At 40.7% G+C, this 288,358-nt stretch overlaps 1 protein-coding gene and 1 pseudogene across 3 annotated transcripts; one reads left to right on the forward strand and one right to left on the reverse strand.

Moving 5' to 3' along the window:
* Positions 1–6,515: 6,515 nt before the first annotated feature.
* On the reverse strand, positions 6,516–229,837 carry SLC44A1 (solute carrier family 44 member 1). 3 transcript variants are annotated; one of them, XM_062207835.1, is made up of 16 exons: positions 229,734–229,836; positions 170,966–171,055; positions 159,359–159,501; positions 126,564–126,700; positions 113,365–113,458; positions 104,420–104,589; positions 102,377–102,466; positions 94,387–94,526; positions 92,489–92,675; positions 91,380–91,545; positions 90,628–90,784; positions 88,201–88,284; positions 76,678–76,815; positions 66,347–66,583; positions 64,503–64,583; positions 6,516–7,528 (listed from the first exon to the last, which is right to left on the reverse strand). In XM_062207835.1, exons 1-16 carry the CDS (start codon positions 229,767–229,769, stop codon positions 7,514–7,516), a joined length of 1,965 nt encoding a protein of 654 aa, XP_062063819.1. In that variant the 5' UTR covers positions 229,770–229,836; the 3' UTR covers positions 6,516–7,513. The 3 variants fall into 3 exon arrangements, with proteins under 3 accessions (XP_062063819.1, XP_062063818.1, XP_062063817.1); XM_062207834.1 differs by lacking the exon at positions 6,516–7,528 and adding an exon at positions 58,880–61,275; XM_062207833.1 differs by lacking the exon at positions 6,516–7,528 and having other exon boundaries at positions 64,221–64,583; positions 229,734–229,837.
* LOC133771837 (tetraspanin-6-like) lies at positions 8,247–20,453 on the forward strand (annotated as a pseudogene).
* Positions 229,838–288,358: the final 58,521 nt, after the last annotated feature.

A 288,358-nucleotide genomic window follows, 5' to 3' on the forward strand; every position in this document is an offset into this window, starting at 1 on the left:
TGTGTGTCTGTATCCTTCTGTGTCACTCTGCCTTTCAAATAGAGGAAATTTGTTTAATAATGAAAGAAAAATTACATGGGATGAATGAATTCAGAAAATAGGGGTGATTCAATTTTTCATAAGGAGGTCAGGGACAGTCTGTGCCAGGAGTGACCTGGGTAAGGCGAGAGGATCTGGGGAACAGCATTCTAGATAGAATGAACAGCAAAGAAAAATTCCCCGGGGGCGCAAATCAGCTCAGTTTGAGAAACTGTTTATCCCATGGTTCTGTAATGATGACTATACCCGGGTCTCTAACAGTACTGTTATTTCTTGAAGGTCGAGAGTCTTTTACCTGTATCTGTGTCCCCCAGCATAGGGCCTGCTACATGCTATGCACTCAATAAACACTTTTTTAGCTGGACAGAGATATACAAGAAATGAAATGAAAGGCGTGGGGCGGGGGGGGGGGCACGAGTTTGTTTCAGGGAGGGCATATGTGCACAATTTCACCCCTGCAGGCTGAAAGCAGTTGTGGCATGCAGCCCTGCAGAAATATGTCCCCTCTCTTCATCCCAAGGGGAGTCTTCTAGCCACACCTCCTCACTTCCATGAGGAGCAGTGAGTGCAGCAGCCAGGCCCCTGCCACTAGGCCACTGCTGCAGCCGCAAAGGCCATTCTCTGCATTGCACATCGAAGCTGAGTCAGTTCCTAATGAGGAAGAAATGCAGCCCAGGACCGGAGAACATCAGAGGTCAAAGCAAGCGACTGCGTAGCTCCCAACCCTGCCCCTGCCTGCCACAGTGGGACCCACCACTAAGGGAAGGAAGCAGCCTTTGGCACTGTCCCCAGTTCTCTCCCATCAAGGACTTGCCTCACTTCTGTCAGAAGGCAATTCCTGAGCACTTTATGACTGACAGACACCACCCCAGGAGGAGGAAGAAAGAGGCTTTTGGAGACAGTGAGTCGCAGCTGAAATGTGATCGCCAGACTGTCACAGGGCCACACAGCCGGGAGCTCACTCCTGGCTACTTGCCCCCAGTTCTAGTTCTTTCCCTACAGTGCAGCCAAGAGCCTGCAGCTTCTGACAACAATTCCACCCCATTTGACTTCTGCCCTCGCCGGATCTCTATCTCTTTGGCCAGCCTGGCTCCTCTGCCCAGCTCATCCCAAGCCTTTGCTTCCCTTTGTTCCCCTGCAGGAACAGCTCATTCCTTCTGGCTGTGACCTCTCTTCCCCAGTCCACACCGTTGTCCCTCTGCAGTCGTTCACCGAGCCTGGCACTAAGTCTTCACCCCAGTCTATCCCCAAAACCTTTGGCCCATGGACAAGCTCTCCGTCCTTAGCTTTTCACAGTCAAGTCACTTTAGAAATGTTCAAAAGTAGCCAATTAAGTGAGGCAGTTGTTCTGGAATGTGATCCCAGGGCAGCTGCATCAGCATCACCTGGTAACTCCGGCCACATCTCCAGTCTTGCTAAAGTAAAAACTTGGGGACACTGCCCAGGAATCTATTTTAACAGGTCTTTCAGGGGATTCTGATGCTCACTAAAGCTTGAACAAAAAAAATTTTAAAGGAACTATACAGGTAAAGACACAGAAGTCATTTTACAACTTGGGTTTCTGATCCTGAGATAGCATATCTAGTCATAGATATGTTCTCTGAGGTTCCCAAGCCTTCAGAGAATCTCTTTCCGAGGCAACCCCAAGTTCAGACAGCCTCACAATTGCTGTGGTGCTAGTGTAGAGAGCTGGCAAAACTGTCTGCAAGGATCAGGTTCCCTGTCCTTTCTGAGGGGTACCAGACAGTGCCTGCAGCCCTGAGCTGCCTTGTAAGTTCTAAGACCTCGCCCCCACCCCTCTACCCCCAGTCTCTTGGGAAAGAAGTTTCCTTTCCTTCAGGAATGCCATAGTCTTTCCCTTTAGGAGTCAGCATAGGTCAACAGGCCCAGAGTAAGCAGTCAGAATTAATCCTGACACTGCTGCTTCCCAGCCCTGTAGATTTCAGGAGTCACTTAACCTCATTGAACCTCACTTTCCTCATCTGTAACATAGGGATCATAATCGTAGTAATTCCCTTTAGAGTTCCAGTAAAGATTAAAGTAGATTATGTCTGTAAAGTGCTGGCCTGGCGCACACTTAACAAGTGGTGGCCGTTACTGTTACTACTTCCCTACACACCATGGCCTTCTGCTGCCTCTCCTGCACTGCTTTCTCCCCCTGGGTCTTTGGACCTTAGAACACTTATTCTCACACCAGCTCCCCTTTTCACTGTAACGCCTGACTTTTCTGAAACATAACCACTAGCCAGATGCTTCCTTTTGCTGAAACCCAAAGTCTTCCCCCATTGCTCCCTACTAATGTCTGGCTTGAGTCTTCACATGTGCCACCCAGCCCTGGAAGATCCTCAGGCCACCGTAGGCCTCAATGTCTTCAGCTGTGAAGTAGGGATCCAAACAGCACCCACAAGAGTTTTTGAGCGGATTAAATGAGATAATTCATCATGTATACTGCAGTGTCTGGCATGCAGTAAGCATTCCAAAATCTTAGCTATTATCATCTCTTCCCACCCACAGACCTAATTCTGTTTACACTGTTCCTTTCTGAATGAAAGCCAAACCTGCCACAAAGGCCTGAAACTCCTTGGAAGTTGAGCACTAATTTCTGATCCTAGGCACTCCTTATAGAGGCCCTTAGGAAGGCAAGGTCTGCCCTGATGTGGACTGGTGATCTATGAAGTGGCTCCATATGCAGACAGCTCAAAACCAACTGGAAGCAGTCAATGGACACAGCCCTGGTTGAGGAAGGGTCTGAAAACTGTGTGAGAGAAGCCAACAAGAAGCACCTGTGCATATGTAATCTGAAAGGAAAAACTCAGTGGGGATGTGGTCATTGCATTCATATCTCTGTGTGACTGTACAAGGGCAGTTGACTCGCTCCCCAGCATCCCACAGGTAGGATTGGATCCAACTGCTGAAAGTTATAAGAAGACAGATTTCCACTCCACAAAATGCGCAGCTGTCTCACAGAGCCACACCCGTGGCAATGGACTGTGCTTGGCAAGTGGGAATACCAGCTGTACATGTACCCAAGCAGCCAGAGCTGTCTTAGGTGCTGATAGGCAGCTGGTAGAGATACTTTTTAACATCTCTCTGAAGCATGAGGTCTCATCATGCTCTGAACTAGAAGCCAAGAGCCGTTCCTTCCTGCACTGAGCTTTGCAGTGGGACTCAACGGTGGAAGACAGTCTGCATTTCCTCTCCCCAAGGTGACTTCTATGTGACCCATTGCAAGAGCCCCACTCCACCCTGGGGGAGCTCATGAAAAGAATATTCACTAAATGATAGCCATTATAATATTACTGTGTCACAATGATTCTCCAGCTGTGGTGGCCGGCTTTGTGCTGGATGCGGGAGACAGAGGTGAGTTAGGCACAGGGATTCCAACATACGCTGCAGTGGCTCTGGAAATGCCTCTGGACTCATCATCATCAAAGAATGACCGTGGACACAGCAAATTTGCCTGCCTGTCAATCTCCTCATGAAAGGAGCTCAGCCCTGGCAATGAAAGGATATTGGCCCCCACCCAGTTATTTCCATCACTGAGGGAGAGGCTCACTATTTCCAGTGCCAACATTTCTTCAGCAGGCCCTCACCCCCTGCATATACCTTGAAAATGGTGGGGGCCAGGATGAGACTAGAGAGAAAGGGAGACCATAGAAGCAACTGATGTCTTCTCTCGCTAAGCACCCAGACTCTGGTGCCAGACTGTCTTGAATTCAGATCCCAAGTCTACCACTTACCATTTGTATGGCCTTGGGATTTCTTAACCTCTCTATACCTCTCATTTATAAAATAAGAGTATTAACAGTACCCACTTAATAGGGTTATGAAGATAAATGAATTAACATATATAAAGTGTTTAGAATAATGTCTGTCATATAGGAAATGAATATATGTTAGCTATCTATTATTATTTTCTAAAGTAAACCATCCTAAAGATAATACCAGGAAATAATAGCATCAGTGAGCCTTTGCTTCTTCAATGCCATTGTTGTCAAGTTACAGTGGTTCCGTGTCAGCACTTCCTGGGAAAACAAGCCTCTTGAAATCCATCCCTCATGCTGAAGGTCAGACTGTATTTTTCCGTGACAAAAGTCTGACGGGGAAAGGTGAAAGGCTTAAGCTGAAAGGGAAGGACTTAAGACAAGCAGACAGGATGGAAAGACAGGATCCTTTCCAAGCCAAGGAAGCAGCCTGAGCAAAGGTAGGAAATAAAGAGAAGAGCAGCTCCAAGGAGTGGGGGTGGGGGATGAAACGAATGGAAAGGGCAGTCCTCAGTGCCCAAATACTGGGAAATGTCAGGAAAATTTTGAAACACATGGGAGATAGAATATACTGCAGCCGACCACACAGCAGACTCATAGAATGACAAATTCCCTAAACAGCACTCTGGCCTCAGAATCAGCCCTTAAGGCATTCACATGTGGCTGAAAAGACCATGAGATTATTTAAAGCATGGAAAGCCAAGACACTGTGGCAAAAAATGACCTAAATGAAAGATCTCTGTGAGTGGAAAGAATGGACCATCAAAGAAGGAGCTACCTTTCTCTGAAGGGAGGAGAGAACTTCCACTTTGATTATGGCCTTGTTTAAATAAGGTCGGAGTTTGTGAACTCAAGAGGCTTCCATTGCCTTGGTAGCTCATGACAAGAGCCTCGGATGATTACTGACATCATAAATAAGAGTGTCAATTGTTAAATCAACAATAGGAGTCACAGTACACTTGCTCTCCATGTAGGACCTCTGTCCTTAATGTGTTGTACTATGAGAATGAACAGTAAAACTAATCTTCAAAATTACTTTATACTTTGTGTGTCTGTGTGGGTGCAAATTGTTGAAATCTTTACTTAGTATAAAGTTGATCTTCTGTATATAAAGATAATTAAAAAATGAATCTTAATGAAGAAGGGATAGGAGAGGGAGTAGAAGGTGGGGGTGGGAGGGCAGGTATAGGACAAAGAACTGCTATAATCCAAAGTTGTACTTATGAAATTTATATTTATTAATTAAAAGCTTTCTATAAAAAAGAATACACTACAGCCATGAAAAATTATCTTTATGAAAAATGTATAGTGGGGCCAGCCAGCACTGTGACTTAGAAGGTTAAGCCTCCATCTGTGACACCAGTATCCCATATGGGCTCTAGTTTGAGACCTGGCTGCTTCACTTCCAATCCAGCACTCTGCTAATGTGCCTGGGAAAGCAGTGGAAGATGGCCCAAGTACTTGGGCCCCTGCACCCATGTGGGAGATCTGGAAAAATCTCCTGGCTCCTGGCTTTGGCATGTCCCAGCCCTGGCCATTGGGGCCATCTAGGGAATGAACCAGCAGATGGAAGATTCTTTCTCTGCCTTTCCTCTTCTCTCTCTTTCTTGTCTTTCCTCCTCTGTCCATAACTCTTTTGAATAAATTTTTGAAAGAAGAAAAAGAAAAACGCATATCAATATGGTAGAAAGTCTATGATATTACAACTTAAAATAACCAGATGGACTTTTCTAAATATAATTGGATAGCGTCTACCATGGAAAAGTAATATGTTTATAAATTTTCCTTTTTGAATACTTTTTACCATAAAGGTATCATCTATGCAAGCTCAGTTTGCCTCCCTGTTATCAAATGCAAACACTGGTGTGGTCTGCATGTTTGTGTCCCCATGGCACTAGGAGGTGGGGCCTTTGGGAAGTGATTCGTTCATGGGGCAGTGCCTTCAACAATGTGGTGATTCAAGGAGGCCTCTTCCCTTCCACCGTATGAGGATGCAGCCAGAAGCACTGTCTATGAGCAAGGAAGCCTTGGCCAGATACTAATCTGCTGGGACCTTGACCTTGGACTTCCCGGCCTCTAGAACTGTGAGAAACAGGTTTCCATTGTTCAGAACCTTCCTAGTCTATGGCATTCTGTTATAATTGCCCCAGCAGACTAAGACAAACACCTACAAATATTATTTGTTTGCTTTTCTTCCTACAGAAGAGTGCATCAAATTGGCTTTGAAATATGAACTCAAGTTTGGCATGATTTCCTCATGACTAGAAAAAGGAAAAAGATGGAAGGAGAGAGATTAGTAGGGGTCAAATTGTTCTGGTCTCTGAATTCCAGGCTGAGGTGTTGGGATTTGAGCATGTTGTAAGTGGGAAGCCATGTACATGTTTATGAGCAGCTATTTTCAGATGCTTGGTTTGGCAGGAGGAATAGGAAGGACATGTGTGGGAGGGGTGCAGGGTAGGGAACTGACTGGGGACCCAGAGGCCCTGAGCTCTCCTACTCCTTTCCCTGATCAGAGCCCTGCAGACACACCAGCCCCAACCCCTCCCCTCCTCCTCCAGCACCAATACTATTAGAACATAGTCATTGCGAAAGCATTATAAATCTGTAAGCAGTGTTTCAGTCAAATAGGAAAGACAATAAATTGGCCTTAATGAAAACGGTTGACTTTCTTCCAAAGTCACATCAAACAAGGGTCAACAAATGTCTTCTGAAAGGACTGGATAGTCAGTATTTGAGGTTTTGGGTGCCCCATGGTCTCTGTCACCATAACGCGGCTCTGCCTCTGCAGAAAGCAGCCACAGACAACACACAAAAGACTGAGTGTGGCTATGTTCCCATAAAACTTTATTCACAAAAATAGACTAGGGACAGAATTTGGCTCACAGACCATTGTTTTTCAATGCCCGATTTGAAAGAACTTTAAGTTTTTTGGGTTTTTTTTTAGAAAATAATTCTGTGATTCTTCAGTGGCTCTAAAAACTCCTTGATTCTCACTCTGACAAACTTCCCATATACATTCACAAATCCCCACCCCTATTCATTGTAGGAATGAAATGGAGTCATGATCTCCAAGCAATAACAAGCAAAGTGGAGTGTTAGAGTTGAACAGCCTTGCAGTTAGTCCTAGATTTGAGTCCTGACCCTGGCAACTGTGCGATCCTACACACAGCACACAACCCTGATGAGCTTCTGTTTCCTTGTAAGCAAAATAGACATAATAATTCATGGCTGTTGTGAGGATTAAATGTATGAGTATGTAAAGCACTTGGCCTAAAGCTTGGCATGGAACACGCCCTCAATAAATAGTAGTTATTAACCCACATCAGCTCTATAAATAGCAAAGTCAAGGAGGACAGACCCAGCCTGAATGAAGAGAATTCCCTTGTGGATCCAGCCTTCAGGCCAGTACCAGCTCTAGACTAGAAGCAGAGGGAGTCACTTAAACATATACAAGGTTAGAAGAGAAAGCAACACTACACGTGAAGACAATGCTGTAAGACAGATTTGTATCAGATGCTTCTGATTAATCATTTACTAGTCCCATTGCACCAAATCCACTGGGCTGCTGGTGGTTTGGGAACCTTGTCGCATGCTTCCATTGAAGTAATAAGATCCTGGTCTTCATCTGCAAACTCTCAACAGCTGGTGAGTGGGAGAACCTCGTGTCAACAACCTCCTCTGGGCTCATTCTTCCGGGCTCAGGGGACCAGTCACCTTTTCTTCAGCTGAAAAATAAACACACCAAGAAAATGAATGCCTCTTTCCTGGGGAAACATGACACAGTGAGAAGCAATCAATAACAAGGAACAGCATGGGCTCATCTGTTTAGAACGCATCGTGAAATGTAAGAAGACACACACACACACACACACACGCAGAGACACACAAGACATCTGTGAGAACCTGGATTCAAATTCTGTTCCTACCCCCTTATCAGTTGTGTGTTCCTTAAATAACGTCATACCTACATTTCTCCAGGTTTCAGATGAAGATAATCACAGTATGTTCCTTTAAAGTTGCAAAGATTTAATGTTCACAAATACAAAATGCTTAGAATAGTTAGGAATGCTAGATTAATGTTTGTCATTATTGGTGTAAGTGTTTTTCCTTTGACATAGCTGAACAGAGTTAAAAAAACTCATAATGAGTCAAATTCAATGTTAATCTGAAAGATCTGATTTGTATGACTCTCTTCAAGACTAAAATCTGAAATTCAAATGGAACTTTGGATTTTTCCCTCCCATGGGACAAGTCAGACCAGGATAATGGATGCTCCCATAGTGCAGTTCAGTTCAAATGACTGACAAAATGAACTGAAGAGAATAACTCATTGTAGTTCTACAGAAGGAAATTCCTGTTCTTAGGGACCATACATTGAAGTATTTAGGACCAGTATGTCATGATGTAGGCACATTATTCTCAAAAGATTCAAAAGAACTAGGTATGAGGTATGAAATTCAAAAGTTCATGGAAAACCAAAATGAAAAGGTAAGTATATTTTCCTGCAAGAAAATTTCAAGTCCATGTATAGTTTTTTTAAAAAGATTTATTGATTTTACTTTAAAGTCAGAGTTACAGACAGAGAGAAGGAGAGGCAGAGAGAAAGAGAGAGAGAGAGATCTTCCATTCGATGGTTCACTCCCTAATTGGCCACAGTGGCCGGAGCTGAGCTGATCTGAAGCAGGAGCTTCTTCTGGGTCTCCCACGTGGGTGCAGGGCCCCAAGGACTTGGGCTATCTTCTATTGCTTTCCCAGGCCACAGCAGAGAGCTGAATCAGAAGTGGAGCAGCCGGATCTCAAACCGGCGTCCATATGGGATGCTGGCACTGCAAGCAGCAGCTTTACCCACTACTCTACAGTGCCAACCCCCATACATAATTTTTCAATTTGTGCATTTTCTACAAACTTTTGAAGACTGCTGGTGTGCATAAATTTTAATTTTTGTACCCAAATAAACTTTTTAATTCCATTTTTAAAAGATTTATATATTTAAAAGGCAGAGTGATAGAGGGGGAGAGCCAGAGAAAGGGACAGAGTGGGTTCCATTCACAATAATGCTACAACATCCAGGTCTGGGCCAGGGTGAAGTCAGGAGCCAGTAGCTCCATCCTGGACTCCTACTTGGGTGGCAGAGGCACAAATACTGGATCGTCTTCCACTGCCTTCCCTAGAGCATTATCCAGGAGCTGGATTGAAAGCAGAGCAGCTGGGACTTGAACTGGCACTCACATATGGGATGCTGGTGTCCTAAGAGGTGGTTTAATAACCTGCTGTGCCACAATGGCATTTTCCATTTTCCGTAAACTTTTTGAGCTATGCACACATATACTTATATGCTTTGTGAAGGCAAAGATAGTTTGTTCACCACTGAACTCAGCTTCCAAATAGTGCTGGCAAATCGTAGACACACAGTACATATTTGTTGAATGAATTTTAAATGGCTTCAAATTCTTGCTCTATTATTATTATTATTATATCTGAGTTCTTTTGACTAGGTAATTTTTTTCTCATTCTACCTCATTTATATAAAAAGTTTATTGTGATTATTATTTTTTTAAATATTGGGGCTAGTACTGGTGGGGCAGTGGGTTAAGCTGCCATCTACAATTCTACAATAAGGCATCCCTTATGGGTGCTGGTTTAATTACCAGCTGCTCCACTTCTTATCCAGATTCCTGCTAATATGCCAGGGAAAGCAGTGGAAGATGGCCCAAGTCCTTGGGCCTCTGCAGTCATATGCGGTAGACATGGATGACGCTCCTGGCTCCTGGCTTCTGTCTGGCCCAGCCCTTGCTGTTGTGGCCACTTGAGAGTGAATTAGCAGATGGAACATTTCTCTCATCCTCTCTGGCTCTGTCTCTCTCTATCACTCAGCTTTCCAAATAAATAAAATAAATCTTTTTTAAAAAATACTAACAGTGATCAGTTTCCTTTGATTATGATCTTGGTATGACTGGCATGATTCCATACGAATTCCTTGCATATCTGAAATGTCTCCATTCTACCTCACATTTATTTCATAGTTTGGATAGATAGCCTCTGTCCTGGTATTTTGAAGTTACTTGCAAACAGGCTTTGGTATGGGGCTATTTTTAATGTATTCCTCTAGTAAACTGATGGCAAATTTCTATCTGAAAGTTTGTATCTTTCAGTTATGAAAATTTTTCTTTTCTCAAATTTCCTCTTCTGTCCTCTCCTCACTCCTCCTCCCCTTTTCCGGCTACTTCCTCCCACTCTCCCTCCCTTCCCCACTCTGGAAATGCCTATTGTTTTGAGTTTAGTTCCCCAGAACAGATCCCTAGTTTTATCTTTTCCATCTTCTTGTTTTTGTCCTAATTTCTTCAAATTTATCACTTCTCAACCTTTCTAATGAACTTTTTGTGTTTTTCTATTTTTAATTTTTTTAAAGATTTATTTTTTATTTGAAAGACAGAGTTACAGATAGGCAGAGGCAAAGAAAGGGGGAGAGAGAGAGAGAGAGAGAGAGAGAGGTCTTCCATTCGCTGGTTCATTCCCCAGATGGAGCCAGGATTCTCTTTCCAGGTCTCCCATGTGGGTGCAAGGGCCCAGGGCCATCTTCCTCTCTGGTTTCCCAGGCCATAGCAGAGAGCTGGATCAGAAGTGGAGCAGCTGGGATTCAAACCGGCACCCACATGGGATGTTGGCACTATAGATGGGGGCTTTACCCACTACACTACAGCGCTGGCCCCTCTATTTTTAATTTTTAAAAGATTAATTTATTTGAAAGAGAGAGGGGAAGACAGAGAGAGATTGTCCATCTGCTGGTTCACTCCCAAAATGGCCATAGCAGCCAGGGTTGGGTCGGACTGAAACCAGGAGCCAGGAATTCCATCTGGATGTCCTCTGCTGCCTTCCCAGGGGCCTTAGCAGGAAGCTGGACTGGAAGCAGACCAGCCAGGACTCTAACTGGCACTTTGATAATGGGATGCGGGCATCAGAAACGGCGACTTAACTTACTATGCGATAATGATCACCCCCTCTATTTTTAATTTTTAAGGGCTCTTTTTGTTCTCTGAATCTCTCTTTTTGAAGATTTATTTATTTATTTGAATGAGTAACACAGAAAGAAGGCGAGATAGATAAAGAGAGAAAGAGAGAGCGTGCCAGGAGACAGGAGCCACGAGCTTCTTCCAAGTCTCTCATATGGGAAGCAGGTGCCCAAGTACTTGGGCCATCTTCTACTGCTTTCCCAGGCCATAGCAGGAAGCTGGATCAGAAGTGGAGTATCTAGAATAAAAATCATTGTCCATAGAGGATGCTGGTGTTGAAGGCTGTGGCTTTACCTGGCAGGCCAAAGTGCTGGCCCCATCTGTCTCAGAAAATTATTTATTTATTTATGGTGGCAAGGAGAATTCCCATATGCCATCTGCTGCTTCACTCCCTAAAGGCTTCAAATGGTTGGAGCTGCACCAGGCTGAGGCCAGTACTGTGAAGTAGTGGGTTAAGCTGCCAAATGCAATGCAGGCATCCCATGGGGAAACTCAATCCAGGTCTCTCACCTGGGTTGACCCAACTACTTGAGCCATTACCTGCTGCACCACAGCATGCACATTATCAGGGAGCTGGAGTCTGGAGCTGGAGCTGGAGCTGGAGCCAGGAATCAAATTCAGGCACTGCAGTGTGGGTCAGGGTCATCTTAACTAGCATCTTACCCACTAGGCCAACTGCCTGCCCCTGAATTTTCCTCTTTTTTTTTTTAAAGATTGATTTACTTATTTGAAAGTCAGTTACCCAGAGAGAGAAGGAGAGGCACAGAGAGAGAGAGAGAGAGAGAGAGAGAGAGAAAGGTCTTCCATCTACTGGTTCACTCTCCAATTGGCTCCAGCAGCCGGAGCTGCCATCTATCCGGAGCCAGGAGCCCTGAGCGTCTTCCAGGTCTCCCATGCGAGTGCAAGGGTCCAAGGACTTAGGCCATCTTCTATTTCTTTCCCAGGCCATAGCAGAGAGCTGTATCAGAAGTGGAGCAGCCGGGACTGCAGGCAGTGGCTTTACCCACTATGCCATAGCACTGGCCCCGAATTTTCCTCTTTTAATAGCAAAGAATTCTCATGGATACGGTCCTTCCTATTATCTATGTACTTTAAAAAAAAATATTTTCTTCTACTTTACAGTCTATTTCCCCCAAGTTGCTGTGTTCAAGTTCTTAGGTGCCTGCCACTCACTTAGGAGACTTAGATTGAGTTCTGGGCTTCTAGCTTTGACTTGGCCTATTCCTGGCATTGTAGACAGTTGAGAAGCAAACTAGCAGATGAAAGCTCTTTGCCTCTCCCTCTCCCTCTCCTTCTCCCTCTCCCTCTCCCTCTCTCTCTCTTTCCTTTCAAAAACAAATATATAATGGAGCACTACAACTAACTGTAAGGTGTTTGAGGTGTAGGCAAGTGCTCCACCTCAGCAGGGTGACCTGTTTGAGTTGAAAAACCTCTCACCTCCTGCGCTTTGCATCGTTAGGCATTCTCCTTGAGGTTGGTGAGAATATCCAGGGGCAGATTTTGTAGTTTTCTTGCTTAGTAGGTGACAGCCTGGAGCTGACAGGGCAAACGGGCCTCGGGCCCTCTGCTGTCAGTGTGCGGACTCTGACTTAATCTCGCTGATTGAATATGACACTTGTCTCTGAGGTCCCTCAGTCCTGTCTGTTCTCTTCTGAGAATCCTCCTCTACACTGCTGGCTGTGAGAATGCTGACGGCACAGAAGAGGGGATGGTGTCTAGATTAATATCTTTTTTTAAAAGATTATTTATTTATTTATTTGAGAGGTAGAGTTACAGAGAGAGAGAGAGAAGGAAAGACAGAGAGAAAGGTCTTCCATCACTGGTTTACTCCTCAAATGGCCACAACATTCAGAGTTGAGCCCAAGCCAAAAGATTCTTCTGGGTCTCCCATACGGGTGCAGGGTCCCAGCACTTGGGGCATCTTCAGCTGCTTTCCCAGGTCATAGCAGAGAGCTGGACTGGAAGAGGAGCAGTCAGGACATGAACCAGCACCCATATGGATTTGTGGCACCACAGGCAGAAGCTTAGCCCACTACACCACTGCACTGGCCCTAGATGACTCTTTTAATGTCCTTTTAAAAATGTAGTTATACCTCTGCAGCATCTGTAGCCATTGTATTTTTACTTACGTATGTATTCAAGTGTCACTACCCAGATCAATGCACAGACTATTTCCTGCACCCAAAAAAGCTCCCTCCTGTCCCCTCCCATCAAATACTGCTTAAAGCAGCCATCATCGTGACTTCTTTCATCATAGATAACTTCTGCCTGTTTTAGATAGAACTTGATTTTTAAAATTTATTTATTTTGACAGGTAGAGTTATAGACAGTGAGAGGGAGAGAGACAGAGAGACAGGTTTTCCTTCCATTGGTTCACTCCCCAAATGGCCACTATGGCCGGTGCTGCACCAATCCAAAGCCAGGAGCCAGGTGCTTCCTCCTGGTCTCCCATGCAGGTGCAAGGACCCAAACACTTGGACCATCCTCCACTGCCCTCCAAGGCCATGGCAGAGAGCTGGGCTAGAAGAGGAGCAACCAGGACTAGAACCCGGCACCCACATGGGATGCCGGTGCTGCAGGCGGAGGATTAACCAAATGAGCCATGGCGCCAGCCCCCTAGAACTTGATTTAAATTGACACATACATTGTGACTTCTCTGTGTCTACTTTTTTTCTAACATTATGCCTGCGAGATTTTCATCATGCTGTTTCAAGTGAGCTGTCATTAATTTCTTTCATCTCTATGTATTGCACCGTTATATGAGCACACCATGTTTTATTTATCCATCTTACTGCCTGTGGACACTTGAGTTGTTTTCAGTTTGGGCTGTGCATATAATCTTTCAAGGGACACTCTTGAATATGTCTTTGGTATATTATGTGCTATGCCTCTCTGTTGGATACCTACTCAAGAGTGGATTTGCTGAGTCTTAGGACATATTTGAGTATTATTTTTAGCTTCAATTGATATAAATAGGTTTCATGTGATTAGTACAGAGTTATTTCCACATGAGTAGTATATGAGAATAGGTAGTATATGGCTCAACAAACAGAACAACACTTTCCATTTTAGCCATTATGGTGGGTGGGTTGTAATATCTCATTGTGGTTTTAATTTGCATGTCCTTGATAACTGAAGATATTAAGGATGATTTTATGTATTTTTTGAGCATTTGACTCTCCTCCTTTGTGAAGTGCCTGTCTGCTCAAGCCTTTTACCTATTTGGATCACCTGTCTTTTATTGATTTGAAGAAGTTCTTTATAAATTTTGATTAGGGGCCGGTGCCATGGCTCACTAGGCTAATCCTCTACCTGCAGTGCCAGCACTCCAGGTTCTAGTCCTGGTTGGGGCGCCAGTTCTGTCCCAGTTGCTCCTCTTCCAGTCCAGCTCTCTGCTGTGGCCCGAGAGGGCAGTGGAGGATGGCCCAAGTGCTTGGGCGCCTGCACCAGCATGGGAGACCAGGAGAAAGCACCTGGCTCCTGGCTTCGGATCGGCGCAGCACTGGCTGTAGTGGCCATATTTGGGGGGTGAACCAACGGAAAGAAGACCTTTCTCTCTGTCTCTCTCTCTCACTGTACACTCTATCTGTCAAAAAAAATTCTTTTTTGATTAGGAGTCCTTTATCAAATACATGTTCTACAAATATCTTTTTCTTGTCTGTGACTTACCTGTACTTTCATTTAATAGTGTCTTTTGTTGAATTTAAGTTCTTAATTTTTTTTTTTTTTTTTTTTTTTTTTGGACAGGCAGAGTGGATAGTGAGAGAGAGAGAGACAGAGAGAAAGGTCTTCCTTTTTGCCGTTGGTTCACCCTCCAATGGCCGCCGTGGCCACGCACCGCACTGATCCGAAGCCAGGAGCCAGGTGCTTCTCCTGGTCTCCCACGCAGGTGCAGGGCCCAAGGACTTGGGCCATCCTCCACTGCCTTCCTGGGCCATAGCAGAGAGCTGACCTGGAAGAGGGGCAACCGGGATAGAATCCGGCGCCCCAACCGGGACTAGAACCTGGTGTGCCGGCGCTGCAAGGCAGAGGATTAGCCTGTTAAGCCACGGCACCGGCCAAGTTCTTAATTTTTATAATGACAAATGGAAGACCCAACTTTGAGCAACATGAAAAGGAAACTTTCTATTTGGCAGTCTGAGCTATCTTTCGGGCATTGCTGTGACACACTGTAGTAGAGCTTGTCTGAGCAGAAGACTGTTTCAGGGTTCAGGGTTGTTATGCCTCGTGTCCAACTGTCATCAAGACTGAACACTACCAGACACAAACTAGACCATGCTATTCTAGGATCTCCATACCAGTAAGCAGGAGGAAAGGCCAGTCATTGGTTTCATGGCAGATTATAGTGCAACGGAGCTTTGGTCCTTAAAGAAACAAAGACCGATGATTCCAGGCCAGGGAGTCATTGTGTCTGCACCCCTTCTTTACTTGCTTGTTAATAATGTAACTTTGGATAAATTTTAAATAATCCTGCAAATGTCTCCCTACCCCCACACCCCACCCCCATTTTCAACAAACCAGAACAGAAAGATGAAGTATTCTATTGTGCACAAATGCTGAAGTTTTATTATCCTTAACAAGGAGTGGCCAGGGGAGATAGTTGGTCTACTAGCTAAATATTGACCAAGAGTAAAGCTATAAATCAACTGCTCAAAAGCAGATCAGCTATTTTTGACCCCTGAAGGAACAGTAATTTCATATAGTCAACTTATTGTCTTTGGTAACTTTGCTGCAAATAGTTTTTAATAGAAATATTCTGGAGACCGGCATTGTTGCACAGTGGGTTAGGCTGCTTTCTGTATCATCAGCATCCCGTATGAGCACAGGTTACAAAGTCCCAGGTGCTCCACTTCCAATCCTGGCCGTTGTGGCCATTTCAGGAGAGAATCAGCAGATGGAATCTCTCTCTCTCTCTCTCTCTCTCTCTCTCTTCATTCTCTCTCCCTTTCTCTCTGTCACATTGCATTTCAAATAAATAAAATAAACATTTTTTAAACAAAGTATTCTAGAAATAAAAATCCTCAAAACACACCATCTTTATTGTGCACCTCACACAGTAAGGGCTCAAAAATATTTCTCAGCTGAATTTTAAGGCGCTGAGGTGAGCATATGGCGTTATACATCCCTTAAAAGAGTGGGCTTCACAATGGGTGGCAGGCCTATTAATGGCTGATCTGTACAGTGATCTGCCCTCAAGGAGACCCAACAGGCCAGTCCACTGCAGTGGCTTTCAATGTGGTAAGCCTGGGCTTCAGCAGAAGTCAGCTTGTGAAGAGCCCTGGCAGCTCTGCCAAGAGTTGGATCACTGGAAATAGACCTGCCCTGGAGTCGAAGGATGCCCAGGTCAGAGCCACAGATCTTATTGGCTCTAAGCTGAAAAGCCCTTCACTCAGCCCAACTTCCAAAGTGACCACTGCAGCTGAGGGGATGGTCAAGTAGGGTCAGCAACATTGCAGGCAGAACTGTAAATTTCTTGTTAGAGATGCCACCTGCCTTTACCTGGCCAGCTCTCCTCCCAGCCCAGCCAAGTAATGAAAGTCAACAGAGTGCCTTCCCCCAGGAGGTTCACACCTCCCTTAGGATATACCCCATGTGAAGAGATAGATAGGTCTGGGCCTCTGAATTTACAAGGCCTAAAGCCCACCAGATTATTATCAAGCCCCTTCTATCAGGTTCTATTTGCCTCTCAATCAGAAAAATTACTTGTAGCTTAGACAGCACCTTTCTTAGCTCCTCTAATAATGACTCTGTCCTTTGTTCTAGGCCCTGTCTAGCATACTTGGGCCTCATTCCTTTGTAATCATAACCTCTACTCTACCACCAATGGCTCTACTCCCAACCTGTGTGTACTGATGGTCCTCTTCCCCACTTAATGCTGTATAATTGTTCAAACCTGGTAAATGCCACTCTTAGGATCATTGGTTACTATCCTCACTCTGTCTTTTATGACCTTGTCTAAATATGATCAGAGTCGGTAAACTTGGAAGGCTTCCATAGCCTTGGCAACTCATGACGACAGCCTAGGATGGTTACTGGCGCCATAAACTAGAGTGTCAATTTGTTGGGTCAACAACAGGAGCCACTGTGCAGTTGCTCCTCATGTGGGATCTCTGTCCTTAATGTGCTGTACATTGTGATTTAATGCTATAACTAGTACTCCAACAGTATGTTTCACTTTGTGTTTCTATGTGGGTGCAAACTGTTGAAATCTTTATACTAAATTGATCTTCTGTATATAAAGAGAATTGAAAATGAAAAAAAAAAAAAAAAGAGTGGGCTTCAAATTCTTTTAGCCCAGGTAGGTGGACTGGAATTTGGGCAATATTTGCTCATTTGCTTCTGAAGAGACTCTTGGAGCTAATCAGAGTAACATTTTTCTGCATGCTCTCCTTATGATCCTCAAGTCTCTGAAGAACAGGGCAGAACAACTATGCCCCAGGTACTTGTTAGGGAATAAAATATACTCATTTCTCTACAGTGTTTATCAGAAGTTCAGCTAAGACATATAAACCAGTGGAATAGAATTGTGAGTATAGAAAGGAATACATACATCTATAGTCAATTGGTTTTGACCTTGAAAATGAAGCCAAGACAATTCCATGAAGGAAGAAATGATCTTTCAACAAAGGGTGATAGGATAATTGTGCATAAACATGCAAAAGAACAAAGTTGTAGATGTACCTCACTCCATGAACACCATATACAAAGTTAACTCAAACAGAGCTAAGGCCTAATTTGAGCTACACCAATAAAACTCTCAGAAGAAAGCTAAGAGTTAAATCTTTATGACTCTTTATTGGCACTGTGGGTGGCAGCTTAACCAGTTATGCCATAACATCAGTCCCAGCTCTGTTTCTTTCTTTCTTTCTCTTTCTTTCTTTCTCTTCCTTCCTTCCTTCCTTCCTTCCTTCCTTCCTTCCTTCCTTCCTTCCTTCCTTTCTTCCTTTCTTTCTTTCTTAAAAAAAAAGATTTATTTATGTACTGGAAAGTCAGAGTTACACAGAGAAGGAGAGGCAGAGAGAGAGAGGTCTGCTGGTTCACTCCCCAATTGGCTGCAAAGGCTGGAGCTACACTGATCCAAAACCAGGAGCCAGGAGCTTCTTCTGCATCTCCCACATGGGTGCAGGGGCTCAAGGACTTGGGCCATCTTCTACTACTTTCCCAGGCCATGGCAGAGAGCTGGATCGGAAGTGGAGCAGCCGGGACTCGAACTGGAGCCCATATGGGACGCCGGCATAAGCCACAACGCTGGCCCCACCCAGTTCCATTTCTCATTCAGCATCCTACTAATGTGCACCCTGGGAGGCAGCAGGTAACATCTCAAGAACTGGAGTCCCTGTCAGCTACATAGGAAATTCAAATAAAGTTCTGAGCTCCCGGCTTGGGCCTAGCCCAGCCCCAGCTGTTGGGGGCATTTGATGAGAGAACCGGAGAATGAAAGAGATCTCTTTTACTTTCTGTCAATTTGCTTTTCAAATAAAAAATTGGAAAAGGGCCGGCGCCGCGGCTCACTAGGCTAATCCTCCGCCTTGCGGCGCTGGCACACCGGGTTCTAGTCCCGGTCGGGGCACCGATCCTGTCCCGGTTGCCCTTCTTCCAGGCCAGCTCTCTGCTGTGGCCAGGGAGTGCAGTGGAGGATGGCCCAAGTGCTTGGGCCCTGCACTCCATGGGAGACCAGGAGAAGCACCTGGCTCCTGCCATCGGATCAGCGCGGTGCGCCGGCCGCAGCGCGCCTACCGCGGCAGCCATTGGAAGGTGAACCAACGGCAAAAAGGAAGACCTTTCTCTCTGTCTCTCTCTCTCACTGTCCACTCTGCCTGTCAAAAATAAAAAAAAAAAAAATTAAATTAAAAATTGGAAAAGGACTTGAAAGGACATTTCTTCAAAGAACATATATACACAATAAATTTATGAAACTGTGCTTCACATCATTACTTATTCAGAAAAAGCAAAACAAAACCACGAAGAAATATCACTTCACAACCACTAGGATGGTTGTAATAAAAAAGGTGGAAAATTACACAGGTCGTTGAGAATGTGGAGAAATTAGGACCCACATACATTGCTATCGGGAAAATAAATGATTATATGTCAGGTTCTCAAATAGTTAAATGGAGTTACTACATTACCTAGCAATTCTACTCTGAAGTATCTACCCAGGAGAACTGAAAATATATGTCCCTATACACAAGCTTGCACATGAATGTTCATAGTGGTATTATTCATAGTCACTAAAAGGCTGATGCAAACAACCTAAATATCTACCAACTGATGCTTGGATAAACAAAATGTGACATATCATATAGTGCAGTATTATTAAGCCATACAAAGGAATGAAATATTGGTATATGCCATTGTATTTGTATTCTTGCCAATAACACAATATCACAGATTGGTAAGTTTTACTGAAAGGAGGTTTATTTTAGCTCCTGGTTCGTAAAGTCCAAGGTCAAGAGGCCACCTCTGGTGATGGTCTTCTTGCTATCAGACTCCCAACACAATGTAAGGTGCCTCATGCAAGAGACAGGGAGCACACTTGTGTGTGCCCGTGTCTCCTCTGGTCTTCTCCTGCCACATCAAGGCACCAGTAGTGAATCATGGGGTATCTACTCTGATGACTTCATCTAACCCTCTGATCTATGCTTGCAGCTTCTGGATCAGTGGTGTAATCCTTCTTGCTGTTGGCATTTGGGGCAAGGTGAACCCAGAGAATACTTTTCTCTTTTCAATGAGGCAACCACCAATGTCCTCTTCATGTTCATTGGCACTGGTACTGTCATTATTCTTTTGGGCATTGTTATTTGCTAAAACTCTTTGCCATGTTTCTGCCTCTCATTTTTTTTTATGGAATTGGTTGCTGCCACCATAGGATTTGTTTTCAGACTTAGATAAGAACATCTTTAAGAACAATTATGACAAGGCTTTGAAATAATACAATTCTTTAGGAGATTATATGAGTGATACAGTAGACAAGATCCAAAATATGTTGAATTGTTGTGGTTTTATTAATTACAGGAATTGGAAAGATGCTACTTATTGCTCAGCAAAAGGATTACCCAAGGGGCTGGCACTGTGTTGTAGCTGGTAAGACCGCCACCTGCAGTGCCGGCATCCCACATGGGTGCCAGTTCGAGTCCCGGCTGCTCCACTTCTGATCCAGCTCTCTGCTATGGCCTGGGAAAGCAGCAGAAGATGGTCCAAGCCCTTGGGCCACTGCCCCAGTGTGGGAGACCTGGAAGAAGCTCATGACCCCTGGCTTCGGATCGGCGCAGCCCCAGCTGTTGCAGCCATCTGGGGAGTGAACCATTGAATGGAAGACTTTCTCTCTCTCTCTGCCTCTCTGTAACTCTGCCTTTCAAATAAATAAATAAATCTTATTTTTAAAAAAAGGATTACCCAAGAGTTGCTGTAAATTGGAAAACTTATGTGCAAGGAGATGCAGATAAATAATGAAGATTGTTTAAACAGGTGATGATTACTGTGAAGTCACAAACAAGAGTAATTGCAGGAATTTCTTTTGGCATTGCTTGCTTCCAGTTGATTGGTTTCTTTCTAGCCTGCTGCTTCTTTCGTGCCATAAGATAACCAGCGTGAGATAGTGTTCCCAGTATATCTGAGGCGTGTTCCTCGCCAGCTTTAAGGATACTTAGATTCCCACCTGTGAACCGTAAGAATGCCCGTATGGAAGACTGACAGCGCTACTTACCAACAAACTAAAAAACTACCAATACACTGATTGAATCAAGGTATTGGTTCAGTATGTTCTAGGTCTGCATTTCATTCCATTCATATTAGGTCACTGAAACCCTGTGCCATTCTGAAACACTGAAAGAGCTAGCAAATCGTAAATGAAGTTTAAAAAACACATTCAAGTAGAATAATGTTACAAATTATCAGTTGTGGATTCCAAGAAGTTTTAACAACGTGGAAATTCTAAAATATTACGTTATGTGAAACAGGAGAGAGAAATCATTTAATATGAACCTTGAACATATTATATTTAATGTGATCTGATTTGAAGGAAATGTGCCATCATCTTTGGATTATGAAAATATATTTTCACATTTGTATCACTTGGGTTGTGCTTTTCACTTAGTTGTAATTGACTTTTTTTAAGATGAGCAAAATGATCTTTTCTCTCCATCATCTATAATTTGTTTACTAATTTGCATAATTTGTTTACTAATTTATTTGCCTACATATATATTTATTCATTGAGTAATTTGTTTAAAGAGATCTGGATTGGGATCAGGCTCTCATAGTAAACACTTGTTATCCTGGGAAAATTATCAATCTTGCACAGTCTGTTCCCTTATCTGTAAATTGGAAAGATCCCAGCAACTATTCTGCGGGAGTCAATGAGGAAATGTACATAAAGACCTAGCATGATGACTCACTCATAGCAGATGCTAAGAAATAGCAGTTGATAGTATTTGATTATTGTGTTTATTTTATTTTATTTATTTATTTATTTTTTTTTTTGACAGGCAGAGTGGACAGTGAGAGAGAGAGACAGAGAGAAAGGTCTTCCTTTGCCGTTGGTTCACCCTCCAATGGCCGCCGCGGTAGGCGCGCTGCGGCCGGCGCACCGCACTGATCCGATGGCAGGAACCAGGTGCTTCTCCTGGTCTCCCATGGGGTGCAGGGCCCAAGGACTTGGGCCATCCTCCACTGCACTCCCTGGCCACAGCAGAGAGCTGGCCTGGAAGAGGGGCAACCGGGACAGAATCCGGTGCCCCGACCGGGACTAGAACCTGGTGTGCCGGCGCCGCAAGGCGAAGGATTAGCTTAGTGAGCCGCGGTGCCGGCCTGATTATTGTGATTTTTAAAAGTGGAAAATGAAGCGAAGAAATAGAGGGGAACAGAAAATATATGGGCCAAGACGTCACATTCTCCCAGTCAGGAGAATTATTTAAATTATTATTTTAAAACAAAAACTATAAAATATATTACATTCTTGGGACTTAAAGGGAATATAAATGTCAATGCAAATCAAAGATGAAGCTATAAAAAAGAAGTTAGGATCAATGCAATGCTCCAACCCCAGGAACTGCTCCCCTGCTGCTCAATCTCTATGACATTGCCACCTGGTGGAATTAGTGATGCATTACACATTCCCGGGAAATTGAGATTTTCTTTTGAAGCAATTTATATACAGGCTAAACCTCACAAATATTGTGCTCTGTGCTCCCTTCATCTCCTTTGAATTACTGAAGCTCTCTCCCCACTAGTGTTACATCTTACACTTTCACCCCAATCTCTTTTCCTACACAGAACAGTCAGCATGAGCTTTCTGAAACATAAATCAGATCGAGTTACTTCCCCCGACTGAAAATGCCACCACCTTGCCATGTCCCTGTGGACCTGGAGGTTCAGCCATCCAGCCTCAGCAAATCCCAGCCGCCGTGGCCCATTCTGCAGGATCCAGTACTTACTGGGGGCTCTTCACCTCAGGGCTTTCAATTATGCTCTTCTCTGCCTAAAACGTTCTTCCTCAAGTTTTCATTTGCCAAATTCTTTACCCACCAAGTCCATGTGCAGTCTTTTCCCTCAGACAGACCTTTCTACAGTATCCCGTTCTTTATCTTCAGGGCGCTTCATCACAAATTATACTTATGTGGTTTTTTTTTTTCTCTCTCTGTCTATTGGCTTAATGCTTGTCCCCAGCCTCTAAAGATGGCTTACTCACCTTCAACAACATACATACCAGAGCTTAATGGTGCACAGGACATTAGTACCTGTGTGTGTGTTTAGTAATTTACAGAATGAAATGCCATATAGTCAATAAAAACAATGTTTTCAATAAGTATTATTGATACAGAATGTTGTACATTATATTTTAAGTAATGTAATAATGATACTCATATAATTCTATTTTTGTTTTTGAAATGTGACATATATTCCTCATATATATGTGTGTGAAAAATCTTCAAGGTATTATGGTGGCTACCTGTGTTGATAAATTGTAGGTGTAGTTTATTTTACCATTTTTGCTTGTCTTTGAGAATGCTAATTGCTAATGACTTCGCAGATGTAATAATTGGATTTGTGATATAATGGCATCATATCTTGTGTGGGAGTGGGAGTGGGAGAGTTGGTTAGTTTCAATAAGCAGCAGTAAACATTGCATCTAGGACAGTTGCTAACATTTGTGGGCTCTCTGGCAAAAGGACAAATGGAAGTCCTTGCTTCCATTCCATTCTTTCCCTATTCCTCACTCCAGCCAACACTGAAAGAGGTCTCTCCTGCTCAGCTGTGGACTCCCAAGCCCGCAAGTCCAAGCATGATCCATGCCAACTGCTACAGCCAAAGTCAGTCTTCACCATTATGAGAAAGTGCGTGGAGAAGACACCCATATGGGCCTGTCACGAAGGGACTTCTAGGGTCCTGGGCTTCCAGGTGTGGTCTTGGGTTTAGAGTGGACACAGCCCCTTAGCCCTGTGGACCCCTCGCCCTGTGGAAGGGGACCAGAAGGAGGAGGGCAAGAGCACAGGCCTTAAAGTTAAAGGCCTAAAAGTGGTGCTGACTGCATCTAATCAAAATCAACTTGGAAAAATCTCTTCAATTGTTCATGAAGTATAGCCTTGTATATATGTTTTATGTACACAGCTTTTGAATATTATTTTCTAATTCTTCCTTGTCTGTTTCTCTATGGCTCTCACATAACTCAATCTCATCTTCCAATCATGGTCACTTGGACAATGTGTTTCCTCCTGTATCCATGTTAAGTAAACCCTTAAAGGTATTCATACCTTCTTTATACATTGGCTTTGGGGTCTGGTGGCATCTCTTACATGCCAAAGTTCATATATTTAAAAGATGACCACTTGTGTATTTTGAAAAGTAATAGGACTTGGAATTTCAAATTGAAAGAGAGCGAGAGGTACTGAAGAATGATTCTAGGCTTCTAGCTAGAGTGACTGGTTTGTTTAACAGTGATGCCATTTACAGAGATGGGAAACACTGGAAAAAAGAATTGGTACCATAAATCAATTACCTGATTATTGTTGGGCATTTTGGTTGGTGGCACTATTTTATAATTGCAATAAAACTTCAGTTTTTGGTAAAGTATTTTCATAATCCTTAATTTATAAACACACAATTGCTGGGTAAGGGATGTACACATTCTTGAGATTTTTTTAACACACATTGTCAAATGACATTTTAAAAAAGACAACTGTTTCCTCACATTGTTGTGCTTACTCAAGTTCTGAGTCTCCCTCCCTTCCTCCTTCCCCCTCCCACGTTTCCTTTGTCTTTTCAATAACTAAGCTTTTGTTGTGTTCCTACTATGTTCCATATAGGGCCTGACATAAATCTAACTTTGTTCCTTGTTGAAGGCCAGGAAAAAATTTGGGAAGAGGAAGAACTATGTCCAACTCTAAATTTTTGAATTTGGGAGACTTGGATATCCCACATATCATCTGACTCGGGATACCAGGTCGGAATCATTTACATTAGTGATGCTATTCTGAGAGTTTGGGAAAAGAAAAATGTTTAGCTTTGTGTAGACCACAAACAGACCAGGCTTTGCCCCTAGAGAACTATAATTTATTTATTTATTTTTTTTATTTTAAACAGGCAGAGTGGACAGTGAGAGAGAGAGACAGAGAGAAAGGTCTTCCTTTTTGCCGTTGGTTCACCCTCCAATGGCCGCCGCGGTAAGCGCGCTGCGGCCAGTGCACCGCGCTGATCCGATGGCAGGAGCCAGGTGCTTCTCCTGGTCTCCCATGGGGTGCAGGGCCCAAGGACTTGGGCCATCCTCCACTGCACTCCCTGGCCACAGCAGAGAGCTGGCCTGGAAGAGGGGCAACCGGGACAGGATCGGTGCCCCGACCGGGACTAGAACCCGGTGTGCCGGCGCCGCAAGGCGGAGGATTAGCCTAGTGAGCTGCAGCGCCGGCCGAGAACTATAATTTAAAAGGTGCCATTTTACAATGAGTTTTTTTAAATATTATGATTTTTTTCCTTGGCCAATGGCCACACCATAACCCTGCCCTATCCAGGGTCTGTCTCATGGCAGCTGATGGAGAAAGATGGAGCAGGAGACCAAGATCATGGCACATGCCGCGGGCCTCTTCTGGCACAGTGGAACAGCTCCCACCCTCTTGACTTGAGGATGAATTTTGTATTACTTGACTAGATCATCTAAGTTCCTAGATGTAATGCTGACCTAGAGAAAAAACAGGAGCTGGTAGACTTCCTTATTGTTGTAACTCAGAAAAGTCCAGCCTAACAATCACATCTCTTGTCCTTTCAAGCAGCACTTATTGAAAGAAGTGAGCATGCATAGCCCCAGATTTACTGCAATCAGGGTTCCGAAGTTAATTGGAATGCTGAGGCCCTCTGCAAGGCCAGAAAATAATGATAAGGCACTGATGTGTTGAAGGAATCGAGGGAGATTTCTGCAGTATTGTGGACCTCAGGCAAGGCCGCTGTATAAACTCTTGTAATCTAGAACTCTGTGAATGACCTTGGTTCCAACACTTGTTTAACCTACTTCCTAGAGGTTCTCTGACCTTTAGTGAGTTATGTAAGTCTCTGAGCCATTGTGCTCTCATCTTTAAAATGAGAATAACTAATGTTATTCTGATTTTTATCAGAATTTAAAAAGATGATGTGCATAAAGCCATTAGCATGGTAGCTTTCAACCAGTTCAGTAAATAATTGCTGTTCCTCCAGCTCTGTATGCCATTCTATCATATGTAATTCCTAAAATATTAATGCATTTTATTTATGAGATTTTATATATTTGAAAGTCAGAAGAACCATTTCCAGGTATTGTTTTGTAATGAAAAATAAGTAATTTTAAAGTAAGAAAGTTTAAAAACTTAACATCAGCCTTGTAAAAATACAGGTAGCAGGGCTGGCTAGTGGAGGTTAGCTGGTAGCGGGCTAACCTCCGCCTGCAGCACCAGCATCCCATATCGGTGCCAATTCAAGTCCTGGCTGCTCTTCTTCCAGCTCTCTGCAATGGCCTGGGAAGGCGGTGGAAGATGAAGTGCTTGGGCCCCTGCACCTGTGTGAGAGATCTGGAAGAAGCTCCTGGCTCCTGGCTTCAGACTGACTCAGCTCCACCAGTTACAGCCACTGGGGAATGAACCCGCAGATGGAAGACCTTTCTCTTTCTCTCTCCTCTCTCTGTCTGCAACTCTACCTCTCAAATAAATAAATAAATAAAATTTTAAAAAACACAAGTAGCACATCCATAATCAGAAAATCCAAAATCTGAAATATTCCAAACTCTGAAACTGTTTTCACCAACACGATTCTACAAGTGGAAAGTTCCACACCTGATGTCATGTGATGGGTTGCCTTCAAAATGCAGGAACACTAAAAACACTGTACAAAATTACCTTCAGGCAGCATGTATAAGATATTTATGAAATATAAATGGATTACATATTTTGACTTGGGTCCCATTCCCAAGATATATTATTGTGTTTATGAAAATATCCCCAAAGTCCCAAAACCTGAGATCCAAAACACTTAGGGTCCCAGCCACTCAGGATATAGTAGTTTACCTGTATATGAATTTTGAAAAAATTTTTTAAAAAAGAAAAAATGCATAGCAATATGGTAGAAAGTCTATGATAAAATTGGATAACATCTACTATGGAAACGTAATATGTTTATAAATTTTCCTTTTTGAATACTTTTTACCATAAAGGTATCATCTATGCAAGCTCAGTCTGCCTCCCTGTTATCAAATGCAAACACTGGTGTGGTCTGCATGTTTGTGTCCCCATGGCACTAGGAGGTGGGGCCTTTGGGAAGTGATTCGTTCATGGGGCAGTGCCTTCAACAATGTGGTGATTCAAGGAGGCCTCTTCCCTTCCACCGTATGAGGATGCAGCCAGAAGCACTGTCTATGAGCAAGGAAGCCTTGGCCAGATACTAATCTGCTGGGACCTTGACCTTGGACTTCCCGGCCTCTAGAACTGTGAGAAACAGGCTCCCGTTGTTCAGAACCTTGGAATTCTAGATATCTGTTAGTATATTCGGCAACTGCTGAACACCTGGTACACACCAAAATTATGCTATATATCTGGACTCTAACAGTGCTTTACTCAGTAGGATGTCGAAGCAACATAGCAGTAGACCTATCTAGACCATCCTTTTCAGATAAGCGTGATCTTGACTCATAGTTAGCTCAACTTTCTGGTCCTTTGTAGATAACGTTACTTTGGAAGAAAAGAAAGAAAAGTGTAAGAAATGAATGCATGAGTTCCAGTAGGAAGAAAGAGACTCTGTAATTTTCCATCAAACCTCATGCATATATGTCTCCAGGATAAATTAACAAATGTTGTAACTTTAATTTTCCAAGCCCAATAGGAGGTCAACATTTCACAAATAATAAAAGTTATGCATGATCCTGACTTTTATTTAATCGTGTGTTTTCACCTCCTTCCCCTTCTTAGAAATCTAACAGAAGTAAAATAGGACACTTGGTCTCTCCTCTCTTCCTGCCAAAACCATGAGGTGCTACAAGGCAACAGGGTGCATTTTGTCCCCATCAAGCGGTCGTGGATGGAAAAAGCTCTGAAGATGGCACATTTTCTCTGAATAATGGAAGACAAAGGAGACCTCTGGCTCAATGTTTAAGGGCTGCCACAGCCTAAGCAGCAGCCACGGTAGAAGACAGAGCAGAGAACACTGCACGGAAGGACAAAAGCAGCAGATTCTGCTCTCTGACCATCACGGAGCCAGTATGGAAGCGTGCTGCTTTCTAAGAGGATTCTGAACTGCTGGGAGGTGGCATTACTGAATTCATTTCTATTAACGGTTGGCTATCCCTGAAGGTTGGGAATTCCAAAGCAAGCAAGAGGCTTTCAGAGGGATAGGATGTTCGAGCTTTCTAAATTCCAGATTGGGACATATAGTCTGTCTACGGGCTTTTTCTCCCAACTTGTATAATTTCCTGAAAGATACTCTTTTGTGAAACTACAATGATGATACATTTGCCTTTCCTACCTGTGAGCTTATTAAACCCTAAAATAAAAACGCCTTTGAATGTACTTTAGACCCTTTAAGAATAAAAAAAGAGGGTCAGATTTAGGATGGTCGGTCTCCCTCTATCAGGCACTAGCTTTCTTTGTCTTGCAGTCACCCTTGGCAGTCATTTATATTGATGCTATTCAGAAATACTAAAGTTTTGTAAACCAGTATGTTTCCCACTGTAGTTCCCTATGCTCACATTAGGGTTCTTCAGTTTGTAAGACTTTGTCTTTTGTGCCTTCTCAACCTTTTGTCACTTGTCTCTATTTTGATCGTCATGCCCACCGCCCAAATTTGGTCAGCTGCCATTTTCCAACATCTTGGTACTTTCAGGATATGTAGAGTAGATGAGTAATGTGCAATGGGTACTGTTACCCCAAACATTGTCCCTGTAAGTCAAAGATTAACTTTGGATCAAATCTTTGAGACTAATGTCCTTTTGACTGTTGACTTGGCGAATCAGCAAGAAGCTACAGTCTGTTAAGCAATGTCTGCCAATAAGAAAGTCACACTATGGCACAAGTGCTTAACAGAACCTCTCCTGATTTGGGTAGAGGCCAGTCAGGTACAAGCTGCTTATCTGCACAGATGGGACAATCTAGCCCATAGGCCAGGAAAGCCTGGCTTGGGAGATCAGATCAGCATTGTGGTCCACATCCAGTGCCGAGCAAATATTGACAGAACTGGAGTTCCCTGGGAACAGCAAGAAGGTAGGAAGACTGAGGGCTGGTTAATGACTGTCAGACTCCACTCTTGAAAGCACTCACAATCTTTAGAGAGCGATTGGGATATAAAATCTGTAAGCTATGAAAAGTGATCTTATTTAATTAATGGGTTCTGGAGGTAAGCTCCTCTGGACAGCACAGAATGGTATGAACTAACAGCCCTGTTCAGGCATTGCAGCCTGAAGGTGGTGTGTTGCTGGGATTCTGATGAGTCAGTGGCTTAAAGGGAAGGATAGGAAAAGAAGGAAGGAGCTAACATTAAGGACCTGTTATGTCAAGGGACTGGACTCAGTTTAATTAATTCCTTTTGCCAGATAAAGAAAGAAGTCCAGTGATGTGTCAAGGTCATCAGGTGGGTGAGATCCAAATCCAAGTCCATCAGAATCCAAATTTGATGCTTACTGAATTAGCCCAGGATAAGAGTGGTAGGAAGTGCATAGTATGGCTGCAGACCCAGCTGCAGGAGGAGGGAGATCCAGCAGCACTGTTTTTCCATCTTCCACAAGGAAAGGTCTTTATTGCATGGATGACCACAAGGTGGGCCATTTACCCTATTACGCAAAGCCCCATGGAAACATATCTTTTATCATTTAGTATTTCAAAAGGCTGCAAAATTATGCAGAAAACAATGTGGTGGTCTATTTCATGCCTCGGGTTCTGAATATTAAATGTGGTCAGCTTTTAGCCCCAATAAGGACACCGGTGGAATCTGCCCGAGGTCTGTGTGATAGGGAATAATGCTGTGTGTGGGGCCCTGCTAGACAGAGAGGAGGCAGTGCGAAGCTCTGCAGTGAGAGACACAGAGAGCCCACTGTGTTGAATATCTACGTAAAAAGAATCCCCTGCTCCAGCACACAGGCCAAATCTAATGACCAGGATGCTAAAAGACGCCAAATGGACTGGGGCCTTCGGTGTTGAATTTGCATGCAGTTCTCCACTAATGTATAATGTATGTAATGTATTCATCAGGAACTTCGATTCAACTGGATTTGACCACTGACAGTTAAACAGGAGGTGATCTTCCCTATGGATTGACACGCCTATGGAATAAACAACCTGACAGAAAGCAAACCTTAAATATGAACTCTTCTGTGACACTGAACCCTGCCAGCAGACAGATGAGGCCTGGCCTGACTCCGTGGTCTCATCTCACAGCGCTTGTAGTTTCTTTTTATTTATTTATTTATTTTTTAAATTTTTTGACAGGCAGAGTTAGACAGTGAGAGAGACAGACAGAGAGAAAGGTCTTCCTTTTTCTGTTGGTTTACCCTCCAAGTGGCCGCGACAGCTGGTGCGCTGCGGCCGGCGCACTGCACCAATCCGAAGGCAGGAGCCAGGTGCTTCTCCTGGTCTCCCATGCGGGTACAGGGCGCAAGGACCTGGGCCATCCTCCACTGCCTTCTCGGGCCACAGCAGAGAGCTGGACAGGAAGAGGAGCAACTGGGACAGAACCCGGCGCCCCAACCGGGACTAGAACCCGGGGTGCCGGCGCCACAGGCGGAGGATTAGCCTAGTGAGCTGTGGTGCCAGCCACAGCGCTTGTAGTTTCACACTGTACAAGAGCAAATATGGGCAAGTGATTCCGTACTGAGTGCATTCACACCAAGTGCCACATCACACCTCCATGCCTTAGCACAACCAGTCCTTTTGAAAACTTCTGCCTGTTAATGTTTGTGTAGGATCTGAAAGAACCAATTTTTCCCAGGCCTTACCTTACTCCTCGACCTCACCCTGTCCTGACAGATGAATTGGCATCCCTTCCTCCACCTTCTACTCTGTACACACGTGTCCGTCGCCGCCTTGATTGCCCTACCCTCTCTCCATCTCTGAGCTGTGAGCTCCCTGAGAGAGTAGGCGCCCAGTGCAGGAAAGAAACCAGTTCCTCCCAGAACTTTTCTTGGTCTTGTCTGGACTCTTCAATGACGCATAAGAATTGGCTTCTTATTATTTCTCTAAAACAGTTACAAAGAAAAAATTCCCTAACCAAAAGGTTCACCAAGTCCTATCAGAGGAAATCTGAAAGTTGGTGTTGTTTCAGATGAACATAAAATAGGAATATTTGTTCTAGCAAACATGTAAGATACTTGAAGGACAATATTCTACCAGTATATATTGATTTTACTTGAAATGATCAAATAGAGGATACTGACCTAAACGTTGGATCCTCCTGGCTTTGGGTATATTGATGTTCGCTGTTAGAACTCAAACACTAACAATGCAGCACCCTCAGTTTAAGGACCCGTAAGAGAAAATGCTTCTATAAGAGTTAGGGTTTGAGCTTCTTCAACAGCAGGTGTCGCCAGAGACAAGCACATTTGCTAGGGCTGCCATCTCAAGGACGACCACCAAGAATCCTGGTCCTCCCAAGTCCTGGCCCTCTGCGGGAACAGCCAGCCTGCATGCCCACAGTTCTCAGAGTGTGTTACTCCTCTGGCCTGGTGGGAAAGAGCATTCAAATGCAGATTCCTGTGCCCCAGCTGTAGGATTCTCTCTCAACAGCGGTAGAGCTGAGGCCCGAGTAATTTCTACCAATGCGCTGCCTTTTTACCCTCCTGCATCACCTACTGTGATTTGGCGCCTGCATACAATGTACGGTATCATCTCAGAGCCTCAACTCAGAGCCATCAACTTGTGTTGGGACTAGTGTATTTATCCACTCAACAAACGTCTACTGAGCCCTGGCAGCTTAACAGCTACGATCAGGCACCTTGATGAAGTCTTGCAGCTCATCCTGCCACCTCGGGCTGGAGATCATCCTCAAGGAGCAATCACAAAGCCCAGCTAAGACCCAGCCTTTCCTTGCTGACGTCCACCCTGTCGAAGAACCTGGCTTCCACCACGAGAGGAAAAAGGCCACATTTTCCCATAAAGAGCATTCAAGTACTTACAGAACTCTGTCAATTAGTGGATCCCTGGTGGTTGGTTTATAGGACATAAACGTTCCCATAATACACTCGGGGAGAAAATCTTTTACGTGGCTTTGAATACAGACAAAAATAATACATCTATTAGTATCTGAAAATCAAAATGCTGTTATGTTTTACTGCCATGATAACTTTGTAAATTGAGATAAATAAAAATTCTGGTAGAAAAAATTTAACTGATATTGCTACAAATAAACAAAAACGAGAGTTCCATTAGCAACTCAAAATTGCCATCCTATGGTCTCACCCATGGAGTTGAGAGAGTGTATTCTTAGAAACATCAATGAAAATTGTGCACCCCAACGCAGACCACAGCTTAAAAAAAAAAAAACCCACCGTCTTTCCAGTGAACAGACTTAAAAGGCCCAAATCCTGTTTTGTTATTTTTTTAACTTTCTGACCATTACAATTTTTTTATTTTTTTTTTGCAATAGAATGGATTTTAAAGGTCACGCAATCCAGCCTTTCATTCTGTGCTCAATACTGCTTTACAACATCCCAGCTGCAAGCCCACTACCAATTTCTGCCTGCATTCCTGTGTAGGCTGGTGGGCAGCGGGGGGCATCATTTCCTCCACTGGTATAAGTCCATCTGCGGACTGTTTCGGTCTTTAAGAAAATTTCCTCACAGCCTGTGTGATAATCAGGAAAAGTCCTGGCTCAGCCAGGAAGCCCATTCCCATCTAGCACTTAGCGGAGTTCCTGGGCTAGGACTGCATCTCAGCTGAATTTCATGGAAACTGGTGAAAGTGGCTTCAACAAGAAAGGCATGGATTCATCTCCTGTACCCAGACCCAGAAGACAGCAAACCCAGGTCTGGAGAAGCCATGCAACACTGTTCTCCAGGACACCGGCTCCTTCTCTGGTCCTGCCATCTTTCGCATGTGGTTTTGGTTCATGCTTTAAGACAACTTGCTGTTCCTCCAAGTATTATATCTGCATCACAGAGAGGCCAAAGAAGGGGGATGGGCAGCACCAACATTTGCAAAGCAAACCATTCTTGGAAATTCCCATTCCACTTCAGCTTACATCTCATTGGCCACCTCATGCTCCCAGGGAGTATGGGAAAGTGAGTATTTGAGTTGGGCGCTTTGCTAACCAGAATGACACCAAGGTCATATTCATGAGGAAGAAGGCAGAACAGATTAGGTAGGGCAATCAGCAGTCATGGCTGTAGTTGATTAATGCATGCTAATGGACTGATAAAACAGAAATCTGCCTTTCCAACTGTAAGAACCTTAGACACTCAGGACAAGATTCAGACACTGTTTTTATTCTATTACATCCCCTTGGATATTTGAATGTAGTGATAGTCTCTTTCCCATGTAGATGTCTTTTCCAGGTTTGTCCCTGAAAACACTCATTTGTTTATAATGCAGATGTGGACTGACCTATAAAAAGTACTGCCATGGGGGCCGGCACTGTGGCACAGTGGGTTAACACCCTGGCCTGAAGTGCCAGCATACCTTATGGGCGCCGGTTCGAGACCTGGCTGCTCCACTTCTGATGCAGCTCTCTGCTATGGCCTGGGAAAGCAGTAGAACATGGCCCAAGTGCTTGGGCCCTGCACCTGCATGGGAGACCTGGAGGAAGCTCCTGGCTCCTGGCTTCGGATTGGCGCAGCTCCAGCAGCTGCGGCCATCTGGGGAGTCAACCAGCGGATGGAAGACCTCTCTCTCTCTCTCTCTCCCTCTGCCTCTCCTCTCTCTGTGTAACTCTGACTTTCAAAATAAATAAATAAATCTTAAAAAAAAAATAGAAAAGTAACGCCGACTCATCACCTCCCTCCTGCTGTACACCAGAGCCTGAGAGCCTCTAAACTGAAACATCCCTCCATCAATTCACACAAATAGTGCCATGGATCCAGACGCTTGTGGGGAAAGGGTAGGAACAAGGAAGACACACATCACTGAGTACCTGCTCTATGGCAGGAATTCTGCCTACTATTTATTTATTTATTCAGTTATTTGGAGGAGAGAGAGCTTGAGCTCTCCCATCTGCTGGTTCACGCCTCAACTGCCCACAATGGCCAGGGCTGAGGCTGAAGCAGGGAGCCAGGAATGCAATCCAGGTCTCCCATGTAGGTAGCAGGAATCCAATTACTTGAGCTGTCACTGTTGCCTCCCAGAGTCTGCATTAGCAGGAAGCTGGAGTCAGGAGCCAGAGCTGAGTATCAAACCCAAGTATTACAATGTGAGAGGTGGGCTTACCTTGTGTCTTAGCTACTAATCTAAATGCTGTCCCCTGCTGCCTTCTTCATTTTATTTTTTATTTAATTTTTGATAGGTAGAGTTATAGACAGAGAGAGAGAGACAGAGAGAAAGGTCTTCCTTCCATTGGTTCACTCCCCAAATGGCTGCTACAGCTGGAACTGCGCCGATCCGAAGCCAGGAACCAGGTGCTTCCTCCTGGCCTCCCATGCGGGTGCAGGGCCCAAGCACTTGGGCCATCCTCCACTGCCTTCCCGGGCCACGGCAGAGAGCTGGACTGGAAGAGGAGCAGCCAGGAGTAGAACTGGCGCCAATATGGGATGCCGGTGCTGCAGGATGAGGATTAACCAAGTGAGCCACGGCGCGGGCCCTGCCTTCTTCTTTATAAGACTTACTCTATTCAGAAGACCCCTAAGCTAGATCAACCTCCTTTGGCCATTGCAAGACTGGTTTTATGGACCCAAGAAAGCACTTTACATTATTGCTGCTGAGTTACATGCTGTCAGATTTACTCCACTGCTACTGAACTCTGTTTATTACTCAATGCACTACATGGCCAGCATTTATACCTCCTAGTTCACTTAAAATAAATGAGAGCTTGGGCATTGGTTAGGATTGTGCTCAGCTGTAATGGAAACACCCAAATAACAGCTGCTACCATTACACAGAGATCTGTTCAGAAAATCTGGAGATTGTCAGCTCAGAACTGACATGGCTGTGTGCTACAGTGTGGAGGAGGAAAGCACTGTTTGCTCCATCATACACATCTTCAGTCTCAAGGGCAGCTCATCGGCCAGGTGGCTGAAGGACCCCTAGCTGTTATATCTGAATTCCAGCCAGCCGGGAGAGGAAATCAAGCAAAGGGCACAGAGACGTTTACTAACAGTTACATATCATTTCCATGTAAGTCACACTAGCAAGAAATGAGCTCTGGGAAATGTAGTTCTAATTCAATGTGACTCTACATCCACTTAAAAATCAAGTGACTGTTAGTATCAAAGGCTGAAAAAAAGATTGGGAGCTCATAGCATGTAGTCTTAGCTACTCCTTGCATTTATTCATGCGCATTAGCAGTAAAAATATCCACTCAACAACAACAATACATTTTTTTTTTGAGTACTTGGCTATGTGCCAAGTGCTGTACTATATGCGTTACCTGTAACAATGTAGTTAATCATTACAAAAACTCTCCTAAGCAGATGCGGTTACCACCCTGTTACAAAGGAGGGAAAACAGAAGCTCAGAAAGCCTGTACCCTAAGGTGACACTGCTCATCGGGAATGCAGCTGTGTATGGAGCCCATGCTCCTAGGGACAAGTTTAATGCATTGCCATTGAGCAACGTGAAGCACAGATTTTCATTCTGTTTCAGCAACGTTATTTTGGAATTTTTGGTCACTCATATTTGGAGTCTGCCTTCTCTACTACAGGCCTACCTGGTGCTGAAATGAATTAGCAAGCCATGGGCTTGATTCTGCAATCAATGCCTGTTCCATCCATATTTCTCTCCAGGTCCACTTGGCACCTTGCCCTTTATAATTCGATAAACAGGATCATATCCTAGAACCAGACTTCCACTGCAGAAGAATGAGAGATATGTCTTATCTGGGGGGAACACATGTGGCGGCCCAGCAAACAAATCTTGATGGTGTGGGACACCGAAGTACTGGCAAGTTCAAGGGCTTTGGAGCAAGAAAGATCTCAGGTTGAATTTTAGATTTGTTGATTTGCCACTGGGCAAACCCTTTGACCTTTTTGCTTCTGCACTGCTTCAGATAAAACGTCCTGTGTCCATTTGTTGTAAGGATCAAAGTGCATACCAATATGCATGCATCACACATCAACAGACCACACAGCACAGAATTTGGCACCAGGCAAGTACTTGTTGCTTTATAACTTTGATAATGACCAATGACATTCCAAATCACTGTTGGATCGCTTGGTATACACATAGGAAAAAGAAATGTGGAAGATTACAGGTAGAAAAGATGGTGAGGGAAATAAATTGTGTTTAATCCTTTTAAAATCTTTTTTGACTCCTGGGAATTTATTTCAGGAACAAAGTCAATTGAAGCAAAAACAGAGATGCTAGGTTTTCATGGCTACTCTAAACAGCTAAAATCTAAAAACCAGCCACATAGTCGTTTTGGAGAAGGAGGAAGGATTTAGTGCAGTGGACACAGCAGATCTGCAGAACTCCAGGTAACTGTTTAAGAAAAGAGGAGTAGTCCTTGTGGGGAAATATTTAGGATTTAATTTCAGCAAAAACAAAAACAAAAAGCACAACGGACATGACATACGTTTGCAACTATATATACACGCTTATTCCTATTCAGGAGGAGAAGGAAGGTGTGAAAAATAAAAACACATTTGGTACAAGGATCTGAATGAGGGTATAATTTTTTCAATTGGTCTGTTCAATAAAACAAACAAAAGGTTTAATAAACTATTGCAGGTGTAGGCGCTGTTGTGTGGCAGGTAAAGCCACCACCTGCAGTTCTGGAATTCTATATGGGTTTGAGTCTCGGCTGCTCTACTTCTGATCCAGCTCCCTGCTATGGCCTGGAAAAGCAGTGGAGGATGGCCCAAGTCCTTGGGTCCTGTACCCAGTTGGAAACCCGAAAAAAGCTTGTGGCTCTGGCTTCAGATGGGCCCAGCTCTGGACATTGCAGCCATTTGGGGAGTGAACCAGCAGATGGAAGACCTTTCTCTTTCTCTTTCTCTTTCTCTTTCTCTTTCTCTTTCTCTTTCTCTTTCTCTTTCTCTCTCTCTCTCTCTCTCTCTCTCTCTCTCTCTGCCTCTCTCTGCCTCTCTGTAACTCTATCTTTCAAATAAATAAATAAATAAATCTTAAAAGAAAGAATTATTACAGAGTGCTATCATGTAGAAAAATCAGTTTTCAATAACATGAGGGACTTCAAAAGTTTCATGGAAATTTTAAATTAAAGAGTAATGTGAATTCTCCATGAATCCTTTGAAGCCCCTTCAGAGCTACCACAATGAGTATATTGAGTGTCTAAATCCTTCTAAGTAGCAATTTCCATTAGAAGGAACCAGGACTCCTTGAAAACGTGGTTGATTACAGAGTTGGGGTGAGGAAAACACAAGATGAGCCTGGAACCTCTGGTTGTGTCCAGTAAACTAGGAAATACTCAAGGAATGGTGGGGATAGGCAAAAAGTACTTAGTAGGCAGCACACTTAGGCTCTTATTGGCCAAATCTGAAATAATTGGACATAAAAAACAAATCACTGTAGTGGAAAAAAGAATCCAGGATTCAATAAGTATTTATTGAATAAGTAAATACATAAGGGAGAAAAGGGACCGAAGTGATAAATACATAAGGAACAGTGGAATTAGAAGATCATCAGAATGCAAAAATCACAATCCTAGCTGTTCCCCAGAGTATGAATAGAGCACGTTCTCGGAGCTCACCTGCACACAGGATCTCCACAAAACTCGGGCCGGGAGCGGGTGGCCACATTTTGAATATTTATTTTTGAAGATAGGACTTTGTGCAATGTATTTTTGTAAATGCTTTTCAGAATACGTCTTTGGTAATGCTTCCTACACGGACACCGACCGACGAGATGCTACTGAAATGTTTAAATAAAGAGTTTTACTTTAAAAAAAAAAATGCTAGCAGGTGAAAGGTTGATGGGAAGCATGATTTTTTTTCATGGTCTCAAAATATTTCCTTACAATATATTTACAATTACAGAAGGGAAAATGGTAAATTTACAGTGGAGAGACCAGGAAGATCCACAGTAGCCGAGTGATCAAAGTTAACTTCAAAGGAATGGGATGAAAAGGTATCCTGTCCCTCCTGATAGATGTACCACAGCAGGACTCCAGTGGTATTGCTGCCAAAAATGCATACCCTGAATCTAGGCATGGGGAAACTCAGACGAAACCAGATCCAAGGACGTGCTATAAAATAAATGGCCTGGCAAGGTCATGAATGGCAGAGAAAGGCTGAGGCATTGTTCCAAATTAAAGGAGATTAAAAAGTCATAAAACCTAAATGTAACATGTGATCCTTGGTTGGAACCTTTGACGAGAGTTAAGTTTTATTTTATTTTTTTCATAAAAGACATTATGGAAATAATGTGGGGCAATTGTCAAAATTTAAAGAAAATTCTGTAAAAGACACACACCTGTGGTGTGTTTGGGGTGTGTGTGTGGGTGTGTGTGTGTGAGAGAGAGAGAGAGAGAGAAAGAAAGAAATTGATAAAATTCTTACATTTAGGGAATCTTGATGAAAGGCTATTTAAGATTCATTTTTCCTATTCTTCATCTTTTGTTTGTCTAACTTATTTCAAAATAAAGTGAAGAAATAATAGCTGACAGTACCACTTTTATTTTTATCATGGTAAAATACACATAACATCAAATTTCTATGTAAAAACATACAATGCAGTGGCATCTATTCCATTCACAATAGCGCAACCACACCACTAAGCAGTTCCAGAATATTTCTTCATCCCCAAAGTAAGCCCTATACCTAATAATTAGAAACTCCCTGGCCGGTGCCACAGCTTAACAGGCTAATCCTCCACCTGCGGGGCCGGCACCCCGGGTTCTAGTCCCAATTGGGGTGCCGGATTCTGTCCCGGTTGCCCCTCTTCCGGTCCAGCTCTCTGCTGTGGCCCGGGAGTGCAGTGGAGGGTGGCCCAAGTCCTTGGGCCCTGCACCCACATGGGAGACCAAGAGAGGCACCTGGCTCCTGGCTTTGGATCAGTGCGGTGCACCGGCTGCAGCGGCCATTGGGGGGGTGAACCAACGGAAAAAGGAAGACCTTTCTGTCTCTCTCACTGTCCACTCTACCTGTCAAAGAAATTAAAAAAAAAAAAAAAAAAAAAAAAGAACTCCCCAGTTCCCCTTCTCCCAGCACCTGGCCCTTTTTGAGTTTTCTGTCCCGATGGATTTTGCCTGCTGTCAATGTTTCATATACAAGGAATCATATAACACACGTTTTTGTGTCTGGCTTCTGAACCTTAGCACCATGGGTCTAAGGGCCATCCACAATGCAGGATGTATCAGCGCCAATTTCCTCTCTATGGTGGAATATTTCACTGTTTCTATCTACTGAATTTGTTTCCATTTATCAGCTAATGGACATTAGGTTTCCACTTTGCGATTATTGTGAAAAGCATTTTTCTAGGAACATTTGGGTACAAGTTTTTCTTTGGGCACCTATTTTAAATTGGTTGGGTATATTGGGGTCATATGTTTAATTATTTGGGGTAGAGCTGGGTCATATGTTTAAGCTATTAAAAAACTGACACATTGTTTGCCACAGTGGTTACACCATTTCATATTCCCACTATTAATGTATGAGGGTTCTAATTTCTCCACATGCTCATCAACACTTATTATTATCTATTTATTTCATTATGGCTATCTAGTAGGAATGAATTGGTACCTCATTGTGGTTTAACAGCAAGTGACATATAACATCTTTCATGTCATTCATGGCCTTCTTCTTTAGAGAAATATATCATTTTGGCTTGCCTTTTTTTAAGCAGTAAAAGTTACTTATATATTCTGGATACTAGATCTTTATCAGAAATATAATTTGAAATATTTCCCCAGTCTGTGAGTTGCCTTCTCATACTCTTAATTATACCCTTTGAAGCAAAGGTTTTAAACCTGATGAAGTCAGTTCACCTTTCTTCTGTTGCTCGTGTTTTTGGTTTTATTTCCAAGAAACCATTGCCAAATTGAAGGTAGTAAAGATCCATGCCTGTTTTCTTCTAGGAATTTGTAACTTTAGCTCTTATTTTTAGTTCTTTGATACATTTTTAGCTAACTTTTGTATAACATTGAGGTAGGGATCCAAATTCAGTCCTGTGTGTGTGTGTGTGTGTGTGTGTCTGAGGAGCTGTGCAAGCATCATTTATTGAAGGATATTCTTTTCTCGTTGAACGGCCTTGGCTGTTGCATGTTGAGTCATCCTTGCACTTTCTGGATAAATTTCACCTGGCTGTGGTGTAAAATCCTTTTACTATGCTGCTAGGCTTGGTTTGCTAGTGTTTCACTGGGGACTTTCACACTTAGATTCTCAAAGTATAATGATAGTTGCTTTTTAAAAAAAATCTTGTGATGAATGGCTTTGGTATCAGTGTTCCTGCCTCTTATTTTTTTATGGAAGAGTTTAAAAGATGTTGGTAGAATTCATCAGTGAAGTCATCTGGTGCAAGAATTATCTTTGTTCGTCACATTTTTGACTACTGATTCTGTCTGTTTTACTTGTTATAGGTCCATTCAGAATATCTTCTTTTTTTGTGAGTCAGTTTTGGTATCATGTGTGTTCTAAGAATTTGTTGATTTCATCTAATTTGTTGGAGTATAATTGTACATATGCTCTTATAAGCCTTTTTTCTTATTTCTGTAAGGTCAGTAATAATATCCCTACTTTCTTTTCTGATGTAATAATGTGAGTCATCTCTCCTTATTTTTTTTGATCAATCTGGCTTAAGGTTTGTCAATTGTGTTGATCTTTTCAAGGAACCTGGGGCAGGTGTTTGGCATAGCAGTTAAGATATCTCTTGGAATGTCTGCATCCCATACAGGAGTGTCGGGGTTCAAGCACCAGCAGTACTTCCAATCTTACTTTCTGATAATGTGGACCAACTTCTGGTTTCATTGGTTTTCTCTTTATTTCCTAATCTTTTTTTTTTTTTTTTTTGGTTCTGCCTGATTCGGCTTTAATTTGCTCCTTTTTTTCCTGGTTGTTTAAAGTGAAAATTTAGGTTAAAAGATTTATTTATTTATTTGGAGGTTAGAGAGAGAGAAGAGAGAGATCTTCCATCTGCTGGTTCACTCCCCAAGTGGCAGCCAACTGCCAGGGCTTAGCCAGACTGAAGCCATGTGCCAGGAATTTCATCCAGGTCTCCCACATAGATGACAGGGGCCCAAACACTTGGGTCATCTTCCATCGCTTTTCCTGGGTCATCAGCAGAGAGCTGGATTAGAAGCGGAGCAGCAGGAGACATGAACTGGTGCCCATATGGGATGCAGGTTTCGCAGGCAGCGGCTTTATCTGCTATGTCGTAATGCCAGCCCGAGAGATCTCCTTTGATGCTGGCATTTTCAGCTATAAATTTTCTTCTAAGTCCTGAGTTAGCTGCATCCAAAAGTTTTAGTATGTTGTCTAAGTTTACACTAATCACAGTGTATTTCTTATTTCCCTTGTGATTCTGTTTTTGACCCAGGTTATTTAGAAATAATTTAGAAATATGTTGTTTAATTTTCATAGACTTATGAATTTCTCAAATTTCTTTGTTATTAGTATCTATTCCATTTTGACCTAGAATATTCTTTTTTTTAATTTTTAAAAAAATTTTTTGACAGGCAGAGTGGACAGTGAAAGAGAGAGACAGAGAAAGGTCTTCCTTTTTGCCACTGGTTCACCCTCCAATGGCCGCTGCGCCGGCTGCAGCACACTGAGCTGATCCGAAGCCAGGAGCCAGGTGCTTCTCCTGGTCTCCCATGGGGTGCAGGGCCCAAGCACTTGGGCCATCCTCCACTGCACTCCCTGGCCACAGCAGAGAGCTGGCCTGGAAGAGGGGCAACCGGGACAGAATCCGGCGCCCCGACTGGGACTAGAACCTGGTGTGCCGGTGCCGTAGGCGGAGGATTAGCCAATTGAGCTGCGGTGCCAGCCTAGAATATTCTTTATATGATTTAAATTCCTTAAAGTTAATGAGACTTGTCTTATGGCCTAACTTATGGTTTAGTCGGCAGAATTTTCCATGTGAACTTGAGAATAGTGTTGTTGGGTAGAGCATTCTATACAATCCATTAGATATAGTTGGCTTTTCTGTTAAAGTTTTCTATTTCCTTGCTGATTTTCAGTCTAGTTTTTCTACCCACATTGAAAATGAAATAAAAAATTGAAGTTCTAACAATTAGAAGTGATTTGTCTATGTCTCTCCTTAATTCTGTTTTTTGTTCCAAGTGCCTTGGGCTCTGTTATCAGATACATATGTGTTCATAATTGTTACATATTATTGATGGATTATTTTTCATTATAAAATATCCTTCTTCTCTAATAGAAATTTTTGTATGAAATTTGTTTTTTCTGATATTTGTATAGCCACTCCAGTTCTCTTTTGGTTATTTGCACAGAATTCTTTTTTCTATCTTTTCACTTTCAACCTATGCAAAATCTTCAAAATGTTCATAGAGAAAGTATAGCATGTACTGGAAAACTTTACACTTAGCGAAATGGGCCAGTCCCAAAAAGACAAATACCATATATTCTCTCTGATCTGTGGTAACTAATAGAGTACCTAAAAGGTAATCTATAGAAGTGAAATTGACACTTTGAGATGCAATGACTTGGAACAGCCCTTGTCTCAACTGTTAAGGAAGTGTTTTTTTTTTCCTATTATTTGTTGAATTCTTTAATTAGTGTTAATCTTACGTGTATAAAGTTAATTGAAAATAGATCTTAGTAAAAAATAAGAATGGGACTAGGAGAGAGAGGAGGAAGATGCGTTGGAGTAAGTGTGGGAGGGAGGTAGGGTGGGAAGAATCACTATGTTCCTAAACTTGTATTTATGAAATGCATGAACATTATATACCTTAAATAAAATGTTTCTAGGTAAAAAAAAAAAAAAAAGGAAAAAACTATGCATCGGTCTCAAGAAATTTTTGCAACAAAACAAATTAATCTCCTATTTATTCCAGATGCTGTATCACTAAAAATTATTTATTTGTTTGTTTATTTATTTAGTTTGTTTGTTTGTAGGACAAAGGGATGGACAGAGAGACAGAAAGACAGCTGAGGCTGGACCAGGTGGGACCCAGGAGCCCAGAACTTAATCTAGGTCTCCCACTTGAGTAGTAGAGAAAACTAGTTAAGTCATCACCTGCTGCTTTCCAGGATTTGAATTAATAGGAAGCTGGAACTGGGAGTAGAGCTGGGACCGAAACCCAGGAACTCTAATATGGGATGTAGGCATCCCAAGTGGCATGTTAAATACTATGCCAATGTCCACCCCTATTTCTTTTTAAAACATTTTATTTGTGTTTATTTTAGAGGAGAGAGAGAAACAGAAACACAAGTGCAAGCACTCTGATCTGCTGGTTCACTTCAAAAATGCCTACAGTGGCTGGGACCAAGCTGGGGCCAAAGCCAGCAGTCAGGAATGCAATCCAACTCTCCTGCAGGAACTCAATTACTTGAGTCATCCCTGCTATCTCCCAGGGTCTGCATAGGCAGGAAAACAGAGGCAGGAGCTAGAGCTCAGAACTGAACCCAAGTACTGCAATGTAGGATGTGGGCATCCGGACTGCTAGGTTAAACACCTGTTCTTAAACTTACCTTTTGATTCTATTTTTGAAGTCCTTTCATATTTGTTTCTTTGGATCTAAACTGATTCTCTCACTATATAATGAATTATGCTTTAAAATCCTTACTGCTGGCCGGTGCCGCGGCTCAATAGGCTAATCCTCCGCCTGCGGCGCCGGCACACCGGGTTCTAGTCCCGGTTACCCCTCTTCCAGGCCAGCTCTCTGCTATGGCCTGGGAAGGCAGTAGAGGATGGCCCAAGTCCTTGGGCCCTGCACCCCATGGGAGACCAGGAGAAGCACCTGGCTCCTGGCTTTGGATCAGCGCGATGTGCCAGCCGCAGCGGCCATTGGAGGGTGAACCAACAGCACAAGGAAGACCTTTCTCTCTGTCTCTCACTATCCACTCTGCCTGTCAAAAAAACAAAACAAACAAACAAACAAAAAAACAATGCATAGTTTGAATACAAAAATAGATTCAGTAATATCACAAAAACTGTGTTCCTATGCAGCTCTCTATGCCCCCACTTTATGTTGCTATTGGCCTACATTCTATCTGTATACACTGTGTAAGCTGTTCAGATGTACAATTGTTTTACATTTGCCTTTGAAATCATGTGCAAAAAGATACAACAAGAAGTACACTACTACTATCATTAATTTTTACCCATATAATTACCTTATCAGTGTTCTTAGTTGTTTCATATGGCTAGAGTTACTGTCAAGTGTCCTCTCATTTCTGCCCAAAGGATGCATTGCAGCATTTCTAGAATGGCAAGTCTACTATCAAGGAACTCCCTTTATTTTTTTTTTTTTAAGATTTATTTATTTATTTGAAAGTCAGAGTTACAGAGAGAGAGGCAGAGGCAGAGAGAGAGAGAGAGAGAAAGGTCTTCCATCTGCTGGTTTACTTCCCAGATGGCAGCAACACCCAGGGCTGGGCCAGGCTGAAGCCAGGAGCCAGGAGCCAGGAGCTTCATTCAGCTCTCCCGTGTGGGTGGCAGGGGCCTAAGAATGTGCGTCATCCTCCACTGCTTTCTCAGGTGCATTAGGAGGAAGCTGGAACAGAAGTGGAGCAGCCAGGACACGAACTGGCACCCATATGGGATGCCGGTGTTGCATGTGGCAGTTTTTACCTGCTATACCACAATGCCGGCCCCAGTTTTTGTTTTATTTGGGGATACCTTGATCTTTCCTTCAGTTATGACAGTTTTGTTAAGAATTTAAAAAAAAAATTTATTTTCTTTGAAAGGCACAGCGACAGAGATGGGGTTGGGGCAGGGTGGAGTGGAGAGAGAGAGAGAAATCTTTCACCCATTAGTTTACTCACCAAATGGCCATGGCAGCCAGATATGGATCAAGCAAAAACGAGGAGCCAGGAACTTTCTCTTGGTCTCCCACATGGGTGACAGGGGCCCAAGCACTTGTGCCATCTTCCCTGGTGCATTAGCAGGAAGCTGGATCAAAGTATACCAGAGTAGCTGGTATTCTAACCAGCACTTGGACATGCGATGCCTGTACGCGAGTGGTGGCTTAACTTGCTGTGACCTAACACCAGCCTCAAGAATTCTTGTTTGGCACATTTTTCTTTCCATACTGCCCTATGGCCTCCGTGGTTTAATAAGGATCAAGGAATAATCTTATTAAGGACAACTTGTACCTGATGAGTTACTTCTCTTATGCTGTATTCACCATTTTTTTATCTTTGTCAACAATTTGATTATAATCTGTCTTGGTGTAGATCTTTAGTTCTGCTGATTTCTGTTTCATGTATCTTCAACTCTCTTATTAGGTGCACATATATTTATAATTGCCATACAGAATTAACAATCATTACTTTTTTATAAAATGTTCTTCTTCTCTAGTAAAAATTTTTGTCTTAATAGTTGTTTTATCTGAAGTTTGTTTAGGCACTCCAGCTGTCTTTTAAGGATCTTATTGAGAACTGCCTTGGGGCTGGCATTGTGGCACACCAGATTAAGCTGCTGTCTGCAGTGCTGGCATCCCATATGGGCGTTGGTTCAAGTCCCGGCTGCTCCACTTCTGATCCCGCTCCCTGCTAATGCACTTGGAAAAGTAGAAGGTGGTCCAAGTGCTTGATTCAGTGCACCCATGTGGGAGATCTAGATGAAGCTCCTGGCTCCTGCTTCATCCTGGCCCAGCCTTGGTTGCTGCAGCCATCTGGGGAGTAAATGAGTGGGTGGAAGACTCTCTCTACATATATTTCTTTGTAAGTCTGTAACTTTATCATTTCAAATAAATAAATACATCTTAAAAACAAAACAAAAAAGAATTCCCTGTACATGAGCTGCTTCTACTTTTCTGCATTCAATATTTCATATTTGTCTTTGTTGACAACTAGATTATATCTGTCTTGATGTGGATCTCTTTGAGAGGGGTTTGTTGAGCTTCTTGAATGTGCAGATTTATAATTTTACATCAGATTTGAAAAGTTCTTTATCATTATTTCTTAAAATATGCTTTCTACTCTTTTTTTTGTCTTTTCTCCCTGGGACTCCCATTATGTGTATTTTGGTATGCTTGATGGTGAACCACAGGTCTCTCAGGTTCTGTCCATTTTTCTCCATTCTTTTCTTTCTGTTCTTCAGACTGAATAATCCATATTATCTTCAAATTTGGTACTTGTTTTATCTGCCTGCCCAAGCATGCTCCTGAACATGTTTAGTGAATTTTTCATTTCAGTTGGTTTGCTTTTCAACTCAAGAATTTCTAGTTGGTTACTTTTTTCATAATTTCTCTCTATTTCTATATTCTCCAATTGTTCAGACATTGTTCCCTTGGTTTGATTTATTCTTTTCCCTTGGTTTTCCTCTGTAAGTCCTTGGTCTCCCTCTGTAAGTCAAATGTCTAGTTTTCTTCAAAGACAGCTCTAACATTTTTTTGTAAATACGATATAGTTTCTTGCTCCTGTGTGCCTAGTAATTTTTTTTTGTTTACAAACTGGCATTATAAGCATTATATTATGGCAAGTCTGCAATTCTGATTCTTCCTCCTCTCTAGAGGGTTGTAGTGGCTTGTTTAGTGACTTTTCTTTGATGTGTATGATCATTTAAGTTCCTGTTCCATTAGTTTATAGTCAGCTAGAGACTTGACAGTGTCTTAAATATTTGACCAAAAAAGAAACATAATCTTTCAGTCTTTGAAGATTCATTCTCTGTGGGACCATGTCTTAATGCTCAGTGAGGCTGTTTACAATTCTGCTTTAGCCTTCACTCCCTATTTGCATCTTTAAAGGCCAGCCAGAGTGACTGTGCATGTTCTTCTCAGGTTTTTGCTGTGTCCAGCCCTAGGCACATGCGTGGCCTTCTAGATTTACAGATATGAGCAGGAGCTTTTGGAAGGCCCAGTTCCCCCATGCATGTGCTTCTCTAGGCTCTTCCTTCCCAGGCTTTTCCATCTCTTTGGTTTGCCACGTCTGTTCGTCCTCACCCCCAGGCTGGGGTAGCTGGTGCATTTGCCTTTACATGCTTTTAATGAACATTACATGAAGAATGTTGTAAGGCAGGTGAAATGCAGAGAAGCTCCTGAGCAGATCCTTCATGGTGCTGCCAGGCATGTCACGACCCCATGTCTTTGGGAATGGGTCCATTCTGCTCGCTCCAGCACCAGCAAGGCACATCAGGAACGTGAGCACATCACCATCCCTGCAGCTCCTCCCAAGCTGGTGAGTGGGATGGTATGCAGTGTGCTTTCCTACTGAAATCCACTCATTTAGGATTGGTCTAGCTGCTGCACATTTTAGCAAAAGTGAACTGGGTTTTTTTTTTTTTTTCCCAATTGCCAGCTTAATCATTCCTTTAGTGGAAGGATAGTTTTGGCATTTCCTAACCGGCCATTTCATCCCCTCATTATGTTTTAGATATAAAACTAGAGCGGAGACCCTGGCCTGTTATGTTCACTTTTATTTTCTCAGCTTCTAAAACACAATGGGCGCACTCATTAAATATCTTGTCGAGTAAAGCATGAGTGAATGAACAAATTAGCATTAAATTTTACAAAGCCCCTATAAGACATTATTTCCATTTCACTAGGGAAACTAGCGAGTCTCAGAGGTTTTGTGGCTTTCCCAGGTTAGCAGGTTTACACAACCAGTGGCTGAGACAGATTCCACAACCTCAAGATCCTTACTCTCTTCCTGATACTTTGCTGTCTCTTTCAGGCATCAGAAAATAGACACCAACTATATTGTACTTAACTGCTTTCAAAACATATCCCTATCCATTACTTTATTTAACAGCAATCTCACTCCATGGGATAAGCATATTCCATCTTATCAATAACGAAATTGAGGCACAGAGAGGATAAATAGCCTGTAATTGGGTTGAAACAGTTGGCGATGAATCCACATGTTCCAACTTTTTGCTTTTTCTGGTATTTCATTTTGTCTCTTTACTAAAGTAAACAGAGCTTTCACTGAATGTGGTTTTTCCAGGTGAAAAGTAAGTTGTCTTCTAATGCAGGATTGCATGCAAACTGGGACCTGGGCACTCATGCTTGGCTCCTTTCACTTGGCCTCTTAACCCATCAATCACCCGGTTCTGATGATGCTACATGGGTCTTCAGTATATTGCCTTCTCTCCATTCTTATTGCCAGTGCCCTAGCCAGAGCCCTCACCCTTACTCACTTGGTATATTCTAGCAGTTGCCTCAGTTTTTCCTGATCCAGAAACTTCATCCAATCCCATACTCCCTGCTAGTGCCAGAGTAATTGTTTCCCTAAACGCAAATATCATCAAGCGTTCTCTTGCTTCAAATCCTTCCGTGAGTCCCCATTTTCTTCAGCACAAAATCAACTCTGTTACACACAAGACTCTTGAGATTTGATCCCTGCTGATTTCAATTTCGCTCTTCAGGACAGATTCCACTGTCACGTCATTTCTTCACACAGGCTGGGCTTCTGTTTGAAACACTGTCTGCCTCCCTTCGCTCCAAGGCTCATTGACTTATTAGGCCCCCATCTCCGTGTCCCTCCACCTCCAGCTGAGGCCCCTGCAGCTCCTGAGTGAACACTGTTGGGGCCTCTGGCATCACAACAATCATCCACTTACCCCTTTGTCTTCCTAAACAGATGGTGTGAATTTGGAGGGCAGAGACTGGGTCTCTCACTTCTATACCCTTAGCTAACACAGGACTCAGTGAATATCTCCAGAATAAATCAAGACTACCTTTCTGTTTTTTTTTTTTTTTTTTTTAACTTGGAAGAACTTGTCTTGTAGCTCCTAGAAGAGGAAGGTCTATACAGTTTTTGTTAACAAAGCAATGCATCAGGAAGTTACATACTGGGACGCTGCCAGCTCAACCCTGCCAATCATCAATTTGAGAACCATGTGAAGATTGTGTTTGCTTTCACAGTAAATTTAAGAATGCATCTATCTTCTACCTAAGAATAAAATTCTAGAAATCTTGGGGTTTTCCATTACTAGAATATTCAAAGCATTTAATGACTCAATGTACTTGACCACACTAGTCCTAAAGTCGACCATTTTTGTCTTTTCCTGCTTGTCTTTGCTTTTACACTAAAAGTTTTTTGTATATACGTGTGTGTGTGTGTGTGCATGTGTGTATGACTTCGGGGAGTGGGCATAAGTGTTAATATAGGCATTGAAAACACAAAACACAATGCATGTTATTTCTTGTTAGCATAAAAATGCACAGATTGTTAAGGTGACAATGCAGAAGAGAAGAACTGGAGCCATTGAGACAATGTTTGTCTGCCAAAGGAACAAAGGCATTGCTAGGTTGGAAATTCTCAGCTAAAATAAGAAATTAGGTAGATTTCATTCACCAAATGAGTGGAAAAATTTTTTTTTGCTGCCAGAGAAATAATTTGAGGACTTCCAACTTTTTGACTCTTTTTCTATAGGTACTTTACGACAGATAGTACTGAACAGAAAAAGTATTTCAAATATTCAATGTATTAGAGAATCAGAGCCTAGATGAATCTGATCATCTTGCACAGGACCCTATCTTTAAACAGAGAAGTGAAATAATCATGTCGAGTATAAGCCTCTTCAATATATTTTCCCCTCCCCCCACATCTAGTCACCAGTCCTATTATTGGATGTCCCCAGGTCTCCTCTTCTCCCAAATATTTTTTTGGGGTTTCCACTGCCAATCCAGTCTCCCTATAGCTAGATGACTTCTCTGTTTAGAAGCTGTCATGGGTTCCCCACAGCCCACAGTTTAGGGCTGAACGCACACGTAAGACTCCTGTATCCTCTCCAGGCTCACCTCATATTCTCTACTCTGGCATCCTGAATGACCTGTTCCCCTACTCTTCAACATCTGCTGAATTCCAACTTCTCCTTCTCCTAATGACCTTAGCCTCTTCCTATGCGCTCTTAAAGCACCCTCTACTCTTCGACATAACCCTCACTACTGCCTGTCTCCCTCATTAGCTGTGAGCTACCAAAGTCAGGGAGTATCCACCACTGAGCTCCTGGATTCTACCTCTGCTTGACCAGAGGAGGGCTCAGGAAATGCTTGTCGAGTTAGAGTGGACGCACTGAGCATACTGCTGTGGGCATACGAAGGAAACGCCTTTGAAATAGGCCTTACTCAGCACATTTTCCCAAAAATGTGATATGTGAATCTCACCAGCCCTCATCAGTCTACTGTTTTTACTTTTTCCTAGTCCTTCCACACTTACCACATGATCCCCATTCCTTCCCAACCTTTCCCTGGTCTAATTAAAAAAAGAATCCTTAATCCACTTTGTATTTGGCTGAGATTTATTTTCAAACTGAAAGTCAATTGTCCTAAATGCTGTTTATTAAACAAATGTTTACCTTCCTGATTCATTTGAGGTATATGCTTAGCCTTTATTAAATTCTTATACATAACAGGCTTTGTTTTGGAAACTTTCTCTTCTACCCATTGGTCTATTATCACACTGGTTCAGTTGCTACCATTGTATTATCTAACTTAGTTGTTTTTTAAGATAACATTTTTCATATTAAAAACTATAGAGGAATATGTTAAATATAACATAAAGCTAAATTTACCCAAAATATCACAATACAGAGATGACTGCAGTTATCATTTTGATGCAAATTAAGCTGACTTCAATCGAACCATCTTGTAAGATTAGTTGACACTCTCCAACCACCTGCAGATGTCCTGGCGATGTCTATGGTGTGAATGTTCTGGGAGAGGGGTCTTCACTTGGGCCCTGTGTACTCTGTTTGCAGCATTCAATAGGTTGTACTCAGCAAGCGCCAGTGGTGGTAATCCCCACGTGTTATGCCAGTGTGGTACTCGAAGAAGTAGTTTCTATGAACACTTGAGCTTTGGAAAAGCTGAGCACCTCGGAAAGATTCAATAAAGGTAAAGTGCTAAAAATACATTATATGTGGGTGAGAAATATAACACTGGGAAGAAATGATAAACATCCAGGAGTCTACACTGAGAAGGCTTCTTAAGATCTCTAAATTCTTGATTCATTAAACAAAAACAAAAACAAAAACAAACAAACAAAAAAAACGGCTGGTGCTGTGGCTCAATAGGCTAATCCTCCGCCTGTGGCACCAGCACCCCGGGTTCTAGTCCCAGTCGGGGCACCGGATTCTGTCCCGGTTGCTCCTCTTCCAGTCAGCTCTCTGCTATGGCCTGGGAGTGCAGTGGAGGATGGCCCAGGTACTTGGGCCCTGCACCTGCAAGGGAGACCAGGAGAAGCACCTGGTTCCTGGCTATGGATCAGCACGGTTTACCGGCTGCAGCACGCTGGCCGCAGTGGCCATTGGGGAGTGAACCAACGGAAAAAGGAAGACCTTTCTCTCTGTCTCTCTCTCTCACTGTCCACTCTGCCTGTCAAAAACAACAACAACAACAACAACAACAGCATTTCTCACTGTTCTATTTTTGCGTGGTTATTATTGGTGCTATTAATACAAAGACAGCAGTCAACTTGAGTCAAGGAGTCTTACAAAAGAACTAAAATACCTTGTCAATGATTGATCAATAAACATTTACATATTGTAGTTAATTTTTTTTTCATTTTTAAAGATTCTCCTCCTTAACCAAATTTTTCAAATACCCAATCAACCACCAATACCCACAGAATTGGTTAACTGAGCATGTTCTAAATCTTCAACAATAAGATGTCTAAGAATTTTTTATCCTACATAAATGAGATCATGCTATAAGTACCACCTTATCTTTTTTCACTTACTGTGAATATTCTGTCATTAAATATTATTTACACCAATGTTAATGCCTGCTCAGTCCCTTCTATTGAACTTTCATTCATGCTTCTTTTTATTTAACATTTAAACTACATACTCATCTTGGTTCCTCTTTGCCAGGACTGACAGAAAGCTTTCCCTAGCATTTCTTAAATAGCTAATTTCCCTTTCTCAATTTTCACTTGCCTTTTAATTAAAACATTTTTTTAAGTTGTTCTATTTTGCTGCAAACTGCAAGAATCTTTCCTGAAAGATGAAGAGTAGACCAACCGCAAATCCCGAAACCCCTTTCTCCCTGGGTGAGCCAATGAGAGGCAATGAAAGTCGACAGAAACCTGTGTTTTGCCTCGAAGGCAGTTCCTTGTTGCTTTAGTCTGACACACTTGGCCAGGGAGGTCACATGTATCTACAGAGCTTTTAATTTTGATGGAAAGTTCTGACAAACTTGTGAAGTGGTCTAATAGATTAGCTTTACTTTTTCAGGAATCCCAAATATAACTTAAGTAAATCTTCCGAAGTTACTGTTCTCATAATTTAGGCTGTAAATGAAGCATAATATCAAATGAAAGGTTCAAAGCATTTCTTACTCCCTCTACAAACAAGGTGAAGAGGCATGAACTTGTGGACTAGTTCCTCAACCTCTGGTCAAGGAAGAGAGGCCCATGAATGTTGCAGGACACTGGTTTCTTTCTGAACATTCAACATCTCTACGAGCTCTAAGCCATGCAGCTATTTGAAATGATGCACATTTTCATCACTACTTACATACTAAATTGGGACACACAAGCACCAATGTGTCTCTTGAAAGAACCCTCTAGACATTTCACATTTCTTTTTTTTTTTGACAGGCAGAGTTAGACAGAGAGAGAGAGAGAGAGAGAGAGAGAGAGAGAGAGAGAGAGAGAGAGGTCTTCCTTTTTCCGTTGGTTCTCCCCGCAAGTGGCCGCTATGGTCGGTGTGTCGCTGATTGGAAGCCAAGAGCCAGGTGCTTCTTCCTGGTCTCCCATGGGAGTGCAGGGCCCAAGGACTTGGGCCATCCTCCACTGCCTTCCTAGGCCACAACAGAGAGCTGGACTGGAAGAGGGGCAACTGGAACAGAATCCGGCGTCCCAACTGGGACTAGAACCCAGTGTGCCAGCGCTGCAGGCGGAGGATTAGCCTAGGGAGCCACAGCGCCAGCCTAGATGTTTATTTTCTAAAAGTTAAGGTTAAATCCACGGCCAAACAGAGAAGACCCAGGGCACCTTTCAGATGTGAGGCTTTTCAAGGCTCCTTAGTCTCAGGTGGACTATGTAACAGAAAGCTGGTAAGCCTGTGCCGGACCACTCCCCAAAAAGAATGAATAGCCCAGGCTGACTAACATTTCTCAGACTTTCACACACCTCTAGCACTTGAGGACACCTCACATATGTCGTGTAATGACTCCTTTTGGAAGGATGGTATAAGCAACCGGCACTGCTCACATCAGCTAATGAAGGGAAGACTATAGATTGGTCTCTCAAGAAAACCCAAAACTGGGGGACCAGTGTTGTGACGCAGTGGGTTAAGCTGCTGCTTGCAACACTGGCATACCATATTGGGATACTGGTTTGAATCCCGGCTGCTCCACTTCTGATCCAGCTCCCTGCTAATGTGCCTGGAAAAGCAGCTAAAGATGGGCCAGGTACTTGGGCCCCTGACACACTCATGGGAGACCCAGAGGAAGTTCCAGGATCCTGGCTTCAGCCCGGCCTGGTTCTGCTGTTATAGCCACTTGGGGAGTGAACCCGTGAATGAAAGATATGTCTCTCTGTCTCCTTCCATATCTTACCATGCCCCCCACCTTGATGCTCTGCCTTTCAAATAAAAATAAATTCTTTTTGAAAAAGAAATCCAAAATTAGAAAACCAACTAGGCATGATTTATTGATACTGCAATAGGACTTCAAGTTAAGAACATCCCTTCCTTATTAGCAAGTATCACTTAACATGCTTAGTTTTCAATAAGCTTGGTTTTTTCCAAACTTCAGTGGAGTGCTGCTTACATAATGCACACCAGTTTCACAAAGCCATTAACTCAGCACAGACCCAGGCTTCACTTTGTGAGCAGGGCACTGTACCAGGCGCCACGAGTGTTCTCCACAGTGAACGTGCTCACACAGAAGCTTCTCTGTTCTGCTTGGTGACTGAATCCCGTTGCACTCTTAGCATTCGCATCGCAGCTCAGATTCCAGCTATGGAGCCTGGCTGGGCAGTGGATGGACCTTGTGCTTTAGGAATTGCTCTTAACACATTTATACTTCACACTCCAAGGACCCTGGAACATGCTGAGAGATGCTGGAAAGGAATGGCTCAGAAATTCTGGGTCCCCTTATAGCATACTGACCTAATTGGAAACCATAATCACTTTCTATCAATTACCACCCTGCACATGGGAAAGTGTTAGGACACACAGTAGACAATGACATTCTTTCCTATAAAATTTTATTTATTACATAAAAAATTCTATACATTTGTTAGACTAAAATACAGTTTTCATTATAATTCTGGCAACTGAGTTGGTACACAGAGAAAACTTAGCATTAGATCAGCACTTTTTTTTTCTAGTTGATATTTCTGCACAAGAAAAACATTTCAAAGCTCCATTTCGTACAGGCTCATTGTACTCTGAAGCCAGATGGAATTCCATCCAATTCAGAGCTCTTGGAAGTTAATTCCCCAGCAAGATTTCATAACTCCAGAAAGTTAATTGCTTAATATACATATTTTTAAGTCCTCTGAGCACAATGCTCCATCTGTAAAGTCTGCACTGTGTCAACAACGACGATCACAAACACTAGGGCTACGACTGCGTCTGTGGGGCATGTTCAAGCACCTACATGTGTGTTTTCCCACATGAGTACAGTGTAGTAACACCGTAATAAGGAAAAATCCAAAATAATGCTAAGGTAAGTGACCCCAAGCTATGGAATTCATGAAAGGCTTAATTATGATCCTCCAGTTTGTAATGGACAGACAGGACATGACACAAAAAATTCATTTTGCGACTATGAAATAGGACACAAATGGAAAAAATGACCAAAAGGCATCAGATTGAGAAATATGTGGCACCTCAACATACTTCTCAGGCTGGGTTACACAGCAGTGAGGAACTGAGACCCACAGAGATGAATTTTCTGTTCATTTCACCCCATACAGTGGGTTGACACTGGATGTGAAGACTCAGTGCCTGAGATCCATGACAGGTCCCTGTTGTATCGACTGGTCTTCAAAACTTGGTTGTCTTGCTCTAGGAATTCTAGTCTGAACACAGGAGTTCAGAACGGTTGTACCGGTCAATACATAAACTTGGACCTTTGGTTTTCAGAAGACGGGCTTTTGTCTTTGGTTGTTTTTTCACAGCCCCTGTCGTTTTGTTAGATGCCCTTCATGCTTGTCTCCCTGCCTTTCTGTTGTACTTTACTTCGCTTATAATCAAATCAGGAACATCCACTGAACTTAGTTTATTTTGTTCAAGATCTCTTAGAAGTGCATTCAGTGGTCAAGACAGCATAATGGCAACATGTTTACACTATGGACTTCCCTTAAGGGGAGGGGGATAAACAGAAAACATGAACAACACTACAGAATCTAAGACAACACGGTAGAGAAAAGCTAATTCTCCTCACGAGATCAGCTCTGAAAATTAAAGCAAGCGAAACCAAGGGGCCAATAGAAATTCTGAGCACAGACTACCAGAACCCAGAGGATGGGGTATTTTCCTCAATAGTCTCCGTCACCAATGACCAGTCCTCAAACCATCCAAGTATCTTGTATGACACATTTTTAACTCAATTTATGAAATGGTGCTTAGATTTTCTACCTGTTTATTCTCCATCTTCTTTTCTGTTTTCTTTTACACACAGGGAGTGGTTTAACATACATTCCTCAAACAACAACTAACTTGAATTACATACCTAGCTGATGGGGACTGGCAGATGAGATTCCAACAAAAAGGTCAAAACATTCTTTTTAAGCCACAGTCTACTACGACAAAAGGACCCTTTGACTCTAGAGGCTTACACTGGATTTTGGTCCTTTTCCATCCCATAGAGAAATTCCCACCAGTAGTCTCTCCATTTGCTACTGTGGAAGGTTCATTAAAGCTCTTTTGGAGTATGGGGTGTGGTAGGGAGCTGACTTGTCCCCTTTCTTCACCAGCTGATTAGGGAGATTTCCACTGCTTTCTTCAGCCTGACAGTGTAGACACTGGTTTGACTACATAAATCATGACCCACTGGAATTAAATAGTACAATAATTTCAAAGATGCCATGTAGATGTAGTACCCTTTGCTGGCAATAGTAAGGTGCAGAGTTAAGTAATCCACATGCTTCCCTAAGGAAGGAAGATGGTGTGGTTATAGGGAATGAAGGCACAGTCCCACTGGCACAGTAGTCCGAGGCTGCTCTAGTGGGTGACTGGAAAACACTCAAAGCAGGGAACACTCGATTTACATGGGAAGAATAAAGACTTTTTGGATACCTACTCCTAGCATTGTTCCCCCCAAATCACTACACTTCAGTTTGCTAATTTATCATCACCTTCAACTGTTCTTGGTCAAGTTGATAGACACATTTTAAGATGGTGACATAATGATAAGACTATGTCACACAATGTCATATCAGAGCTACAACAAAAAGAATCAAATGTTTCAGTAGATGAATAATTATGAGGATTTCCTATTCATTTCTTCTTGGATTTTTCTTGTCCATTGCTAATAAATTGAAACCTTGTCAAAAATCTCCCCAGGAATCATCCCCAAGGAAAGAAATATTACTGTTGTGAAGATTCAGTCTTATTATTTAATTCAGATTAGTGTAGTTTCTATTTCCAAACCTGTACTAAAACATATAAAGTATTTAAGTTACTCAAAGTTGCTAAGTCTCATCCTAAAAGTATTTTTAGTGGAGGTCGAAATTCTTCCACATTTCCAAGAACATTATCACCACAACACTGGAGCAGGCTTTTTGATTTGTGTTCGCTGGCCCCTATGGGGACATAGTGAGGAGAGGGCTGGCAGTCGGAGGCTCCCAAAATTCTAAGAACATCTTAAATGTTCACATGTGTGGTCTGTGCATTTGGAAGAAAGGCCATAGTATTCTTAAGTTCCAATAGACCTATGGCCCCCTAAAAGGAATTTGTCAGGTCTTAGCAAATACAAGTGAAAAATTTCTGGGAGACTTATAAATTTCAGTGTTTCCATTCATGTTCAAATTGATCTTCATGAGACCATGAATGAAAAGTTTTATTATTCTTAGCTCTCTAGGTCTAGAGCTAAGTTATAAAACTGAGTATCAAAACTGAGGAAGAGTCTAATATTGGATCCCTAATAATTTCATATATTTTCACAAATTTACTAATGAATTCCCTTAGAAAATATCAACCTTAAGTCCTGTTGATGTAGTTTACAAAAGTGACAATTTTTCATGCATGATTGAAACTGAGACTTTTTTTTAACGATATAAAAATTAAGATGGGGAAGAACAAATGGCCCTATAGTATTTCTATAGAAAAGGCAGGTTTCCCATAGAAATTCACGAGTTTAAAAACTGCATTGAAGTATTCTGTAAGAAAGATATTTTCAAATATTTAAATCTTGGGTTAAACCTTTTCTCCTAATTAAAATAAGAGTATAAGAATTTGGCTCAAATTTATGAAATTTGAATGAGAAAAGTGTGCTATTTTAAATTTGTAAGAGTGTGCAATATGCTTAGTTTTTGTTGTGTTTTTTTACATTTGCTGGCTTTAGATTTTCTCTGGACACACTCAAGTATCCTGCTTCTTCAAAATTTGGGCTATGTACCGCTAAACAAAGATGAGTTAATTACAAAAGCAGCCACAGTATATGAACAGTGGCTACTTTTCAAAAGGGCTAATGTACATTCTTCAGTACATAAAGAACAGTATGCCTTTAAAGCAAAAGGCAATCTATGCTGAAATGCAGAATACACAAATCTCTACTTTATGCATTTTACTTATGAACCTGTAACTTTCCAGGTTTCCACATCTTCACAACGCTGGGCAAGCCATTATAGTGCACTTCTACCTGTCATGTGGAATGTAGAAAAAGAATATACAGAAATTAACTGTGGCAAGTGCACATAGAAAAACAATCGAGAACTTACTTCATCAATGGAAGGTAAAAGCTTATAGTCCTTTCTGGAGGAAAACTTTCTCAGACTTACATTAAGGCTTTGGAAACTTGATTTCAAAGGAGAAGGCTACTACCAGAAACAAAAACTTGAAGTCACCATAACTGACAGCTCTGGTTTTGGAACAGATTCTATTCTGCAGGTTGAGGGACTTATTACAATGTCCCTTAGTAGCTAGGGACAGTGCATGATGGGAATGTCTGAAGTTTCCAGGGCACTGTGTGGGCTCACAAATGTTTGGTGCCTGCAGTTCCTGTAACAATTTTGAGGAGGAAGGTGGGAGAGGTATTACTCTGGTTAAAACAGCTGAGGACCAGGACAAAGGGGGTCAGTTCCTCACCATCACCTACAGGGGTGAAATTCTAAAACTCTCTTGGGAAGGCAAGGGAGCACTTCCCATATCAAGGCCAGTGGCACTGGGAAGAGCTTACTGTATCAGCAGCTTACACCCTGCATTGGAAAAGAAAGGAAGGAAGGAAGCAAGGAAGGAAGAAGGAAAACAGGAGAGAGGGAGAGAGGGAGGGAGGAAGGAAGCAAGAAGAGGAAGAGTAAGGTAGTATATCGGCAAAGGAAAAACTTCTTTTTCGTATAATTTTTTAAAAGACTCATTAAGTATTTCTTTCTTAACCATTGTGGAAAAAGTCTGGAGATCAACACACAGCAAAGCTACTTAAGTTGCAGTGACATAGACTGCATTATCCTGTAGGATAGGATAAAAGCTTTTAATCCTAAAGATTAACCATTGCCTTAAATAGTTTACAGGAACAACTTGCTTTGAGTTCTGCTCACCTACGCAAAAATTATACAATCTTAGTGCCCTAGCTAACTTGCTAATGTCTTATTATAATTCTCTCCTAGAAGATGGGTCTCTTGGATTTACACTGAAATATAACCTTTTTCCCTTTCATTGTTATATTATAGCAGTTTATTACTGAAGCAGGAGCCTAGAAAGTCTGAATTATATACCAAAGCCTTAATTATGTAATGGCAGATATTATAATAACACCTTGCTCACCATCACCATTTACAATAGGGAGCCAAAACTGTAACTCTGGAGGTGGAAGTCCTGAATGCAGTTTTGAAGGTCTGCCATGGAAAAACACAAAAACCACAACACAGAATCAATGGTTTATAAGATGATTCAGATATCCACACTTCACAGATAGTTTCTGTTCTTCACCTGTTCTTCTCACTTGGGCAGAAGATGGAAGCAGTGAGCGAACAGCAGTAAGGCAGCCCATAGCTAGCTGAGGAATGACTTGCGATGAATGAGAGGCAGCAGGAATATCCAAACATAATTTCAAAATGTTTAAATATTGCTAAAAAGCCTCTGTGAGGCTTTATCAAACAGTCAAGGAATGAAGCTCTTATGAGAGTGATATTCCATATATCGAATCTGTGTAAGTGCCTGTGTAAAATATAGGCATATTTGCATATATCTACATAGCACACAAATTTACTTAGGGAGAACAGCCTGGCAATTAATTTGGAACTGAAATGACATGGTTACACATAGATCATAATTTCTAAACACAATGTTAGTAAAACGAAATTTATTTGTAAAACAGGACCTGTTATATAAAATGGCACACAATCAAGTCATACAAAAATACAAAATTTCTTTCTGATTACAGTTTTAGTTGCGAATGATAATTAGAAAGCATTCCTGGTGGCTTCCAAATAGCTGCGATTGTAAGCATATGGAACAGGGAGCAGCGAGAGTCCGTGATGCAGGGATGTCCAAGTGAGCAGAACCCAATTTCCAAGTTCAAGACTTCCATCAGGTCACTTTGGAGGGACACCTCCTAAAAGACCTGCCTCTTGGAATGTCGTCTGTTTTGATACTCATCTTCCACACTTTGGCCAATTCTAAATTTAGTTCTCAATGTTTCTGAATGTCCACCATCTGTGTGGCTATGAAACAAATGGTATCCTGAATTCTCTTACATGATTTGCTCTCACCTATTCGGACAACTGTTAGTTACATAATTATATTGAATTCACTTTAAATGATGTAAGAGTACAGTGATACTGTGTGGTGATACCAGGTATTAGATGTTAACTTCTGGAGAATTATTATTTCAAAAGCTATTCTCACAATATTGGGTTCCCAGATCTTGCTAAGATATGAGCTCTTAATCAGGTTTTTTTTTTTTTTTTTAAATCCAGACTCTTATTGCAAATATTCTGAAAAATCAGAAATATTACATGAGCTTTGAAAAGAAACCAAGGCATTTAGCAGATTTTAGCCTAGCTAAAGAACACTGATACTTTGAAAAAAAATACAGTTTACCTTTTGCAGCAATTTAAAGGTCCAACCCTTTGAAAGGAAGCACATTAGCAAACAGCTGCTTATTAAGCCCTAGTGACATTAATTGTATGCATTTTCATAATACCAGTTTAATTCACTGTCTAATTCTGGTAGGAGGCAATGCTTTCTTTCAAAAGGGCTCCATGGAATGATAAAATGCTGAGGCTTTTTTTTTTTTTTTTTTTTTTTACAGAGCCTGTATTTAGTGCAATAAGTTTAAAAAATTGCTCTGAAATATTTACTTTACATTAACAAAAATAGCTTTTTTTAAAAAAATTGTAACAAAAAGGAGTTATCGCATAAACAGATCAATGAATTATTCTTAGCAAATTACACTTTTTTTCTTAAAGCATTCACCATTACAATAAGCAGAACAATGGAATATTAGCCATTCATATCTGGTAAGCTTCAGGAATTAAAAAACAAAACAAAAACCCCAAACCTACCTCCAAATAAAAAGAAAGTTCACACTGGAAGATCAAAACATGAACCAATTCTTCAGTTAAACATTGTAGAACTCTGGATACTCAATGAATTGCCAAGGAGAAGAGCACCTGCCAGTGTGTTTCAGATTTTATAGCAAGCATTTGAATAAAATGGCCATTTAACCCTAAGCCACTGATGTGCGTCTGGAGCAGAAGCCCAAGCACCAAATTTTCAATGCTTTATGCTCCGTGTTTCTGTCCCTTCTTTATTCCTCTCAGCATTACTTAATCTGCAAATCAATACACAGAAACTTAAAGGCTAAACTCACTGGGTGCCCTAGCTTCCTTTTAAATCAGGCACACAAATGTGTGGAGGATGCCACTGAAGTCAAAAAGGAAAGAGAAACAAAATGTAAGAAAAAAGTTTGCATAAGAAAGATTATCTACCCTTCTTTTCTTTTTTTTTTTTTTTTTGTTTTTTGTTTTTTAAACCTACTTTCTCTTATAGAAGCATTAGGGTAAACTACAAATACCTGAGGAGTTGGTTACGTTTTAATGTTGGCTGACAAATGCACGAGCTATTATGAAAATTCCCATATTGGGCCCACTTCTATGTTTCTAAAAGTAAAATGGCATGGCTTCTTTGATTGGGGGGAAACTGATTGGAGTAATTCCTTATTTATCTGACAGCACATGCCTAGTCCTGACCCACTAGGCCCTACGCATCAGTAAAATAAGATCTTGATTTTATACACACATCAGGGAAATCATCCCTGAATAAACTTCAGACAGAGATTTTGGTACATTATTTTTACCTAATTTAAATAACTAAAGTTAAAATCTCCTCTAAGTTATTAAAAATGTTAATCAGATATGAATCTTAACATTTCCATTAAGACAATTACAATTGAAAACATTAAATGACGGAAGTTGCCTTGTAAAAGCCACCCGTATGAAAGGAGTACATGTTTGACAAAAATAAGCATAAAAAAGGTATTAAATCCCTGTTCCTTTTCTCTGATTTTGGCTGATTATGTGTGTGTGTGTATATATATATACACACATATATACACACATACATATACATATATACACACACCCACACACACAAATACATAGTTATGTGTATATATTTTTTTGGAATGTCAATGGGTTCCATAACCGTCGGCTAGGTTCAAGCAGAACTTGCTCCCGAAGCCTAGAAAACAAAGTCATACAGAGTATCATCTTAGACAATTACCATTAAAAGGAGGTCATGAATGATATCACAAATATACACATGGTCACAAACAGCAACAAAGCAAAATGGACTGAGAATCCTTCTCCCCTGAACCTTTCTTGACTCCTGGGCCTGAAATTCCTATGAATGCTCAAAGCCCTACCTCCTGCAGGCTCATCTTTGAGAAAGGCTCAGCGCACTTCTGCAGCCTGTGTTCCTAGGGAGCCTAGGCTTGCCGTCCCCCTCATTTGCTTAAGTTCTTCTCCTTTATGATAGCAACCAGACGGCAAGGTAAATATCTTTTCCTAAACATCTTTAACACATTTGGTCAATTTTTCTAAAGACCTCTTTAACTGGGGATACACACAGTAGCTTGCTTGTTCTCTCTCTCTAAAAAAAAAAAAAAAAAAAAAAAAAATCAAGTAAGACAGCTGGAAGTTCTCTTACTGAGTTCAGTGATGCTCTCTCTGTCAAAAGGAAAATTTCAAAGTCCATTTTCCTGACCATTATTTTATAGGCTAAAAATAAGCCTTAAATTACAGCAGCCCATTAAGGAGGTAGACAGTGAACTCAAACAACTGTAGTGTTTCTAGAGGTACTGCAGAAACAGGGGTGATGCTCTTGCAGCACTTTCATCTAAGGCAATATGTGAATTAAACCAAGCAAACATCGGTAAACAATTCTGAATTCTACCATCACCAAACTTTAGGGAAGAACTTCTTAGAATTCTTTAGAGGTACCTGAGAGGGGTGGTGATAGTAGGGGACAGTTCTAACCACGCATACTGAGAAAGATAAGGTACTGATGTGCTTAAAAAATAAAATTACTCTCTGAGCAACATTTTACTTTACTGTTTTAGGGAAGTTTCTACCCATTGAAAAAAAAAGTCTTGGGGCTGGCACTGTGGCACAGTGGGTTAAGCCTCTGTCTGCAGTGCCAGCATCTGTTATGGGAACAGGTTTGAGTCCTGGCTGCTCCACTTCAGATCCAGCTCCCTGCTAATGTGCCTGGGAAAGCAGTAGAAGATGGCCCAAGTGCTTACGCCCCTGCACCCATGTGGGAGACCCTGAAGAGGCTCCTGGCTCCTGGCTCTAGCTTTTGTGGCCATTTGGGGAGTGAACCAGCAGATTTAAGCTCGCTCTCTCTCTCTCACTTTGACTTTCATATAAATAAATACATCACTACAAAAAAATCTTAGGGACCAAATGCTACAATGTCCAAAGAACCAGAGGAACAATGCACATCAAAGGTGTATTTGCAGAACAGCAGAGGTTTTTTTTTTTTTTTTTTTTTTTGGCCATTTATCAGCTAGTAATAAACTGATGAATGACATAAAATGAATTGGAAAAATAGAATTAAGACTTTATCCATGGAGGTAAGGGGCCCTAGTTTAAATCTGAAAATATTATTAGGAAAAAACTGTTCTTAAAATTTTTTGTCTTCTGGTAGAATGGCACATAATCTGGGCAATTCTAGAATTATTGCTATCAATTAGGGATTTAGGGAAGGAAGGTATATTTGCATTCTAGTCTACTGCAGTTAATCAGCTATTCACTTAAAGAATAATAAAGAAATATGGCCAAATTAGCTAGCCTTCGACCTCCTGTGATTTCTCCCTTTCTTTAAATATTTATTAAAGAATGGTTAAATGGAAGCTTTAACCACAGAAAAGGGGAGAAAGGCTGGTCTACACATTTTAAGATTTTGTAAGTTCTCTTAAGTTTTGGCAATTAGGACAATCAGGCAGCAAAAAGAAGGAAGCTTTTCCTACAGCTCTACCTCACCAGAGGGCTGGCGGAGTCTTCCTGAGCCAATGTGAAGTACGAGGACTACAGAGAAAAGGGAATGGGAACAGGTAAGGAAGCGGGCTGGGGGTGGCGTGGGATTGGGCGGTGTTGGGGCAGGAAGTGTGGATCAGCTCCCCTTCCCCACGCCATAGAGTTCACTTCTGGAAGGTGCATGCTAGACGGGTATTCTACATTCTTGTGATTAGAGTGATCTGTGTTTTAGAAGTCTAAACATTTAAGTTTGACTTTACAGTATTTCTCACTATTAACAGCAACTCCAAAACAGATGCTGGAAGCCATCATAAAGAGTTCATTTCTAAACATTTTGCTGAGGCTTTAGTTTATGTTGAATATGCCTCTACTCCATAAAGGTACCTATTTCCTCTACTCTAACATAATTAAATGACCTTGGTTTATACTATATTTTTTTTAAAGTAGAAAACCTATATATCAACCCAATTTTTTTAAAGTATAAGGAAGAAAGTCCTCACTTCTGTTTTGAACATTATATGCACTAGATGGCACACTGTTTAAAATGGACAGTTTAAGGATGCAGATGATTCAACAAAATTTTGAAATCAACATGCTATATAGACATAGGGAAGTCATTTGACCCATATATGCTGGAGACAACTGTTAAACCATGCTGCAGTGAGAATGTCTATGGCAAAAACACCTTAGGATTCTCCTACACTGGTTAATTTTATGGTGTGTTTTCTACATATGCAGGTAGAGTGGAGATATACAGATATAGATATCACATCCATATCGGTATCACTGGTCAGAGATAATCTATTCTTCTCTCAATTAAGATGGGAGAAGAGATCGTCTTATTGAATGGGAATGTGGGCACTGATGGAAACAAACTTGTTTGCTACTGAAAAACAGCTTAAGAAACCAAGAGTACCACCCTGGCAACAGAAGAAAACGTCAGCAAAGGGGAAAAGACATCAACATAAACAGAATAATATTTTTTAAAAAGAGAGGAATATGAATTTTAGCAAGTTGAAAGGAATTGGCTATTGTTCCTTCCCAAAATCATAAAAATCACGCCGTCAGTTCAAGGGTACATCCAACATGTTCAGGCTGAGGAAAGCCACGCGCTGACACTTCAAAAGGAGACCAGAGAAACAGCGGTTTCACCTTAGGGCCAACACTGTCCCCCGCACCCCGACCCCCCGCTGAGCACTGCCACGGGCGCTGTTCCTTTCAGCTTACTTTTACAGGAGGTGGTCTCAGCTGTGACAAGAACTCTGCCATCCAAGTGATGGGTAAGCACACAAACAGAAAGAGCAGCACGTCCTGCGTGATACAGACAACAAACGCGTCTCCCGAAGAAGTGCAGTCGGTGAAGACAGAGAGAGAGAAGAAGTGAAAGTGAAACTCTTGGAGGGCGGCCACCTCCTCATCGCCACCTACCATCGGCTTTAGCTCTCTGGCATCGGCAGCGCCTCCCTTACCAGCTTCTTTCATTGCTTTCCTACTGTTTTCCACAAACTCCTGCAAAACATGGATCACATTGCACACGTTCTTAGGACTTTTCGGATTTCAGGTGGTGGACGAATTTGCAAGAACACTGATGTTTTTGATTCAATCTTGGTGAATGGATGGCCTGAAAACAAAGAGCTGCTAGCTTTGTGGGGATGGATTGCCATCCACCCATATCAAACTTCGCGCCATCCATTCACTGTGACAATCTCACCGAGGCTCTGAAAAGATACTGTTAGCTCTATCTGCAAGGAAAAATATCTAACATTTTAAATAGATGTACGAATTCCCGCACTCAGAATATTGTTTGGTTATTTCCATCTCAAGGTTAAACGAAAAAAGAAGAATATTTAACTCCTTATACCTCCATTTTAAAACAACCCTAGAAGGTAAAAGCATTAACATTGCTAAGCAGAGTGGTATTCTTTTTTTTTTTTTTTTTAAACCAAACTATAAAATAAGCTACTTAAAAAAAAAGAAGTGTGTATGGCCTTGACATTACTCCATAAACCAGGAAGACAAGGAATATCAACCAGAACCTGTAGTCAGAAGGAGTTATAATGGGAATATGCCCCAAAGGAAATATTTTTATTCGGTCAAAGTTTATGGAGCACTTCAGTGAATATCTTCGCAATTCTTCAGAGAAAAATGGAAGGAAGAAAAACTGTATTTTTCATTCTATTTTTGATCAGTGGCTTAAAAAACAAAACCAAATTCTTCTGCTAAATGCTTTAATCACAAGAGTGATGCAACACTCATAAATCAAATTCCATTATGAAAACAATCAGCTAAATTAGCCATCAAGAAAATGTCCAAAATTTAGTTGATGCTCTCAGTAAGAGATAATCAGTACCAAATAGATCAACTAAATCATCTGCAATTTTTCTACTGAAAAAAAAAAAATCCTATGTGATTGATTAGTACATCTATTTCAATTTTAACTGAACAAAACATGCTCCTGGAAAATGAGTTATTATGTCATATACAATATTTAGGATTCAATATTACATATTCTTGAGATAGGAATATTTTACAGCCTAATAACAAAGCACTATTATTTATTTAAAAGAATCTTTAATTTTTATGCCATTTAACATTGAAAATAATAATACTTAAACTATTTTAATATGGTTTTCAAATTATTTAAAAATTATAACTGAAATTACACTATATGGAAGCTACAGAGGCTATAAATTATAAAAAATCTGAATATTTTATCTGTGTAAATGTTCAGACCCACCTCTCATAAGCCTGTTACCTGTGTTCATTACAAAATGCCTTCAATTTGGTCTGGTGTACTTAGGAGGATGAGTTTTAAACAGGGTTGACAGCAATAACATTTAGAAAGGTGGCAGGCAGAGAAAGGCAGGGAGGTACTAAGATCTGGGAAATAAAGGTTTTTGGTCTTTGAGTTCACTATCTGGAAAAGATGTTTAGAACATCAGTAGCCCAATGTTCTTATTCAAGGTTTAGAAGGCAAGTTTAAAAAGTGAATTCAAATCTGTGTAACTGCAGAGAGGGGGCAACAGGGCAGAACAATGTGAATTTAAGACTGTTATTGAGTACTGCTCTAGCTAGGTAGGTCTGAAATGGTTTCATTTATGCCAAGAAGTCCTTTTTTTCTAATTTACCCAATATTAATCTCATCTATCAGTGAATGCTACAGATTTAGTTCTGAATTACTCTGTGGCAAAAAATGAGAGTTAAATAAACCATTTTGCAAAACATTTTATTTAGTATTTTTATCCCTGAAGTAGTTAGCACACAATACTTACCATCAGCACTTTATCCATATAGAATTCTCTGCCAGGGCTCCCATCATTGTATTTTGTATCAATGGCAAAACACAAGAATAATACGTCCACTACCATTTCGTAAATGGACAGGAAGCAATGAGCGACTAGGAAAGCAAAGAGGCAGACGATGATGAGAGGCAGCACCCACACTGTGTAATCCTGCTGGTAGTTGAGCAGCATAATCCCAGCCAAGCCTGTGCTGCAGACTATCAGCACCTAAAGCAGAGAAAGCAGAGACTACATTTAATACCCTACTCTTTAAAATACCACATCATTTCTCCAGCATTTGCAGACTTAAAATTTTCTTACTGCTTATAAATGATGGTTGCATAAAGCTATTCCATCTCAAATTAAGAAGTATAATCTATGTATACTCATATACACATAAGTATATATGTATATCATATAAATTTTAAAATCATACTTTAGGTAACTCTGGTTTATAGCAAAGATAATCAAGTTTTCCAAATGTTATGCTGCTCCCTAAAATTTCATTTATTTAGAAGCTGTAGCAATTTTTAAGATAAATGTATACATACTTAAAAAAAAAAAAAAAGGCTGGCGCCATGGCTCAACAGGCTAATCCTCCGCCTTGTGGCACCAGCACACCGGGTTCTAGTCCCGATTGGGGCGCCGGATTCTGTCCCGGTTGCCCCTCTTCCAGGCCAGCTCTCTGCTATGGCCCGGGAAGGCAGTGGAGGATAGCCCAAGTGCTTGGGCCCTGCACCCGCATGGGAGACCAGGAGAAGCACCTGGCTCCTGGCTTCAGATTAGCGCGATGTGCCAGCCGCAGCGGCCATTGGAGGGTGAACTAACGGCAAAAAGGAAGACCTTTCTCTCTGTCTCTCTCTCTCTCACTATCCACTCTGCCTGTCAAAAAAAAAAAAAAAAAATTACGCACACTCTTAGCACTCAGAAAAAAAATTATTGACATTTCAGGATACTGATAAGAATTTTTTCTAAGCATTCTTATGTATGAAATAGTATGACATAAACAAATCATTAGAAGCTCTTCATTAATATTTATGGTATCATTGTAAATGTTTCATAAATACTCAGCTGTATAATTTCATCTTATGGGCGATTTAAAATTTATTTATTTTATTTTAATTTTTTAGTCTGGTATTTTCCAGTGTAACTCTTTCTTTTCTTTCTTTAAATTTATTTAACCATTCTACTACTGTTGGACATTTGTATTGTTTTCAGATATAAATAATGGCTGCAACAAACATCTCTATCCTTAGAACTTTCCCTGTGTCTCATCTTTATTTCACATGAGATATACGGTAAATGTAATATGATTTGCCATGAAGTTTAGATCAGAGCTATCATTCTGATGCTTCATCATCTGATATGCAGCATTTTACATTTTTAAAAAAGATCTGCTTATTTCTTCATTTGAAAGGGAGAGAGAGAGGTGGCAGGGTCCCAGTACTCAGGCCATCCTTCCCTGCTTTCCCAGGCAGCCGGGTCAGAAGTGGAGTCGTCAGGACTCAAACTGGCACTCCAATATGGGATGCCAGCATTACAACAGGTGCCACAATGCCGGCCCTGGCACTTAAATTTTTTTGTGGCTCTTTTAGTACATTTTATTCCAGCTTTGCAACAACGTTATTACTGGTTAAGGCAAACATTATCAACCCTATTTTATAAACAGGATATTATGCTCAGAGATGTTGGCCAACCAGTCCAGGTCATGGAGAAGGAAAAAAGAACAAATACCACTCAAATAACCAACTCCAATGCTATTTCCAGATAGAAGCTCAGCAAACACAATGGATACTGACACAGAAGTAGTGGGTTAAACTGACTCCTGGACTCTTCCCCAGTGGTTTACCTAGCCCAGCACTGGCTGTAAGTGAAGGGAAAGCAAGGGTTCTCTAGGGTCTCAGCAGCCTTTCCTCATCTAGTGCTGAGGTCAGGCAGACTCTGGCATTTATCAACATCAAAGCATCTCTCATTCCCCATCATCTTTTTTTTTTTTTTTTTTTGACAGGCAGAGTGGACAGTGAGAGAGAGAGACAGAGAGAAAGGTCTTCCTTTGCCGTTGGTTCACCCTCCAAGGGCCGCCGCGGCTGGTGCACCACGCTGATCCGAAGCCAGGAGCCAGGTGCTTCTCCTGGTCTCCCATGGAGTGCAGGGCCCAATCACTTGGGCCATCCTCCACTGCACTCCCAGGCCACAGCAGAGAGCTGGCCTGGAAGAGGGGCAACCGGGACAGAATCCGGCACCCCGACCAGGGCTAGAACCCCGTGTGCCGGCGCTGCAAGGCGGAGGATTAGCCTGTTGAGCCACGGCTCCCCATCATCTTAATCATGATTTACAATGCATTAGATGATACATTCATTACATTATAAACTCATCCCTCTTTCAGATGCTTTTAGAGAACAAATCTGGGTTTGCTTAAGCTTTGGAAGACTTTCCCCACCATTTCTGTGACAACACTCTTATGAATCATCTTGTACAGTGGCTTATTTTCTGGGGTGATTTCCACAGATGGGTAATCACATCCATTTTCTTTCATTCATGTAGTTTCCATTTTACAATGAGTTCTTTCTTATATTCTCTGCAAATCTTATGTATTCACCCTAATGGAGAATTGGGGTTCTTTATACTGTTATTCTTCCACTGAAACTTAAACACGCGCAATGTTAAAAGTCAACCATAGGAAGACGATGTGGCTCAGACAAACCAGAGATAGAGACAAAAAGTTGTGGAGATGGAAGGTTGGATATTAAAGCATGTAGTAAACAACTTCAAGAAAAAGTGATGTTTAGCCAAAAGAATCAAAGAAATGTAATAATTACTCCTAGATATAATAAAACAGCATACTGCAATTATTCTCATAGAGAATATATTAACACGTCTCAAACTATAGAGAGGCTGGGAATACGAATTCCTGGGCCATGCCTCTAGAATCTGATTAGTTGGATCTAAGATGAAGCTCAGCAGTAAAACTTTAAAAACCTTAAAATACCCTAAGCACAGGTGTTTGACCTAGTGGTTAATAGACAGATTAAGGCACCAGTATCCATGTCGAAGAGGCTGGGTTTAATTCCCAGCTTTGGATCCTGATTTCAGCTCCCCACCAAGGCAGACTCCAGCAGACAGCAGTAACAGCTCAAGTGGTTGAGTCCCTGCCACTCACATGTGAAACCTGGATTGAGTTCCTGGCTCCGGGCATTTGGAGAGTGAACCAGGGGATGGAAGGTTTCTTTATCACTCTTTCAAATAGATAAACACAAAAAACTTTTTAAAAAAGAGTTTGATACTCCTGCTAGAGAATGAATTACTAGGGACAAAGAAGAGAGTCATGCACATGGTAGGATGTGAGAAGCAGGAAGGAAAGGATGCCAGAGTCAGAAAGATACAGATTTCAATTACAGTTAACTACTACGTTTTGTGAGTCTAAGCAAGTTTATTTCACCTTCAACCTGTTTTTCCATCTTTAAAAGACACATAATGATATAGCTTCGTGATTGTTAAAATAAGCATTCTGAAAGCATTTAATGAAATGCCTGGCTATGTTCCTCCCTCCCCTCCTTTCTTTTTCTGGCACCACAATTCCTGAATTTATTATGTCCTTTCCCCATGTAACCCATGTTTTGAAAGATTTTGTAGATCAATAAAATAGCATTTATAAGCAATAATTCATATCCTAACTTTTAATTAATCCAAGTCAAATAGATTGTCAACTAGAAAATATAATTAGTGTAAAACAAGGTAATTACCAAATAGAGGTAAAATAGTTTCACAAGGAAGCAAAGGCACTTGAGATTTTGTTTTTGATAGCATTATTGGGACAAATATCAATATTTTTTAAACTTAAAAATGTTAAATAACTTCTAAATCTCTATTTTTTTTTAATCATTGGAACCCTGCTGGTCAGTGATCACAGGTCAGAGGCCACCAAACTTGAGAAGCTGAGATCCCTTCCAAAATCTAATAAGCCATTCCACAAAAAACACTGAGATTCTACAGAAATGGAACCAATGATATTATTTATTTTATTCTTTTTAAATTCAAGGTTTTAAAAACTGAATTAAAATTATGAGATAATTGTGAATTCATATGCAGTTGTAAGAAACAAGAGAGGGATTCCATGTGCCCTATACCCAGTCCCGTTCAGTGGGAGCACCTTGTAAAACTAGAGTACAATACCACAAGCAGGATAATGACATTGGTCCAGTGAAGACACAGAACACTGCCATTACCGTAAGGACCCTGCATGTTGCCTTTTTATTGCTTTCCCCAACCCCATCTGTAACTGGATGACCACAAATCCATTCTCCATTTCTCAATGTCATCACTTCCATAGTAATAAGGGAAATCATACAATATTAACCTTGTAGGATTGCATTTTTCTCACTCAGCATAATTCCCTCAAGATTCATTCAAGTCACCACATGTATCGACAGTTAGCTCCTGACATTGTCTTTACTATGATCTATTTAGTTGAATGTCCCAATCAGAAACTATTTCTACATACTAGCAACTATTTAATTACAACAAGAGAAACTATGTGTTCTATGATCAGAATTACATTTTTTAAAAATGGAAACTAAAAAATATTGTTCTTAGTATAGTGAAAACCCAGAATGTATATTTCCTTTTATTTTTCCCCATTTTGGATTTCTTACAGAATTTCTTTTAAAGACTTATTTGTTTAAGCTCTTGTCTAGATTGTTGAGGGACAGTTCTCTTAGCTTTTTTATTCCATTCTTCTTTTTCTTTCTTTCTGTTTCTTTTTCTTTCTTGGACTTAACAGGAGAGGAAGGAGGAAGGGGGTGAGTGATGGGAGGGCAGGTACAGTGGGAAGAATTACTATGTTCCTAATGTATTTATTAGATACAAACAAAGAAAAAAAAAAGACTTGTTTATTTGAGAGGCAGAGTTACAGACAAAGGGAGGGACAGAGAGAGAGAGAGGTCTTCCAACTTCTGGTTCACTCCCCAAATGGCCGCAATGGCTGGAGCTGGGCCAATCTGAAGCCAGGAGCTTCTTCCAGGTATCCCATGTGAGTGCAGGGGCCCAAGCACTGAGGAAATCTTTTGCTGCTTTCTCAGGCCATTAGCAGGGAGTTGGATAGGAAGTGGAGCAGCTGGGACTCAAACCTGCACCCCTATGGGATGCCGGTGCTGCAGGCAGAGGTTTAACCTACTACACCACAATGCCAGCTCTGGATTTCTTAATTTAAAAGAATATACTTACCTTTTATGGTTTTCTAAAAGCCATTTTTAATAATAGTATATATGCATCGTTTAAAATTTTTTTCTGGAAAGCAATATGGTAATGTACATCAAGAATGCTCATTAATTCCACTAGTTTTGATGTGAGCAAGGTCTTATATAAAAAATTTCACTGCAGCATACTTTTGGAGAAAATTTGGACAGGTAAACTGTTTTAGAGCAGATTTTGGTGGAGTGATTAAGATGTCATTCAGGACATCCACTTCCCATACTGGAGCACCTGGGTTTGAGTCCTGGCTCTACTCTCAATTCCAGCTTCCTGCTGCTGCCCATCCTGGGAGGTAGATGGTGATGGTGCAGGCAGTGGGTCCCTGCCACCCTTGTGGGAGATGAAGATTGAGTTCTGGACTCCTGGCTTTGGTCTGGCCCAGCGTTGGCCATTGCAGGCATTTGGAGAGGGAACCAATGTTTGGGAGCTCTCTCTGGCTCTCTCTCCATTGGTTTCTCAACAAATTTAAGAGTTTTAAAACCAGGGGTTGATTATAAATAAAAAGATACAACTGTATAATCATGCTTAGAAAATTTTTGATAACAGAAGAAATTCTCATAATATCAAGTGAAAAGAGGGATACAAGACTGTCTTTTCTTTTTATTAGCTTATTTATTTGAGAGGAAGAGAAGGGGACAGTGAACAAACATGTGAGTGCTCCCAACTGCTGGTTTACTTCTCAAATGCCCACAATGGCTAGCACTGGGCTGGGCTGAAGTAGGGTTGGGAACTCAATCCACGTCTCCCACATAGATGGCAGGAACCCAATCACCCGAGCTATCACTGCTGTCTCCCAGGGTCTGCATTGGCAGGAAGCTGGAGTCAGGACCTGGAGCAGAGTACTGAACTCTGGTACTCTGATGTGGTCACAGGCATCTTACTCAGAGTCTTGAGTACCAGGCGAAAGGCCCACCCCTCTACCACATTTTAAATTCTATTTCTTGACTAGTATATAAAAAGTACCTAGAAAAGCCCCTAGTGTATTACAAATAGGCACTCTATAAATATTTGTTGAATGAATAAAATGATATGATAAACTTAATAAAATGCTGATAGGCCATTAGGGTGCTAAAAAACTCAAAGACAATTTTAAAACATTATATCTTTTCACCTATATGTATTTTTATTATAAAAGGAATGAATATTCAACATAGAGAACCAGAGGGAGAGGGTTAGAATCATCTTTACTTCCAACATTCAAAGGCAATCATTGCTAACAACCTGAGGTATTCGTTTCCTTATGAATGTTTTTAAATAGTACTGTGATAGTCTATGGTGTTACTCAGCTTTTTCATTTATTATACTATATGTGTTTCTTCATATTATAAACTCTAATTTTTAAATATTTATTTATTTTATTTGAAAGGCAGAGAAATAGAGACAGAGACAGAAAGAGATCTTCCAACTGCTAGTTTAGTCCCCAAATGCTCACAACAGGTGGGGATGGGCCAGGCTAAGGCTAGAAGCCAGGAACTCAGTCTGTGTCTCCCAAGTGGGTGCCAGTGACCTAAGTAATTGAGCCTTCACCTACTGCCTGCCAGAGTGTGCATGGAAGCTGGTATTGGAAATGAGGAACAAACCCAAGGCCTCCAATATGAGATGCAGGCATCCCAAGCATATCTTATCTACTGCACTTCATATAAATCCTAATTTAAAAACATGGTTTAGGGGCCGGCGCCGCGACTCACTTGGTTAATCCTGAGCCTGCAGCACCGGCATCTCATATGGGCACCTAATTCTAGTCCTGGTTGCTCCTCATCCAGTCCTGCTCTCTGCTGTGGCCCAGGAGGGGCGTGGAGGATGGCCCAAGTGCTTGGGCTCCTGCATCTGCTTGGGAGACCAGGAGGAAGCACCTGGCTCCTGGCTTCGGGCTGGTGCAGTGCCGGCCGTGGTGGCCATTTGGGGAGTGAACCAATGGAAGGAAGACCTTTCTCTTTGTCTCTCTCTCTCACTATCTATAACTCTACCTGTCAAAAACAACAACAACAAAAAAAACATGGTTTAATGGGTGCATAATTCCTTGTTGCCTATGATTCCCAACCATATTCCCTATTGTCACATAACTGATTGTTTACAGCAGGTGACTACTGTAAATAATGTTGTAGCTAGAATTATTTCCATAAGTGGTTTACTATCATCAGAATTACTGAATCAAAAGTCATTAAAAAAAAAAAGTGGGGTGGTGGTGGTCCAAAGACAAAGTTATTGGCAGTTGAGGCACCTATAGCACATAGTGAATAATAACTTAGCAGTCAGAGATCTGAGTTTAAACTCTAGATCTGCCACATTCTAGTTCTCTAAATTTGGCCAATTTAATTACTTCTTTAAACTTTGGCTTCCTCTGGGATAAAATGAAGATAACAGTAGTGGCTCTTGCCTTACAGGGAGGACCCATGTAACAGTTCACTAAAGCACCTTGCTCAAAGCCTGGTACTCACCTAGTGCCTCAGAGTTCACTAAAATCACCAACCATCATCAAATACTGTTGTACTACAACTTGTGTCCCTTCTTCCTCTGTGGCTTCTTATTCCCTTTTTTTTTTTTTTTTTAAGATTTTATTTATTTGAGAGGTAGAGTTACAGACAGTGAGAGGGAGAGACAGAGAGAAAGGTCTTCCTTCCGTTGGTTCACTCCTTCCGTTGGTTCACTCCCCAAATGGCCGCAACAGACGGAGCTGTGCCAATCTGAAGCCAGGAGCCAGGAGCTTGGTCTCCCACGTGGGTGCAGGGGCCCAAACACTTGGGCCATCCTCCACTGCCTTCCCCGGGCCACAGCAGAGAGCTGGACCGGAAGAGGAGCTGCCTGGACTAGAACTAGGCGCCCATATGGGATGCTGGCGCTGCAGGTGGAGGATTAACCTACTGCGCCACAGCACCGGCCCCCTTATTCCCTTTTTGAAAAATTGCTGTGTACCCATATGCTTTTATTCTATGCTGCTTCATATCTCTCTTAACTGTAGGGGTAAATTATAAATATGGAAAAAAAATAGGAATCTGAATCTTTCCTGAATTAATAATATAGTACTTAGATAAACAATAGTTAATAACAGCATCAGATATTGTTCTCAGTACTTAATATGGATTAATTCATTCTAGCTTTATGCAAAAATATGCCAAGAGCAAACTTAATAGTCATAAAAACTTTAAAAATAAATATATGCATAATTTTATTCTTAATTCTTTCCAGATGACAATAATCTAATAATATATATACTTTGAATTAGAAAGTTCTGTTTTTCCATAACAAATATTTTTTCTTCACTTTGTCTTTTAAAAGGATAGTAGCTAGAACGACCTAAGTATTCATCAGTAACAGAATGTTTAAGAATAGCAATTGATGGACTACTGACCAGTGTGACAAATAATAACAAGAATTATTAAGCAGGATGTACGGGGCTGGTGCTGTGGTACAGCGGGTTAAAGCCCCAGTCTGCAGTGCCAGCATCCTATATGGGACTTGGTTCAAGTCCTGGCTACTCCACTTCCAATCCAGCTTCCTGCTATGTGCCTGGGAAAGCAGTAGAGGATGGCCCAAGTATTTGGGCCCCTGCACCCTGTAGGAGACCCTTAGGAAAAAGAAGCTCCTGGCTCCTGACTTCAGATTGGCTCAGTTCCAGCCGTTACAGCCATTTGGGGAGTGAACCACAGGATGGAAGACCTCTCTCTCTGTCTGTACCTCTCTCTGTAACTCTTTCAAAGAAATAAAATAAATCTTTTAAAAAAATAGGCAAGATGTAAAATGTATGCTATCTACCATGAAGTGAAATGGGTAGGACAAACAGGTATGTATACTATGTATTCTACTATAGAAATACATGCCTATGAAAAAACACAGGGAGGGAATATAAAGAAACGATAGAGTAATGGAATTATATATTTTTCTTTTTATTTTTTCAAATTTTGAGTAATTTATGGCTTGAATTATAAATATAATGAAATTTAATTAGAATGTTATTTACTGTTGTGCAGATTTTAAAAGTGTAGAATAAATTATCTCTTTTCAGATACTTTTAAGGTTTGCATTATCTCATGCCCTAACAGCTCTATTTTAAAGGGTTTATATATAACGATAACAGCTAACATTCACCAAGAACTTAAAATGTGTCAAGTACTATTTTAGATATCCTATGTGTACTAACCAGTTTAATCTTCAAAACCTTAGTAATTCGGCCTTATCATTTTCCAAAATAATAATAACAATAATAATAACAACAACAACCACTCTGAAGAATAGACTGTAACTGGCCTTCAGTCACACAGCTAGTAAGTGATATAGGCAGAATTTAAACCCAGAAAATCATCCTTTAGAAGAAATACTTTTAATCATTCAGCAGACTGTTCCTGATTCTTTTTAAAAAAAGATTTATTCATTCATTCATTTGTTTGAAAGGCAGAGTGACAGAGAGGGAGGGAGAGATACAGAGATTTTTCATCTGCTAGTTCACTCCCTAAATGGTCAAAACAGTAGGGCTCAGCCAGGCCAAGCCAGGACCCACAACCCAAACTGGGTCTCCTGCGTGGGTGGCAGAATTCAAGTACTAGAGCCATCATTCACTGCCTTCCTGGGCAAATTAGCAGGAAGTTGGTTCAGAAGTGTAGCCAGGATCCAAACTAATACTCTGAAAATGGGATGCAGACATCCCAAGTGGCGGCCTAACCCACTGAGCCATGCAACCTGCTCCTGTTGCCTCATCGTTTACGGCTCAAAATACATATTGAAAAATATGGGCAACCTGCAGGGTGCCTCTCTGTAAAATGAGGATAATAACCCAACTTACCTTACAAATTTGTTGAATATTAAATGAGCACAATACATGTGAAGTATTCAGAAAGGTGACTGATTTTGTAAGTGGTTGCTATATATTACTTTTAGTGTTCTGATGAACTACATAGTTTAAAAATTAAAGAGTAAACACACACACACGCACAAAGGGGGTTCAAAAAGTTCATGGAAAATGCACCCACTCTCTTAATTTTTTCCCACGAACTTTTTGAAGTCCCTTAGAGGGATGTGTATGTGGGAGAAACTGACTCAGACAATAAACTTGTTCCAGACAGTATAATTGGTCTCACCTTGCCCAGGAATAACATGAAGTCTCCCACTGTGTTGATGGCAGCCACTCGCAGGGCATTCTCTACCAGAATGACAAAGGCATCCTTTGCTGAGGTGCAGAAGTTGGTGCTGTTGATAGCTGTGGCTGTGTATGCATTCTGGACAAAAGCAAAACCAGTATTTTTTATCAATAAACTAAACCTTACTTTGCTAGGATATAAACCAAGTGTCTTTAAAGCTTAGCTTTAAAAATATTTCACAAAATTAAGGCTTTAATGACATACAGACTGATTATGAGCACAGGGAAATGTAAGACATCAAAAAACAAAGAAATCTTTCCAGATGGTTTCGTTTTGGTCCTTTAAAAACATTTTTATTAACACATACACAAATCTAACATCTATTAAACTCTTCTCAATCTAAGTAAAGCAGACATGATTTAATGCTTCTTAGATTCTTGGGTTCATGACCATGATTATGCTCTGTAAGCATTTCAGGGCTGCTTTACAAGCTGTAGAGATTCACTGCTGTTCTGCTTCGTTATCTGCAATACCCACTCTCTCTTCTCCTTCGTGGTTTCCTCCATGCTGTCACTTCTCCCAGCTCTTGTAGTATACAGCTGTTTGTTGCCTGGCATTTTATACCCCTCTCCCTCCTGGCAAAAGAAACTCAACTCTCTTGAGAAAGCAGCTTTTTCCCATTAGTCTGCACGGGGCTGACACTGCTTTCAGCTCTGGAGGGTGGGCCTTCACCAATGAAAGCCAATCAGTATGCTCTACCTACCTAGCCACAATAATTGGTTTTGAGATTGGAACATAAATCTCTAGGAGCCAAAGAAAGTAAAAACCACGTTCTTGGAGGCCTCTGGGAAAAAAGAGGCTTCCTTTCTCTTCCACAGAGGCTCCTGAAAGGTGTGAGGGTATGAATGGCCTCAGCTGTCTTGCTAACATTATGGAAAGAGCTACTAGAGTCCACAATGTGAAAGAAATGACCAACACAATGGAAGTTAGTGCAGAGAGAAATAAGGTACCTGGTGACAGTGTTTACATCACTGGAAACTAGCCAGATATCTGGACTTCTCAGCAATATGAGCTAATAAATTGCTAATAATTCCCCACTCCCATTCCCCACCTCCTTCCTCTCTCTCCCTGCCTTGTTTAGGCCAGACTGAGATGGGCTTTCTGTTCCTTGTAATACTGACTCCCACTTTCATTCAGTGACACATGTGCCTGATGAACCATTTCCTCTTTGAACCATTATCACAAACCTTCTCCTTTCTTTTACACCACATTCCAGAACAGCACTGGTGTTTTCTGAGAAATGCAAATGAGTATTATAATATCAAATATGCCTTTGTCTTAAGAAGGAAAAAAATAAATGGAATTTGTAACGAAAACATTTTGTCCTGCCTCAAGAATTTTGGGTTTAGTGTTGATTGAAATTGTTAGTGGGCCCAAAATGTTGTAATTGCTAGAAAATTGCTTCATACAAAGAGCTTTACTTTTCACTGTGTTGTCTATAAAACTTAAAATTGAGCTCAAGAAAGATAGTCTTTAATTTGTGAACTATCTAACAATATGCTTGTCAGTTATTAGGATACTGGTATGGAGATGAGATCTGAGTTATCGAAGATTTAATTTGGCATTACATGATTAAATTCACTGATTAAAATGCAGAGTCAAGGAAAGTATTATTCTGAGTAGATCACTAACTGGTTCTTGAACTCTTTTCAGTATGGAGCTGTAGGAAATCATGGTTCTCTTTGATGATAAAAGATTTTGACATATGGAATTCCATCATACAAATCTGAGTGACTTCCTATAAGAATACATGACTATCTGATATTTGCATGATTTTCTATCTCAAAAGTTAATATGTAAACTATTGTAAAGAAATCATATTCTCAAGTTTTCTGATTGCAGTCATTTGTTCTTGCTCCCTTGTAGTTACCTGTCAGTGCTTCTCATCACTTAAAAGCTAGCATGCAGCCGGCACCGTGGCTCAACAGGCTAATCCTCCGCCTGTGGCGCCGGCACACCGGGTTCTAGTCCCGGTCGGGGTGCCGGATTCTGTCCCGGTTGCCCCTCTTACAGGCCAGCTCTCTGCTATGGCCCGGGAAGGCAGTGGAGGATGGCCCAAGTCCTTGGGCCCTGCACCCGCATGGGAGACCAGAAGCACCTGGCTCCTGGCTTCGGATCAGCGAGATGCACCGGCCGCAGCGGCCATTGGAGGGTGAATCAACGGCAAAGGAAGACCTTTCTCTCTGTCTCTCTCTCTCTCTCACTGTCCACTCTGCCTGTCAAAAAAAAAAAAAAAAAAAAAAAAAAAGCTAGCATGCACCAAAGAGTTAACTACCTAACTGAAGGGCTCCACAGATTTTCACCTTCTACAAAAGCTTCTTTTGAAATATTCTGTCAAATGCCTCAATGAAGTAAAAATAAACTACACTTGTGATCTTGTGTAACAGTGACCCTGTTGAAAAAAAGATGGAAAACCATCCCAGCCAGACCTATTCTCAAAGAACTGGTTCTTAGTTCTCAATAGTTCCCTGAGTATTCACAATACCCATTGAACAATTTATTCTAGAACATGGATGGTCACACTATCACCAGCAGGCTATATCTGACCTGCCTATTTTGTTCATAAATAAAGTTTTACTGGATCACAGGCATGCTCATCTGTCTATGGCACAATAGACAGTGATAGTGGAACAAAGCAGTTGAGACAGAGTATATGGTCCCCAAAGCCAAATATATTTAGTCTTCATGCCTTTACAGAAAAAAATCTATTGGACATTGTTTTACAGAATCAATACCAACTTCATTCACAATCTATGGAACCCTCCTTTTCTTCTCTTTTTTCTTTGTCTTTCTTCCTTCCCTTTTTCCTTCCTTCCTTCCTTCCTTCCTTCCTTCCTTCCTCCCTCCCTCCCTCCCCCCCTCTTCTTTTTTAAGATTTACTTTATCTACTTGAAAGAATGACAGGGAGAGAGGGAGTGACAGAGAGAAAGAGAACTTCCATCCACTGGTTTACTCCCCAAATGGCCAAAACAGTCAGGGCTGGGCCAGGCTAAAGCCAGGAGCCAGCAACTTATCTAGGTTTCCCACATGGGTAATAGGGGCCCAACTACCTGGATCATCATTTGCTGCTCCCACATGCATTAACAGAGAGCTGGATGGGAAGTGGACCAGCTGGGACTTGAACTGGAGCTCATATGGGATGCAGGTGTTGGAGGGGGCAGCTTAATTCACTGTGCCACAATGGTGGCCCTAGGATCCATATTCTTATCCTTTTTGAAATACAAACCACATTTGCTCATTTCAAGTTTCAATAACTTCCTCTACAATTTCCAATCTTTTAGCATCTTTCACTATAATTCTTCAGTTAAACAATTTAATTGGAAACAGCCTTTAGTCATCTGGGATATAACTCCTCTGTGGAGAAATACCATATTTCCCATATTCTAAGACATGATGACAAGAATAATGAACCAGTTAATGAACACTAGGTTTTCAAAGAAAAATACCTTACAATATTAAATATATCTACTAATTATAAGATGTCTCCTGATAATAAAAAGCATTCTAATATCTAGGATCATGGAAACTGGACAACTCATTTAAATCAACTAGGTGGGGCCAGCGCTGTGGTGCAGTGGGTTAACGCCCTGGCCTGAAGCGCCAGCATCCCATATGGGCACCTGTTCAAGACCCGGTTGCTCCACTTCTGATCTAGCTCTCTGCTATGGCCTAAGAAAGCAGTGGAGGGTGGCCCAGATCCTTGGGCCCCTGCACCCACCTGGGAGACCCAGAAGAAGCTCCTGGCTCCTGGCTTCAGATTGACACAGTTCCGGCTGTTGCGGCCAATTAGGGAGTGAACCATCGGATCGAAGACTCTCTGCCTCTCCTTCTCTCCGTTTAATTCTTTCAAGTAAATAAATAAATCTTAAAAAAATAAATCAACTAGGTCCTATCTTATGTCCATCCTCATCTCTATGAGAACTCACTCTTAACTATGCTATTCTATCCTTTTTGATTTCTCCATGAGTTTCCTTGGAGGAGACAGAATCAGGACAGAGTCCACGTGCCCCCTATTCTGTCTCCTTTGTTACAATCAGACCAACTGACTCCAGCAAAGGGTCAAACACTCCCAAGCTACTATAAACGCTCTTTTGTTTTCCTCCGTAATTTTCTTTTCTTTTTTTTCTTTCTTTCTTTTTTTTTTTGACAGGCAGAGTTAGACAGTGAGAGAGAGAGACAGAGAGAAAGGTCTTCCTTTTCCATCGGTTCACCCCCTAAATGGCTGCTACGGCTGGTGCGCTGCGGCTGGCACGCTGCACTGATCTGAAGTCAGGAGCCAGGTACTTCCTCCTGGTCTCCCATGTAGGTGCAGGGCCCAAGTACCCTGGGCCATCCTCCAGTGCACTCCCTGGCCACAGCAGAGAGCTGGACTAGAAGAGGAGCAACTAGGACAGAATCCAGCGCCCCAACCGGGACTAGAACCCAAGGTGCCGGCACCGCAGGGGGAGGATTAGCCTAGTGAGCTCCGGCCTTCCTCGTCATTTTCAAAGCTTTCGTTCTCTGAGAATGGTCACTCCTTCTCTGTTGTTTCTTTCCTGTCACCCCACCCTGGCCTATTCAGCAGACAAAGAAGGAAGCAGTTCCAGGGGAGGATGTACTTGTAGAAACTTAGCCTTCTTGTCATTATTTATCTGTTTAACTCCTTTGTATTCAACCTAATTGAAAAAAAAAAAAAAAAAAGGAAGCTGATATTTCATAAACTCTTTCACCCACTTCCAAGGCAGGAAAATGAACTGCATGAGGTACACAAAGGTCAAGATGACCTCTTCAGGAAGAAAATGTGCTACAAATCTCGCAGGCCACAGAAATTTCAGTTTCAATACCTCCTAGTCTTAAAAGGGTTTGTCCTAAGGTTTTGAAGAAGTTCTGATTCCTTTGTGGTTTTCCTTGATAACTGTTCTCTGCGCTTTCAGCAGACTACATGAGAATTTTGCAATCCACCCACCTTCTTTTCAGACAGCTTTTTTTATCCTGAGTTAAACTGCCCACAGAGAGGCATCACTAATTAACATTTAGCCTTTACCTAACATCTGCTCAGGTGGGACTCAGGCTTGACACCATTTAACTCCCAGAAGCAGGATAATGGATGTTCACAATCCAAGGATCTTTAGAAGGATGACTGTTAGCTCAAGTGATCCATGGCAGCCCTTTTGTGTGACAGGATGTAGTACTGATTATGTGGACAAAAATATGTTAGGGTCACCATGCAGGTAAGCAGGCCTGCGTAGCCATCTGTCCCAAAGCACAGCTTTCACATGTTTACACATTCTTTTCTTCCTTCACTGAAGAAGCTAGACATTCTCTTAAAGTTTAAAATTTCATATAGTGACTCAATAGGAGCACACTAGACAGCAGTGATAGGAAAAGAATAGGATGTGTGCAATTCTATGTGTGGATCTTTATAAATTAATAAGGCAAAAGGCAATTATAATTATTTTTATTTAGGATGAGGAATGGAAGGGGGATGCTACGGTCTGAATGTTTGTGTCTCCCCCATCTCTTAAAATTCGTATGTTGGGGCTGGCGCCGTGGTTCAGTTGGTTAATCCTCCGCCTGTGGCACCGGCATCCCATATGGGTGCCGGGTTCTAGTGTCCCAGTTGCTCCTCTTCCAGTCCAGCTCTCTGCTGTGGCCCGGGAGGGCAGTGGAGGATGGCCCAAGTGCTTGGGCCCCTGCACCCATGTGGAGAGACAGGAAAGAAGCACCTGGCTCCTGGCTTCAGATTGGCGCAGCTCCAGCCATGGCGGCCATTTGGGGTGTGAACCAATGGAAGGAAGACCTTTTTCTCTGTCTCTCTCTCTCACTGTCTATAACTCTACCTGTCAAATAAAAAAATAAAATTCATATGTTAAAACTCAATCACAGGAGCCAGCATTACGGTGCAGCAGGTTATGGCAGGTAAAGCTGCCACCTGTGATGCAGGCATCCCATATGGGCACTGGTTTGTGTTCGGGATGCTCCACTTCCAATTCAGCTCCCTGCTAATGATCTATGAAGAGCAGTGGAAGATGACCCAAATGTCTTGGTCCCTGTCATCCATGTATGAGACCATGATGAAGCTCCTGGCCCCTGGCTTCAGCCTGGCCCAGCACTGGCCATTGTGGCCATCTGGGGAGGAAAGCAGTGGATAGAAAATCTCTCTATCTCTCCCCCTCTCTCTCTGTAACTCTTTCAAATAATAAATAAATCTAAAAATAAAAAATAAAAAAATTAAAATAAAAACTTAATCACAAAAGTAATGGCATTAGGAATGGGGCTTTTTGGAAGGAACTGTGTGCTTATAAAGAGCTCCAGAGAGCTCTTGTGTCTTCCACTATGTGAGGACGTGGTTGGAAGGTGCCATCTATGAACCAGGAAATGGGCCCTTATAAGACACTGAATCTGTTGGTGCCTTGAGCTCAGACTTCCCAGCCTCCAGAGCCATGAGGAAACATTTCTCTTATTTATAAGTCCCAGTTCACAGTTTTTTCTTACAGTGGCCCAAATGGACTAAAAGAACATAATATCAAACCCATATCATAGGCTTCATCCTGTTTTATTCTAAATCCTTAGACTTTTAAAAATTTTTAAGAATTAAAAGTACTATGTAAATATTAATTTAAATGGACATTCCCTGAAATAATTTCTTGTCTTTACTTACAGCATAAAACATGAAAGTTCAAGATATTTGCATATTCTTTATAATAAACTATGCTTTTGTTTTCTTTATGCTATACAAAAAATATGTATATACTTATATGGGAGGCAGTGTGATATACTGGAAAAAGCCAGAAAAACTTAGATTTGAAAACTTCCTCTACCCGTGGGTCACATGATTTGCCACAAGACACCAGTCTCAATTTTCTCATCCATAAAACAGGAAGTAATGCTTTCTTTGCTGAATGAAACTGATGAAATATTTAGTGTAGTAGCTATACAGTAGCTGACAAAAAATTATTTTTTATAAAGTGCCCATTCACACTGCCGAGAGGAAAGCTCTGTAATATTAACAGCTTATCAGTCAGAGCAGATATCCTCCAATATTAAATGTATGATCTCCAAACACTGCCAAAGTAAAACAGGGCCTGAGAAATGCAATAACCAATGGGAAATGTATTCTGGTTGCAACAATCTTTTCAAAACCTTAACATTTTAAAGTAAAATTAAATTGATATTTCACAGCAGAAGAAAGGCTAGATCAACCACTAACCAATCTTGACAAATGACTAAATCCTAGACAAATGCAAGCACTAAAAAAATGGCAAAAGGATCAAAAGAAAATATAACAGGGTTACTGTTCTGCAGGTGGGAAAATTCCTTCTAAGCATAAAAGCCAAGTTAGAAACCCTAACACTACAAAAGACTTGACAGGAGAAAAAATTTAAAAGTGCCATATGTTTAAAATTTTTTTAAAAACTAACTGTGGACATTAGAATAAGAACCACCACTCACAGAAGTCTTATGGTACTCTAAGCACATGTTAAGAGCATTGAAGATATAATTCTTCTTTATCCTCCAAATAATAAGCACTACAGACAATTATTATCTCCATTTCACAGATGATGTTTATATATTATCAGATATCATGACAATGAAATAAAATATTACAGACTTTTTCTCAAAGCTAATAATAAATATTTTAATAACTATTATGTTAGCATGCTGAGATTATGGGGTAATATTTTGTTCTTGTCTTGGTTTTCTAAACTCTTCTTTACTATTTTATATTATGTTTGTTTTGAAAGAAAACCGATATGTTTTTAGAATTACTTTCTGGATTCTTTGTCACAGCTTTCTTATCTTAGAGTAAAACATTGGCAGTCTGTTTACTAATAAAAAAATTGAGGTGAGAGAGTTATAACAACACATAGACTAGGTACTTACCAAGACCCAGGCACGGTAAGAATTGATTTCCCTGTATTACATTTTACCGTTATCTAAAGCCTCTGTGGATAGGCATATTTTTCTCCACTTATTGAAGGAGAAAATTTAGACTCAGAGGTCTCACTGAGCTTGCCAAAGCATTGCATTGTTGAGATTAAAATGCAATGTCAACATCTGGGCTCTCTTCACTGCACATCCCCTCAATTATACCGCACATCCCCTCAATTATACATTTTACCTTTTCTTTTTTTTAAAATTTTTAAAAAATTTTTTGACAAGCAGAGTGGACAGTGAGAGAGAGAGAGAGACAGAGAGAAAGGTCTTCCTTTTTGCCGTTGGTTCACCCTCCAATGGCCACTGCGGCTGGTGCGCTGCGGCCAGCGCACCGCGCTAATCCGATGGCAGGAGCCAGGTGCTTCTCCTGGTCTCCCATGGGGTGCAGGGCCCAAGGACTTGGGCCATCCTCCACTGCACTCCCTGGCCACAGCAGAGAGCTGGCATGGAAGAGGGGCAACCGGGACAGAATCGGTGCCCCAACCGGGACTAGAACCCGGTGTGCGGAGGATTAGCCTGTTGAGCCGCGGTGCTGGCACATTTTACCTTTTCTAACGCTATATAAAAAGGTGGACTCAATGTGATGTTTATGGGGAAAAACAACTTCATATTCAGAAGGGGATGACTAATAACAGAGATAAAGGGAAGCTGACTTGTTATCCTGGCACCAGCTATGTTTGGATCATGAGTGGGGCACTAAGCTCAGAGCTGCCGATTATATCCAGTGTTACTAAGAGCAGAGCCCTCCACGCACCAACACTCCTGATCTTATCCTCTTGTTTTTAGAATTTTAGAGGCAGAGGCTCTGGAGGTTATCTATACAGCATGGCCATGAAGACCATCATCTTCAGACTGGTGCCCACCCAGCTCTGAAACATCTTGTAGGAAGGGGGTTTATTTTATTTATTTATTTTTTAAAGATTTATTTATTTATTTCAAAGGCAGAGTTACAGAGAGGCAGAGGCAGAGAGAGAGTGAGAGGTCTTCTATCTGCTGGTTCACTCCCTAGATGGCCGTGACGGCCAGAGCTGTGCTGATCCGAAGCCAGGAGCCAGGAGCTTCTTCCCAGTCTCCCATGTGGGTGCAGGGGCCCAAGGACCTGGGCCATCTTCTACTGCTTTCCCAGGCCACAGCAGAGAGCTGCATAAGAAATGGCACCCATATAGGATGCCAGCACTACAGGTGGCAGCTTTACCTGCTGCGCCACAGCACCGGCCCCAGGAAGGGGGTTTAAACAATTCCTCTGGCAACCAATTCTTATATTTAATCTATCATGACAGGACATATTGTAATACCTGTAATACGTTGACCGTGTTTCAAACAAAGCATTCCCTATAAGCACAGAACATGAAGTACCACAGTTGATCAGATCCCATGTGTACTTCATATTCCCAAAGAGAAATACTAAGTATGAGTTTGGAATCCCTTTTCTAAACCTTTGCTCAAATGTTTGGATTTATCACAATTTTAATGCTCCTTGAAACCTCAAACATCATGTCTATAAAATTAAGATCCAAAACAGACAAGACAAAAAAACCTGCATAAGTATGACCAATATGCTGGTATTAAATCACTGACTAATGTTTAGCTTGGGTTACATTGAAAATCTTGTATTTTTCCCCCTGGTTAATGACTATCTTGACATCACATGGTTTGTTTTCTTCCTTCAGTGTAACTGCACACCTATTTTTTGAGATTCTTGCTTAAAGTTTAATATGACCCTGTTGGTTTTTATGAACCCAAATATTCATTGATGTATCTAATAATTCATTCAGAAAGCATCTAAAGACTACATATTATTTACCAAGCACTGCAGTTTCTAGGGAGACATAGAAAAATAGGATAATATTCCCATATTTAAGGAGGTAGAAATCTAAAGATGAAGATAAAGAAGTAAACTGACAATTTCATTAGAGTGTTCTCAGTGTTTTCACAAAGGTAAGAACCAGTGTCATGGAAGCTCAGAGGAGGGGCTGGGGTGATGGAGGGGGAAGGCTTCTTGGAGGTGATGCTCAAGGAAGAATCATTAAGGCTCAGTAGGAGAAAATCAAGTGTTAGTAGGATGTCATTTCCGGCACTGGCATTTGGCTAACTGCAAAAGCAAAAGGTATAGGAAGAGGGTAGCAGGCACAGACACCAAAGAGGTGGGCTTATCAAATTGTTCTGAAGATAAAACACTTAGATGTAATGACGATGACCTTTAATGTATCAATCAACTTTTTGATAAGGTTTCTTGGCTCCAAACCAAATATAATCTTTCAGGTTCTCATGGCTCTTACTACTAATTACTTTAATAATGAGCTTCCAAACAACATATATATCCATAGACAGCATTACAATCAAGAAGAATGTTCTTTTGCTAATGAAACATACCACTTTTGCATATTAACCATAGAGTCCAATAAAACAAAGTATGGGCATACTCAGTACCACAGCTACAGGACTATCAACCTCTGACTACCCTGGTGTGGATGGAAAGTGCAGTGCTTAGAGGTAAATGGTGAGAAAGTAAATCACTTAGAGGTAAATGGTGAGAAACTCAATTTTGTCTTGGCCTTTTAGATGAGGGCATCAATATGTTAGGATTGATTTTCAGGGAATGGAAAAGTAGTTAAAGAAAAAAAGATGAGAACAGTGCTCCATAGCAAGTCCTACATGCTCGAATACAGAGACAGAGCACTATCCCACTACCCCATTCAACCTGAGAAACAGCATTTCCTTTGACAATATTTCTCAGGCCAGTATTATAGGGTTCAGCAGTTGCAAAAAAAAAAAAAAAATCTATACAGAGAGCACACCAGTTCTGAACAATAGTAGACAGTTGCAAAAAAGCAGAAAAAAAAAAAAAAAGTGGCACAACAGCTTTCATACGACATTTTAAAAAATAGCTAGAGTAAGGCCGGCGCCGTGGCTCAATAGGCTAATCCTCCGCCTGTGGCGCCAGCACACCGGGTTCTAGTCCCGGTTGGGGCGCCGGATTCTATCCCGGTTGCCCCTCTTCCACGCCAGCTCTCTGCTATGGCCCGGGAGTGCAGTGGAGGATGGCCCAAGTGCTTGGGCCCTGCACCCCATGGGAGACCAGGAGAATCACCTGGCTCCTGGCTTTGGATCAGTGCAGTGCGCTGGCCGCAGCAGCCATTGGAGGGTGAACCAACAGTAAAGGAAGACCTTTCCCTCTGTCTCTCTCTCACTGTCCACTCTGCCTGTCAAAAAAAAAAAAAAAAAAAAAAGCTAGAGTAGACAGATTCTTAGGGAAATAAAAAAAATGAAAGGATATGAATTCAGGGATAAGAGTAAATGTCTTTCTTGAAATGTGAACCCTATTGAGGTTTTATCCATGTGGTAAAAATAACCATGAGCCTTGGGAAGAACATATATTCATTTAAAAAATGTGACTGAAACAGACATACTTAAGATCAAGGGATAATGTATAATAACACAAGTAAAACATAATATCTTTCAATTAAGTTCAATTTTATTTTGGAAGAAAAAAACAACAAACCTATCTTTGAAAGTGAATGTCAGATTTACCTAAAATTTGCTTACCTGATTTAAATAATTTAGGCACTTTTCAAGACACCAAAGGCAACAAATGCAAGACTTCAGCACACATCGTGCACAAGCATTTTCCTGGACAGAATAAAAAAGTTAAATAATTTAAAAAAATCTAATTTATATCAAAAACTTCAAACATTAGAAAAATAAAAATTTCAAAACACATCGCTGCTTCAAATCCGTACCTTTCCTTCTCAGTTGATTCCATATTTATTTAGTACCTCTTGCATGTAAGATACAATGAGGTATTACATATAAAAACCAACAAGGAAAAATTACAATCTAATAAGACAGAAAAATGCTAAATATAAAATAGGTTAGAACTGAAATAGGGTATGGGTTCCAAGAGGAAAGTAGAGTATTAACATGGTGTGAAAGACAGCAGGAATCAGGAAAGGTTTCTGTTTTGGCATTTGAGCTAAAATATGTTGAAAGGCATGCTATATCTACAGTCAAAGGCAGGGAATTCCTTAAATGTTCTTCATGTTAGCCCCTTATAAGATGCATACTATAAAAATATTTTCGGGCCGGCGCCGCGGCTCACTAGGCTAATCCTCTGCCTTGCGGCGCCAGCATACCGGGTTCTAGTCCCGGCACCGATCCTGTCCCGGTTGCCCCTCTTCCAGGCCAGCTCTCTGCTGTGGTCAGGGAGTGCAGTGGAGGATGGCCCAAGTGCTTGGGCCCTGCACCCCATGGGAGACCAGGAGAAGCACCTGGCTCCTGGCTTTGGATCAACGCGGTGCGCTGGCCGCAGCGCTCCAGCCGCGGTGGCCACTGGAGGGTGAACCAACGGCAAAAGGAAGACCTTTCTCTCTCTCTCTTTCTCTCTCACTGTCCACTCTGCCTGTCAAAAATTAAAAAAAAATAAAAAATAAATAAAATAATAAAAATATTTTCTCCCATTCTATAGGTTGTTTTTTCACTCTGTTAGTTGTTTGCAGGGCTCAAAGGTTTTCAGTTTGATGTAATCACACTTGTCCCTGTACTTTTGGGGTCTTATGCAAAAAATCTTTGTCCAGAGCAATGTCATAGAGTATTTCTCCATGTTCTCTTTTGGTAGAGTCATTCAATGGGTATAAAGTTACTGCTAGATGAGAGGACCAAGTTCTAGTGTTCTATTGCATAGCAGGGAGGTTATGGTTAATAATGCTATCCTGAACAGTTCAAAGTAGATAGAACAGATAACTTTGAATTATTCTACCACAAATATATGATAAATGAATGAAGTGATGGAAATGTTAAATACCTTGATTTTATCATTATACATTATATATATATCAAAACATCACAGTGCACTTTATAAATAAGCACAATTATTATGTGTCAATGAAAAACAAAGTAACATTTTTTTTTTTTAAAAAAAGGATAGGGAATAATATTCCACTGTTTATATCTACCACATTTTCTCTATCCATTCATCTGATGATGGATACCTATGCTGGTTCCGAATTTTGGCTACCATGAACAGTGCTAGTATAAAAAAAAATGAAATTCTACCATTTGCAGCAAAATGGAAGCAACTGGGGAACATCATGTTGAGTGAAATAAGCCAGACCCAGAAAGGCAAATACTGCATGTTCTCCCATATATGCAGGAGCTAAAATTTAAGAAATACACAGAAAAGAAAGAAAAAAGAGAAATGTCTGTGTGTATCAATATTGCTGCAAATATAGTTTTGTAAAACATTGTTTTATAACTTTGTCAAACCAATGGTTAAGAATGCTATACTACTATAGCTTTAATGATCTGTGGTTACTTTCAAATTTACTGCATATGGGTTAAATGGTCATTTTCCATTTAAGTATTGTTTATAGCCATTGTCTATATTCTCACTAACCTAGAATCTTTTTGCTTTTTACTTGTTAAACTTCTTATTTGGTGAAATATTAAGCCTATTTACTGTAATGTAATTTTAAAAAATTGTATCTCAAAAACTAAAAAACCAAAAAAGAAACAAAAGGAGAAGGTAAAGGGGTGGGAAGGAGAGAGGGGAAGGGAAGGAGGAAGGGAATACTATTATGTTCTTAGAATTGTGTCTACAAATCACACTGAATCTGTTAAAAGCTAATTAAAAATTTTAAAAATTGAAATTATTGTCAGACAAATGGTTACCATATAAGGCAAAAAAAAAAAAAAGAAAAGAAAGGAAAAGAAAAGGTTGTAAGGAGGAAGGTATGTGAGTCAACACAGAGGAAGAGAAGCATTGGGACTGTGGGAACCAGTGATCAGATCCATTTTGCCAGAGTATGTAGGGTGCATGAGTGGGAGGCAAGGAAGAAGAACCGGATTCTACTTTTTGTAAAGAGTTTGAGGAAAACATTCACCATTTTGCATTCCACATCATTGGGTACCTGACTGTATGTACAAGTGGATTTGGAATATGCCTACAGGAAGTCCTGAAAAGCATTTTTCCCTTACCTTTCCTTTGAGTTGACTGTGAATGTACATGAGGATCATCCGTGGAATTTTCACTAATGTGATAATGAAAGATCCTTTCGCCACAGTACCGAGGTGATAACGAATAAGGCGATTCACTGATGCCAAAATAGGTGTAAATGGCAAATTCCTTTTATCTCTAAAAATGATCAAAAAGATCATTAAGACAAAGCCTATACCAGGATGGAAATACAAATATACTTTAGAGTTAATACAGTGAAATATTTAGTTTATTATTATTCTTATCACGACAGAATGTCAAAGTCATATGTAATGAATACTTGGAGAGTTAGGAAACAATCAGAAACTAGAAGCTAAAAAGATATTTAATCTAGACCTGGCAACTCATTATAATAACAAACCATCTGGCCAAGAGCTTTTAACATTTAGTTCTGAAGTTCGCAATGGTGACTCATAACACTTCTGTTGATCCAAAGAAATTAAAAAGGCTGGTGGCCATTCGATGGGCATATACATAAAGCAAAGGTCCCTACTAAATACAATTTAAGTTGTATCTTGAATTGCTGTTCTGATAAGTTTTTTGAGACAACTGAAGTATAAAGAATAAAATAGTAATTTTCCATTTTTCTACTTCCAGAATTCTCAACAGTAACACCTTGTTGATTATTTTGCTAAAGAAATGAAACTCTTACCAGCCTCAGGTTCATTCCCTTCCCTGCCTCTCTGCACAATCACTTATAAGAACTTGAGTGTTCTGACAAGTACAAACTCACCTAGTAAAATAATATGTTACCACAGCTCCTGCCACAGTCATCTGCTGACATGCTAGAATAAATTCACTGATCCAAATCAGGCCCACCACATGGTACCACCACATGTACTGCAGAGGCCCAGAAATTTTGAACTCCACAAAGCCTTGATCATTCTGAACAGCACTGCCTAGGAAAATACCAAGAAGGGAAAAAAGAAGCACATAAAGTACAAACCGAGAAAAACAGCTATCATAAGAGTAGTCTAATTTTCAATCACAGATCCCTACCCCCAAACCACAAACTTTATGATCTTAGTGCTATTTCATTAAGGGCCAAAAATACCACTTAAAAAGTTGTGAAATGAAACACTGTACAATTACACATTTTGGTCTCCTCAGAGGCAGTATATAAATCTTTTAGAAGTTGTTCTATTTGAACAAAGTTCTTATTACATTATTTAGCTTAGCCATGGATTTTCAAATACTTGAATAGTTTTTTCAGTTGCTATTTATCCAATAATTATAGATCTAAATCATTAGCAAATAACATAAATTAACATTACATTCAATCAATGACTCTGCTTGAATGGACAGAGGTATACATAAGTTTACTGTCCTTACACTTCTCCTTATGGTTAATTCCATCTAGGCTTACCCTTTGGTACTGAGTAGGGCTACAAGCCACTGTGAGAATGTAACTGTGAACTCTATCACCTCTAGGAGTGTTGGTGAGGTTCAGGTCATTTCCAAACTAGAAAAACTCTAGGAAGCAATTTGATCCTTGACTCTAACTGGGGTTTGAGGTAACTGCAGATTGACATCACATTCATTACATCATTTTGAAATGAATCTGAATGTCTGAGTCAGTATAAGAACACACTTCAAATCTTTGATCATCTCAAAATTAGGATGCAATTTCAAGCTTTTCCTGGTCTAGAGCCAAATTACGAGGATGCTCTAAAAGTTACGAGTAGAGAGGGAGTGGGATATCGAAGACTCATTACTACTGTTAGGTTTGATGGCTACTGGACCTTCATCTACCAATGTCTTAAGAATTATATCTGCTATTTTAAAATATTTGAATGCAAGTCAGATTCATCACCAAGAGAAACAAGGAACACATTTTCTTACCGGTAGTGCCAAGAAAAAGAAGTGTCATGATCCAATATACCCAAAACAAGACAAGAGCAAAGAAAGTCCAAAAGGGTTGGAAGACCAGCAGTGGCAAGTGAATAAAGACCTTGCCAGCCACATGGAACAAGGCAATGGTGAGAGCAACACGTTTGCGCATAACCAACATTATCAGGAACAAGATAACCTGCATGGGAAAAAATGGAGAGAAAGGTTTCAGTTACTATTCTAAATAGTGACACCAGAAACTGAAAATAGTAGAAATGTTAAACACAATGCTTCATCCCCAAAGCTGGAAGTATCATCTCTGAATTCCAAAAATATTTTATGAGTTCATATCTCTCTTGCAATAGTTACAGTTTTCACATGTATACTAGGTGTCCGTTAAAGTAAACATAAAAGGATGTCTCAATTTATTAACACATCCTAGAATTCTTATACTTTTTTCCTTCACCACTCATTATGAATCAAAATAGGTTATTTATAAGTTAGGATGAGACTATTTGAATATATAAATACTTGTCATTCTGGAAACGGGTGAGAAGAAAACATTCCATCATCATAAAAGCTTGGGAAATATTTATTGGTATCTCATCTCCCTTATGGGACAAATCTTTTTGGGGGTGGGGGAACCTATGGCAGATTCACCCTCTGCTTCTTCTCTGTCCCCACTCCCTATGCTCAGCACCTAGCATAGCAAATTATACTTACAGCATGGTTTTATTTATTTAATGAATGCATTTTTACATAGTTTCAACTTCAGGAATATAGTGGTTCTTGCCCCCATGTCCCCTTTCCCGCTCCTATCCCACCTCCCATTTCCTCTCCCATATTTTTCTTCATTATGAATCATTTTTAGTATGATATTATATACAGAGGACCAACTCTATGCTAATTATAGATTTCAACAATTTGCCCCCACACCCACACACAACATATAGAGAACAGTTTGGGGAGAGAATTTGCAGTTGATTCCCATATTACAATAGCATGATTATTAAACATTTTTAGAATAATACCTGACAAATATCTTTTGGCATCAATAATTTTATGGCTTGTTTTTTGTTTTTCATTCTTAATAAGAAGTTTGAAATTGTTCCTAGAAATGCAATGAGCAGAGAATCTCACCAATATTTAAAAAATAATGCACAATGTTAAAATGTTTGAAAGAAAAATGAGGAAAATCATTAGCAAACAAGTAAAGGATATATTTCCTTTCCTTTTCTTTTTTTTTATCTATTTTTTAAAAAGATTTATTTATTTGTTTGAAAGGGAGTGTTACAGAGAGGCAGAGGCAGGAGAGAGAGAGTAAGATCTTTCCTCCACTGGTTCACTCCCTAAATGGCTGCAACGGCTGGAGTTGGGCTGATCCAAAGCCAGGAGCCAGGAGCTTCTTTTGGGTGTCCCATGTGGGTACAGGGACCCAAGGACCTGGGCTATCTTCTACTGCTTTCTTAGGCAATATCAGAGAGCTAGATTGGAAGTGGAGCAGCCAGGACTCAAACTGGTACCCATACAGGTTACCAGTACTGCAGGCAGAGGCTTAACCCATTATGCCACAAAGCTGGCCCCAGATTGATATATTTCTTAACATACTTTGGACAGTTAAGAGACCTGTTTCCAAAAAAGTATCAAGAAATATGTTCTTATTAGCAATAATAATCTAACTATTCTATGAGAAAATCTTTCAAAAAGCAGAGAAGATAAAACAAAATGCTGCATCAAATACACTGATCAATTTGGGTAGCCTTCAGAAGACATTTTTAGTGTTTAGTACACTGTGGGACAGAGATTTTATCTAATGGATAGCAGGGTTAAGAATTCAAAAGCTAGAGGGATGAGTTTCTGCTTCATCAATGAAAACACAAGACTGAAAGATAATTTGAGCCTGTACTCACTGTGAATACTGTGGCTGAAATGGCATAGATGAGGAGGGCCCGAAGATTGTCTTCAGCGATCTGAAGCTGTTCAGGAATAGCTGTTTCCTTAGGAGACCTTCTTTGCTTTGCATATAGCCACCACAGTACACCTGTGCCACCTGGAGACAAAAAGCAATTATTTTGCAAGACTGAGCACATAAAAATATGTAACATAAATTCTTAATTTCTGGACTTTGCCTACACATCACCACAGGCAGCAATAATGCAACAACAATCCATTCAGCAGGGAGGTGCATACCTGTGACTTTTTGTCAGTATTAGGGAAGCCCCAAACACTCCATTATCAACTCCAACAGTAAGCACTTTCCAGCCTTTCCATGTAGCAAATAAACTTCCATAAAATGTATGGATAATTTATTACAAAGCTGAGCTAGAGCCATTAAAAACTGATAATCCTGAGAGTAATTGGTAACTTCAGTGCCTAGCTTTGACACAGTCCTGTAGTTGAATTATACAATGCATAAATGAAGATCAAAAGACTCATTAAGGTGGGAAAATGACAGAAATCCTCTGATAGTAGTGGATCTAGGATGAACATTTTTATCTCCAACGTTGGTTTAGAGATTCAGAGAATCAGACTAAAGAGAGAGGCAAACATACCTCCATTTAAGAGAGCTGGATTATATACCTTGACTTGATCCATTCAGCAAACATTTTGAGTGCCTATGGCATTTATTATTCTAGCTGAGGATAGAGCAATAAGCAAAAACAAGTCCCTATTCTCACTATTTATGGACCTTAGACAGTAATGAAGAAACAAACAAAAAATATAACAAGAGATCAAGGAAAAAATACCTTGGTAAGATGGATAGAGTTCTTGGGCTGGGAGAGCACTGAAATTATATAGGATGGGTAAACAAGGTCTTCCTATTGAGATGATATCTGAGCACAAGAATCAAAGACTGAGACACAGTGACCTATGAAAAGTCCTAAAATCCCAAAGTGGAACCATACCTAGTTGAGAAAAAGGAGAACACTGTAGCTATAGCAGTGAGCAAGAGGGAAAAGTGAGAGGAGATGTGGGAAGAGGAGAACTGGGGACCAGACCATACTAGAAGGTCTTACTGGCTACAGAAAGGAAATGGAATATTCAGGGTAGAGTTGTGCATATCTAGGCAGATAGGTAGATAATATAAATGCATAGGAGATTTAAAAAAAAAAAACCCACTAAGTTAAAACCTATGCATATCAACCTGACCTCCATCTGCATTCAAGTAAATGTGGATGGGGTCAAAAAGAAATATCATACACTATTCGTTGGCAAAGACCAAGTATAGTTCTGTTGAAGCTAAGCAAACAAATCAAACCAACTAGGAATCTATGAAAAATATCTTAGAGGAAGGGAAATGAATCCCCTTTGAAATCTCAAGGGTACAAGAAAAAGGTTGGAAAAATGTGTCAAATGTCCCAAATGAAAGAAAATATTGTCTCTACAAACACTAACAAAAAGTCACCAGAGAAAAGCTGAAGCTCAAAGAAAATAGATGGTATAACAATGATGACATCAAGAAGGACACTGTTCACAGAAACTACAGTAGACATAACTCAAAGTTTTGCTAGAAAATTCTAAAAAATCGAAATCATACCATGCATCTTCTCTGACTGCAATGGAATGAAGCTAGAAATCAATAATTCAAGAATCTCTAGAACATATGCAAATACATGGAGACTGAACAACATGCTCCTGATGAACAGTGGGTCATAGAAGAAATCAAAAGAGAAATTTAAAAAATGTCTAGAAAGGAATTAAGATGAAAATACAACATATCAAAACTTATGGGATACAGCAAAAGCAGTGTTAAGAGGAAAGTTTATAGCAATTGGTACCTACATCAAGAAATTAGAAAGGCACCAAACAAGTGAGCTAGCAATGCATCTCAATGACTTAGAAAAACAACAAAACAAATGCAAATTTAGTAGGAAAAGAGAAATAATTAAAATTGGAGAAGAAATAAACAAAATTGAGATTAAAAAAATACAAAAGATCAGCGAAATGATTTTTTAAAAAAATAAACAAAATTGATGTATAGTTGGCTCAACTAAATAAAAAAAGAGAGAAGACCCAAATCAATAAAATTAGAGATGAACAAGGAAATATAAAAACAGACACCACAGAAATAAAAAGAATCATCAGAAATTACTAAAAAGAGCAGTATACCAATAATCCGGGAAACCTAGAAGAAATGACAGATTCCTGGACACATGCAACCTACCTAAATTGAGCCATGAAGATGCAGAAAACCTAAACAGAATAACCAAGACAGAAATTGAATCAGTAATAAAGGCACTCCCAACAAAGAAAAGCCCAGGAACAGACAAACTCACTGCTGAATTCTACCAGACATTTAAAAAAGAACTAACTTCAATTCTTCTCAAGCTGTTCAAAACAACTGAAAGGGAGAGAATCCTCCCAAATTTTTTCTATGAAGCCAACATCACCTTAATTCCTAAACCTGGAAAAGATACAATAGAGAAAGAAAACTATAGATTAATATCCCTGATGAACACAGATGCAAAAATCCTTAAAAAATTACTAGTCAATCAAATCCATCAGAAAGATCAATCACCTGGACCAAGTAGGATTTATCCCTGGTATGCAGGGATGGTTCAACATTTGCAAATCAATAAAATGTGATATATCACATTAACAACAAAAACCATATGATTATCTCAATAGATGTAGAGAAAGCATTTGATAAAATACGACATCCTTTCACAATGAAAACCTTAAGCAAACTGGGTACAGAAGGAACATTCTTCAACATAATGAAGGCAATTTATGACAAAGCTACAGCCAGCATCTTATTGAATGGAGAAAAGTTGGAAGCATTCCTATGAAGAGCTGGAACCAGACAAGGATAACCACTCTCACCACTGCTATTCAATATAGTCTTGGAAGTTTTAGCCAGAGCCATTAGGCAAGAAAAAGAAATCAAAGGGATACAAATTGGGAAGGAGGAAGTCAAACTATCCTGTTGGCAGATGACATGATTCTATATATAGAGGATCCAAAAGACTCCACTGAGAGAATACTGGAACTCATAAAGCAGTTTGGTAATATGGCAGGATATAAAATTAACACACAAAAATCAACAGTTTTGTATACACAGATAATACCATGGCTGAGAAAGAACTTCTAAGATCAATCCCATTCACAATAGCTACAAAAAAAATTAAAAAAAAAAATCAAAGACTTTGGAATAGATTTAACCAAGGATATGAAAGATCACTACAATGAAAATTACAAAACATTAAAAGAAAAAATAGAAGAAAACACACAAAAAATGGAAAAATCTTCCATGTTCATGGATTGGAAGAATAGCATTAAAATGTCTATACAACCAAAAGCAATTTTCAGATTCAACGTGATCCCAATCAAAATACAAGGACATTCTTCTCAGATCTAGAAGAAACGATGTTGAAATTCATAAGGAAACATAGGAAACCTCAATTACCCAAAGCAATCTTACATAACAAAAACAAAGACAGAAGTATCACAATACTCAATTTCAAGACATACTACAGGGCAATTATAATCAAAATAGCATGGTACTGGGACCAGCACTGTGGTAAAGAGTGTAAAGCCACTGCCTGCAATGCCGGCATTCATATGGGCGCCGGTTCAAGTACTGGCTGCTCCACTTCAATCTAGCTCTCTGCTATGGCCTGGGAAAGCAGTAGAAGATGGCCCAGGTCCTTGGGCTGCTGCAAAGACTCAGCAGAAGCTCATGGTTCCTGGCTTCGGATCCACTGCATTTCTGACCGTTGCAAATAGGTGGGGAGGGAACCAGGGGATAGAAGACCTCTCTCTCTTTCTCTGCCTCTCCTCTCTGTGTAACTCTGACTTTCAAATAAATAAATAAATCTTAAAAAAAAAAAACCAGCTTGGTACTGGCATAAAAACAGACAGCTAGACTAGTGGAATAAAATAGAAACTCAAGAAATCAATCCATGCATCTATAACCAACTTATTTTTGAAAAGAAGCTAAAATCAATCCCTGGAGCAAGGACAGTCTCTTCAACAAATGGTGCTGGGAAAACCAGATCTCCAGATTCAGAAGTATGAACCAAGATGCATATATCATACCTTACACAAAAATCCACTCAAAATGGATCAAAGACCCAATACCATCAAATTATTAGAGAACATTTGGGAAACCCTGCAAGACATTGGCATAGGCAAAGCCTTCTTGGAAAAGACCCCAGAAGCACAGGCAATCAAAGCCAAAATGACAAATGGGATTACTACAAACTGAGAAGCTTTTGCACTGGAAAAGAAACACTCAGCAAAGTGAAGAGGCAATCAACAGAATGGGAGAATATAGTTGCACACTATGCAACTGATAAAGGATTAACATCCAGAATCTATAAAGAGCTCAAGAAACTCAAAAACAACAAAACAATTCAGTTAAGAATTAAGTAAAGGATTTGAGCAGGCAATTTTCAAAAGAGAAAATCTAAATGGCCAAAAGATACATGAAAAAATGCTCAGGGTCACTAGCCATCAGAGAAATGCAAATCAAAATCACAATGAGGTTTCACCTCATCCCAGTTAGAATAGCTGAAATCTATGATGAGCATAGAGTTGGTCCTCTGTATATAAAGACATACTAAAAATGATCCATAATGAAGAAGGAGATGGGAGAGGGAATGGGAGGTGGGATGGGAGCGGGGTGGGAAGCTTGGGGGAAAGAACTACTATATTCCTAAAGTTTTATCTATGTAAAAAAGCATTCATTAAATAAATAAATAAAAAGAAGTCAACAAACAACAAATGCTGGTGAGGATGTGGGGGAAAAGGTACTCTAATCCATTGTTGGTGGGAATGTAAACTAGTACATCCACTGTAGAAGACAGTATGGAGATACCTCAAAAATCTGAATACAAGGGCCGGTGCTGTGGTGTAGCAGTAAGCCTGCAGTACCTGCATCCTATATGGAAGCTGGTTTGAGTCTTGGGTTGTTCCACTCCCAATCCAGCTCTCTGCTTTGTCCTGGGAGAGTGGTAGAAGATGTCCCAAGTCCTTAGGTACCTGCACCCATGTGGGACACCCAGAAGGAGCTCCTGGCTCTTAGCTTTGTATCAGCCTAGCTCTGGCCATTGTGGCCATTTGAGGAGAGAACCAAGGGATGGAAGACTTTCTCTCTTCCTCTGTCTCTCTGTATATCTGCCTTTCAAATAAATTTTAAAAATTAAAAATTAAAGAAATCTGAATATAGACCTACCATATGACCCAGCCATCCCACTCTTGGGCAATTTATCCGAAGGAAATGAAATCAGCATAGGAAAGAGTTATTTGTACCCCCATGTTTATTGCAGCTCAATTCACGATAGCTAAGATATGGAATCAACTGAGATATCTTTCAACTGAAGATTAAATGAAGAATTTATGGTTTATGTACACCATAGAATACTACACAACAATAAAAAAATAAAATGAAATCTTGTCATTTGCAACAAAATGGGTGCAACTGGAAAACATTATAATTAGTGAAATAAGCCAGCATCCAAAAGACAAATACGATATGTTTTCTTTTATCTTGGCTAACTAAGAGTACCTAAAAGGTAATTTATAGAAGGGAATTTTACACTCTGAGATGTGATGACTGTTGAGGAACAGTTTTTTTTCTTTTGCATATTATTTGTTGAAGTTTTTACTTTGTGTAGCGTTAATCTCATGTGTATAATATTAATTGAAAATAGATCTTGGTAAAAAATAAGAAGGGGAACAGGAGAGGGAGGAAAAAGAAGGGTGGGAGTGTGGGTTGGAAGGTGGGTAGGGTGGGAAGAATCATTATGTCCTTAAATTTGTATATATAAAATGTATGAAGTTCGTAAACCTCAAATCAAAGATAACAAGGTAAAACAAAACCAATCTTTTTTTTTTTTTTGCTAGAAACAATGCTAATTCCTTTATAGATGTGACATAATTTAGTCACATTTAAGTGCTTACTATGAACTCTACTTTACAAATGATAAAATGGAAATTTTGGGAATATTAAGCATCATTCAAATATCATAAACCAGAGTAAGTGGCAAAGCTGTTTTCTGAATATAGATTCCTTATAAAAACTATCTGCACAAAGAATTAAGATATGAAAGCTATACATGGAAATGAAAAGAAAAATTGTTGAGAGTAGGAAGAATTACAAATAAAATGCAACTGGAATAGTAAAATTAATTTCCTCATCATAGGTAGTAAAGTACAAAACCACTACTAGAAAAACTATCAGCGATATGCAAGTAAACTTAAGAGACTGCATAAAGAAAATGTATATACTACTACTACTACTACTACTACTAACAATAAGTGTATAAATACACAATGGAATATTACTCAGTCATAAAAAACAGTGAAATTCTGACATCTACCACAAAATGGATGCAACTGGAGATCATTATGCTATGTGAAATTAGCCAGACCTAAAAAGACAAATATCATATGTTTTCTCTTATTTGTGGTTGTGTGTGTGTGTGTATATATATATATATATAGTCATATATATTTATATATTTGTATGCATACATATATATATATATATATAGAAAGAGAGGGTAAAAAAAGTTATATGAATGTCATACCAGTTAGTACAATTATAAATATTGCTTCAAAAATCATAAAAGAAGAGCTAGTACTGAATGATAAGGAAAAAATAACCAAAAAATTAAAATAATAACTCAGAAGATGACAGCAGAAGAAAAGGAGTGGGGGAGATAGGCATCAGAACAGAAAAATCAAATATAGAAATAAAGAAAAAAATTTCAGAGTTAAAAAGATTTCCCCTTTAAAAAAGATCACAGGTGAACACTTAAGATTCAAAATTACCCCAAAATTTTAAATTATAAAAACATGTTAATTACATAAACATGTAAGTAGGTGAAACAGGTTATGGGTAACAAACAAAGTTTATACTGGTTTCTGAGTTCTCTGATATAATGAACAACCATCACAAGAGACTATTGTTGAAAAATTTTATAATCATTTAATCCAAGACTCACACATGAAAACAAAAACAATTTCAGATATGTAAGAACTAAGAAAATATATAGCCCCTGAATCTTTCATAAATAAATCACCTGAATTCACATATAAAGACAAACTGACATATAAAGATGAATTGAAATTAAAAATTCAAGAGTGAAGTCTTACAGGAAAAGGACCAGTAGTTTCTACCAAAACTAGTTTAGGATAATATAAACTTAATGTAAGCATAATTATGAAACTTTTCAAGGCATGAATAAATAGTTAAAAATATATTGTACATGAAAATATTTTAATTTTAATAATAACCTGAATATAAAATCTCAGATTATTTAATAAGGGCTAAGTAGTGGGAACGAGTGAAAGTGAGACAGGGACGAAAGGAAGAAAGCTTAAGATAAATTTAAAGGAGTTAGAGTAAAACTCAACACCGATTATTTAATTTCAGCCTTTAATCATAGAATTCTAGATTAAATATTATTTCTAAAAATGCATACGTTACCAACTGTAGAAGCAAAAATATAACATACACTATCCAATCAAGGGTGAAAGTAGTTAAGTTATAAAGAAAGAAAATAGTCCACAAAACAAAGATAGAAAAATAAAAACAAAGAAGAATAAATATTAGGGAAACATAAAGCAAATGACAATAGTAAGACCAAACGCAGCAGTTAGGATTATAAATCCATTGTAAATGGGAACATATTTTATTACTAAACACTATTTAGCTTTAAAATTTTAACTAAATAATATACATCTATATATCTGTATAAAAATAAGGTCTAGACTTCAAATGCTAACAAGGGTGAAATGCTGAGACACAGGTAACTATAATTATAAAAATTTTAAGGCAAAAATAAACATTCTCCTTTAAAGAGAAGAAAGAGGATATAAAAGTAGAAATTTTTTGTTTCTGTCGTCCATCATGATTTAGTTATGTATCATGAAAACAAAGAAATGGCTTACCAAGGGAACCCAGTATGACCAGAATTGTTAAGATCCACACAAGTACTCTTGATATATACCTGATTATCACCATCAAAATCATGGAGAGAACTGCAGGGAAGATAATAGAGAACATGAATGTTACTCCAAAACATGTAGATTATTATTTGAAAACACAGGAAAATATAAATTCTTTAAATTGGTGCTTCTTGCCAGGGAAGTAATTTGTTGCTATTGACTAGCTCATGACCACATCTTAGGTAAGAAAGGAAACTAGCTCTTTTTGCATTTTCACATTGCTACTTGTAACACTTCAATAACATCACTTAAAACCAAAGTCACTTCACTATGTGGGTTTATAAACTACAGAAAAGCACACATGCAAATGCACATGGTGACTCAAAAACAGCACAAGACTGTTGTGGATTCACCACAAGTAAGACGTCAGACATGCAAACATACGTGCCAACACACAAAGTGTAGAGAATGGTATGTCATGTTGGTGACAAGAAATATTACCACATGTAGACAGAGATTGGTTAAGTTAGGTGCTATACTTCCTTGAGTAATCTGTGCATTTTAGGGCCAACTTCTCTGAAGGGCAGTCAAACTAGATGATATTTTATGTTTTTCTATTTGTTTCTCCTTGGGACCTTCAAAAGATGGTCTGTGTCTTCAGAATAATACTCTTTTGAAGCCTAGTGAGGCAAAATTCCTCAAACCTAATTTCTCAACTTGGACTAAGGGTCCCAACTGTGAGACTCTTAGTGAGAAACCGTTTCTCAAATTGAAGCAAAGTAAAATCCCAATGTGCTAAAATCCTCAGATTAATTCTCAAAGAAGGAGGATTTAACCTCTGCATGGGAAATTCATTTCTGAAACCATAACTTACAAATCTTTAATTATCTAAAGGCTCATTACACAAATAAATGAACCAAAATCTTTTGGGTTTATCTTACATTTTTAAGTTTCCAAAGGAAATCATTCTAATAAAAATGGAATTCCAATGGCTTAGCAACATTATAACTGTTACTTTTAAGGTTTATGCTTTATTTTTGGCTAAGGTATTTAGCTAACTGAAACCAAATAATTTTTATAAAAAGCCAGACTAATAGTCAAATTTCTTTGGGCCATTTGCAAAGCCAAATACACGGTTGGGATCTGTGTTTAGGTAATATTATTAAGGTACTCACTTTTGCAATAAATTCACAGGAACCAAAAACAGATGGGAGCCTTTCAAATATCACAGAGTTAGATTTTCATATGGACAGCATTATTTCAATTGAGTCAAGTACTACCTAAGCAAAAAGAAAATACTCTCTAATGACAGGAAAGATAGAAATACGGCTTGTATCTTCTCAATGACTATAACTGTTGTCAACTGGCATAAATATTCATCTTACTTAGTTAATGAAATAGTTGTTTGGTTCCTATCATAGTTTACTTCTCTCAAATAAGTAGGCCCATAAATTCTGACGTGGCTATACAAAAGTATAGTTTTAGAATAGTATAGAAAGTTTTCATCTTGAAAATAAAATTTGTACTTGATTATATTATCTACTCATTGACCAGAAAATTCAGTGGCTAACAAGTGGAGATTTCCAATTTTTCCAGCAGTATAGTGATAGTATGAACTGTAGCAATGAAAAGATTACATACTTCAAAAAGAATCCATCAGAAATCTATGTTCTGAGATGGGAATAAATAAGAGAATATGCAGTCTCTTTAATAAGTAAACACATCTTCTGGAATCATAACTAAAAACAGAGGGGTTGTTGATTCATTAAAAGAAGTCTCCTTGCTATCGTATTAAAAGTAGTTATAGACTCAGTAATCACAGTTTCTCCAACGAAAGAGAAAAGAACAGAAATGAGTTTCAGATATATATACATATATACATTTTTATATGTACATATTTTTAATTATATATAATCTGAAACAATTATTTTGGCTAAGGGAAATTAAACATTTTACAAGTATCCCCAATTGTATTCATATTTTGGCTAAAAGAACAGTCTTCTACTGTAGTACTATGCGATAGCTAATAATGAGAAAAACAATTACCTAGTGATAACAAGCAAAGTCCCAATATAATTTCTTTGCTGGTCATTACTCCACTAATCAGCCTGTGTAAGACACTATTGTCACTGACAAAGGTGATCAGGGCCTCTGCAAACTTGGCATAGCAGGAAATGTTCACAGGAGCACAGCGATGGAAGAATGGAATAGGTGCACTGGTGACACAAGAAAAAAAAATCAGAAAAAAAATTACTCCTACTTAATATAAATGCCACATCAAACACACAAATGAAGGTGAATATGGCTGCAATACACTCCACCCTCCACACATCATTATGGGAGCTAAGAGCTGGGTGCTTAATGCTATGAAGATGGCTGTCATGGGTAGTGATGCGAATCTTACCACAAGCTTTATCAAACAGGGTGGAGTGCATGTTCCAACAGAAGACATTACCCTCCCCTTCTAGAAAGTAACACACACACACACACACACGCACACACACAGAACTACCAAAGCAAAACCAGACACGTAATCTCCTCTCCCTGCATATCTACCAGTCAGGGGCAGATGACAAAGCTTACAAACATATATTTCATTTAACTAAAAATGAACTTTTGCCATAAGCAATTAGAAAATAAAAAAAACATACATGCTGTTACTCAAAATGTGCCACCATTAATGGGAGGTTTCCCCTAACAGAACAGCATACAAAAACTCAGATTGATAAAGATGTTTAGGGTTTGAGCTTTATACCTCTCACATAAACAAGTCATGCCAAGGCATAAACATACAACATAATATATAGCGGTTTAAAAGCACAGCCATAACAGTATGTAGATATGCTTGTAGTGTAATATTAATACCAGGGGGAAATTTACACCCAATGTAATAAGAACATTCTTGTAGAAAAGATTATACGTGAGAATGAAAATAGAAAAATAATATAAAAAAGTGAAAAATATGACTTATTAGGGCCATGGAATTGTCAGTTTTTTATATGTTAATCCAAATTATGTGTCCAGAAAAGAGTAAAATAACTGATTATTTAATAATTTATTTCAGTCTTCTATGGACTGTAGCTTTTACTTGTGAAGGAACACAGCTATGTTTAACTGTCACATGAATCTGGGTATGATGTGGTTTCACTTCAACTTTGGGGAGTATATCTAACTGATGTGAGAATTTTAAACAAAGGACTATGGATATGCCTTCAACTGTGATGTGGTGGATTCCAAGAAAGCCTATATGTATGTACACACATAAATACACACTTGAATGTACAGAATTTAAAATTTAGCCATCACTAACATGAACTCCATATTTTTGGAACTGGGTTGTAGGATTATCAGTGTCAGCTATAACACAACATTTTTGACTGGAATGTTACAAATCTGTTCTCATTCTTAGCTGACACTGTCTTATGGAGCAATTAGTGGATAGGATCACATAACTGGGCATCAAACGCCAAGGTTTAGCATAACAACTTTGTATGACCTAAAGCAAAATACTATCTTTTCTTCCTTAAAAAGAATATTCCTTTTCAAATAAGAATATGTGTGAACCATGTATCAGTTTTCCTCAACTGTTAGTAAATGAGCACCAATGGAAGTAATAAAAAGCAACATCAGCCACACTGTTCAACTTCATGAAATAATAAAATACACTGTTTAAAAGATCTAGCCTTATCTTAGTTATGCTTCAGTAAGATGTATCAAAAAATGATGATGACATTATGACATGGATGTTCATTTTAAAATGTTTTCCTGCTGTCCCTGTGTGTATTTGCTTATACCTTCAAAGTGGTATTAGTGAAATTAAATGCCAAAAATGGGTATTTTATTAAAAATTACAGAAATCCAGAGTGTTCTGTGCAATGCTTGAATTACAGTGATGCAAGTCATTCTTTGATGAAAATTTATTGCACAATTGTAAAAAGATACTAAATTTCAGAATACTTTTAACGGAAATGTATTTTGCTGGGAATACTACAAGAATCAAAAAAGATTAACTATAGGTTTCTAAGTTCATGGAGGAAGATTTGGGACAGAAACCTTTAACAATGGTTTTATGACCTACAGCTTTCTTTCTGAGGTGGTTTTTGTCAAATTAATGTCTTTGACTAAAGACTTTTCTAACCAGATTTTTAACTAAAGCCTGGTTCTTTATCTTTCAAAACTATAAACCTCTCTGCTTCATGATTACCTACATTGTTATGTTCTCTATTTATCCCATCATTTCTCAAGTAACCTCTGTTTAACTCACTTGGTTCCAACCCTGAACATAAAATAAATTCACCTGAAGGATACTGATGTCTTTTATTTTTATTTTTTAATTTTTTTAAAGATTTATTTATTTATTTATTTGACAGGTAGATTTACAGACAGTGAGAGGGAGAGACAGAGAGAAAGGTCTTCCTTCTGTTGGTTCACCCCCCAAATGGCCGCTATGGCTGGAGCTACGTCAATCCGAAGCCAGGAGCCAGGTGCTTCTTCCTAGTCTCCCACGTGGGTGCAGGCGCCCAAGCACTTGGGCCATCCTCCACTGCTTTTCTGGGCCACAGCAGAGAGCTGGACTGGAAGAGGAGTAACCAGGACTAGAACCCGGGGCCCATATGGGATTCCGGCACCACAGGCAGAGGATTAGCCAAGTAAGCCAAGGCGCCGTCCCCTGTTTTTTTTTTTTTTTTTTTTTTTAAGACTTATTTGAGAGGTAGAGTTACAGAAACAGGGAGAGAGAGAGAAGAGAGGTCTTCCATCCACTGGTTCACTCCACAGATGGCTGGGCCCATCTGAAGCCGGGAGCCAGGAGTTTCTTCCAGGTCTTCCATGTTGGTGCAGGGGCCCAAGCACTTGGGCCACCTTCCACTGCTTTCCCAGGCCATTAGCCGGAAGCTGGATGGGAAGTGGAGCATCTGGGGCTCAACCAGCACCTATATGGGATGCCAGCACTGCAGGACAAGGCTTAATCTACTATGCCACGGAGCCGCCCTCCTGATGTCTTTCTTACAGTTTTTAGTACCTATTAATTTTCTTGGCCCTGCTTCTTTATTTCCTTTTTTCCTGTCAAATAATTGTAAAATCCCAAATTCTCCTAATTTCAGATAGCCACGTCACTCTATCTCTTTTTTTCAGTTTCCCCATCTGTTAGTTAAAAGGGTAAAAATAAGTACTCTGTCTCTTCAGATTAGCAGCAGCAGCAGTAGCAGCAAATGGCCCACCTGTAAATCAATGATTCTAACTTATATAGTAACACTACACCCAATATTATCAGTGTTTTTCTACTTTCTAAACTTAGGATGAAGATAGATAACTTGAAAAGGAAAGACTGCTCTCAAAATTGTGATTGTTCATTTTTATTTACAAGAAAAGGCTGAGTAATATCTGCTCTTAATTTAACCTTGCAAGTTACTTTTATACTGTATATAAACACTTGTCCATTTGGAGAGTCCACTTCAAAGAATTAGAGCAAAATAACAACAATCTTTTACTCCATACCTCAATCTATGTCAGTTAAAAAAAATCCTGACAGCTTTAAATTTAAAGGTATATAATTAGCACAAGCTGATTAACTACATTGTCTAGCTGATAGTTCAAAATCTGCTCTTAGTCATAATGTAGAGGAGAAATAGCAAGCAAATAAAAGGAGATAATATGTGGACATATTACTCAAAAACAAAATTATTCAGCTTCAACATAAATACACCAGATTCCCTTGTATGTCATTCATTTTTCCAGTCCTCCCCAAATAAGAACAACCTACCAGCCATGAGCTTTTGATGCTTGGATTATTTTCCTATTTAAAAAAACTAAGTATTCAGATATTGAAATGCTGTGTCTGATATATTTTACCACTCAAATCCCATTTAATATAATGAACTTAAGACAAGTTAACTTGATTTTACATATCTGAAAAATATTCATATGAAACCATTTCTACTTTAGAGTCTCATCTAAATGACCATCTCTACTTCTTAATAAGACAAGCATAAAGTATCCTATTTACAGTAAGTTTTTCTTTCAAAGCCCACAGAATATTGAATCTCTTCTTTTTAAAGATTTATCTATTTATTTATTTGAAAGGCAGAGTGACAGAGAGAGAGAGAGAGAGAGAGAGAGAGACAGAGACAGAGACAGAGAAAAGAAAGAAATTGATTTTCTATCCATTGGTTCATTACCCAAATGACCACAATGCCAGGACTGGTCTAAGCTGAAGCCAGAAGTCTGGGACTCTATCCAGGTTTGATGTGAGTGGCAGGGGCCCAAGCACTTAGGCCATATTCTGCTTCCTTTCCAGGGCCATTAGTCTGGAACTGGAGGGAAGTGGAGCAGCTGAGACTCTGGCTTAATCCACTGCACCACAACCCCAGCTCCAGAATACTGAATCTTTAAGAAGTCAATGTAGTCTCATTAGGAACTGATGCTGTTTCACATTATTGAAACATTAGTTAAGAAGGAATAAATGAGATTATTATGAGTCATCTAAAGATTTTTAAAAACTAGCCACTCATTGGCAAATTGTATCTCACCCTGGCAAATACACTGTGCATTTACCTTAAAGTCTGGATTGTCATAGTTAATGAGCTCTCTAAAGTATAATGACAAGCAAGGCCTAATATCTCTTATCCATACATCTTCACAAAAGCAGACAGGAGTTTTGCATGTCACAATTATTTTAGAACTTAAGGTTATAAATAAATAATTACATATGATTTCTATCTAAAAGTTTTATTTAGGGAAGAATATCAATAAGGCATTCTGAAAAAAATCACACTAAACAAAAGTCAACAATATAATGCCACTATGGAGTGAGTTTTGCAGATTTCATTTTATTTCTTTTTTCTCCTTCACTTTTATACTACTTTCTCTGTCTCCTTTAAATACCAACTGTGGTACAGACTTGACTAGATTCAAATTTTGATTCACAACAATTAGTTGCATGGCCTTGGGTAATATAATCTTTCTCATCTATTTCCTAACCTAAAAATTAAGGGCAATGTCTGTATAGGTTTTTATGAGAGTTAAGTGAGAAAGTATGTATGAGAGACAGTATGGTAGCTGGTGCACAACAGGTAATTTATATATGATAATTGGCTCCTGACTTCTCCATTTGAAAAATATAAATAAGTAATTTTTTGGATATTTTGTCATCTACATATCATATTATCAATTCTGCTTCTGGCATCCAGAGAGATCCTAAAAATGATGAATGAACTGATTTTATATAATCTGTTTCTATTATTGTTATTTTTTTCCTATCCCTAATAATTAGCATTATAAGAATATTGGCTAGCCATTCCGCAAACTGCTACCTTGTGCATCTCACCAACAGAGTTAAGAATTTGGATAAAACACAGCCCTTTCTAGGTACTTGCTTTTAGATTTCAAAGGCTCTTAGGAATGATAATTATTTGGTTATTATATGTCATTAGTGTTTTACTGCAAATTAGTTTACAATTGCTTTTCTCATTTTAACAGAGGTACTGCTTTCAGTCACAGAAGGTCCCTGGGTACCCAGGAAGTTTGGGGCAAAAGGAGAGCATCTACAAGTTGAAAGAAATGAGACTTCCTAAACCAGGTGTCAAGCACAATAGTGGATATTTAACATATATGATCTTACTTAATCTTGCAATAATTCTGAGACAAGTGCGAACATTCCCATTTCACATGTGAGGAGACGTGGTTTACAGAGAGATTATGAGACTTGCTCAAGCTGATGAATAGAAAATAGTGAAATGAGGCCGGTGCTGCGGCTCACTAGGCTAATCCTCTGCCTGTGGCGCCGGCACCCTGGGTTGTAGTCCTGGTTGGGGCGCCGGATTCTGTCCCGGTTGCTCCTCTTCCAGGCCAGCTCTCTGCTGTGGCTCGGGAGGGCAGTGGAGGATGGCCCAGGTCCTTGGGCCCTGCGCCCACATGGGAGACCAGGAAGAAGCACCTGGCTCCTGGCTTCGGATCGTTGCAGCGCACCAGCCGCAATGCACTGGCCGGCCGTCGCGGCCACTTTGGGGGTGAATCAACGGAAAAAGGAAGACCTTTCTCTCTGTCTCTCTCTCTCACTGTCTAACTCTGCCTGTCAAAAAAAAAAAAAAAAAAAAAAAAAAAAAAAAAAAAAGCAAAAAAAACAAAAAAACCCCCCCAAAAAAACAGTGAAATGGAATTGAGACTAGTCTGATCTCACTCTAAGTTCATACTCCCCTGTCCCACTAGTGCTCACAGAAGATAGCTAAAACAGATGTCAAAGATGCTTGAGGGCCACTTTCCTGAGCCTCAGTTTTGCCTAGTGACAGTCTTCCAGCATTCATCAAAAAAAGTTATCAAAAATTAGTTAAGTTTAAGACATAGTATGAGTTTAAGGGGAGAGAGACCATCTTTGGAGATTTGGTATCTAACACTATGTGTGAAATGGGGTAGTGCCCCAAGTGTTCTTTTCATCAAAACAAATTTATTCTTGTTCTCAGGTCCTCTCATTTTGCCAATAAAAAATAACTCTGATATTTATAAAGTTCTAATTTGCCTTCTTTCTAGTAATAATTTCTTTATTTTCTTCACAGTAGGTTTAGATCAAGATTGTGAGGGCCTAAAATAAGTAAAACCTAACCATATTTAAACATAGTATAAACACAGTGTATAGTCCATTTTCAGATGACATAGACTCAGCATTGTATCTTAGATTAGTAAGGTATCAGGTGATGACCTTGTTAGAGGCCTTGTCTTTCTATCTCTAAAACCTATAACACTAACACTATGCTTTGTCTTCTAGTGAATACCCTCTGGATGCTGTGATGTGTGTGAAAGTATGTATGCACTCACGCTCATGCAGCCAAAACTGGAACACCTCTGACTACTAGTAATAGGCTATCCTCAGCGTGGCAGAGTCAAAACTCAGAAGCAGGTGTGGATATGCAGTATGAGTTGAGCCCTAACTCAACCCATATCCCATGCACATTGCACAGGAGCAGACCAACCTCATTCTTATATTCAGGCTTTCTGGTTATCCTTTCATAAGATGCTTTGGTCTTGGAAGAATGAGTATATACTCAAGGTATACACTATTTAAACAGACATAAGTGACCAGGTAGATAAGGGTATACAGCTTTTTCTGTTTCCATAGGTAAATTTTTTCCATCGATTCTACTCAAAGGACCTCCTTTACTTTCCTGTTGCAGCCTCCTTAATATTCTGAATTTTTATTAATGCAATTTCTACTTACTGGTCTAAGACCATAATAAGGCCCTCCTATTGAGTATCTTCTAAAATAGCCCCTTTATGTTAGTGTGTTTAATCTTTAAATTTTGGTTTTCAATAGCAACTTGACAGACTAAAAGAGCTGGAACTCAATTTAATTGTTGTATCCTTTTTCTACTTTTCAGTAGAAAATTTCAAATAAAGAACAAGTTAAACCCATAAGTTGCCCAAAAGAAAGTAGACATGAATCTCAAACATTTTCACCTACAACAGCTCATTATAATATATTAAAATATAATCAAAGTGGCTTCCAGTCAGTTTCCCTATAGAAGTGGCCTCATTACTCACAGTTAGCAATACAGACTATAGTCTCAAGATCAACATGCTCTAAAGTGTCATACATACACATATGTAAATATACATACACATACCTAATTCTGAAGAATTAGCATTCTATGATGCTTGGAGAATTTATTTCCCTTTTCTTTTCTTTTTTTTTTTTTTAAACCTATTTATAACTTAAAATTTAGCCCAATAGTATGGTTTACATGTTGAATATCTCCTTAAGGCACATGTGTTACAACCATGGTGCCCTGCTAGAGCTGTGGTACAATAGGTTAATCCCTCACCTGCAGTGCCAGCATCCCATATGGGTGCCAGTTCTAGTCCTGGCTGCTCTCTGTTATGGCCTAGGAAAGCAGTAGAAGGTGGCCCACGAGAGCTTTGGCCCTTGCACCCACGTGGGAGACCTGGAAGAAGCTCCTGGCTCCTGGTTTTGGATCAGCTCAGCTCCGGCCGTTGCAGCCATTTGGGGAGTGAACCAGCGGATGGAAGACCTCCCTGTCTCTCCCTTTCACTTCACTGTCTGTAACCCTAACTTTCAAATAAATAAAGTCTTAAAAAAAAAAAACAAAAAAAAAAAACCTGGTCCTCAAGGTGGCATGAATAGGGAAGTGGTGGAACTTTAGGAGACAGGGTCTAGTGGGAGGTCCTTAGGTCACTGGGGATATGCCCTTGTAGGGAACTGTGGAACTTGCGTCTCTGTCTCTCCCTGATCCAGATCAAGATGTAACCTTTTGTTCCTACACATGTTCCTACCTTGGGTCACTATCCATTGCCTTCATTAGAGGCCAAATCAATGGGGGTACCTGATCCTACACTTGGACCTCCAAAATTGTGAGCCAAATGAACCTTTTATCTCAGATATCTTTTTTTGTGGTAACACAAAGCTGACCTATATACCTTACTTATAACTACTATGAGATCCTTTCAAAGAACATTTCTTGTTTCACCTTTGTATCCATTACAAGCAGTAGACAATAATAAAAGATTGTTGAATAAGACCTTGGATAAAAAAATGTCAAATAGCCTGCTACAGAGAAAATAGTTAGAGAGTATACCTGAAACAAACTATGGAGAATAATTGCTGGTATACTTTTTGAAGAGTAAATTTAAAAACAATCCCAGTAAGTATCACTAGGATTAACTTCAAAGAACCTTTAGAGAGTAAGATTTGGTTTATAAGCTTGTTGCATATTTCATAGTGACTTACCAGTTTTATGTACTTAAAAGTTACGGCATGAAAAAAAACTGAAAAAGTAAAACCTTGAAAGAAGTTAAGATATCTGAGGACAAGAAAAGTTGCTGTCTACACATTTTTTAGGAAGATATGAAATGTATGTTGTCATTTCTATTGCTACTCTAAAAAATTTTGTTGTAAGCATTGAAGTTGTACAACAGGCACCAAATGACTAAATTTTCTTAAATTACAAAAACAAAAATCACAAAATAACAACAATAAAATTTACCTTGCTGGTACTGGTAGTTTAGGGCAAAGAACAGAAGATTTTGGAGATGTAGTATATTCAGAAGGCTTCAAGTCGTAGCTACATAGAGCTGAGCCTGTTGAAAGAAAAGTTGTTACGTTAGCAGGCAGAACAGAATCTGAACACATTCCCTTACTGATTTGCTACAATTTTATAGGTTAATTGTAACTCAACATATACCACTTTAAAACATCATAGAATTTATAAGGATATGACATTACCAGTCCACAAACATTTAAAACAAACTCTTCTCTGAAATTATTGTTAATATAATTTGTTATATACAAATTTTATTATCTTAAAGGTGATAACAATGAGGCCGGCGCCGCGGCTCACTTGGCTAATTCTCCAACTGTGGCGCCGGCACCCTGGGTTCTAGTCCTGGTCGGGGTGCCGGATTCTGTCCCAGTTGCTCCTCTTCCAGTCCAGCTCTCTGCTGTGGCCCAGGAAGGCAGTGGAGGATGGCCCAAGTGCTTGGGTGTCTGAACCTGCATGGGAGACCAGCAGGAGGCACCTGGCTCCTGGCTTCAGGCTTCAGATCGGCACAGCGTGCTGGCTGTAGCAACCATTTAGGGGGGTGAACCAACAGAAAAAGGAAGACCTTTCTCTCTGTCTCTCTCTCACTAACTCTGCTTGTTAAAAAAAAAAAAAAAAAAAAGGTGATAACAATGAACACTAGAGCTACTTCTATTGGAAGTATCTGCCATTATGCCAGGTTCTAGACATGATGATGTCCATATGTGCTGCATCATTTACCATAACAATGTAAGTCAGGCATGACTAAGCCTAACTTAGAGAGAAGGACATGGAGGATAAGAGATAACTTGTCCAAGCATACACAGCTAGTAAATAGATCAAATTAAACACCACATCTCTTCAAATACAAAGTACATGCCCAACTACACACTTTCTCTTTTTATGCTTTCCATGATTAAATATTTAAATTGCTTCATATAGCAAACATGCATTAAGAAAACAGATTACTTTTTCTTATTTAAAAAGAAGCATTTCTAACTATAAATATAGTGAGCAAATTAATAAAATTAATAAAAGTGACTCCAGTTCTCATGTGGTCTAAAATAGCTTAACTTCAGCCTTAGATTGATTATGCAAAGAACCGTATATTTTTCTGATTATATGGCTAATATATATCTAAATAATAGATACGTTATTGATGAATACAGTCTGCCAGTCCAGTATAAGCCTTATTTTACTGATTTGCTCATTTTATAATATAGCAACTAGAATACTGCAAGTTTCATTGAACAACTGAGGAGACCTAGACTTCTGCTCTAATTTTGCAGAGGACTACTGCATTAAAGGGTACAGACCATATTTGATTAACTGAAGTTCCTACGAGGTTACTAATTGGCCAAAAATTTATAATTTAAGTGCAGAGTAGCTATGTATTTTTATTATACAGATTTGTATTTCCATCTCTGCCATGGGGGAAAAACTTAAAATACAATATGAAGCAAAAATGGCAGACTACAACATTGAATCAATTATAGACAAGCATGTGAACATATGGGAAGGAGCTGAAGGAAATTATAGAAAGACAAATGTAGCTTGATTTGTTGGGACAACAACATTGAGAGTGAATTTATTTCATTTACATGTTCTCTTATCAATCAAAGTCATTTTTAGAAAGCCACAAACCACCACTGAAGTCAGCAATGCTGCCTCAAACCAGCAAACCACATGTGGGTTATAACAGTTTACTTCCATAAACATATGTAGCAGATGAAGATAATGCAAGTAACCTGACAATGCAAAACATTTTTCAATAGAAGCTTGTAAGTTATATGGCATTGTTCTTCAAGTTTTGTCAGTTTTAGAGATTCAATAGGAGACTATATTTTAAAAACTATTTTTGATTATTCTTTTCCATTTTAATGATAATCTTTTAAAATTTAATCATAAATATTAAATATTTAAGTCCCCTGAAAGTATTATCTTTTATATTTAAGAGAATGCCAGTAGGTTCCACTTATAGCAGTTTTGGAGAAAAAAATTACATAAATGACAAGCAAATATTTTAGACTAATCCCAAAATAGCTATGAGTCCTGTTATAGAATAGCTTCTGAAAAAATAGCAACTGTGCCAATAACTGCAGAGCACCCAATGTGATCATGAACTTCCTAATCTGAATTGTCAACTTATTTCTTTCAAAATTCAAGATGGAATTGATTTGCACAATATAAAAGGCCCTAACTAGAGTACTTTGTGTCAGTGCTGTTAAACACATTGCTTCATCTAAATTCAGCAAACACAATTTCCATCCCCACCCTTTCTTCATTTAAAAAAGGAGGTCAGCAGGTGCAACAGAGTTCAATTTTATAAATATGTTCCCAGGATAATACTCAATGAAAGGATAATAGCCTTATCTCTGATGGTCTCCTGGGACACAGGCCAGTACTAAATAGATCCTGTACTAAATAGATTAAAGGAAAAGATCTTTACAATGTGTGAGTGGTAGCAATCATAAGAAACCTTATGCTGCTTCCTGTTCAAAGGGTTGATGGACAAAGAAGCCTCATGAAGAATATTAAAATGCCACAGTAAAGGCAAACATTTTACAATTGCTTTTCTTTTCAAGTTTATTAGCTGATGCATTTTCAGTGAGTATCTTAAAGGTTATTTGTCTTACATTGGAAGTATAAATGATATTTTGCATAACAGATTTTAACATAAACAATAAGGCAAAGTTTTCCTTCTAACGGGAAAACAGGTAAAAACCATGCTTGAGCAATGAAAAGTCAAAAACTAAAAACAAAAGCTTATCTAAAGCACACCATTGGCAATTCACGCAAGTGAGCCAATGTTATTCAGAAGCCATCAAAATGAGTGATCTTAGGAACCTAACTTGGGTATATAAACATTTATCACGGTAAACGGTTGCTACAGCCCCCAGGATGTTTAACTACTACAATTTCTCAAATGCCGTATAATATTCAATTATTTATTCTTTAGCTCAGTGTCATTTATATCAACAATCCTAAGAGGTTCATTTCCATCACCCCACTCCAAAAATTACAGATGAAAAAAATAATATTTCCAAGGCCTTAGAGGCAATCACTGCCATACTTAGAAATAAAATTGTTTATTCCTAAGCCATGATGATTCTTTTGTGTCATTCTTAATCATTATAATCAGACAAGCATTCTTAAGCTCCTAAGCAAAAAAAAAAAAAGTTCCACAGACACTTCAAAACATGTCTGAAGGAAAACTATTTTTTCACTCACTCTCCTCCTATATATATTTTCCATCTTGGTTAATGGTGGAACTATTCATAAAATCCCTGGTTCCAGCATTCATGAATTCCCCAATATGAAATGTACAAGTCATCCTGTATCTGCCATCTTCCCATACCATTCAAGATACTCCACACATCAAGTCCTGACAATCAAACTTTCTACCTTATCTAAGACATTCACAATCTCCTACCGTATCAGGTGAAATATTCTCCCATCTTCACCCTGCACATAACTGTGAGAATGGTTTTTGTAAAATGCTAAGTCACTTGACATCCCTGACCTCAGTATAAAGTCCAAACTCCTTACATTCAAGGCCCCACTAAAGCAGGACCCCAGCTTCATCTACATATTTACAATCAATTCTTTCTTTTTAACAAACCTCCAGGATTGTTCCTATACTGTTCTCTCTGCTTGTGTAGCCCTTTCCTGATTAGCATCTAAGTGTTAATGTTTGAAATGAATTTTTCTTTTTTTGACAGGCAGGGTGGACAGTGAGAGAGAGAGAGACAGAGAGAAAGGTCTTCCTTTGACGTTGGTTCACCCCTCAATGGCTGCTGCGGCCAGCACGCTGCAGCAGGGGCACCGCACTGATCCGAAGGCAGGAGCCAGGTGCTTCTCCTGGTCTCCCATGGGGTGCAGGGCCCAAGCACTTGGGCCATCCTCCACTGCACTCCCGGGCCACAGCAGAGAGCTGGACTGGAAGGGAGCAACTGGGACAGAATCTGGCGCCCTGACTGGGACTAGAACCCGGTGTGCTGGCGCCGCAGGCAGAGGATTAGCCTGTTGAGCTGTGGCACCGGCATGAAATGAATTTCTAGAAACTATTCAAATGTAACTTCCTGTTAACCCACTTAGCAAGGCTATTTACTATTTAGCTTTATTATAAAATATATTATTTTGTAAATTTTTAAATTATGTATCTTCAATTTTGGCATGGGGACTCTGAGAACTAGGAGTCTATGTTTTTGAAATATCTGGAACCCCTATATCCTGGTGTATACCTGGAACCCAAAAGTCTTCAACTTTGTTGAATAAACTGGTCATCCTGATTGAGAAGAAAAATGAAATTACTGTATTAAGCTCTCATATTTTGGTGTTACATGTTATATACATTGCTAATGTATTTTAAAAGTTTTAGATAGTACATTTAAAAGTGTACTATCTAAAACAGGGTTTCTCAACGTTGGTATTATGACATTGTGTGCCAGATGATGCATCGCAGTAGGGAGCTGTCCTGTACATTGCAGGACATTTAGGAACCTCCTAGAGCTCTCGCCACTAGATTCCAACAGCCTCCCCCTTCAGGCTTCACCTACTACAACAATCAAAAATGTCTCCAGATGTTATGAAGCAATGGTTTAAAACACCAACTTACTTGAAATAGAAACATAAAGAGATACATGTTAGGGGCTAACTTTTGCTATAAAATTTTGTTCTTTGTCAATCATATTTCTGATACAGTAAAGTTAAGGGAAGGAATATGCCTTAAAATATGATTTAAAAATTTGCAGTCATTCAAAAAGAGAATCTCTCAATGTAGAACAATTTTCATTATGGAAAGTGCTGCCTTGTGAAATCTGATGAATCTAACCTCACTTTCTCTAGTTAGGAAATCACTGTATGTTTATAAGCTGAAAGGATTGAAGACATTTTTCCAATTTAAATTTCTCCTAACCAATAAAAAGCATAGATATATTTGCAATTCCCAAGAAGCATCTGTCTACAGAAATGAACCAGCCGGGGGTATTTCATAACCTGCCAATCACTGTTGGCACATATTAAGCACACAGTAAATATTTGCTAAGTGAATTAATTTTGTAAGACTTTTCTGCTGGGTGTTTTGGAGGGCAAGGAAAATCTGACACTGTACTGTACTGCAAGCTCCTTAAATGCGAGGACTATACTTTGTATCTTCAGCACATACATCATGAGTATTAATTATTCATTGAATAACAAAATTGTTTAAATTGCATTATCAAATATAAGAATTTTTCCTTTTTTATATTTTATTTTTAATTTTAGATTTTTTTCATTTTTAAATAATCAAGCATCCTTGCTGGTCTCTGATTTGGAGGCGATTAAATTAACTGCTAGAGTTCATGATTTTGTTCACTAATAAAATGACATCAAGTCCAATCTTTTGATTCACTGTACCAAAATGAATCCATGCTAACTCTGTGGTTTAAGTTCTATTGTTACTGACTGATAAAAAAGAGGGTAATATACTGATCCTCTTTTGATACTGACTCTAAGCTTAACCAGATAATGATAATCATGATAATCAAAGGGTTTACTAGTATTTCCAAATAGCAATTGTTATCTGAATGGATCATATAATCTATCAAAATGGAAAAACAATTATTAGTAAGAAAGCATCAAGCCACATGGTTCTACTCGTGGCCCAAATGGTAGGAAGGTCATAAAATGTTCAGAATTTAAATGGGAATGTTTTTTCCTGTGGCATAAAGGAATGTAAACATAAGGAAAACAAGTTTTTGGTCAGAGTTCACTATTGTGTTGGAAAAGACAAAATATGTTTTTATAAAATAGCTTGGTAACAGCAACAGAAAAGGTAGTAAGAATACCATGTGAAGTATTAGCACTACTGAGAACATGCAGTCAGTTCCCAACTTACTCACAGGTTATGTATATTTCTAAATCTCTGGTTAGAATTTAGATAGCAAATGGGAAAAAAAATTACATGTAAATTATCTGGCACAGTCCATGGCACACAGTAGATATCAATAAATGGTATGTGGAAACAAAACCCAAGGTGTATGCATGATTATCTGTCCAGACTCATATGCTCAGGCTGAGCCAAGAGGACAGGGAAGTATGGGTGCATCAGAGGCCAGAGATGGTGGGCCAGAAATCAGAGAGGGAAGCAAAAAACTCTCCAAGCAGATACCCTTGTCCCCTTCCCTTCAGCATCTGTAATAGTATGGTTGTGTTCAGATGAAAATCTCCCATGGAGTCCAACTTAGTTTCAGAAAGAGGGAGATTCCGTTCCATTCCCTATTAGTTGAGTTTTAAAAAAAAGAATGATAGCAAAGGAGGAAACAAACTTGTTCATCAGAAACTAGAGGGAAGGAAAGTTAAGAGTAAGATGGAATGCATGCTCTGTGGGAAGTAAGAACTCAGAGGGGAGCTCTCACCAGATGGTTTCAATTTTCTCTGTAGGGCATACGGTTAGGAATCAGGATGAACAAGAAGGCTGAAGAGAAGAAAAGGTATGAGTAATCACCTGGAGAGTAGGTAGATGAGGGAGAAATGAATGAATACAATGAATTACTTCGAGATGAATAAAGAGAACTGATTTACAGCAATTCTGGTTAGACTGAAGCTAAACAATTTACCTGCTGGGGGCAACTCACATGGATACAGAATTGAGGATAAAGTACACTGAGAAAATGAGAAATTATAAAGTGGCAATAGAGACGAATAGGGAAATTCAGTCTATCGTTCCATCAGAAAACATTTATCGATATCTGTGAGCTACTCTATTAAGGTCTGGATATTCAGAGATGAATTGAGCACGTTCCTACCACCAGGGAAAATGCATACATTACTGCAAGAAGCTGACAAACTTTCAGAGAACTGAAAGTCTTCAGATATTGAGTCCTTACAGCATTTGACAATTTTAAATTGTTTTCTTCTCTAGCACCACACATTTAGATTTGTGTCATATGTAAATTAAGAATCATGGGGCCAGTGACATGGCTCACTTGGTTGATCCTCTGCCTGCGGCGCCAGCATCCCACATGGGTGCCCGGTTCTAATCCCGGTTGCTCCTCTTCCAGTCCAGCTCTCTGCTGTGACCCGGGAAGGCAGTGGAGGATGGCCCAAGCGCTTGAGCGCCTACACCCGCATGGGAGACCAGGAAGAAGCACCTGGCTCCTGGCTTCAGATCGGCACAGCGCCGGCCGCAGCAGCCATTTGGGGGGTGAACCAACAGGAGGAAGACCTTTCTCTCTGTCAATCTTTCTCACTGTCCAACTCTACCTGTCAAATTAAAAAAAAAAAAAAAAAAGGCCTCCTTTAAAAAAAAAAAAGAATCACAATAATGAAGCACACATTTGTTTGCCTATCATTTAACTCATGTACTAGAACTTGTACTTTTTTATTCATCTGAATCATTCAGTCTTCCTTTTTTTTTTTTTTTTAAGATTTTATTTATTTATTTGAGAGGTAAGAGAGAGAGAAAGGTCTTACATCCACTTGTTCACTCCCCAGATGGCTGCAACAGTTGGAGCTGAGCTTATCTGAAGCCAGGAGCTTCTTCCTGGTCTCCCTTGAGGGTACAAGGGCCCAAGCACTTGGGCCATCTTCCACTGCTTTCCCAGGCCGTAAGCAAAGAGCTGGATTGCAAGAGGAGCAGGCAGGACATGAACGTGTGGGATGCTGGCACCACATGCAGAGGCTTAGCCTACTATACCACAGTGCCATCCTAGTCTATCTTTCAAAGCTCTTTGTAATAAGATAGTAGCTCCCGGGTTCTAGTCCTGGTTGCTCCTCTTCCAGTCCAGCTTTCTGCTGTGGCCCGGGAAGGCAGTAGAGGATGGTCCAAGTGCTTGGGCCCTTGTACCCACATGGGAGATCAGGAAGGAACACCTGGCTCCTGGCTTCGGATCAGTGCAGCGCCGGCCGTAGCGGCCATTTGGGGAGTAAACCAACGGAAGGAAGACCTTTCTGTCTCTGTCTATAACTCTACCTGTCAAAAAAAAAAAAAAAAAAAGATAATAGCTCCACATAATAAATCTAATATCCAGCTATTTCTTCCACACTGTATACCAGTCAGACACACTTGACAGAGGTGTTTCACTAACATTAACTGTCCAAGGGAACAACTCTTCTTTCTTATGTAAAAGAAATAAAGATCTGAAGGAATATTTTATTTGCCTAATAAGTGAATTCTGTACAAACAGTGATACAGGGATCAAGAGCTTCTCCTTATAGTTTAAATAATTTCTAAAGGCAATTAAAGTTCATGTGAATGGACAGTTCTAAGTGCTTTAAGAAAACAGTATTTTCAAATGTTGTCATGGAAACAGAATTCTTTGAAAAGGATTTACACTATATTTTCATTCTGGTAAGAAAGATATTATTTTGCCTGGCATTTTAAAATAATATTTAGAATTAGCATTTTAAAAGTTACTGTCTCAAATAAGATTCTTCTCTTTCATGAACTTTTAAAAAAAGTTATGGTAAAATTTCCTATCTTAACAATTTGTAAGCCGACAGTTCAGAGACATTACATTCAGATTGTTTTGCACCCATCACCACCATCTATCTCCAGAGCTCTCTTCATCTTGCAAAACTGAAATGCTACCCTTGAAACAGTAACTTCCTATTCCACCCCTCCTACAGCCCCTGGCTCTATGGATCTGATTACCCTAGACACCTCATGTATATTTGGAATCACCTAGAAATTGCCTTTTTGTGACTGGTTTATTTCACTTAGCATAATATCCTTAGGGGTTATCCATGTCATAGCATGTGTAGATTTTTTTTTCACTGTAGTAAAAAACAACATAACATAAAATTTACTATCTTAACCACTTTTTTTTTTTTTTTGACAAGGTAGAGTTATAGACAGTGAGCGAGAAAGACAGAGAGAAAAGTCCTCCCTCCATTGGTTCACTCCCCAAATGGCCACCAGGGCTGGTGCTGTGCCGATCCGAAGCCAGGAGCCAGGTGCTTCTTCCTGGTCTCCCATGCGGGTGCAGGTGCCCAAGCACTTGGGCCATCCTCCACTGCCCTCCCAGGCCACAGCAGAGAGCTTTACTGGAAGAGGAGCAACTGGGACTAGAACCCGGCACCCATATGGGATGCCGGTGCTGCAGGTGGAGGATCAACCAAGTGAGCCACGGCACCGGCCCCTGTCTTAACCACTTTTAAGTACACAGAACACAACAGTATTAGCTACATGCAAAACTAATCTCTGGAGCTTTTTTGTCTCACAAAACTGAAACTCCATAGTCATGGACCAACTCTCCTTTACTCTCTACCCCAGGCCTTGGCAACCACTGTTCTACTTTTTGTTTTGAAGAGTTTGACTACTTCAGATATTTCATGTAAGTGGAATTGTACAATATTTGTCTTTTTGTGACTGGCTCATTTCATTTGGCATAATGTCTTCAAATTAAATCCATCTTGCAGCATATGATTGGGTTTCCTTCTTTTTTGAGGTCAAATATTCCATTGTATGTATACATCACATTTTATTTATCCATTCACATATCCATCAGTTTAGACTGCTTCTACTTCTGGGTATTATGAATAATAATGCTATGAGCCTGGTTCATTTGCCATATTGCTTAGAGATCATGTTTTCAATTCCTTTTGATATATATATCTAAAAGTAGGATTGCCTAATCATATGGTAACTTTATTTTTAATTTTTTGAGGAACCTCCATAACATCTACACCATTTTAAATTCCCACCAAGAGAGCACAAGAGGTCCCACCCTACAATCCTCACCAACACTTGCCATTTTCTATGTAGTATTTTTTAAATGTTAGTTCATCCTATAGTCTGAATATTAACTTCTCAACAGATACTTGGTTGCCAAATATTTTCTTCAATTCCGTGGGTTGACCTTCTACTCTTGATTTTGCCCTTTGATACACAGACATTTTAATTCTGATGTAATCCAATTTATCTGCTTTTTCTTTGGTTACCCATGCTTATGGCACCATTTGGTGATATCTAAGAAATTATTGTCAAACTCAAGGCCATGAAGCTTATCTCATGTTTTCTTGTAAGAGTTTTGCTGTTTAGGCTCCTCCACGGACTCAGGTATTTAGATTTGAAAACTTCCCATTTAAAGCCTTAATGATACTCATTTCTGAGATCACAACTGAGATTTGTGTATCTGAGGTAGGAGAAACTGTGTACTTTGTCTATCAAAGATATAACTGTGATAACAGTTGCCAATAAAATTATCTGCTCCCTTTCAATAACTTTGCACCTCAAATGATAGAAAGGATAATTGTTTTTGTTTTGTACTTTTTAGCAAAAAGGTAGGAAGGGCAGGGGAGAAATAATGCAAACAGTAGAGGAAGATTTCTCTTAGTGTTAGGGTATTGCTGGTGTGAAATCTCATGAGGCCCTGTTTTAAGTCCACAGAGGTTCTTTTGAAAGTAAGGTATTTTGTTGCCTATACCAAAGGTTCCCTCCCTATTATAATTCTGCAGTTTTCCACTTATCTTTTGAAATTATTATCTTCTCCATCCTCTACTGTTGTGCTTTTTGATTGTCATCACTGTTGGCATTTTTATGCCTAACTTATTGACTTATTTTCTACACGGTTGGTTCAAAAGCCTAAGGGTGTCTTTGCAACTAGGCACCAATTTAAGTCTGTTTTTTGAAATCATGCCTCTTCTTTAATACTTCTCAAACACCAATCTGTGCCAGACACTGCAGGAGATACAAAGCTGTAAAACCCAGCAGGAGGCTCTTAGCTCTGAACAGGCAACACTCAATATCACATTCACTTAGAAGGATGCTGGACTGGAAACCAAGCATGCCAACAGGTAGTATGAGGCACTTCAAGAGATCATCACAGCAGGACACAGAGCTGAAAAAGAAACTAGTTCTTGTCTGGTCTTCTGGATGACAGTTCAGGTTCAAGGGACACTTGATCCAGTAGGTTTGAGAGGACAAGATGAAGATAGAGCAAGACTGAACCATAGCTCTGAATGTCAGCATAAAATGTCTGATGATCTCTGAGTAAGAGATTAGCACTGACTGAAGCTCTACGAATCTATTATGGCAGTGGTATGTAAGGGAGCTACAAGTAGAGAGAGACTGGGGGAAAGGAAGACTATTACATTCCCTCCGTGGAATAAAATTAACAACAATGATGATAACAGCGGTAGCAGTTAACAATTTTTAAAGCAATTTACTATTTGCCAGACACTCTTCTAAGCATTTTTCATGTCTTAACTCATAATAATTCTATGAGATTTTCTAGGTACAAACACTATCCATATATCATAGCAGGGAAAACTGAAGCATGAAGAGGTCAAGCAACTCTCCCAGCGTCTCACAGCTATTAAGCTGTAGAAGGAACATTTGAATCCGAACAATCTACTCTAGCGCTACACTCCTGGACCACTCAACTATACAACCTATCAGAGAATACTTTGTGCACTCACAATGTCTAAGATTCTAGAAAAATTCAAGGAGTATGTCACCCTTCCCTAAGAAACTTGATAAAGATAAGGTTGATAGTCTTGGTGTTGGGCTCAGCAAACCAACACAGAATTCTGTTGTGGAAACAGAATATGAGTTCTTGAATAGCAGTTGGCACATATTCAGTGCCTACAAAATACTCAGTATTCTTCATACATCATCTCATTTAATTCTCACTAGCAACCTAAGAAGGCATTATTTTTAATCCACATTTTTTTTTCAGGTCAGGAAATCTAGGTTCAAAGAAGCTATACCTTTTACTCCTTAGTATGGAGCAGGCAGTGACAGAATTGGAATTAGAATCCATATGCAGGCCGGTGCTATGACTCAATAGGCTAATCCTCCGCCTGTGGCGCTGGCACACTGGGTTCTAGTCCCGGTTGGGGCGCCAGATTCTGTTGCCCCTCTTCCAGGCCAGCTCTCTGCTATGGCCCGGGAGTGCAGTGGAGGATGGCCCAAGCGCTTGGGCCCTGCACCCACATGGGAAACCAGGAGAAGCACCTGGCTCCTGACTTCGGATCAGCACGATGCGCTGGCTGCGGCGGCCATTGGAGGGTGAACCAAAGGTAAAAAGGAAGACCTTTCTCTCTGTCTCTCTCTCTCTATCCACTCTGCCTGTCAAAAAAAAAAAAAAAAAAAAAGAATCCATACGCAAATCAAACCCAGGCTGTTTCCCCTTTCTTATGCTGACAGCCTGGAATAGTGGGACAGAAATACTGGTCTAGAAGGCAGCAGCCCACCTGCCCCAGGAAGGGTAGCACCTTACAGGAAAGTCTCTGTAGCCCTGTTGGTGTGCAAAGCTATGGTGGCTGGGCTATATCTTTACCCAGCTAAGTATGATACCGGATTGATCCCTGAGTCAGCCCTTGTGCCAAGAACTAGTCTGTGGACCTGAGCAGGACTAAGGCAGCACTGAGGATTCCCACATATGAAATATCAACATGAAACCTTGAGGTTCAAAAACCATCGGCTTCAGAGGCCATCTGCATGTAGCCCTCCACAGAGAGTGGTTTGAAAAAACACTGTCTGAACAGAACAGAGTCAAGTCATGTGGAATTGAGGAGAGTATCTAGAAATAAGAAACTCAAAAGAACAGAGCTAAATTTCAGGAAGCTGATGGTATTGGTTTTCTCGGCTAATTCTCATGTGTTTAACCTCAGTTTCTCAAAACTTTCTTATAAAAGTAGTTATGACAATGTTAAATTCAAAGAGTAGAACAAAAAAATACGTAACACCAACACACTGAAAAAGAACTGATTTTGATTTCAACATTTGTATATATTTTTTGGAACTTTTCATACTCCTGTAATATACATATATTACAGTGTTAATGGGCTGGGGGAAGCACTAATTGAGAAGCTTTGAATCAACACTTGGGAACAGAGGGAAAAAACCCAAATTTTACATAGAGTAATCTAGCAATTTCCAAAGTACTCAATAAGAGTACATCAAAAACCATCTGAGATACTTACAAAAAAATAGCAATTTCCAGAGCCCAAAGACCACCTTAGAATTTTCCTGGGTAGAGCCCAGGAATTTGGAGTTTAATAAGCTGCCTAAGTAACTATGATATTTTTAAACAATTACTTCAATTATCTTTTTCTTTTTAAGATCCCCTAGTGACTAATTTAATAATCAAACAAATTTACACTGGAATGTAAGCACATGATATGTAACAGTGAGAATAGGGCACTGGGGCGAAGACGTGGATGGCCTCATGTCTCACCATTGATCTCTGCAAACTTCTGAACATCACTCAAGGTTTTCAGTTCTTGTCTTGGACATGCTGCTACACACAGTGCTACAGACTTGATCTTCCGGTTTATCAAGTCCAGATTGCATGGATCCAAAAAGAATACATACCTAAAGCATGGAGAAAGAAACTGAGATATTATTTCACAAAACACATTCTCATTCACTGCATAGTGACTAGGCCTAAAAGTCTGAACTCCTTCACAATAAGCTCTGCACAAATCTAATCATAAATGCATTTTTAAAAATTTAAATACACTAGTAACAATGAAAACAGGGGAACTGTAGGAATCACAATTTTTATGGTCTATTTCTCTAACATTTGAATTTTTATAATATACACATATAGATTTTATAAGAAATCATCCATTTTCATTTTTCTTATTTGTCAATTATAACAAAAAATTATTGTAATATCCCAGTACTTGTTATAATTTGAATTATAGTTTCTAATGAAATATAAACTATAAACTTCAGTTAATGAACACATAATTATCAAGGTGAATATATATATATATATATAAAATATATGAAGTTGAATGGTGACTAGAGGGAAATACATCAACATCTCAGTCATCTCTGAGTGTTAGAATACAAGAATTTAGTTTTCTTTTACTTTCCAGAATTCTTACTTTGCAGAAAGAATTTAAATTACTTTTGAATTATATGAACCGCAATACATACTGTTCATTTTTTTAACTTTTATTTAATAAATACAAATTTCCAAAGTACAACTCTTGGATTATAGTGGCTTTTTCCCCCAATAACCACCCTCTCACCTGCAATCATCCCATCTCCCACTCCCTCTCCCATCCCATTCTTCATCAAGATTCATTTTCAGTTATCTTTATATACAGAATATCTACTTAGTATTTACTAAGTAAAGATTTCAACAGTTTGTACCCACACAGAAACACAAAGTACTGTTTGAGTACTAGTTATACTGTTAATTCACATAACACAACACATTAAGGACAGAGATCCTGCATGGGGAGTAAGTGCACAGTGACTCCTGTTGTTGATTTAACAACTGACACTCTTGTTTATGTCGTCAGTAATCACCCGAGGCTCTTGTCATGAGCTGCCAAGGCTATGGAAGCCTCTTGAGTTCGACAACTCTGATCTTATTTAGACAAGGTCATAGTCAAAGTGGAAGTTCTCTCCTCCCTTCAGAGAAAGGTACCTCCTCCTTTGATGGCCCATTCTTTCCATTGGGATCTCACTCACAGAGATCTTTCATTTAGGTCTTTTTTTTTTTTTTTTTTTTTTTTTTCCAGGAGTGTCTTGGCTTTCTATGCCTGAAATACTCTCATGGGCTTTTTAGCCATATCTGAATGCCTTAAGGGCTGATTCTGGGGCCAGAGTGCTGTTTAGGACATCTGCCATTCTATGAGTCTGCTGTGTATCCCGTTTCCCATGTTGGATTGTTCTCTCCCTTTTTAATTCTATCAGTTAGTATTAGCAGACACTAGTCTTGTTTATGTGACCCCTTTGACACTCAATCCTATCAGTATGCTCAATTATGAACTGAAACTCATCACTTGGACTAGTGATATGGCACTGGTACAAGCCACCTTGATGGGATTGTATTGGAATCCCCTGGCACATTTCTAACTCTACCGTTAGGGGTAAGTCTGATTGAGCATGTGCCAAACTGTACATCTCCTCCCTCTCTTATTCTCACTCTCATATTTAACAGGGATCACTTTTCAGTTAAATTTAAACACCTAAGAATAATTGTGTGTTAATTAAAGAGTTCAACCAATGGTATTAAGTAGACAAAAAAATACTAAAAGGAATAAAGTATTAAGTTGTTCCTCGACAGTCAGGACAAGGGTCGATCAAGTCATTGTTTCTCATAGTGTCCATTTCACTTCAACAGGTTTCAGTTAGTTGTCACAGATCAGGGAGAACATATGATACTTGTCCCTTTGGGACTGGCTTATTTCACTCAGCATGATGTTTTCCAGATTCCTCCATTTTGTTGCAAATGACCAGATTTCATTGTGGTTTTTTTTTTTTTTTTGACTGTTGTATAGTATTCTATAGAGTACATATCCCGTAATTTCTTTATCCAGTCTTCTGTTGATGGGCATTCCATGTCTTAGCTATTGTGAATTGAGCTGCAATAAACATTGAGGTGCAGACAGCTCTTTTATTTGCCAATTTAATTTCCTTTGGGTAAATTCCAAGGAGTGGGATGGCTGGGTTGTATGGTAGGGTTATATTCAGATTTCTGAGGAATCTCCAAATTGATTTCCATAGTGGCTTTACCAGTTTGCATTCCCACCAACAGTGGCTTAGTGTCCCTTTTCCCCCACATCCTTGCCAGCATCTGTTGTTGTTAGATTTCTGTATGAAAGCCATTCTAACCTGGGTGAGGTAAAACCTCATTGTGGTTTTGATTTGCATTTCCCTGATTGCTAGTGATCCTGAACATTTTTTCATGTGCCTATTGGCCATCTGGATTTCCTCTTTTGAAAAATATCTATTGAGGTTCTTGGCCCATCTCTTAAGTGGGTTGTTTGTTTTGTTGTGGTGGCGTTTCTTGATCTCTTTGTAGATTCTGTTTATTAATCCTTTATCGGTTGCATAGTTTGCAAATATTTTTTCCCATTCTGTTGGTTGCCTCTTCACCTTCCTGACTGTTTCTTTTGCAGTCCAGAAACTTCCCAATTTGATGTAATCACAATCGTTAATTTTGGCTTTGACTGCCTGTGCCTCTGGGGTCTTTTCCAAGAAGTCTTTGCCTATGCCTTTATCTTGCAGGGTTTCTCCAATGTTCTCTAATAATTTGACGGTGTTGGGGCGTAGATTTAGGTCTTTAATCCATGTTGAGTGGATTTTTGTGTAAGGTATAAGGTAGGGGTCTTGCTTCATGCTTCCACACATGGAAATCCAGTTTTCCCAGCACCATTTATTGAATAGACTGTCCTTGCTCCAGGTATTGGTTTTAGATCCTTGATCAAATATAAGTTGGCCATACTGTTTCTTAAAACGGTCCTAGCACTTAAGATGCCACTGGGAGGCATCTTATTCTATATCAGAGTGCCTGGGTTTGAGTCCCAGCTCCACTTTTGAATCCAGATTCCTGCTAATGTACACCCCTGGGAAGTAGCAGGCAATGGCTCGAGTGTCTGTCACTCATGTACAAGGCCTGGATTAAATTCCTGGCTTTAGCACAGCTCAGCCTGTGGTGGGCATTTGGGGAGTGAACCAGCAGAAGGGAGCACTCTTTCTATTTCTGTCTCTCCGCCTTTCACGTAAGTAAATAAATGTTTAAGTGATCCGTTACAAATAGACAAAATAATCCCCAAATCCTAAATTATTTCCTCTATATCCTGTACACTTATATTTAAAAAATGGAAAGATTAAATATAAATCAGAGTACAATAGTTATTCTTAATGTTATAAAGTAGAAAAGATGACAAAGATAAGATTGCAGATGCTATTTCTGCCCAAAGAGAAAGTGAGGGCTAAATACTTCTGAGAAAAGCAAAGTACAATGTTATCGATCAAGGGAGGGAGTACCAGAATGAATGCTTTCATGCTAGGTAAGAATTAGATTTTTTTTTTAATTTGTTTTAATTTGAGAGACAGACACACAGAGAGCTCCCATACTCTGGTTCTCTCTCTCTCTCTCTCTCTCTCTCTTTTTTTTTTTTTGACAGGCAGAGTGGACAGTGAGAGAGAGAGAGACAGAAAGGTCTTCCTTTGTCGTTGGTTCACCCTCCAATGGCCGCTGCAGCTGGCACACCACGCTGATCCTAAGGCAGGAGCCAGGTGCTTCTCTTGGTTTCCCATGCGGGTGCAGGGCCCAAGGACTTGGGCCATCCTCCACTGCACTCTCTGGCCACAGCAGAGAGCTGGCCTGGAAGAGGGGCAACTGGGACAGAATCCAGCGCCCCGACCGGGACTAGAACCCGGTGTGCCGGCGCCGCATGGCGGAGGATTAGCCTATTGAGCCACCGCACCGGCCCATACTCTGGTTCTCCACCCACATGCTCACAGCTAGGGTTGGGTGGAGCTGAAGCCAAAAAGCTGGAATGGAATCCAGGTCTCCCACATTGGTGGCAGGGACCTAATTACTTAGGCCATTACTGCTGCCTCCCAAGGTCTGCATTAGCAGGAAGCTGGAGTCAAGAGCCAGAGCCTGGTATTGAACTCACATACCCTAATGAGGGCTCCAGTTGTCTTAACTGCTAGGCTAAATGTCCACCCCCACATAAGAGTTAAAGAACTTTCAGCGGCCAGCGCCGTGGCTCACTTGGCTAATTCTCTGCCTGCGGCGCCGGCACCCCAGGTTCTAGTCCTGTTTGGGGTGCCGGATTCTGTCCCAGTTGCTCCTCTTCCAGTCCAGCTCTCTGCTGTGGCCTGGGAAGGCAGTGGAGGATGGTCCAAGTGCTTGGGCCCTGCACCTGCATGGGAGACCAGTAGGAAGCACCTAGCTCCTGGCTTCGGATTGGCGCAGCGCGCCAGACGTAGCGGCCATTTGGGAATTGAACCAAAGGGAGGAAGACCTTTCTCTCTCTCTCTCTCTCTCACTCTCACTGTCTAACTCTGCCTGTAAAAAAAAAAAAAACCTTTCAGCACTAGGTTCAATTCTACTGAGTCCACAGACATTTCCATAAAGTTATGTATATGTCAATAGCCTTTCCCATACTGTTCAACTCTGTTGCTATGCAAAACACAATTCAAATCTGGAACCAGAAATATAACTAAAAATAAGAGCTATGTGAAAATAATGAAAGGCAAAAAAAATGCAAAGTCAATATAAGTACTAGAATGGACAACATAAAAGGATACTAGAAAAAAAAAAAAGTAGGAAAAAAGGGGTGGAGTACCAGAGAAATCTCTGAACACTTCAATTCAGCAAGGGGACCAGGAACCCTGTGTGAAGCTCAGGTATAAGATACAAACCAAATGAAAAACAAATCAAAAAAGGATTTTTTTGGGTCATCCTGTTAGTGAATTCCAAAACATTAATGTTCTTCAGAGACAAAAGGAAAGGAAAGCAGCCAGGAAGAAAGATGTGATGTTGAGGTAGACTTTTGGCCTACTAGTTAAATTGCCAGTTAGAATGCCTGCATCCCTTATCGAAATGCCTGGTTTCTGCTTCCAATCCAGCTTCCTTCCAATGCAGATTTGGGAGGCAACACATGACGGATCCCTGTCACTCAACAGGAGACCTGGATGGAGTTCTGGGATCCTGGTTTCAGCTAGATCCAGCCTTGACTGTTGCAGGTATTTGGGTAGTGAACCAACAGATGGAAGATCTCTTTCTGTCCCTCTCTGATTCTTTGCCTTTCAAATAAAATGGGGAAAAAAAAACGTGATTTGGAAGTGGGACTTGTGGTCTACTTCTGTGACTGAAGGCAAGGAACTAGGGCACAGAGAACTATTTCTGGCAACATTTTGTTAGAAACAAGCATGTCCTCACTAAGTGTCCCTGGATCTGCTCTGTGCATCTAATTGAGCATATCCATGCCTGGGAGCCTGCACAATGAATTGCACCAAACCAGATCCTCGACAGGCAACACTCAGGTCCTTAAGGAGGGTGTCACAAAACCTTTGAATTAACCACTACTGGAACCACCACCAACATCACTAATATGATTAACAATAACAAAAATAATAATGGCAGCCAAATTTACTGAGTACTTACTATATACCAGATACTATATTAAACTTTTTACACAGAACAACTCATTTAATCCTTATAAAAATGCTGTTGTTATTGAGGGAGTAGGGGTAGAAGGTGGGGAGTGGAACTGTGGTGAGGGACAGGAATTGAATGCATAGTTCTAAGTGATGAGCAATGCCTTGAGAAATAGCTGTAGAAATCACATGACAGTAGAAAACTAGTCTTAAGGAGAAGGAAAGCAAGCCGGAGGCTGCCACAGTTATGTAGCTAGGCCTAGGCCAGATCAATGACAACCTCCTGGGAAGAGATGCACTGTGTCCTGTAGGCTCCTGCCTCCTCTAAAGCCAAAGTACCCTACTATATTTTTTACTTTTTTTATACCTTAAAACATATTCCCTTGATTTACACTAGTGGCTGGACAGCAGCCTCATGCCACACTTCACTTAGACAAATCCAGACTTGCCCTCTGGTTCTAACAGTTTTGTGACCTTGGGGAATATATCAATCCTACTTAGCCTCAGTTTACTTAAATGTAAAACTGCATACAACCTATTTTACATATTACTGTAATGTACCAATAATGTATATAATGTATAAAGGGTAAATGTTCTGATTCCTATCATTATTATTATAAAAAACACTGTCTTTCATAGCTTTACATTTGACAGTAAGACACTGGACTCAACACTTCCAATATGGGCATAAACCAAGACAACAATACTAATATTTTTAATTTGGAAGAAATCTACATAGGAGTTTTTATGACCTTTGAGTCATTAGCCTTGGTGAGAATTAAGCAGACTTCCAGATCAGGTCTGGCACAAAGAAAATAAGAACAAGGGGGCCAGAAGTCTCCTGTAATGACTCTTAACAAATGAAAATAACTATGCATGGGTTGGAAAATCTATAATTTATAATCAACAAAACAAAATTCTTAATGGCAACTTCAGGAAACATGCACAGACATGACACATTTACACTCCACAGTCTAAGAACACACTAAACTTATTTCTCTATGCACACATACAATGTTAAAAATAACGTCACAGGTCACACATTCAGATTCTGTTACCATTTTCTGGTTGTCAGTGTTGGGTACATTCACATTTTTTATCTTATTTGAGTCTCACAGCTGTGAGACAGGGGCCATCACCATGCCACAAACAACAAAACTGAGGTCTCAAAGGATTCACTACATCACCCAGGAGAGCCAGGAGGTACCAAGCATAAATTGGAGCCTCATCCTTCTGAGTCAGAGTTTTACTCTACTTTCATTTTGCTCTGTTTCCCAAAGTATTTTCTATAGATACCATTCATAATTTTAACCATTCTATAGTAACTTCAAATATTCTGTTTCCAGTGTTCTGAAGTTCCATCAATTTGTGGCAACATGTTTATAAGTAACTATATTTTAACTAATTGGTATTCAACTAATATTTACAAACTAGGAAAAGTGCTTGTATCAAATAGACAAATTCATCAAAACTATATTTTTTTGCCTTTTGATTTGAAAATGCCCTTAGCTAGCTAAATAAATCCTCAAATTAGCTTTGGCTTCATTTTAAACAAAACAAACTGTATGTGGCAACTTTATTATTTTTTGACAATGAAAACATATTATTTAAGAATAAGCAATTCTTGGGGCAATGGTTAAGACACAGCTTGGGAAGCCTGCATTTCATATTAGATTGCCTGGGTTACAGTTTTGGCTCCACTCCCATTTCAGCTTCCTGCTAACACACACCCTAGGAGGCAGCAGGTGATGGCTCAAGCACTTGGATTCCTGCCACACATATGAAAGAGCTGAATTTGAGTTCTGAGTTCCCAGCTTTGGCCTGGCCCAGCCACAGCTATAAACTGGGAGAAGGAACAAGAGGATGGAAACTCTGTCTCAGGCTCTGTCTCTGTGTCTTTGAAACATAAAACACAAAATTTTAAAAAAGAAGAATCAACTCTTAAATAAATATGACATTGGCAGCCCAGATTATTATAACTGAAAACTCAAGGTGAATTTTTTATCTGGATGGGTAAGAGATGAAGGGTAACAGTCTGCAAAACACTCTAGAAAGGTTTCTCAAAACAGCCTAAGTTTACTTCCATAGGCAACTGGTTGGGAAAGAGGTGGTCATGTGAATTTTGAGAAGGCTTCCTAGGCCAACTGTGACTATACATCCTGGCATCCCTGCCCCACACCTCCAACATGGAGAACCAGTATTACAGATAATCCAGAAACCGAAGTTAAAACCAAGTGCTTCACTGCTCTCCTCAGCGTATCTTTTACTAAGCCTTTCGATAACTTAAAAACACTATTGTTTTAGGTTTCATACCTTTCAGAGCAACTGGAATGAATAAAATACCAAAACTGGGAATAAAAGAATGGGAAGCAGTAACAGAAAAACCCTCCAAAAGTAAACAGTCTAGACCTGCACGCACTGGCACATATGACATGCACCAACACAGTTGCTGGATACACAGAGCAAGCTTTACAAAGGGAATTGCAAAACAGCCGAAGCAAGCTTTGAACTTGGCTGGGAATGGGAAAAAATTCTCAGACCAAACTGCAAAGCAAACATGGCAAAGAACAGCAGGTAAAGTGTGTAAATATATTTTTATATATGTCACTATGAAGGTGGTTTTCAGGATTATAAAAGAGACGGAAAACATAAACACATTTTAAATAGAAGCTTTTAAAATATAATTATCCCAAAAGGAGACTGAAAGGAGACACATCTAAATAAAACATTCTGTTTACACCATTGACCAGGGGACAGATGCACCACAGATGAAAACAGGACAGTGAGGCAAAGAAGAGGCACAAAGTCCTGGAAGTTCAGGAAGAGTGCCAAAAGCCAAGCACAGAGGTGACTTTAAAAAAAAAAAAAAAAAAAAGATCTTATTTATTTATTTGAGAGGTAGAGTTATAGTCAGTGAGAGGGAGAGACAGAGAGAAAGGTCTTCCTTTTTTTGGTTCACTCCCCAAATATTCGCTACGGCCGGAACTGTGCCGATCCGAAGCCAGGAGCCAGGGGCTTCTTCCTGGTCTCCCATGCGGGTGCAGAGGCCCTAGGAATTGGGCCATCCAAACAGGTGACTTTTAAAGCTGTGCTCAGAGTAAGAAGGTGAGACTGAATGACATGGTGCCAGGGAGGATTGGAAACTAGTGTGAGTAGGCAATTTATGCAGCAGTGAAGATACTGCTTGGGATGCCCGCATCCTGCATCAGAGTGACGAGATTCAAGTTCTGGTTCCATTTCCACCTCCAGTTTCCTGAGAATGTACATAGTGGGAGGCTGCAGATGATGGCTCAAGTACTTGGGTCCCTGCCACCTATATGGCTCCTACTTCGGCTTCACCTGGTCCTGACTGCTGTGGGCATTTGAGGAGTGAAATGTTAGATCTCTGAATCTTTCTGTTTCTCTCCCGTTTAGATAAAAAATAAATGAGAGTTTAAAACAACTAGCTTGAACTTCTAGTTTTATTTTCTTCCCTGAAGATAGGAGACCGTAAAAACAATAAAATTTATGAAGAATTCACTGTGAGTCATAGGCATCTTAGGTTCTGCCCTGACAACATTGTACTTCAACAAGTGAGGTCTACGAGCAGGCAACTGACCTAGGGCCACACTGTTTGAATTGACTCCCAAGTGATATTCTTTCCAATTTACACTAGAAAGTGAGAGCAAAATCTCTGTTACAATGGAAAGTGAGTTACAGGACAAGGAGATCATATTAAACTCAGGGGTCCCAGGGCAAACAAAGTTCCACTGGAGCGGACATAGTGCAGCATTCCCATGAGGAGCACTACACCGGATGGTGTGAAAACACTTCATTCATTCAACAAACATCAGTAAGTGTTTACTCCTGGGCAAGGCTCTTTGGGTATAAAATTCATAAAACACATTTGTTCTTGAACACAAAAGTCTAGAGAAAAAGAGACAAAACATATAGTAATTTCAAAACCAAGCGACTGGTGGCAATGGGAATTATGTAACAATTTCTGCTTGGAGAATAAGGGGTTAGCGGAAGCATTAGGGAGGAGGAGGAGGTAGTATCTAAGCCACATTTTGAAAGTAAGTAGGAATTTTCCAGACAGATGGAAAACAGAACACTCTAGGCAGAGGAAAGTGCATGTCTAAAAGCACAGAAGCATGAAAGAGCATATTTAAGCAACTGCAAATAATCTGATAAGGTCAACGATAGGATGCAGCATCAAAGAGCTATGCGCCAAGGAGAAGCAGGGGACAGAAAAGGAAGGCATCCTTGCAGCCTGGAGCATCTGACAGCTCTACTCCATTAGGCAACACACGCTCAAATGGCCCCGGCACAGTGATGCCCTGCCAGGGCCAGCCTCTCGGGTTGGAGGCCAGAGAGGGGCCGACTGAGGCACAGCAGCACTACTCCAGAGATGAGCCTGAGCTGTTAAACCGCCTCCCGCTGCCATGGCAACTCTGCGGCAAGGCTTTTTGGAGCAAAAGGTGGCAAGCGGATACCAGGTCTGCTGGCCGCCTCCTGCCGAATTTGGCTTCTCTCCTCACTAATCAGGACGGAAGTGCTGCAGCACTCGTGCCGGAAAGCTGGCTGAAAAATCCCTCCATCGCCTTCCGCTTTAGTGATTCTTGACACGTGCCTTCCCCAGAGGGAAATAAAAATGGAGTCTGATCATTTTTCCAATTATTGCCTCATATCAATTTACAATTTATAGCCCCTTTCCACCGAGTATGTTGCTGTTAGTGAATCACACACACCAAAAGGAAAAACAGAACAGCCTAGCAGAGGCTTCTGGCATTACTAAATATAGGCTTCACTGAGCCCGCAGATCTGTACTCCACCCACAGTGGGATGCTGCCCAGAGGAGGCCTCTAGTTGCTGGGGGAAGGGAGGACTGCCAGGAAGGCACGTCCAGCCTTGTCATTCCAGGCAGGACCCAGATGCCCCAAGAAGAGCTGTATTATACCACGAACGTGGTCAAACCCTCAGTAAGCCAACCCAGTTAACTGAAACACATCATAAAACTCTGCCGCCTGCAACTTTCTGGAAGTGAAAGAGAGAAACAAGTCAAGACCAGCAATTTATATTCAAAACTGAAACTCTAAATAGTGGCTGAGGGGACTGTCTCAAGATTCCATGGACACTACTAAGGCTGGTGCATCTTCCCCCTCCAAAATTCACATTGAGGGGCCAGTGTGGTAGCACAGCAGGTAACGCCATCGCTTGTGATGCCGGCATCACATATGGGCGCTGGTTCAAGCCCCAGCTGCTCTACTTCCCATCCAGCCTCTGCTAATATGCCTGGGAAAGCTGCAGAAGATGGCCCAAGTGCTTGGGCCCCTGTACCCATGTGGGAGACCTGGAAGAAGCTCTAGATCCTGGCTTCAGCCTGGCCAGCACTGGCTGTTGCAGCCATCTGGGGGAATGAACCAGCAGATGGAAGATCTCTTCCTCTCTGTCTCTTCCTTTCTCTCTGTTACTCTGTCTTTCAAATAAATAAAATAAACCTTTAAAGGGCCGGCACCACGGCTCACTTGGCTAATCCTCTGCCTGCGGCACCACGGCTCACTTGGCTAATCCTCTGCCTGCGGCACTGGCACAGGTTGGGGCACCGGATTCTGTCCCGGTTGCTCCTCTTCCAGTCAAGCTCTCTGCTGTGGCCCAGGAAGGCAGTGGAGGATGGCCCAAGTGCTTGGGTCCTATACCCTCATGGGAGACCAGGAGGAGGCACCTGGCTCCTGGCTTTGGATCTGCGCAGCGCGCTGACAGTAGCAGCCATTTAGGGGTGAATCAATGGAAAAGGAAGACCTTTCTCTCTGTCTATCTCTCTTGCTTTCACTGTCTAAAAAAAAAATAAACCTTTAAAGCAAAATCTGAAATTTAATTGTCATTGTGATGGTATTAAGAGATGGGACCTTGAAGAGCAGAAGAGGTCATAGGGGCAATGCCTTCATGACTGGATTAACAGTCGTCTCTCAAGAGTGGTTAGCGTGGCTGGCGTTGCAGAGTGGGAAGTTAAGCTGCTGCCTGTGATGCTGACAGCCCACATGGGCACTGCTTCAAGACTCAGCTGCTCCACATCCCATCCAGCTACCGGCTAATGCCTGGGAAAGCAGCAGATGACGGCCCAAGTTCTTGGGCCCCTGCACCCATGTGGGAGACCCAGAGGAAGCTCCTGGCTTCTGGCTTTGGCCTGGTCAGCACTGCCTGTAGCAGCCATCTGGGGAGTGAACCAGTGGATGGATGATATCTTCCTCTGTCTCTCCCTCTTTCTGTTTAATTCTTACTTTCAAATAAATCTTAAAGGAAAAAAAAAAAAAGTGGTCAGTTAACACTGGGAATGGGCTCCTGATAAAAAAGGTAAGTCTGGCCACCCAGTTCTCTCTTCCCCATGCTCTCTTGCTGTGGGATGCCTTCCACCATGTTACAATGCAGTGAGATGGCCCTCAGCAGAAGCGGCCTTCACGGTTGGACTTCCCAACCTCCAGAACCCTGAGCCAATAAATGTGTCTATTGTTTATAATTTACCTGCGCCATACATTTCTGTTACAGCAGCAGAATATGGAGTAAGATTAGAGAATAGGACTTAGGCAAGAGGGACTGAAGTGAGCTGTGGGAAACCCAGCCTGTGAAGTTGATGACAAGGATATCCCACTTCCTCAGAACCTTCCCAATACCACTGAGGAAGAGGTAACAATCTCCCTAGAAAGCAGTACCACATTGAAAATAAAACCCGACCACACACCTCACAACCCATAAAGAGGCAGCGGAACTCTAACTAGCACAGCGGCGCCTCTGCCAACACGCCTGTAGCCCTTGATTTACAGGCACCTGCTAAGAAGAGAAAGCTTCATAGTCCTTTCTGGTAATTCATAGCACTGAGACCTGAAAACTGTGGAGGAAGCCCGGGGATCAGATTAAGACAGCAATACTGACAAAATGTTTACCAGTCTGACCTCACCTCCCACTGGTCTCCTCTCTGTTCCTCAAAAAAATCTGGCACACTCTCACCTTGGGGCCTTTGCACTGTGTGTCTGCCTGAACAGCTTTTCTCTAGAGAGCAACAGGGTTTACCCCTCCACTTTTTTAAAATCTTTACTCAAAAGTCACCTCCAGGATGCCTGCTCTGGGCACTCTGTCTAAAACCTCAGCTCTACTCTGATGCATGTTCTCCATCTCTCCTGCTTTGTTTGTTTCTCCTCAACACTCACATACTGTACATTTTACTTATCTGATTATTATCTACCTCTATGAAGGCAGAGTTATTTGACTGCTTAACTCATCACTATATTGTTAGTACAGAAAATAATGCCTGGAACAGAAAACAGCCCTATACTAACTGCATTCAGAGGCAGGTGTTAGGCACAGCAGTTAGAACACTGTTTGGGACATTCCCATGCCCCATCAGGGTGCTTGGGTTTGAGTCTGAACCCCACTTTTGATTCTAGCTTCCTGCTGGTTTGTGCCCTGGGAGGCCGCAGGTGACGGCTCTGGTAGTTGGGTCCCCTGGATTGAGTACCTGGCTCCTGGCTTCAGGGTGGCTCAGCTCTAGTTGTTGTAGACAGGAGTAAACTAGTGTACAGAAGATCTATCTGTTTGTGTGCCTCTCCCTCTGCTTTTCCAATAAATAATTTTAAAAAGCAAGCAACCACAAGTTTAAAACCTATTTTTTTTTTTACCAAATTAATAAATGGATGATAATTGTGTAAGATTTGCCAAGTGGGGCTGTAGTAGTGAGAAGAAAAGGAGGCAAATACTATAGGTAGTGAAAAATACATTCATTCAACAGGAACGTATTGAACACCTACTCTGCCAGGAGGTGCAGGGCTAAATAAATTCCAGAAACATAGTGATATACAAGGCCATAGAAGCATTTCCCCTTCCCAGTGTTAAAAGTCCAGAGTACTAGGAGACAATTACAAGAAATGTATTAAGTGCAATAGCAGAGAAAAGAGAATAGAAGTGTCTCCCTTCCTAGTGTTCAAAGCCAGAGGGCAGGGGGACAAAGAGAAGCAGTTGTAAGAACAACAGCAGAGAAGGCATAAAATAAGCCTCTTGGAAGGAGAGTCAGGTTACCTGCCCCGGGGGACAGGATGTCTAAAGACCTAAAGAATGAATAAAAGTTAGCCAGGTGAGAAATGGAAGAAAGAGAGTATACAAAAGGAGAGACAGAGAAAGATATCCATCCACTGGTTCACTCCCCAAATGGCTGCTACAGGCAGTGCTGGGCCAAGCCAAAACCAGGAGCCAGGAACTGCCTTTGTCTCCCACGTGGGTGCAGGAAAGCAAAAACATAAGGAAGATGCTTAGCACTGATTTAGACCAGTGGGTCTAGGATACTGCGGATTAAAACCCAGGCACTATACAGTACCATACCATTATCAAAAATTATATGACAAGAAAAAATAAAGATGGTAAGAGAAAAAAAAAAAAAGAGCACTTAACAGACTTAACAGAAAGTAGGAGTTAAAGGACTAGTCAAAGAATGGCTGCAGTGAGCAAAACAGAACATGCAAGAAAATGCAAGCTGGAAGAAGAATCCTGAGGTCAGAATTGGGAATTCTTGAATTATCTGAACGATTTTGTAGGTGGAACAATTAAGGGTGATGGCAAACACCAAGCTGTGACTATGGAAGAGTGAATCCTAAGAGCCTCCACGGAGGAAACATTTAAACAGCTCCCAGGGCTAGCATGAGGAATCAATGAGACAGAATATGTGAAAGTGCTTTGTAAATGACATAAACATAAAGTTGGTTAGACGAGCTGTGTTTCTACCATTTAAGGCTAAAGAAGCAAGAAGTTTTGATGAGTAACTTTGAAACTTGTTTTGGAAGATGATGATATTGAAGGTGATTATATACACATTTATGGTAGCAGGCATTATACTAAGCAGTATATATCATTTGCCATATTTATTCCTCCAAAACAGGAAGTCAGTATTATTAATTTCATTTTACAAATAAAGATCTTCAAACCAAATATTACTGTGATTATTTTCTGTAGTGTAAATTGTCCTTTGGTTATCTATTGGGTCTACACTCAAATATATCCCCAATTACATGAAAAATCTTATTCTTCATAGAAAAACCACATATACTGCTCCTATAATGTTGCTTTTTTGATTAAATCAGAGAATCAAATTTTTTAGAAATGAAATATGCCAACCTTTGGTGCTATTTAATTTCTTTATTGTTTCAATGGCATAGAAATTACCTTATCTATATTAAATATAATATTCATTTCAAAATATTGAATTCATCTAGAGCTTATTTTACATGGAATGAGAATAAAATAGATCTAAATGTAGTTTTCTCTTTTTTAAGATTTTTTTTTTTATTTATTAAAAGAGAATTACGGAGAGAGGAGAGAGAGATCTTCTATCTGCTGCTTCACTCCTCAAATGGCCACAATGGCTGGAGCTAAGCCAGGCTGAAGCTAGGAAATTCTTCTGGGTCTCATACATGGGTGTGTGGCAGAGGCCTTCCCAAGATCAGAAGAAAGAGAAAAAAGAAATTTCCTTAGGAATGGAATGTGGTCATTACCTGCTTGCCTATGAATGCTTCAACTGTAGCTATTACCTGCTAATATGTAACAAGTTTGGCTTCTGCTTGCTAAACAGAGCAATGTTGTTAACCTTTGCCAGAATACACACAGCTCAGTATGTGTGTGAAAGAAACATCATCAGTAACTAGTACCCATGCCCAGTATTGTATCAATTCCTATAGCTGCCATGTAGAATACCCAATCAAATGTATGCACATAGCCATATAAGGGAGACAAAGAAGCTAAAAACATACATAAGCAATACCACTGTTTGGGACTCAGGCTTTTAGATAAAAATCTTACTGAGCCTTATGCTGGCATAATAAAAGACTGCTTCCTAGCCTTGGTGTGTCGTTTCGGCTCATGAATCCTGCTACAAGTGCAGGGACCCAAGCACTGAAGCCATCTTCCGCTGATTTCCCAGGTGCATTAGCAGAGAGCAGGAAGGGAAGTAGAGCAGCCAGGTCTAGAACCAGCACCCACGTGGGATGCTAGCATCGCAGGCAGAAGCTTAATCTGCTATGCTACAACACCAGCTCCTAAATGTAGTTTTCTTCAAAGTGTTTTCAATCTAATATTTTTTATTAAACACTGATTGCTTTCACAGCTTTTATTTTACTTGGTTTCTCACTATGTTTATTTTCTCTATTTCTATGTTATTAACTTGATTTTAAATAGTCTTCTTAATGTATTTAGGAACAAGTTCTGATCTAGAATGGCAAAACTCAAAAGTCCTTTCATTTCCCTCTAAACTATACAACTGTTAGACAATGACAATTAAAGACATACTTTTTATGCAGTGAGCAACCCCTGGCTCCCATACTTTGGTCACTACAGTAACTGCCAACATTTTAAAATCAGAACATCAACAGGTTTTGTGTACTCCCCTGACTCTTCTCACCAACAACTTTCTGGCTTCTCTTGAGAAATCAACATCCTTGGGCTCATGCCTCCACATGCCAAAATTCAGCTATAACTAAGTAGCTACCTCCTTTACATGGGACATGCAAAGCATTTAAGTTCAATGCATTCAATATTTCTTGTTTTACAGGGGATTCCAACACAATCCCATCAAGGTGGCATGTACCAATGCCATCTCACTAGTCCAAGTGATCAATTTCAGTTCACAATTGATCACACCGATAGGTCTAAGAGTCAAAGGGATCACACAAACAAGACTAGTGTCTGCTAATACTAACTGATAGAACCAAAAAGGGAGAGAGCAATCCAACATGGGAAGTGGGAGACACAGCAGACTCATAGAATGGCAGATGTCCTAAATAGCACTCTGGCCTCAGAATCAGCCCTTAAGGTATTCGGATATGGCTGAAGAGCCCATGAGAGTATTGTAGGCATGGAAAGCTAAGACACTCTAGAAAAAAAAGAAGAAGAAGAAGAAGAAGACTTAAATGAAAGATCTCTGCGAGTGAGATCCCAGTGGAAAGAATGGGGCCATCAAAGAAGGAGGTACCTTTCTCTGAAGGGAGGAGAGAACTTCCACTTTGACTATGACCCTGTCGGAATAAGATCGAAATCGGCGAACTCAAAAGGCTTCCATAGCCTTGGCAACTCATGACTAGAGCCTAGGGAGATTACTGACGCCATAAACAAGAGTGTCAAATTGTTAAGTCAGCAGCAGGAGTCACTGTGTACTTACATCCCATGTGGGATCTGTCCTTAATGTGTTGTCCAATGTGAAATAATGCTATAACTAGTATTCAAACAGTACTTTACACTTTGTGGTTATGTGTGGGTGCAAACTGATGAAATCTTTACTTAATATAGACTAAATCGATCTTCTGTATATAAAGAGAATTGAAAATGAATCTTGATGTGAATGGAATGGGAGAGGGAGCGGGAGATGTGGGGGATGTGGGTGGGAGGGGGGGAAGCCATTGTAATCCATAAACTGTACTTTGGAAATTTATATTTACTAAATAAAAAAAATAAGATTTAAAAAAATATATAAGTGGGAGGAGAATGTCTCAGGCATCAGAAAAAAAAATTTTCTTGTTTTATACCCAACACACTTAACTGATACACAATGGTTGCCTAGAGGCTTTTGCAAACTCTGATAAACTACGAGTTCCCCTTTTTGCCAGGCACTTCACAGCTAACTTGGCGTTCAACTTCAATAACTACACTTAGCTGACTTCTCTAGTCTAACCTCTTTCCCACTTCCACTGTGTGGCTCCTGACATTTTTTCCCCATTTCATTGTCTAACAATATATACACCGAATTCTATCCTTCTCAAGTTATTTTGTGAATGAAAATAATTTTTAGGGACCAGTACTGTGGTGTAGCAGGCTAACCTTCCACCTGTAATGCCAGAATTCCATATGGGTGCTGGTTTGGGACCCAGCTGCTCCACTCCGATCCAGCTCCCTTCTGTGGTACCTGGGAAAGCAATGGAAGGTGGCCCAAGTGCTTGGGCCCCTTCACCCATGTGGGAAACCCAAAGCAGCTCTGAGCTCCTAGCTTCGGCTTGGCATAGCCCCGCCAGCTGCAGCATTTGGGCAGTGAACCAATGGATGAAAGATCTAATTCTGCCTTTCAAATAACTAAAAAATAAATCTTTTTTAAAAAAGAATTTTTAAAAAATATTTCAGCTCTGAAATTCTTGCCTTCTCCTAACTCTGATTTATACTGTCAATCAAGTTCAATCCAGCACCCTTACTGAATTAAATCTATGAATTACCTTTGTTAGTACTGTCATCTTTACTGCATTAAAACTACTTGGCCAGGAGTAGGTTATATTTCTCTTACTGTTTTCTTTCTATTAAAGCAATGTAATTCTATTAGGCCATAATACATATTAGTTTTATTTTTAACAACACAAATATTATCTTTTTCATTGTATTTTCTGTGTATTGATAAAACAAATGACTGAATTTAGTTAGGCATATGTTTCATAATCTATAATTTAAGAACCTCATCTCAAGATATGCTTTCTTATATATCCAAACATTCTAGGTTATAGCCTCTTGTCATTAGAAAATACTCTCATTGTACTCTCTAATAACCTACACATACTCCACTTATTTCTTTTATATGTGTTGTTGCAACTAGTTACTAAAAACAATGCTATAGGGGTGGCATTGGGGCACAGTTTGTTTTAAGCTGCTGCCTCTGACATCAGCATCCCATATGAGCATCGGTTCAAGTCCAGCTGCTCTACTTCTGAACCAGTTCCCTGTTAATGTTTCTGGGAAAGCCAGATGATGGCCCAAGTACTACAGCCCCTGCCACCCACATGGGAGACACAGACGGAGTTCTAGGCTCCTGGCTTTGGCTTGTACCAGCCACTGTGGCCATTTGAGAAGTGAACTAGAAGATGAAAGATATTTCTCTCTTTCTCCCACTCTCCCCTGCTGTCTCTCTCTAACTCTGCCTTTCAAATAACTAATAAAAACAGTGCCATAAAAAAGCTTGATGTTTTTGTTTAAGTTGAGAAAAACTATTTCTATTTCTCCAAAATATTGGCATCTGCCACTATAAGAAACCCCCTAAATATCTTTCTGTGTCCTCAACTTAAAATAAAATCTATTTTTGACAAAAGTGCCATGATAATCAATAAGGAAGATAGTCTTTTCAATAAATGCACAAAATCACTGTGTCTTTTTATAGAGGAAGAAGATAAACTCTGACCTTTTTTTCACATCACACATAAAAACTAAAATGGATCACAGACATAAACATAAATGCTAAATAAGCAAACTCTTAAAAGAAAGCATAAAGAAGATTCTTTGACTTTGGGGTAAGGCAATGATTTGATAAACATGAAAAACATGAACCATTTAAAAAAAAGGATAAATTCGACCTTATCAAAAATTCAAAAATTTTTTCTCACAGAAAGATGCCATTAACAAAAAGGTAAAACCAAAGATTAGAGAAAAATTTGCAAAAACATATACTTAACAAATGTCTAGAATCCTCATTATACAAAGACTTTTTATGACAAACCAATTTGTGAAACTTGTTTTGGAAGATGACGATAACGAAGATGTGAAAGGATGTGAGCACCTCACTTAAGGCAGGCAGCCAAACTGGTCAATCAGCACTTAGAAATATGCTCAATATCGCTGGTCACTGGAAATATTTGAGAGGCTGGCGTTTGGGTCAGCAGTTAAGATGCCTACTTTCCACATGGGATACCTGGGTTTGATTCCTGGTTCCAAGTCCCAATTCTAGCTTCCTGTCAAAGCAGACTATGGGAGACAACTGTGATGGCTTAAGTAACTGAGTCCCTGCCACCCACATAGGAGACATGGATTGAGCTTCCAGCTCTGGCTCCAGTTCCAAACCCAGTCCCTGCTATCATGGGCAGGATGGGAATTCTCTTTGTCTGTCTGTTACCTCCTCCCTCTCTGTTTGCTAAATAAATTTAAAGAAATTTTTTAGAGGCTGGCATTATGGCATACTGGGTAAGGCCACCACTTGTGATGCCAGCATCCCATATGAGTGCTGATTTGAGGCCTTGCTGCTTCACTTCTGATCCAGTGCTCTGCAAATGTGCCTGGGAAAGCACAGAAGATGGTCCAAGTGCTTGGTTCCATGCACCCACATGGGAGACCTGCAGAAAGCTCCAGGCTCCTGGCATTCGCCTGGCTCAGCCCTGGTCACTGTGACCATTTGGGGACTGAAGCAGCAGATGAAGATCTTTCTGTCTGCCTCTTCCTCTCTTTCTGTAACTATGCCCTTCAAAAATAAATAAATAAATTTTTTAAAAAAATCAAAGGAAATATGTGAATTAAAATCAGTGAGATAACACTACATACTTTACAACATCTGAAAATAAAAATACTGATAATAGTAAATGTTAGTGAGGAGGTGGAACAACTAAAACCCTTCTACCTTCCCAATGCAAATGCAAAATGCAATCTAGTGACAATTTCTTATAAATTAAAACATACTCTTGTCCTATGACTCAGCAGTCCTGATCTTAGGCATCTATCTAAGAGTAAGGGACTATCTATCCAAACTAAATCATGTACATGAATTTTTAAAGCTTTATTATTCATAATAAGAAATGATAATAAATATTCATAAAACTGAACAAACAAAAAGTGGTATGTCCACACAATGGAACACTACTCAGTATTTTAAAGGAATGAAGTAACTGATAAGTATTGAATAACATGGATGAATCTTAATAACATTATCATGCTAAGTAGTAAAGGAAAAGAAAACTATATATTGTACAATTCCATTTTATATGACATTCTAGAAAGGACAAAACTATGCTAACCAAAAATGGATCAGTGGTTGCCTGAGAACACAAGAAAAAAGATTAACTTTAAAATAATTTTCTGAGAGTTTGAGAACTTTCTAAGAGGGAAGGTGTATGACTGTATACAGTTAACAAAATTCAAACTGAATACTCTAAATGTTTAAATTTTATCATATGTAAATAATATATCAATAAAGCTATAAAACCAAAAAATTTAAATTTCCTCTTGAAGGTACACTTTATAAAATAAAACTTAATCTACAGTTCAGTGTGTACAAAGAATTTAATCTTAGAAAGAGATCAGGACTTTGCCCTTGGCTTCTAGGAGTTAATCTTTAAGCCTTATAGGAGTTTCTTTGTTTACTTGGGGGGTCATGACATAGACTCCAAGCATGTGATTTAGGATGAAGGTGGGCCAGACCAAATAACACAGGGCAGAGCTGACCACTCTAAAAAGATTAACAATACATAGACTGGGAGTTTTGGGTCACACGACATTAACTTGACCAGAGAGTGAATCAGCCACACAATGGAGTCCCAGTAAAAATTCTAAACACCAAGGTTCAGGTAAACTTCCTTAGTTGGCCACACTCTCTGTATTGTCACACATTAAGGCCAGTAAACTAATGTGCTTTGATTCTACCTTATTCCTGTTTCCCAGTGGGTGAGAATAATGGAAGCTCTTTTCTACACACTTCTTTCATTGGAAGATTTCATTCAGTATCCTTTCTCTATAATAAACCACAGCCATGAGTATAATAGCTTTCAGCGGATTGAGTCTTCAGGCAGACTCTTGAACCTAAAGGTCGTCTTAGGAACTCCTGAACTTGCAATTGAATTAAGGGTGGTCATGTGTACTCCACATAAATAGGTGTCAAACTTAGGAGCATAAAATTCATATCTGAAGTGGTTAACAATTACCCAAACTATGTTACAAAGGTCATTATCTTTCAGCTTAGCATAATGACAAAAGCTTTTAACAATCTTTATAGGTACTAGGTAAACCTGGAACCAACCCAAGCACTAAGACTCTAGATTGAGCATATGTATCAGCTGTTTAACTACAAAGGTAAATATACACACCTATTGTAACACAGAGGAGAAACCAACCATCTCATCATCCTTGCTTACCTACATATATATATATATATATAATTCTTTGTATAAATTGCTTCTCCTTTGTATATTTTTGTTTCAGCACACGTATACATCATGTAATAATCAAACCACAGTAATTAGCAGAAACATTCCATACTTGTATCATTTCTCTGTGGTGACAGCATTCAAAAATACACAATACATTAATGTTAACTACAGTCACCTTGCTGGGTAATAGAACACAAAAACTTATTCCTCCTTTCTACTTGTAATTCTATACCCATCAACCAACTCTGCACAACTTCCTCTTTACTTTTCCCACTGCAGTCTCTGGTAATCACCAATTCTGCTCTCTACTCCTGTGAGATCAATGTTCTTTGATTCCACATATGAGTGAGATCACACGGTATTTATCATTCTGTGTCTGGCTTATTTCACACATGTCATCTAGTTCTTTTAAATAGCTTCTCATTCCCCTACTTAGAATCTACAGAACATTTTGATTGTTTAACTCTTGCATTTTCTAAGCATGTAGTTACATATCTTCTTTCAAATTGCTAGTGGTATTATCCATAGTAAGTATTATCCTAGAGGCAGAATTACACTAATATATAGATACTATCTTTACAAAAAGTTAAATAAAATCAGGCTAAAGAGTATAATGATCATAAAATGACAAAAATTATTTCCCAAAAATGCCTCCCTAAATCAACTTCTTTTTTTTTTTACACATCATTTTTACCTAAATCAACTTCTAAAAACTTAGCTATCATTTTCACAATGCTGATATTTTCCATGAGAGAAAAAGAAAGTTTAGGGAAAAATCATATAAATAAACAGTAAGATTCTGTTTAGAATACTAAATGTTTCTGTTTCTGTTTCTGTGAGGCACCCATCTAGGCTGCTCTTTTTCATGTAAAGCTAAATTAGGAGAGGTAGTAAGTTAGTTAATGTTGGAGTCAGAATTTCTGGCGAGAGATGCTATCCTTCAAAGCAAAGCCAAAGTTTTCAAAGGCTTAAAGACTCTCCATTTGTTCAAATTTATCCACAAGTGTCAGAACAAGCAGGTGATCTACTGGAGCTGCTCAAAATACCACCTCAACAACAGGTGGGTAGAACACTTTGTAAAACTCCAGCATTAGCACAGTGGATAAATATATTACCTCTCCTCCTCAAAGCTTCTGCAACTCTACAAAACAGAGCCAGGACCACCTTCCGTATGTGCCAGTCTTTGCATAGTTTTAACACAGCCTAAGAGAACTCCAACCTGTTGATTCAGCCCTGACTATTCGTCATCCAGCGAGAACCAAGCTTGACATTTTAATTAGAATTCCAACTTCACTAGAAAATGGACTCTTGGAACCACTTTTCAGTCCCCAAACCCACTACCCTTCACCAGCTTTCTTCCAATCATAATAATATGTACTTTCCTCCAACAGACCTACATTATTTGACTCTCCCCTGGTAGAATGCAAGACCTGTCCAGAAGCCACATCCCACTAACCCAACTGGGACTCAGTCCTGCAGCCACATGGAACTTAATTTTGGCAACATCTCAATGACTTTGGAAGAGGATTCATTCCTAAGAACCTCAAGAAAGCATCACAGCCCTGCTGAAACTGATTTCAGGACTGAGTGACTTGGAGCAAAAAACCAGCTAAGCTACACTGTGTACAGACTTCTGATTTATAGAACTCTGTTGTTTGAAGCCATTAATTTTGGAAAGTTGTTACAGCAACAGAAAACTAATAAAATTGTGATTCCAGTCATACCATCAAATTCCCTTACTTTTCTCTCATCAGCAGTTGGCTGTTAGGAACCCAGGAGACTGGATTTATCCAGTTTTCTATTGACAACAATTTTACAAGATGTTCCGTCTTAATTTTTCTATGTATTTTGTCTTCCTTACTAGAATGCAAGCTCTTCGAGGACAGGAACTGAGTGTGTTTTATACTTTTAATGTTTTTCATTGCTCAGGTAATACATATGTTATACTTTTTTACTGTGTATTTTTTACACATATAAATACACCATGCTACATACTGCTTTATAATGTATTATTTTCCTTAACAACTTTATGCAGATATTCTATGCTAATGGACATTCTTCTGCAGCATCACTTTTACTGGCTCCATAAAGCCTCAGATTCGGCAAGTGTCCCATAACCTCTCTCATGCTCTATACTGCTCTCTATATAACATTTACTATAGTTGTAATAATTTGTGATTGCATGATAATTTTACTAAGTTCTGTTTTCTCCACGAAATGGTCACCTCCATGAGATAAAAAAGTGCTTATTTTTCTCAAGAGTATAATGTCAAGAGCCAAACCCAAAGAAGATGGTGAAGAGAAATAGTCCATGAATGAATGAATGAATATAACCAAACTTCTTTCACCATTTAGGTTATTTCCTTATTTTACTATTCCTAATAGAGGTCTTTAGCATACAACTTGTTTTCAATAAATGTTTGCTAATGGCTAAATAGAATAACAGAATTTTCAAGAATGTCAAAGGATAGTCATTCAGTAAATAGCAAACTGACTTAAGTCATTGGGAGTAACAGAAATAAGTCCTAGTCACAGAACATGAAAAACTGTTCTTAGGTGATAAGAGGACTCTCAAAGCAAGAATTTTAGTAAATTTTATCTTGCATTTTTTTTCTATTTCTTTTCCAGAGACAGGTATGCAGTCAATGAGATATGGAAACTCTATAAAGTCTTCAAAGAGGGCCAGCACTGTGGCTTAACAGGCTAATCCTCCGCCTTGCAGCGTCGGCACACCGGGTTCTAGTTCTGGTTGGGGCGCCGGATTCTATCCCGGTTGCCCCTCTTTCAGGCCAGCTCTCTGCTATGGCCCGGGAGTGCAGTGGAGGATGGCCCAAGTGCTTGGGCCCTGCACCCGCATGGGAGACCAGGAGAAGCACCTGGTTCCTGGCTTTGGATCAGCGAGATGCGCCGGCCGCAGCGGCCATTGGAGGGTGAACCAACGGCAAAAAGGAAGACCTTTCTCTCTGTCTCTCTCTCTCTCACTATCCACTAGGCCTGTCCAAAAAAAAAGTCTTCAAAGAGGTATGTTTTATACACAGGCTAATTAAAGAAAAATATTCTTCCTAAGATATTTAAATAGTGGGAAGAGCTCAGAAAACTTATAATTCAAGGATTGGGGTGGTGCTGTGGCATAGTAGGCTAAGCCGGTTATAGGCACTGGTTCACGTCCCAGCTGCTCCTCTTCTAATCCAGCTCTGCTGTGGTCTGGAATAGCAGTAGAAAAAGGCCCAAGTGCTTAGGCCCTTGCATCAGTGTGGGAAACCCAGAAGAAGCTCCTGGCTCCTGGCTTCAGATCAGCTCAGTTCTGGCCATTGCAACCACTTGGGGAGTGAACCAGTGGATGGGAGACCTTTTTTTCTGACTCTCCCTCTCATTGTAACTCTACCTCTCAAATAAATAAATAAAATCTTAAGAAAAAATAACTGAAGGATAGAAGATAAACTTAATGTTAGTATAATATTACTACCAATCCCATAAATAATTCTTTACACAAGTTAATAACATAATTAGCAACCAAGGGGTAGGTTTAACCAGAGACACTAAACCTATGTAACTCCAAGCTTTTTTTTTTTTTTAATATTTATTTATTTTTTCAAAGAGTTACACACAGAGACAAGGAAAGGCAGAGAGAGATAGAGAGAGAGAGACAGAGAGACAGAGAGAGAGCAAGGTCTTCCATCCTCTGGTTCACTCCCCAACTGGACGCAATGTCCAGAGCTGTGCCAATCCAAAGCCAGGAACCAGGAGCTTCTTCCAGGTCTCCCATACAGGTGCAGGGGCCCAAGGACTTGGGCCAACTTCTGCTGCTTTTTCAGGCAATAGCAGGGAGCTGGATCAGAAGTGGCAGCCTGGACCTGTACAGGCATCCATATGAGATGCCAGCACTGCAGGTGGTGGCTTTACCCACTACGCCACAGCACCGGCCCCACTCCAAGCTTTAATAGAGAGTTGCTCTAGGGGCCAATGCTGTGGCATAGCAGGTAAAGCTGCCATCTGCAGTGCCGGAGTGCCATATGGGTGCCAGTTCGAGTCCTGGCTGCTCCACTTCCTCCAGCTCTCTGCTAAGGCCTGGGAAAGCAGTAGAAGATGGCCCAAGCCCTTTGGGCCCCTGTACTCATGTGGGAGACCTGGAGAAACTCCTGGCTCCTGTCCTCAGATTGGCTCAGCTCCAGGAATTATGTCCATCTGGGGAGTGAATCAGCAGATGGAAGACCTCTCTCTCTTCCTCTGCTGCTCTGTATCTCTACCTTTCAAATAAATAATAAATAAGTCTTTTTAAAAAAAGAGTTTCTCTAAAATTAAAACACTTATCTTACTAAAAAGTAACATTATCAGTTTGAAGCTAGGTGTTTTTCAGTAAATATTTAAAACATAAAAATCATAAACTTGTCCAACTATGAAATGAGGATAATGCATTCATCGTAATTCATATTCTTTACCTGACAGGACACAGACAGACAGATTGTCTTCAAATTACTCAAAGTCTTCACAGAGTGTATAGGTGCTTTGGTTTCTTTCAAAATTTCTCTATAGTTATAACTCTATATAACCTGCCTCTTCTATTCATGTTTCCTTAAAAGCTTCTATCGTCTTTAAATGTTGGGAGGGAAAGATCTGCAAAGGGGGAAATCATGATCCCTGCAGGAGTAAGCTCTCAGAGGCAGCAAGGTATACAACGTAAGGAGCACTGCACTGGACACGAGCGTAGAGCAACCGTCTGCCATTACCTGTCTGCATCAACCACTCAGGTTTCCTAGACCCCAGGTTCTTCCCCTGTAAAGTAAAGGTGCTCGATGGTTTCAAGGGCCCTTCCGGCATAAACATTCTAAAGTGGGGGCTTCTGGGGAATGAGAACAATGGAGAAAAAAAAGTAGAACTCATACTCTCTCTGCCTGTTCTCACTGGGTACTCTGCAGGTGTTGTAGAAAATTGGAAAAGGTCTCAAATAAAATGCCTCTGCCACAGGTTGTGCCCAAAATGGAGGCCATGACCCTCCTCAGACCTCCAGTTCCTTCACACTCTGTTAACCCAAGTTATCTGAAATTTGAGACATTTTAGGGCCACAGACCTTTATTCATGATTGGGACTTTAAATGGCTTCTTTTGAGGAGAGACAAAACATAAAAAAAAACTAGATTTGTGCAAAATATATGTATAGAACCACTATGGAAAAATCAATATTAGTAAGATACACTCAAAACTCTTGGAGTATCAAACAAAGTAGACACTAAGCTCTGTGTTAGCAGGGTTTGCAGAGTGGAAGACTAGAGTTCTAATACTGCTATGACACTCAAATCCTACTTATCCACAACTTCTCCCTTCCCAGGATATGGGAATGTCTATCACAGAAGCACAGCACCTCCACTTCAATCCACTCCTGGGGCCTATGTTGTCCAAAAGGTGAACAAAACTAGACATTTTGTCCCAGAATAGTTCCCATGTCTACTATCTACTAATACAGGTATCTTAGAACTAAATGAGAGCATTCTTGCTCTGTCCAAATTAATACAGAACATAGAAGTCTTCCTTTCTAGGAAGACTTTTTTTTTTTTTTTTTGACAGGCAGAGTTAGACAGTGAGAGAGAGAGAGAGAGAGAGAAAGGTCTTCCTTCTGTTGGTTCACCCCTCCAAATGGCCGCTATGGCCGGAGCTATGCCGAACTGAAGCCAGGAGCCAGGTGCTTCCTCCTGGTCTCCCATACGGGTGCAGGACCCAAGCACTTGGGCCATCCTCCACTGCCTTCCTGGGCCACAGCAGAGAGCTGGACTGGAAGAGGAGGAACTGGGACTAGAACCCAGTACCCATACGGGATGTCAGCACTGCAGGCGGAGGATTAACCAAGTGAGCCATGGCGCTGGCCCCCAAGAAGACTTTTAATAATAATAATTTTCTTTCTAAAAATTGACACATATACTTTAAGATTACTTATAGATTCTATTTATACATGTCTATAGTATATAAGAAAATAATATACAATAGGTAGGAAAGATATGTTTTTGGAACTGTCCATCAGAGTTGTGTTTCCAACACCACATTCTCCATCATCAGAAAAAAAGCAAAAAGCAAAAAAAGAAAAAAAGGCTACAAGTCATCCCCATGTTCTGTAGTACTAATAACAGCATAGTTCAGCTACAAAACAAGTCATTCTAAGTCATTTGTCAGTGGGCAGGGTAGCACTCACAAATATCTGACAGGATGCTTTATAGAAGTTACACATTAGACAATCTAAAAATTCTTATCCACGGTACTTTGTTGACCCAACCTCAGAACCTTATCCACAGCATTGTTTCTACGTAGAAAAGTTCTACATAACTCAAGCAACCAACTTAAAAATCAACTTTGGGAACATAACCTCTTTGAAGTTAGGGCTTTTTTTTTTTTTTTAAAGATTTATTTTATTTATTTGAAAGACTGAGTTACAGAGAAAAGCTAGAGACAGAGAGAGAGGCCTTCCCTTCGCTGGTTCACTCCCCAGATGGCCGCAACAGCCAAAGCTACGCCAATCCGAAGCCAGGAGCCAGGAGCTTCTTCTAGGTCTCCCACGCGGGTGCAGGGGCCCAAGGACTTGGGCCATCTTCTACTGCTTTCCCAGGCCATAGCAGAAAGTTGAATCAGAAGAGAAGCAGCCGGGACTAGAACTAGCACCCATATGGGATGCCAGCACTTCAGGCCAGGGCCTTAATGCGCTGCACCACAGTGCCGTCCACCCCCCCTCCCTCTTTTTTTAAAGATTTACTATATTTATTTGAAAGACAGAGTTACAGAGATAATTACAGAGAGAGAGAGAGAGGTAGGGTTTTTCTTTATTTCATAAAAATACTGTCTACTATTTCTCTATATATCTTTATTACTACATTAAATATACTGTCAGGTCAAAAATATTACTTTGGGGAAAAGAATACATTACAATTAGAAAGATGACAAATAAAATATTGTTTCTCTTTATAAGAATCTCTTTATAAGAATCTTATAAATCTTATAAATAAGATTCTTTAAAATTTTTTTTAAAGATTTTATTTATTTATTTGAGAGATAGAGTTACAGACAGTGAGAGGGAGAGAGAGAAAGGTCTTTCTTCCGTTGGTTCACTCCCCAAATAGCTGCAACAGCCAGAGCTACGCCGATCCAAAGCCAGGAGCCAGGTGCTTCTTCCTGGTCTCCCATGTGGGTACAGGGGCCCAAGCACTTGGGCCATCTTCCACTGCCCTCCCAGGCCACAGAAGAGAGCTGGACTGGAAGAGGAGCAACCGGGACTAGAACCCGGCGCCCATAAGGGATGCCAGCACCGCAGGCAGAGGATTAACCTACTGTCCTATGGTGCCGGCCCCTAAATTTTTTATTCATTTTATTTGAGAGGCAGAGAAACAGAGAGACAGATAGACAGAAACACAGAGAAAGAGACAGAGAGAGGGATAGACAGCTCCTATCTTCTAGTTACTCCCACATACCTGGGAGCTGGGAAGTCATTCGAGGTCTCCTATATGGGTGGCAGGCACTCAAGAACTTGAGCCACCTGCTGCCTCCTGGGATGTGCTTTAACAGGAAGTTGGAAACAGGAGTGGAGTCAGGACTTGAATCCTCAGCTCTGCAATAAGGGATGCAGGCATCCTATGTGGTGTCTTAACCACTGAGAGGTCAAATACCTGTCCCACTAACAGAATTCTTATAGTCATCTGGCATCAAAATATTCTGATTAAAACAAGTCAAAGCTTCCATCTCCCATTTCTCCACTGACTTTATTCCTTTAATACTGCAATTAAACATGTCTTACTAAGTTACTCTTAGATGCTGAAATCTGAGTTCCAGAAAACATGGTGTTCCAGGGAAACAGAGCTGGGCAAGGTGGCAGTCAGACTCGAAGATGCCCCTATTATCCATGGCTCTTAGTCTTCATGCCCTTACATAATTCCTTCTTGAGTTTGGATTGATTTGCAACTTTCTTCCAACGCACAGATCACAGCAAAGATGACAGATACCATTTACCTTGATCCCACTGTGTAAGACCATAACTTCCAACCTGCCTTCAGACTGTAGTGATGCTCTCCCTGTTGGCTCTGATTAAGTTCAGTTGTGGTACGGAGAAGCTTGGGTAGCATGCACTAAGGTTGGCCTCTGGTGGTGGCGGCAAGGACTTGAGGCCCTCAGTCCGACAATCCTCAGGGAAGTGCATGCCATTAACAACTGCATGAGCTTGGAAGGAGGTCCTTCTGCTGAGCCTCAGATGAAACCTCAGCCTTAGCTGACCACCTGACTGCAGCCTTGAGGGAGACTTGACAGCTGAAACCTATGTAAGATACATCCAGCTTCCTGACCCACAGACACTGAGATAATAAACGTGTCTTCTTTTAAGCTCCTAAATTTATATTGTTACCTAGCAAGAGATAATTAATACAGACAGATGAGAAACACACAATATAATTAGAAAACAGAAGGCAATAGAATAACAACTAGGACTCAGGGAAGTTCAGGTAATCAAAGTAAAGGAAAGCTCACGATGGGATGTGATTAATTTTGAAATGTTTCATGAAGAGGTTATGTTATGAGATCCACCTAAGTGTTTTACAAATTCAGATTGGCAGACAGGTAGAAAGAACATCACAGAGGTAGAATCAATTGAATGTCAAGGACAATAATGATATCACACTGAGGAGCAGAGAGAAAAGACTGATAGGTGAAATGGGTTCAGATTGTAGGAGTCCTGGAACAGCGGGGGCTGAGTGGGCTCATCTTTGATACTATAGACAGCAACACTAAAGGAAAGGCTCTCGAACAGGGAAATGACAAAATAAAAGCCCTGTGTTGAAGAACTTAATCCTATCACAGTACAAAGGATACAGGGATTAGAGATAAGACCAAGAATAGATTTGTTAGCACAACAGACTTCCTGAGAGGCTAACAAACATGTTGGGGGAAAAGGTTCACACTCATTAATAATCAAAGACTTGCAAATTAAAACTATAAAACACTATTGTTTGGTCTATCACATTAGTAAAGAATAAGAACTAATAATACTAGCAAAGGTAAAGAACTAATAATAGCAAAGGTAAAGCAACCTCAGACACTGTTGGTGGGAATATAAATGGAATAGTCTTCATGCAAAGTCATTCAGCAATATACATTATTAATCTTAAAATATTCAGAACCTCAGATTCAGTAATTCAGTTCTTAGAACATACTCTATAGAGATAAATTTATTTACCTATTCAACAAGCATTTACCTATGTGCCTACTATGTTGCAGGGATTGCTCTAGGCCCTGAATAAAACAGACCTCCCCTTTTCTCTCAAGGCACTTAAAAGACACATACTTAACAAAAAAATCAAATAGTAAATATATAACTACACATATTACAGGACACAATGAAAGAATACTTTTTACTATCTGGTTTAAATGATGAGATCAAAAGCGACTTCTCTAAGATGTGACATTTACGCTGAGAGCTGAGGATGAGTAGAATTTAGCCATGTTAGGGAACGGGAAGGCAAGAAAGAGCTGTATTCAAGACCTTACAGGATTTATTTGTGTGTTTGTTCAATAAATATATATTGAGGTCCTAGTAAGTAGCATGTACTATCCTAGGGGCTAAGGAGACGGGATGAGATAAAGTGACCAAGGTCAAGGTTAAGGTAACAGTTAGTTAATACAGGTATAAAAACACTCTATAGCTATGGAAGAGTCCAGAGTTCATGATGAAGCCAAACAAACATGAGGAAATCAGTGTAGAAGGAAGCCAATACATTTGGCAGGAAAAAGATGCAAGGGGTTTTAGCTGACAAACATAAATTCAAGTATTAAAGACTTACCTGAGAAAGATATGCTTAAAAATGTACTGTTCATTTTAAAAAATTACCATTTAGAGGCAGAAATATTTGGACAGACTGGTACTAAAAAGTCATGATGCAGAAATGAAATACAGATCAGAAAATAAAATTTATACATGTATATAAATTAAGAAATAGCTATACTTGGGAAACTATTTCCCCTATAGCTCTACATAAATGGCTCTTGAGTACAATAAGCAGAGAAAGAATTCACTTTTTAAAAATGATAGCAGTTTCTCTTTCCAACAGGTTCAAAATGCGCATGGCATAAGCCAAGAATTTGAAATCTGCTCCATGACCAGATGGGCTGCCATAAGTTTAAGTGTGAAGAGGGGCGCTCACACAACGCTTATGGCAAGGATATGCTTAGAGACATCAGGAAGTTATGAGGAGAGTCATAAAAATGATTATGACCCAAGTGAGCAGTGGACCTGAAGGAAAAGCAGCCTTCTCTTCTCTTTTCATTGATCTAAATGGCGATATTTTAGATTTGGCACATATCAACATTAAAGAAACGCCACCTACAAAAAAAATTTGCAGAATTCTGTGCTATTTTTGCAACTTCCATGAGTCTAAAATTATTTCAGAATAAAGAATAAATAAAAAAGAATGGTAGTCTTGCCACAAGAAATAATAATTCTCTCTGTCTCTCTCTCTTACTATCCACTCTGCCTGTCAAAAAAAAAATTACTTTTGTTAATTCTAAAGATTTAGTTTGATACTGGAAATGTCTAACAAAGTTTGATAGGGGCATAAATATACAGTTTAAACAAATATATTGGCATCATACATAAATATACTAGATGAAATATATTTCCCTATAGACTAAAAATGAAATAACTGCTCTTTTGAAGAAAAATGCAATTAATTGAGGAATTTAATGAAATCTAAAAGATGAATGTTGAGAATTCAAGACGTTTTAAAGTCTGACAAGGAAAATGTATCTTTTAAAAACTGAAAACTGATGTTTAGTTATAAATGATGCATCATACAATGTTTCTTTATAATTTTAATGTTTCAAATCATCCATCTGACACCAAGTATAATCTTACAGGAAAAAATTATGCTATTTTCTGTGTTAAAACTTAGTATACAACATAAAGACTAACGAGCAAACAGAAGATAAGAGTAATTCTCTCAGATCAAGCCTTTACCTATTAAAACCTCAAGGTAGACCAATTTATATAATAGCTGATTTTGTTTCCTAGACAAAATTTGAAAACTGAAAATAGGAATGATTCAAGTACATAATAGAGAAACAAAAATTAAAAATACCCAAATTAATATAAAAATAATATTCAGTAAGATATTATCTTTAAAGCAGTTTTAAAAAAGCAGGATTTTTCTCTGTGTCCCCTTCAACGGTTTGTGTTCACCATTCAGCAACAGTCTACTCACTTCCGCTGGGTGTGGTCCATACCACTGTTTGGTATTGCTTCCAACTTTGCATTTTTCTGCCCACAGATATTTCCATAGCTGTCATATCCTGACACCAGTCTTGCTGCTGCACCTGTTGCTACTGAGAAGCCACAAATAAATCCCTAGGAAAGAAACAGAAAAAAACACATACAAATAAACCATTTCAGCAGCAACTACTTGACACAACAATGAACAACTTTTGTCTGTTCAAGGGAACAAAGAGCTATCTTTTCTTATTGCAAACACTATTCTACTGTTTTCCTCAGATTGCATATGAGCAGCACAAAGTCCACAGGGAAACACTATTTACTACCATAATGAGACAAATCTCAAGCTTTTACATCATAAGATCATCTTCACATTTTATTATAATAATAATAATAAAGGCAACTTCTCCATATTGAACATCTGCACTATTCCAGGCTCTGTACCAGGTTCTTATCATACATTTTCTCTAATCCTTATGAGGAGGAGACTGGCCTAGAGAGGCTCAATAAGCCATCCAAGGCCATAGAGGCTAGGAAAGATCAGACATAAAATCAAACCCAACGTAACGTTCTTCATTCTTTAGTTTCATTTCACTGTAAAGGGGCACTGTTAAATGAATGCATCAAAGGATAAGAGTAGAAAATTTGAAGAACAATTGGTACATGGGTTTGGAATCATTATCAATCTCTTCAGTGCATTCAACTCTTCTGCTTCTTTCCTGCAATAAAGCTACACAGACATGAAAGAATTATGTAACGAAGCACTGCCATGCTCTAACTATTGCACACTGACGGAGAGTATGCAAGGCTCTGGCTTTGTGCTCCACAAAGCATACTTCGTTTCAGGAGAATATGCTTCATCACAGTGCCAAAGGCAAATAGTAGACACTTCAGAACCATATCATGCTTGCTAAGCCAAGCAATGATCTGATCAAAACAAAGCCCACACTCAATTGCAGGCTACTGGAAGTAAAAGTGAATCACTACTGATAAACTGATTGCATTGGGGGAAAAGGCTGGGATTAAGAAATATTCTTGTAAACTGCTCATCAAAAGGTTGTTTTTGTTATCTCTAGTAATGTGAGTAAAAATAAAGAGATTATCACTGCTTAATTCATCACAGATAAGTATCATTAGGAATACTTATCTAAATAGCCCTGAAAAATCATAGTCCCACACTATACCCACACGCAATTCTTTAGAGGAAAGTATTTTCTACTTAAATATACTTACCTAAAAAAGGTACACAAATTCCTTTTTTCTGAAGAACCCCTCTACTTTCATTGTGCAGGTAAGGGAGGTGAGAGGAAAGAGTAGAAAGCATGATTCTACATGGTAGAAGCTTCTTAAAACTACCACATTGTGAACACGGAAACCCAGTAGAGGCTACCCCTGACCTCCTACTATTTTCTCTTCTGCTTCTGTCCAAGTTACTTCAACTTTCTGCCTCAACTTACTCACCTGTAAAATGGATATAATAAGTATGTAGCTTCCTAAAATATTCTTACTTAAGGATTAAATGACAAAGTCCATTGATGTGATAAGAAATATGTCTTGATATGTCTTGCACACAGTAAGAGCTCAATAAATTTAAGCTATTATTATGAATATTGCTAGATACACAAGAACATGTGTAAGTGCTTTGGGGTTGGATAAACCTGCATTATCAATAGAATACTGATGACTCCATGTTTTACTCAGTGACCTTGGATAAACATGCTTAATTCTCTATATCTCAGTTCACTCATCTATAAGTTAAAGATAAAACAATTTGCCACAAAGGCTGTTGCAAGAATGATATAACACACATAAAGTGTATGTCTCAGGAAATATCAGCGTCTTTCTCCTCAAAGCAGTAGCTAACTGCTAGCACTATGGTTAGGCATAGCTGGTCAGTACTTACTCATTCACACTCAACCTGTTGCCCCTCTCACCCTCTCCTGACTCTTCCAAAGACACTTAAGGGCAATCAGTCCTACCTCATAACTTCAGTCCAATACTAAAAACATGAAAAAAAATTAATCTGCCACATCAAATCAGCATACTTTGCTAAGCGTATTCTTGGACCCCAAATTAGGTACACTTGCACTGAACATAAGAGCTATCTTTCCTTATTGCAAACACTATTCTACTGTTTTCCTCAGATTGCATATGAGCAGCACAAAGTCCACAGGGAAACACTATTTACTACCATAATAAAACAAATCTCAAGCTTTTACATCATAATATCATCTTTGCATTTTATTATGATAATAATAATAAAGGCAACTTCTCCATATTGAACATCTTGAACATATTGAACAAGGGAGGTAGATATGAGAAAGCTTACTGGCCACCCTTTCCAATACATTTCTGTATCAAGAAGCATCACAGAGTAATAGAAAGGGAATGGACTTAGTATTCAGAAAGACCTGGGTTCAAACCCTTACTTTACCACTTATTTCCTGTGTAACTTGGATCCAATTACCTTAGACTCTGTTCCCTCTTCACCTCTAACACAGGGCAGCACCAACTATCTCACAGCCTAACAGTGAGGACTAAATGAGGTAATATGAATCCCTAGCTGAATGTCTGGTTCATGGCACATAACCAATAAATAGTAGCCTTGGTGGTAAACTTGAATGGGAAAGTCAGACTAAAGAGTTCAGTAACAGTAATTGGAGACCAATGAAAACAAAACCCCTTTGGCTCTCTATTTTAGGACAAAAATTTCTAGGGGGAAAAGTGAGAAATAATGTTAGTAGTTTTGTTACTACACAAAAATATTTTCATACCACAATTTCAATCTTCATTTACTACTAATCTAAAATAGCAAACCCACTGCATAATTAAAAAGTTATGGTCTTCCTTCACTTGCTATAGAATTTTCCTCTTATGTTGGTAAGTATGCTGTGATATGGATTTTTTTAAACAGTTTCTGATTTCCCTTTCTGACTATTTTTAACAGAACTGTTGGACACGTGGGTGTTTTTCTTTTTCATGGTCGCCTCATATCTCTCTAGGATGCAGGCAGGGTACAAATTACAAATGTAACATATATATGCTAAAATGGGACACTGACATATTTTCACTTAAGCCACTGAAACTTCTAAGTAGCTTCCAGAAGCATCAGCGTAGAGAGGCTAAGAAAGCTCATGGTGGGGAAAGGAAAGAGAACAGTGAACTAATACGATGGGAAGAAACCATGACTATAATCCTAGGGACCTCCCATATGGTACAAGCACTGACAATGTGGAACTAGGCCAGATATAATTAAAAACACAATCTGCTTAAAAAGAAAAATTCTAATCCAAATGCAGGATTTCAGAGAAGAAAAAAATGTGACACATGAAATTAAAATAGGGTAAGAGAAACTTTACAGAATACACTTCATAGTTTAATGGCTCCACAGAGAGGAGAGGAAAAAGGCATTCAACAGAAGAAAATCACATTAATGAAGCAAATGATAAGGGGAATGAGGAAAGCTTTTATGAGCATGTGGTAGGAAGCAATCACTTGAGAGGGAGTAAGCCTTTTAGTAAGAAAAGAAACAGGGCTAAAATCTGAAAATGACTGAGCTGCTGAAGTGCTTTCAGGACAGCTATTTTGAGAGAGAGGAGAAGCAGAAAAATATACTCAACAACAGGAGGTGATTTGAATCAAATAAAGGCATACAGGGATGGTGGGTCAGCGGTAAGACCCAGCAACTAATAATACCTAAGAGGGAGAAAGCTAATTTGCTAATGAATAAACTGTGTCATTTTCCTTTCCTAGCACAAGGTCTAGTTCTAGTTAAGAGCTTTTATTCAGTTTCATTCACTATTAGTCAAAAAATGAGACACACTTATTTCTCAAGCATGTTTGGATTTCATACCTAGAGCCTTCACTAAGCAACTGAGCAAGGCAGAAGGGCTTAGTTTAGTTTAGGGATGTGGGGTGGATTGAGGGGCGTTTATGAATATGGCAAATAGCGGCCGCTGCTATGGTGTAGTGAGTTAAACTGCTGCCTACGGCACTGGCATCCCATACAGGCATCACTTTGAGAACTGGCTGATTCACTTTTTTTTTTTTTTTAAAGATTTTATTTATTTATTTGACAGAGTTACAGACAGTGTGTGAGAGAGACAGAGAGAAAGGTCTTCCTTAAACTGCTTCACTTCCTAAGTGGCTACAACAGTAGGAGCTGCGCCGATCCAAAGCCTGGAGCCAGGTGCTTCCTCCCAGTCTCCTATGCGGGTGCAGGGGCCCAAGCACTTGGACCATCTTCCACTGCTTTCCCAGGCCACAGCAGAGAGCTGGACTGGAAGAGGAGCAACCGGGACTAGAACCGGCACCCATTTGGGATGCCAGCACTGCAGGTGGAGGATTAACTTAGTGTGCCATAGTGCCAGCCCCTGATTCACTTTTGATCCAGCTCCCTGCTTACATGCTTGGGGAAGGATTGGGAGATGGCCCAAATACTTAGGCCCCTGCATCTATGTAGGAGACCTGGAAAGCTCCTGGCTCCTGGCTTCTGCCAGGCTCAGCCCTGGCTGTTGCGGCCATTTGGGGAGTGAAGAAGATGGAAGATCTTTCTCTCTGCCTCTACCCCTTTCCCTCTGTAATTCTGCCTTTCAAATAAATAAATAAAATAAATCTTAAAAAAAAAAGTTTCCAAATAAAAAGATAGGGAAATAAGAGTGATGCTACGGCCTTCTCCCAGGGATTAATGAAAAACTGATTTTCCTTTCCCAAATAACATCATGTTTACTTCTGTCTATCCCATTTCTCAAAAGTGCTTGGAGTTAATCTCCTATTTATTGATTTATAAAACTTTGGAGTAACATTTGGCTTTTGTTCCTCATCTTCTGTGAACCCTAAGACAAAAAGGCTATTAGGACCCAGCAGATCCAGTAGGATTAGAAGGTCTGATGCAGGGGTGGCGCCGTGGCACAGTAGGTTAATCCTCCGCCTGCAGTGCTGGCATCCCATATGGGCACCGGTTCTAGTCCCGGTTGCTCCTCTTCCAGTCCAGCTCTCTGCTGTGGCCTGGGAAAGCAGTGAAAGATGGCCCAGGTGCTTGGGCCCCTGCACCTGCGTGGGAGACCAGGAAGAAGCTCCTGGCTCCTGGCTTCAGATCGGCACAGCTCGGGCCGTTGCAGCCATTTGGGGAGTGAACTAATGGAAGGAAGACCTTTCTCTATGTATCTTCTTCTCACTGTCTGTGACTCTACCTCTCAAATAAATATTTTCAAAAAAAAAAAAAAAGACTTTAAAAAAAAGGTCTGATGTAGACAATATTTATGCAAACTAAAAAAGATTAATTTTTCCGCTAACCTGCCAGATTTCTGAATTTTGTTAAAGTGTAATAGGATACATTGCTTGAAGAAAGAGCAAAGAATTAAAAAAAAAAAAAATAATAATGATTGGAAGTCTAGGAAGCATCCACTCAATTAGCATTTATTGAGTATACACAAACTCAAGAACTGAAATGTTCAACAAAGAAAATAACAGGGCAGGAGGGAGAAAGCACAGAGGTGCCCAGTTTCATGGGCAGCTGGAGCAATGAAAGGAACACAGTCACCGAATCCTGAGAACTGGTCCTAGCATTGTCATGAAAACCCATGATGATGCTTGGTAAGTAGAGTTACTTATTGAGAGAGTTACTACTCTCTGAGCAGGTTTCCTAACTGGTCTCAAGGACTGGAATGATTAAATTTTAAAGCCATGCCCTTCCTCTTTCAAAATTCTATAATTCTAAGAGGAAAGTAGATATACAGTAAAAATGTTAAGAGTAAACTTACAGGGAGCAGTATAAATCCATCTGGCTTACTGCAGTGACTGAGGGGGGAGAATTAAAGATTGATTAAAAACAAATGGATTTCCCTCCCACTGCCCCAGCCCCACCCCCCCCCCACCATGCTTCTCCTGGATCCCCCTCCACAGCACCTACCAATCAATCAATAAATCAATAAAGCTTTCCTCTGAGCAAAAAAAAAAAAAAAAAAAAAAAAAAGGATTTAACTGGACTGTGCTTTTAAAAATGGCTAAGAGAGTAAATTTTATGTTATGTACATTTTATCAAATTTTTTTCTTTAAAAGGGACTTAGCAGAAAGTAGGTAGTATTTTGGATCAAGTAATCTGACAGTCATTTCTGCCATGCTGTTCTTCCAACGCTGGCAAAGAACAGACCATCAAAGAGGGGACTAAATACTGCAGTGAACCTCTCCCTTTGTGCTATATGCTCCATAACAGTTAATGAGGTAGAAACATCATGCCCTGGAAACTAGACCAATGCTATAAAATAAAAAAGGCCCTTGAAAGCGGTCTGAAGGGACAACCTGGGCAATGATGTCTCCTAAATCCAGTTCTACTCCAGATCATTCTCAAAAGTTCGCACACTGCATTTCCAACTGCTTATTCTTACTCACAAATTCTACATGCCCAAAACTCATTTTCTCATTCCACATTTCCCCAAACCATTTCCCTCTCCTGTGTATATCCTACCTCCATTTGTGGCATTGTTATCTATTAGACGGAACATGGAAGTTACAGAGTGGGAGGGCTCTTTAGTTTCCCCTAGCTTCCTAGGGCCACACTAGAGGAAGAGGCAATGCTAAGCTATTTGGTCAGAGTCTGGGAAACTGCTAAGACCATGCTTTGCTTTTGTTTTGTTTTGCTTTTGTTTTTGCTTTTGCTTTTGTTTTGTTTTTGCTTTCTTTTGTTCCTAACTCCAGACAACAATGGGGCCTCACCTTCTTCCTCTTTTCTCTGAGGGTCACTGACTGTCCCCAGTATAATCTTAGACAAGTTATTGAATACATCTCAGACCTCTGTTTCCTAAGTCATATATATATAATAATGTATACTTCTTTGAGTTGCTGTGAGACTTAAGTGATTATGTGTCAAATGCTTAGAACAGCATGTAGCTCATAGTAGGTTGCAATGACTATCATGATAAGTTTCAGGGTTCCCTACAACTTCTATGTTCCATGGTGAGTCTCCTCTATTAGAGCTATCCAACCACCTCTCTTTGCTGCCTTTTTGTAGTAACATCAGTCCAGGCAGATTTGTTCCAGGTAGATCTCCGTTTTCCTCTGTTTCTCATATATACCTTACCTGAAGACACAATGAGGTCAGGCATTCCTAGACAGTAGGTACTTTAGCCCACATGGCCCAAGCTTCATTCCACAAGTCATTTTTACAAGTGAATGTTTTACTGGGCTTAACCAGGTGCGCGCTCATCTACTAATGGACTGGTAGTTTGTTATCCATCCCACTCCTGTTCCCTCAAGTGTTCAGAAACTGGTCGAGAGCCTAGGAGGAGCTGGGGTGGGATCTGAGCTAAGAACTCTTCCCTGAACCCCTCACTTAAGAAGCTTTGCCATCCTTGATCTGTCACTAGCCTGCAATATTTTCAGAAGTTATTTATTTATTTGAGGCAGTGGACTGGGAGGGGAGAGAAAGAAGACAATGAGCACACACATTCCCATCCACTAATCCTAATAGCCTGCAATGGCCAGGCTGCGCCAGAGTCAAAGCCAGGAGACAGGAGCTCAATCCAGATCTCCCACATGAATGGCAGAGATCCTAGCAAGTACTTGAGCCATCACTGCTGCTTCCACAGAAAGGAAGTTAGAGTCAGGAGCTGAAGCCAGAGAGTGAGCCCAGGTCTCCCAATAAGGGATGTGGGCACCTTAACAGCTAGGCTAAATGCCCACTCCCAAAACAAGTAGTTTTAAAAGGCTCCAACTGATTTTAATGTGTAGGTAGGATTGAAAGCTACTTGTTTACTATCTTAATGGAAAACAGAAATTGAGAAGTCCAATTTTTTAAAGCAGGGTAAGCATATGCTTAGTAATTTCAAAATATTGATAAAACTCAGGAATGGAAGCTGACAGCTCTTAAGAAGGCCAATAGAGGGGGATGCCATTGTGGCACAGAGGGTAAAACCACCATTTGTAATGCTGGCATCCCATATGGGCACTGGTTTGAGTTCTGGCTGCTCCACTTAAAATCCAGTGGCCTGGGAAAAGCAGTGGAATATGGCCCAAGTGTTTGGGCCCATGCCGCCCATGCTGGAGACCTGGATGAAGCTTGTGGATCCTGGCTTCAGCCTGGCATAACCCTGGCAGTTGCAGCCATCTGGGGAGTAAACCAGCAGTTGGTAGTTCTCTCTATGTGTCTCTCCCTCTCTCTCTGTAACTCTGACTTTCAAATAAATAAATATTAAAAAAAAAAAGAAAGGAAAGAAAAAAATATGCCTGTTCCAATTCACTTTGAAAAAACACTCCAAATTATAGACAACTCAAGCATAGAAAAACTTTGAAACTGGGAAGAAATAAAGGAAAAGTACAAATATTGATGAAGAGACAAAAAGGTATAAATGAAGATTTAATGAAGATGAGTGAAAGATACTAATATTCAAGAATGTTTAAGTGCTAGTACATAGATATCAAGGAGTAAGCAAAGAATTACAGGGAAAGGCAGAGGATAAGGAGATGGCTGCAAGATGACAGAAATAACCTGTAAAAGCAACAGATGACCAAGCCATTAGATGAAAGTTCCAGTTCCTATTCTATCTTTGCCTCTCATCACACAAGCTAATATTTGCCCTACTATAGCTTGTCTACAAACCAAGGACAAAATCCATCTTATAGGATAACTGGGAAAATTAAATGAGATAAATACACATATGAAAGTGCTGAGCATACATTCGTGCTCATCAAATGTTTGTTGAAAGCTTCTTCTAATAGTACTATAGTACGAAATCCAAAGGGGGTAGAGACAAGAAGCATACAAAAATCATGTAAAACTAATATTCAGAGGCCAAAAACTGAACCTCTGTTGAGCCAACATGATGGACAATAGAACTTTAAAATTTCTTCAGTTTCTGCATGGCAAAATTTTATATTAGCTCAATTCACTGAAAGTAAGCCATATAAGAATCATTCCAAAACAAATAATATTATGCTTGCACTTAAAAGTACACACAATGGGTCTTAATTACCATCACATGGAAATCAACATTATATTAATTACAATTACATTAAAACGTTTCAGTAAACAAATAACTCCTAACTCTCAAGTCACTCCCAAATCAGCCTATTAACATTAATGATTGCACTTTTCTGAGCAATTTTAGCACAGAAAATCAAAAGCACCTCAGGCGGCATGGTACATGTTTTTATAAACATCATTTTGAAAGGTCAGCTGCTATTTGTCCCAGGGTTACATTCAGGGCATGGGGAAAGGCTGCAGACTATTTCTATTATCAAAGAATCTTTTCCACACTCTGCATGAATACTCTTGCATGCTGCATTTCAGTTGCCACTTCATTAAACTAAGTAAACTGCTGAACAATATCTTATAAGTTGTAAGATAGGAAATGGTTATTTTGACCTTTTCTAAACATTCTAAATCTGGTGAAACGACCCTTTTTTCTTTAAAATGAACACTCTTCATTTTACTGGATTTAGTGTATCTATTAAATTTTATTGCTTTCTTTTCCTTGGTTCAGCAGCAGAATTGGAACCTACAACTCTGTCTGTTCACCATGATTAGGGTTGCTATGTGATTCACAAATGGCACTTGCAAGGTGGATGATGACAGAGAAATACAAAATATGCTTTTCCTGAAAAGTCTCTATAAAGACATGGGAAGAAGGGGATTAAAATACTCACACATGGAAAAGGAAAAGGTTCAAAGGTAATGTAATTGTATTTTGAGTTCTAAAATGCTCTCAAAGTCCCCTTGAGGAACAAGAAATTGGGAGGTAGGAAACAACATTGGCCCAATGTTCACACTTGGGCTCTGTTCCTAGCTCAGCCATTAATGATCCATGTAGCCTGGGGATGGTTGTTGCCATCTCTGGGTTTGATGTTTTTAATCTGGAAAATGAGGGCGACAAACCAGACGAGGATTTCCTTTTTACCTCTACACATGAACCAGCTGTAAACAACTGTTTTCTATCTTTTCTCAGCCCCGGCACAATGGCAGTGACTCCAAAGCCACTGAAGTCTGTGTCAAAAAGTCTTAATTGTGGGCAAACAATTAAATAAGCAGACCCCCATCACCCTGTACAAGGGACTGTGCTCCATCCTGGATACTCAATGCAAAATCACCACATCCCCTTGTCTCTAGGCAAGAGATGGCACTTATTACAGTGATGCAACACGGCTCTGTGTGGACAGAAATGGGAAGCAGCAACGATCAACCACTCCCATCTAAGATGAACTGGTCAAAGCTATCATTGACCAAAACTTCTAAAATTTTTTTTTTGACAGGCAGAGTGGACAGTGAGAGAGGTCAGACAGTGAGAGAGACAGAGAGAAAGGTCTTCCTTTGCCGTTGGTTCACCCTCCAATGGCTGCTGTGGCCGGCGTTTCGTGCTGATCCGAAGGCAGGAGCCAGGTGCTTCTCCTGGTCTCCCATGGGGTGCAGGGCCCAAGGACTTGGGCCATCCTCCACTGCACTCCCGGACCATAGCAGAGAGCTGGCCTGGAAGAGGGGCAACCGGGACAGAATCCGGCACCCCGACCGGGACTAGAATTTGGTGTGCCGGTGCCGCAAGGCAGAGGATTAGCCTGTTGAACCACGGCGCCGGCCCAAAACTTCTAAATTTATACAAAGGAATATTAAGTCCCTGAGAGGAGAGCTGACCAGACCAAAGATAACCAACAGGCTTGTATGACTGAGTTAGGTAATTAATGAAGACTACTGACTCCACGGCTGTGTTCTTCTTGCCACCCCTTTAAGATCACAGTTCACAGAAATTCATGTCAAGTGACCTGGCTTTCTGAGGAATCCTTAATTTCAATCTAAGTTTTCAAGTACAGGAAAAAAAAAAATCAAAATACACCAAATACCACTTAATTGTATTAAGGGGCAAATAACCTGCCTCAATTTTATCCCAGACCCTTTAATTATAGGCAATATAGGAGGGGTAAAATACACACACACACACACACACACAAATTATGCAAGGGTACTTCAAAAAGTCCATGGAAAATGGAATTGAAAGGTAAGTTTATTTTGGTATAAGAATGCTGAAATGTATATATAGCTTTTTCATAATATGAATTTTCTATAAATTTTTTGAAGACCCCCCCCATATACATGTATTTGACTTTTTTTTTTTGCCCCAAAATAAACCTATCTTTTAACTCCACTTATTCAATCTATATAAAAAAGCTTCCTCTTTCTTTTTATTTTTTTATTTTTATTTTTTTTTGACAGGCAGAGTGGACAGTGAGAGAGAGACAGAGAAAAAGGTCTTCCTTTTGCCGTTGGTTCACCCTCCAATGGCCGCTGCGGTAGCGCGCTGCGGCCGGCGCACCGCGCTGTTCCGATGGCAGGAGCCAGGTGCTTCTCCTGGTCTCCCATGGGGTGCAGAGCCCAAACACTTGGGCCATCCTCCACTGCACTCCCTGGCCACAGCAGAGAGCTGGCCTGGAAGAGGGGCAACCGGGATAGAATCCAGCGCCCCAACCGGGACTAGAACATGGTGTGCTGGCGCCGCAAGGCGGAGGATTAGCCTGTTGAACCACGGCGCCGGCCAGCAAGCTTCCTCTTTCAACCAGCTCCCCATCACCCTTCAGATCATGAGTTCAGGTGTGGCCTGTCTGGAGGTTTCCTTACCATCCCAATGCAGAAGAGGATAAAGAGCAGCAGCCAGGGTAAGTCCGTGCAGCTACGGTCCTCCAGCGGCTTCCATTCTCGTTTGGAGCTCTAATCAAACATACAAAATAAGAGGCAGCATGTTAAGCTGAGTTAAAATTAAAGATGTATAAACACACCGTTTATACCTGGTTCCCCTTTGTGCTAGACAAGTTTCTGCTGAACCTGTAAGACACAACTCAAATATCTGTCACCTGTTCTGTGAAGGTTACAGCAACTTCCCTGGCCAATGCTCCATCAGCCACTAGTATTAAGCTCAAGGCTTTTTTGTTCCACCCATTAAAGTAGTCAACATAGTGAATTATTGATTTTATTTAATACAAAGTGTTCCTGGCAGATTCTGCGCCTCCCAAGGAAAAACATCAGAATCATTTTCCAGTATCTAACATGATGCCTTAAGTTCATGATATGTAGTCAGTAAGGATCCTGAATAAACAAACAAACTCTTCCAACTTCAATCTTACTGCTACCTTTTTCTTTGTATGTCCAATGCTAGACTTAAAAATAAATAAGTAAAACTTTTTTTAGAACACATTCTCTTCTAGGAAGGCAGCCCATCACAATGAATTCCTATTCAGGTGTAGAGTCTTATAAGTCAAATAAAATTCAGGAAGGAAAAATTCAATTTTTATAGACAGATCTGAGCAACTCCTAAACCACCATCCGTGGATTTGCATTCTGCTCCTGGAAAATGTTAGAGTTTCCAGATCAAACAAATTCTGTAATGGAAGAACTAGAGGAAATCTAAAAGCTAATTTGCAAAGTACTGAATGGAATTCCAATTGCGTTTTTTCTTACTGCAATAGTCTTAGGCTCTAAGGTCAGCTTACAAATCCCTTTTAATAAAAATGTAACTGAAGTAATACCCCTGAGCTTTCTAGTGAATCAAAATCCCCGAGTCTCACTCCCTCTCCTAGAAGCAGTAAGCAGGGAAGGGAGGGAGACGGGTCACCCTGGAAAACACAGGAAAGGTTTCGGCAACAAAAAGACTGAGGCCTCCAGTGGTTTACAGGACAAGATCCAGGAAGCCATCTAGGGAAGTCCTGACAGTAGGGAAGGGCACTAGCAGAAGGGGGCTGGAGATAAGCGGGCCCTTGAGTATAATTAGTAGAGTGCAATCAGACTTAGTTCTCCTTCCTCTAAAACAGAAGTTTTGAACCATGTATCCTTTGACAACATGATAAAGCTACACATTCTTTTCTTGAAATATAAGCAAATTCACATAATTTTCACAAATGTTTAGGAAATGAAGACCTCAGGTTAAAAAACTCAACTTTAGGGGCTAGCACTGTAGCAATGCAGCATCCAGATGAGCTCTGTCTGCTTCGCTTCTGATCCAGATCCCTGCTAATGCACCTGGGAAATCAGCAGAAGATGGCCCAAGTACTTGGGCCTCTGCATTAACATGGAAGACCCAGAAGAAGCTGCTGGCTCCTGGCTGCAGCCTGCCACAACCTTGGTCATTGTAGCCATTTGGGGAGTGAACTAGTGGATGGAAGACCACTCTTTCTATCTCCTATTTCTCTCTGTAACGCTGACTTTCTTTCTTTCTTTCTTTTTCTTTTTCTTTTTTTGACAGGCAGAGTGGACAGTGAGAGAGAGAGACAGAGAGAAAGGTCTTCCTTTGCCGTTGGTTCACCCTCCAATGGCAGCTGCGGCTGGCGTACTGTGGTCGGCGCACCACGCTGATCGAAGGCAGGAGCCAGGTGCTTCTCCTGGTCTCCCATGCGGGTGCAGAGCCCAAGGACTTGGGCTATCCTTCACTGCACTCCTATGCCAGAGCAGAGAGCTGGACAGGAAGGGGAGCTACCAGTACTAGAACCCGGTGTGCTGGCGCTGCAGGCGAAGGATTAGCCTATTGAGCCACGGCGCCGGCCATGTAACGCTGACTTTCAAATAAATGAATCTTTAAAAAAAAAAAAAACCTCAACTTTAAAAATATCTGCTGGTGTTGTGGCATAAAGGGTTAAGCCAGCTCATGCAATGCTGGCATCCCATACTAGAGTCAGTTGGAGTTCCAGCTGCTCTACTTCTGATCCAGTTCTCTGCTAATGTGTCTGAGAAAGCAGTGGAAAATGGCCAAGTACTTGGATCCCTGCCACCCAAGTAGGAGACCCAGATGAAGCTCTAACCTCTTGGCCTTGGCCTGGCCCAGCCTCAGCCATTGTGGCCATTTGGGGAGTGAACCAGAGGATGGAAGATCACTCTCTGTCTCTCCTTCTCTCTGTAACTTTGCCTTTTGAATAAATAAAAAGAAATCTTAAAAATATATATTGAACTAATTGATTATGAGGGCAGAGAATTTGAGCTACAGCCACTTTTTCCTGACCACTAATGTGTTAACTAGACAAATGCCTTGTCACTGTTCGATTGCTACAACAAAATCTCAGTTAGCTTGTTCTCAGACACCCACACAAAAAAACAAAAGAGCACTAGTTAGTCATGGAAAAAAACCTTATCCCAAGGCTCTAACTAGCATTAAAAACCAAGAATGAGTAGGCAGTTTTATTCCAGGGGAATGCAGCACTATGGCAAAATAGATAAAAACCTCTGTCTCTCCCTGGTTCAGTCATTAGTTAGCTCCAAGACATTAGATTAATTACTTCATCTCTCTCAGCAGCAGGAAGGAGTTATATTGGATCTCCTTGGAAGTCCATAGACTCCAAAAGTCTATGATCAGGAATGTACTCCTGTGAAAATTTTTGTAAGGGAAAAAATTAAATTAAAAAATTAAAAATGTCACATTCTTCCCTGTGTTACCAGAACAAGAATGCCTATGTTGTGGTCTGCATTTTGGAAGACAGTTGCTCACAGTGTGAATAAAGACGTTTCTTTGTATTAAAGTAATTTCAGTCTTGAATAATGCCATTTCAGTAAAATCACACAGAAATTGAACACTTCTTTGATATTTATTCTCTGGTAATTTATGAGGCAACAGCTATTTTAAAGTACTCTGTCTTAGCAGTATACACAGGGGCTGGCACTGTGGTATATTGAATAAAGTCACAGCCTCAGTGCTGGCATCCCATATGAGTGCTGTTTCGAGTTCTAGCTGCTCCACTTCTGATCCAGCTCTCTGCTATGGCCTGGAAAAGCAGTAGAAGATGGTACAAGTCCTTGGGCTCCTGCACCCCATTTGTGGGGAGTGAACCAGCAGATGGAAGACCTCTCTCTTTCTCTCTGCGTCTGCCTTGCTCTAACTCTGCCTTTCAAATAAATAAATCTTAAAAAAAAAAAAAAAAAAGGGCCGGCACCGTGGCTCAACAGGCTAATCCTCCACCTAGCAGCACCAGCACATCGGATTCTAGTCCTGGTCGGGGCGCCAGATTCTGTCCCGGTTGCCCCTCGTCCAGGCCAGCTATGGCCTGGGAGTGCAGTGGAGGATGGCCCAAGTGCTTGGGTCCTGCACCCCATGGAGACCAAGAGAAGCACCTGGCTCCTGCCTTCAGATCGGCGCGGTACACTGGCCGCGGCGTGCTGGCCACTGGAGGGTGAACCAACGGCAAAGGAAGACCTTTCTCTCTGTCTCTCTCTCTCTCTCACTGTCCACTCTGCCTGTCAAAAATAATAATAATAATAATAAAAGAAACAGTATATATGGAGGGTTGGGAGTTGAGGGAGAGCCTCAGTTTGATTGAGTAGCTTCTTTATCCAAAAGTATTTTCTTAGTATTTTTATCTTACACCAAAATTCAGTTTGTTAATGCTTATATTTTCACTTGTAAGATATAAACAGTCAACATCTCAGCAAGTAAATTCAACTTGCTGTGGGTCATTTCTTTGCCAAATACATAGACCATCTCTCACTGTGGATAGCAAGGGAAGGGGTGTGGGATTACACGTAAACAGTCACTGAGTCCAGAGTAGAAGGGAAGACCCAAAGGATAGATATCACCCTCATTCCAACAGAGGATGCCTTCCCAGAAAGGGTAGCTTACTTCTAAGGATAAAATTTGAATAGCTGTTATCAAAAAAGAACTACTCATTTTTATTATTATTAGCCATCAATATTTGCTTTTCAGATAATCCTCTCCCTAGAGTTAAAGAATCTTTTTAACAGAAGGAACCTTCTACCAAAAGGGGTAAAAAGAATATTAAACTCTCCTTCACCCTTATACTTAATAAAATTTTGACTTCATGTTGGTACATTTCATTTTAGCGACCATTTTTAATGCTTTCAGCTATTGATTACTATTAACCAGATACTAGACCCAAAGCTTTATATACATTGTCTTCTTCCTTCAAAACAGCTCCATCCCTATGTCACAGATGAAGGAACTCGAGATCAGAACCTAAGTAATCAGCCCAAGGATTCACAGCTGTGCAACTGGGCTTTGCCCCCAAGTCTATGACTCTAATCAGTTCCAATAAGACCATTATTCATTTGCACTAGTCAGCAAAGAGCAACTGTCTGTATCACAGTTTCTTCACACAGCAATCTGTGGAAGCTACCCCAGTACTTTAACACCATATACGTGCAGAGAGACTGAGGGCGATGTGTTATAAGCCACAGAATATCTCAAGTGAGTCAAGAAACTCAACAGTTGACGAACTTTAATGATTCTTTAACAGATTTAACCAAGTGGTAACTGGATTTAATGCTGTCTGTTTCTTCCAATAAAATTTCACATTAATGTAGCAAATGTAAAGCATTTTGCAGGAGCACTTTTAAAATATGATTTTATCCCTTCTCAGATTCCACATGAAATTAATAAGACTGTCAATAAAGGTCAGGTATCACAATTCTTAAAAGAATCCTGCAATTTAGGAACTAAATAAATAATGGAAAAGTAATCATACATTCTCTTAAGGAGAGTGACTGAGAGCCACAGGAAGGGGAGAGACAGGACTTCTCCAGCAGAAAACAGTTATTTTATCTGTGATTACATTTGATTCTCAAAACAATTCTATTGGTTATTAAATATCCCTAGCTTTTCTATTTTGTAGTAGAGGAAATAAAAGTTCAAAGAAAAGAGGAAAATCTGAATTCTAGGTCTGCACTGTAACACAGAGATAAAAACTATAAGAAAGAATTAAGGAAAATGCTTAAAAAACAACAAAAATGAGAAATGTCTGTCAAGATTATCAGTACTAAACACAGTCAAGAAAAGACTCAGTGAATTGAAACATAGATTAATAGATATTACCCAAATTGGAACACCAAGAAAAAAACCTGAAAATTTAAAAACCAGAACACCCAGGAACTGAAGGGCAATATGAAATAAGCTAACTTAGAAATAAGTGGAATCCAAGGAGAAGAAAGAATAGGGCAGAGAAAATACTTGAAGAAATGACTGAAAACTTTTCAACAATAACAGTGGAATCAAAGCACAGATCCAAGTTCAGAGACTCCTAAGCAGGATAACTATAACACATACACTACAACATGTTATATTCAAACAAAACTGAAAACTAAAGATACAAAGGTCATATTAAAGATAGACAGAGGGGGGCCAGCGCTGTGGTCCTGCGCGTAAAGCCGCCACCTGAAGTGCCGGCATCTTATATGGGTGTCGGTTCAAGTCCCAGCTGCTTCACTTCCAGCTCTCTGCTCTGGTCTGGAAAAGCAGTGGAAGATGGCCCAAGTTCTTGGGTTCCTGCACACACGTGGGAGACCCAGGAGAAACTACTGGCTTCAGATCGGTGCAGCTCTAGCCGTTGTGGCCATCTGGAAAGTGAACCTCTTTCTCTCTGCCTCTGCCTCTCTGTAACTCTGCCTCTCAAATAAATAAATATTTTTTAAAAAAATTTTAAAAATAGACAAAGGCATTTTAAAAAGACATATTACATACAGAAAACCAAGATTACAAAAGACTTTTTGTTAGAAACTATGCAAAGTAAAAAACTAGGGAATAATATCTTTAAATTGATAAAGGAAAACAAAAAAAACTGACCCAGAGAAAATGTCTCTCTGAAATGAATACCTTCTTAGACAAATAAAACCTGAGAAAATTTATTAGCAGCAGTTATGAATCACAAAGAATGTTAAAGTTTGGGGCTAGTGGTGCGGTATAGTAGGCTAAGCCTCCACCTGCAGCACCTATATCCCAAATGGACACAGGTTCGAGTCCCAGCTGCTCCTCTTCTGATCCAGCTCCCAGACAATAGGTTCTTCAGAAAGAAGGAAGACAACAAACAAACTTAGAGGTTCTAAAGAGAAATAAGACTTCCAAAAAACAAATAAAATGAAAGTTTAAAGTTTTCTATAATAAAGATTTTCAAAATGTTTAAAAATAAAGGTATGGGAGTCCGGAGCTGTGATGTAGAAGGTTAATCCTCCATCTGCGACACTGGCATCCCATATGGGCAGCAGTTCAAGATTCCACTTCTGATCCACCTCCCTGCTGAAGCACCTGGGAAGGCAGCAGAGAATGGCCCAAATACTTGGGCCCCTGCACTAACTCAGGAGACCCAGAAGAAGCTCCTGGCTTCAGCCTGGCCCAGCCCTGGCCATTGCAGCCATTTGGGGAAGTGAATCAGAGGCTGGAGGGTCTTCCTCTGTTTCTCCCTCTCTAACTGCCTTTCAAGTAAATAAATATTTTTTTAAAAAAAAGGTGTGAAGATATGTGCAAAATAACATCCACACTGGAGTTCTTTTGTACATTTATACAAAGTTGATATTCTGGAAAGCAGAATTACAATTTTTAATGCAGACTGAGCATCCCTAATCCAAAAATCTGAAGTGCTCCAAAATCCCAAACTTTTTCAGCACCAACATGATGCCACAAGTGGAAAATTCCACACTATGAAACTTTGTTCCATGCTCAAAATTATTAAAAATATTTGTATAAAATTACCTTGAGACTGGATGTAAGGAATATATTCAACATGAATTAATTTTGTGTTTAGACTTGGGTTCCATGCTCAAGAACTTTATGTATATGCAAACATTCCAAACTCCAAACTCTAGAACACTTCTAATCCTAAGCATTTGGATAACAGATATTCATCTGTACTGCTACCTGACCACTAAAAGAGAATTCTAGGTCAGACCATAACTGATATCAACCTACTGTTTACATTATATTCATATCTGCATTCCTTCTTATATTTTGCAGTGTGGATATCTACTGCTTCAGTTTCCATAGTGTCGCTTAAAGTACTACAACTGTGTCATAAACTCCACATTTACTATGAGCTCTAATAGGTAAACCTAGAACTTTCTAGTGAATGTGTTATGTTTGAGTAATGATGTTATTTTTCTAGGAAATAATCCTATAAAAGAAATCTTAACCTAAATTTCCATGTTATTTCAAATGAAGATACAGTTACTGAGTAAAAGTATTTGAAGATAGTAGAAGCATACAAAGGTGTTGGCAAGTGATAGATGATAACCAATCAGGTCAAGTCAATTGTCACTGAAGGGCATTAGCAATTCTAGGGCAGGCAGTGTGGGCCAAGGCCAAGGGGCCAATTAAGTAGAGAAAAGTCTGGCAGAGCTGAATCTAGTTCACAGAATTAGGCAGGGCAGGAGGATTAGGAAGACATAAAAAGATCAGATAAGCAACAGCAAGAATCCAGATTTAAGACCAGAAGAATGAACTAGGTCTCAAAGATGAAGGCCAATAGGTCCAAATCCTGGAACTCAGAAGACGCCCTGTGGTCTGGCCTATGGTGCAGCAGTTAAGCCATCTCTTGGGATATCTGCACCTGGATATCAGAGTGGTTTGGGTCCTGGCTCCTCTGCTTCCAATTCTGCTTCTTGCTAATATGCACACTGGGAGGCAGTAGATGATGGCTCGAGTACTTGAGTTCCTACTACCCACATGGGAGATCTGGATGCAGTTCATGGCTCCTGGCTTCAGCCTGGCTCAGCCTTGGCTGTTGTGAGCATTTGGGGAGTAAACCAGTGATGGAAGCCCTCTCACCTGCACTTCTGCCTACTACTCTGCCTCCTTCTCTCCCTCCCTGTCTCTCCCCCCAACTCCTACACTATTTCAAACAAATATATAAGTATTTTATTTAACAAAAGATACCCAAGTTCTATCTAAAGACAGAGACTGCTCCCTACCTCCTTTTTGTAAGCTGTGCTTACCATCTTCTAACTTACCCTAACTCAGATAGAGGTACAAAGCTTCCTGAAAGACTCATATAGTAATAATAATAGTAATATCTAATGCTATGAATCTTTCCTTGATATACAAGGTTTTTGTAGGCATGGTTTTGAAATAATGAAAAATGTGCTACACAAAGGTTACAGTCAATTATATGAAATTTTTTGAGTTTCCAATAACATTCTTAAGCATTTCTTTGGTTCTTCCATGCAAAAGACTTGAAATTCCATGGTTGGTAAGATAGCCCCTGCCCCCTTGGAACCCCAATTCAGTGAGAAAGATACAACCCAAGCACTACGGTTTTGTCAACAATGTAAAAAGGACCAGAGTCGGGGAACTATTCAGCAAACACTTGTGAGATCTGTTGAAATTGCCTCATAAACTTTTTGTAGCTTATTTTCTGAGGCAAACACCAAAATGATCCTTCGGTATCTAAAATAAAATGTGTTTGGGTCCCAAAACATATGAAAGATTCTTACTAGCTATGAAGGAGAAGTACTGACTGCCAAATAAGGCTGTTACACTCAGAAATGTTTCATGATAAATAAAGAGAACATTACTGTGTGTTTTTAAAAATCAGCCATTTCTCACTTTGTATCAAGATATCTTTATACACTCAAGATTTGATGCGTCCAGTTAGGAACAGACTTTTTAGTTTTGGAAATGAGGAAAAATATTTCCTTTGTTTTCTGACACAACCTACATTCACTAGTCTGTGAGAATAACATTTTCATGTAGATGTCATTTGTGAGATCTATACTAGGTACTATCTGGTCACCTACATATAGAAATTCTGCAACTTGGAATTTCTTTCTCTCTTTGACCAGCAGAAAAACAGGCAGAGAGACAATCAGGGAAGGAGCTCCTATTTGCTGGTTCATTTGCCAAATGCCCGTAACAGCTGGGGCTGGGCTGAGAACCAAGCTGGAAGCCAGGAATGCTATCCAGGTCTTCTATTTGAATGGCAGGAACCCAATTACTTGAGCAACCACTACTGCCTCCCAGGAACCTCAACTCAGAACTACAGCCGAGAATCAAACCCAAGTACTTCAATGTAGAACACAGTCTCTACCAGGAACTTAACCACTAAGCTAAATATCCACCACTGCATCTTGCATTTTCTGACAGGCTAAACAACTCCCTGGTTATTCCCCTAGAGTAGCCAGAAAACTGCATCCTCCTACGTACAAAGCAACAATAAATGGCAGCTGGGGCGGCTGGTCAAGGAAGAACAGTGGTTTAGAGGCATGGTTAAGCCTGCTAGGAAATAAGGGACAAATCAGTCAATTCCCATACCATTTGGACTGGCAGTTTACAACTACAGCACTGACCACACCCATGTTTTTATCAGTTCAGAGTTACACACATATTCATTACCAATAATGAAGAACTGAAGCTTAGAACTTTATAATGGAATCAAGGTTATTCTTATGGCAAAGTCATGGACACATGCTTACATTCTCACAAGTTAGCAATAAGGAGAATTAAGCTGGTAGGCTAGGATTTGCATGAAACCTTAAGTCCAAACCTAACAACAAGCCTACACAAGCCAGCTTTCCTGTGTGACCAGATATTTGCATGCAGATCACTGCTGCCTTTCTCAGTCTAATAAAGAAGCCAGTTATAACTATGAAGGCCAGAGCAAGCTAACATGTGGCCTCTCACCCAGCTCAGATTCCCAGAATATGTCCTTGGGCAGTACTGGGTAATTTGTTGAATAATCCATCCTTTCCTCCTCAATTTTTTTCTTAAACATCATAATCTCTACTTCCTGGATAAGCAGATCTCCAAAACAGTCTCATAGTTTTAGCAGCTCTGTTGTAGTTTTTTTACAGTCCCAAGTACTCCATGGCATCCCCCCCTCCCAATTATACTATTATAATCATTGAATGCATCTATCTCCAAGGTCACCACCGTGTAGACATCTGTGACTCAAGTACATGTATGGCAAAGAGTGGCCTCCATGTGAGGACTTTATTTTGCTCCTGCCAATCTGTTCTACACAAAAACCTCCAATATTAAAGGCAAATAGTTGCACACTCAGAATTTTCAAAGCTCCCTCCAAGGACATACTGCTTCATTAAATTCCCCAATATGCTTTTATTTGCACAGAGTAGTAACAAAAGAATAAAAGAGCTGATGTGTATCACTTTTTGGCCCTGCTTTCAATAGAGTGAACAGACATGATGAAGTTGGGTAGCAATAAAACACAGAGCCTTTCAGCCTTCTGCTCATGGCACCTGCAAATAAAATCTTGTAATAGGATTTTTCAAAGACATTGCCTGTCCGTTGGGAAAGCTCTGCCAAGGATCTGAAGTGTATAACTACTTACAGTTACCCTAAATAATCCATTTCACTTGCTAAGCCTGGTGGTAGCAATTTATATTGGAAAGGTAAAAATAAAAAGTATGATTTTAACAGGCAGTTAAAGATAATAAGATACACTGAGTGGAAAGATACAGCTATGTGTGTCCAACTGCTTTTCTTAGTTCATGAACTTTATGCTAAATCACAAACATTCATCCATTTAAGAAAAAAGGGGAAGTGGCAACTAGAACTGCTTTATAAGTTATGCATTTACACAGTGGTACAAAGATCATTGGAGATATGTTGCCAATGACTTCATTCTTCTGCCAATTCCCTTTAAAAATCACTGTGGGGCTCTTACAAAGAGGTCCTTCTTGCATCAGACATCTCAGTGGCTGTCTCCCTTGCACATGGCATATAATTACTGGGCAAAGGCCAAGTTAATCCTGCTCTGCAGCATAGCTAATAACATCTTTTACCTCTACCAGCAATGAAACACTAGCAAAATTTTACAGACCAGCCTTGGCTGCCATCCTCAAAGTATTTCAAACTTATCATTCTTCTGACACAGCAGTAAGCAAGCTCTCTAATGTGGAATTACTACTTAATTTTCTATAATCACATTCTACAATTCTCAGAACTTCTTCAGTACTCATTGTTGCCAAGGACAGATGGATAGGGTCAGAGCTCTACTGTGTAACTCCCTTGTTCTACATTGCAGGCAGTTTCAAGACTGCTAATAGATTTACTGACTTTTCTGGCCATACTGTAACCATTTTTAAAATGTATTTGACAGGTACAGTTACAGAGAAAGAGAGAGACAGAGAGAAAGGTCTTCCTTCTGTTGGTTCACCCCTCCAAATGGCTGCCACGGTCGGCGCACTGCGCCGATCCGAAGCCAGGAGCCAGGTGCTTCCTCCTGGTCTCCTATGCGGGTGCAGGGCTCAAGCACTTGGACCATCCTCCACTGTCCTCCCAGGCCACAGCAGAGAGCTGGCCTGGAAGAGGAGCAACTGGGACTAGAACCCGGTGCTCATATGGGATGCCGGCGCTGCTGGCGGAGGATTAGCCAAGTGAGCCACGGCACTGGGCCCATACTGTAACCATTTTTAAAATATGTCATGGGTACTTGATGTAAGATACTTAAAACAATCTTCTTTCATTTCCATGATGAAAGATAAGAACTAACTTTGAAGTTATGGCCATACAACATAAAGATTACACATTGCTAACAGCAAATTAATGGCTTAAAGTGAGCAAAATTAAATTTAGGTTTTAAATCAAAATTGTCTTTGCTAATGATTTTTTTTTTCTGTCTACAGTAGCCATGCACAGAAATAAATACATATTTGATTCTGCGGCAAGAGCCTAAGAACTCTTTAAGCAAACCAAATTCCCACCATACTTTAAAAACAATTTTAGGAGCCCCAAAAACATGGATTAGGTTCCTTTACTTTTATTCCTAGAGCACGCTATGTATCACCATCACCGTAATTACCATTCCTAAGTATGTTTCCTCACTCAATTATGAGCTTTTTGAGAATAACATATCTGCTTTTTGTTTAAATCAGAGATCAGCACTATTTATAGAAAGCACTCAAGTATTCTTTAACTCAAAGCCTACTTCATAGAAAATGTGTACAGAATCTTCTCCTAAATATCTAGGTACATGATGTTCATTCTTCCAACCTTATAGCTTACTTGGAGAAAAGGACTTGTTTGTTTTGTTCACTGTTATATTCTCACTTCTTTAAGCCTTTATTGGAAGACTCTCCAAAACTTACTTGGTCATATACTCATTAGGAGATGTGGATATAGACAATGCCAACCTCTTTCACATTATATGAGCACTTCTAGAATCTAAAGTGTAAAGGTTCATAGTTATGATGATACTCTCATGGAAAATTTTTGGAAGTAAAAGCAGTCAAAACTGGTTTAAACTATGATGAAACTGAAAGTAATAAAGACTGATTATTTTTGGAAAGTAATTTGGGAATGTGCTTGCTTTTTAAAAGTTTTATGTATGCCTGCATCTGGTACATGGGCAAGTAAATTATTTAGTTCCAATCACAAAGAACAAGTAATTTCCAGGGAAAATTCAGTTGCTCTCTGGTTTTTTAACAAAAGAAAGTACAGTACTTTCTTACCCAAACTGTCAAATATTTTTGTATCTATTACTTAACACGCAGTGGATATTTCAATTTAAAAAAAAATTTTAGGGGGCTAGCACTGTGACATAGTGAGTAAAATCATTACCTGCAGTGCTGGCATCCCATACGGGCACCATTTCAAGTCCCAGCTGTTCCACTTCCGATCCAACTTTCTGTATGGTCTGGGAGAGCAGTAGAAGATAGCCTAAGTGCTTGGGCCCCTGTACCTGCACAGGAGACCTAGAAGAAGCTCCTGGCTCCTGGCTTTGGATCAGCTCAGCTCCAGCCATTGCGGCCATCTGGGGAGTGAACCAGCGGATGGAAGACCTCTCTCTCTCTGCCTCTGCCTCTCTGCAACTCTGCCTTCTAAAAAAATAAATAAATCTTAAAAAAATCTAAATATGAAAAGAAAGGTTTTATGTATATACATATGTATATAAAAGGCATTGTGACAGAGAGAGAGAGAGATGAAGAGATAGCGTAATCTTCCATCTGCTGGATCACTCCCCAAATGCCTGCAATCTGGAACTCCCATCTGGGTCTCCCATGCAGATGGGAAGAACCCAAGTATCGGGGCCATCATCTGCAGTTTCCAATACACATTAGCAAGAAGATTGATTGGCATCAGAGGCAGGACTTGGTCTCAGGCATTCTGTTACGGGATATGGGTCTCCCAATTGGTGGCTTAATCTGCTGCACCACAATAGCCACCTCACAGCATTACATTTCAAAAGCTCAAACAAATAATCTAGAATATTAAAATAGCTACACCTGAAATGTTCAATACAAATCTAGGAGAAAAAATTAGAAATAGAAAACACAATGGACTATTAAGAAATCACAAAAAAATCATAAAAGCAATTATGAAGACCATATGGTAACAGATAAAATTATTATAATCATGATTGTATCAAAAACATAGTATAAAATTATACATATGCTCTGGTTATATAACTATGCAAAACATTATATGAAATGGAAAAGGATGGTATAATATTTGAAGTTTGATTTATAATACATTTTTCCCATTTTGATTATCATTAATGGTATTTAATTAGGGAAGAAATAACCAAGAAAAGAATACATCAGCCCTTCTTTGTCCACATTATTCTTTTTTATGTCAGCTCTGAAGATACACAGTATCAACCATCAGAAAGTTTTTAAGTCATTCCACTTCACACTGACTGAGCAGACATCAGAAAACTCCAAACTTCATTAAAAAGCCTAAGGTTGAGAATCAACTAGGCAGGGGCAAGACTTCTGAAGGATGCAGGAGAACTGCCAATATGAAAAGATCAGCTGGTATAGGGAGGACAAGGACACAAACCTAGGTTTGGAAGCTAGCTCCTTCTCTGAACAGGAGTATGATCAGGTGCCTGGCCTCCTCACTTGTAAGGTAAAGGTGACTATCCCTACACCCTGCACTGCGGTCTACAGGATTAAATGGTTTCCAGTCCCTAGTTAGGGCTAGGTTCTAAATCATGGATATGCCATTCCCCAATGCGCTATGGGGAAAATCTTCCCTATGAGTCAACCAAAAAAAAGTAAATTCCCACAAATATTAATCTCAAATATCACTGTTGTTCTCTTTTACATATATCCTAAGATGTGTGCATGAAAAATTACGTGTAAAGGAAATCAGAAGAAATGTGAGTGTATATTTATGTGAATGGACAATTGTGGTAGGGAAACAAATTACAGTAACTTTTTTTTCTTTTTTTTTGACAGGCAGAGTTAGACAGAGAGAGAGAGAGAGAAAGGTCTTCCTTCCGTTGGTTCACCCCACAAATGGCTGCTATAGCCAGCGCGCTGCGCTGATCCGAAGCCAGAAGCCAGGTGCTTCCCCCTGGTCTCCCATGTGGGTGCAGGGCCCAAGGACTTGGGCCATCCTCCTCTGCCTTCCCTGGCTACAGCAGAGAGGTGGACTGGAAGAAGAGCAACCAGGACAGAACTGGCGCCCCAACTGGGACTAGAATCCAGAGTACCGGCGCCACAGGTGGAGGATTAGCCTAGTGAGCCGCAGCGCCGGCCTACAGTAACTTTCTCAACATCCGCTGGTTCACTCCCCAAATGAGAGCAACAATCAGGGCTGGGCCAGGCTGAAGCCAGGAGCCAGGAGCTTCTTCTGGGTCTCCCACGTGGGTACAGGAGTCCAAGTAATTGGGCCATCTCCTGCTACTTCCTAGGTACATTAGCAGGAAGCTGGATGGGAAATCGAGTATCCAGGACACAAACTAACACCCATATGAGATGCCAGTGTCACAAGCAGTGACTCAACCTTCTATGCCACAATGCCAGTCCTGAATTATAGTTCTTTCAAATGACAGCACAATAAGAGACATCGAAATCTCTTCCTTATGTCTCAAATTTTGTTCCAGCTACACTGACGTATAATTGAGTAACAGAAATTATATAAATTTAAGATGTACAACATGATGTTTTGATACATGTATACACTGTGAAATCTTAAACTTTTAAAGAAAGTTGAAGGAAACTTCAATTTTCAAATCCATAATCAGACCAATTAAAAAAAAAAATCCATCATTGGCCAGGGGGGTCAATGTTGTGGTACACTGGGTTAAGCCACAGCCTACAATATCGACATCCCATATGCGCATCAGTTCGAGTCCCAGCTGTTCCACTTCCAATCCAGCTCCCTGCAAATGGCCTGGGAAAAACAGTGGAAGACAGCTCAAGCGCTTGAGCCTCAGCCACCCTCTTGGGAACTGGGATGAAGCCCCTGGTTCCTGGCTTCTGCCTGGCCCAGACCTGGCTTTTGTGGCCATTTGGGGACTGAGCCAGCAGACGGACAATCTTACTCTCTGTCTCTCCTTCTCTCTCTTAATTCTGCCTTTCAAATAAATAAATCTTTTTTAAAAACCCATCCACTTAATAAATAGTTAACTGTTACCACAAGAAAGGAGCTATGCTGGCACTTCAGGGATTCAGTTATTTTCACCTTTGTACTGTCCCTTCTTGCTAACTTACCTTCTCCATCTCTGGGTTCTACCTTTTCTTCCTCTCCCTCTTATAAAACAACTCATTTGAGTTCATGCATGAGGGATAATGAAAGGGTAGGAAAAGCTGTATATACTTACTGAAGGTGAAAAATGCGATAGATTGTAGTAGGCATTGTGGTGCAGCAGGTTAACTTGCTGCTTGGGACTCCCACATCCCATATTGGAGTGCCTGGTTTCAGTCTCAGCTACCTGGTACTTCCCATTCAGCTCCCGGGAGACAGCAGATGATATGACCAAGTACTTGGGCTCTTGTCACATATGTGGATGGACAGAGTTCCTGGCTCCTGGCTTCTGTCTGTCCTAGGCATTTGGGGAGTGAATCAACAAATGGAAGATCTCTCCCTCTTTCTGTCACTCTTTCAAAAAATCAATAAACAAGTGACAAGAGCAGCAAGTCACAGAAATATGAAAAAAGATCATAAATCAACATAAATAAGAATATTGCTAAATAATCTGTTTCGTTACAAGCACTTAAAGTAACTGTTTTTCTAGGTGACAGTATCACCCACATAGGCAAATTAAAGCCAACTGTTACAGAATACATTTCAGGTGCCAGACACTTGGCTTAAATTAACCCATTTAATCTTCAGAATATGGGGTTGATATTATGATTGTTCCCATTTTACTGAAGAGGAAATTGAAGCAAAGAGGACGAAGAAACATGCCCAAGTCACAGAGCCAGTAAGTACTACAGCAAGGATGTGAAGCAAAGGGTTCCAGGACCCATGACTACCCAGCTCTGTCATGTCTACTGTGGCTAGCACTGTGTGGACATCATGGAATGATCTCTTTGGAAAACAGGAAGGAAACCAGTAAAATGAGAGGCATAAGAATTGTGGCATCTCCGGCTCCTGGCTTCAGTCCTGGCCTCCTCCTCATTCTTGGGAGCAACTGAGGAGTGAAGCAGAGGATAGCAGTATTCCCTCCCACACTGTCTTGCTCTTTTTATCTCAAATAAATAAATTTAAAAAAATTTTTAAAGGAATTGTAGCAAAACTACCATTCTGTGGCATAATTTATCTAATTTTTAAAACATGCTTTTTTTTTCTTACAGGAAAATTATAGGCCATAACCAAGAATAACATGTGATTAACATATTTTATATTTTGATTTCAAAGGTAATTTCCAGATGTCCAAATATTACTCTTGATATTTGAATAAAACACCTGTAGTAATATTTAAAAGCAGAAACAAACTGTTGTTTCCTCCTAGCCATCTGTAGCTTCCTTCTTTATTTTGTAAAATGGTTTGTAGTTCAGAAAGAGAAATCACACTTAAAGTCATGCTTAAAATCATACTCCTTGGTTATTAAGAAATCATACAAATATCCATAAGTGTATGTCATTAAATCCATACCATATAAGATCTCTTACGATAAAAAGGAATGAAGTGATACATGCTACAACATGAAATGAACCTTGAACATATAACTGAAAGAAGCAAGACACAAATGGTTCAGAACAGGCAAATCTACAGAGGCAAAATGTCATTAGTGCTTGCATAAGGTTAGGTGGGAGTTGAAGGGAAATGGAAGGTGATGGGTTTTTTTTAGGGAGAGATGAAAGTGTCTAAAAGTGATAGTGGGGACAGTTAAACAGCTCTGGAAACATTCTAAACACTTCAGATGAATGAATGGTATGGTATATGAATTATACTTCAACAGAAGTGTTGTGTATGTTATTTTTAAAACCATGTGTTGGGGCTGGCGCTGTGGCACAGTGGGTTAACGCCCTGGCCTGAAGTGCTGGCATCCCATATGGGCGCCGGTTTAAGTTCCGGCTGCTCCACTTCTGATTCAGCTCCCTGCTATGGCCTGGGAAGGCAGTAGAAGACGGCCCAAGTCTTTGGGCCCCTGCACCCACGTGGGAAACCTGGAAGAAGCTCCTGGCTCCTGGCTTCGGTTTGGCACAGCTCCGGCTATTGAGGCCAATTCGGGAGTGAACCATCGGATGGAAGACCTCTCTCTTTCTCTGCCTCTCCTCTCTGTGTAACTCTGACTTTCAAATAAAAATAAATAAATCTTTTAAAAAATGTGAAAACATTTAGAAGATGGCCACACTGGCCACTTCCCTGGGGAGCTCCACTAATTTCAGGATGGATCCAAATGAACAATCCTCACACAGCTATCACTATATAAAAGAGCTGGGGAATTGAGGGGGGGGGGGGAGAATGGTGGCATAGTGGGTAAAGTTGCTACCTGAGATGCTGGCATCCCATATTGCCATTGGCTCATGGCTCACATGCTGCACTTCCTGTCCAGCTCCCTGCTAATGGCCTGGGAAAAGCCTTGGAAGATAGCCCAAGTGTTTGGGCCCCTGCCACCCACATGGGAGACCTGGATGAAGCTCCTGACTCCTGGCTCCTGGCTCCAGCTTGGCCCAGCCCTGGTCATTGCAGCCATTTAGGGAGTGAACCAGTGGCTGGAAGATTTTTCTCTGTTACTTACTTTAAAATAAAAATAAGCAAATCTTAAAAGCAGAAGAGCTGTAACTAAAGAATTGAGCAATAATGAAATGTGATGAGCAAATCAGAAATCAGAAGTTTCTAGAATTAGTAATAAAGGGCTGATTTTCATAGACTACTTCTATCCCTCTGTAGGCAGCACAAAGAGGAAAGGCAAATACTCATAAGACTGCAGAGAACTAAAATACAGATAAGAAAAGTCATCATGAGGGGCAAGGATTTGGTGTAGTGGTTAAGAGTGCCTGGTTAGAGGCCTGCTTTAGCAGCTTCCAATCCAGCTTCTTGCTAATGTGCACCCTTGGAGGTCACAGGTTATGAATCTTCAGCACCCACGTGGGAGACCTGGATGAAACTGGGCTCCTGACTTCAAACTGGCCCAATTGTGGCTTTCTAGCGCACTTGGACAATGAACTAGTAGATGGTAGATCTCTGTCTCTGTCTTTCTGCCTTGCAAACAAACAAAAAATGAAAATAAACAAAAAAAGGTTTAAAAATTCATCGTAAAGAGACCAAGGTGATACACTCTTGAGGCAAAACCATACTGATATAAACACAGCTACAAAAGGATTTACTTGTCAGAAAACAGGAACTAGACAGGGCAGCTACTAATTACTTAGTATTTACTGGGTGAGAGGATCGGTACTTTGCCAGTTATTCTGAAAAATAGAAGTCTGACAGTGAAACCTTGCAGACTGTCCTGGGAAGAGGTGCCAAGGCAGCAGCCTTTGGCACTCTGGCCACTCATGCAGTCGTGTCATTACTGCTGAACAGATAATTCAGCCCACTAAGCTGCCACTGCACTGTGAGTCATCCAGCCTACTTCCCTTCATCTGATTTCATGTCACCAGACAACCTTCTGATTGTCCTCTGGCTGCCCACAAGTCAACAAGTGGTATGCAAAACATAACTAGAGAGTTATAGAAAAACTAAGCCATAGAGGTTATTGCATGTACAGAAGTCTGGAAGAACTCAGGAAGCAGGATCCAAAAGCAGTTTTTACATAAATATATCTATTTGGGCTGGACTTTTAAAAAACAATATTACTCTGTTATTAAGAGTAAATAAGGCCGGTGTTATGGTATAGTGGGCTAAACCCAGTGCCAGAATCCCATATGGACACCAGTTCAAGCCTTGGCTGCTCCTCTTCTGATCCAGCTAACTGCTATGGCCTGGAAAAGCAGTTGAAGATGGCCCAAGTAGCTGGGCCCCTGCATTCACAGGAGAGACCCAGAAGAAGCTCCTGGCTCCTGGCTATGGATTAGCTCAGCTCCAGCCATTGCAGTCATTTGGGGAATGAGCCAGCAGACGGAAGATCTTTCTCTCTGTCTCTCCCTCTCTCTCTAGCTCTACCTGTCAAATAAATAAATAAAATCTTAGGCCAGCGCCGCGGCTCAATAGGCTAATCCTCCGCCTTGCGGCGCCGGCACACCAGGTTCTAGTCCCGGTCGGGGCACCGATCCTGTCCCGGTTGCCCCTCTTCCAGGCCAGCTCTCTGCTGTGGCCCGGGAGTGCAGTGGAGGATGGCCCAAGTGCTTGGGCCCTGCACCCGCATGGGAGACCAGGAGAAGCACCTGGCTCCTGTCATCGGATCAGCGCGGTGCGCCGGCTGCAGCACGCCGGCCGCGGCAGCCATTGGAGGGTGAACCAACGGCAAAAAGGAAGACCTTTCTCTCTGTCTCTCTCACTGTCCACTCTGCCTGTCAAAAATTAAAAAAAAATAAAATAAAAATAAATAAATAAAATCTTTTAAAAAAATAACAAATTATTTTTAAAAGTAAATACATAATTCATAAATAATAATAATAATAACTTGCCTTTATGTTCATGCTAGTCAAGCTGATAAACATAAAAACTCTCTGGCCTGCTTGTCAGTAAAACATTTTATAAAAATCAGCCTTCTGGTTGACATATGTGTCATGACACTGTTTTACATGAAAGCACTATTAAAGAAGGATGCACTCTAAATGCAGGAACAAATTATAATCCTCCAAAGTCCCAGAGCCTGGTGAATCTAAGGTCAATGACACTTAGTAAAGCCGCCTGGCAACCATCAGCAGCCTTCCTTGGTAAAACCTCAACCACATCAAGTACTCTCCATTCAAGTTCCATAAGCAGAAAACATTAAAGAGCTATAATTTTTTTTTTTTTTGACAGGCAGAGTGGACAGTGAGAGAGAGAGACAGAGAGGAAGGTCTTCCTTTTTCCGTTGGTTCACCCTCCAATGGCTGCTGCGGCTGGCGCGCTGCGGCCGGTGCACCGCGCTGATCCGAAGCCAGGAGCCAGGTGCTTCTCCTGGTCTCCCATGGGGTGCAGGGCCCAAGCACTTGGGCCATCCTCCACTGCACTCCCGGGCCACAGCAGAGAGCTGGACGGGAAGAGGGGCAACGGGGACAGAATCTGGTGCCCCGAACGGGACTAGAACCTAGTGTGCTGGTGCCGCAGGCAGAAGATTAGCCTATTGAGCCGCGGCACCGGCCAAAGAGCTATAATTTAGAAGATTGTTAGAGAACTTCTTGCAGCACTTCAGCATAATTTACAAACAGGGCAGTCCCTGGACCTGCAGACTGGCCTTAGTCGGTTAGCGTTAGAAGCAGAGGTTATTTCTCCATCACCAACCTCCAACACCCTCGCCTTGCCCCTGGTATAGATAGATGAAAAACATGGAGGAAACCCTAGAGTTTAACCTAGTCTTAGAATTCAGGTCCAAAATCAACTATACTCCCTGTGCCCAACATTTAAATTAAAAGTCAGAGAACCCTGTAGTAGGAGTCACTGAATGGTGCACCAACATTTCAGCATCAGATAAACAGCTGGCCCTCAGCTGGCCCAAAGTAAGACCAAGTGATTATATCCAAGTGACTGCTGAATTTGAGGATGATATATTGTCCCAAAGCCCACAGATCCTACTGCTTGATAAGATCCAACTACTAAAAAGCAAGATACAATCAATTTATTTAAGTCTGATATAGAAAAGAAAATAATACAGAAGATCCAAACACCAAATTGACAGTTTGATTAGAAGACTATTATGAGGGTGGGCACTGTGGCAGTGGGTTAAGCTGCCATCTGCAGCACCAGCATCCCATATGGAAGCCAGTTCAAGTCCTAGCTGCTCTACTTCTGATCCAGCTCCCTGCTGATGTGTCTGGGAAAGCAGGAGAAGATGGCCCAAGTGCCTGGGCCCCTACACCCATATGGGAGACCTGGAAGAAGCTCCTGGCATCCTCGCATTAGCCTGACCCAGCTCTGGCCTTTGTGTCCATTTGGGGAGTGAAACAAGGAATGAAAGCACATTCTCTCTTTCTCTTTCTCTGTCTCTCTCTTTCTCTCTCTCTGTAATTGTGGCTTATAAATAAAGAAAATAAATCTTGTCTTTAAAAAAAAAAAAAGACTATTACAATCCATTGCAACCTTGAAATTTAACAGTTCCATGATCAGCGAAGTTTTTCAGGAAAATATATGGGCACATCAGAAGCTGAGTTAATGAAAAAAAAAAAAAAAAACCTGCAAAGATCTAAAAAGTGATTAAAGAAAAACTCACAAAAGGACTAAAAACACCAAAATAAGTGAGGAGGAACACTGAATCATCAAATTAATAGCCCTGCAAATGACAGATATAAACTTCTCTAAAAAACTCAACCAAGAAAAATGAATGTTAATGGACCAAACTTGAATAAATAAATGCTCTAAAAACATAAGCATCTGTAAATCTCCATGCCCAATGCATAACTAAAACATCTTGCTCACAAGAAAGCTTCTTTGTCTTCCAAAGCTCACCCTCAAGTTCAGACACTGACCCAGCAACCCATGCTGCTCACTGAGTCATCTTTGTGTTTGGTACAGCTATTTTTCTCCTATCATAGGATTAATTTTTATTAATCCCTCAACAATAACTATTTTTTTTTTTTTGCTTATTTTCATCTACTTAAAGGCAGAGAGACTGAAAGAGAGATATCTTCTTTCCAATTGGTTCACTCTCCAAATGCCTACAATAGCCAAGGCTGGCCCAGGCAGAAAGCCAGGAGCCAGGGACACTGACCAGGTCTTCTGCATCGGGGCCAGGGGCCCAAGCACTTCAGCCATCACCTGCTACCTCTCAGCAGGCATTATCAGGAGGCTGGACCAGACAGAGAGTAGTCAGAACTAAAATCAGGCACTCCAATACAGGATGCAGGCATTCCAAGCAGTGGTTTAACCCGATGTATCACATCTACCCCTCACAGAATTTACTTTCATGTATAATATGAGGTATCATGAAATTTTAAACTAAATATAATAATTCTTGATTCAGAATGACTCCTTCAATACATAATAAAATCTTATTTATACTATGGTCAATGTATAGAACATTATTTTCCACTCACTTATTTAACCCTGTGTCAAAAACAAAACAATAGCAACTAACATTTTTTGAGTCCTGCCCATGTGCCACAAATGTACTGAACACTTTATCTCATTTCACCTCATGCTTTACAGGTAAGGAAACTCAGGCTCAAGGAGATAAAGTAACTCAGTGATGGTCATGTGGTTAGTTGGTAAATCAGAGTTAAGCCTGTAATCAAAGTGTTCTATTTCCAATACCTTAATAAAATTAAAGAAATAAAAAAACAACTTAAAACTTTATTAAGTATTAGTAAATACTTATTAGTATTTTTTTTTGTTCTACTTAATACTACTGGTTGAACTCTGTAATTAACACACAATTATTCTTAGGTGATTACATTTAACTGAAAAGTGATCCCTGTTAAATATGAGAGTGGGAAGAAGAGAGGGAGGAGATGTACAGTTCGGCACATGCTCAATCAGACTTGCCCCAAATGGTATAGTTGGAAGCGTGCCAGGGGATTCCAATTCAATCCATCAAGGTAACATGTACCAATGCCATCTCACTAGTCAAAGTGATCAGTTTCAATTCATAATTGATCATAATGATAGGATTAAGAGTCAAAGGGATCACATAAACAAGACTAGTGTCTGAAAATACTGATAGAATTAAAAAGGGAGAGAACAATCCAACATGGGAAGCGGGATACACAGCAGACTCATAGAATGGCAGATGTCCTAAACAGCACTCTGGCCCCAGAATCAGCCCTTAAGGCATTCAGATCTGGCTAAAAAGCCCATGAGAGTATTTCAGGCATGGAAAGCCAAGACACTCCTGGGAAAAAAAAAAAAAAAAAGACCTAAATGAAAGATCTCTGTGAGTGAGATCCCAATGGAAAGAATGGGCCATCAAAGGAGGAGGTATCTTTCTCTGAAGGGAGGAGAGAACTTCCACTTTGACTATGACCTTGTCTAAATAAGATCGGAGTTGGCGAACTCAAAAGGCTTCCATAGCCTTGGCAACTCATGACAAGAGCCTCAGGTGATTACTGACGCCATAAACAAGAGTGTCAATTGTTAAATCAACAACAGGAGTCACTGTGCATTTACTCCCCATGAAGGATCTCTGTCCTTAATGTGTTGCACTATGTGAATTAGCGGTTTAACTAGTACTCAAACAGTACTTTGCACTTTGTGTTTCTGTGTGGGTGCAAACTGTTGAAATCTTTACTTAATATATGCTAAGTTGATCTTCTGTATATAAAGATAATTGAAAATGAATCTTGATGTGAATGGAAGGGGAGAGGGAGCAGGAGAGGGGAGAGTTGCGGGTGGGAGGGAGGTTATGGGGGGAAAAGCCACTGTAATCCAAAAGCTGTACTTTGGAAATTTATATTTATTAAATAAGAATCAAGAAACTTAAATTAAATTAAAGAAATTTTAAAAATCAAGAAAAGTTTTACAGTTTTCTTCTTTTCAATTACACATTTTTATTGGGGTTATTTCTAGTTTTATATTTGTTGTTATTCCGATGAGTGGGTTTTTTTCCCATTGTATGCTTCTAACTAGCTATTACTGACATTTGGAAAAGCTATCGATTTCTATATACTTACTTTATACCAAATAGTCCTTAGAACAATTTTTAGTGGATTTTTTTTTTTTTTTTTTGCATTTTATCTTCTTCCAGTCACTATACTTATTTGGTTTTATGGTTATTGTACTAGTCAGAATTTCTGGAACAACATTAGTGGTGATGGATGACTTATACATTCCTGATATAAACAGAAAATTCTCTGGTGTATCTTTGTCAAGTATGATGCTGGCTTGTTGCTTAAGACAGTAGATCTTGTTAAAGACACAATTTGCTCTTCCTAGTTTTTAAATGACATCTTATAAGAAATATATGCTAAATTTTTTCAAATGTTTTTGAGCATGCTATTAAAAATAATTTTAAAGGGGTCGGTACTGTGGTGTATTGGGTTGAGCCGCCACATATGAAGCTAGCATCCCATATGCACATCAGTGATGGGATTCTGGTTCAAGTGCTGGCTGTTCCACTTTTGATCCAGCTCTGTGGTAAGGCACCTGGGAAAGCAGCAAAACATGGCCCAAGTACTTGGGCCCTAGCATCCACACTGGAGACCCAGATGAAGCTCATGGCTCCTGGCTTCAGCCTTGCTCAGGCCCACCCATTGTGGTTATCTGAGGAGAGAACCAGCAGATGGAAGATATTTCTGTCTCTGTCTTTCCTCTATCTCTGCCTTTCAAGTGAATAAATCTTTTGCAAAAATTAGTTTTTTTTTTTTCTAACTGGATACCTATTTTAAACAAAATTGTAAACTATCTGTAAGGAGGGAGATCTGAATTCAGTCCTGGGTTGTGGGTCAGATCTAAGGACTCCTATGTCAGCAGTACAGCCTGTTCTGCTGCAGTGTGCTTTTACCTGCACTGCTCCATACATGACTGACAAGTAGATGAATGATGTCAGTACAATGGAGAAATCATATTGGCTCATATGCACTTTTCCCCAGCATGGTATTGTTTTCAAGCAGAGGCAAGCTTTTTGCTCATGATTATTAAAAGAAAGTCTTGGCAATATAAAGTGACCTTAAAGGGAAGGAAAAAGTTCAAAATCTACAGAAGTGATTTATATTAGCATAAGTAGCAGCTGATTCAATGGCTTCAAAAACTACTACCCTTTGTTTCTTGTAAGTTGTCTGGCAAAACTGCACATAGAGATGAGGAAGCTACAAAGATATTTTTCTTTGCATTAAAACAATGAATTAAGAAGCCTCTATCCTGGACCAGCTTTTTAATTTTCATCAAAATGGTCTCAATTAAAACCAAAATACCCTCTAAGACCTACTTTTCAAAGAAGAAACCATGAGGCCTAGGGCTTAAGGCTATGTAAGCCTTTCTGATTGATACTAGGATAAATGCCACTAATACTCCTTAAGAGTTTACTGTGCTAGTTTTTTTTATCTTTCTTTTAGTATTCAGAATGCTATCAAAACTACTTGATTGCAAAGTTCCTTAGTTTTAAATGTTCTGTTCCCAACTCTATTTTTGCCACCAGCCCCATTGTTTTAAGCGCCAGGTTTTACAAACATGAGGTTGTCTATTTTATTTTTAAATTACTGTTGAGATTTTAGTTTTGTTCTCTTTTTGCTTGCTTGTTGTTTCCAGGTCCACTGATATGATGTAGCAGCACAAACATATATCCACTGGGTCAAATGCCACCTGCTACCAGATAAGATTTTTTAAAAAAAAATCCAGTTAGCAAAACAGACACGAGAACCTGTCATCAAGGAATTTAAGATACTTGATTTAAACACTGAAAAGTTTAAATCATTTACTATGGATGGAGAGGCTAAGTGGAGGGGAGTATGCAAGTTTTTGAAGTGTATTCTTGAGATAAGGCTGACCACACCCAGCCTCGACTGTCTTGCTCACAACGTGTATTTATCACCAAACTGTTGATATTCCCTTGCACACCCTGCTCCACGAACAGCCTTCCTCATCTCAGTAAGCAGTGAGTTTCACTTTCTCAGGTATTCAGACTGAAAACTTTATCACCAATATCCCACAGCATATACCTAATTATCAGGAAATGCTGGTGGTGCTATCTTCCAAATATGACGAGAATCTGACCACTTCTCATCACTTCTACACCGCTACCTCCCTGTTCAAGCCACCATTATCTTTTACCTAGATTATTTTATTAGCCTTCTATCTGCTTCTACCCTTGTCCCATCAATCCTAATTTTCAGAAAGCAAGAGATGTATCGTGGGAAAGCCAAATCATATTGTTTACCTACTCAAAACCTCACAATGTCTTCCTGCCTAACTCGGTAAAAACCAACATTTTCACAATGGCTTACAACATCCTAGGTGACCTGGCACCAACTGCTTGGGATGAGTTCTCTTTCTCCCACTCCTTAACCACTTTGGCTTTCTTGTCCCTTCCGCCTCTCTGGCTTGCTTCCAACTCTCAACTCTGGCACTTGCTATTATGTTCTTTTCCTACTCTACCTAGAATAGTTCTTGACACCTAGAAATCAATAAGGGGCAGGCATCTGGCCCTATGATTAAGAAGCCAGTTGGAATGCCTGCATCCCCTACCTGAGCCTGAGTGCCTGAGTTCAGTCCCTGCTCTGGTTCCTGATTCCAGCTTCCTGCTAATGCAGATCTTGGGAGGCAACAGTGACGGCTCAAGTAGTTGAGTCCTTGCCACCCTTCAGGCCACTGTGGGCATTTGGGGAGTCAATCAACAGATGGGAGCTCTGTCTGTGTCACTCTTTTTCTGTCTCTCTCAAACAAACAAAAAAATAAATACACGCTCGGCTGGTGCCGTGGCTTAACAGGCTAATCCTCCGCCTTACGGCGCCGGCACACCGGGTTCTAGTCCCGGTTGGGGCGCCGGATTCTATCCCGGTTGCCCCTCTTCCAGGCCAGCTCTCTGCTATGGTCCGGGAAGGCAGTGGAGGATGGCCCAAGTCCTTGGGCCCTGCACCCGCATGGGAGACCAGGAGAAGCACCTGGCTCCTGCCTTCGGATCAGCACGATGCGCCGGCCGCAGCGGCCATTGGAGGGTGAACCAACGGCAAAAAGGAAGACCTTTCTCTCTGTCTCTCTCTCTCACTATCCACTCTGCCTGTCAAGATAAATAAATAAATAATAATATAAAAAATACACGCTCAAGAACTACTTCCTGAATGAATGAAGCAGGTTCACTGCACGCTGTGATGAGTGAAGTAGCAGATTGAAACTGTGACTCTGGAGACCACCGCCTCCATCATTACAAATTCAAGAAATATTTGTACAAAGATGAAGTGTTTCACAGAAGTTGACTTTTATTTCAATGCAGTCATATGACTGGGTTGTGAAAATGTGTTCAAGAGATATAACTGAGCTACTTCCTCAGATCAAGGACATTCAGAATTAAAGGGCTTTGAGTAGCTCAAGTTGTCAGACTTCCTCCCCCACCCCAGCCATTCACAAGATTATTGATCCATGATGTGACAAGACACATGAACATACCAAAACTGAAATTGCAGGGGAAAGAAACAGAAGCACTGCTGACTTGATCTACATGTAAGTGTTCTGACTCAACTGGACATGTTGAATCAAGCTGCTGGAGACAGCACCCGCTTTCCATAGCTGACCAACCCCCGTCAGTAGAAGCACTGAATTAAAAAAATTAGGAACTGTGTTCTAGAAATCAACCTCAAAAGAAGTTCACAAATTCTTATGACAGAATCACACTTCCACTGCCTGTGATTGTCTCTGAGGTATATTCCTCAGGGACAGGCCTGAATCATCAAGGATTTATTCCATTGGAACATGAACAAAATGCAAGAGCTGAAAGTAAAATTTGACCAACAAAAAAATCAATATTCATGACATTCTGAAGATGAATTGATAAAGCTTAGAGCTATCCTAAACCTTCTGACATGCGCTCAACTTTGGAACGTGTTTATAATCCCTAATGCTGTAAAACATCCTTTTCATGAAAAGAGCTGAAATCCAAGCTGGAGCTGCCATCTGTGATGTAAATCTAGTCATGATGAATTGAGATATGCCTGAGTAATGCACCTTGTAGCTGTAGAGTGTGGTTATTTCTTAAATGCTGCTCCCCTCTCACTAGATCAACATTGCTATACAGCTAGCCCCAAGCCTTCAACTCAGTACTTTTGGGGCAAATGAGTTTATTAGCTTTCAAACTGACTTCTAATTAATTTTGAAATCATATTACAGATCATTTTATATCATAAAGAATTTAAATTTCACATAAACCTACATGTGGGTTCCAGTGGGTTAGGTCACCCACCTGGATGTTTTCCTCCATGTAGGAGTGCCTGGTTTGAGTCCCTTGCTACTCTGCCCTTCCAATATGGCTTCCTGCTGTGTGTCCAGTGGGCAGCAAATGATAGTGCAAGTACTTGGGCCCTTACCACCCTTCTGAGAGAGACCCTAATGGGGTCCTAGGCTTTTGACTTTGGTCTGGCTCAGCCAAATTACAATATATTAGTTCTCTGTAAAACCAAAACAAAAATGAAACAAATGTCTAACGGACATTGAGAATTAAAAGGCTTTGAGTAGCCCTTTAGCCCACTGTCTAAAAAAGAGACAATAAGGTACTTCAGAAATTTAATGGAAATAGAATTAAGTTTATTTTGGTCCCAAAAAAGCCCTTTGAAATGTATGTCTAATTATTTCATGACACACAAATTTCCATGAACCTTCTGAAGATGCCTCATGTTAAGGGTAAGATGACTCACTGAAGCCATAATTTCCAATCTACTTTTCAAGGCTCAGCTTACCATGTCTACCATATCTGATCTCAAAGACATTAAATCCTTCTATAAACTCAATATCCACCAATAAGCATCCTCCATGCTTTGTTCATGCTTTTCCCGAATTAATAAAAGTTACTATTTTAGCTAACATTTACTGAGTGCTTAATGTGTGCCAGGCATAATCCTAAAAGATTTAGATACAATTTTCTCTCTATAGTTTTCTCACCAACTCTTGAATATTTGCTGCTAAATGAGGAAAGATCAGCACTATTAGCTAATTCTCCCATGGCTATCTAGCTAGCAAACAGTGACATAAAGACTTGTCAGTCTGCTAGTTCCAAAGTCACAACTCTGAACATAATCTTCTCCTTTACCAATTTCAGTCTATCAAGACCCAGAATGCCACAGTTAAAATACGATTTGTCTCAATTCATTCAGGAATTTAAACATCAACATCATAAGTTAATGGCACTAAGAAGGTAAAAACTTAATCCAGTCATGGGGTTTAGAAAGTGGCCCTGATGGGAAGTCCTTTTGTGACTGAGGACATACACTGGGAAAGTACCCTTACAAGAGGGTTAGCTGTCAAAGTCTGAGTAGGGCCAGGTACTCTCTCTGCTTCCTGACTCACCAAGCGATCCTTCCTCTGTATACACTGTGCCATCTCCATTAGAGACCCAACCAATGGGGCCACCTAATCTTAGATCTGAACCTCTAAAGCTGTGAGCTAAATAAACTTTTTTTTTTTTGAAAAGCAAAGTTAGACAGAGAAAGGTCTTCCATTCACTGGTTCATTCCCCAGATGGCTGCAATGGCCAGAGCTGTGCCAGTCTGAAGCCAGGATTCAGGAGCTTCTTCTGGGTCTCCCATGCTGGGGTAGGGGCTCAAGTGCTTGGGCCATCTTCTACTGCTTTCCCAGGCCATAACAGAGAGCTGGATCAGAAGAGGGGCAGCCAGGACATGAACTGGCACCCATATGGGTCACCAGTGCCACAGTAGGAGGCTTAGCCCTCTATGCCACAGCGCTGGGCCCAACTTTTTCTCTTTATAAAGTTAGATGCTGCAACACTGGGTTTGTGGTGCATCAGGTAAAGCCGCCACCATCTGCGCCCTATATAGGCACTAGTTCATGTCCCAGATGCTCCACTTCCAATCTAGCTCCTTGCTAACGGCCTGGGGAAAGCGGCAGAGGATGGCCCAAGTGTTTGGGCCATTGCTACCACATGGATGAAGCTCCTGGCTTTGACCTGGACCAGCCATCTAGGGAGTGAATCACAGCAGGTGTTAGGCGTGTGTGTGTCTCTTTCAAATAAATAAATATTTTTTCAAAAATTCCCTCAGATATTTCACTGTAGTAACAAAAAGCTGTCTAATACACAGAAGAAATTCTAACTTCTAGTACCATCCCAAATTCCTCCCTTTGGAAATGACAATCTCTTTCGTGGATCCATGACTATTGAATTCTCTGCTATAGATCTCATCACATCCTGCCTTGTATGTGGGTAACAATAGATATGTCTATATTTCCCATCAGATGCAAGTGCTTTGAGAACAGGAACAGCTGAATTATTACAACCTGGACCCACAATGATGCCTTACATGGGGTGGGTAGTACTAAATAAATGTCTCTCAAAGAAGAACATCATGTTCTCAGAAGCTCAGACATATCTTTAATTCTTTCAGCTGTTCACACATGCATAAAAACTGTTTGGATTAGAAATACAAAAATTTTGGCACGCACTAAGGCATAACATAAAGAGTACAGATTTGAAAGCTCAGCAAACCTGTTCACCAGCCTGGCTCTACTACAAAGAAGCTACTACATGACCTCATGGAAATTCATTTAAATTAGGTGCACCTTAATTTTCTCAGTTGTGAGGCTAACCATAATGTACATAAATTATATAGTATGACAGACACTAAGTAAGTACTGGACACATGGCTAAATGTTACTGTCATTTAGTTCACCAATGTGTTATTAAATTCTGGGCATGAGAACTTGTTTTATGCTCAGAATGGTAGGACTTCATCTTATACTTTTAAAAATTTATTTATTTATTTAAAAAGCAGAGAGACAGCGGGATCTTCCATCTGCTAGTTCATTCCACAAATGGCCATAACATCCAGGGTTGGTCCAGGTGGAAATCAGGAGCCCAGAGCTCCACCTGGGTCTACCACATGGGTGGTAGGTGTCCAGGCACTTGGGATATCCTCTGCTGTTTACCCAGGAATATTAGCAGGGAGCTTGATTGGAAGCACAGTAACCAGGACTCAAACTAGCACTCTGATATGGGATGCCAATGTCCATAACTGGCAGCTTAACCCACTGCGCCACAATGCCATACCACTCATTTTATACTTTCAAAATTTCAATATTTCTACAGGTGGATGACACGAAAGACTTGGATAACAACATCTAGGATAATGTATGTTAAATGCTAATGGTTCAGGGAAGGGAATGTTGGATGTGGACTAAAGAGGAAGGCTTCTTAAAGGAGGGAATATGAGCTGGGTCATCAGAAAAGGACTCGGATATGACACAGAACAATTCCAAACAAGGAGAATGTCAAAATTAAAAGCAGTGAGATAGTGAAGATGCTCACTCAAAAAGACCAGCGTACTTACAGGACAATTCTTGCTCAATGATAAAAGCTAGATGAATAAAGTGAGAACAAAATCTAGGAGAAACTTTGAATTTAATACAGGTATAAAAGATGTAGAATTAAAATAGAATAAAAGTGGAATTAAGGGAAACCTCCAGGAAAATAAGAATTAGTGGTTTATCTAGTGAGAGCCTGAACAAGAGTTTGCTATAATGAGCATATGCAAACTTTACTGATGAAGATAGCCTTTGTTGTCTTTTTATTAGCTTTGGTGACTATTTTTTATCTCTAGCATCAATATCAGTACTCTACCCTGTCTTTAAGCACCATAAAACATATTTGCATGCACAAATAATAGCTTAGAGAACATGCGACAGCATGGGTATGGATCAAAGGCAAGAGAAGACAACAGGGCTGAGGTTTCCTTCCAACTGAAAAATGCTGTTTGATTTCCAAAGAACATCAGATCCAGGAAAACTATTTATCATTAATTACTAAGAACAAAACAAGACACATACACCATTGAGGAAAAAAACAGAAACAGCCATTTGAGACCAATGGCAACCTGGCTCTTGAACTATGAGATGCACACATACAATGGTTTGAAGTATCACTGCTCTGTGACTGCAGTAAACAAAATCAGATCATATCCTCAGAACCTAACATCTGCTAGCAATGGACTCATCTCTTTGAGATCCCCACCGCCTGAATGAAATTCACTCAGTTGCAATTTTACACAAATCATCCACCATGAAATGGTATGATTCCAAAAACTTCAGTATGCATAAGGATTTTTCAAATCAGTGGGCATCTGTTCAATCAGAACTGGAAAAACAAAACAGGAAAAAACATAGAGTATAAGCACTAATAAAAGCTAAATATAGTCCATAGCTACATTAACTCCACTGACAGTAACAAACACCCACTTCCCCTCTAATTCGTCAACACTGTATATTCTGGAAATAAATTTTAGTAGCTTCTATCTAAGCCAAAATTAAACCTTACCCTAATCAAAATCATCGATTAACAGCAACAGCTGATGCCAACTGAAAATTACAATGTCATTGTTGAATACACAGGAAAGAAAACTAAACATGTCAGATGAAAATATTTTAACATTATATTTAATATGGTACAAAATAATATTGATTTTTCTTTTTATTACATTTCATACATGTGTCACAAGAAAGGCTAGCAGTTTTGCATTCACTTGTATCCCTCAGCAGGTGAAGAAGGTGAAGAAGCCCTCCTTTACGTATGTACTAGCCAATGCTGCACAAATTGCATTTTTTTTCAACTGGCCAATAGGCCATTCATCGACTTTAAGTAGAATTGGAGATACCAAAAAAATAGATGAAAGAAAATAATATAAGGTCCTCATTCTAAGCCTAGCTCATTTGCTTAGTAACTGAATAACCTTAGATCTTCAACCTTTGTTAGTTTTCTTGTCTATAAACTGGAAATATAGCTACTCCATAAGGTTGTTCTTAATGGTGACTAGATATTCTTCACTGAGGACACAGGCAGTTCTCAGATTAGAAGGAGGGTTTGAACATGTCCTTGCAAAGCCCTACACAGAGATTATAAAACTATTAATTGTCCTATTAAAGAATAGACTCAGTGATAATAAAAAGGAAGTTAAATACAAGGCTACTTCAAAATGGCAAAATAGAGTTAAAAGATTCCATTTTATTTTAATGCAAAAAAATTGAAATCCATGAAGTTTTTTTCATAAGACACATTTGTCATGAATGCTTGAAGGCCCCTCACATGCCCCAGACCTCTCCTTGATTCCAGCAGTGTGTGTTGTGGTGTTCATGTGTTATAAATGGGAAAAGTGTTGTGGGAAATACACAGGAGACAAAAAATGAATATCTAAAGAAATATATAATGTATATAACAAAAAAATACATATTTCCTTCTTTAATCCAATAGGGAAAGTGTACCCATATAGATTCTTAGGAAAATTAAACCATGTTATCAGAATTCAACTCAACACTGAACACCTACTATTTTTTTTTAAAGATTTGTTTATTTCGTGGAAAGGTAGAGTTAGAGAGAGAGAGACAGAGGGAGGTCTTCCATCTGCTGGCTCACTCCCCAAGTGGCTGCAATGGCCAGAGATGGGCCTGGCCAAAGACAGAAGCCAGGAGCTTTATGTGAGTCTCTCTCATGGGTGGAGGGGCTCGGGGACTTAAGCGATCTTCTGCTGCATTTCCCAGGCAGATTAGCAGGGAGCTGGATCAGAAGCAGAGCAATCAGTCCTTGAACTGACACCCATATGGGATTCTGGTGTCACAGGCAACAGCTTATCCTGTTATGCCCCCAACACCTATTATTTACAAGCTACTCTAATAGAGGCTGCTGAAGATGAGGAGAAAATTAAAATAGTCCAATCCTTCACTTTCAACTGATACATACAACAGGACAAAATTCATTCCTATGCTAGAAATTTTAAAACATTACTATGGGGCCTGCAGCACCTGCATCCCATACAGGCACCAGTTTGAGTCCTGGCTGCTCCATTTCTGACTCAGAACCTTACTAATGTGCCTGGGAAAACAGCAAAGGATGGCCCAAGACCTTGAGTCCCTGCACCCACATGGGAGTCCTGGATGAAGCTCCTGGCTCCTGCTTTTGGCATGCACAGCCCTGGCCATTGCAGCCATTTGGAGCATGAACCAATAAATCGAAGATCTCTCTCTGTCTCTGCCTCTGCCTCTCCTTCTCTGTTACTCTTTCAAATAAATAAATAAATCTTTTCAAAAATGGGGCCAGCTGAGGAGTAGTAGGCTAGGACTTTGCCTGCAGTGCTGGCATCCCAGATGGGCGCCGGTTTGTGTCCTGGATGTTCCTCTTCTGATCAGCTACCTGCTGATGGCCTGGGAAGGCAGTGGAGGATGGTCCAAGTGCTTGGGCCCCTGTACTTGCGTGAGAGACCAAACAGGAGCTCCTGGCTCCTGGCTTCGAATTAGCCCAGCTCTGGCCATTCTGGCCATTTGGGAAGTGAACCAGGGGATGGAGGACCTTTCTCTTTGTCTCTCCCTCTCTCTGTCTGTGGCTCTGCCTCTCAAATAAATGGATAAAATCATACACATACACACAGACACACACATTCTATAATCCTGAGCTTAGCATTTAAGGCCACAACCCACCTTTCTTGTCAGATCTCATACTACAGATGAACACACACTCCAGTCACCCCTAACCTCTTTTGCCAAACACATAATGCATTTCTCGCTTCTATGCTTTTGATCATACCATTCCTGCAGGCTACAGTTCCTTTACCTGTGTCCCACCGAAGTTGTTTTTCATACTTCAAGACCAAATTCCATTCCTTTTCCTTCATTAAGCCTTTCCCATGCCCAGCTGGCATTAAAGATGGTGATTAAAGACAACAACATACAAGGGAAGAGTGGAATAAGGAACGGAATGAAAATCTTTAAGAGCTATAAGATAAATATGAGACTAAGGATTTGTCAGAATATACTAGAAAATCACCATCCCATGCTGCAAAGAAAATTAACAGGCCTATAAAGATCTGACAGGAGGAATCTGAGAGGTTAGAGAAAGCCTGTCGAGATTATGGGATAACAAGGAAACCAGCAGCAGAAATTTGAGAAATATGTCTAGGAATTATAAAAACCGAAGGACTTAGAGCCACAGTTGGTCCTTTTATCTGTTACTACAACAGGAATAAAAAAAACAAGTGAAAAGTTAACCACTGGTTACACAGATGGTATCAAAGAATAGAATTTATTTGTACAGTTTTAAGGCGCTATAGAGATTAAAGCACTTAACTGTAGCAAAGGGAATCTAATTAACTCTGGAAGAATCCTTTGCCCAGGAACTGGCCTGTCTCTTCCAAATAGCTTTGATCTAAAAATGGGGGGTAGGGTAGGGTAGGGTGAGGGTAGAGAGAAGCCACATAAACTGAAATATATTATTCATCATTCATTCAACCAACATTGACTAACCATCTTCTAGGTACCAGGTACTGTTCTAACACTGGGGATAGTCAACAGAACAGACAAAATCCTTGTGCTTATGAGTTCAAGGCGTGAAACAGCCAATAAAAAAATGTTTAAATAATTTTAGGGATGATCAGCTTAAAGAAAAATACATACAAGTACAGAAGAGAAAAGGACATGTGGGAGAGAATGGCTACTGCAGAACTGAGGAAGCAAGCAGGACAGATCTGAAGGCAGAGTCAGACAAACAGGAAAGCCCTGAAACAGGAAGTCTCTAGACAGGTTTTGAAAACAGTGAACTCAGCCAGAACATAATAAATGTAGGGTGCAGGTAAGGAGGCAGGCAGGGCCAGAATGAGATAGAGAGGAAGTATAGATGTTATATTCAAGTGTGATGGAAACCAGTGGAGGGAGAAGGACGCAGGGTTTGAGTTTACTGTGTGATCACTCAAGCTGCCGGGTGAAGAAAGGACATCGGTGCACAAGGCAGTGCTGACCTGTGCCATAGTACAGCGGGGCGGTGGCAGCAAAGTTGACACATGTCAGATACGTTATGCAAAGAAAGACCAGAGACAGTCTTAGGAAAAAACTTCTGAAAAAAGTGACATCATGTATGTGAACTCCAATATCAATATAACAGGTGCCTGACCAGTGGTCACGTACCATTAACATTCATCAATCCTCTCCCTCCCACTGGGTGGTGAGCACCACGAGACAGTAACTATCTGTTTCGTTGCTACATCTAAAATGCACAGCATAATATTTGGAACACTAGCAGACACTTAGAAAAAATTTTTTTCAATCTACAGTGACACTTTAACACACATAAGCAAGTACAACCTTATAGATATCAGCAAAAGTTAGCGAGATGAGATTCAAAGAATGGCCTTTATGCACTGAGCTCTAGTAGGTGAACATGTGAGGGAATATAGAAAGAACCCTAAGCTGTTTCAAATAAACAAGCTTACTGAAACTTCACCAAGTGTCTTCTACCCTGTATCAGTGGAGTATAGTAAGAGCACAGAGAGATAAGACGTGGCCAGTCCTGTCTCCCAGGAAAGAGTTCACACCCTGGCAGTGTGTAAATGAGACTGCTGAGCTGTTGTCCTCATCATTCCAGAGATGGAAGAGAACCAGAGCAATGCAATAAAGAAAGAAACATTCAACAGCCCTATTTATCAAAGGGAAGAAAGTGAATGCCACGGAACTTTGCAACTGAATGTAATTTCAATCCTGGGTAAAAATCTTTGATAGAATGGTGGAGGGAGGGTTTGAGCTCTTAGAAGAGCGGTACTTGTTTAAAAAAAAAAAAAAAAAAAAAAAAGCTGGCGCCTCGGCTCACTAGGCTAATCCTCTGCCTTGCGGCGCCGGCACACCAGGTTCTAGTCCTGGTTGGGGCGCCGGATTCTGTCCCGGTTGCCCCTCTTCCAGGCCAGCTCTCTGCTATGGGCCGGGAAGGCAGCGGAGGATGGCCCAAGTGCTTGGGCCCTGCACCCGCATGGGAGACCAGGAGAAGCACCTGGCTCCTGGCTTTGGATCAGCGAGATGCGCCGGCCGCAGCGGCCATTGGAGGGTGAACCAATGGCAAAAAGGAAGACCTTTCTCTCTCTCTCTCTCTCTCTATCCACTCTGCCTGTTTAAAAAAAAAAAAGAAAAGAAAAGAAGAGCGCTACTGACATGTCCCTTTTTTTAAATGGAGCAGAATGGAGATTGGGAAACATATAATATAATATACATAAAAACTAAAATCTGTTGATCTCACCTAATAGCTTTGGGAATAAGATAGGAGAAAATAAACTAAAATAAAGGTCAAGTATATTGGAATTACTAGAATGGTCTTCAGAAAAGAGATGACTAACTAAAGTGAATGGCACCTAACGAGAGATCTTGAAAAAAAAATTTTTTTTAAAGATTTTAATAATAAATAAAATAATAATACTAAAGGCAAATGTTAACTGATACTGGGGAACAGGGGTACTGCCCAAAGTAATATGCTAGCCAAACTACTCTACACTGAATACCACAATCAATAAGCCCTTCACCCAAATAAATATGAAGACAAGAATGATTCGCTGACCAAATTATCAGATAATAAAAAGAACTAAGAAAGGAATAGCAAATATACTGGATAATAAAATCAAAATTCCAAAAGCTCATGACAGTCTACAATGTTGAATACAGGAAAAAAAAAAAACAGCTTTAAATTATCTGGGGAAAGGTCAAGTTTTATACATATGTTTTTAAAATCCTACATTACAAGAAACACCAACACAGGAAAAAAAGTGGACTTAGGGCTTTTGAGGGACTACAAGGTAATATAAGTGGAGTTGTCGAAACTCTATTTCAATCTTAAGCAACATCAAGAATCCAAAAGAAAGGATTGTCTGCCTGTATGTACTTCAGTGAGTTACTTTCTGTGCACCAACTACACTTAAAGAAGACAAAGTAGCATTCATGCTGCTGAGAGATTTGTACAGACAGTACTTAGAGTAAATGCTGACTAACTCAACAGAGCATTGAATGCTATCTCCTTCCATAAATCCACTAAAATGATACAAAAAGAATTTAAAAATTGACCTAGGAGACTCAAAAAGTGAACCTTGAATCAACAGTCAGAAAAGATGGGGAGCAAACCAATTTATGTCATGAAACAATCCTCCAGACTCCAAAGTGGTATATCTCTGGAACTGCAGACAATAATATGGTAACAACACAAGGACTCATTGAAATGCTCTCAAGAGCAAGTAGACCCTCTGTGCACCTGGGCACATGGGAGTACCACACAGCCAGCTGGAGGATTAAATAAAAGTTTGCATATTCAACACTGAGACCAACCTGCACCTTAAATTCTCTTCCCCAAGTGGGTCCTAGAACTCTGGTAGCCAGACTAAAACCCTCTAGGAGATGAGAAAAGACTTCTTGGGGATATCTGGCCAACCCAGGAGAAAAGACAAAATGATACTGACACTTGAGGTTTCCCAAGGAAACAGGCCTAACAGCCTAACCACTCTTTGGGTCAAAATCTCACTCCCAAATAGCACAGTGTTCTCAAATAACCTTCCGGATCATGAGATCCTTAACGATCAACAGATATTTAAGAAATCCTAAAGGTGAATGGCAGAGATAAACAGAAAATAACTTGGAAGAAAAAGATGACCTAAATGCAGAATAGTAAACTTAAAACAAACACACACATCTATACAGAGAAATAAGAAGATACAACATAAAAACAAAAACAATAAAAAGAATACTGCAGAGAACAAAAAGTACTCCAGAAAACCAAGACATCACAGCAGCAATAAAAATACAATAGAAATCCTGAGAGATGCATTAAGGAAATCCATTGTGGTATGGAATAAAGACAAGTAGTTCAAAAATGAAAGATGAGAAAATTAAAGAACAGGGGGGAATAGATGGGAACAAATTAAAGAAAGAATTCAGGGAAAAATTTTCCCAACTGCAAGGCACATATTTCTAGACTGAAAAAGCCCACAGGGTCCAGCATAGAGAGTGGCACAAGGCACATCACTGAAGGGGTCAGAACACGGTTCCAAGAAGATTCTGAAAGATCTTAGAGGGAATAAAATAAGTTTAATACAAAGAATCAGAATGGAAGACTTCAACAGTCACCTTAGAAGCTAGAAGACAACAGAGTAACACTTAAAATTCTAAGGGAACACCCACACAAACATTAATCATGTAAGAAATAAGATTAAAGACATGCAAAGTGTCATGGAATTTATCTCAGTTATCCTTTCTCAGGAAGTTACTACAAGAAGTACTCTACAATAAAGAGAGTAAACCAAGACATCATGGCAAAAATGCTCATGAAAGAAATAAAAAAAGGCCTAAATCAACAGACAGATAGATTGTAAAATATAAGGAAAGGTAAAGGAACTAAGATAGCCAAAACAACCTTGAAAAAAAGACAACAGTTAAAGGGCTCACATTACCTGGTTTCAATACCATACAGAAGGGCTGGGGAATGTTTGGCCCGTGGGCCATATAAGGCCCACAAAATCATTTGGTCTGGCCCTGCCAAGGCAACAGCAGGCAGAACTTGAAATTCAATAAATCTATAGCAGCTAATTTTCAAGTTAATAACTTTATATGGCCAGCAAATGATGTTGTAAATATCCAAATGGCCCTTGGCAGAAAAAAGGGTCCCCACCCATGCTGTAAAGCTTTAATAATCAAGACCACTTGATATTTGTGTTAGGAAAAACAAAGAGATCAATGAAACACAATAGAAATTTCAGAAACAGACCCACTCATAAATGCTGATAACTGAAAAAGGAACAAGCAATCCAATGGAAAAAGTAGTCTCTTTTAACAAACGGTATTGAATAGGCTATCGCATGCAAGAACCCCCCCTTACCCCAAAAACACCTTTCAATCTTTACCTTAAAACCCATAAAAAAATTCAAAATGGATTGCAGAATTAAGTATTAAATGCAAAACGGTAAAATATTCAAAGAGAACATGAGAGAACCTTTTATACCAGGAAAACAGTTCTTAGCTATAACTACAAAAGTAAACTGAAAAATGAAAAAAACTGATAATAAAGTAAACTTCATCCAAATTAAAAATGCTTGCTCTTTGAAAGACACTATTAAAGATAAACACATTTGAGAAAAAAATACTTGCAAGGCACTCAAGTGACAAAAGACTTGTATCCAGAACACATAAGGAATTAAACACATAAGAAATTAAACAATCCTATTAAAAATGAGTAAATGATTGGAAAGATATTTCAGGGTCAGGCATTTACCCTAGCAGTTAAGACACCTTCAGCTCATATCAGAGTCCCCCCTCCCCTCAATAGGCGGCAGGAACCAAACTATTTGAGCCATCACCTCCTGCCTCCAGCCTGCGAATCAGCAGGAAGCTGGAATCACTTCCCAGTTTGGCCTGGTTTTGCACATAGAATCTCAATCTCAATCTCTCTCTCTCTCTCTCTCTCTCTCTCTCTCTCTCTCTCTTTGTGTGTGTCTATCTCGCAAATAGTTTTTTTTATTTCTTTTTCGACTGATTTATTTATTTGAAAGGCGGAGTTTCAGAGAGAGGAAGAGACAGAAAGACAGGAGAGGGGCCAGCACTGTGGCGTGGCAGGTAAAGCCGCTGCCTGCAGTTCCGGCATCCTATATGGGCTGCCCCACTTCTGATCCAGCTCTCTGCTGTGGCCTGGGAGAGCAGTAGAAGATGGCACATGCCCTTGGGCCACTGCACCCTCGTGGGAGACCCGAAAGAAGCTCCTGGCTCCGAACTGGCAAAGCTCCAGCTGTTGCAGCTATCTGGGAAATAGAACCAATGGATGAAAGACCTCTCTCTCTCTATCTCTGCCTCTCAAATAAATAAATAAATCTTAAAAAAAAAAAAAAAAAAAAAAAAGAAGAAGAAGAAGAAGAAGAAAGGAGGAGGAGGAGGAAGGGAGAGAGGGAGAGAGGGAGGAAGAAAAGACATAGAGAGATCTTTCACTCACTGGTTCACTCTCCAAATGGAGGCAAATGCAGGGGCTGGGTCAGGCTGAAGCTAAGAGCCAGGAACTCCATCCTAGTCTCATGCATAGGTGGCAGGGGTTCAAGTACTTGGGCCATCTTTTGCTACTTTCTCAGGTGCACTAGCAGGGACCCAAATCAAAAGAGCAGCAGCTAGGACTTAAAAAATATATAGGATCCATGGGGCCGGCGCCATGGCTCACTTAGCTAATCCTCCGCCCATATGGGCACCGAGTTCTACACCTGGTTGCTCCTCTTCCAGTCCAGCTCTCTGCTGTGGCCCGGGAAGGCAGTGGAGGATGGCCCAAGTGCTTGGGCCCTGCACCGCATGGGAGACCAGGAGGAAGCACCTGGCTCCTGGCTTCGGATCTGCACAGCGCCGGTAGTGGCCATTTTGGGGGGTGAACCAAAGGAAGGAAGACCTTTCTCTCTGTCTCTCTCTCACACTGTCTAACTCTATCTGTCAAATAAATTAAAAAAAAAAAAAAAACCATAGGATCCAAATAATTAGAAATCAAAAAAATTAACCATGTGAGAGAACTGGATGGAGTTCCAGGCTCCTGGCTTCAGCCTGGACCAGCCTCTGCCATTGTGGCTGTTTGAGGTGGTCAAGCAGCGGGTGGAAGATATCTGTCTCTCCCTCCCTCCTTACCCCATAACTCTGCCTCTCAGAGAAATAAAAAATAAATCTTAAATAAAAAGAATATCTGATGTGAGCCTACTCAAAGAACAATCATACAACTAGATGAGAGTTCAGAAGTCACTATGTTTATAATCATGTAGCAAGCTAGGTAAACAGCAGAACAAGACAACTATTATCTCCAGGGGCAACAAATGATGAAATACTACATGCCTCAGCTGTGAAGAGTATTTACTTAGTCATGATATAAAGACCGAACAGGGATCTAAATAAAATTACATTCTATCTACAGCAGAAGGATTTGGGTGACCTAAGGTATGTGCTTGGAGGTAAGGGCAAAGGATGGTGCTGGAAGACAGTTGGGACCAAAAGCAGTGTCAAAAATAAAAGAATGAGGAAGTAGGAATATAAGCATATTAGAGATGCAAGAATTTAAGCAAAAAAGTAACTCAAATATCTATAAGTGATAGCCTCAGGGCAGCAGAAAATGGGGGAGGGGAAGTGCTTTTGTTTTAAATAACAGGTCCGCTAGAAATGCTTAACTCTTTAAAATACATGCATGTATAGCTTTGATAAACAAATTTAAAAATCAAAAGAGGGAAAAAAGGGGGAGCCTAGAACAGCAAAGGATCTGGAAGCATGATACTAACGAGTGGTTATGTAAATTAAGGGTGTTTATGTCATAACACACATGCACACAACTTAGCACACACTAAAGACCAATTTCAGTTTTTTATTCTTTCTGGCAAATGGGTATAGAATCAGGACCAAGAAAATACAGGGTCATGGAGAATGCACATTCTCTTTTAATTCCATTTTTTCATGAATTTTTTTTTCCATCTTTTATTTCAAAGACAAAGACTGATAAGAGATGCCTGCATCAGCCAGGTCTGGGCCAGACAGAAGCCAGGAGCCCAGAACTCAATCCAGGTCTCCTACATGAGTCACAGGGGCCCAAGTACTTGGGCCATCACCTGCTGCCTCCCAGGCTGTGTATTAGCAGAAAGCTGGGAAAATAAACAGAGGCAGGACCTGATCCAGGCACTCTAATATGGGACACAGGTGTCCCACGCGAGATCAAATGCCTTCCCCTACCATAAATTTTTTTAAAGTTTTTTTGTCATGTACATGCAGAGCTCAGCTGTGAAAAAGGAAATTTCTAACAACTGCCTGAAAGTAGAATGAGCTGACTTAGGAAGCAGTCAGTTATGTTGCTGAGATGTTTAAGCAGAGCCTGCAACTTAGTGGGTGACACCACCACCTTCCTTAAGTTCCTTCTGGTTGTGCAAGTCATGTAATCAGTTCCTTTGAAATTAATGCCATTCCCAAATAGAACTTGAAACACTTGTAGGTGAAGCTCAGCACTCAGTACAACTGTACTACTGCTTCCTTTAACCCCACCTCCAACTCTTTTCAGTTTCTGATGTTTCATTTTAGTCTTAAATGTTTTTACATTCGACTACAAATCACCAAAATATTTTTGGAAGCAGATGAGATAAATACTACAAGTGTAGCAGAGAAAATGGATGTCTGAGTGCGAGAAAGCTGGAAGACAAATAAGAAAGTGGCCTGACATAGCAGTAGGAAACAAACTGAAGGAGTGAGTATTTCTGGACCCTGTGGTTTGGTGACCATGCAACCTTAAGCAGGTCACCATATCCAGTTGGGTCTGAGACGTTGTTGTGATCATGACAAGAGCACTTGGGTTTCCTAGAAGGGTGACAAAGCAGCGATCTAAAACACTTAAGAGCATTTAAATAGTTACCCAAAGATTAGTCAATAACAAAAGAATATAAGGGTACTTCAATACGTTTATAGAAAACTGGAATTAAAAGTTTATTTTAGAGGTGGGCATTTGGTGGAGTGGTTAAGTAGCTGCTTAGAATGCCTAGATCCCACAATAGGGTGCCTGGTTCAAGTCCTGGCTACACTGCTACAGAACCTGCTAATGTCCACCATGGGAAACAGCAGATGATATTCAAGTACTTGTGTTCCTGGCATCCATGGTCTAGGCTCCTGGCTTCTGACCCTAGCATTGCCGGCATTTGGTAAATGAATCAGTGAATGGAAGATCACTTGGAGTCTCTGTCTCTCTGCCTTTCAAATGAAAACTGAAAATAAATTTTTTTTCAAAAAATTTAAGTTTTTATTTTGATGCAAAAAATTTTTTGAAATTCATGCATAGTTTTTTCATAATAAATTTTCCATTAAGTTCTTAAAGATCCCTCATACTTTTGATGTGCTCTAAATAAAGTTTCTACAACTTTGCTCTATCAAAGAACAAAATTCACATTAGTTTAGTCATTTCAACATGAAAACTAAAATGTTAAAAAGTACTGTGGTATGGGGCTGGCACTGTGGCATAGCAGGTAAAGCTGCCTGCTGCTTGTACTGCCAGCATCCCATATGGATGCTGGTTGGAGACCCGGCTGCTCCACTTCTGATCCAGTTCTCTGCCTTGGCCTGGGAAAGCAATACAAGATGGCCCAAGTGCTTAGGCCCCTGCACCTGCGTGGGAGACCCGGAATAAGCTCCTGGCTCTTGGCTTCAGATTGGCCTACATCCAGCTGTTGCAACCATTTGGGGAGTGAGTGAGCCAGTGGATGGAAGATCTCTCTCTCTCTCTCTCTCTCTCTCGCTCTGCGTCTCTGTAACTCTGCCTTTCAAATAAATAAATAAATTTTTAAAAAAAATTTAGAAAGTACTGTGGTACTTTCTTTTCTATGGGAGTGCCTTAAGAGTCAGTGTCAGTTTGACGTGTCTTCAGTTCTCTAAAGCTTTGTTATTTTCTACTTAAGGACACTATTTTTACCTTTCACTCTGTATAATAAAATACTGCCATGCTTACAGATTTGAGTACGATAAATTCACCTTAAAGCTTACTGAACTCCATCCTTACCAGTTAAGCAAAGATACAAATCACACTTAGAAATAATGTCTATGCTCCTTTAGGGCACTTTTGTATTTCTAACTCTTAGTTTTTGAAAATTAGTTTAGAATCCACCAAGAAATTATCAGTGCTCTACACGTGTGAGCCAGAAAAATCAGAATCTGCTGTGCTCTGGCATCCTGACAAAGCCACAGCACCCCTTAGACCTCTAAACTTTTTTTTTAATTGAGAACTGAGAGAGAGTAAGCTCTTATCAGTTGGTTCACTCCCCAGATGTCCAGGACAGGCCTCTGCTGGGCTGAAGCCAAGAACCTGGAACTCAATTCAGGTTTCCAACGTTGGTGGCAGGGATTCTATCTGAGCTGCCAACCAAGGTGTGCATTAGCAGGAAGCTGGAGTAGGGAGTTAGAGCTGGGAATTGAATCCAGGCATTCCAATATGGGATGTGGGCATCCTACCTAGTGTCTTTACTACTACGACAAACATCCACCCTATACCTCGTATTTTTAGAGAGAAAGCTTCATTCTTTGTTGTACTCCATATTTAACAGCCTGAGCAGCACACAAGTCAATAAATGTTGGACTGACCTAAATAAAGCATTTGACCAACCTGGAATTTTCTTTTTATTAAACCAATATTCTGGATCTGTAGTTCTACCCATTCTGCTCCAAGGCAAACATAGAAAAGATTGACCAGACCTTCCAGGATGCTCCCCTGGACTGTGGGCCAGGAACAAGGGGTATGTTCAGGGTAGGGAAAGAGAGGAGTGGCAGAAGGGAAGAGAGTCCTCAATCATAAATCTTTTGACCAATGGCATACTTAGGTTTTGGTGAGGCTCAGAGCCCAGGATTTTTTTTTTTTTTTTTCTTGGCTGGCTCGTATTCCTGTCCTTTACCAAGACATCACCATACTCTGGGTTCAGAAGCCTACCAGAATTAACTTAAACACAGAATAATTGCTAGCCTGCATTTTCAGGTTCATTCCCATTCCCTTCTGTTGACAAGTTATACACATTATTTGCTTTAATAGTAATCCTGACAAGTATCATTACCATCATAAAATAAATTTTTAGTCTCCAGATATTCCATCCTCTCTCCACGTTTGATCAACAAACATTTATTGAGGATCTATCTTTCTCAAATGGCAGTCACCATTTGATCAGCAGGTTCCATCTCTGGATTCCATAACTATAGTTACCCTTAGCATGTCTACAGCAGATTTCAAAAAATCCACAAGGACAGGTGGCTGGTTCCCTCTCTTGCTATTGGCCAGTGGGCTTATTAGCAGCTTCCCTAATTTATTTCCCTTGGAGATCTCAAATCACTAATCTGAGAAAGCATGATGCACATGAAAGGCTTGAAACTGTCATACACTTGACTGACTTCAAGTGTATTTACAACATTTGGTCAGTATTTTAAAGAGGAACATGTTAATGTGTGTGATGGGCTGAAATTTGGTCTGAAATCCGCTGGGTGCATGCTACTGAGGAGTTACCAGATCCAACAGACTCCATGGTGCTTCTGTTTTCCCTGCACTCATTTCTGTTGTCGCTTAGGAGAATGGAATTGAGAAACATTTCAAGTAGTGTTTCTTAAAGTGTACTCTGCAGGAAAGTAGTTCCTGATCTAATGAACAAAAACGTGTGAAGAAGAGTTAAATCTAATAAAGGTCTGTTAATAAAATTGAAACTACTTTTTTGAGGGTGGGTATGGAAGTGATCCCTTAAATCAATGTGCACTGTGACTTTTCAAAAGAAAAAGGCAGTGGTTAAGGGGTAGTATGAGCTGAGCAAGGACTTCCCAAGCTTTTCAGAACCCTTTTCTGGAGGTCCACTTTGCCAGTCCTGGTGTTTTGGGAGCACTACTTGGGGAAGCTCCAGATTACGGTAATACGACATAGAAAACATTTATATCTTTGAACAGGACAGCAGGCAAAGCACAAGTTGCCAAAGCACAGAGCCTGGTTAAGTAGCAGGTCCTTTCTCACCCAGAAGGCTCTCTGCTCCATCTGCTTGTTACTCACTCAAGAGAAACATTGATCAAATATATTTCTCAAATAAAATGAAGTGTCTTATTAAAGTATTATTTCCAAAATGCCATAACTGAAATCTGCTTCAATCATCAGTAGCATATTCTAAAATGCTTTTCTAGATGAAAAGTATAGCTGGTTTCAAAATACATTTAATATGCTAGACTTTAAAACTGATATATTTCAATACAATGTTTTCAGAATTAATATAAAAATACAAAATAACATGCAAAATATACTTGAGAAAATTTCAGGGCCTAGCAAGGGAAAACACTCTTTTAAATGTGCTGAGTTTTTAAAGTCAAGTTTAGTGGAAAAAAATGCCAGTTTTTGCCCTGGCGGGAAGAATCTCTGCCTCTGTAATTCTACCCTAATGTGCATTCTAATCATCTGTGCTAGGAGTTAACTTCATTGTTGCCACCTCCTTCAGCCCTTCTTGTCTTACTACTCTCCAGAGCCTCATTGAAACTCAATATTAAATAACATTAGCATCAATTATATTAACCCTTCCAGAGGCAAAGTCTCCAAAGACTGACTGAACATATACATGTCTTATTGAAACCAGAATTTTCAAGAACCAGTGAATTATAAGGACATGACACAACTGGACATTTAGTGAACGTATTGCCAAGACAGCCTTAAGTTCCTGGAAAAACATGCAAGAGGGCCCAAGAGGAATGCATGGTCACCACTGGTCCCTAAAGTCTTAAGTTTAAATTACATTGAATTTGGCTCTAAATTGTCATAACATGACCTCTAATTTAAGGCGCACTGACTTGAAACCAATCCACACAGACACTTTAAAGGGAACATAAACAGCACATATAGTCAGTGAATTTAAATGACAAAAAATGATACCTAAGGTATAATCAATATACCTCCAAAACGTAGCAGTTCTCAGCACAGCAGAGGGTAGGCAATGCAGAAATACAAAGGCTTGGAAACACTCCCAGGCTTCAACTACATGGGCAATCGGGCACAAGCCACCTAACTGTTCTGAGCTTCAGGTTTTCATCTGTAAAATGGGGCAAACACCAGTATCCATCTCAGAGTCGCAAGAATGAGAAACATATGGAAAGCACTCAGCCCAGAGCTGGCCACATGGTAAAGTCTCAGAAATGACTACTTCTCTCTCTTCCCTGCACGTCCTTATAGTCAGTGTTCTCTACTTCCCCTTGGAGACCAATCATAATGAAAGCATTTCTTCTCTGTTCATGACTTACGGCATTTTCTGAAATCTAGTTATAGGTCCTCAACTGCCTATGGAGAACACTACATGGAGTTATTAATGTCAGTATCCCCTCACCTCAGTCCAAACAAAACCCATGTCAACTCCCACACCCTTCTCCCAACGTATGGCATCCAGAGCTTGTTTTATCCCTCTCCTTCATGCCACATGTCCAGATTAAGTAAGGAAAGTCTATTTCTCGGGGCCAGTGCTGTGCCGCAGCAGGTTTAAAGTCCTGGCCTGCAATGCCAGGGTCCTATGAGTCCTGGCAGCTCCACTTCCGATCCAGCTCCCTGCTAATGCACCTGAGAAAGCAGTGGAGGATGGCCTAAATCCTTAACCTCTGCACCCATGTGGGACACCTGGAAGTAGCTCCTAGCTCCTGGCTTCAGAACAGCTCAGCTCCAGCCATTATGGCCATCTGGGTCTCTCTCTCAGTTAACCAGCAGATGGAAGATCTCCCTTTCTCTCTCTCTCTCTCTCTCTCTCTCTCTGTCTCCGTCTCTACCTCTCTCTGTAATTCTTTCAAATAAATAAAATCTTTTAAAAAAAAAAAGTCTATTTTTTCTTTTATTTAGAAAAAAAGATTTAATTTACTTAAGGGGGAAAAGAGAGAGAGAGAGCGAGCGAGAGCGAGAGCAAGGTTCCATCTGCTGATTTACACCCCCCAAATAGCCTCAATGGCCCCTCTGGCCAAAACCAGGAGCTTAGAACTCCATCTGGGTCTTCCATGTGGGTGGTAGGGGCTGAAGTACTTAGGTCATCTTCCACTGCCTTCCCACATAAACTAGCAAGGAGCTGGAATGGAAGCAGAGCAGCTGGGACTCAAAATGGCACTCCAATTCAGGATGCTTGCTTTGCAGGCAGCAGGTTAGCTCACTGCACCACAATTCTGGTCCCAAGTCTGTTCTATTTCAACCTCATAATGTCTTTTTTCTGTTTCCTGTTTACACTGTTTAGTCTGAGTCACTGAACAGCTTCCTGGGTCGCCTCTGCCTTCCATTCCCCTCACTCAGGTACAGGCATGCTGTCAAATTAATCTACCTTAGCCCACTCTGAAAACCTCTCTGTGGCCGCCTGTTTCTGTTCACTTAACATTTCCTCTCTTCTCTGGTCAGGTCTCCTTTCCACACTGACTGCCAGGCAGCAAGGCACTGTCTGCTTCCTTCCTGGGATCACACTGTTTCTTTCCACCTGGATGCCCGCTTCTTTAGCCCAGCTTCCTCCTAGATCTGTCTTCCAGGGCAGATCCACAGCCATTTTCAGGAAGGGCACTGACCAACTATCCCACCCTTTCTTGGTTTCCCCTTTCTCTGACATCCTAATCACTCAAAATAGCCTCTCGGTTACTGCGGCTTACTTCACTTCTTGGTACTCATCTTATGGGTGTAATTCAAAATATTTGGATGGCAGGCGCCGCGGCTCACTAGGCTAATCCTCCGCCTGCGGCGCCGGTACTCCAGGTTCTAGTTCCGGCTGGGGCGCCGGTTCTGTCCTGGTTGCTCCTCTTCCAGTCCAGCTCTCTGCTGTGGCCCGGGAAGGCAGTGGAGGATGGCCCAAGTGCTTGGGCCTTGCACCCGCATGGGAGACCAGGAGAAGCACCTGGCTCCTGGCTTTGGATCGGTGCAGCGTGCCAGCTGTAGCGGCCATTTGGGAGGGTGAACCAACAGAAGGAAGACCTGTCTCTCTAACTCTGTCAAAAAAAAAAAAAAAAAAAGTGTTCAAAATACTTGGAAATCAGAGTCCCTTTTCCAAAACTGAAACACAGCACTTTGAGAAATTTAGTTTACATTAATATCATAATTTCTGAGAAAATTTCATAGGCCCTACATTCTGCTATAAGCCTATGAGAAATGTTTTATAATTATTTCTGGTTTATAGCTGAAGAAACTGAAGGACCTGGAATGCCCACATCCCATATGAGGGTGCCTAGGATCAAGGCTTGGCTCACTTCCAATCCAGCATCCTGCTAATGCACCTGAGAGACAGCGGATGATGGCCCAAGTACTTGGGTTCCCACCATCCACCTAAGACACCCAGATGGAGTGCCTGACTCCTGGAGTTGGCCCCAGCTCAGCCCGGACCATTGTGTGTATTTAGGGAGTGAACCAGTGGATGGGAGCTCCCTGTAAATAAACAAAAAACAAAAATAAACTTAATGGGGGGGGGCAAGGAGAACTCTGCTTTAATTTGATTAGCAAGCTTAAACATATTTACACATTAGTTTAGTATTTTCCTTTCTGTAAATTATTTAGTGCAGAGATGTATACTTTAAAAGCTCTTTTTAACACAGCAATATTCTAAATTATAGTGTCAATGAATGCTGCACAAGAAAAAAAAAAAAGAAAATGAGGTATTCTCTCTGCCCCTTATTCTCATAGATCCGATTGAGAATGATAGCTCCTTAGGTTTATCAGGGGGTTGGAAGAATTGGAAGGAAAACAAAAATTTTAGGGAAGAGGAGAAAAGTAAAAAGAAACAGTGAGATGCCGGCGTGGTATCACAGTGGGTAAAGCCGCCGTCCATGCCGCCTGTATCCCATACAGGCGCTGGTTCGAGTCCCAGCTGCTTCACTTCCAATCCAGCTCCCTGCTAGTGTGCCTGGGAAAAGCAGTGGAAGATGGCCCTGCGTGGGAGACCCGAATGAGCCACCAGGCTCCTGGCTTGGGTCTGACCTATCACTGGCCATTGGGAGTGAACAAGCAGACAGAAGATCTATCTCTGTGTCTCTCCCTTTCTCTCTGTCATTCTTTCAAAATAAATACATAAATCTTAAAGAAAAAAAAAGAAACACTGAATAATAAACAGACGGAAGTGAGAATTCCAAAGAGGTAGTAAAGGAAATGGGATCTAAAGGAGGAGAGTTCTATTAACCCCAGTGTTCTCAGTGACCACTGCTTGTGGGAACACTAATTAGTAACTCAACCAGTACTCCAACAACAACCACTCCTCTTCCAAAGCCTACCTTGGCTCAGACTGGGGAACAGGCAGTGGGGGGTGCTCAAGGGAGGAAGACAGGGGCTGTAACAGTGGCCAGAGCAGTCTCACTGGAGGAGAAAAAGATAACTGTGTGACTTCCAACAAGGAACCGTGAGAAGTTTATAACGGAGCTATAAACAGAACGTTAAGAAACACTGTGGAAGTGTGATTTTACAGGCAGAAGAAAACAGCAAAACTATGTAGCAGATATTATTGGCTGCCAACACAGTCACCATCCTCCCCCCTTCTGCCTTGCTGGCAAAGTCCTACTTTTGTTCTCATGTTGCCCCACCCGCTAAGTGACTCAGAGGGAGATCCTGGTTAGTGAAACAAATTACAGGGTCCTTTGCCTCCTTATTCCTGGCCCTTGTAAAGGGATGAGTAAGCCTCTCCACTTCCTATTAAAAGCAAACCACTGAAGAGCGTCAGTTCAGTAGAAGATGGTCAGAAGGGCCACAGCCATCTTGGGCTTTGGGAGTAAAGTGAGAAAAAGACACCTTCCTTAAAATGACAAAAGAGAAACAAAGACAGAACTTAGGTCCCTTCCAGCATCATCAAATCACTGAACTAACAACCTGGAAGTCACTCTACTGTTTCACTTAACAAAAGATAATTAATTTTCCTTAACGTTTTAGCTATTTGGGTATAAGAAGGATTTTTTCCCCTATAGTTGAAACATTCTAAGTGGCTCATAATGAAGAATCTTACAAGATCATCATCATCATCCTATTATCACAACGAACAAAATAAAGCAAACTTTAATACTTTCACTGCTACTTAAACATCTTAATCACCCTTTCTCCAATTTTTCCATCTTCTTGATGCTTTCTTCATTTTACATTACAGAAATGTATCCAGAAATAAAACACTCCCATTAAACAATTTTCAGCATGCCAGAAACCTTAGAAATTGAAACAACAATTACTTTTAAGAGCTTCCCTACTAAATAAATGTCCAAATATATGGTTGTGAGATGTTACACAGAACAGCTAAAAGGTGTAATATTTACACAAGAAATAAATTCCAGCAATTTACCAATTAAGTTAATCCTATTATACAACTATTATGAAATTAGAAAGGTGTCCAGCAAGGGGAACAAAACTGATCCCTCCCCCAACTGAGAATATTAAAATATATGGAAAATGCAAATGTCCTTTAAAAATAACTTCTTAAAAATTTACCGAATTTGATACAATGCACAAATTCAAAATTGGAAAAGCATGCTATGCTATATCTCTCCAAAAATGAGAAAACAAAAAGTACTTAAAGGGAAGAAATATTACTGTATCAAAAGCTTTAACTACCTTCACAGACTGAATTCCCACAGTGGAGATAACAATGCCTAACTCATTAATGACTGAAGTTTTTCACCAGCTCAAACACTTTTTCTTTATAACTCTACTCATAAAGTCTCCTCTGCTACGCCAGCTATAATAAAAACACCAGCACTGTAAGTCCAACTAGCCCACTCTGGGAGTGGACTAGCCCTTTCCCGCCCACCTTGATCTGGTAATGTATACCTCTTTAAGTATTCTTGTTTCACACCTAAGATGTTTACCTTCTTCAGCAAAGCTGAAAATGCTGTTCAGAATCTTCTCCTAAAGAAGAATTTGTCCTTTAAAAATTTTATTGCATTAAATTTTAAAAAAATGTTGCTAAGGTAAATGTTCATCCACACCCATCCATGGAAGGAAAATATGTGTTAATTCAAATATTTCATGAGTACTTACTAGCAAAGCACAGAGAATTAATAGCAATGAACAAAGGAGACATGGTCCCTCTCCACATCAACTCAGTGTAGAGAAGTCAGTAAACAGTCTCTGTAGAGCCCCAGAGTAACCACTGAAGCCTGCAGCACATAAGGGCTCTATCATGACTACTCAGCTCTGCTACTAGAGTGTAAACAGAGAAACAGACAATAAATAGGTAAATGAATGAATATGGCTAGGTCCCCAAAAAACTTTATTTGTAGATGATGAAATTCATTTCATATAATCCTCAATAAAATTTATTAAATAAGTTTCTCATGAAATAATATTCTTTTGATTTATGTTAACCATTTGAGGATAGAAATATCACCCTGAGCTTACAATCTATGCAAAAATGGGTAGGTAGTAAGTCTGATCTGGCCCATGGGCTGTGGCTTGCCAACTTCTGCCCCAGACATTAACCAGATAATTATTTGCTTACTGCTTAAGTGCTCCACATACGACTCTGAGAAACTAATAAGGCGATATGGCTCTGTTTGAAGGATAAGAGAAGCTTTTCTAAGGAAGTGACTTTTAGGTTGAAACTTAAAGTAACCAAACAAGGGAGAAAAGTAAAAGCTTCCTAGATAAATGAATAGCATTTGCAAAAGCCCTAAAAGAGAAAGGCACAAGACTGCTGAAGAACCTGCCAGGCTGAAGCACGAAGAGTAAAGGGAAGTATGGCACAAGGTGACGCTGTGGAGAGACAGAGACCAGCCCACACAGGGTCTCACTGGTCAGGCTTGGAGAACGCTAGTCTTTGTGCTAAGAGCAATCAGAAACCACTGAAGGATTTTGAGTAGGAGGAGGACACAATCAGGTTCGGATTTTTCAAAGATCACTAACACTGTGGTACGGGAGGAAGATGAGAAGGCAGCATGAATGAATACAGGGAGATCTGTAACCAAGGTACTGGCTGGAGATGACACAGGCTTGGACCAGAGCGCTGGCAGTACAGTTAAGAAGGTAAAGAGGCAAGAGTTGGTGACTCTGTTTGAAGAATGAAAGGCAAGTTCCCTAAATGAATCAGGTTTCGAGTTTCCACAGGATGCTGGTTATCCTTCATTGAGCCAGAGACACTTGAAAAGATGTGGGTATGTTTACAAATTTTGAGTTTTCAGTTTTTGACATGCACAACTGAGCTGTCTACCTGATATTCTAGCGTCAGTGCTAAGCAATCAATTGGATATAAGGATCAGAGGTAGGACAAGGTTTGTTTCCATTCAGTAAATCAGTCTGGGAACTGGTAGCATACAGACTGTAACTGAAACCACAGGAGATAAAATTACCTAGAGGAAGTGTAAGGAATGGGGGTTCTCAGTTTTGATGGCACATGATAATCACCGTGGGAACTTCAAAAAATGTGAAACCCAGACAGCACCCTGAGCCAACTAGATCAGAGCCTCTGGGAGTGGGACCTAGGCATCAGTTAATACAAACCTCTCCAAGATATCCCAGTGTGCAGCCACGGTTAAGAAGGAAACTGAGAAATTAGGAATTAACAGTAAGAGCAAGAGGTAACAGACTAAATATTTTTCTGTTCCTGCCTCCTTCGGAACATCTCTCTCTGACCGCAGATGACTATGTTTCTAAACTCTAGTCTGGATCAACAGAAAAGTGATATAATAGAACAGGTTTATCTCTAATATCCCCTAAACTCCCCCAAATTCAAGCCTGCATTACAAAACTGTAAATATTTCTTCCTTGGTAGTTTGGGAGCAGGGGGCTGTAGCATCGAAAAATGCTGTTAACCAATTATCCATTATCTTCCCAAGACATAAGATGGTAACGGTAAGAAAACTGTGGCATAAAATTTAACTCAGTAATAATTTAATGCCAATATTTTATTGAATGGACCTTTTCTAAAGAAAGTGAGCTAATTTAAGATTGTGGGGCAGGAGGGTAGGGGTGGGAGTACTGTGGTACAGCAGGTTAAGCCACTGCTTAGGAGCCTCCCATCCCATATTGGAGGGCCAATTCAAGACCCTCCTACTCTGCTCCTGATCAAGCTTCTTGGGCTCATGGCCCAAGCACTTGGGTTCCTGCCACCCATATGGGATACCCTGATGGAGTTACAGGCTCCTGGCTTCTGTGTGACACAGCTGAGCTGTTGCAGGCCTATGGGAAGTGAAGTAACAGATTAAAGATCTTTCTTTCTTTCCTTCTCTCCCCCCCCCCCCCTTGTCCTTGTGTCACTCTTATTTCAAATAAATTGATAAATCTTTAAAAAAATATATTTAGGAACCACACATGTGAACATCAAAAGAGAAGCACAGAGTGCAGATTCAGAAGACCTGAGCTGAAGTTTGCATCTAAGCAGCTCTGTAACCTCAGCCAAGTTTCTTAACCTCCAATATTCAAATGTAAAATGGAAGGAAAATCAGATTTAATGTAGATTAAAATATGAAAATGACTGTAAAAACTGCTATACAAAGTGTACTGACATTTCTACATTACTTTCCAGCCAATTTGGACATTAACTTTTGATTTACATATTTTGAAGAGTGGCTCATCTACACCAACAGCATAGTTTGCAGAAGAAATAACAACCATTTTCATGCCATGACTTTTTACTGCAGCTATTGATGGCAAGTTTACTTTGCAGGTCACATTTTAATTGAACAACTTAGTCCCTGTGGGTAGTTCCCACTACATTCTTCAAATTTCATTTTTACCACTCAACTTCAAATAACACAAAGCAGATATAGACTATGGTATCATTAAAATTCTGTGATGGCACAGTTCATGGACTCAAATGCTAGCCAGTATTCTGATTGTTTTTCATGACTCTCAAAACAAACTATGAAAACTAGGGAAACACAGCTACTCAGCCAGCTCGCAATAGAAGACCATGGAACACAACAGTGGACAAGTCTCCTAAAATCAGACACAAAAGAGGGCAGTTTGTTCAACCACAAAGACTCTCCTCAATCCCTTTCACAATTTCTAAGGTTACAACTGAAGGACACAGAACTCCAGGGCACTTGCAAAATCTCCTGGCCTCCAAAGCACCACTGTGAGAAATAATGATCTAGCCATTAACGACAAAGACTTACGGCAATTTGCTAAGTAATCTTTCAGGAGCTTCCTGAATTTAAACTGGTTTGTCGATGGAAAAGAACATTTAATAAATCTGAAGATTTACAAGTGAACTTTGAAGTTTAACATTACAAGAATAGAAATTATGCCGGGTTATAACAGAACACACGAATTATGGAGGGATGGGAATAAATTTTAAGAGTCTTAGGAAGGATTAGTGCTGTAAAAAGTAACTCAAGACTATTACTTTTATGTTCCCTTCAAAAAGACTTTAGGCAAAGGCTCTCATGTATTGGCTTGTTTTGAGCAATTACTAATATCAGTAAATAACTTATAATGGTCACTAATTAAAAAAAAAACAACATAATTAAGAGTTCTTTAAGACCTGCCTCACTAGATGCTCATTCTGAGATTCTTACATGTACATACCTGATACAGCACAAATTGCTTTGCCAGTAACTCCTCCTTCACAATGAAATACTAGCAGGGAATGACACTTTTCCCTCATCTAAATCCTAAAGCAGGATAATTATTTTGATGGGAAATTATGATATCCAGACACTGCCAAGAAAATGAAATTAACACCAGGACAGGTTACAAAAGATAAAAGTTTAGAAGTCTACAACACAGCAAGAGACTTTAAGTGAAAATATATTTTATTCCAAAAGTGACTCCCTAGTTTATTTACATTGATAAAACCTGCCAGGCTTTATATTTGCTGCCGACACTGCTGGGAAAAGCCAGGCTGGACTGCAGATTTCCTTGAAGTATGTTGTGATGCAGGTTCTCATTAGAGTTTACAGACAAGCTCTTTTAACGTGTGACAGCCCCCACTCCACCTAACATAGACACATTGAGCCAGGCATCAGGAGAAGGGGAAAAAACCTACTCAACTTTGCAAGCTGATGGTACGATGGATAGAATAGGAAGTGATGTGGGAAAGGCAGGTAAATGTTAACTCAAAGCAGTTCCAGTTTGGGTTTCAAAGAGGATGACTTAGTGAGATTCACCTAACAGTCTACGGAAAGGAAACAGTAGATTCACATTCAATGTCACTTGCCAGCCAAATGTTCTAAACAGCATTGATTTTATTCAGTGACTATTACTGATCAATTATTATGTACAAGGTGCAGTGAGGCATTGTAGTATATACAAAGATGAGGGAAACAAAAGGGGTCGCTATACTCAAGCAGCTTAAAATCCAGGAGACACGGCTGTGAAACACATACTGACTGAAAAGACATTTGAGGCCCCCAAGGCAGGCTCCACAGGACCACAAGGTATGCATCTAGAAAGATTTAAAGTTACTCCCTCTTTTGTTTCTATACCACACAGATAGATACAATAGTATCTAAAACTGGTGATGCTAGGGAAAGGGGCTTTAAAATGCCAGCAGACAGTAACACTTCACAAATGAACAATGCCTAAAATCTCAAATAAGAAAAAAAAAAAAAAAAAGATGACCAGCCCTTTGGCAGAAAGCCTACTCTTCAATGCTCCACTGAGTACAAGTCCCTAAAGCTGAACTCAAAGGCATGTGACAGCTGCTGATTGGTTATAGGAATCCACGACAAAAAATAAATAAATAAAAAGGCACCCCTTGGGTGCATGACAAGGGTCTTGTCTGTGGAACATGGTATGAAGGAAACTGGATAGGAGAGGAAGAAAAAAAGCAAAGAAAACATATGTGACAGCATTGTGAAAAGCAGGAGACAGACAAATGCTTTTTTCAGACACTACCTGTTATTAAAGCAGAGCTCTGCTGTGGCATCCATCCCTCCCAAATTTAATTATTCACGCACTGGAGAAGCCATCCATAAACTATCGATACTTTCCTATCTTAAAGGCATTTCACCACCAAAACAAGATGTAAAAAGTAACCCAATTCTGAAAGGTAAATATGAAATATATCTTTCTGGTGAAAATGAGACTTAACTAAATATTAGATGAACAGCACCCAAGTAGATCCCTCCCCCTAGATTCAGAACCAACTGAAAGGTGAGTGTAATTCTGCACCTTTATATGTTAACAGGAAAACCTAGATCAAGCCCCTGTTGCCTAAACCACCACATGCAGTTTTTCCTTGAGATTCCAACTGAATAGGAATATTTAACTAAGTAAACCAGCGAGGCTAAGAACTGGACAGACAGGAGGGAGATCTCACAAAACATAAAGGCCCTCCATTCATCTGCAATGCTAGTCATTTTCTAACAGATCTTGGATTTTCAGAACAAGTATGCAGGTTATTTAAAACTGAGTTATATATAGTCGGTGAGCAGCAGCAAAACACTTCTGGCATTATCACAGATGCTAGATCTCTGGAGGAATGTTCCCCCCAAACTAGCATTTTTCTTCACCCAAAACAACCAGCCTTTATTCCTAAAAACAAGAGCCCCTTTCTCCCCCTCAAAACAAACAGATCGCAGACCACAGTCAAATTCTACGCTAACGAAACTGTGGCGATGACACCGCAGGCGTTGTTAGAGCCTATTTTTCATACACCACCAGCACTCAGTTTGATGCAGTATTCCTGATGGCTTTTTATCGTATTTGTAAATACACTCACTAATCCAGTAAATTAGGTAATTTACAAACAGGTCCTCTCAGTTATTAGTGGCCAGCAGTCAAGTTCCATTACGTTTGATCCTTAGACAGTTGTCTATAAACATTTCCACCCAGGTTAAGGGCTCGGATCGCAAAGAGGGAAGGAGGCTGCCGAAATTTGGATGGGGGCAGGGTAGGAGCTGGGCGAAATCTCTGCATCCGAGCCCTCGGCGACAACATCCAGCCAGTGCCCACAGAAAAACTAAATTCGGCACCTCTTCCTCCTGTTACATTGGCAACAAAGAGGGAGTTTCCGCAACGCTCCCGTCACCCACCAGGTGCCCAATCTGCTCCCCAGCCCAGTGCCCGCGCTCCCGCAGGGGCCTCCGGGGCGAAGAGGCCGCGGTGCCCGGGGTCAAGGCACAAAGGGGGGATGGGACCGGGAAGCGGGCCGGGGCAGGGCTCCGGGACTCTGGAGTACTTGAACCCGGCCGGGGGCGGCTGGCAGGAGGGAAGGGACAACATATACGATGGAGCAGAAACTGGAACCGGGAGGGAACGCGCCCAAGCTCGGGGTGCACACCCTGGGAGCACCGAAGAGAGTCAGCGGAGGGCGAGGTGGGAAGGGGAGAGGGCCCGGGGGACAGGGAAGCGCTGCCCTCCAGGGCGGAGAGGAGGCGCCCGCGTCGCCTCTACCTGCAGGCGAGCGGGACGCGCCGCTCAGGTGTGCCCGGGAGGCCAAGTCGGGAAGGGGCCGGAGATGCAGAGGGCGCGCGCGGGGGCCCCGGCGGGGGCGCCTGAAGGCGGGAGAGCCGGGGTGGGGGGTCTCGGGAGTGCACAGGGCGCTGAGGGCAGCCGGGGCAGCGAGAAGCGTCGGGCGCCCGACAGCGAGGCGCAGCGCGGGGGAGGCATCCGGGCGGGCGGCCGGGAGGCGGGCGCCCCTCACCTGCGCGGCGGAGGAGGCGGAGCTGCAGCAGCCCATGGCGGGGCCGGGGGAGCCCGGAGGCGGCGCCGGGCGCAGCTACGCCCCGGAGCCCCTCGGCATGCGAGCCGGCGGGCGCCCGGGGAGGGCGCGGCCTGGCCCCGCACGGCTTGACGGTTTGGCGGCGGCGGCGGGCACTCAGGAGGCGGCGCGGCTCGGGGCAGGCGCCGGCCACATCCCCCGGCGGCGGCGGCTGCGCGGCTCCTGCTCCGCTCCTGCTGCTGCAGCTGCTTCCCAGCGGAAAGGGGCGGGCGGCGGCGGCGGCGGCGGCGCCTCCCCCTGTCCCCCGCCTCCCGCCTCCCGCGCCCAGTCCCTCTCCCGCTCCCTCTCCCGGGCCGCCGCCTCCTCAGCGCCGCGCGCGTCTCCCATCAGACTCCCCGCCCCCAGTGCAGCGCCGCGCGGGCGGCAGGGCGGCGGCAGCCAGCACGAGGCCGGACCCTTGGGCGCGCGTCGGAGCCTGCGCGGCGCCGGGCCCATTTCGCGGTAGCACCGAGGCTGAGGACTGCCTCGGGGCGAGAGGGCGTCTGGGGCTGAGGCGCCCAAGGACCGGGCAGGCTCGCTGCCGAAATGGGGCCGGGTTGCTTCCGGACCGTGGAGGCACACGGAGCTTCTCCTTTTCCCTCGGTGAATACACAGCTGAGGAACGTGATGGTCTCTTACAGCGTTGTTGGCTGCTTTTGTATCCAGAGGAACGCGTCCAGAATAAACCTGCCCTGGAGAAGCAATGGGTGATAGAGGAAGAGAAGCAAGCATTCGTTGCCACTGCCCCATTTTGCCGATGTGAAAACTGAACCTTCAAGGGGACAAGAGTTAAATGAAACGCACTCAGGTTTGAAATTGAAATGAAGAACCAGCCGGAAATGGGGAAAAAAGCCAAAAAGTTTTCCAGGCTCTCGAGTCAAAAGAGTATGGAGTGTGGACTAAGCTTTCTTACACAGGAGCGTTCACAAAACCCAGTAAGTGGGTTCGTTCATTTCATTCATACTGAAAATGTTTACTGAGAAGATACTAAGTTCCAGTAACTTAAAAACAATGAGAATAAAGAGGTGAAAACAAAAGTTCCTGCTGTCTTCCCTGCAGCTACTGGACATGGCCATTACCTAAAAAAATGTTCCATCCCCCAAAGCATTCCTAGAAATGCTGGGCGAGGCTGGCGTTTGGCCCAGTGGTTCAGAGTCGCTTCAGACACCCGCGTCCCATGTCTAGGTTGGAGTCCTGGCTCTGCTCCTGATTCCAGTCACCCTAGGAGGCAGCAGGTGATGGCCCAAATACTTGGGTCCTTGACACTCATGTGGGAGACCTGGATTGAGTGAGTTCCTGATCCCTGGCTGCGCCTGACCCAACTCCAGCTTTTGCAGGCATTTGGGGATTGAAGCAGTTGATGGAAAGTCTGTCTGTGTTTGTCTCTCTGCCTTTTGAATAAAAAGATGGAAATAAATAAATTCTTAAAGAAGTAGTATGAGATGAAAACAGTTTAAAGGTGGCAGGAAAGAAACTGAAAGAGGCTGTTTAATATTAACAGAGCTGCATCCCAAAGACCATTGTAAGCAGCTTTGTGTCTCATTTCATCTTGCCAAAAATGTCTGAAAGAGACAACGGTTAGAAAAGAAAAGAAACGATTTGTAAAGATGCAAGGGAGTGAGACTCTGGAATGAGCAACTGGCCAAATAAAAGCTAGCAAGTTTTAGAGATTACTCAGCCTCAAAGGACAAGAAAAAGCGCAAAAGTTGACTTCATGAGCATTGAAAGGGAATCTAAGCAAAGGCAGGTTGGGATTCGAGCTTGAGGTCAATCAGAGAAAAGGCCAGGAGAGAATTCCTAGTTGGTGGGCACCAAGACTATTTCCTGGGTCTGAGGACTGCGAATGAGTGACTTCTCTAAACCTCCTTCTCCTCCCCTTTGAAATGCTGGTAACAAGGATGACTGCAGCGGGTTGTTGTCCAGATTAAATAGGTAAGGGCACAACTGGAAGGTCAGGAAGCACTCTAGTACCACTTGGAGAGCATCCGTTCTTTTGCACTCTGCCTGTCTCCCAGTAGGATCAGAGGGCCCCCCATACCACAGGGCTGAGGAGTCCTAAGTGTTTTACCGGTGACCATCAGGCCATTAAATAGAAGTGAAGAAATAAAAATGTGATGGCTCTGGTTCACAAGTAGATTATAAACTCCCTGAGAACAAGGGAAAGTATTTTCTTTTTTGTATCTCCCTCAGCTCTCTCAACTGTTTGTTGAATTATTCAATGCATCCAGGAATAAAAATCCTTCCCTTGAGATTTCCTCTCAAAGCCAGAAAAGTACATCTTGTTTTTAACTGAGGGAGGAGGCTGAAAGTAAAATTACAGTCTTAAACAAGAAGCCATCTGTCTTCCTTTTTTATAATCAAGGAAAGGGGAGCTGTTTCTCTTAGCAGAGTCAATATGGAAGCAACTCTCCCAGATTATAAAAATCTTTTTGGTGAGTGCAGTTGTCCACGTAGTAGCTAGTGCTTATTTTGTAATTAGGACTGTAGAAGCAGATAAATCCAGAACAGACTGCTTCATAAAAATGGAGTTTACTTTTTGGGAGCTCTCTTTCCTAGACATGGATGATGGATGCATATCGTTGAAAGGGGACACATTTCACTGTGCTTGACAGATCTGAATTCCAGTTTTCCCTTGAAGGGTTAATAGAACCAGGAGTTCTAAAGTTCTGCAAGGTGCCTTGTAAATATGCTAATTATGTATGTATGCATCATATATGCATATGAATGCGATATTTTAAAATTATACCTCCCTGTCAGTAGAGTCAGTAGCATGAGAGAAGCTAAAGGCCCTGCATTTATATTCTGTGCCTTGTAAGATCCAGTCTCTTTCCTATCCCTCTCATGCCCCAAGAAGCCTCATAAAAGGAGTGATTTCAAAGGGGGCAAATTATAGTTCCTTTTCACTCTTTCTTGTAAACAAGTATACACAGCATTCAATGAAATTAAGCTACAGAGAATTTAGAAAACAGGAAAGTTTTTTGGGTTGTTTTTCTCTAGCCAGTACTCAGGGTACTGATCTTACCACCTTGAGATGTCATCAGGGCAAATCCCTTTAGAAGAGTGTAGGTTTTTATTTCTTTTTCTTTCAGGATAAAGGGAGTTTTTCAAGAACTTATGTAAGAACAGCATCTGCACTAACCAGGATAAAATTATGAGGTCTATCAATCTTGGTGGTGCAGGGTAAAATCAGATCACCAGCTGAGCCAGCCAGAAACGTTTCCCAATGGTCTAGTATTACATAATTGGCCGTATGAATTTCAGGGTTTCCAGCTTCAGATGAAGGGCTTGGTGCTGGCCATTCATGGAGTGGAAATGCTGAACTAAGGGTCTTTGTAATGATTTTCATAAAACCTGACTCATTGTTTACATAAGTTCAGGTTTTTTCGGTAACAGCAAAATATAAATGCATCTATAATGTGAGTGTGTCTATAGCTGCTCAGAATAGTTGTCTAATTTAAACACTGTGGCATTTGGTGCTTTGACTGTTATTTACATTGAAGCACATACTGTGTTCACAGCCGCATCCCACAAGAGCATAGTCACTTCAACAGAGCCCCAGCTGCCAGATCCACCTCACAACCTCCTCCTCTGAGCATCCCCTTATCACCTCTGGGAGACGCTCCGAAAGCAAAAACTGATTGTAACCAAGGACTGTAACTGTTCATTCATTACAGAGAGGTAGGAGTGGCTCTCTCAGAAATGTTAGCAGCCTAAGTCAGAGGTTGGAGACCCACCCAGATTGAGCTTCCTGAACTCAGGAGTGTAATGGAAAAAAGACAACATTGTTCCCAACAAGACTCCAAAGAGATTCATAAATCCTCAGCTCTACAACTTTGTTTCTGCCCACACATGTAACTGGCTCTTTCTCCAGTGTTAATTAATAACCCTGGCTTTTATTTATGGCTTCACTTGGATTTTTGTTGCAAGATCAGACATCTTATAAATGCTCTAAAAATGCTTACTGTGAACATGTGTTGGAGTATAGCATTTTCCCTATTCATTTTCTGAATGACTTTTGATTTTTTTCTTTAGTCTTTCAATAATTGTTTTAATTTACTCCTTCCTATGAACTAAGTGTGTTTGATTTTGATTGAGCAGCAAGTGCTCAAACATCAATCCTCAAGGATTTGAGTTGTTTCTAACATAAAACTAATGTTGGTTTTTATTTTGGGGTGGTAGGTTGAAGAAGGTGAGAAAAATGGAGGCAGGGTCGTGAGTGTTAATTTCAGAAGTAAAAAGGCAATTTGTAAAGTAGGGAAATCAATTTCTTTAATAATATATTCCTTGAATCATTATAACGAGCCAGATATCGAGCAAGGTGCCAGTATTTCAAGGACAAATACAACACATTTGTTGTCTGTAAGTTACTTACTTTGGTGGAAAGACCAATCAAGAAATATAGTTTCAATACAATGAGAGGTGACAGTACACATGCCTTATGAAGGTACTTCAAAATGTTTGTGGGAAATGGAATTAAAATGTTTATTTTGGTGCAAAGATTGAAATTCATGCAGTTTTTTCTTTTTTCTTCTTTTTTTGGACAGGCAGAGTGGACAGTGAGAGAGACAGAAAGGTCTTCCTTTTGCTGCTGGTTCACCAGCCAATGGCCGCTGTGGCCAGTGCGCCGCGCTGATCCAAAGGTAGGAGCCAGGTGCTTCTCCTGGTCTCCCATGGGGTGCAGGGCCCAAGCACTTGGGCCATCCTCCACTGCACTCCCGGGCCACAGCAGAGAGCTGGCCTGGAAGAGGGGCAACAGGGACAGAATCCAGCACCCCAACCGGGACTAGAACCCGGTGTGCCGGCGCTGCAAGGCGGAGGATTAGCCTAGTGAGCCGCGGCGCTGGCGCAGTTTTGTTTTTGTTTTTTTGTTTTTTGACAGAGTGGATAGTGAGAGAGAGAGACAGAGAGAAAAGTCTTCCTTTTTGCCATTGGTTCACCCTCCAATGGCCGCCGCAGCTGGCGCATCGTGCTGATCCGAAGGCAGGAGCCAGGTGCTTCTCCTGGTCTCCCATGCGGGTACAGGGCCCAAGGACTTGGGCCATCCTCCACTGCCTTCCCGGGCCATAGCAGAGAGCTGGACTGGAAGAGGGGCAACCAGGACAGAATCCGGCGCCCCAACCAGGACTAGAACCTGGTGTGCCGGCGCCGCAAAGCAGAGGATTAGCCTGTTAAGCCACAGTGCCGGCCCAGTTTTTTCAATTATACTCATTCTCCATGAGCTTTTTGAAGACCCCTCATATAAGATTTTAGGAAGTCCACAGAGATTGGTTTGTTTTAAGAATTGCAATATTACATTTTCCCCATAATCATTTGCATTCTTACCTTCACTAGAGAGGTTCCTACTGTATATCAAATGCCAAGAAAAAAGCTTAGTATCTAGGAATGTTCATAAATGGTTTTCAACAAGTAAAAGAATTTTGTCAATGAGTTCCTAGTGGTTTAGATTTGTATACGCTGAGAATATATCAAAGGAAAGATTTCACAAAATAGTAAATGAATATTTTAATGCTTGAGTTTTTTTGTAAAACTATTGAAATAATTCATTCATTTTAATAATATTAGAAGTATAAGAGACCTTTCTTTGGCTGCTACTGTAGTCTAACATCTTAACAAAATATAGATAACTACGTAGACATTTTAAAATTATTTGTTTGTTTTTTTGTTTATTTTATTTGAAAGATGGTGATTGGAAGGGCAGGGGACAGAGAAATCTTCCTTCCAATGGTTCACTCCTCAAATGACCACAATAGCCAGAGTTGGCTCAGACCAAGTTTCAGAGTCAGGAACTCAATCTGTGACTTCCACAAGGGTGACAGGGACCTGAGTATATGAGCCATCACATGCTGCCTCCCAGGGTACACATTAGTAGGAAACTAGATTTGGAAGCAAAGCCAGTGCTTGAATCCAGGCACTCTGATAGGGGATGCAGGAGTCCCAAGCAGCGTCTTTAACTGCTGTGCCAAGCACCTGTCCCTTCGTGAACATTTTTAAACTAGATGCAAAAAATATCACAAATAAACACAAATGACAATCAATACTTGCAAAGTACATATATAGGAAACTTTACATAATACACAAGAAACTGTTATTTCTTCTTAAAAGAACACTAAAAATATTCCAAAGGAAAATGGTCAAAAGACATAACAGAAAAATCCACAGTGAAAAAAAATACAAAGACAAATAAAATATTAAATGCTGCCTAACTTCACTAATAAAATTGTAAATTTAAAAAAAAATTAGGAGATTTCATTCCTCACCTAACAACTTGGCAAAGATTTCAAAAAATTTTTAAAGATTTTTTATTTGAAAGGCAGAATTACAGAGAAGGAGAGATAGGGAGTGAGAGGTCTTCTATCTGCTAGTTCATACCCCAAGTGGCCACAATGGTCAGGGCTGAGCCAGGCAGAAACCAGAAGCCAGGAACTTCATCCAGGTTTCCCAGATGGGTGTCAGGAGCCCAAGCACTTGGGTCATATTCCACTGCTTTTCCCAGGCCACAAGTAGAGGGAGGAAGGGAAGTATAGTTATCTTCTTCAAACTGTACCTATGAAATACATAAAATCTGTTCCCTTTATATTAATACAAAATTTTTAAAAAGAAATGAGTAGGGGGCTGGTGCTGTGGCATAGTGGGTAAAGCTGCCACCTGTGACACCAGCATCCCATATGGCTCCGATTTGAGTCCTACTGCTCCACTTCTGCTCCAACTCCTGGCTAATGCACCTGGGAAACCAGCTAGGCAGTGGAAGACAGTCCAAAAGCTTGGGTCCCTGCACCACATGAGACACCTGGAAGAAGCTCCTGGCTCCTGGCTCCTGGCTCCTGGCTTCAGATCAGCCCAACCCAGCAGTTTCAGCCATTTGGGGAATGAACCAGTAGATGGTAGATACTCTCTCTCTCTCTCTCGTCTCTCTAATTCTGACTTTCAAAAATAAGTAAATCCTAAAAAAGAGAGAGAAGAGAGAAATGAGTAAGATCTATGTATATTTTAGTTATCAATTGTATCGCAAACTAAGTTAACTAAACCTTGAAAATTTAACACAATAGCCATCATCTTTATCATCTTTCACAGTTTTGGGGACTGAATATGCTCACTTAGGAAGTTCTCATTAAATAGGGGGCTTTTGTAGGTTGCAGTCAGATAGTGGTTGAGGTAGAAGTTATCTCAAAGTATGCCTGGCCAGTGATGCTGGTGGTTGGCTGTCAGCCAGAATCCCTACTTGGGGACCAGACCATGTGATCAGGCTTGTTTCAAGGAAGGTTCAAAGAGTGAGCATCTCAGGAGGACCAGGATGACACTGTATTGCCTTTTTTTAAAAAGAAAGAAAGAAAGAAACACCATAGCATCACTTTAAAAAAAAAAAAAAAGGATTTATTTATTTGAGAGGCAGAGTTACAGAGAGAGAGAGAGAGAAGTGTCTTCCATCCGCTGATTCACTCCCCAGATGGCTGCAATGGCCTAAGCTGTGCTGATCCAAAGCCAGGGACAGGGACTTCTTTCCAGTCTCTCACACAGATGCAGGGGCCCAAGGACTTGGGCCATCTTCTACTGCTTTCCTAGGCCATAACAGAGAGCTGGATCGTATGTAGAGCAGCCGGAACTTGAACCGATGCCCATATGGGATGCCGGCACTGCAGGTGGCAATTTTACTACTACTCCACAGCACCAGTCCCTTTATAATACCACTTTTGTTATAGTCTCAGTCCCACTCAAATTTAACGGAATGAACAATAGATGTGTCTCTAACTCTACCCTTGATAGAAGATATATCAATAACACACTGTAAGAAGAGCACAGGGGATGGGAGATCAATTGTGGCAAGAACTCTCCTGTTTGTTATAGTCCCCAACACTCTGAAGTCTCTTCTGACAGTGTCCAGTTTCTTCTATCTCTCATCTGTGTTACTCCCTGGCATCCATAGGTCTTGGAGTTTACAACTCCTATAGACAAGAGGAACCAGAGGATTTTTAGCAAAGTGGTAAAAGACTGAGGTTTTCACTTTAAAAAATCACTTTCATGATATCGTACAAACTTACAGGAAGGCCTGTAGGGAGAAGAGATTAAATAATAAAAACAGTAGGTGCTAAAGCTATGCCCCTACTCTTCCATTCCTTTGCTTGATTCAGCAAAATGATGCTTAAGTGTGATTGATGGGAGTCCTCCACATTCTTTACCAAAGTGTTCAGTTTTCAGAATGCTCTCAATGGATCTCAATTCCTGTAGAACCAGATGCTCCTATGCCTGGCAGGAAATTACTAGGCCAAGGGAAGTAATTGAACTTTTCAAGACAACATACCAAGGTAGCACTTCGGGGATACTAACTGATATTTCTCCCACTGAGCAAAGGATGTAGGCTCCCTGGGAACCACACCTGACTTGACCACCAACTCCCTCACATCCCAAGTGCTCCAATAGTTTGCCTCTGCATATGGTGTTGCAGAGCAAACCCAAGGAAAGGGGTGGGGGTGGCCATAAGGTCTGGCTGGACAAGAGCTGGAAGCCAAGCTACAATCATCCCCAGCTTCCTTTGAGTCCTGTTAAGAGATTTGTGTCAGACAATGAAAATTGTAGCATTAGCCTGGTTTTTAAGGTTTCTTTCCCTAACTATTATTATTTTATTGGACAAACTGTCAAAATGCACCTATTCTTTCTTTTGGAATTCCTTTCTTCCTTTCTCATGGGTTCTAGACAGAGTCATTTCCCCTAATACTATGTAATTTAGAAGAGACTGTGTCAATTGCATAAAATATTTCTAATCTCCATAATTAAGATGCTGCTGGTCTGACAGCTTTACTCTCTTACTCCCCCTCAGCTAGTTGCTGGGATGTAGAAAGACATTTTAAAGAAGTACTAAAGCAAAAATGACATGCTGTTCCCCTCCCGAAGGGCTTGCTCATGACTGTCACCAGCTTCCCCAGGCTTCCTCCCGGAGCCATTCATTTATGGCTTCTTCAAAGGTAGGAAAGAGAGGCTATGCCAAGGTTTCCAGGCACATCTTCCCTTTGTTTCCAGAAAACACATACCTGTCCTCTGTTTGGATTCAGAGAAAACCCGGGATGCCCCTTCTTACAGCCTGCCCTTGAGGTCAGTTCTCAATACAAAGTTTCACATAGACTAGTCACCAGGAAATCTGGATTGAAAATTGAATGATCAAATTCTGAGTTTAGAGAGAAATTGAGAGGTAAGGAATCAGAGAACATGCCAGTGAGTGGCAAGGATTCTTTGAAGATCATGTAGTCCATTTGCCTTTATTTCTAGTTTTATTTATTTCTAGTTTTAAAAAATTAGAGATAACAATTCACTAAGATTGCCATATATTTAACTCTTTTTTTTCCTGCTTCTTGCTAGCTTGATAATCTTTTCAGGTAGAGCATATAAAAATCTCATTTTATCCTCACAGTTGTTCTATTAAATAAAAATTATGATCACTATTTTAGAGACAAGTAAAATGAGGTGTAAAAAAAATAGTCTAGATAGACCAGATTGTGCAACTCTAGCCAATTAACCCCTCAAATTGATGTGTTTTAACAGATCAAAGGTTTATTCTCCCTCATGTACATGTGACACAGAAATTGTTCCACCTGAGCACAGGTGGGGATAGAAGTGTCTGCTCCACATAGTCATTCAAATATCTGGGCTCATGGAGGCACTAAGATATTTTAGCTGCACTGTGTGTAACTTGGGGTCATTCAACCTCCCAGGAAGAAGAAAGGATTGGCTAACCATCCATGGGTATCTTACAGCATCATCCCAGAAATGACACACATCACTTTTGATTGCATTTCATTAGCTAGTACTACTTCACATGTCCTTTCACAATCCAAGGAGAAGAAAATGTAGGAGAAATAGGTTATTTGGTAAACATCAGTATCACTGCTTTAAGAGGTAATGATTTGCCCACTGTCCCACAGCTTTCAACTGGCAGGACTGACATCCAATCCAAACTCAAGCAGTCTGACTTCAGAGTCCCTGCTCCTAACCACTGCATTTTCTTTTCATAATGTTATGATGCTTTAGGTGTAAAAGTGGCCATGGTGTGAGCAGACTGCTGTGCCACAATGGAAAAAGCTCTGGACTCGAGACAGGTCAGTTTAAATCCCCATATTTCCACATACTGTTTGTGAGATGTTAGGCAGTCCCTTAGCCTCTCTGCTAAAGCAATTTTCCATTTATAAATTGGGGATGAAGAAAACTCTAATTAGATCATTGTAAAGATGAATGTGAGAGACCCTTCAAGACACTTTCACAACCTCAGTGAACATTTAAGTCTGAATTCTTACCATTTCTTCTTCCTGACTCTTTCTATCACATGAGTGCCTCCCTAGGATATAAAGCCTTCCATAGTGGGGCCTTTTGCTAAAAGTTCTAGTTGAAATTTTGCTGGAGGCAGGCCGGCGCCGTGGCTTAACAGGCTAATCCTCCACCTTGCGGCACTGGCACCCTGGGTTCTAGTCCCGGTTGGGGCACCGGATTCTATCCTGGTTGCCCCTCTTCCAGGCCAGCTCTCTGCTGTGGCCTGGGAGTGCAGTGGAGGATGGCCCAAGTCCTTGGGCCCTGCACCCGCATGGGAGACCAGGAGAAGCACCTGGCTCCTGGCTTCGGATCAGCGAGATGCGCCGGCCGTGGTGGCCATTGGAGGGTGAACCAACGGCAAAAAGGAAGACCTTTCTCTCTGTCTCTATCTCACTATCCACTCTGCCTGTCAAAAAAAAAAAAAATTGCTGGAGGTAAGATGTTAGTAACCTGATCCCAGCTCATCCAACATTCAAGTTCTGATTCTATTACCGGTCGTTTCCTGATATCAGCAATTTTCTTTATTTGATGCCAAGCACAACTCATTCGTGACTTCAGGGAAGAGGAAAGGATAGGCACAGTGGAATTCAAAGTTGTGGCTTCAGAGAAGTCTCACATTTAAAAACATTATAAGCATTGAACCTCTCTAGGAAGAAGGCAGCAACATCTTCAGATAGTAACCTGTTGAGAAACCCCATTTGGTTCATCATTGTGTTTTCTTCTAAATTCCCCAAATAAGTCCTCTGTATTATTTCAATATTATTTTTAAGTGAAATGTCTATTAAAATGACTAGTTAATAGAAGAAAATGTCTTCTTTAGAAGCCTCAGGGGCCATTTTCTCCTGGGAAAGGGAAGTTAATCGCTTCCTATAAGAAGGTACATAAACTCAGGCCCACAGAGAATTCTTTAGGAGAGTATTTCTACAGATACTTTACAACCTAGGAATCAACATTCATGGCAAAAGTAATGAACGTCCCTGAAGCGAGATTTTTTTTTTCTTTTTCTTTTCCCTAAAGGAGCCTGAAGCTCCACAACCTTTGTTTCTCACTTTGCCTTTCTTGTTAGCAACTCAAACATCCTGACACTTTGGTTGCAATTATAGGCTCAAGAGTTAAAAAATTTGAGTTTGATAACTAGCTCAGGAAATTCCTAACTGTGGTCTTGTGCAAGTTCTAAGTTCTCTGAATGTCCATATCCTCATCCATGACACTGAATAATGATTATTAAATGAGAGCGAGTACTTTGCAAGTTCACAGTGCTGTAGCCGGCCTGTTGGACACTTTAGAACAGGTCGTTTTTAACTCATCCCTCTAGATGACTAAATTATTATCAGAAATAATCATTTTCTGGCCGGTGCTGTGGCTTAACAGGCTAATCCTCCGCCTTGTGGCGCCGGCACACTGGGTTCTAGTCCCAGTTGGGGCGCCAGATTCTATCCTGGTTGCCCCTCTTCGAGGCCAGCTCTCTGCTATGGCCCGGGAAGGCAGTAGAGGATGACCCAGGTCCTTGGGCCCTGCACCCGCATGGGAGACCGGGAGAAGCACCTGGCTCCTGGCTTCGGATCAGCACGATGCACCGGCCGCAGTGGCCATTGGAGGGTGAACCAATGGCAAAAAGGAAGACCTTTCTCTCTGTCTCTCTCTCTCTCACTATCCACTCTGCCTGTCCAAAAAAAAAAAAAAAGAAAGAACCATTTTCTTATTTAGTTTCAAAACAATTAACAATGAAAAGAAATACATTTCAATTTCTTAAACTAAAATATATGCTTTGTGTGACTAAAATTTACACTTACTAAACAAAGTATTGCATCTTGCAGTAATACTATTTCACTGATTTAAATTTCTTAAGATTCATTTTATTCATTTGAAAGGGAAAGTTACAGAGGGAGAGGGAGACACACACACACACACACACAGAGAGAGAGAGAGAGAGAGAGAGAGAAGGAGAGAGAGAAGGAGATCTTTCATCTGTTGATTCACTCCTCAAAAAGTCACAATGGCCACGGCTGGGCCAGGCTGAAGCCAGGAGCCAGGAGTGTCTTCCAGGTTTCCCACGTGGGTGCAAGGGCCCAAGCACTAGGGCCATCTCCTGCTGCTTTCCTAGGTACATTAGCAAAGAGCTGTATGGGAAATGGAGCAGCCAGGTCTTGAACCGGTGTCCATATGGGATGCCAGTTTCACAGGAGATGGTTTTTTTTTTTTTTTATCCAGTATGCCATAAAGCCAGCCCCAAGAAACCATATAGCATATAGTTCTGTCCACACGTGTCAGGCTTGGCTGCGTAATCAGGAGTTGTTTGGATTAACTTCTATGAATAATGCAATGTTTGTTCAAATACAAGTATTAAATGTTTGCTCTTTTGGAGCATATATATGTGTATTATGTAATAAGTACTATATATAGGTACAATATGATAAACATGAATATTCACAGACATTAATACTCAATGGTTTCAAAGACAGGTCAAAGATTTTCAGAGAAGAGTATTTTAGCTCTGACATTATTTAAAATCATAGGCACATAGTGATGATAAAAAGCAGACAAATGAGGCATTATTGCTTTTTTTCATATTCTTTGCAGACAATGCACTCCTTGTTGTTGCACCAGGCTGGTCACTCCCACTGCCCTGCCCTTGGCGTGCCATTGCATAGTTCCTGGCAGATAGTAAGCATTCAACATGTGTGAACTATTATTATTTCACCACAAGTCTTTCAAAACCAGCGAGATTCCTAGGGTTTTATTTTTGCTTTTCAGAGAGAAAAACAAGGACATGAAAATATCACTTAATTCCCCAATAAGGAGGTAGAATTATCTTTTAAAAAGAACTTTTTTTAACTGTGACAATAGCAATAGATACTTTGTAATTTAGAGAATATACCAAAGTATCTTTTAAAGTATACAAAAGACAATAGGGGTGAGCAGTGTCTAGTGATATGATGTCAGTTAAGATACTGGCATCCTACATAGGAGTACCTGGGTTTGATTCCTGGCTCTGACTCTTGACTTGTCTCCAGGAGACAGCAGTGATAGCTCAAGTAGTTGGACCCCTGCCACCCATGTGGGTGACCTGGATTAAGTTCCCAGTTCCCATTTGGCCTGGCCCAGCCCTGGCCATTGTGGACATCTGGGGAGTGAGCCAGAGATGGGAGCATTCTCCCCCCGACCTTATCTCTCTGCCTCTCAAATAAAAAAAAAGTAATGCCATAAAAGTCACTATAGTCAGGATTTCCAAAACCAACAATAATAGTCATTTATTGATCACTTACTATACTCACTATACTCACTATACTATACTATATACTCACTATACTCACTATACTATATACTCACTATACTCATTATTTTAATCCTTACTATAAACTTTTTAAGTAGTTTTATTTTTTTTCCAGAGGAAGATAGCTGAAAGGTAGAAGAATTATATAAGTAGCCCAAGATTATAGACCTGCACCTGTAAGTGGCAAAGCTATTCTATTTGACTAAAAGCCTAATCTCTTAACTCTGCTGTTTTTTTAACAACTGTGTGTTCCCTGAGGACCATTATTCATGTTTTGCTGTTTTTACTATCAGTTTCTTTTCTATATGTGCACAAGTGTTTCCTAGATAGATGTGTGGGTTTTTGGAACAAAATTGGGATCATGTTGTGTATAATGTTTTTGTATTGTCCTTTTTTAAAAACTAATGTTACATTGCAAGCATTTCCTGCATCAGTCTATGGGCTCTGAAAGCGTGATTTTCTGTGGCTCCACAATAGTCCATCAAATGTTGAATGAACAAATTCCCTAGTGTTGGGCTCTGGGGTTTTTATATTGAATAAAATTCTTGAAAATGTAAATTATTACAACCTTTCTCAAAGTCAATTTGGTAATATTTCATGAACTTTACCAAGTTCTTATTTTTACAACCTGACTTTTAAGAATGTATTCAAAGGAAATAAACAGAACTGTGGTCAAGGATTTATGAATGAGGATATTTATCACAGTGAGAGTTGTAAAAACTTATTTATATGCATGGAAGAAGGATGAGAAGGAAATAATAATACATTAGCATTGGTTAACTCTTAGTTGCTGAATTAACAAAAAAATTTACTGTGTGCATTTTTTGAATACTTTCTGAAATTCCTACAATAAGCATGTGTAAGTTATTCTAAAAATTTGAAAAAAAAACATTATTTAAAAATTGCTGGTAACTTTTTGATGAATCTTCAACTCATCCATCCTTAAATTCTGATCTTACATTCAAAGTTAGATGAAAGTGTTCTGAACACTTCACATTTTCCAGCAATGTCTGGCTTAGGCTGGAATTAAATGTCACTTTATTGTGTCCTCTCATAGCTCCTTTAATCCTCAGCTATTTGTGGTTTTACTCCACCAATTCTTTGATTGCTCCTAATCTTTCCAGGGAGGAGGCATTCATTTACTTCTTGGGTTGCTGTTCTAGACATTCAATTCTTTTTTCTTATCAGGACATTAAATAAAGAAATATTTATTCAGCCTAACATTTTCTTTTTTTAAAAAAACTTTTATTTAATAAATATAAATTTCAAAAGTACAGCTTTTGGATTATAGCAGCTTTTCCCCCATAACCTCCCTCCCATCCGCAACCATCCCATTCTCCCTCTCCCTCTCCCATCCTATTCTTCATCAAGATTCATTTTCAATTATCTTTATATACAGAAGATCAACTTGATATACACTAAGATTTCAACAGTTTGCACCCACATGGATACACAAAGTATAAAGTACTGTTTGAAGACTAGTTTTACCGTTAATTTGCATAGTACAACACATTAAGGACAGAGATCCTACATAGGGAGCAAGTGCATAGTGACTCCTGTTGTCAATTTAACAATTGACACTCTTATTTATGACGTCAGTAATCACCTGAGGCTCTTGTCATGAGCTGCCAAGGCTATGGAAGCCTCTTGAGTTCACAAACTCCGACCTTATTTAGACAAGGCCATAATCAAAGTGGAAGTTCTCTCCTCCCTTCAGAGAAAGGTACTGTCTTCTTTGATGGACTGTTCTTTCCGCTGGGATCTCACAGAGATCTTTCATTTAGGTCTGTTTTTTTTTTTTTTTTTTTTTTTGCCAAAGTGTCTTGGCTTTCTATGCCTGAAATACTCTCATGCAGACCAACATTTTCCAAGCAGATGGAATATTTGTTTCTCATCTTCAAAAAATGTCTTTCTCATAGCAGTCTCGCTCTCAGAAGTTTTGGACATGGTTAGCAGTTTCCATCCTGAGCATTAGCTTCCAGGGTATCCAGGCAAGGATATGTGAGACATTTTCCTCAGCGAGTCTCTCCACTTAGGACCCAGTTTTCTCATCTGTAAAATGAAGATTTAAAGTCATTGAACTGTAAAGTACCTGCCCTGTCTTAATCCTTGGGTAAAAGCAGACCAGCAAACGAGTGGACATTAGTTTGTCTTTCTAATCCCAATTCTGAAGACGTAAATATGGGTATATAAATCCTCTAAAAGGCACCTTAACAAGGGGCCACAATATAGAGGTTTAGTGGAGTATTGAGGAAAGTTGCTGAATTTAGAACTAAATGACTCTGAAAGGAGGCTTAACCCTGCCATTTATTAACTGCATGTCCCTGAGCAATTCAGTAAACTTTCAGCTGCTTTACCTTGGTATCCTGACGTTTCTATACACAGTGTGGAGATGTGGATTTATTGTTACTTATCCTGCTTGGGAATGGTTGAGATTTTTGAATCTGTGTGAATGAGAGCTTACTGGTTTTAGAAAAGTTCCAGCAATTCTATATTTAAATATTTCCTCTCAGGGCAAAATGATATGAGCTCTGGGAATGGCTTTAAAATATGTCAACAAAGAAACAAAATGGACAAGTGTGGCAAAATACTGATAAGGATTTCCGCTTGCCATGAGAGGCTATCAACACTCTGAGAAAGAAGCAGCCTCAATTCTTTCTCTAACCTTTCTGGGAATAGATGAGGTATAAATCTCACTGAAGTCCAATTTCTTCATATTCAAGATGGGGCTAATATTGCTTTATCCACACAGTTATAAAAGTAAACAAGATACAAAACTGTCGTTTAAAATTGTGAGTCACAATGCAAACTTCCTCTGGAATCCTGGGTCCTTAAGGTTTGGGGAGCCTACTCAAGTTTGCATGACAACTTTTTTCTATGCGTGCATCTATATTTTTGGAATATTTTTAAAGGACTCCTTGACAGCCGTGCTTTCAAAAGCTACTGAAGATGGAAACTATCATTAGAAATCATGTAAGTACAGGAAAAGGCCAGCACACTAGTCTAGTGTTTATTCATTTAAATGTTGTTGAACATTTAAAATCTGTGTTAATGATTATTTTCTCAGTAAAACTGCTTTTTCTCTGTTCTCTTCTAAACAATAGTTTTATGTGTGTGAAGTTTAAGGGTAAGAAGGAAACAAGACATAATCTGAATTGGTGAATTGGTCCTGGTTCAAGTTTAGCATCTGGTAGAAGAGCATCTTGTTCCTTTCATATTTATTCCTTATAGATTTCCATCCTTGGGTACACAGACTCTTAGAATGTTAGAGCTGGCTGTATATGTAACGATCAGCACAATGAGCCTCCTTAATTTACGTTTAAGGAAACCAAGGAAAGGACAAGATTAAATTTATTAAGATTATAAATGCAGCAAATATTGCAGAAACTATCTGCTAACTGGTGTTGCTTTTGTCCTAAAAGAAAGTAGTCAGCAGAGTCTAGGATTTCTCCCCCTTTTCCTCTCTATGGGGAATGTTTTTTCTGCCAACGGCCATTTGGGAATTCATAACATCATTTGTGGGCCACACAAAATTATCAACTTAAAAAAAATTGGCCTGCTATAGATTTATTGAATTTCGAGTCCTGCCTGTGGTTGCCTTGGCAGAGTCAAACCAAATAATTTTGCAGGCTGGCCTGTGGACTAGAAGTTCCCCATCCCGCATAGCATCATCAACTTTAGTGTTCAAGTTCTTCTGTGACACTTTCCTGGTTCAGGTGAAGTGACCAATCTGAGCATCCATAAAGACTTACTGGTATATTAGAATTTCTACTATAACTTTTCAATCCTTTCCACAAAACAAATCTTTCACCCAGGAGAGTGAAAGAGAACTCAATGATGAAAAGCTCAATACTGTGTAAGTTCAATTCCAAAGTTAGCAGCATTCATTCTTTTATAAAAAAAAAAATTATTGAGACTATGCTGTGCTAGGTGTTGGGATGACAATGATGGACAAAAGATGCTGTCCTGTCTATTTCACCATCTCTATCACATCACCATATAATGTCATCATTATCTCTCTTTTGGACATCTTCACTTATCTTCTAACTGGCATTCTCCCTTTGATTCAATCTCTACCCAACAGCCAGAAGGGTTCCCCCACCAAGGAAACCTTTTGTTTAAGGAATACAAACTTCATGCATTTCATAAGTAAAACTTTAGGAATATAGTGGTTCTTCCCACCATACCTGTCCTCCCACCCACTCTCCCATCCCTCCTCCTCCTCTCTCACCCATCCCCAGTCTCTTTCTCCACTAAGATCCATTTTTTATTAACTTGTACACAGAAGACCAGCTCTATACTAAGTAAAGAGTTCAACAATTTGCACAAAAACAACAACAAAAACTGTTCCTCAATAGTCAAGACAAGGGCTGTTCAATGTCATTGCATCTTGAAGTTGATTTCACTTTTTTTTTTTCCCAGAAACTTAGTTGACTTTAAGGAGGCACCCAAGACTGATACATTTTTTGTGAGCGCTTAGACATAATTATAATACAACTCTTTGAGAACAGAGGTCCTACATGAGAAGTTGGTGCACAGTCACTCCTGTTGTTAATTAAACAATTAATACTCTTATGTATGACATCAGTGAGCACCCAAGGCTTTTGACATGAGCTGTCTAGGCTGTGGAAGCCTTTTGACTTCTCACACTCTGTCAGTATTTAGACAAAGCCATAAGCAAAGTGGAAGTTCTCTCCTCCCTTCAGAGAAAAGAACCTCCTTCTTTGATGACAGAAGGGTCTTTTGATCAAGCTTTAAAACCCTATTTATGGTCGGTGGTATGGCTCACTTAGTTAATCCTCCGCCTGCGGCACCGGCACCCCGGGTTCTAGTCCAAGTTGAGGTGCCGGATTCTGTCCCGATTGCTCCTCTTCCAGTCCAGCTCTCTGCTGTGGCCCGGGAAGGCAGTGGAGGATGGCCCAAGTGCTTGGGCCCTGCACCCGCATGGGAGACCAGGAGGAAGCACCTGGCTCCTGGCTTCGGATCGGCGCAGCATGCTGGCAGTAGCAGCCATTTTGGGGGGTGAACCAATGGAAGGAAGACCTTTTATTCTGTCTCTCTCTATCTCTCTCTCACTGTCTAACTCTGCCTGTCAAAAAAAAAAAAAAACCAAAAAAACAAAAAACTAAACAAACCCTATTTAAGCCTTTCAGGATTTGTACTGTTGGAAAAGGGACATGAGGAGCTCTGTGGATCTACTCAGAGAAATGGCCATAACTAGTGAATTTATATATATATATATATATATATATATATATATATATATGTATATGTGTATATATATAGATATAGATATACTTAAAAAGCCATCTATTGAAATCTCTGGAAATTATCATAGAGGCATATAGCATATGAAGAAACACTTATTAAAGAAAATTTTCTAGCTCTTATACAACCTACTCTCTCCCTACTCCCTTCTCATCTCAGCTTGATGACAGCTCCAATCTGGTCAAATATTACCAACAAAATGCAGCTCCCTGCTCTTTCCTTCCATTCAAGGGATAATGATAGGAGAAGCAGGCCACTAGCATTTCTCATCTTCAAGCTCTGAATTAATTTCATATGCTAAATTTCTGCTGCGTGAGACTGAAAGGCTCTACACTTCTGTCTTCTACCTAGCTCCCACTTGTAGAAAGCTCTATCCTAGGCATAGCAGACCAAGAACACTTGGGTTGCAGTAACCCTTGCTTCAGCTCACTTGTAGGGTGGTTTCATGCCAAGAGCAGCCAGATAAGATCAGAGGGTGCCACCACCATTTTGCACCCAGTTTGTAATGAGGGACATCAATACAAAAGAAGCAGGCTACTGTCTCTTGCCTCCCCTTCAGAGTAATAGCTCAGACATCTTGCCCAGGGAAAGAAGCAGTCTCTACGAACAGCAAGCTCTGAATCCCACACGAAAGAAAATTTATTTGAAACAGTGTAGTGAAGTTCAAGTCTAAAGATTCTTTCAACAACAATGGAAATTTCAGTAGTAAGCAGTGAAGAGGATAGTAACTCCATGGAAGCACAAAGCTAAACTTCAGACCAGCTAGCTTACTGAGAGAACCAGATAAACACACAGCTGAAAAAGAATCCTCTTGGGGTCAGAACAAACATCAAAGACTGGGTTCAGAAAGTCTCCCTGGGGATGCAATTTAATTGCATCAGATTGTCAAGCAATTTATATTCCAGAGCATTGTCAAAAACAATAAAGCAATCATCTGGCAATTAGTGGGGTCTAACAAAGGCAGACAGCTTAAGGAGAGATCAAGAGACAAAGAAAGCCCTGCTAAAACTTCTGTCATCTACAGAGACTGCACATGTCCATGGCTGTTGTGTCCTCTGAGAAGCAGCATCGGAGGCTTCACACTGTGAGGAAAATACGTTCACTGAAATAATCCAGGCAAGTTGCTAAACAAATAAATAGGCAAACAATGACAAAAATGAGCCCTAAAGTGGGGAGAGCAGTCAATATCCAGAATTGCCACAGTACATTACCTAAAATGCCCTCTCAAAGACATACAAAGAACTAGTAGTGTGGTCCATACATAGAAAATAAAGCAGACAATAGAAACTGCCTTGTGAATGATGGCTTAGGTGTCAGATTTGGTGGACAAAATTTTCAAGGCAAATATTATAAATATATTCTAAGAACTAAAGAAAATCATGATTAATGGAGTAAAGAAAGGTATGATGACAATCTGTCATCAACTACAGAATATCAATAAAGAGATACAAATTATAAGAAGGAACCAAATGGAAAATTGGAGCTCCTGATTTAGAAAATACCACAACTGCAATTACAATTTCACTAAAGGAATTCAATAGACTACTGAAGGGGTAGATTTGAACTGGAATAAGAAAGAATTAGCATACTTGAGGATGGATTGATAATGATTATGTGACTGAAGACTGGAGAGAAAAAAGAATGAAGAAAAATAAACAGAGAAATCTACAATCCAAGAAATTCAATGAGCTCCACATAGGACAAAGGTAAAGAGATCTATTTACATTTAGATACATCATACCAAAAATGCTGAAAAAGACATTTTCAAAACGAAAATTTTGTAAATAACAAGAGAAGAATAATATATCACTTACAAAGAGATCCCATTGAAAGTAGCATCTTATTTTTCATTAAAAAAAAAAAAAAAAACAGAGCTCAGAAGACAATGAAATGAAATAGCCAAGTACTGAAAGAGCATAAATTCCCAATCAAGAATATCATGTCCAGAAAAATCTTTCAGTATCTTCTGATCACTTAAAATCAAAGTTGTTTATTATGGTAAACATATCCTGCCTAACTCTCTACCTTCCTTACCCACATTTCCCACACTGAGTTTAACAACACTGGCATTCTTTCAGTCTGTACCTTCCCACCACTGGGTCCTTTGAACATGTTGCTCAATCTTTCTTGGGCATTCTTTTCTCACCTCTTTATCTAATTAAATTTTACCTTTAACTCTTACACCAAACTGCTTCCTCTGAGAAGCCTTCTCTAAATCTGCCTGCCTACTTCTCTTCAGTGCATGGAACTTTCTCTAGCATAGACCATAAGGTAAAGCAAGTCTCAGCAAATTCAGGAAAATCGAAATCATATCACAGATCTTTCTCTGACCACAGTGGAATGAAGCTGGAAATCAACTCAAAAATCTCTAGATCATATACAAACATATGGAGACTGAACAACATGTTCCTGAATGAACAATGGGTCATAGAATAAATCAAAAGAAAATAAAAAAATTTCTAGAAACAAATGAAGGTGACAATACATCATATCAAAACTTATGGGATACAGGAAAAGCAGTGTTAATAGGAAAGTTTATAGCAATCAGTGCCTACATGAAAAAAGTGGAAAGGTACCAAATAACTGAGCTATCAATGCATCTCAAGGACCTAGAAAACCAACAACAAACCAAACCCAGAATTGGTAGGGGGAAAGAAATAAATTAAAATCAGAGAAACAATAAATAAAATTGAAACAAAAATTACAAAATATCAATGAAATTAAGAGTTTTTTTTTAAATAAACAAAATTGACCACCATTGGCTCAACTAACCAAAAAAGAGAAGAAGACCCAAATCAATAAAATCAGAAGTGAAAAAGGAAATGTAGCAACAGATATCGCAGAAGTAAAAAGAATCACCAGGAATTACTACAAAGAGCTGTATGCCAACACATTTGGAAACCTAGAAGAAATGGATAGATTCCTAGACACATACAATCTACCAAAACAAAGTCATGAAGACATAGAAAACGTAAACATACCAGTAGTCAAGATGGAAATCGAATCAGTAATAAACACTGTTGCAACAAAGAAAAGGCCAGGACCAGATGGCTTTGCTTCTGAATTCTACCAGACATTTAAAGAACTAATTTCCATTCTTCTCAAGCTATTCAAAACAATTGAAAGGGAAGGAATCCTCCCAAACTCCTTCTATGAAGCCTGAATTACCTTAATTCTTTAAACATTTTTTTTGACAGGCAGAGTGGATAGTGAGAGAGAGAGACAGAGAGAAAGGTCTTCCCTTTTGCCGATGGTTCACCCTCCAATGGCCGCCGCAGCCGGCGCATCACGCTGATCCGAAACCAGGAGCCAGGTGCTTCTCCTGGTCTCCCATGTGGGTGCAGGGCCCAAGGACTTGGGCCATCCTCCACTGCCTTCCCGGGCCATAGCAGAGAGCTGGCCTGGAAGAGGGGCAACCGGGGTAGAATCTGGTGCCCCAACCGGGACTAGAACCCGGTGTGCCGGCGCCACGGGGGGAGGATTAGCCTGTTAAGCCATGGCGCCGGCCTGAATTACCTTAATTCTTAAGTCAGAAAAAGATACAACAGAGAAAGGGAACTATAATTCAATATCCCTGATGAACATAGATGCAAAAATCCTCAACAAAATATTAGCTGATCAAATCCAACAACAAAACAGAAAGATCATTCACCTGGATCAAATGGGATTTATTTGTGTACACAAAGGTGGTTCAACATTCGCAAATCAATCAATGTGATACATCACATTAATGAACTGAAGAGCAAAAATTACGTGGTTATCACAACAGGTAGAGAGAAAGCATTTGATAAAACACAACATCCTTTCATGATGAAAACCTTAAGAAAATTGGGCATAGAAGGAGCATTCCTCAACACTAACAAGGCAATTTATGAGAAACATGCAACCAGCATCCTACTGACTAGAGAAAAGCTGGAAGTATTCCCCCTAAATCTGGAACCATACAAGGATGCCCACTCTCACCTTTGCTATTTAATATAGTCCTAGAAATTTTAGCCAGAGCCATTAGACAAGAAAAAGAAACCAAAGGGATACAAATTGGAAAAGAGGAAATCAAACTATCCCTATTTGCATATGACATAATTCTATATATAGGGGATCGACCTTTTAAGATTAGTCCCCTTCACAATAGTTCCAAAAAAATTAAGTATCTTGGAATAAATTTAACCAAGAATGTCAAATACCTCAATGATGAAAATTACAAAATACTAAAGAAAGAAATAGAAGAAGCATTAAAAAATGGAAAAATCTTCCATGTTCATGGATTGGAAAAATCAACATCATGAAAATGTCCATACTACCAAAAGCTTACAGATTCAATAGGATCCCAATTAAAATATCAACAACATTATTTGCAGATCTAGAAAAAGTGATGCTAAAATTTATATGGAAACATAAGAGACCCTGAATAGCTAAATCAAACTTATACAACAAAACAAAGCCAGAGGCACCACAGTACCTAATTTCAAGACATACTGCAGGGCATTTACAATCAAAACAGCCTGATACTGGCACAAAAACAGACTCATAGGCCAATAGAACAGAAAGAAACTCTAGAAATCAATTCATGCATCTGTAACCAACTTATCTTTGATAAAGGAGCTAAAATCAATCCTTGGAGCAAGGACAGTCTTTTAAACAAGTTGTGCTGAGGTAATTGGCTCTCCACATGCAGTATGAAACTAGACCCATACCTTACATCCTACACAAAAATCCACTCAAAATGAATTAAAGACCTAATTCTCTGATCACCTGATACCATCAAATTACTAGAGAACATTGGGGAAACTCTATATGACATTGGCATAGGTAAAGACTTCTTGGAAAAGACTCCAGAAGCACAGGCAGTCAAAGCCAAAATTGACAAAAAGGGTTACATCAAGCTGAGACATTGTTGCACTGCAAAAAACAAAAACAAAAACAAAAAACAAAAAACAAAACACTCAGCAAAGTGAAGAGGCAAATGAGAATGGGAGAAAATATTTGCAAACTACACAACTGATAGAGTTAACATGCAGAATCTGAAGAAATTCAACCTCAACAAAACAAACAATCCAGTTAAGAAATGGGCAAAAAACTTGAACAATCATTTTTCAAGAAGGGAAATTCAAATGGCCAACAGACACTTGAGATAATGCTCAGGATCACTAGCCATTAGAGAAATGCATATCAAAACCACAGTGAAGTTTCACCTAACTCCAATTTAGAATGGCTTTTATGCAGAAATCAACAAACAATAAATGCTGGCGAGGATGTGGGGAAAAAGCTACCCTGCTCCTCTGTTGGTGGGAATGCAAACTGGTGCAGCCATTTTGGAAGACAGTACGGAGATACCTCAGAAATCGGAATATAGACGTACCATATGATCTAGCCATCCCACTCCTGAGAATTTATCCAAAGTAAAATAATCAATATATGAAAGTTATCGGTACCCCCAAGTTCATTGCAGCACAATTCACCATAGCTAAGATATGGAATCAACTCAGATGTCCATCAGCTGTTGACAGGATAAAGAAATTATGGTATATATACACTATGGAGTACTACTCAGCTGTTTAAAAAAAAGAAGAAGAAAAAATCCTGTCTTTTGAAATAAAATGGATGCAACTAAAAACTATTATACTTAGTGAAATAAGCCAGTCCCAAAAGGACAGATATTATATATTTTTCCTAATAGAGTACCTGAAATATAAAGTGTTGGAGTGAAAGTGACCTTTTGAGATTCGATGATTGTTTACAGTCCTTAAGTATTCTGTAGAGGAAGAGTGTTTTTCTTTCTTTTCTTTTTTTCTTTAAATTATTTGTCGAACTCTTTTACTTAGTGTAGGGTTAAGTATATAATCATTAAGTAAACTGAAAATAGATCTTTGTAAAAATTAAGAATGGGAGTGTGAGAGGGAGGAGGAGGAAGGATTAGAGCATGAACTAGAGGGAGGGTAGGGGGTGAAGTGTCACTATATTCCTAAATCTGTATGTATAAAATACATAAAACTGGTATAACTTAAAATAAAATTTTTAAAAAATCTCCCTGCCTAGATAATACATACTGCCATTAATTTACCTTCATCATCTTGAAATTTTACATTTGTTGATATATTTGATCAATGTTTCTGTACTGTAAATTCTATGAGGACAGGTAGTATGCCTCTGTGTGTGTGTGTATGTGTGCATGTATGTGTGTGTTTTGCTTTAGGTTAACAGAACTGAAAGTCACAGAATAGCATAGTCAAATTACCATCCAGGTGGTGAATTACTGCTTATTTTGCAAGACCCTTCTCTCTGTGACCCCTATACTGCAGGAGGGGTGTGCCTGGGCTCCTGGGGGTTTCTCCTGACTGAGTCCCAAGGAGAAAAACAACTTCCAGGAGTTAATGAAAGGCTCTTTCTGTCTCTCTTCCTTTAATAGGATCTTCCCAGCATGAGTCCTAGAGGAGATATGCACATTGAATTCTGAGGGTGAAGGCATGTTTTTATGCTTGCTGCTTAGTTCTCAAAGGTCAGGCAGCAGGCCTTAGTCATGCTAATGGATCTAACCTTTCATGAAATCTGAGATTTTTCCAGCTCAAGAGACTTTTGAAAATCTTCTAAATGAGGCCTTTGTCTCCAAATCACAGTGATAATTACTGACAAAGTCAGAACTTGAATCCAGGCCCTCTGAGGTACATGCTTTTTCTACCCACAATGCTCTTGTATAGTATCTGGCTTTCTTGATGGGCTTTTTCAGCACCAAAGCCATTCTTGACATGTAGGAGGGTCAAATTTGTTGTTAAATAAATAAACAAACAACTATTTTACTGCCCAATTCTTTATTATCCTCCAGAATAGCAGGGAGTAAAGAAAGCAATCAGAAGAATGTGTTTGGGGTTTCCAAGTAGTTTTATCAGCATGAGTGAACAACTTTTGAGGTCTCTGCCACTCAAGTCATTCAATCAACTGGAAATGGAATCCATGAAGTACTATTGTTCATTCTTAGCACAATCCCTAAGGGATACAAATATCACATAACCAGCTGGGGGAAAACATCAGTTCTAGTTTGTTATATAAACAATACTATGAAGGTGAAAGAACAGATACATTTCCAAAATGAGATACCTTTTCAAGATTACCACATGCATCTGATTAGAACGAGAAGGCTCCCAGGTTGTCTTAGGGTGTGTTTGCTGAAATAAGTTGAAATTAATTGAATTGGATTCATTTCTGCCCTGAATACTCAAGAGGTCAGGGCTCTTTTCTTTCAAAGTGCTATTTTTTGCTGTATTGCTTCTACTCACTGTCCAAGAAATACTCAGCTTTGCCTCTGGGAAACCCTTCCTGCTTGTCCTTAGTTCTTGTGGCTTGAGAGAGCTTGAACTAACTCTAGACACCAGAAAGGACCATGAGCTTCAGAAGAGCCTAGTTATTCCAGAGACAACCAAGAATCTCTGTAAGACATGTGTGACAGAGTCTTGCTCTTTACTCTGAAGATTTGAGAGTTTTAGGGACTTGGCCTGTGGTTGCCATATTGCTACTACATAGAGCCCAGGACTGAAGCCAACATGGCAGAAGGCAGAGCCAAGAGATTCGAGAGAAATAAATCCCTATAACTTTGATTAAAGTCTGAATCCAAAAGCTTTGGAATTTTCAGTTACGATGTGAATTCTCAGTATCCATTCTTGGCATAGGTTGAGTTTTTCTTCCAGTTGTAGTCAAGAGAGTCCTAATTTGTGTGAGGACATTTCTCCTGCCACTTCTTCAGTGTTTTTCCCTGAACTGTTTTCTGTAGTACAGAGCCTAGACCCCAGGCAGCAGGAAGGCAATCTGGTTCATTGTGATTCTCTCTGATTTTTCTGCCTCCTCTACCTTATCACCAGTGTGAGATCTTTAAATGCAACTTAGGCTCAGAGAGGTGTTTTATCTATGATAATATAGCTAGTAAAGTGATAAGGCCAGGGCCATGGCCTGTAATTTTTGGATCTAAATTATTTTTCCACCCTTTTATTATACTTTTCATCATAGAGCTATGGTTGTCCCCCATTTCTGGATGTAGCCATATATTTTAGGGCTAAATTATACTATATGTAGTGGCTAGCTTTGTGTGACTATTTAAATTTGAATCAATTAACATAAAATAAAATTTAAAATTCAGTTCCTCAGCCACACTAGTCCTGGTCCAAGCCACAGAGGGCTAGTGACCACCATAGACATCCAACATTTCTATCATAACAGTTTTGTTAGCATGGCTCTAGAACATATTTCCTTTTTTGTCCAAGGTTAGAATCAGAAAGACTATAGAATCTTTCCTCTCTCCAAATGGCAGATAAAGCCAATAGAGAGATGACAGATGATGAGTTATTTAGTCACCTACTTATTCCATACTTTCTAAACCCATAAAAGGGATTATCAGGGCCTACCTACTCCTCTCTGGGGGGGGGGGGGGTAAAACTGAAACATGCTACTTAGTAAGGGATGATTAATCTATTATTATATCAAGCTCTTTGAGTGTATTATATAAATAAATACAAAATAAAATACTTATTTCTCTCATCTTCTCTGATGCATTATGTGGATATATATTTCTTGGGATTTAGAATACAGTGCTTCATTCTGAGGGTGATGATTCATTATGGATCCATTTCTCAAAGACGTTTCCATGGACCTCCAATTTGAAACTAAGTTTCTGGGGTCTCTGGGTCCATTTCCCTTCCAGATTAGAATCCTCTGGGAAAAATATCTAAGTATTTCAATTCTAAGAGGAAGTAAGGCTCTCTCCACTTGAAAATTTGTAGCAGATATTCAAATTGGGAAATGATAACCATGGTATGAAATAAACCTTTTTTATTGGACAGGATATACAAATGAAAGATTATATTGTCACTGAGTATCACAAGTGATTTCTTCCCCTAGAAAAAAAGGAAAAGAAGCTTGAAAGATGAACACAGATAACACGCGGGACCCAGGATGACCATTTCTTTTTGGTTTGACATCAATAGCTTGCATTTGCAAACATTCCCCAGTCACTTGTGTGAAATAATTAGAAAAAAAGCACACAATTTTCACAAAATTGGAGAAGGAAGGGGGTCAGTTTGCAGCTCTAGTGCTCCCTTGTTGGGTGGGTAATTTTGTATCAGGAGGTAGCCATGGCGACCATAAAAGTTGCTCGTGCGACTAACGATGCAACTAATGATGCCCACAATTACTTAATTGCAGGCATGCTCCATTTTTGGAGGGCGCTTATGGCTAATTGTGGCTGCAAGTGGGTAACTACAGGTGCAATCAGATGTGTTCCTCATTTTCACATTTGTGCTGACAGCAGGAGAATACACCGCCCCTTCCAAAATGGGGAATTATAAAAGGAGGGCTGAAATTAGTTTTTGCAAGTCCAGCAATGATGGACCATCCTCTCACATGGAAACAAATACAAGTCATTTCATGTTTAAGTACAGGAAAGTTCTGGATTATCAGCTGACCTACCAGACTCTACCCCTACCTGTGTATTGTCCCCTCTTTCCTGAATTCTCCCTCTCGGGTTGCTGCTACCACCACTACCAAAAGAGAACTTATTTATGGTTATAACTCTACAACTCCTGTCTTATCAAGGAATGGGTAGTAGTATTTTTATGTTACATCATCTGTGTTTGGAAACACGTTTAATGCAAGTGAACATATTCCCTGGGATAGGTAATTATCTTTTGAAGTTTTTGCATCAAGAATTAACACCCTAAAGGTGGCTACATAGAAAAATCTCACTTGAGGGTTTTTAATTAGTAAAAGGGCACTAGGAATATTTTTGAATGGGTAAGATGAGAGATGGCTCAAGATACATACTTGGTTAGAAAGATAGAAATCTATTTATTTGAAGACCAGAGTGTGGAGGGAAAGTGAGAGAGAAATCTTCCATCTGCTGCTTTACTCCCCAAATGAACAGTAACATCCAGGGTTTGGCTAGGCTGAAGCCAGGAACCAGAACTCCATCAGGGTCTACAAATGAGTGGCAGGAACTCAATTGCTTGAGTTATTATCTACTATGCCCGGGCACATTAGCATGAAGCTGAATTGGAACTGGAGTAGCCAGAACTTGAACCAACTCTCTGATATGAGATGTAGGCATCCCAAATGACAGCTTAACCCACTATGCCATAAAACCAGCCCTTATAACGGTTTTAATCCTACTCAACCAGTCACTTAATACTGGAGATTAAGTTCAACATATGAATTTGGGCAGTACACAAACATTCAGACCACAGAACCAAAACACAAAGGAAATATGTAGTTACTGAGGGCATTAAATGCAGAGAAATGGACATAATTTCAAGGTATAGGAAATTACCAATAATCAAGGAACAGGGCTTCCTTTTCCCACATCCTGCCTGGCCTCTGGCCCTCCTCAGTTCTTCCTTTCTCCAAGTATCATATATTCATCTATTCCCTGTTTCATAAAAGATGCTGACCCTGCTTGAATTTATAACCAGCATTAAATATCCATTGTATGTGTTGGACACAGCCCTGGACACTGCAATGACTCAGTGGAATGAATAGGAGAGGCTCCTCACCCAAGGGATAATTTTCTGTGAGTAATCCTTGTGCTCTTTTAATTGTTGACCCTTCTTATTTTGGGTGGGAAGTACAAGCTTTATCCAGAGCCAAATGGCAGGACTGTGAAGACTCACAAATAATGAGGTGTAGAAAATGTTGGTCTACCGAACCCTCTGAGGGAAAACTCTCTATTTGACTAGAAGAAATACTTTGAAATGACATTTGGGGTGGAAGGTGAAGTCCCAAGGGCCTTCTCCATCAAGAAAAGATGTCAGCTAAACTGCTGTGCATGAAACAGGAGAGGAATGGTATAGCGCCTAAGGGAGAGTGGGAGAAGGCAGAGGGCAGAGCGGTGGAGAGAAGGGGGTACAACCACAGTGCCACAGCAGAAGGACACTTGTTGCACAATGTAACACACTGTATGAATCTTTGGTGAAGTATAGGAAATTAAGGAGGTGTTTAGAATGCATGATTATCTTACAGATATTGGTAAAGAGCTTGTTTGGTATCTGGACTGAGGCTGAGCACTGCCTTTGGAGCTGTCAATATCATAAGCTCATATCTTAAGCCAGTCTGGCTGTCCCTTTCTCTGTCACACACACACACACACACGCACACATGCTCACCCGCCTCACATTGTGATAGAGAAGGAGAGCTGGGTACAGGTAGGTAAAAGGGGGAATATTCTATCACATTATGACCTGACAGAAGGTGGAGGGCAATTGAGGGTAACAGCAGGCTTGGAGAAATGGGCATGGGGAAGCCATGAGTCAGAGGATGACTGGACAATGGAAATCAATAAAGTTAGAGGACAAAGGCCAGAGTGATTAAAGTCCAGGCAAGCAATCACCATTCAGGGTGTGTGTCCCTGCTGTGGGATTTGAGTGAGGCACAAGATCAAATAGTTGAGTATTTCCTCAATTCCATGATGCACCTAGCCCAGTGCTTGAGATTCCAAAAGGATTAAGATGCTGCTCCTCTTCCCACCCTTGTGGGGGTACAATCTTTGGAATACAGTAACAAGAGAGATTGTGGTAGTAGGAAGCCCAGAAGAGCCTGGCTGGTTAGAAGAGTCTTCCATTAGGATGTGGCCCTTGCTATGGGCTTTGGATGATGAAGAGGAATTAAGATGTGTGCTGGAAGGCTTTCTGGGCAGAGGGATTGGCCTGTGTGAAAGGGAAGAGACATGGGAGTACAGGGGAACTGAGGCTGGAAATGAGGCTCTCCGAGATGAAGATGGCTTTGCTTGCTATCTGAGGTTCGAAAACGTCATCTGAAGGTACTGGAGAACCATGGAAGGATTTAAAGATGGTGAAGAGCATGACCGAATTTGCATTTTATAGAGACCTCCTTGTTTTACATGTCCTTCTTTTGGATTCTCAAAGCATTCACCTGTGTATGTTGCAATTGTTTACTTCTCCACCTCCACTGCATTGAAACACTGTAGAGGAGCTGTATCTTTCATCTTTGTAGATGAACACACAGATGAGCACATTATGAGGGCATAGTAAGTGTTTAATGGATTTTTAAAATGTGTTCAGGAAAGAACAATTGGAGAATGGTACAATAAGATATATGAGTGAGGAAGTTAATATTGCAATCAAGATGGAAATAGGCAAAGCCTGAAGGGAAATGTAATGGTAATAAGGGTTGAGAGAAGGGACCAAAAGTAGAGATATTTATAAAATATAATTAATTGGACTTTGCGATTGATTAGTTGGTTGAAAGAACTTTTGGAGTAGAAAGTTTCAAGGATGATCTACTGTGTTTTCTGATTTTTGGTGATCTCTTGGACCCAGATAGGAACTGCATTGGGAAGAATAGGCTTGTTTTGAACAGTGAGAGGGAAATTATTGGCTCCATGAGTTTCAACAGTTACAGACCATCTAGAAGAGATATGACTGGGTAGATTGTGATCAATAGATTTAGATATCTAACATGGAGAATCTGGGTTGGAGGTAATAGGTCTACAGAGGGTCTTTGAAAATGTGAACATGGGTATGACCTCATAGATAAAGTATGTAGAGGAAGAGGATAGAACCATAAGAAATGCTGACATTTATAAGGTAGACATAGAAAGAATTGCTCTTGTAGGAAGAATTGGAGTTATAGGAATAACACTTGGAGAGAAAAATTTATTATAAAAGTTATTATAGGGGCTAGTGTTGCAGTGCACCCGGTTGAGCTGCCACTTGTGATGCCTGCACCCCATTTTAGAGTACTGGTGTGAGGCCTGGCTACTCTGCTTCAGACCGACCTTCCTGGTAATGCACCTGGGAAGGCAGCAAATGATGGCCCAAATGCTTGGTCCCCTGCCACCTACATGGGAGACTAGGATAGAGGCCTGGCTCAGATCTGGCTGTTCTAAGCATTTGGGGAGTGAGCCAGTGGATGCAAGATTTCTTTGTCTCTCTCTCTGTCTCTCCCTCTCTGGTTTTGGCCAGAGAGCTGTAAGGGGAAGCAGCAGGTATCACTTCTGATAAGAAGTGTGTGTGTGACCCTCCTGCTTTGTTTCCCTTGTTTGTCTTAACAACTATTGAGGTCTGTTTATAACTCTACAGAATCGCAGATGGACACAGCCTGAATTATGGAGTTATAACATTGAAGGCCCTTGAACATCCCATTTTGACATGAGTAAGAAAGGTGCCTCTATTGTGTTGAGCTTCTGAGATTTGGAGGTGTTAATTTGCTTTTGCCAGATGTTGTTGCCAATTCTAACTATGCCGTCAATGGGAAGAGTATCCAGAAAGGGAAGGCAAAATATGACAAAGAAATTAAGAATGATTGGGATGTGACAAGTGGCTTTAAAAATTAGGAATTGAGATACATGATAAGAATGAATATTTATTGTGAGAAGTTGAGGTTTGAATGGGAGGAAGGAGAAAGTCAGAAGAGTGAATGCAGATGGAGCCCTGAGAAAGTTTGGTTAAGAAGTAACAGAGAGCAAGAAAATAGTAACCAGAGGGAGGGGGATATGGGACATGTAATAAACAAAGTTGCTTTTGCCTTTAAGAGGGTTGTTTATAGGTGGGGTGAGTATGGGAGTATATATAGACAGAAAGTTTCAAGATATAAGAATGGAAGGAGGTAACAGAGAGGGCAAGTCCTTGAGGGCTTAGTGACCATTTTGTCCACTGGGAGTCTGCATCCTGTTCATCCAACACTCAGGCAAGTGTTTCTTCTCATTCTGGTCACAGGTTGTTAAGGGACCCCCTCAGCTGTAACCCATGGACATCTGATAACAATAGTGCATCGAGGAGCCACACTTGTCATACTCCCACAAGCAAATGTGAATTAAGCACACCTGGCTTTACCTAGGCCCGTGCCTCTTTGGTGGTGGACAGTTTGGTGAGGAGAGGGTAAAGTGTGGAATCCGGAACCAGGATACTCAGGTGTTATGGAATGAACTGTGTCCTCTCAAAGTTCCTATGTTAGAGCAGGCATTTATGCAACCTGGTAACTGGGATGCTTGTGTCCCATATCAGAATACCCAGGTTCAATTCCTAGTTCCAGCTCCTGATGCTAGCTTCCTGCCATGCAGATCCTGGAAGATAGCAGTGATGACAAATAATTGGATCTGGACCCTCCTGCAAGGAATATAGGTTGAATTCTTGGCTCCTGGCTTCGGTCCTGGCTTATCTTTGGGCAGTTCAGGCATTTGGAGAGTGAACCAGCAGCAGATAGGAATGTTCTCTCTGCTCCCTGCCCCCATCACTCTGCCTTTCAAACAAATGAAAATAAATACACATTAGAAAAGATACCGCACATTTCCACTAACTTTTTGAAGACCCTACATATTCATCCGGTGTTCAAATTTCCTTTCTCATAAATGTATAATTTTTAAATGGTTTGTTTGAATGAAGACTGAAATAGTCCTCATTATTTAAGTAAGGTCCACACATTCAAATTGGTTAGCATTAGTGTATCTTTTAGGTCTCTTCATCTGCAGGTTTCTCTTCATTTGTTGAAGAAACTTGGTGCCTCTGTACAGTTGCCCACCATATGGATTTTGCAACCTGTGACTTTGTCACCTGCAGTTTTATACTTTGGTAGTTGAAACTAGAGTCTTGATTAGGCTTAGGTTCAATGTTTTAGCCAGTTTGCTTTTGATTGTCTCCTGTTTTTCATTCATCCTTCTCAGATTTTCATATCTCATTTTTATGCTCCCTGGAAGAGGATCTGGGGTTGTAGGTCTCGGGGAGGGATTTCCAGCCTTTCTGTCCCATCTTAGGGGATTGCACAGCTTTATCCCCTTGCTTTCTATCAATGCCATAAGAATGGCTTTCCCTTCCTATGGGGACAACAAGGTGCTACCTTGTGCTGGGTGGGGAACAGACATGCTGAGAAAACCTTGAAGGGTAACATTTAACTGCTTCTGCTCTTCCACCCTAGGGAGTGTAAAATCTGAGTGCAGCCTGGCTTGCTAGTCATTGAGATAACATACAGCTGTCAGGCAGGGGAGGGACTACTGGTTAGGAAAATAGATTAAGTACTTCCTTCTTCATCCATCCAACTACAGTTTGATGCCTAAAAATCTAATTTCATGCCTGATACCTGAACTCCAGCCATAGTTGAACCTCATAAGAATGTTCTGACTATCCTAGAACTTGGTCAACAGGGGGTTGCCATATACCAAGGGTCTGCTCATCCACCTGCTGCAAACACAGATCTAGCTTCCTTAGAAGTCTAAAAGTGTTACCAGTCATCACAGCCAGCCTTTCTACAAAATAAATTTTTTAAAATATTCAGCAGCATGTAGAGTACCTGTTTTTATGTGACCTCAATTCCTTCATCAACTAGTTCTACCTTGCTGTGAGAGTTCACCTTTTTGCATACTTGTTTTACCCAGCATGCAGATTATGTTGCTTTATCACTTGGTCTACCTTGAACTTCCACACAACTGGAGTGGAACAATTTCTGGGCACACTGACAAGTTCCTACCTAGTGTGCCTGTGGTTCTCTGCCTCTCTTCTTGGGGACTTTCTCCATGGCACCAGAAATTACTGCTCCAGATATTGTGGAGAAGTTGGGGATTTAAGACTCCCAGTAGTAACTCTTAGCCACTGAGAGATGAGAGTAAGTAGACAAATACCCAGCTTCCTTACTGTTATGGGTACATTCTGCTTGTCCTCCTGAAGATTCCTGGCCAAATGGATTTATAATGAACTTTTCTAGCCTATTGACTTTTCTCTTTTGCCAGTCTTAATTTTTGATTTCACTTGCATTTCCTGAGATCAGTTCCCAAATATGCCACCTATACCCAATTCCTTGCAACAGAGCCTACCTTGGGGGAACACAAATCAAGTCAGGAAATAATTTTGTAAACTACATCAAAAGCTTTTGGACCAAGTGTAAATAAGTATTGAGCCTTATATGCTGGGTACATTATTATCCTAACCCTATTCGTGAGCTGTTACCATCCCCCTTATTTTTCAGATGAAAAAATAGAGACTATAGGATATGTACAGAATTGCCCAAGATCACATAACTGTAGTAAGAATGGAGATTCAAATCCATAACTACCATCAACATTGTTTGAGCTCTTGTTCTCCATTTGTTTTTGGGTGGAATATTTTCTCTAACAGTCAGTAGGGTTCTTTTACTCTTTCTTTTTTGAATTGTTCTATTTGCTTATCTACACTTTGAATGGAAGAATTTCCTGCCAGTTGAACTTCAAGTTGTAAGTAAAAAGGCCCATCTTGATGTGGTCTCCTAGCAACAATTTATGAAACACTTTAAAGCAATTATTCTTCTCAAGCACGTTTCCAAATGTTGAAGCATGTTCATTCACTTCGATCATTAAAATCCCCAAGAACATTCATTGTGCAACACACAATTCTGATAATTACAAGCTCGTCAATGGGTTGCTTAGGGAGCTGAGAGCAAGGACAGACCACATGCCCTGCCAGAGTCCAGCACTTTGTTTCCAGCCTAGCAGAGCAGAGGTGACCCACTGCTCTCCAAAGAAGTCTTAATTTGTGGGTAGGGGTGTGGTGTGAAGAATATTTAAACCCAAATCAATAATGTGCAAAATATGGAACCCATGGCAACACACATGGTCCTAGAATGGATTTGAGTATCTAAAGTCCGTGAAGCAGGCAGCTTTCTGCTCCTCCTCCTCCAGACCCACTCTGTAACCTACCCCGGATCTGGAGAGTCAGCCAGATGAACCCTCTCCCCTCTCCTTGTCCCCTAATGCAGTTCTGCCCTAAATGAGCCACTGGCCCTTCAATCTGTGCTTCTTTTCTCTGTCCTTTTCAAAGAATTCTCTTTCCGTTTTATCCCCTTTTAAATGTTTTAGGACACAAATCTGGAAGGGGTATGGATTGCTGACAGTCATCCTGTGGGTTTAGCAAATAGGAATGCCAGTTTGGCAAGTGACAGAGTTGTCCATCTGGGCAGGGGCTGTGGAGTCCAACTTCACAGATGAGGAAATCACCATCAGGATGGTGCTTTGGGACAAAAGTTAAGTACCCATGAGAAGTTTTGGACTTAATAAAGAGGGAAAGGTTGGCCTTCCTGCTAATCTGGTTAGGTTTTTCAAAGTTTTTTCTTTTGAAATCTTTTAGATTTCCAAAGGAGTTCTTGTATACCCTTCACCCTGCTGTAGCACTAACATCTTATGAAACCACCAGAGACTCAGGCAAATGAAGGACCAGTTGTATTTTCAGGTGTCCTTATGGAGGGAAGTTGTATGAATCACAAGCTAGTAAAGTGGCATGCACAAGCACACACATGCAAGATAAACACAACATATATACCTACACAGTACAACATACTATATGCATGTAACACTTATGCACAAATGACATCTAAAAATACAACATGCAGACATATGAAGCATATGGATATGTACACATGCATGCAGTGGTACAGACATGGTTACCCAGAACACACATAGATATACACAGATCAAACACACAAATATACAAATAATACACATACATACAGAGCCATATGCCATATACAACACATGTACAAATAGACAAGTGCACCACATCTACTGTGTCTTAGAATTATGGGATCATACAATCTAAACTGAGAATGTTTCTTAGTGGCATTTGAGCTAATTGAGGAGACAAATATGGTGAGAAAGAACTAAAGATGGCGTTGAGGGGCAGGTGTTTGGTACAGTGGTTAAGGTGTTGCTTGGGATACCTGTGTCCTATATTGGAGTGCCTGGGTTGGAGGCCTGCCTCCATTTTTTTAAGATTTATTTATTTGAAAGTCAGAGTTACACAGAGAGAGAAGGAGAGGAAAAGAGAGACAAGTCTTCCATCCACTGGTTCACTCCCCAAATGGCCACATGCCAGAACTGTGCTAATCTGAAGCCAGGAGCCAGGAGCATCTTCCAGATCTCCCATGTGGGTGCAGGGGCCCAAGGACTTGGGCCATCTTTCACTGCTTTCCCAGGCCATAGCAGAGAGCTGGATCAGAAGTGGAGAGCCAGGACTTGAACTGGCGCCCATATGGGATGCTGGCACTGCAGGCGGCAACTTTACCCGCTATTCCACAGCGCCGGCCCCATGCCTCCACTTCTGATCCAGCTTCTACTAATGCACATTCTTGGAGGCAGCAGATGGTGTCTCAACTAGTTTGATGATCCTTGCCACCCATGTAGAAGACCTGGATTGAGTTCAGGGCTCCTGCCTTAGGCCTGTCCCAGCCCTGACTGTTGTGGGCAGTTGGGGAATGAACCAGGGAATAGAAGATTTCTCTTTCTGCTTTTCAAATCAATAAATGTCATAAATAAATGAAATGTACAATGGTGATGAAATAGGGCAAGTAAGCAAGGATGATCCTTTCTACCTGAGAATTCTTATTTCTTAGTGGATATGGGGTGGCTGCCTATCAGAGTGGTAATTCAGGTTGTAAAATCTGACCCACCAAGCAATTTGAGGGAGACTCATTCAGATTAGCCTCAGATAGAAACTGTTCAGTCTGCCTCTCCAGGCTGGGCAGGGTAGATAAAGCCATCCTAAATTGCTTGGGTCCTGAGGTGGGGGTAGGTGGTAGGGACAAAAGATATTTTCTTCCTGAGACTTTAGGGCAAGGTTCTGGATTAAGAATAAAAGAATAATAGGAGAAAGTGGAGGCCAAAATCTGCCCGAAACCTGTTATAAGAACATCACTGACATGAAGTGAGTATCATTCCCTGCAATGCAGACATAGATGGGCTTAGATGCATGGGGAAGTGGGAAAAGCAAGCAAGAGTGGACCAGAAGATGTAAAGAATGGTACTGTAGACAAATTCCAGGGCCATGGTTTGCTTCTTTGCCAGAGTTTGTGTGAGTGGGTGGATTGTTTAAAGAAATTAAGGCTATCTGTATTAAAAGGGCTTAAGAGTGAAGTTAGTGAGTGAATTCTTTACTCATTACTATGTAACAACAAATTACTTCCTAAACGTAGTGGCTTCAACAATAATAAGTATTTACTGTCTCTCATAGTTTCTAGAAGTCAAGAACTGAAGAGTGTCTTAGCCAGGTAGTTTTGCCTCAAGGTCACTGATGAAATTGTAGTCAAATACTGGCCCGGATGGCAGTCCTCAGAGGACTTGCTTCCAATGAGGGATGCACGGGTGAATGGCAAGTTGATGGTGACTGCTGGCAGGATGCCTCAGTTCCTCACTGTGTGAATCTCTCTGTAGGGCGGCTTGAGTATTCTCTTGGCAGGGTGGCTGGCCTGTTTCAGAGCAAGTGATCCAAGAGAGCAAGGAGGAACTTCAATGTCTTTTTGACTTAGGAATCCACATTGTCATTTCTAGAATATTCTTTGCTTAACACAGGTCATCCCTATTCAGTGCAGAAAGTGACTATCTAAGGGTGAATCAGGAACCATCTTAGAAGTTGACTGCTACATGATTTTAAATTTTTATAATTTCATTCAGATTTAATAAAGTACATTTTTGACTGTACCTTGAAACCAAGTTGGTAGAGTTGGTTAAAGTCGAAGTTAGGTATCCCTGATGAAATGAGATGAATGGAGACTTGAAAGAATTGTTGAAGTGTTGTAGAGAGTGGTGAAGAGAGGAGATTAGAGAATTGGGAGGGAGCATGAAGGCACAGATCACATACAACTTGTGGGCCACTGTAAGGATAAAGAGTATTTTGTTCTTTCCATTAGATCAGGAGTCTCTTTTCTTTATTTCTTTTTCAAGCTTTATTTCTTATTTATTTGGAAGTCAGAGTTAGAGAGAGAGAGAGAGAGAGAGAGAGAGAGTTCTTCCATCTGCTGGTCCACTCCCCAAATAGCCACAATGGCTAGGGCTGTGCCAAGCTGAAGCCAGGATCCCACAGCTTTTTTTGGGTCACCCAAGTGGGTGCAAGGACCCAAGCACTTGGGCCATCTTCTATTACTTTCCCAGGTGAGTTAGCAGGGAACTGGATTGGAAGTGGAATAGCTGGATCTTGAACCAGCGCCCATATAGGATGCTGCCTGCTATGTCACAGTGCCGGCCCATGATTTTTCTTCATAATGCAAAAATTGTAATGTATGATCTTTTTCTGTCTTGGTCCATGAACATACTTTTTCACAGTTATGTTGTGGGAAAGATGATTTAGCAAGAATACTTTTGGAAAAAAGATCACCTCTACTTGCACAAACCTAATAGATGTTGTTTCTAATGGTTGTCTACCTGCAATCACTGTGTTTTTACTTGCCTTTAATCACATACACTTACCTTCTAAAATATTTTTACATTTACTGTAATGAGCACATATTCTTAATAATTCTGTCATTTTGATTTTTACAGGAATTTCAAATGCTTTTACCCTATTCAGTGCAGCCACCTACCTACCATTCCAACGCCACTTAATATACTCAGATTTTTATTTGTGTATTTTCACTTTTTACTATGAAAAATGTTAAGAAAAATTTCAGAAAAGTTGAAACAAAACCTACATATTCACCACGTAGATTCAGTAATGGATATTTTATATTATCCATATTTTATATATACATGCATAATTTTTTCTCAACTATTTGAAATTGAGGAAGAAATATATTATTTCACTCCTAAATACTTCGCCATGTATCTCCTAAGAATTAAGCTGTTTCTCAGCATAACCATAATGCCATTTTCACACTTAAAACAACTAATTATAATCCCCTAATATCATCTAACATCCAGTCCACATTTAGACTTCTTTAATTGTTCCCCCAACATCTTGCATAGTGGCCCTTTTGGAACCAGGATCTCATTACGCCTTATCTATTGCATTTGGCTCATTTGTCTTTTCAATCTTTTCAAATCTGAGGCAGTACCTTGACATTTTTACCCCATGACACTGGCTTTTGGCAGAGACCCGGATGAGGATGATTCTCATTATTCCATAGCTTGGGTTTGCCCTGATTATTTGCTCATGATGTCAATTAAGCCATTTGTTGTTCACTGTAGAGCAAGTCTAATACTGAAATTGAATCAAGTCAGACCTAAAATGATAAAAATATTTTACCATTCACTTCTATCAACTTTGATTCATTAGATGTTCTTTTACATATTTAAAACAATATTCCAGGTAGCATAACAGACAAAATCTGCCTTGGAATTAGAGATTTTATAGCTAGAGATCTCGGAGAAATTATTTGTTTCAAGCCTCAGTCTCCCCATATGTGAACAGGGGATGGTAGACACTTATTAAATGTTTGCTCTCTTCCCCTGATCTTCCGGTTCCCTGGAGCTCATGAAGCACTACCAGGACAGGTATTTCCAGTGCGTTTGAAGAGCTTGTGTTTCCTAAGTAAGACAGTAGCAGCAAGACCACAATCATTTCTGTGGAGACAGTATCATCATAATACAATATTAGCTACTGTGATCTTCTATCATTTCCTTCCTGGAGAGTTATGACTATGGCATTGAGGATTTAAGACCTACAGCCTGAACACTACTTACTACAAATCTCTCACAAAGCTGCTGCAATAAATCTCATAGAGGAAAGTCATTGCATAAAAAATCCCCAACTCCAGGGAGCTGGCCATTTATTTTCCTAGAAAAGGGGCTGTGATGAGAGACACTCCATGCTCCTTTAACTCCATGGATAGAACCCAACAAAGCATTCATCATGCAAAATTGAGTGATGGGCCCAATGAGACTGGCTGGGAAAGGAAGATGGAAAAGGAGCGGCCCCCATCGAAGGCTGTTACCTTCCCTACCTTCATCCCCAGTGGATCTTCTCTTGGCCCAGGGATTGGCTCTGCATAGAATCAGCATAAGTGAGGGTGTAGTTCCTGAAGACAAACTTTATCATGATAGATGCTAAGCCTGGGGTTTACAACTGGGCCCTATCTACTCCACAGATTTATTAAGTCTTCACAGTATTTAAAAATGGTTTTTTGGTTAGTTCCCAACATCAAAATTTGAAAATCTAATGAAGAAAGATAATATCCATATTTTTGGCTACTCTAAACTAATTGGCATATTTGGTGTTTATGGATACAGCATGAGTCCCCCCCCCCAAAAAAAAAAAAAAAAAAAACAAACCTCAAGCAGCAGTTTAAACTCTGATGTCTTAATGTTAATGGCTGGTGATTAAGACTGGAAACTTGATCTAATGATTGCATCTGAGAGGTGGGGCCAGTGGGAGGTCTTTGGGTCATTGGAGGTGTGCTCTTGGAGAGTGATTCTTGTGACACATTTGATAATTTAAGTGCGATTTCCATCTAGGTTCTCCCTTTCTGCTTTGTGACTCACCATGTGATTGTGCCTCTGCACCTGCCACAACCACCCTCCTTTAGATGCTGCACTGGGGAGTGAAGTGATCCTGCAACCTCAACTGTAAGTTGAAATAAATCTTTGCTTTCCCAAAGAAGCTACTCTCTGATATTTTAAAGTAATGAAAAGCAGTCTAGTAGATCTCATACCAGTGAGATATATTCCCACATTCCTGCCTCTTTAGACAGTGTGCCATCTTCCACTTTGCTCCACTCCCTTACCCTTTACTTTAACTGCTCTGTAGGCATCAGAGTTCGCCTCCAGAATCTGCCCTTTCTCTGGGTCTGTTCTCTGACTCCTCCTTTGCTATCTCTGTCCTTGCACTAAGAGTGTACTCATTGAATAGAAAATACAATTTATCAATCCCACCCACAGTAAGACCTTCAGAAGATATTTCCAAAATGGCAGAGAGGCTGCCTGAGGGAAGCCAACAGCACAAGCTTTGCGTAGAGGCGACCTCAACTCCAGTTCCTTCTCTCCCTTACTCTGGGAAATGGTCCAACACGCTCAATTTCTCTCTCTCTCTTTCTCTCTTTTTCTTATATGCATGTGTGTGTGTGTGTGTGTGTGGAGAGAGAGAGAGAGAGAGAGAGAGAGAGAAAGAGAAAGAGATTGAGAGATTGATTCCCATTCACTGTTTCACTCCCCAAATGCCCACAACAGCTGGGACTGGGACAGGCTGAAGCCAGGAGTTGGGAACTCAATCCAGGTCTCCCACGTGGGTAACAGAGATCTGAGTCCATGAGTCATCACTTGCTTCCTCCCAAGAAGAACATTAGCAGGAAGCTGGAATTGGAAGCAGAGCTGGGACTGGAACCCAGGTACTGTGATATGGGATGTAGGTGTCCCAAGCAGCATCTTAATCTTTAGGCCAAACACCTGTTGCCTTGCTCAATCTCTTGAAATTTAGTTCGCTGAAGAAAAATGGGTGTGAACAGGATTTCCTACCAAGGACCTTGTGAGGACTTAATGTAGCAATGGCTCTAAAGTGCCTGAGACCTTGAATGCACCGTCTCTCAGCTTCTGAGACATCATTTCCTTGGTCTATTTTTTCCCATAGCTTCTTTGATTCATCTTTTCTGTTTTCTTTGAAGATGCCCCTCCCTTCCTGGGACATCCCATAAATGTTAGGGTCCTAATTTGACTTGGTCCCCCGACCCTACCCCTTACTCTTCCTTCTGTCTACTGACAAGTTATTAAATAGATTACGCCACGATTACTTTTGCTGTTTTGTGATTTTTCCTCCCACTTATCATGCCATAAACTTGTTTTCTTTGCTGTGACATGTTCTTCAAAATAAGCACTTAATGGCCACACAATATCCTTTTGTGTGAGTAGATTAAATTTACCTAAAAATTCCTTTAATATTGGGTATTTAAGTTGTTTTCATTTTGAAAGACAATAATGTCACGAATGTTTTCTTGAACGTGGCATTTTCCTGCTTTGAGATTATTTGTCTGTGTAGACTAATTTTTTACAGTGTACTCTGAATTCCTTTTGGCCTTTTCTCCTTTCTCTTCTCCTTCCCTTCTCCCAAGTACTCAGGGCTCTCCTATGTCCAGGACTAGTGGCTTCTTAGGAGAAGATCCTGGTAAGTAAAATCTAATAAGCTTTAATAATTAGCAGTTGTGAATTTTTAAAAATTATTTATTTATTTTTGAAAGGCAGATAGAAAGAGATTGAGAGACAGAGAGGTCTTCCATTGATTGGTTCATTCCCCAAATGCCCACAACAACCAAGACTGGGCCAGGATCTCAAGCCTGGTCTCCCACATGGGAGATGAGGACACAAGTACTTGAACCATCACTTGCCGCCTCACAGGGTATGCATTAGCAGGAAGCTGGATTTGGAAGCTGATGAGCTGCAACTCAAATGCAAGCACTCTGATATGGGATGTGGGTGCCCACTAGGCATCTTAACTGCTATGCCTTAAGTCTGCACCTAACGATTGGTAAAGTTTTAAGAATTAAATAGTGGGGCTGGTGCCGTGGCTCACTTGGTTAATCCTCCACCTGAGGTGCCAGCATCCCATATGGACACTGAGTTCTAGTCCTGGTTGCTCCTCTTCCAGTCCAGCTCTCTGCTGTGGCCAGGGAGTGCAGTGGAGGATGGCCCAAGTGCTTGGGTCCTGCACCTGCATGGGAGACCAGGAAGAGGCACCTGACTCCTGGCTTCGGATCGGCACAGCGCTGGCCGTGGCTGCCATTTGGGGAGTGAACCAGTGGAGGGAAGACCTTTCTCTCTGTCTCTCTCTCTCTCTCTCTCTCTCTCTCACTGTACTCTACATGTCAAAAAAAAAAAAAAAAAAAAAAAAAAAAAAAAGAAAAAAAAAGAAAGAAAGAAAGAAAAAGAAAAGAAAGAAAGAAAAGAATTAAATAGTAACAGAGCCAGCATTTTGGCATAGCAGGTTAAGTTACCACCTGCAGCACCAGCATCCCATATGGGTGCTGGTTCGAGTATGGATGCTATACTTCTGATTCAACTCCCTGCTAATGCATTTGGGAAAAGCAGTGGAGGACAGCCTAAGTGTCTGGGCTCCTGCATCCACGTGGGAGACCCAGAAGAAGTTCCTGGCTCCTGGCTTCAGATCAGCCCAGCCCTGGCTGTCGTGGCCATTTGGGGAGTGAACCAGCAGATGGAAGTCTTTGTCTCTCCTCATCTTTCTGTAATTCTGCCTTTCAAATAAATAAAATAAAAAAGAATTGGCCGGCGCCGTGGCTTAACAAGCTAATCCTCCGCCCTTGTGGCGCCGGCACACCGGGTTCTAATCCCGGTCGGGGCACCGGATTCTGTCCTGGTTGCCCCTCTTCCAGGCCAGCTCTCTGCTATGGCCCAGGAGTGCAGTGGAGGATGGCCCAAGTCCTTGGGTCCTGCACCAGCATGGGAGACCAGGAGAAGCACCTGGCTCCTGGCTTCGGATCAGCACGGTGCGCTGGCCGCAGCGGCCATTGGAGGGTGAACCAACAGCAAAAAGGAAGACCTTTCTCTCTGCCTCTCTCTCTCTCACTATCCACTCTGCCTGTCAAAAAAAAAAAAAAAAAAAAAAGAATTAAGTAGTAATTTATACGTAATGAGATTATTCATCGAGGAGTGTTATTTTCTTTACTCTCTCCCCCCCAGCTGAAAGGAATTCTCTGACTGCCAGTCACATTTTTTCATCTCTTCTTTTTTTCTTTTTTATTTATTTATTTATTTTTGACAGGCAGAGTGGACAGTGAGAGAGAGACAGAGAGAAAGGTCTTCCTTTTTGCCGTTGGTTCACCCACCAATGGCCGCCGCGGCTGGCGCGCTGCGGCCAGCGTACTGCGCTGATCCGAAGCCAGGAGCCAGGTGCTTCTCCTGGTCTCCCATGCGGGTGCAGGGCCCAAGCACTTGGGCCATCCTCCACTGCCTTCCCGGGCCACAGCAGAGAGCTGGCCTGGAAGAGGGGCAACCGGGATAGAATCCGGAGCCCCGACCGGGACTAGAACCCAGTGTGCCAGTGCCTCAGGTGGAGGATTAGCCTGTTGAGCCACAGTGCCAGCCTCATCTCTTCTTTTTTTCAAAAGGAATATTCATGATGAAGAGAAGCCAAATAATGAGTGGATGGGGTAGAGAGAGTGGAAGAAGGGAGAAACAGCTTTTGGAAATAGGATGTTAGGTGAATCTTATGGGATTTGGGAAGAGAAAAACACTAGAGGAGCTTGAGAAAAATGAATAGGTGAGGAGGTAGGATTTTGGTAAATATATGAATTTACATCAAAGTTTTCAAAAATGGCAAATCAAAGATGGAATTCCCAGGACTGGCATGTAGTGCATCCATTAAGATGCTGCTTGGGATGCCCACATCTCATATTGGAGTGCCTTGGTTCAAGTTCTGGCTCTGCTTTCAATTTCAGCTTCCTGATAATGTGCATCCTGGGTTGAAGTACTTGGGTACCTGCTACCCCTGGGATATACCCAGGTTTAGTTATGGGCTCCTGGGTTTAGCTGGTGTAGTCCTGACCATTGTGGCTATTTGGGGAGTGAACGGGTGGATGGAAGAGCTCTGTTTCTGTTTCTCTGCCCTTTAAATAAAAATAAATAAGTAAATAAAAATTGGAAAAAGTTATGAGTACAGCGATTTAAAAAAATGGAATTCCCTCTAAGTATCTTTAGTTACTGTACAATATTACCTAAATGTAATAGTTTGAAACTCACCTATGTAGATCCTTGAATAAGAAAAATTATATTTATATCTGCCTGCCTCTTCAAAGAATTTGTGGCATCTTACAAATATACACTATTATTAGAGTAAAAAATTGATGGGAAAAATTGAGCAAACAGAAAGAAAAAGAGTAGCAAAATTATACTAAAGCCAGAGGTAAGACTATGAGATTCAGTACATTTAAAGGTGGGCCCCCAATTGAGCTTCCTAGCAATGAATGTAAAGAGGTCATATTTATAATGCACATAAGATAAAATTGAATTCCACAGATTGAGAATGGAAAGAAACTTCTGTGTAATCTTCAAGAAAATTCTTTGTGACAACCTTGACAACATGTCTAAAAGCAAACTTTTTTTTATAGCCTCTTAAAAACAATCTCCCTCCCTGTAGGTTAATGTCAAAACACCAGACACACCTAGCAAAAGCCAAATCAATTTTCTCTGATGGTTGGACCTGATCCTAAGATAACATTTTGACGGCTTGGAGGAATGGGTGGACTACATATCCTTCAGGTAATTCTTCATAACAGTTATTTTTTGCCACTGGAACTTGGGTAAAGATTGCAGACATGAAGGTTTAAAGTGTTTTCTTTGGTGTCAACCTGAAGGGGAGAAGTTGTGCTGTCAATAATGAAAACAGCCCATGCTTTGACAATTTACTTGTCAGAAAAGACCTAAATAAGCCATTTGGAATCAAGGAGCAATAACTTAATGATCAACTATTTTTGAGGTGGGATTAAAAAGCTGAATGCCTAGGATTTTTAAAGGTATGTGACATATAGGTGACACCTAGATAGGGCCATGCCTTTGAAAATATGGATCATATATTACTCATAGAACTGGCTCTGGAATAGAGTCAGAATAAACAGCATCTTGAGGAATGAAGGGGTAAATCTCATCCAGCTGTTAATTTGCAAGTAAAGAGGAAGCATTGGATTCAGTTAATGAATGTGAAGTGCTATCCGAGTGTGAGGCATATGGTTAGAGAGTGTCCTAGGTCCAGGACAGCTTGGTTGCTGAACAGAAATACACTGATAAGTGAAGAAGACAAAGTCAGATTTAGAGAGAGGTAGGGGGCAGCATAACCCCTGGAAGGGCTGCCAAAAAGGAAGCAGGAGGTTACCAGCTGTTTGTGACAATTACTCATAATCCGGTGTGTAGCGAGGTGGCTGTCCTGGACCCTACCTCTCCTGATGGAGTGCTGTCTCCCACAAAGGGTCACCAGGGTGAACTAATGAAGACAAGAACAGGTGCATGAGGATGTTTGGAGAGGTTACCGTTGATGTGAAGCCAGCTGACAACACAGAGTAGGCAATGTCTCAAAGTCAACTCAGAGCAGTAAGCCTTTCCCTACAGTTTCTACAGGTTAATTCCCTTTTCCTTACTGTAATCTCTGTTTCACTGCCCATCACATTTAGCAGCCCCTTCCTGTTGTATATTAACAACCACATTCTTTAAGTGGGACTGTGACTGAGTGGCAGAAAGAGGAGCATTCATTATTGCTCGTTGAAGAACCTATTCACGTGTTCTTCATCTGATTCTTGGTGTCTTGGATTCTAATGAGTCAGTAGAGGGATTTGGGCCTCTTAGACATCTTGGAACCAAGCATATGATTTAAAGATATGGGATTCTTCATGAAATTTAAATAGTGGAACCACATAAATCTTATGTACCAAAGAAAAAAGAAAGGAAGCTCTAAAATTTTGTTGTCTTTTGCAGGACTTTATTCTTTTTTAAAAAAGATTTATTTATTTGTTGGAAAGGCGGAGTTACAGAGAGGCAGAGGCAGAGAGAGAGAGAAAGAGAAAGAAAGTCTTCCATCCGCTGGTTCATGCCCCAAATGGCCACAATGACTGGAGGTGTGCCAATTCAAAGCCAGGAGCCAGGAGCTTCCTTGTGGTCTCCCAGGCTGGATGCAGGGGCCAAAGCACCCAGGCCATCTTCCACTGCTTTCCCAGGCCATAGCAGAAAGCTGGATTGGACATAGAACAGCTGAGATTTGAACTGGCTCCCATATGGGATGGTGGCACTGCCGGCAGCAGCTTTACCTGCTATGCCACAGCACCGGCCCCTAATTTTTATTTTATTTATTTATTTTTATGGAGGAGTAGAGAGACAGAGAGAAAGGGATTTTCCATCTGGTAGTTCACTCACTAGGTGGCCATGATAGCCATTGCAGGCCAGAATGAAGCCAGGAGCCAGGAACTTCTTCTGGGACTCCCACTTGGGTGGCAGAGGCCCAAGGACTCAGGCCATCCTCCAAAATAAAGCCTTTTTACTATTGACAAAGCTGGTTTTAAGAAATGACTCCAACCAAGAGGACAGAGATCTGCCTTTAGTTGCCTGACTCCCTTCCTTCCTTCCTTCCTTCCTTCCTTCCTTCCTTCCTTCCTTCCTTCCTTCCTTCCTTCCTTCCTTCCTTTAAATTTATTTATGTGAGAGAGATCTCATGAGAGAGATGCACAGAGAGAGAGGGCTCCCTTCTGGGTCGCTCCCCCAAATGCCTGCCAGGACTTTTGCTGGGAGGTGGGATGTAGGGGCTGGGATCTCAATCCAGGTCTCCCAAGTGGGCGTCAGGGACCCATCACTACTCCCTCCCAGAGTCTGCATTAGCAGGAAGCTGTAATTATGACCCACAGCTGGGAGTCTAAACCAGCCACTCCTAGGTAGGACACAAGTTCTTAGCAGGTATCTTAACCACTAAGCCAAATACCCACCCCTGCCTCTGTTCTTTACAACTGAACATGCAGCATGTTAGAGAAAGTGAGAAGAGAGGGGCACGCTTCAAATTCTCTGCCTTGTACTCTAATAGTATAACTAAATTTAGCTCTGTTTGGACGTCCTCTTTTAAGCCTAAGTAAAGTCTGTACATCTACTGCAAAAGCAGTGGGAAGTGGACGCATGGTCGTGGCTGCTTGTGCATCTGGAAACCCTGAGAGGTTCATTTTCTTCCTGAGTACCTTGGAAAAGGGAATAAAGAACATTCCTGGGGAGTGCAGACCACAGAAGAAAACCTCTGGAAACAGGTTTTTTTGTGTGTGTTGGTATTGTTGTTTGTTTTATTAAATTTAGGAAAATGTCAGTGTGCTGATGAATCCAGTACAGTTCCAACTAGTCTGTCATGGGAAATGAAATTTTGATCTGAGGTACGATTTCGGGAACACATAGGTAAGTTTGTAAATCCAGGAAAATCTCAATTCAGGAGCTCTTCAGAAACATTTCACATCTTGTCCTTTTATGTTTTTTCTTGACTGAAGTGGCTGTGGCCCTAGAGTTCCAGTGCAAAAGAGATGCCCTGCATCACTCCTCCCAGGCAGCCACACCCACGGTGATGCACAGCTGTGAAAGCACTGAACTTCTGATCTATAAAACTGAGACCAAGGCAAGGGTGTTGTCTTAAGCCTTAAAGTTAGTGGTGATTTGTTACGCAGCAATCTCAAGAAAACAGCAGCAGACCCATTTCTCAGCTGCGGGCTGTAGAAAAATGGCGTCCCTGGACTAGAGCACCATACTGCCCTCTGGTGTGGATCTCTGAGAAAACAGGCATTTGTGAACACTCCCTTTCTGAGAAAGGATCTGGTTGTCTGAATACTGATTTGTGAACTTGTGAAATAACGATGCTAACCTAGTACAGGAGTCTCTCCTCTTTAGAGGAAAGCAGGTGCAACAGAACAGTTCTAGCACATTCAGAGTCCCCTAAAACATGCAATGAGAAATCAGTTATACACAGTAACAACAGAAACCATAACAGATGTCAGAGAAGGGACTCCTTGGGAGTTCCCTCCTACCCAGTCCAGGGTGCATGGAGCCCCAGCTCTGAAAACTTACTCCTCACTAATTCTCAGTCCTTTGTGTGTTGTTTGAGTCCCCTGTCCCAATAGAAGCTCCTAGGGAAGAGGCTTGGCTTAGTCTCCTTAGCAGATCACCCCTCCGTGGTCCCCTCAGCTTACTCTAAGTGAAGACAGATCCCACTTGGACCCTACTCTGGCTTTACTGCCTGCTGGAAGCTGAGGCAAGACCAGCTGCTTCTTTTTCTAGCAGCATTTCTGCATATATCATAGGCCAAGAACATCATGTTCTGAGAGGGCGCCAAAATATTTCTTTGTGTTGGGGGCCTTCAAATTCCCCTCTTCTATGTCTTTATAAAGGTAATAATTTGTTATAAAGTACAGTCACTCCACTGTGCTATGGAACACTAGTTCTTATTCCTCTGATCTAACTGTATTTTGGTACCTGTTGTATGACCTTTGTCCACTGGCCCCTCTCCACTTCCCTAGCTTCTAGTTGATCCCTCTTCCACTCTGTGTTTCCATGATACCAACCTTTTCAGATTCCCTATATGCAGTTTCTCCTATTAACATCTTCCATTAGTATGGAACATTAGTATTGTCACGATTCTAAAGCCAGAGTGATGCATGATGGTTAATAACAGTCTGCTTCATCCACATTCCCTCAGTTTCTCCTTAATGTCCTTCTTTCTGTCCTAGGAGCTTATCCAGGCTACCATATTACATTCAGTTGGCTCTCCGGGGAGGACTTGTCTTGTTTTTGATGGCCTGGAGAACTTTAACTCTTTCTCTATTCTTTCCCTATTTTTGATGATCTTGGAAGTTTTGAGGAGTACCACTCTTGTATTAAGTAGAAAATCCCTTAATTGGGATTTGTATACTGTTTTTCTCATGGTTAATCCTGGGTTACATATTTTGTAGAGAAAAAACAGAGTTAAAAAGCCATTTCATTACACCAAATCAAGTGTTCATACTATCACTGTTGAAGTTAACCTTGATAGTCTGGCTGATTTAGTGTTTGTCCAATGTATTGTGACTCTTTTACCCCTTCTTATTCTGTCTTCCTTGGAAAAAAGTTGTAATATGCAGTACACAGTTGAGGCATGCAGAGTTGTGGTCCACCAAGCTAAGGGTGGACCATCCAACATATATTATTTGAAATTCTTCTACACAGGAGATGTGTCTCTTCTCCATCATTTATCTATTCAATTGTTTATTTTATCACTATGAGTGAATGGATATCCCACATGACTTTATTTTGTTGTCTATCATTTTATTTTAAATTTCTCCTCTTTACAACCTATTCCTTGTGGTCTCAATGAGATGATGTGGAGTTAGCATTTGGACAGGACCTAAGATCTTGAACACTGGGATCCTCACCTGCCACAGCTGCTCCTCTTTCGAGCTTCCAAGGAAGCTAAATGCTAGAGAACAAGACAACACAAAGAACACTCCTTTTCCCTGGGGATCAATCTCTGGCCTTCATTAGATTACAGATTTCAAAAGTGAAGTGAAAAGATGACTCTTTTAAAACTATAGGGTAAGCATTTGTCAAAGATATTATTTAGTGGGGGAATCAGTAGTCAAGGTTATCTGGATAAACAGAACTATTAGGAAACACACCATCACACACACACACACACACACAGGAACTTCAAAAGTTCACAGAAAATGGAATTCAAAGATAAATTGGGGGCTAGCATTTGACCAGCAGCTATGGCACCTGCATCCATATCAGAGTACTTGAGTTTGGTACCCAAGTCTCACTCCTGACCCCAACTTCCTGTTAATGAGCCTAGGAGGCAACAGATGACTGGTCTAAGTGCTTGAGACATTGCCACCCCTCTGGGAGACCTGAATGGAGCTCCTGGCTCCTGGCTTTATCCTACTGCAGCCATGGCTGTTGCAGGCTACTGAGGAGTGAACCAATAGTTGGAAGATCTCTTTCACAATGTCTCTCTCTCCCACTCCCTGACCCTCTGCCTTTCAAATAAATACACTTTAAAAAATGTTAATCTCCAAAAACACCCTCATAGACACATCCAGAATAATATTTGCCCAAATGTTTGGGCCCCACAGTCCAGTAAATCAGCACATAAAATTAAACATCACAGAAGGTTTAAGGAATGGAACACTTCAAGTAATTTAAAAAAGAAACATCAGAATCAGGTCACTGGGTTAGATACAAAACTTGCTAATGACTTACAGGGCAATAAAACCACAGCCTTTGGGATTATCTGCTTGTCAGAAATCATTTGCTTCTCTGCTGACAATGAATCTACAAGATAACACACAATGTCACTGATTCTGAGCCTTAATTAATAGTAAATATCAAGGTCAGAGGTGATACCTTCTCACTGGAAATTAAATAATGCTTGGATGGGTCTTTAAAACAATGGTTCAGTATGACATTCAAAGGGCAGGTTGTGTTCCTTAAATATATCATCTTTTAGATTGTTTTTCTTACCGCCTTGTACTCCAGTGTCCATCTCCCACACCAATGTTGTCTCCTAACTACAGGAAAGCATTTCAGCAGCCTGGGTAGACCCAGTGCCCTCCCTCTAAGTGCCACTCTGGTTCCATGCAAAGAAGCAGAAGGTCCTTCTGAAGAGGGAGGTAGCCTCAGTCTTCTAATAGTCTAGGGAGAAAGAAGATTGTGAGGAGAAAATAGCAAAAAGGATACCAAAGCAGAGGTCAGAAAGAACTACAGGGAAGCTTAGAACTTTAGCTTCTGTTCTTCTTGCATTTCAAAAGCTCCATTTCCTGCCGTAAGGGTCTGAGATATGCTAATCAATTCATATCAAGAGTTATTTTCTTTTAGATTTATTTATTTATTTGAAGGTCAGAGTGAGAGAGAGAGAAAGAGAGAGAGAGATACACACACACACACACAGATCTTCCATCTGTTGGTTTACTCCCCAGATGGCCACAACCGCCAGGACTGAGCCAGGAGCAAGGAGCTTCTTCCAGGTCTCCCACTTGGGTGGCAGGGGCCCACACAATTGGGCCGTCTTCCACTGCTTTTCCCAGGCCATTAGCAGGAAACTGGATCAGAAGTGCAGCGGTCAGGACATGAACCAGGAGGCAGCTTTACCCGCTAAGCCACAACATTGACCCCAACAGCAATCTTGATGGTGAGGTAGAATGAAGCTTGTCATAGTGGATATATCCTTGATTTCCTTTGAGAAAGTGAAATATCCTAAATGGCTTCTCAATGTTGACATCACATAATAGCATGGATTTTTATTTAGTGTCCTTTAGACTGAATGTTGAGAATAGGACTGTGCCTTGTAAAATTTTGCACCTGCCCTGGCATCTGGCACCAGGCCTGGCACGTTGTAGAGTTTTCTAACTGGCAGCTGCTTGCATAAGACAGTGTTGTGACTTGGGGCATTTGTTGGAAATGTAATCAGACAGGAGAACCTGCTTTAAGGAGGCTACATTGGGGCCATAGCTATGGCGCAGCAGATTAAGCAAAGGCCTGCAGCACCAGCATCCCATATAGGTACTGGTTCAAGTCCCAGCTGCTCCATTTCTGGTCCAGCTCTCTGCTGATGTACCTGGGAAAGCAGCAAAGGATCCTGGCCCAGGCCCTAGTCATTGCAGCCATTTGGGGAGTGAACCAGCAAATGAGAGATCTCTTTCCCCTCTTTCCCTCTCTAACTCTGCCTTATAGATAAATAAATCCTTTTCTTTCTTCCTTTTTTTTTTTTTTTTTTTTTTTTTTTAAAGAAGGCTACACAAATAACCCACTGTTGTTTGTGAGGCCATGCTGTGGGGGATGTCTTGTGAACACAGGATCCTGGATGGAGTAGCTTTTAGAAGCACAAGAGCTTTTAATTGTTTAAAATGCAACCCAGATGGCAATGCCAAGTAATAACAATTAGGATGACTTTTTTTTTTATTTTAAAGAGCCTGGGCCTGACAACATTTGTCTTTAGATTATAAATTGGCTCATTATCAGGAAAAAAATATTTATTGAAACAGAGTGATGATCAATGGACTCATTACTCTATAGTGGCAGCCAAGGAATCCTAAGACATAAGCCTGCTGTAAAAATCAAGCAATTATTTGGACAAGTGGTATTTGGTGTATTGCTCCTCAACAGGGATAATTCTGCTTCAAGATCAGGACCAGGGACAAGAAGCCGGCTTCAGGGTCCAGAAGTGATCAACTGGAAAACAGGGCTAATTGGGTTCCTCCTAGGGAGTTTTGCTTTGCTAATGCTTGGTTGGGATCTCAGAATGCTTTGAATCAAAGACTCCTGAGTCCTGGGCTGGGCCTTATTATTTAAACACAATACTTCAACTGCTTGGGTTTTTTTTTTTTTTAAAGATTTATTTTATTTATTTGAAAGAGTTACAGAGAGAGGTAGAGACAGAGAGTCTTCCATCTGCTGGTTCACTCCCCAGATGGCCGGAATGGCCTGAGTTGTGCCGATCCGAAGCCAGGAGCCAGGAGCTTTTCCCAGGTCTCCCATGTGGGTGCAGGGGCTCAAGCACCTGGGCCATCTTCCACTGCCTTACCTGGGCCATAGCAAAGAATAGGATCAGAAGAGGAGCAGCCGGGATTAGAACCGGCACCCACATGGGATGCCGGTGCTTCAGGCCAGGGTTTTAACCCACTGCGCCACAGTGCCGGCCCCTCAACTACTTAGTTTGTTACACTTCTTTTTCAAGCCTCTGTTTTTGTTACTTTTAAAAAACATTTTATTTATGTATTTGAAAGACATTTAGAGAGAAGGAAAGATTATCCATCCACTGGTTCTTTCCTCCAAATGGCTGTACTTGCCAGATTTGTGACAGGCAGGAGCCTGGAACTACATCCAGGTCTCCCAGGTGGTGGCAGGGGCCCAAGCAATTGGATCATTTGCTGCTACTTTCTCAGGCACATTAGCAGGGAACTGGATCAGAAGCAGAGCAGGGGCCAGCAATGTGGCCTAGTGGGGAAAGCTGCCACCAGCAGTGCTGGCACCCCATATGGGCGTCCGTTCAAGTCCTGGCTCCTCCACTTCTGCTCCAGCTCTCTGCTATGGCCTGGGAAAGCAGAAGATGGCCCAAGTCCTTGGGCCCCTGAACCCATGTGGGAGATCCAGAAGAAACTCCTGGCTCCTGGCTTCAGATTGGTGCAGCTCCGGCCATTGTGGCTATTTGGGAAGTGAACCAGCGGATGGAAGACCTCTCTCTCTCTCTGCATCTGCCTCTTTGTGGCTCTGCCTTTCAAATCAATAAATAAATAAATCTTTTTAAAAAAGACTACATGGAAACATAAAACAAACAAAAGAACATTTTTAAAAAATCTGCCTAATTTCAGCTCACTGCCTCTGTTTCCTTCTTTAACAGCCTTTGTGTCTATTGGAGCATTTTAAATATTATTTAGCATAGACTGTACAGACAGACTCAAACTACCTCCAGGGTTCCAAATGTTAAGAGAATGCACCTGAAGACCAGCTGGGGTGCAGCTTTCCACAAATAGCACCTTGGAGGAAAGAGTATAGGCTATCTGGTCAGAAGTCTGAAACAGAATCAGGAGCCTGAACCTACTGGATATGTGACCTTAGACATGATGTTTTATGTTATTGGGCCTCAGTTTCCTCCTCAAGAAAAATGGGAACAATACATGCCTTGTAATGCAGCTTTAAGAGTTAGAAATTGCACTTGGGCCATCTTCTACTGCCTTCCTGGGCCATAGCAGAGAATAGGATAGGAAGTGGAGCAGCTGGAACTGAAGCAGGCGTCCATATGGGATGCTGGCACCGCAGGCCGGGGCTTTAACCCGCTGTGCTACAGCACTGGCCCCTGCATGTACTTCTTATTTATACTTTCTGTCCTTGTTGAGTTGGTGATGGCTGTGCTCCATTACACCTTTATCTTCCGGCCCAGACTGACAGAGCAGCCACTACCTGGGGCATTGTCAGGCAACATGGCACAGAGCAAGGGGGGACATGGTGATGCTTTTTAAAAACTTCTTCCTGGAAGTGTCACATGACACTTTGTTGGGCAAAGAAAGTCACTACTTAGTTTAATAGGATGATTAAACTTCCTACAGTTGGGAGTACTAAGAAGGAAACCTGAAATATTTGGTGAAGAGGTAGCTGGTTTACCACAGGTGATGATAATGATGATAAAAGGCTCTAACTCGTGGGTTGCCCTGACAACTAAGTGAGTTAATTTTATATGTAAAGCATATAGAAGAGTGCTCCAGCTGGTATTATTGCTGACTGTCATACAATGGCTTAGTGATGAGGCGAGTGAAATAGATGCCAGGTGAAATAGATCCCCGAGCTAGTGAAATAGATTCTAATTGAAAGGCAAAAATCCAAATTTTTGTGTGTGTGCCAAGAACTATGGATCCATAGTCAACCAAGAGCTAAACATATTTCAACCTCATAGGTAGTTGATTTTAAAAAGCAAGAGGGAATGGGAGCTGAGGAAGAAGGTATAGAGAGAAGATTGAAGGAGAAGAAAAGAGAGAAAGAGAAAGGGAAGAGAGAAGGAGGAAGCACCCTACCTGTGAAAACAGAGGGACAGAAAGAAAGCTACAGGGAGATGGGAAACTCAATAACTCTGTTGTAAAAATTAACTAATTTATTTATTTGGGAGGTAGAGAGTGTCATACACACACACACACACTCACCTCCCCCCATCTGCCGTTTCAGTTCCCAAATGCCCACAGTGTCTGGGGCTGGGTTGGAGCCAAAACCAGGAGCCAGAACTCAATCCAGGTTTCCTAATGGGTGGCAGGCACCCAAGTACTTGCATTAACATTGCTACTTCCCGTGGTCTATATTGATAGGAAGCTGGATTTGATGTACTGTAACTAGGAAGCTAGCTTGGCTCTATGGGACCTTGAAGACCCTGTAAACCTAAAATGCAATGCTATCCCTTGATCTATAAATCAAAGCACTCTCTTTCCTAGGATGCACCTGCTTCATCCAGGGCCTAAAGGGGAATGCTCCATGAAAAGATGGCTATTAAGCTCCAGGTGGAACTTGTGGAGGCATCATAAAATTCCCAGGTGGCTTCACGCACATAGAGACACCACCTTCTTCCTCATAAAAGAAGCCAACAACTATAGAGAGGGGTAAGGAAGCTTCCTCTTTTGTTGCTGGCAGTGGCTTGAGGTGCTACTCAGGTATTCTCTCCCTTTCCCACCCCTTCTCCCCTAAGGCAATCCTCTCATCCACTCTGGATGGGTATTTCTCGGTGTGGGGCAGAGCATACTCACAGGAGAATGTGTTTCCTATTTTTTTAAAGACTTATTTATGTATTTGAAAGCCAGTTACACAAAGAGAGAAGGAGAGGCAGAGAGAGAGAGGTCTTCCAACTGCTGGTTCATTCCCCACTTGGCCACAATGACGGGAGCTGCACTGATCCGAAGCCAGGAGCCAGGAGCTTCCTCCAGGTCTCCCATGCGGGTGCAGAAGCCCAAGGATTTGAGCCATCTTCCACTACTTTCTCAGGCTATAGCAGAGAGCTGTATTGAAAGAGGAGCAGCTGGGACTCGAACTGGTGCCCATATGGGATGCTGGTGCTGCAGGCGATGGCTTTACCCACTATGCCACAGCTCCAGCCCCAAATGTTTTCTCTCTCTGTTAAATAAGTCTTGTTTCTGTTTGTTCATCTTATACATATCTGCACTTAGGAATCTTCTGTGGGTTGAGAACCTGGAGAAAATGTGTTCATGCCCACATCAGAGCTAGGAACTTGAACCTAGCTACTCAGATATGGGATGTTGGCGTCTTAACCACTAAGCTAACTGCTCACCGCTCAAGAGCTCTTGAAGTGCTGTGCCAAAGGAGAAATGCTGCCCTTTTGAAACTCCTCTTTTCCCTTGGATAGAAGTCATCTTAGTAGGTTTGCTAAGTCTTTCATTAAAATGCTGATTTCCTGCTGCTGCTAGTAACTGTTTCATATTTCTTGGATTGTTCTTATCAGCCTTTGGTCAGTGCAGGATGGAACAGTTGGAGAACTCACTGAGAAGTGAAATTTCCCCCCCACTTCAGCCTTGGGTGATGATAGCAATAGTGTTTCAGAGCTGCTCAGGGCTGGGTTGTGCTGGGCTTTAGGTAAAATCTAGGCTCAAGTTGAAGACAAAAACTCTCTCTAAGCCTCATCTGTCCGGGTGTGGGAAGGGGATAAGAACTAACCTTTAAATATCGATGACTATGTGCCTAACAGTCTGTTAAGTGTTCACACCTGTTAACGCGTTAAATTCACAGCAACTCTGGACTGTATTATTCCCACTTCTGTTTTACACATGGGAAAACCAAGGACAGAGTGAAATAACTTGCCTGAAATCACATAGGAAGCAGCTGGGCTGGGATTTGAATTTGGGCAGTTTGCTCCAATCCATGCTCTTTTTTTTTTTTTTTGACAGGCAGAGTTAGACAGAGAGAAAGGTCTTCCTTTTTCCGTTGGTTCACCCCCAAAGTGGCCGCTACGGCTGGCGCATTGCGGCTGGCGCACTGCACCGATCCGAAGCCAGGAGCCAGGTGCTTCCTCCTGGTCTCCCATGTGGGTGCAGGGCCCAAGGACCTGGGCCATCCTCCACTGCACTCCCGGGCCACAGCAGAGAGCTGGACTGGAAGAGGAGCAACCGGGACAAGATGGTGCCCCAACCGAGACAAGAACCCAGGGTGCCAGCACCGCAGGCAGAGGATTAGCCTAGTGAGCCACGGCGCCGGCCAAATCCATGCTCTTAACAACTATTATATAACATCTGTCTTTCTAATGCCTGCTTACAGTGCAATTCTAAGTTTTTGTGGCCTAATCAAGTAGGTGAGTCTTGATTTTAGGGTCTAGACATACAAAACTTAGAACTTAGTTTGAGAGGCTCAACTGAGAGCAAACTGCCCCTATAAAACCTGCAACACATCCAAGAGGAACACCTACTGAGATCTGTCTGAGGAGTGTCCAGACAGCTATCAATCCTGTCCACCAGGTCAGTTTGACTCGGGTGATGTGCACATAGGGTCTGTTTCATTGTAGCCATCTGGAGCAACCGGGTGCCATCTTTTGCTCTTCATATAGTCCTTACCTATTGCCAGAAATGTCCTTAAAATTAATCAGTAGTCTTCTTTTTCAGTGTCTGTAACCAATCACATTCTAAAGGAAGCCATTTCCAACCTGTGAAGCGCTTGCCCCTCACTTACCTAAAACCCACCTTTTTGAGCCAATTCGACACATGTTCACTGTGTGATTAAAAATTTACTGCCATTGAGTACAGACTAGGATTTGAGCACTTTGGCACACTTCCCAAGACTCACTAAAAGTTGCCGGACCTGTGTTGTCTGTGCCTAGGTCACTCATATTCCAGCTTGAATAACCCTTCTATTAACCTTTTTTACATAACCTGCTTATTTTTGTTGACAGTCCTCTTCCCTGAGTAGGAAGGACTCTTTGCACATAAAATTGTGAGTGTTTGCATTTTTAAAAATTGCTGTCGATTATTACATTGGTTCATTTGGCATTAATTTGCTTCCAGAAACTGCAGCAACATTAAGAGCTTCCTTAGATCCTGCCAGGGAGTGTGGGTC

This window comes from Lepus europaeus, chromosome 12 (assembly GCF_033115175.1).
Source record: "Lepus europaeus isolate LE1 chromosome 12, mLepTim1.pri, whole genome shotgun sequence".
Taxonomy (NCBI): Eukaryota; Metazoa; Chordata; class Mammalia; order Lagomorpha; family Leporidae; genus Lepus; species Lepus europaeus.

What these genes read in the sequence shown, in the direction of transcription:
- SLC44A1 (XM_062207833.1), bottom strand. Translation starts at nt 229,769, where the DNA reads ATGGGCTGCTGCAGCTCCGCCTCCTCCGCCGCGCAG. An exon ending in TCCTCTTCTGCATTGGGATG is followed by an intron (nt 159,502 to 170,965) that starts GTAAGGAAACCT and finishes TTTCTTTCCTAG; the next exon opens with GGATTTATTTGTGGCTTCTC. An exon ending in GCCTAAATTATTTAAATCAG is followed by an intron (nt 76,816 to 88,200) that starts GTAAGCAAATTT and finishes GCTTTTGTCCAG; the next exon opens with AATGCATACACAGCCACAGC.